This window comes from Alligator mississippiensis, chromosome 3 (assembly GCF_030867095.1).
Source record: "Alligator mississippiensis isolate rAllMis1 chromosome 3, rAllMis1, whole genome shotgun sequence".
NCBI classification, from domain to species: Eukaryota; Metazoa; Chordata; order Crocodylia; family Alligatoridae; genus Alligator; species Alligator mississippiensis.
In genome coordinates, this window is record NC_081826.1 from 37,540,981 (window position 1) to 37,779,574 (window position 238,594).

The 238,594-nt window shown below is 44.5% G+C and overlaps 1 protein-coding gene across 4 annotated transcripts; it reads left to right on the top strand.

The window, feature by feature from the left end:
- Positions 1-20,709: 20,709 nt before the first annotated feature.
- NCALD (neurocalcin delta) lies at positions 20,710-231,500 on the top strand. 4 transcript variants are annotated; one of them, XM_019495744.2, is made up of 5 exons: positions 20,710-20,730; positions 51,076-51,155; positions 187,972-188,367; positions 213,607-213,712; positions 222,094-231,500. In XM_019495744.2, exons 3-5 carry the CDS (start codon positions 187,990-187,992, stop codon positions 222,189-222,191), a joined length of 582 nt encoding a protein of 193 aa, XP_019351289.1. In that variant the 5' UTR covers positions 20,710-20,730; positions 51,076-51,155; positions 187,972-187,989; the 3' UTR covers positions 222,192-231,500. The 4 variants fall into 4 exon arrangements, with proteins under 4 accessions (XP_019351289.1, XP_059579818.1, XP_019351288.1 ...); XM_059723835.1 differs by lacking the exons at positions 20,710-20,730; positions 51,076-51,155 and adding an exon at positions 56,377-56,525; XM_019495743.2 differs by lacking the exons at positions 20,710-20,730; positions 51,076-51,155 and adding an exon at positions 136,650-136,752.
- The last annotated feature ends 7,094 nt before the right edge of the window (positions 231,501-238,594 follow it).

A 238,594-nucleotide genomic window follows, 5' to 3' on the forward strand; every position in this document is an offset into this window, starting at 1 on the left:
CAGGATAACTTTTGATGGAAGGAATTTTCAACCATATAAAAGAGACGACAGCAAATCTTGTATAAAAGGAAATCTGGGTTTAAAATGAGTGACATTCCTTCAAGAGGGCTAGATCAGATGTCTAGTGCTTTCCACTTAAGGGAGTGAGTTTGCACCAAGCCTTTGTTGCTGGTGATGCTGTATGAGAATGCAGGGCTGGCAGTTAGGAAAAATCACTTTTTTAGCTTATGAATGGACTATACTTGTTATGGAGTCACTAAAAGATGGTAAGAATAGAAACACACAATGCTGTTGTGTTATCACTGTATCATTTTTTCAAAGGAGAACCTCACTCTCATTCTGATGGCACCAGAATATAATTTGGTTGGAGAGCTGTAACTTGGCATGGGCATAGTTTTTTGCTGTGGTTTGAAATTCTTCAGGCTTCTACTTGGTCATCCATTGTTTCTGGTGGGACTGATGTAAAGGAAAATGTCTGAAGCTAAGAGAGAGTGCCTGGAGAGATGGCAAGAAAGAGAGAGAGAGAGAAAACCCCACCCCACCCCACCCCACATTAGCACATAAAAGATATTTCCAAGGCTTTTGACACATGTTAAATTTGTTGTGCTGTTTTAGCACAACAAAAGTCAGCACCCACACATTCACACCATTCGTTGTGCCACAGAGTTGCAACAAAAATGGTAAATCTGAAAAAAGGTGCTTTTTGAAACAGCAATTTCTTTGTTGTACAGAACTTCAGCATCACATTTAACATTTGTACAGGTCTGAGAAACCTCCAGTATTTCACAGTGTCCCACGCTCTCTCACCCCACTCCGAAGGAGACGACGACCATGGTTGTGGCTGCCACAGTGTTGGAACTTGTCATTGCTCTGGCAGCAGTGGTGGCACCATGGGAAACTGCCACTGCTGCCAGAGTCCTGGGAAGTCCTGGGCTGCTGCCCATCAGGGGTTGCCACTGAGCATCAGTGGCTGGCTGGGTGCGGATGCATGAAGGGTTGATTGGTTGGTGGAAACCACCCTAATTAAACCTTGTCACCACGGAAGCTTGTAGCCACCCTGTCAGCTGTTGCCATAGTGACAGCTGTTAATCATATGTGCCTGTCACTGAGCCTAATGCCCCCCCCACCCCAAGGGACCCTAAAGAGTAGCTCTTACTGCCCCCTGGCTGGAGAATGGGCCTTTGTGGCACCTTTGTTGTGCCCCAGCCAGAGACTGTGACCACCCATAGTGATCTGTTTTTGTAGCACTACAAACTTTTCCCCAGTTTTTGTATTGCTACAAACATCACGCATTGAAGGCCTAAACCAGCTTTTCTCCCACAGTTCCAGAGCAGTTCTGCTCTCCTCCTTGGTTCTGCTTAGATTGTGAGCTCTTCATTATTCTTGCAGAAAGGCCCTGATTATGGGTCGGGGTAGAGCTATAGTGAGTTCCTTCAGCACCTGGGAGGGATGGGGGGATGCTGACCACTGTAGACTGGGGAAGGAAACTAAGGGAAAGGTAAGTCTTACCTGCCCCAGCTCCCTGTGCACTGAAGGCTACTCCTGTAGCAGTTTTGGCTCAGTCAGCAGTAGCTCCATGGCACGGGCTCCCTAGGAGCCAACCCGGGTGCACTGTTCACTCCCCGCTCCCCAGATATGCTATTGCAAGGATGGCCATCCGGTGGCTCTGGAGCCACATGCAGCTTTTCAGAAGTTAATATGCATCTCCTTGAATCTTTGCACAAGCACACGGTGACCAGCTTCCATAGCCATTATCTCACATCATGACATATTACTGTGGGTCTTTGGCAATGTACATTGCTAAATTCTGGCTTTTTCTCAGGATCAAGTTGGCCACCCCTATGCCATTGGGTGCAAGAATGTACCTGCTGTGGCAAAGATTCCCAAGGGGGGGAGAGAGCAGGAGAACACTATTTCACTTGTCCTAATCATCCCTGCCTCCCAGATACACTGATGAGTGCAAGGCTGCCCTTGCTGTGGCAGACCCATAGGGAGTGCCCAGCACTGGTGCCATGCTCCCCCTCTCCCAGTTATACTGCTGTTCAAGGGCTGGCTGTATTAGCCACTGTCTGCATATTAAAGTTAAAAACAGTGGATAAACCAGGCAAAAAGGGGGAGGCCAAGGTACGAATGGAATGACTATATTTGGTATAAGTAGCAGCTGAGCTTTGTTCATCAAGTGTTTTTAAGCATCACCAGGTTAGGTTTTAGGAGGAATCTAAAGGCAGGTAATGAATTGGTTGTATGGATTTTTATGAGGTGCCTCTCCTAGCCATTTTAATGATCTTACTGATTTTTTTATCATTTTACCATGGATACTTTAAACACTCTTATCACCTATATCACCACTTGGATTGAAAGCAAGATAATGGTAGAGATAAAAATAAGGAATTAGACCTTGTCTCAGAAGACTGAAGCATGGGTACGGGGGAAGTCCCAGATGGCAAAATACTGATCTTTTTATCCTTTAACTTATATTTTACATATTTTTGGTAATGTCCCTATATTTCCCAATAATTATGGAGACCTTCTTCAGTCTCTTGAATGTTTGGGACCATGAGCACATAAACAGAATATGGCAGGGAAACCCTAGTTGCCCCAAGGAATAAGTAAAATCGTGACCACCTGAGGCAACCACCTGAGGCAACTGCACAGAATCTCATAGATTTCATAGACATTAGGGCTGGAAGGGACCTTGGAAGATCATCGAGTCCAGCCCCCTGCCCAAAGGGCAGGAAGTCAGCTGGGGTCATAGGATCCCAAGAAGATAAGCATCCAGTTTCGTCTTGAAGGTGTTCAATGAAGGTGCTTGAACCACCTCTGGTGGCAGGCTGTTCCAGACCTTGGGGGCTCGGACAGTAAAGAAATTCTTCTTTATGTCCAGCCTGAAACGGTCTTGTAGTAGTTTGTGACCATTCGACCTCGTCATCCCTTCATCCCTTGGGGCGCTCTGGTGAACAAATGTTCCCCCAGATACTGGTGGTCACCCCTGATAAACTTATAGGTGGCCATCAGATCACCCCTGAGCCTGCGCTTTTCCAGGCTAAAGAGCCCCAGGGCTCTCAGCCTGTCATCGTAGGGTCTGCTTCCCTGACCTCTGATCATGCGCGTGGCTCTTCTCTGGACTCTCTCAAGCTTCTCCACATCCTTTTTGAATTGTGGAGCCCAAAACTGGATGCAGTACTCCAGCTGCGGCCTCACTAAGGCCAAGTACAAGGGGAGAACGACATCCTGGGATTTGCTTAAGAAGCATCTATGGATGCAAGCCAGTGTTTTGGTCGCTTTACTAGCTGCAGCATCGCATTGCAGGCTCATGTTCATCTTGTGGTCAATGATGACCCCCAAGTCTCTTTCTTGCATAGTGCTAGCCAACATAGCACTGCCGAGCCTATAAGGATGCTGCGGGTTTTTCTTCCCGAGGTGGAGAACCTTGCATTTATCGGCGTTGAACACCATCAGATTCTCGTCCGCCCACTTGCTGAGCCTGTCCAGGTCAGCCTGGATCACCCGCCTGTCTTCTGGTGTGGATGCTTTGCCCCAACGTTTGGTGTCATCTCAGGGTGAGTAGAAATGGGACATCACTCTATGTCATACTCTCTATCATTCTGGAGAGAGAGCCGGGTAACCTATAAGCAGCCTTGGAGACAGCTGTGTTGGAAATTTCTGGTGTTGACCGATTTACCCATTCTCCATCTTCTAGTTTAAAAGCAATTCACCATAAACCAAGTTTTGTTGCTTCTCTTTGGGCATCTTAGGCTGTCTAAGAGATATCACATCTTTATAAGAAGTTAGTCATGTCAGTCTGATGTCAAGTAAAAGGCAGGGTAGAACTGCACCTTATAGATTAGCTAAATCAGGGATCCATAAGCTTTTGTAAGTAAGTGCTGACAGTATTTGTTGAATTTAGTCTGTAAGTCATTTCTCTACCTGGTCTTCCTGGGAGGAGTCACTAAAGCTGTATTAGTTACAGTCTGATTGGTAAGATGACTTGGTTCTAGGTTATGTGATGGAGGCTCTACCTGAGCCAGTGTCTACTACTTCATTGTTATCCTTATTTGTGAGGATGTTCCCTGTGGTGGCAATCAGATAGGCTATTTACTATTCTGCCAATTATGGGACCATTTAAAGCTTTTCCAGATAGAATGATGTTTCGATTGCTCTGGAATTTCTTCCAAGAGCAAGCTTATTTGACAATAGTCAAGGCACTTTCTTACCATTGTTCCGTGAAAATCATTTCAGCTTAGAGAAGGTCAATGTTCATTTCCTTTAAGCGAGATGAGCTATGAGTTATGTGGTATAGTTCTCTGCACATACCATGGAAATCATCATCTAAAATCATTTAGAAAAGCTGTCACTATGAATGCTAATGGGAATGGCTATACAGAAGTATCTCCTCCAGTCAGGCAAAATTTGGCAAGTAAAGACAATACTATTCTGCTTTTGACGTAGGTTTCTAGCTTTCCCATCACTGTGTGGCTTCCGCTGTTATTAGTCTAAGGATTTTTACTTCTGTATGAATAACAGATAAAATTGGAGCTGAGGAAAGTTCATCTTGAATGTCAAATGATGCTGCTTCACTATTCAGATTCTTTAGAACCTCAGCCAAATCAATCCAGTGCTCCTTAATTGTTCAATGTGATAAATCATTGCTTTTGCCAGCTGCTGGCCTAATTATGTATTTTACTCATTGTAAACATAAGCACTAAAAGGAAAGAATGATGGCTATGCAAGACTTCCACAGCCAATCTGATGGGCTCAAATTCAGCAGAAATTTCTGAAGTTAAATTTAGTTCCCTAACAACACAATTGAATTTTACTCTCCAGTAGGTCATTTTAAAATCCAGTTTAAAAAAAAAATAAGATCTCTTCCTAAACTTTAGGTGAGTTATGGTTTTGAATCTGTTAACAAAGAGATATCTTCTCAACTTACAGGACTCACACATTTTCATAAAATACATGGGGAATTAAAGACCAGATAATCTAGCACTGATGCCTAGACCATAGCATATAGATCTAGACTACAGCAAAGTGAGCAGGAACAGCCAACATGGATTTGTCAGGAGCAAGTCATGCTTGACCAACCTTATTTCCTAATATGACAAGGCTTTGTGTGTGGTGGAAAAGTGATAGGCGTGACACCTTAATTTCAGAAAAGCTTATGATACTGTCTCCCATAACATTCTCATTACTAAACTAAGTATCTCATGATCAAAACTAAGGTTTACAGTTTAGATGAAGTACTGTACAGTGGATAAATAACTGATTGGATCATTGTTCTTAAAGAGCAGTCATCAATAGCTCGAATGTATAGGAGGAAATATCAGGAGGTAACAAGTTCCTCAGGGATATGTCCAGGGTTCAGCATTATTTAATAGCTTCATTAATGATGTGGAGGATGGGACTGAATATTAAAATTACAGATGATACTGAACTGGATAGAATTACACCTGTTCAGCCTCCACAAGAGAAGGCTGAGGGGGGATCTAGTGGCCATTTACAAACTAGTCAGAGGGGACCAGCAGGCATTGGGGGAGTCCTTGTTCCCCCGAGCACTACCAGGAGTGACAAGAAATAACGGTCACAAGCTGGCAGACAGTAAATTCAGGCTAGACATCAGGAGGCGCTACTTCACAGTCAGGGCGGCAAGGATCTGGAACCAACTTCCAAGAGAAGTGGTGCTGGCTCCTACTCTGGGGGTCTTTAAGAGGAGGCTAGATGAGCACCTTGCTGGGGTCGTTTGACCCCAGTGCTCTTTTCTGCCATGGCAGGGTGTTGGACTTGATGATCTGTCAAGGTCTCTTCCGACCCTACAAACTATGAAACTATGAAACTATGAAGCAAGTACTCCAGAGGATAGGATTAGGGTTCAGAGCGACCACGATAAACTGGAAAAATTTATAACTGGTCTGAAATTTATCAAATGGTATTCAGTGAAGACAAGTGCAAAGACCTGCATGTAGGATGGAACAGTTGCACAGAAATACAAACTGTGGAGTGACTAGCTAGGTTGTAGTACTCAAGAAAAGTATCTGGGGGTTATAGTGGGCGATAAGCTCAGTATGCATCAGTGTGCTTCGGCTTTTGTTGCAGAACATGCTAATAATATATAGGGTAGTATTGATCAGTGTTACCTGAAAGTCAAGGGAAGACATTCTTCCACTCTATTCTGCACTGATGAGGCCTCACCTACAGCACTGTGTCCAGTTTCAGGCATTGCACTTCAAAAAAGTTGTAGAGAAATTGAAAAGAGTCCCGTGGAAAGTAACAAAATAATTAGGGGTCTGGAAAACACTACATATAAAGAAATGTAGAAAGAACGGGGATTATTTAGTCTGAAGAAGAGAGGACTGAGAGGGGATTTGAGAACAATTTTTCAGTCCATGGAGGGTGGTTATAAAGGATGCTGAGTAACTATTTTTGATGTCTGTAGCAGACAGGAGGTCATTTAATTAAACTTCCTTCAAGGCAGGAATATCCCTGTCCAAGCCATACTGAATATCACTGGAAGTTTCTCCACCCCTATTTTTCTATGATTTCTCAGTCTCCATTATTTTAATTGTGGAGTGACTAAAAAGACCAACAGCCCTCCTTGGAGAGAAAAGTAACAGTCTTAGGCCCGTGGAAGATGTTAAAATGATGGCATACCTAGGATTAGAGGAATTTTGTGTGTGGCAGAAGGCACAAACCTGTGTGGCAAGAGGCATAATGTTTGGGATGGGGTATAAAAAAAACATTGATCTCAATCACACTGCTGCTGAGCTGTTCCCAGCCCGATCATGTAGATCAGGCAGGGGAGGCATTGTCCTGGACCCAAGGCTGCCCCCAGCCACCTGCAGGTTTCAGACCATGGGGCTATTGGGGCTGGGTCTGAAAAGTAGCTGATTGTCGGATCCAGCCTTAGACTATTCTGAGTCTAGTCCAGTACCTGGCCCCATCAGTCCAAGGTCCAATTTGAGACCCGGGCTGTTTGGGGAGGTGTGACAATCCGCTGCTTGTTAGGCTGGACTGGACAGTCCAGCTCCATATGTGGCTTTTAGAAGTCCTGAGGCACCAGAACCTTGGTATCAGGGAACCTCTTTCTCATCCCAAGGTATCTAAGGGCAGATTTAGTCCAACTTCCCACAACCTGGCATTTTTAAGTGCCTTGCTCTGCAACCCCTCTGTGCTGCTGGGCTTGGGATGCCAGGTTCCTAGTGGCCAGAACCCCTCAGCTCTTCCTGGCAAGGAACCTTGCAACCCACTCACCCGGCAGCCCTTTTTTGGCATTGGGATCAGGGCTTTCCCAGGCCCGATGCTGGGGAAGGGAACTCAGTCAGCTGGGCTGAGTTCCCTTTCCCGCCCCATCAATCACAGCGCTGGGGAAGGAAACTGAACAATCGGGCTCAGTTTCCTTCCCCAGCTCGCCAGTCCCAGGCAGCTGCACCTGGCTTCCCTCCCTCATCTGGCAGGCAGATCAGGGGCCCACAACCCCAGGAGGACTGGCACAGCCCCTGCAGCCCTCCCGGGGTTGTGGGTCCCCGATCTGCCTGCTGGATAAGAGAGGCTGTTTTGAGCTTCCCCATTATAGCCTATGAGTGAAACTCAAAATAGCATCAAAACAGTGTGACTGTTTTGACGAAACAAAATGGAACAGCAGTTTTGACTCAAAATGAAATTCAAAACAAAACACTGTTCCGTTGAAACCTCGAAACACAAGTCGAAAAGGAATGGTGCTGTTTCGCACAGCCCTATAAATTACCTTACTCCAGCTCAATTTTCCACTCCTGACTCCCCCTCTCCCCCCTCCAGTGGTGGCTGTATCCAGGGTAACCACATATGTCCTGATCCTTTACAGACCTTGGCCTCCTGAGCCACCTGCTTCTGATTCCCTGTGGTTGCCATCCTTGCCTCGTCTGTTCCTGATAAACTGGGTTATGACCCTTTGGTTTGATCAGATCCTAGAGAATTGCTTTCACTGAGTAGTTTCAGTTCACAAGAGGTGGACATGGTGGACTCATTGTACAAGGAATTATGTAAACGCAGAGTAAAGTGTTTATAATCTAAAAGGCCCCAAGAAGCTTATAATATAGAACAAGGGACCATAGACAGATACAGGCAGACACACGGAGTACAAGGTGACGATATGAAAATTATTGGTCAGTATTGTAGACACGAGGCACCTAGTCATTGTCAAGTCATTGTGGTTGCTCCAAATTTATACTTGGATAATAGAGAAGAATTTGTCCCTGCATCTTTCTTTCTGTGCCAATGCACATTTTTTAACTGTTCATGTACTAGTTTAACACAAGTGTCTTCTGGCACTATACAATAAACAGAAACTAGATTTAAGCTGCAGAAATTCTGTTCAGGATCATAAATATTAATGTTCATATACTGCCTGCTCTCTGCTGATATGCTTTTATCAGAAGATAAACTGAATTTGTTATCTGTTTCTTTTGCAATAGCTGCTGAAATTTGAAGCAATTTGAAGCTGTTGTCCAAAATTTTTAAAAATGAAATTGGCCATTTTGTTATGGGAAGAAAACTTTACCCTTTAAGAGCTTTCTACTTAGTTAGGTGAGCTGTAAAGTATTTACTTCAAAATGAAGGTCATCATAAAAAATTATAAAGAACATTACAGAGGAGAGAAACAAAAATGTTTTCTTTATTAACATAGTAGAAGGCAATCTTGCTTTTTGTATATTTTAATTCTTAAATTGTTTCAATTTTATTTCAGTGAAAACAGTGTGATAAAAATGTGTGGTTTGCATTTGATAGAGAGGCCCTTTGATAGATTTGCCATTTATCTTCAAAATTTGAGAGCATGATTTTCATTTTGCAAATGGGCCATACTTCCTTTAAACACAGCAATTAAAAAAAAAAAAGGAGCACCAATGCTCTACATAAAAAAATAATATGTGCAAAGATATGGTATTGATTGCAAGAGCAAATATTATAGTTAAGCATTAGGGGTGTGCAAAGCAGGCCCTATTTGATTTGGATTCAGCCTGAATCAGGGACAGTGATTCAATTAATTGATTCAGATCACTGTCCCTGATTCAATTTGGCCAAATCTAAAGATTCAGTGCTGATTTGGAGAATCAGTGATTTGGACATAGACACAGCTTTAAATGTGTTTTCTACATACCTCAAGGTACCAATGTGGCTTGTGAACGCTACAATCCTGGGGTGCGTGGAGCATCCCACAGGAGTGCAGGGGGTGGGGGTGGGGGTCAGGGGGGGGTTCTACATGCTCAGCGGTGAACCCGGAAGTGGACCAGAAATATTTCCAGTCCACTTCTGGGTCTGATGGGGAGTGTGCTGGGGGCCCCCCCCTGTGGCCCGCCGGCTCAGCAATTGGTTGAGGGGGGACCCTGGGTGCCCCCCCCCCAAGAACCAGGAGGCACCAGTCTCCAAGCCAGGAGGACTCAGGGGGGTGCCCTGCGTGTTCCTTGGCAGACCCGGAAGTGGACTGGAAGTGCTTCTGGTCCACTTCCGGGTCTGTTTCACAGCGCACTGCGGAGCCCCCCGCGCTTCTGTGGGACACTCCATGTGCCTCAGCATTGCAGCATTCACAAGCCGCCTAGAAGCTACCTAGAGATAGGTAGAAAAAACATTTCAAGCCATGTCTATGTCTGAATTGCCAATTTTTTCCGAATCTCTCCGAATCAACTTGGAGGGTTCCAGTTTGATTCAGAGAGATTAAATGGTCCTCTGATTCGATTTGGATTTGGAGATTTGGCCACCAAATTGGGCCAAATCTCAACTGAATCATATCAGGGACCGAAGCTTTGCACAGCCCTATTAAGCATGCAAATTGGACAACTGAACACATAACTTAGCAATAAAAAGAAGTAATCCTGAGCTAACAGTTAGTGAATTGGTGCAGTTGGCATATGGTAAGTACTTGAGCAAATAGGAGAGATTTTTTTGTATGCTTGTATTTGCTTGTAAGCCTGGGTCATGACTTTTTGGAAACTGGATCCACAAGTTAGTTCCGTGCAAATTCCATATCATAAGATTTCTTCTTCTTGCCTCTTCTGCATACAGCATGTGCTTCCTGGTCCCCTATCATTTTTTGTCATTTGAGCAAAAATGAAATAAATTTCAGTGCATTAAATGCAAAGCAAATTATTTGTCTCCAAAGTTCATGTCAGCCACTCAGTGATCTTGGCTCATGAAGCAGACAGTGGAAAAGGGATCTATGATTTGGTTTTTAACTGCACGCTTATCTCCTCCCCCTGTATCTCTCTTCCTGCTCCTGCAATTATTTTCATATGACCTTATAACATATGTCCTGAAATCCAAGCAACTCTGATGCTACATGTCCATTGTAGAGTCTGAAAAACATTTCAGGATCCTGAAATTTCCTCAAAATTTCCTCAAAATTGTTTACATCATAAGAAAAAGCAAGAGATGATAGAAATCTACTGACTTCCTTGTTTCTTCTTTGATATCAGTCTAGTTGTGCATGTTTCACTATGACTGATGGAATCATTTGACAGACAGAGGCTTGAGAAAAATTAACATTTCCCAGTATGTTTAGTCAGAAACAACAACAACTGAAGCAAGATATTCAAAATTATCTTATTTAGTAGACTTGAATAAGACTTTGAAACTTCTGGACCAGTTTTTTATAATAGGTTTTTTTTTAATTTATGAAGTTACAAAACTGATATTAGTGCTTTTACATCAGAACATATCTAATGTTATTTGGGCTGGCTTCTTGAAAGTAGGTTAGCTGCTGAGCACAGACAGCAACTCTCTAACTTGGAAGAGCTCTTAATTACCTCTCATCTTTGGCTCTGAAACCTGCTCTGTACTTAAGAATCCCACTAAGCTGCCATAAGCCTTTAAGCTACTTTAAGAGTTTAAAGCAATTTAAGCTCTTATGCTGCACTCTAATACAATGTAAGGCCTGAAAGCTTTTGAGAACCCCAAGAGCTCAAGATGTTATTGATTAGCTTGAAAAGGGCCTGGAGTCGTGAAGGTCTGGAGGTCCATGACCTTGCTTCTGCAGTTTCAAAACCACACAGTACTGCAACTCAATATGATTCAAAAACTTAAAAGCTTTATTGGCAGAACTTGTAATCCAAATGCAGGAATTCATATCCTGTCAGCAGAACCAAGAGGCTTAAATTCACAAATATGTTATGCAGGATATCCTAGTGCCATGCACCTAAGCTAACTATCTTATCCTGTGCACTACAAAATATCAGATGTTACAGAAAGCTCTGTTAAGAATATTGTAGCAACTTTTAAAACAATTTGGGGGATTATTTTCTTATCCTTCTCTCTGCAGTGACAGCTGTCTTCATTATCATGTGCTCAACTACACAAGGCTTAGAAGGTCTGAAACAATTCTCTAAACCTGACCTAAAATAGATTCTACTCCTATCTAAAAGTTCATTGTTTTACAGTGTACCCTGACTGTTCCAAGGCTAGAAGTATGTGCCACCATCCTTTGGGAAATTTGGAATGATCCTTTCCCAATGGTATAAAGCTACTATTTCTAGCCTGGATATGAATACTAAATCTGTGATATGTCTAGGTATGGAAAAGCTGTTATAGGGACTTGACATTTCCACTTATTTCACATGTTCCTGGTGAATCATAGGAATCTTTAGTGATGACATGGACTCAAAGGGGTTGTATTTTTTCTTCAGGTTGCAAATGTGCTATATTCAGTTCATTACAGCATATGTCCCCTTATTCAATGTGCAGTCTAAATGCCCTCTTTTCAGTGTATTGAATATAAACATGTTCTATGCACGTGTTCTTTTTAAGGTGTAGCAAATTCTGTTATCTGTGGTGGATTGTGGAGTGCCAGTTTGTTGTTCAGCAGAAGGATTTGACAGATTCAAATGCACAGCTCCTTCAAAGCATAGAAATTCCTCTCTGCAATATGCTATTATTTAGGGCTCAGTTAATCTATTGTCTGCCTTTTGCCTTCAGCAGCTGACCAGTGAAGCTTCTTGCAGTTTTTTTTTCTGTGCAGTGGGATGTATTGTTGTAGGGACAACTGTGGTACCCTTTGTCTATTCCTCAGGCTTGTCAGTTTCTGGTTTTGGATTATCTTTTGGCCTGGCAGTTTTTACAGAGCTGTAGTTGTCCCTAAGATTTCACAAACCCACTTGTGCATATGTTGTTTACACAGTCTATGGCTACTGCTCAAGACTTGACAGGTCTTTTTGTTAGCCAAGTCTTAGGCATTATGTGGATTTGTTATATCATTCATTTATTTCCATACAGAGAGAAATTCAGTCCTGTATAGAGTCCAGAGCTTCATACATTTTTCTTTTCTCTCTCTCTCAGAATTGTAGACTTGACAAATTGTGTTGTGCTTTTTGTAAAAGATGTTGGGCCAATGTAGCCCTCTGGCAGTGTAACTCCTCTCAAATGAATACTGGTCTGTTGTGTTTTCAGATTAATGCAGAACCAGGCTCAAGAGGTGGATGGTTAGAGTAAAGGACTAGCTGAGACCCAGCTTGGTTTATTTTCCTCATCCAGGGTAACCAGCTACAATGGCTGAGGATGTAAATGTGCTGCTTTTCTTGGAGCAAAGTGGTACCTTTTGGAGGACAATACTAAATGTCATTAATGCATTTTTAATGCCCATTATGAAAGGATAATACTTCTGAATAATAATTTTGAATGGTGTTTTTCCTCGCAGAGACTTCCCTGACTCTAGCTATGTGAATCAGGAAGTCTGTCAGTTGAAAATGATTGGGAGAAGAGAAAAGAAAACTCAAGAATTTAGGAGAAATAGGCCAGAGGCCAGGACTCTTCTGGGAAATCAATAGTTTTCTTTGGGAGAGTTGGCCCCTTCCCCCTTCTGAACTGCTGTGCTTTCCTTCTCTTTTACCTCCTGTTCTCTCAGTGGTCTGACTCAGTTTGCTTGACAGAGCTCAAGAGCAGGCCAGCTGCCCTCAGTCCTGCCTCTTATTCATCCCTGCTAGGGTGATTGATTGCTTCCATACCTCTCATGCTTTTCTGTGTGTATTTTCTGAAAGTGGGGGGAAAAGCCTCCCAGGAAGTTTGCATTTCAGGTTTTTCAGAGCTAATAGGCCATATCCTCAACAATAAAGGAGTGCTTGGTGCTGTGGGGATCAGAGCGAAGATGCATTAAACCCACCTTTGCACTCTTCTACTCTTAAAGCCGCTTTCCATTGGGTCTTTACTCCCCAGAACAGCTACAAAGACATTCAAAGCCTTCTTTAACTTGCTCTGGTTGCTTAGACCCAAGGGGCTCCTATGGAAGTTGTGAATCTTTAAGCTCAGAGAAGTGCTGGCTACGCCTCATTTCCCTTGAGAATACCCAAAGCAGTGACTCAAGTAGGTGGGCGGTTGTGTAGGAGTGTATGCAGAGGATATTCCTGTGGCCGGTTAAAGCTGCTTTAGGCCAGTTTTACAGCTCAAGATATGGCCCACTGTTTGTTTGTTTACTTAATTTCGCTGGAGGCAGTCTATTTTTATATGTAGTATACTGTGTGCTCTGAAAATAATGACCTTGTCAATAGCTTTTGTCAGCATTTGGTCTCCTTAACTTGTTTTGTTCCTGTGTAACATTTTGTGTGTATACTAAAGACTATACTGGAAATGCTGTAAGGTTTTTGCAGCATCTGCTTCCATGCACTGCCCTTCTTGATCGTTATTGAGCAAAAAGAATACATTATTAATTTACTAAATTAATGGATTACAATAAGCCAACTCAGGAAAAGTTTGTTCAGATCTTGTAAATGTTGCATAACCTCTGCCGGGTAGAAAGTTGTTTTGGCAGGGAGGCCTTTGTTGTAAAAACTGCTGAATGTCAGTAATGTTAATGAGAAATTTCTTTCTCACAGAGTTTCTTCTATAAGAGCTCAGGGATACTTAGCTATTTTCTGATTAATTTAAGAACAACTAACTATAAAATTAGTCACAAAATTGTAATTGTTACTGATGCCCATTGAAAATGTATAGTGCCTGTTAACTTTACTGTTCCAGTAGAATATATTCAGGGGAGGAAATGGACAGAATACCTCTCTTCTCCTAGCAAGTAATAATATGTACTCTTCTTATGGTGATTTCATAATTAAGGTCAAAATTAGCTTTCTGTTGTATATCTGATACTGAATGGCTTCTTTTCTTTTCTTAAGTGCAGATTCACCAAAATAAACCTGATCCTGCATGAGTGATTCTCAACCATGGTGCCATGGTGCCTTGAGATCCTTCAAAAGGTGCTGCGGCATTCTGTTAACTGTTAGGTGTATACACTTGATCTGTAAGATGAACCCAGAAATTTCAAATAGGAATCCCTAGTGTTAAAAACATGTTGCCTGTTGTGGGCTTTCTGAGTTCTTTGCAACAGAAAAATTGCTCTAGTATTTTTTTATAGCCAGTCAAGAAATGAGTGAAAATAGGGGTGTTTTGAGCCTAAGGAGTGGTGCCTTGAGCCTAAAAAGGTTGAGAACCACTGCTTCACATGAATATAAAGTACTATTTACTAGAGCTTTAGGAACAAATTGGAGAAGTTAATTGGGAGATAGGAGGCTTGAAAGAAACTGGATTTCTATTTCGGGAATTTCCCTGCCACTCTTTTGTCTTGTTCTATCCTCAATTTAGCTTGGTCTTCAAGCAACCAAGTTGCTTTGGTCTGTTCCTGCGATTGAGAGTGATTATCTTCTGACCCTTGAACTCCTAAATTAGGTAAACAGGCAGTTGTTGACTACATGCTCACACAAATTTTGCATGTCTAATGATCATATTGATATACAGTAAAAGCTGAGTTATCGGGCACCTTACAAGCTGGCATGCTCTGTTAACTGTCATGCTGGTTTGTGAGGGAAAAGTGAAACCAGAAGTGCCCACCATACCCCCACAGCCTGGGGAAAAGCAGCCTGCACTGCCAAGCCCCCACAGCCCGGGGCATAGCAGCCTGCACGGGTCCCCCCTCCCTGTCCCTCTGGGCCCGTGTGGCCCACGGGAGAGGCGGCAACGTGGCGGGAGGGGCAGCGACACCCCAGATGTGGCAGGACAGGGGATGGCCCGAACAGGCAAAGAAAGACGCTTGTTTAGGCCGCTCAGTTAACTGACATATTTTGTTATCCAGCTCCCTCCATTCCCCATGGGTGGTGGATAACAAAGCTTTTACTGTATGTATATTTTTAAGACTAATGGGCAATGTCAGCACAGCCTCACACTCTGTGGATACAACTGAGTTAAAACCTGTAGAGGCCAAATAGAAAGTTAACCTAGAGTTCAGGTTGGATAACCCTCAGCTTACCTTTCACCTTTTTAGAAGCTACCTTAGAGCAAGGTTGCAGTTTAAAACAGGCATGCAAGTAGAATCCCATAAGATTTGACAGCTTATGCCCACACACATGAAGTCCTCATTTAAGGCTGTTTTCATTAGTAAGAAGAATAGGAATGCTTAATATTGAATCGTTATGAAGTCAGGACTTCTTGAAGGTGAGCAAATATGCGCAGGCAGTGACTCTGATTACTACATCTATCTTGATAGACTGCTAGCTGCTAATATTATGTAATCTCATTGTGTACAAACAAACAAGAGACCTGCATAATTTAGCATATTTCATATTTTGTGTTGCCCTCATCTCCATTTTAAGCCTAAATTAAATCATTATGAATATGTTGATCTGTTTGAATTCCCATGCTCTCAGTAAATCTTCAGCACATTCTGTTAAGTTTTCGTAATTTTTTGTTTTATTTGTCCCTTGAGCAACTAATTTTTGCTCATTTTATCTTGGGAAGGGAATTCATTTAGTGAGGGTTTATTGTGTGCTCATTCTACATAAGATAGTATTAATAATTTATGCTGTATCAAAGCCATATATAATTAACTCATTACACTACTCAAAGGAATTTAAATGCCTTGAAGCTATAGCTAGGAGTGGTGTTAGGCTTTGGTTATGTGCCAATCAAAGAGAGGTGTGCTACACACCTTTTCTCTGTTTTGTTTTTGATTCACTGCTCTCTCCATCTCCAGTACTGTAAGACCTATTAGCTTTTCATTCTGTAGTTAAGGAAAGTGACTGTGAAAATCTTTTGTAACTAAGGTTTGTTATTAAATATAGGTAAGGTAATAGTTTAAATTAAATTTAATTACTTAAAGCTAATGAGTGAGTAATGGCACTAGCAAAAATTCAGACATGGTGGTGATGGAATTGGTGAGATAATGACAGAGCTGTCAGATACTCTGGTTTTTACAAATACATCAGTTTTGTTAAGAAGTCCTGGAGTCCTGGTTGATTATATTTAAAATAGTGGTTTTCTTCCTGAATTCATAAAAAAATATGCCAGTCTTTAAAGTTTCTCAGGATCAGTTTGGTGGAAAGGACTTTGGTTTATTAATTCATGTGAAGTTTGGTACCTCTGACATACAAAAATCTAGAACTCTTGGTTCAGATATGATACCTTTTATTATATAGCACTGAAGAATGTGCAATATTGTTTTAATCTCTATTTAGTATGAACCCACGTCCTGGAGTGGGATTGGAACCCTTAGACTTGTGAGCAAGAGGTGAGAATGCTTCTTAAAAGGTTATTTTATCACCGTGGTCTGATTACTGATGCTACAACTGTCCCTTCATTCCCCTTTAAATGAAATTACAGGTCTATATTTCCCCAGTCCTTATTGTTATGGTTGGGAGGGGAGGGGATGTCCTTTTGCTTTCTTTACTCTAGCATGATTTCATATCTGGATGCTAGGAATTTATCTCCATTTTTCACCTGCAGGCTATAGTCTGTTCTTTGTACAGATGCCCTGGATAACCTGCAATGGAACATGGCTTGTAAAGATGACAGTAATTATGCAAGTGCTTTTCCTATTTTTTAAATGTCACTAACATTCTTTTTATTTTGTTTATTTATTTTGCTGCTCTTTGGAGCTTGAAAGTAGGCAATGCAACTATATGTTCATTGTTCTTTTTCTGGCTAGCAAATTCTACCCAGTTTCCAAACCGTGTAAGTGTTCCTAAGAGAACTATAATTAAATACTAGATGAAGTACCTGATCTTCGCCTGGGTTATTATTTTTGTAATTGCAGTGTTTCTTTATTTTCAAGGAACTTAGTACAATACTTTTAGGTACAAATCTTGTTTATTTTTAAAGAACATAGTACAACATATTTAACATTTAATATTTAACATGGAGCAAAAAAGTCAAGCATCAATATAATAATGACAATTAAACTGAATTAACTGCATCCACAATGGAGTGGTACCAGTTTGTTATCTGAGAAGTGAAGTAATCCCAGTCAATGGTAACCCCCAAAAAGGGTCAAGTGAAAAATAACCTGCCTATAATTTTCTGCTAGTGGTATTAGTGATTTTGGAAAGTTTAGGGTAGATAGGACCAGCCATTCTCAAGTTATAAGTCAATATACATACGTACAGACAAACAGACATATACTTCATTTTATATATATAGATATATAAAGAATCTATGTTTTAATTAATACAAATAATAATAGTATAAAAAGTATAATATAATGCAATACAATATTCATGCTAATATGAATTAATATAATACAATATAATATTCATGTTTTTATGTTTTAGCATTTAAATAACCTGTGTTTTATCCATATATAAATGATCCACATTTGCATGAACATTGTGATGATATTGAAATAGGATGTTTGCTAACTACATATTGCAAAGTCATCGAAGTACAAGATCTCATAGTTTTATGTACTGCATAAGAAAGCTACTGTTTGGTTATTTTTCTCTGTATTGATGAGATTGGTTTTTATTGTCCCTCTGTAGAGACTGTAGACCAGGTACTCAATAAAACTACACTGGTTTGTTAGCTGAGGATATAGCCCCAGGAATATAGACAATAAGTTACCATCATAACCCTTATTTTGAAACCCTTATTTGAAGTCCCAGCAGAGATGTGGTAATTGTCATTTTGCCCTTTTACATAGTAATGGGGAAAGCTTGCATTGCTGCTGCTTGTTATGTACCTTATGGCATTAAAGACAAGATTTCTGTCTCCAGGTTTGTTGATCCATCACAACTGCAGCACATTTACTTTAAAAGAATGGAAAATAATCAATTCTTGTCTGTGTTCCTGCTTACTGTGCCAGATTCTCTGCTTTACCTTAGTTGAACGAATCCTTGCTCTGCAAGCAGTTTCTTAAACTATTAGGATTACATGCAGAACAAGTGTATATAACAGGATCCCAGGGTCTGCTCCTTATATCTTATTAGCGTCCATGGGCCAGATTGTCTATATGTCTTACTTTTTCTGGTAGCATATCTGGGCAGCTAAAATTTGCCCCAGAGTGAAGCCCACCTAATGCAAATATACTTAACCTGTATACCACTACCCACTTGGTCCTAGCATAAGGGGCATGGTAGAGTTGGGAGGGGTATTATAGTTATGCTTATTCATTCACATGTGAATGCAGCTCTCAAACTGCACTAGCCTGCCCCTACATCTGGAGCAGTGCATATCTCCACTGCAGCAGGTGACCTGACAGCCACTTCACCAGTGCTGCATCTAGTGGGGAAAAAACAATAATTTACAAAGTATAGCAATTAAAAAAAAAAACTATCAGAGGAGTAGGTAGATCATTTTTCAGTGAAAGTGAAAATGTAATAGAAAAACTGAGAGGACGAGAGAGAAAGTGTTGAAAAGAAAAGAATGAGGTGTATTGGACTATGAAATGATCTCCCCAGAGGCACAATAGAAGTCCCATGCTTAGAGGTGTTTAACTCTGTTGCATGAAGCAGTAGAGAGAGAGGCTGGATGACCTCAAGCAATAGGACTGTTGGTCTCTAATGTATGTTTCTGTGGAATGAAGAAAACAGCAAAGTACACAGACCATGAAAAAAAGATGCGTATAATATTTAAGGTAGCAGATCTTGAAGGTCTGTGTGCTTAGCACAGCAGTAATTATATCTTTTGAGTTAAGACCAAAGTCAGTCATCCTCACTTTCAGCTACAGCTTATTTCAAAATAAGGAGTATCAGGGTGGAATATACACCCAAGGGCATATCCTGGCATAATTATGCCAATATAAAATTTGCCAGGTAGACAAGCTTCAATTTTGCCTTAGTCCTTGAGCATTTCTAATCAAAGAAATACCATATTTACTCACACACCACACACCCCTGTTTCCTAAAAATCAGCCCCCCCCAAATTGGGGTACATGTCTTAAGTGGGTGTGGCAAAGTGGGAACTCCCTGACTAGCCACAGTGCTAGTCTCCCCACCTGCCTCTGGGCATACTGCCCGCCTTTCTCACCTGCCATGCCTTGATGACACATAATTAAGGTGTTAATTAGGTGGAAGGCTGCTCTTCTAACACCCTGGTCTCCTAGGCCTATGTATGGGGCTCTAGACCACCCTGGTACTGCATCCCAGTCCTCGCAGATGTTCCTAACAGCTGAGCTGTGCTCCGGCCTGAGGCTGGGCTCAACTCAGCCCAGTGTTAGGCCCTTCACTTTCTACCCTATTACGGGCCATACTCATACTGCCTCCCTCTCACTGAGGCCTCTCCCACTCCACCGCCTCTCACACAGTCTCTCTCATACTGCCCCATTGCGGGGCCACTCTCTCACCCTGCCCTCGCCCGAAGGGTTCTGGGGCTTGTTTCCCTGCAGCTCATCAGACCTGGGCCGCGCCTGCCGGTTGCCTCTAAAGGGTCTTAGAGGCAGCTGGAGCAGCTGACTTTTCTGCCTGAAATAGAAGCACCCCACATTGATTCCTGCTTCAGCTTTGATTCCTGCTGGCAGCATCAGCATTTCTATATCAGCTGAGGGAGTCAGTTGACTTAAAGGCTTATTCCGCATGCCACTGATGTTAATGGTCATCTCAACTTTTTAATAGTCTTGATGTTCCACTAATCAAGCTGACCCTTTCTTCTGGCAATTTTGCTGTCCTTTAGCTACTTATGGTCTGTTTTCTGTTTCACAGCCTTGCAGGCTATTTTTAGTTGTTTTCAAAATTATAGACCCACCCATGGAGACAAGTCTTCAACAGCAGCTAGAGTTTCAGCTTTTGGTTAAGCTGGAAATGGAAGATGACTGAGCTGAAGATTAGGTTCTGTTCCTGCTCTTTGCAGCCATAACTCTGAAAAAATCATTTTTTCATCCTTCTACCTTCCCAGAAACAAGGTGCATGTATTATTTGGGAGTGTGTGGTATGCAAAAAAATGGTATTTGACTTCTGTTAATTTCATTGGGACTTCCAGGAGAGTTGAGTATATCTCAGTATGTTTAGAGGCAGGGGCAGATCCAGATGTGTGTGCGTGTGTGTGTGTTGGGGGGGGGGGCAGGGGAGGCTTATTTATGCTCCATTGAAAGTTTAATTCCTTTGATTCCTGCTCCATTGAAAGTTTAAAACAAAATGCCCAGCAAAGACAGCTGCATTTTTATTCAGGTAGTTCTGAGGGAGTCAATTGACTTCTTGACTCATTAGTACCTGCTTGATTTCTGCTAATCTCTTCACTCCATAGGTGTAAACAATTGTGGACCTTCTTCTAATCAAATCAGCCTTTATTCTACTACTTTCTATCTTATTATCCTGGCTGTTATTTACTCTTGGTAATGTTTCTCTGCTTGACTCCCAACATGTCCAATAAACATGTGCTGCTACCTAGGAGACTGTACTGAGTGGCTTTGTTCCTAGGGGTTTTGAATCCACACCAAATCAGAGACAGGCAGGGGAGGGGAAGGGCTAAAAGCAGGCTGAGTTATGCAGAGTCAGAGGCAGGAGAGAGTTGCAAAGGTGAGGCAAAAAGGTAAGTTACTGCAGTGACCTTCTTCTGGATTATTTGTTGCACAGCAGATGATGGATGCTGTGGGAGGGTGAACCAGTGGTGCAACTGGTGTGGCATAAAGTCGGGCAAGGATGGATGAGAGGGGTTGCTTTCCCTGAGTAGAGGCATTTCTAGTAGCTGAAGCTAGTTCTCCCCTGATCCCAAGTGTTTGTTTCTGTATGTGGAGGGCAATAGAAACCAACTGTGAGGTAGGGGAAAGCATTGGGGGGCACTTTTAGCTCTGCTCCTGCCCTATGGTAGGAGGCTGTGAGAGGTGGGGGAAAATGTTGGGAAGGGTTTTGAGGGGAAGTGGCTCTTGGTGGCCATGAGGGGCTTGATGAGGGTGGGTCACAGGCATGAAGGGGCTTTTGGGGGCAGGGGAGCCTGTGAGGTAGAGGGGTGTGATGATGAGGAGGGCATTATGGGGATGGGGAGGTATGAAGGGCAGATGGGGTTTGGGGATGGGGTCTTTGGGGGTGAAATGGGGTGTGAGTGGGGTTTAGAGTAAGAGGGATTGTGGGTGAGGGGAGTGAGAGGGCTGCAGTGAGGCTTATATGTTCAGAATGGCAGGGGAGGGCTCAGTGTGGTGTGAGAGGGGTGGTGGAGGGCCGGGGGTCTGGGGTGGGATGTGGGGGGGTCTGTGCAGGGGGTAGTGGAGTCATGGAGGTAGTGAGGGGGCAGCATAGGACTCAAGTGGTACATGAGGTAGATGGTGGGGCCTGATGGGTTTGGGGCATAATGAGGTGGGGCTGAGCATGGGATATGTGGGGTGATGGGGACAGAGTGGAACTAGGGGGAATTTGAGGGGGCAGGGACAGTGCATAAAGGGCAGTGAGGGGCACACTGGGGCCCTGGCAGACTCAAGGGGTGTAGGAAGCAGTTCTGTCTGTGGCCAGGCTGGGGGGTAAGAGGAGTATCCCCATGGCACTAGGTACTTGTCCCACCCTGGAGCTGGCAGTCAGCCCCCCACTTCCCTCACCACAGACTCCCTTATAATAAACTGAATAATATAGCATTGGCTCCTAGATTATCCATAAGCTTCCAGCTGCTTTGTAATTGGAGAAAAACATGCATTGTATTATGGGATGATGTACCCACCCCTGCACCCTCCTTTTCAAAATCCTAGATCCTTTTGTGTTCAGAGAGAACAGAATCTAGCCCTGAGGCTGGAAGCAGTTTATAGCAGACTACCTACCTGAGCCTGCAAACCTTTACACACTTGAGTAATTTTACTGCTGTGATTAGTTCAGCTCCAAGATCTAAGATCCTTATAGAGCAAAGTAGCATGTGAATTTTTTGGAGTTAGAAAGGCTGGGGAGCTAATGCTGGAATCCTGAGGAGAAAGCCAAAATGCTGTTCATATTATTGTTGAGAACTGATGCTTTGATTAACAGTGCAGGCATTTGTAAATGACTGCTTCTTGTCTGTAATTGACATTTTTGGAGTAGAAGGAAGTTACTTGGCTGTCGGTTCTTTTTCAGCCTGGGTGAGACAGAGAGCTCTGATAAGACTTTCCCCACAGATCTGAAGGTTTTCTTTTTAATAAGTCTCAGAAATAACTGTATAGACTTATCAGTTCAAAACAAGTAACAAGGATGATTTTTTTTTCTCTCTCTCTCTCTCTTTCTCCCTCTTTCTCCCTCTTCATGCTCAATTAACTATTGAGCTAAGCTATGTGCTCACTGACATCAAGGTTAAAAGATCTAGTTATAAAAAATGCAGAGTTTGAGAGTTTTGAGAATGCTGCTAGTAGTTCTCAGTAGAACTATATATTAAAGGCCGGATTTTACCCTTAGAAATAAAATTTAAAACATAAATGTGAACTAGCAATTTTTGTGGATCATTGTATATGGTCAGGTCAGTCAAATGTCTCCCCAGTTCTAATCCTCAAAGGGAACTTACAAAACACCTTTCATAGATGAGCCTACAAACTTCACTTCATAAATCTACTGGATAAAAAAAATCATGGACTCAATATAGACATTGGATTTATGACACATTACAACCTGCCTGACATTTGCTTTATCAGGTACCTAACCTTTTACACTTCTCTTCTCCCCCCCCTCCACCTTCTTCCCCTCCCCTCCTATTCTACCTTTTGTCTTCCTAATTTCCAGATATTTGCTTTTTCACAGTCAACGTCTTTTCTACCTTGGAAAACTACTACAGTAGAGCCTCTTTCTTGCTTTTGGTTTCTCACCCCCACTCCCATCCATTCTCTACCTTTTTGTTTTCCTAATTTTCACCTATTTATATTCTCACTCCCATCCTGTCACACTTTTAGCTTCTTTCATTCCCTGGAGATCTCAGGACAGCAGAGACTCCCTACACCTGAAGAAGGATGATTGCGCCCAAGAGCTTGCTAAGAACTTTTACCAACTACTCAGTTGGTCTAACAAAAGATATCACATCTACCCAAAGAACCTGGCGTACCCAGTTTTATGCACTATTTTCCCCCATAGAAGTGGGGAAGGTTTTTTTAAGTCTGAAGTCCTGATTCTCTAATCTCTGGTTTACCTGTATAAAACAAATATCAGGATCTAAGAGAGGGAAGCCTGACAAAATAAAATGTCTGTATCAGTTATTTTTATGGCCAGAATGAAGATATTTTTAATGAATTTATACATATAAATGTGTCTGTTGTTGTGCCCATCTTTGTATGCAAGTTGGTTGCATCTCAGACTGTGGTTTGTGGTGAGCATGTATAAAATCAGTCATGCTAGGCTGAGCAGAGACAAAGTTGGGATTTAGCAGAGTATTGGGTCAAGCGAGTAAATTATCCATCTATCCATAGGGGTCTACCTAACTCAAAGAGATGGCTGGCCAGTTTCACAGATCCTGGGACTGGCTGCCATTTTCACAGGCTGAATGCAGTACCCCCCCCCCCCCACACACACACACACCTCTGATTGGTTGAGGGTCCCTGGTGGCCCTGCCCCTTGCTGCTGATTGATTGTGAGGGGTGTCTATTATGTGGTTGTGCCCCTCACTGCTGATTGATGAAAGGTGGGGGTGGTAGTCATCTTGCCAGCAGCCCTTTGTGCCAGCAGTCCTCCTCCCCCTTTCCACCCTGGCGGGCTGCATGGCTAAACCACAGTGCTGTGAAGACTTCACTTTCACAGAGCCTGCCTGATTTCATGTTTTCCTTGAAAACTGAGCAATCATGAATTTGGTAGATCCCTATTAAGGCTGTGCGAAAATTCACCAGCTGTTTCATTTCAACACTGTTTCGACTCATTTTGAGGTCAAAGCAGCAAAATCAAAATGAAACAAAGGTCTTCAAAACAACCTCAAAATAAAACAAGGCTAGTAGAAACATTTTGAAAATCAGCTGGGCTGACTCCCAGCTGGACTGACTCCCCGCCTCCCACCCAATCCAGCACCAGAGATGGGGAGTCAGCCCAGCTGGGCTGACCTCCCGTCCCCAGCAGATCTAGTGAGATGTTGAAACAGAGTCAAAACAGCCTGACTGTTTCGACAAAGCAAAATGGAACAGCTGTTTCAAATCAAAATGAAAGTCAATACGAAACGCTGTTCCGTCAAAACCTCGAAACTCAAGGCAAAACAGAATGGGGGGGAGGGGGGAAGGAGAGGTGAAAGAGAGGGAGGGATGCAACTTGGGAAAATATGAACTAATGCATCGTGGAAAAAATACTATAGTAATATGTTCTAATCACCAGAAAGGTGAGAAGTACATCATACTTACTGGTAGTAGGCAGCAAATTAAACATTTGTCAAATAATAGTAGACAGCAAATTAAATGTGTCAGTATTGCCATGCCAAAGTCTGGAAGATCATGAGTCACCTCCCCAAAAAGCAAGATATTAATTTAAAAATCATAAGATTTTTTTAAAATGACTTTCTCTTCTTTTTCCTCTCAAGTTTAGAATCTTAGATTAAACTATTCACATTTTCAAACTTTTCCTACAACCAAGGAGCTAGAAACTCCTTTCAAATCTGGATTTCAAGGCTATAACACATGATAAAATTATGAAAAAGTGCTAATGCAGATGAGTTAGCAATATTAGCTTTGTACAAAAACCGTGGAGCAGAGAAATATGTTCACAAATTGAAAGGAGGCAGGGTAATATTGCACCTTGTAGACTAAATAAAAATAGTTTTTGTAAGCAACAGTTCACATATCTATCTGTCCATCTGTCTGTCTATCTGCAGTTTAAACTTGTTTCCCATCCATATGTAGCATCTGATGAAGTGAACTGTTGCTTACAAAAGCTTGTGCATCTCTGAATTAGTCTACAAGGTGCAACTCTGCCCTGCTTGCTCCCTAACTAGATGAACATGACTAGCTGCCGCTCTCTGAAATTGAAAGGAGTTCAAAGGATAGAAAAAAGGTGAAGGGGTTGATTTATGAAGAAGGATCATAAAGTGATCCTTTACGATTTAAAGTGACAGGATGACAGTTCTGAAGGTAAACAAAAGGTGAGAGTAGAATAAGATCTAGTCAAACAAAGTAGCATAACTAAGACTAAAAGAATGACAAAAAAGTGAGGCCAAATAGATCTCATCATGTAACTTGATAATGCAACATAATTTTGGATGTGCATATGGCTAGGGACAGACATTCAGAAAGCCAGAGCCTGAACTGATTAAAACTTTGCAGGTTAGTTTAACCTGCCTAGGTTGAACGAGTCTGAAACAGTACAGACATTCCCTCTGGACTGAGGAACTGCGGGCACATGCCTGCAGTTGCTCAGGCCAGGAGCTCAGGAGTGCTACAGCATACCCTCAGCTGTAGAGAAGCTGTGCTGTGGGGGGAGGTGGGCATGGCCAGCCAGGGCTAAACTGGCCAGAGAGGGGTTTAATTTCCCCCTGCCTGCCCCACCATCAGGGACCCGAGTTGGGTTTGCCAGGCACTTCCCCTTAGCTGCTGCAGCAGCAAGCCAGCATAGCCCCTGAGGCACAAGGGGCAGGGAAGGGGGTTATTCCCACCTCTACCCTCACTGTCCCAAAGGGACTGCAGCTGGATCTGCCCACCCCAACTGCCGCCACAGCTGCCACTCGCTCCATGTGCAGGGTAAGTGGCAGAATAAGCCCCCTCCTGTCCCCTCTGCCAGATGACAGAGCAAGGGAGAATAACCCCTGTCCCTATCCCCACCTAAAGGGCCCTGCCAGCCAGCATCTGGCCACGCCCCTGCTCACTGCAGCAGCCAGGGAGCAGGGCTCTTGATGGAAGCAGCAGCCCCTGTCATAGTTTTGGGGAGCACGAGCCTCTTCCTGACTCCGCTGCAGGGCAGGCAAAGCTGTGGTGGACTGTATGTGGCAACAGTGGGGCTCCAAGGGGGCTAGAGCCCCCTGCAGCACTGCTGCCACTGCACTTCACAGCAGTTTTCCTTGCCCTGCAGCGTGGCCTGCCATCGGTAAGAGGCTCACAATTGGAGAAACTGTGACAGGGGACGCTGCCCCTGTCACGGTTGCTTCCCCCCTCTCCTCTCCAATGTCTGGGTGGGGGCGGGGCCAGATGCTGGCTGGCATGACCCCTTAGGCAGGGGGTAGAGAGTAGGGTTATTCCCCTCTCCCTTCCCCCAGGGCACCATATTAGGCTGCTGTCACTCACTTTGTGCCTGGGGCAAGCGGCAGAATAAGCCCACTACACTGGATGCCAGAAGGAAGGGGCTTATTCTGCCACTTGCCTTGGATACAGAGCAAGTGGCAGTGGTGGTGGCCAGGGCGGGCAGACACTGCTGCAGTGCCCCGGGGTCAGACAGGAGAATAACCCCGTTCCATGCCCCCCCGCCTAAGAGGTCCTTCCGGCTGATGACTGGCCCTACCCCCATCCAGACGCTGGAGCGGCAAGGGGGAAACAACTGTGATGGGGGCAGCAGCCCCTGTCATGGTTTCCCTGGGCACAAGCCTCTTCCCAGAAGGGAAAGCTGCTGCGGGGTGAGGAAAGTTGCTGTAGGCCATGCGGTGGGGGCAGCTTGGAGGACTCTGGCTCTCTCTGGGTCCTGGTGTTGCCGCACGCAGTCTGCCTGTCCTGCAGCAGGACTCTCCTGCTGGGAAGAGGCTCATGCTCTCTGACACTATGACAGGGGATGCTGCCCCCATCAAGGGCCCTTCCCCCTTGCTGCTGCAGTGGCCAGGCAGGGGTGTAGCCAGACACCAGCTGGGCCCCGTATGCAGGGAGCAGGGACAGGGGTTATTTCCCCCTGTCTCCACCATCCAGCAGAGGGTACAGCAGGGGGCTTATTCCACCGCTTGACCCGCACAGGGAGCAAGCAGCAGCAGCAGAGGTTGGGGTGGGCAGACCCAGCTGAGGTCCCCCGGGGGCAAGTTGAGGTACAGAGGAGAATAACCCTCCCTTCCTGCTCCCTCTGCCTCAGGGGCCATGCTGGCCCACCGCTACAGCAGCGAGGGGGAGCACCCAGCAGACCTGGCTTGGGTCCCTGCCAGTGGGACAGGGAGGGGGGAATTAAACCCCTCTCTGGTCAGACCCCTGCCCCTGCCTTTCCCTGATCAGGCTGGAGAGCAGAGGGGCAGGGCCAGCCCAGCTCTGCTGGAGTAGAAAGCCCAGCCCAGAAAGCATGCCAGGATGCTGGGGGACTCTGGTTTAAGTTAAACCAGAAAGGCTGCCTGAGACATTGCATAAAGCAGTTTGAGCCAAATCAGTTAAGTCTGATTCAACCAGGTTTATCTCAAACTGATTTTGACCATTTTTAAACTGGTTTGTGTGCACTGCATGTCTATTGTTACAGGTTTGAACCAGTTTCTGATCACTTAAACCTGTTTATGTGTAATATCTGTCCCTAGCCTATGTGTCTGTATATGTGTGTGCAAGTTCTCTTGTATCTCTGCAAATTTCCCTTTCTGGCTTGTAGAGGGGAGAAGACAAAATTACATCTGGAAAAAAGGGTACTGAAGAAACTGGCAAAGGACATCTTGGAGCCCTTGGCAATGATCTTCATGAAGTCATGGTAGATAAACCAGGTACCAAAGGACTGGAAAAGGGTCAATGTAGCGCCTTTCTCTCTTTTTTTTCTTTAAAAAAAAGGAGAACCCAGGAAGCTACAGACTGGTTGGTATCATCTCAATACCTGGAAAATTACTGGAACATATCCTAAGGAAGGCCATTTGCAAGCATCTGAAGGAGGAAAGGCTGATCACAAGCAGCCAGCATGGATTTATGAAAAACAAATCATATCAAATAGATTTGATTTCCTTCTTTTACCAAGTAACTACTTGGATGCATGAAGGGAATGCTGGGAATACCTGGACTTCATCAAGGCTTTTGGCAAGGTCCCACATAACCTTCTCATAAACAAATTGGAGATATGTAGGATAGATAAAGTTACTACAAGGTAAATAGATAACTGGCTTAATAGCTACAAGCAAAGGGTAAATATTAATTGGTCCATGTCAGAATGACAGGAGATTTTCAGTTGAGTCCCACAGGGATCTGTCCTGGGCCTGGTGCTGTTCAACTTGTTTATTAGCAATTTGGATGCTGGCATAGAAACCTTTTTGAGCAAGTTTTCAGATGACATGAAACTGGGAAGGATTGTGAATATGTTGGAGAATATTAGTGCAATTTAGAAGGTTCTTAACAGATTGGAAAGCTGGGCTTGAGCTAATAGGATGAAGTTTGATGCAGACAAATGCAAGTTGCTACACCTTGGAAAGAATGATCAAAAACACAAATATAAAATGGGTGACACCTGGCTGGATGAAAGAGCTATGGAAACAGATTTGGGAGTCTTGGTGGATCACAGACTCAATATAAGTCTGCAGTATGATGCAGCTGTACAAAAGGCAAATGTGGTTTTGGGTTGCATCAATAGAAGCATTAAGTGCAAAATGCAGAAGGTCTCTACTCAGTGCTGGTTAGGCTTCATTTGGAGTACTGTGTTCAGTTTTGGTCTCTGCATTTTAAGAAGGATGTGGAAAAATTAGAGAGGGTCCACAGGCAGGCAAAAAAGGCAAGTTATACAAGGAGAGGCTGAAGGAACTAGGCATGTTCAGCTTATGGAAAAGGCACATAACAAGGCACAGGATAGCAGTCTTCAAATATTTGCTGCCATCAAGAAGAGGGAAAGCACCTTTTCTCTCTCAGTTCAGAGTACAGATCAATGGCTTGAAATTGCAGCAAAGTAAGTTTATATTGGATATCCGGAAATTTGTTTTCACAGTTAGACCAGTGAGGCAGTGGAATAGACTGCCTAGGGAAGCTGTGGACACTCTGTTACTGGAGTTGTTCAAAATGAGGTGGACAGCCACTGGTCAGGGATGATCTAGACATAGCTATGCTTATGTTCTACTATGGGTATTTCCTATACTTCTGGGGTTTGCTTATGTCCCCCAGTTGTTTCCCCATGTTTTGCTACAGGTGTCATTGTGTTTTCAAACCCTCCTCAAAGATATTTAGTGTTGGCTGCAGCCAAGGCTGGGGACTTTGACTGGGGTGTGCTAATGTTCCTGCTGTGACCAAAGCTGGAGGTTCCTATCTTTAAGGCATATTTGGGGTTGGGAAGGAATTTCACCATATTTGGGGTTAGGAAGGAATTTTACCCCATAGTCAGATTGATATGGAGTGGAGGTTTTTGCCTTCCTCTGCAGTGGGGGGCATAGCCCTCTACCCAGGATTTCTTGAGCAAATATTGACAACATTTCATAGAAGCAGGACATTGGTTGCCATAGTTCCCTTGCTTTGCCTGTGGCAGGTTGAGGTGCTAGGTCTGTGTTGTGTCAGGGTTGATGGTAGTCTTATGTAGAGTTTAGATTATGGTTTGTATAGGGTGGTTTGGATAGGGATGATCCTGCCTTGGGCAGCGGGTTGGACTAGATGAACTCTGGGTGTCTCTTTTAGCCCTACTGTTCTATGACTCTATGTAATTGAAGATCATTTGTAATGTACACTCAGAGACATAGGCAGTGGAAAGGGGAGCTAACAGGTCTTAGCCCCCACAAACACAGGACAGCAGGAGGGCCATAAGACAGCCTGGACCTGGATTTCCAGCAGCTGCATCAGGGGTGGTGAGGGGCACGCATGCAGAGGTGAAGGATGGAGTGGTGCTGGAGCTGGGGGAGGGGCAGGCGCTGCACAGCTGGGGTGGGGCGGGCCATGTGACTGAGCCACGAGTGACTTATCTGGGGGGCGTGGCTCCTGCTGTTACATGCACCCCAGGAGGCATGTGGGGCATGTGCCCCTGGATCTGCACAGGGCAGGCAGGCTGTCACCGCGAACTGGTGCTGGGGTGGAGCCAGGCTCTTCCTGGTGCGGGGGCTGGGCCTCACTATGCTTAGGGCGGGTAGTGGTAGTGCTGGGAGGAGGCTATGGGGCAGCTGCCCAGGCTCTTAGCTCCAGAGCTTGGTCCTACTTGATCTGGAAGCAGCCATTTCTGGGAAAATATGACTTCAGTCTGGTAACTATAGGCTGGAGCAGGTTCAGTTGATGCGGGGATACAGCAGGCTTAGTCACATTGTCAGGATGGTGCATAAACAGTTGAGCGAGTGCTAGAATCTTAGAGAGACTGGAGTATGCTCAGTAAGGATGAAATCTTTAGAGATTTTTTTTAGCTGGTTAAACTCTATCAGCCTCCCCAAATTACACTGCTATCCAGAAGAGAACATTTCAGGCCTAATCGTTAAAGTTTGGCAAAGTTCTAAACAACATATTAAGTGTTGAAAAACGTAAAGCCTGACCTGTTTATAAAATATCTCAGAGATGTAATGTTTTCTTTGGGTGAAAAACTCAAATTGAGCTACTGATGGACTTGCAGACAACACATGCATAATACATATAGATAGCAAATGAACATACATTCATCCACCATTTCACAAGGTGGATGTGGTAATTATGCTGATACTAACCAATTGCCCATCAAGAATGTTGGGGGGGGGTGGAGGGCAGGGACAGAGCATTGCCACCCACCGCCCCACATTGCTGCTATGTCCCAGGAGCAGGGGTGCGGGGGGCAAGCTTGCCTCGCCATCCCCTGTCCCCCTCCTCCAGCACCCTGCACTGCTGCCACCTCCAGCACCACTGGCCTCACCCCCTCCCTCCACCCTGGCCCTGTTCCTTGGAGGCAGTGGAGCGCCCCCCCGTCACTCCATCCCCATTGTCATGGTGGCACTCCATACTCAGATAGGTTGTTTCACTAACCAATCAGAGTGCTCCAAGAACATTACAGACAGACAGACAGATGGATTAAGCCCTTTATTATATAAGAATAAGAATACTGGAGGCTACCAAAATCGGATTGCTGTGAAAAGAGAAATGGGGTCTGGCTTCCAGACTGAAATAGGTGCATAAAAAGAGTCTTCAGGAAGATTTGACTTTGCCACCATGGCTCCTCCATGATGTTTCCTATGGCAATAGATATAATATTGGATTCTGTGCACATCTACATGATATGCTTCAAGTGCAGAAGACTAATTCTATGGCACATTAGCACAGTGGGCTAAACCCATTCTAATGTGTCAATGCACAGTAGATTTAATCTAATGCATAGTGGCAAAAAAATGTTTATCTGTGCTAATACTCAGTAGCACTGATTACTGTGCATTAAGTCAGTATCTGTCATTACAGGTATTAACTTAATGCGCCATAATTGCGGTGCATTAATGAACGTATAGATGTGTCCTGTGTAAGCACAGTTTTCAAAATAGCAATGTTGTCATCACTGGTCACTAATGCATGTCTAAAAGATTTTTCTGTATATTCTGGTGACTTATCCGTCTGCCCAGGCAAAGAATGATCAGGTGAAGACCACTGCCATCAGCACCATAGACATGCATTCCATTAAAAATATAGCAAAGTGACTTCTATAAATTTATATATATTCAAATGACTGTATATAACTTAAATTTATATATATTTAAATTCTATAAATTCTATAAATTTTATCTCAGAACTGATGGCTAGAAAATGGTATTTAGAATTTTGCTTTTGGGAATTGGCTTGTAGATAAAGTAGATATTGCATTAGAACAATGGTCCAGGGGAATGGCTAGCATTAATTGGTTTCTGAAAGCCTGTTTGTGACAAAGTTTTCTTCAACACCCACTGTCTGAAACCAACAGAGACAGGCTGGTAAATTGAAGATATGTACCACACTGTTCTATAACATGAGATGAGATGGCATTAGGTCACAGTGCCAAACCACAAAGCCCTTGGGATTCCCAGCTGTGGCAAAAAGACCAAAATAGGAAAACCAGTAAATAACCAAATTAAGGGGTGTACATGTGGTGGGTTTGTTGGAACAAAGAAATAATACTGACAGAACAGAATGTGGACAGTATGATGATCACAGGGAGACCAGTCAACAATGCCCAGAGATGAAGAGTCATCAGAGGGGAGAAAAAATACAAAAGGAGGAATTTCAGAGCAACAAAAGGTCCCCAAAAGAGGAACCCAAGGCCACTATGGATGGAGGGCACACCACCAACCCGTTTCACCCACCCCACTTGGGTGACTGGGGGGTAGGTCTTAGCCTTTGATCTCTAGGTTGCTGACATCTGACATTCAAGAAAACCTCCGGCTGAAGCTCATGTACCAGCTCATGTACTTCCCTCTTTGACAGGTCTAGGATTGGTAGATATAGAACTGTTTGCATTATTCTTATGTGCTATCACTGTGTATCAATCACATTTCCCTATTATTGAATGGAGAAGTGTTGGTTCATCTGAGGGTTTGGGTACTCCCAGAACAAAGTATCTCAGTCATAAATCCAGTGCCAACAAGAACAGGGATAAATAGACATTAATTTGAGCTTTAATTCAGTTTCCTTTTAATGACCTTTCTGATGACTCCTGTTGGAGTGAATTTTAGGAACCCAGCCTCTATACCCTTGTTCTGGGCAAGCACAACCCTCAGACCAACCACAACACCTGCCAGTTGATCATAGGCAAATTTATTGATACAGAGTAAGAACAAAAAAGCAACAAGAGAAACAATCAAGCAATTCTATATCTACCAATCCTAGGGCTGTCATCAGAGTCAAAGTACATCTGGCCAGGATGCAGGCTCCATTCTGAGGCTCTCTCTTGTGTCAGCAGTCTGAAGGTGGGATGCTGAGGCCCACAGCTCCCCTCCAGTGCGATGCATGAGACAGGCTACTAGTATGCCCTTGGTCCATGGTGGCCTCAGGGACCCTTCCCAGAGGATAGGGATGTGGACCCTGCTCAGGGAGCAAAACAGGGAGGGACGGGACAAAAGGAGGGACAGGGAGGGACAGGACCAAGGGAGGGACCCTTTGTTACTCTCAAGTCTCTGCTTTTGTATTCTTCTTCCCCTTTGATGACTCCTGATGACTCTTCATCTGTGGCTATCTCTATTTGGTTGTCTCTCTGTGGTCCCACCTCCACATAGCCTTCCAGGCCTTGTCCTAATTTGGTCTGTTCCCCCAAAACCAGGATTTAGCCCCCCCTGTTCTCTGAGGCCTTGTTGCTGGTGTCACTTATCTTGTGTTATGGGACAGTATGGTACATACTGACTTTGGTTCCCAGGCTGTGTGTCCTTTTTGTATTAGACAACCTGTCTGCCTTGATGGCTGTGATCTCGTGTTATGGCATGCCCCCCCTCAATTCTCAGGCCATGTTGGCCTTCTTGTGCTGGACAGCCCATCTACTTCCAGGGCCACGAGAATCTGTATGCGTCTCCCAAGCTCTTTAGAAATCCATTTAACCCCTGCTGCCCATCTTGACCCCTTATAATGCATATCTATACCTATAAGCCAATTCCCAAAAAACAGACCTTTAAATACTGTTTTTAAGCCAACAGCCTCCAGACAAACATCATAAAAGAGCTGTAATATCATGATGTCAGGTAGCTCTTATAGAGATGCAATGAACTTTGCCTTATTGAAAAGAACAGCAGTGGGACTTGTTTTTTAGAGAATGTATTCTTAACAGAGTTACCTTTCAGTTCGGGCACATTCATTTCTCTTATTTTGGACCAACTCTAAATATTTCCAAATCCCCATTGCATTTAGGTGGAATTGCTGAGACTAGAAAGTAAGCAAGCTAGATTTGGCTCTTCACAGGTATGATTAAGGCATATAAAAATAACCTTTTGCTCACTGTATTGCCTGGGTTGCTACTGCCATGTCAGAGATTTAAGGTTTTCTGCTTGCTTAATCTTATAAGAAAGGAATCTCACTAACTCCCAGCAGTTACAAATACCTGCTTTTTTAGCTTGTGGCTAGAATGGAAATTGCAACACCAGGAATTTTACATTGTATACTACAGCACCCAAACAAAGATTTAGTTCTTTGTTGTTGAAAACCTTACAAAAGATGTTTTGTGTGTGTGTGTGTACCAACTGTACTCTTGTTCTCTGTTTTTAGCACATTTTATTTTTCTCCTTCTAAATATAAATAGTCACCACGCTGCACGGGGGAAGGACTTTTGCTTTTAGGAAACTGAAAATGTTTCTGCAATGTTTTTTAGACACTTTAAAGTAGGCAACAAAGATTGGCTGTTACCTATATAAGATGTGTTCTATCTTGCTCCTATGTAAAATACATATAGGCCCCCTCTACATGGTACAGGTATTGAACAATTAACTGTTTAATCATGTAGTTACCAGGAGACGAGCTACACGTGCAAAGTAGCTATCACACCATAAAAAGTTCCAACCAGCTATAAAGTTAGACCTTGGAAATGTGTACTAACTTTATAGCTTGTTGCTATTGAGTTTTAATTTGCATGTGTAGCAGGGACTCTCCTGTGGCTGGGAGCCCTATCAGCTCTGGGCTCTCAGCTGCAGGGGTGGATCTCAACCCCAGCAGCTGCAGACTCTGGGTTCCAGCAGTTCTGGCAATCTCCCTGTCCTGCAGCTACATGAAACTTCCAGTACAGGGAAATCGCCACAGTGCTGATCTCCCAGCCTTGGGAGGTGACAACATGGCTAGAAGCCCCACAACTGAGATTGGGCTCCTCTTGCACTGACAGTAAGGCGCAATGGGATCTAATGAGCAATCCCCCAATCACTCCTTCTGCCATTCACGTGTGGCATGGCAGGAGGCATGATTGTATGAATTGTGCATTAGAACCCATTGCACTGTTACCTACTTAGGTAGAGGGAGCCATAGATAGTTATGAATTTAAGATTATGAATGGACTTAGATTAAGTATAGCTAGGCACAGAGACCAAGAGCCATGGTCATGAATGACTCGTGCCCCTGGTGGCTGATGGGGCATGGTGGCAGCGGAAGCGCAGCAGTGGTGGCGGGAGCAGCAGGAGCATGGTGGCAGTAAGCAGGGGAACTCCCACAGCTGCCACCGATGCTGTCAGCAGTGGGGGAGATGGTGGTAAGCGTCGACCAAGGGTTGGCAACCACCCACAGCTGCTGCTGGCAGCAGCAGCAATGTCCAGCAGGGATTGCAGACTGCCTACAGACAGTAGGCGGTGCACATGTGCCATGTGCAGGGGGTGCATGTGTACCTGCATGCACCCCCTATGCCTCATCCCTGGCCATAGTGAATATGCAAGAGTGGAAGAGAAGGAGAGGCCATTCCTTGCAATGCTCTGGCCCTTCTCAGCCTCTGTGCTTTCATTTTTCTCGCAGGGAGGTAGGAAAAGTGCCAGATCACGGGTAGAGCTTCTTTCAGGGAAAAGGCAGGGCATAGGAGCAGTGTAGAGGGGTTTGGGTTGTCTGTCTTCAGGGCTGGAATCCCACCCGCCCCTCCCCCCTTTTTTTTTGCAGATTCCACATTCACAGAGTTCCTGCCTTACCTCTTGACTGTTCTGTGCCCCCTCTCCAACAGGACACTTCAACCTTTACTTATTTATCTGCACAAGAACTTACTGATGTCTTCCATGAGAAAATTGACATGATATAGCTTTCCTCCTTCCTTCAACTCACCTTCACTTCTTTCTGCCTTTTCTACAACTCTCCTCCTTTCTCTCCATCACAGACCCTAAAACTTATCATCTACTATCCTGTTTTTACCTCAGTTATTTTTATATGCCTTAATCATCTACTATCCTGTTTTTACCTCAGTGAATCCATCTGATTCCTACCCTGTCTACTGATATCCTGCAAACCAATGATGTCACCACTCCCCTGCTGCCAAACTTCTGGACCTGTAGCAAACCCCATGGTCTAGATGATGGCACTAGGGGTTGAGCACCCTGGCCCCAAACCATTCTCATATCTCCTTTTCCCTTTTTCAAAGCCTTTCATTCTGTTCTTTTCTGTCACAGTACAAATACATTTTGTCTGTCCCTCTTAAAAACAATAAACACCCCCCCGCAACGCTCTTGACTATACTTGCCTCTCCCACTTGAAACCACTCTTACTGAAGTGTCAAATGACATTTTGCCTATGCCTTTCCTTCTGCTTCTACACCTTCTCTCTGGATAATGTTGTCTACAAATACAAATTCAACTACCATTTTTGTGCTGATGAAATCACAAGTCTATTCTTTGCTACAGAACTGTCTGCTTCTGTCCAAACTGTAATCTCAGCCTGTCTCCCTGACAGCTCCAGCTCAGCATGACAAAAACAGAGTTCTTGATAATCTCCTGAAGGTCTTTCTCACCTTAGTCATTATGGACAAAGGGTACATCTACATGAGATGCTTTACTGTGAATTAGACTAATCTAATGTGCAGTAAAGCATTGCTGTCTACACATGCACAGCAATTACTGTACAGTAGATTAGTCTAATGCACCATTTTCTAGTACCTGTAAATACAGGTACTAGAAATTGGCACATTAAACTAATATGCCAAAGTGCACATATAGCTGCATACAAGCCCTATGAGGAGAGACTGAGGGACCTGGACCTCTTCAGCCTCTGCAAAAGAAGGCTGAGAGGTGACCTTGTGACCACATACAAATTCATTAGGGGCATACAGCAAGGGATCAGAGATGCTCTGTTCACCAGGCCATTTCTTGGGGTAACAAGGAACAATGGTCACAAACTGACAGAGAGATTTAGGCTAGATATCAGGAAAAACTTCTTCATGGTAAGGGTGGCCAAAATTTGGAATGGGCTTCTAAAGGAGGTGGTGCTCTCCCCTACCTTGGCGGTCTTTAAGAGAAGGCTGGATAGGCATCTGGCTGGGGTTATCGGACCCCAGCACTCTTTCCTGCCTAGGCAGGGGGTCAGACTCAATCATTTGTTGAGGTCCCTTTTGACCCTAGCATCTATGAATCTATGTTGACAGGGACCAAATTGCTCCAGGTCAGCCTAGGTAGCAGGGGGCCACAAGGGGTGGGGAGAGCTACCCCAGCTCAGTGGGATGCTGCTTCCCAGCCCTGTGGAAATTAGGACCTGTCCTGATCTCCAGGTGATTGGGAGAGCTGTCCTGGCTCCCAGGAAGAGTTCCAATCTCCACGGGGTTGGGAGGCAGCTGCCCAGCAACCAGGACAGCTCTCCCAGCCATATGGAGATCAGGATGTTCAGATGCACATGGGGGCATAGTTTAATGTGCCTGAAGTTGCACCCAAACAACACTCCTGTATACTAGTGTCCCTCATTCCTGTACCAGGGTTTCATCTTCAGTGTGGGTCTTTCTAGGTCCTTACCCAGCCACTGTCCAAATATTTCAAATTTTGTGTGACATCTCTGAAATAAAACCATTCCTATCCATCCACTCAGCCAAAACTCTTGTCCAAACTGGGTGTGTCTACACTTGCACTTAGTGCACCTGAATTTTCTGTGCAGAAAATTCAGGTTCATTAAAGTGCTCCCCAGTGCATGTCTACACATTCACCCCCATTGGAAGCAAATTAAGCCCAGTAGGAGCAGCCCAGTCCAGGGCTGCTCCTGTCCTGCTCTGACACACCTGCAGCAGCCAGGGGGAGCTCCAGGCTCTCCCAGGTGCCATCCCTGGGCTGGCAGGAGGAATGGGGGCTTAGCTCAGAGCTCTAGCAGGCAGGGGGGAAGCTATCCTGGTTGAGTGGCCAGCTCTGTCCCAGCCAGGGGGAGATCAGGCTTGCTCCCAGCAGGGGGAGGAGTGGTGGGGAGCTGCCCTGTGGAGATTGGGACCCATCCTGATCTCCACATGGCTAGGAGACCTGTCCTGGCTACTGGGCAACCGCCTCCTGGCCACAGAGAGATTGGACCTGTCCTGATCTCCACAGGGCAGGGAGACAGCATCCTGCTGAGCTGGTACAGCTCTCACTGTCCCCTGTGGCCCTCTGCTGCCTAGGCTGACTGGGAGCAACTTGTTCCTGGTAAGTGTCTACCCATATGGTAAGGTGCATTACTTAATTCACTGTTTCCACCTGTATCTACAGGTACTAGAAAACAATCCATTAGACTAATTTACTGTGCAGTAATTGCTCCACATATGTAGATGGTGATGCTTTACTATGCGTTAGATTAGTGTAATGCACAGTAAAGTGTCTTGTGTAGATGCACCCACTCTCATTATTTTGTCTCAACTGCTGCAACATCTGTTTCTCTGGTCTTGACAAATGCAGCCTTGCCCCACTCTGAACATTGCTGCAGTCACTTAGCCCCTCACATGGACAACATCAGCTATTTATATGTACCCCTCCATTGGCTGCCCCTAACTCTTGGGAGATGATCTTCAGAAGCAGCTGCAAACCACTTCCTATTCTCTTTCAAATTCCACTTTAGCTGTGATGCCTTCAAAAAGCTTGATAGCAGTATGGTCAGTTGGGACCATTGCCTGTCTCTGTGCTGAATATTGTCCCATTGTTTTATTGTATTTCTCCTCCTGTGTACATCCATTTCTGGTTTTATATTTTGAATAAGTAAGTTCTTTGGAGCAGGTACGGTGTTCTTGTCCTGTGTTTTATACAGTGCATTTCATGAAGTCCAGGCTTATGCCTAGTTCTCGTAAGAACTCTAAGAAAAAGAAGTAAAAAGTGACTGGAAAATACTACAGAGGGGGTCAGTGGCAGCAGTGCTGATGTCTGCCTAAAGAATCCATAGCAGAAGTAGAGAGCAAAGATGTAAGCTGGCCCTGTACCGTGTCAGGAAGTAGAACTTTGCCCTTAATAACTCACTTTTCTAAAAACTATATGCATTAAGATATATAAAAGGTTTAACTAAACTAATGAGAAGGCCTGGAATTCAACAAAGTATCATTGCTAGTCTTAAGAAACTCATTTCTTATACTGTTTATAAACATTCTGTTGAATAATTATAAGATGGTTGAAGAATACAGTCAATGATTATTGATTTGATTGAATTAATCAGAGTATAAATCAATATTTTTTCATATTGGGCACTTTCTGAAACAGTTGCAGGACCTCTCTGAACATCCCTATTCTGTGCTGCTGGCATGGAGGCCTCATATGAATACTCAATTAGACAGTGTGATAAAACTGTTAGTGTAGCTCAGGAATGTCAAACATACAGCTTGCAGGTCAGATCTGGCCTCCAGAGCTATGTCATGTGGCCTGTGGGGCTCATAGAAGGACCGTGAGTTCGGGGTTTGGGTACACCATTGAATTCTGGGGCAGGGGACACTGTTTGGGATGTGTGTGGGCAGCAGGGGGTGAATGATGGCTACATTAATGCCTGTAGCCCGTGTTTACCTGATTTCCACCATGTCTGGTGCCCCATGGTCTGAATCTAACCTGGTAAGTGGGGTAAATTTGATACCCTTAGTGTAGATCATGCAACTGTTCTTAAGTAGTACTTCCAAAGGGTTTCGAACAAATTTTGCATGCAAACGAATCTAGCTTCACAATACCTACTGAGGAAGGGAAATATATCCCCATTTTAGAGGAAGGACGCTGAAGCACAAAAAGGCTTAAGAGAGTTCCCAAATTTGCATAGGAAGCCTATAGCAGAGTTAGGACCTCAGAACCTAAAACTTCTGATACCCAATCCTAGGGTTTTAGCCTCATGACCCTCTATCAGGTAAGCATCTCGCCTCCTCTGTTATCTACCTATGTTGTTGCACATGGCTTAAAAAACCCTGGCATTTAAAAAGAGAATTTGTAGCAAGTGCAGGGGATGAAAAACAAAATTTCTTCCTAGTTCACTTTAATTATTCCTAATTTAGAGTCTGCTTCTGCATATTTTATTTTCTATAGCAGTTCCAGTGACTTGACTATTGTCAAGTGATCAAGGTTAGAGATTGTTTTCACATCTGGTTTCCATGGATTCCTCAATTCATAAACTAGAGCAATATAGGCTAGATTTAAATCTCAGGAGTGGCCACACAGAAGCCTGTATCTGTTTAACTAAACTGATCTTAGTTAAAACTTTGTGGCTTTTATGTAGGAAGGGGTCTTAGATTGTTAGATCCTCTGGGCTCCTCCTTTTTCTGTTACTATAAAAACCATGTCTTCATGTAATGCTTCAGAAACAGCAAATAATCTAGGTAGCAGGCTAAAGCAAAACAGAAAGTAAATAAGAAAAAAGAAAATGGAAAGGATGCTTAATAAGCAAAAAATAGCCAAGGCATTCGTTTGAGTCATTTTTAATGGTGTGCCAATACATAGGTCCCATATCGGATCAGCACTGATATAAGGAAAATTGACAGTATTGGCAATCAGCTTTTTTTGGCTGATGTGGCTGATAATATGCTGAATAAATGCCCCATGCATGTCCGTAGCCACAGTGCAGCACGCAGGCAGCCAGGAGCACAGCCCAGCAGCATGGAGAGAAGCTGCATCCGGTTGGTAAGTCTGTTATGAGGGAAAGGGTGTGGGGGAAGGAAGGAGTGTTGGAGGGGCAGACCAAAGCCCCTGCAGTGAGGGAGGCGGGGGGGGGGGGGGCAGAGGTAGGCAATGCCCAGCCTGGGCAGAGCTTTTCCAGGGTGCACAGGGAAGGGGGGGGGGGTGGCTCCTGTCACTGCATACACCCCAGGAAGGCATGGGAAGCATGTGCCCCCTGATCTGTGCATGAGGCCAGGGGGGGGCTGCTGCTGTGGGCTGGGGTCAGAGGCAGTTCTGGGCTCTCCCTGCTGGAGGGATTGGGCCAGAATGTGCTGGGGGTGGGCAGTGGTGATGCAGGTGGGGAGGTTTGTGGGGTCTACAGTGAATTTTGGGGTGGCTGCAGCCTCTGCCCCATACTCCCTGCTCCCAGAACCATCACCACCTATTCCAAGTGTAGCCTGGCCCAGCCCCTCCCCACCCCCACTGGGAAGAGCCTGGTGCTGCCCCAGCCCACAGAGGCAGGCCACCCTCACGCCACACCCAGATCCAGGGACACAGCCCCCCCTCCCATGCCCTCCAGGGGTGTGTGCAGTGGCAGGCCCTCCCCATACCCACTAAACGAGCCACTCACGGCTCCTTCCTGCACCCTGCCCTGGCTGGGAAGTGCCTGCCCCAGCCTCACTCCCTCCCTCATTGTGGGGGCCTTGATCTGCCCCCCCACCCCACAGACTTACCAGTTGGATGCTGCTCTCCAAGCTGCCTGGCTGCATATTGACTATCAGCTCGGTACTGGCCAATATGGCTTGTTAAAAATCAGCCATTGGTATCAGCCCCAAAAATCTCTATTGGTGCATCACTGGTAATTTTGTTTTGTACTAGAGGTAATTCATAATTGCAGCTAAAGTTCTGGGGAGTATTAACCATCTTTGTCACAAGGAGATAGAAACTTTAATCTTTGGACGATGTATTTAAAATATACGAAGTAAAATTAAATATAAGTGTACTGATAAATGTATCTGTGAGATTATGCTTTTGATGGTATGCTATGCAAACATGAATTAAAATATATTAGGCAAAATGCACTTAGAGGCATTTCGCTTCAGTGCTTTAGGCTAAAAATATAACAAGGAAATAAGAAATGTCATTTTTAAAGAGATCTTTCTGGAGAAAATAGAGTTTACTGAGACAACACAGGATGTATGGTTTAGACTAGAATGTTAATGCATACTGACATGCACATATTGGGATTTTGTGGTATGAATTTTCACAATAGAACAGCTCTTGTTGCTGTTCTGGCTGCAATACATTATGTTGCACTGTGAAATTAGCCATAAAAAAATCAAAATACTTCATCCTGTAACTGAGGAAACACAACTTCCTTGTTATGGGGTTAAAACCCATCTTTTTATTAGCTTGATTTTTCTTCATTTGAAGGCAGTAGAACTTGGATCTGATTATTTTTGGCATCTTGTGATGTGGACAAGCAATTTATTTGGATAGTGTAACTATATCAATGTCTAAATTGCATATTTCCATCTTCTCTGTTTGTTAGATTTTTTTTATATTGGAGGCAGACATCTGTACTCAAGAAGAGTACAAAATGGTATTAATATAACTTTATATATTACAAAACTTTTTAAAAATGCATCTTTTAAATTTTTAATATCATTTATCTCTGCTATGTATAGCAAAATACAAACACCAGGAAAAAAAGAGCAATTACGGTTTTGAACAATTGCTTTCCTATGAGAAAGATTATCTTATATAAGTGCACATTGTTCAATGTATTCCTCTGTGCCTTTGCTCTCAGCTTGCTATTGAGAGTAGGTTTTGCTGCACAGTTTAACTTGCCATACAGTTTATATCACTCCTGAGTAGGATGTGGATATTTCCATATGACAATTCCACCCACTTATATATATAATATTGAAATTTGGCACAGATGTGAATAGAACTGGAAGAAGGAGATGAGATAGGATGGTCCATGGTTGGGGGAGGTAGTGGGGTGAGAACCATAGTCAACACTAGCTGTCTTATGGCATCCTCACAGATTTCTTGGTGATCCAACACCCAGAATGCCTTTTCAAACAGGGACTGCATATACATTCACATTCATAACAATAATTTGCATTCATAACAGGTTCACTTCATAAACCAGATCTGCTGTTCTCACTTTCCTTTTGCTTTATGTCTAAAAACTCTTTATCACTTGCTCTCTCTACAACAGTTTGTCTTATGTCCAGATGTTTATAGGCATTGCTCTGCTCAGCTTTTCAAGACTGAGACTGTTGGGTACCTAAGAGTTGGATGTGGCATTACCTAAGTATCTTTGAGGCCTTAGGTCTTGCAACACTGCGCAGAATATGCCTAAATACCTTTAAAAATTGGCCTGAGGATGAAATCCATATTATTCCTTTAGGCACCTCCAGTTTGGACATAACAATGCCTAAAGATGAGGTGCCTGATCCCAGAAGGGTGATTCAAGGAAATAGGGTTATATGCAGCAGCTATCATTCCCTATGTGCAGGCAATAGGGAATGATAGGTGCCTCCAAAAGTGTTTCAGGGAACCTGGATGTGTCTAAGCTCCACCTGGATGTGGAACAGATGTAGGACATCCCCATGGGGTCCTAGAGCTAGACAGGAGGAAGCACAAAGCACAGGGGTGTTTCTCTGGAGCTTAGACACCTAAGCCAAGGCTGCACATTAGGTACCTCCATCTGCTCAGAATCCCCAACACAGAGTCGTCTTCTGAGAAGAGCCAGTTTGAGCAAACTGTCATAGTATACCCCATGTTTTATGTAGTAGCCTATCTGGTTATAGGTAGACAAGGTTTTTTTGGGTGAATCTGATATCTTTTATTAGACCAACGTAAATAATTGGGGAAAAAAATTTAGTGAGTTTTCGGGTTTAAAAACCCTTTGTCAGGCTGAAGCCTCTGCAGTTGGTGGGTGCTTTTCCTGGGTGGAATGAACAGTAAAGAAGCCAGAGGCTGGGCTGGTATGCATGCAAGACAGGCAGTTAGTAAAGATGTAAACTGATCAGTCAGTGGGTGAGAGACAGACTGGGTGTGGGGAGAGAAAAGGGGGATGAATGTACCAGTTGAATAGTGGAGAGGTACCTGGGGAGTCAAATGTCAGGCAGGTTATAATGTGTCATAAATCCAATGTCTATATTTAGTCCATGATTTTTTGTATCCAGGAGGTTGATGAAGTGAAGTTCATAGGCTCCTCCCTGAGAAGTATTTTGTAAGTTCCCTTTGAGGATTAGAACTGAGAGATTGGAGAGAAAGTGGTTTTCTTGTGGCAGAGACTGCCTGTCTTGCATGCATACCAGCCCAGCCTCTGGTTTCTTTACTATTCATTCCACCCAGGAAGAGCACCCACCAACTGCAGAGGCTTTCTCAGCCTGATGAAGGGTTTTTAAACCCAAAAGCCTGCTAAAAAAATTTTTCCAACTATTTAAGCTGGTCTAATAAAAGATACCGTATTCACCCAGAGAACCTTGTCTGCCAATCTCCTTAGATCAACATGGCTACAACCTATACCCCTATATGGTTATAGCACTCATGCAGGAAGTGGGCAGAAGTGGATCTAGGATTTGGCAAAAGCATTTGTGGGAGCAGTGACTGACTGCAAGTGTGGCCCAGACTTTTCTATAGCCTGTCAACTAAGACACCCTCTTGGGAAGTAATTGGTATAGGTTTGAATCCTTTATAGGGTGAGAAGGTCCTAGAACATGTCTGAGTGGGTGCCAGAACAACTAAGCTATTATGCAAAAGGTGAACAGTACCACCACTGTGATGTTTTTGAGTTGAAGCAGCAGTGTGTCTACACTTTGTTTCAGTGTATTCTAATATTATAAAAGCCTTAGTCTGTCTGTCTGTCTGTCCATAACGCTTTATTCAAATTCTGATTGGTTGTCAAGGCAGCCAATCAGAGTGCTCCACGAGCCTTCCGGACAGGCAGCAATGGTGCAGCAGAGTGCCACCATGATGGCGGGGGGTGGGGGAGGCCTGGCTCCCCCCCAGCCCCTCAGTCCCTGCTGTCATGGCGGTGCTGTCCCTGCCACCTCCCTCTGCCTCCAAGGAGCTGGCCTCATCCTACCTGCTCTGGCCCTGCAGTCCCCGCTGTCATGGTGGCACTGTCCCCCAACAGGGCTGGAGTGGGGGAGGTGGGGCTGAGGACAGAGACACTGGTCTTGCCCCCCTCCCCAGCCCTGCTATTTGGAGACAGAGAGGGGATGGGGGCAGGGGGGGAAACAGGCCCAGACCCTATGCAGTGGTGGGGAGGGGGAAGAGAGAGGTAAAAGGGCCAGATGAGAAGTGGGGGCAGAGCCAGACACGGGGCTCTGTCCCGCCTGCCCCCCATGATGGCAGAGACTGAGGGGGTGAATGGGTAGATGAGGCCAGCAGTGCTGCTCTCGCCCCCCCACACTGCCACACAAGGCCAGACACAGGGGGTGGATGAGGGGGCATGGGGCTGGAGGTGGATCCAGCCTCATTGCCACATCCAACAGCACCCCACGCCGCCACCGCCTCCAAAGCTGCAGCAGCAGTGGTGCCAGTGGTGCAGGGTGCTGGTGGTGCAGCGGTGGCTTCACTGCCCTGTTCTGGTGCATGGAGACGACACGGGGGGTGGAGGGCATGCATGGGGCCAGAAGTGGAGCGGTGGCACCTCAGGGCACTGGGTGGCAGCACTCCATCCCCACCCTCATCATTCTTGATAGGCAATTGGCTAGTAAGCTTAGATATGCTAGATATGCTTAAAACATACCGAACCAGTGAGGCCTCTGTTAGAACTTGGGTGGAATTTAGGTTCCAATCCACCTAATTTTGTATCACAACAGATTTTAGGTGAGAGGTAAGGCCTCAAGTGCTCTGAGATAGTTCTGTGTCTGAGTGGTAGACTAAATCCCAAAGGTACACTAAGCATATCAGGATCTTATAGCCCGAAATGCACGCACCAAATGAATTTGGATGCTTAACTGGTTTTGTGGCTACTGCAGAAGTATTTGCTCTGGATTGTTTTTTGTGATTAAGATGTTTAAATTCCAGCTAGTTCCCATTTAGGTCCTATTTACTAATCTGGATCTGGCCTTTAATCTTATTATAATTTAACATAGGAGAAAGAATCAGGTGCTAGTGCCTTTCTGGGTGGCACTGGGCTCTACATGTGCTATTAGTGCTATAAAGGCTTACTACACAGCCTTCCTTCCCTGGAAACATGTCTAAACATGTGCTCCCCGTTGGGAGTAAATCTGCTTCCAATGGGAGTAGCCCAGTACTGAGGTGCTCCTACCCTGCTCTGGCCCTCTGCAGCAGCCAGGTAGAGCTCCAGGTTCCCTTGGAGTGCTAGCCCAGGGGCTGGAAGGGAGCATGGATCTGGTCCCCATGTATACAGAGCCAGGAGAGCTCTGCCAGCTGCAGTGGCAGCTGCCTCCTTGCCCTGTACACATCAGGAGAGGTGCTGATGTGCATGGGGCCAGGAGACAGCTACTACTGCAGAGCACTCCTGGCCCCTGCACATGGGGACAAGTCCTGTGCCCAGTGGGGCTTCCTTGTGCAGCCTGGGGCTGACTGAGAGCTGTCCCACACCTGGCCAGCTCCTGGCCAGCTCTGGGGGGTGGGAGGGACAGTTCCCAGCTAGCCCCAAGCTGCTTGGGGAAATCCCCATGCAGCCTGGAGCTGATTGGAAGCTGCCCCAGAAGTGGGACAGCTCTTGATTAGTCCCAGGCTGTGCAAGGAAGCACAAAGCTCTTGAGTGCTGGTGCTGTTCAGCTCCCAGCTGCTATGGGGATCCAGGAGCCAAGCAGCACTGGGACAGGCGTAAAGCAGAGAGCTACTCCTCCCAGGTGCTGCTCAGCTCCCAGTTTCTGGGGGGGAGCTGGGAGGTGAGTAGCACCAAGACTGAGGGGACTCCCCATTCCTTGTGGCCCTCTACTGTTGGGCCTGACCAGAAGCAAATTTGCTCCCAGTCAGCATCTACACAGGCACTACTGCGCAGTATCTACTGCGTAGTTAGTTTATTACCTATATTTATAGTTAGTAACTAACTGTGCAGTAGATTAATTTATTTGCTCAATAAATGGTGCTCATGTCTAGATATTGATGCTTTACTGTGCAGTAGATTAGTCTACCGCACAGTAAAGTGTCTCATGTAGACACACCCACTGAGTAATAATCTTACTGTTTGTATCATTACTGATCTTTTCATTCTCCTATTTCTCCTGGTGGTTGTCACCCCAGAGATGATGCTCAGCAGCATCAATGTCATTGCAAGCAGCAATATTAATTGCAAGCCCAGTGTGTCTAACTTGGAGAACAAGAGCCAAAGCAGTTACCTTTGTCTCCTTAGAATCATAGAACCATAGAGAAGTAGGGCTGGAAGGGACCTCCAGAGGTCATCTAGTCCAACCCCCTGCCTGAGGCAGCATCATCTCTAGCCAAACCATCATATACAAACTATAATCTAAACTCTACATAAGATTAGTGCGACCCCTGCCAAAACAAAGACCTAACACCATAGCTTGCCACAGGTAAAGCAGGGGAACCATGGCAGCCAACGTCCTGCTTTTATAAAATGTTGTCAATATAGTCTCAAGAAATCCTGGCTAGAGGGCCATGCCCCCCACTACAGAGGAAAGCAAAAACACCTGTACCAATCTGACCATGGGGTAAAATTCTTTCCTTACCCCAAATGTGGCAATTGGTCTGACCCAGAGCAGAGGGGCAAGACCTTTGAGCCAGGAATCTTTGGCTTTGGTCCCAGCAGGAGCATTGGCACACCCCAACCAACGCTTGGGCTGTAGTGTCCATTGTCTTTGAGAAAGTCTTAAAAATACCCTTGCTTTAGTATTTTTGAGATCTCTACTGCTTGTGTGGTTAATTTGCTAGAAAAGAAGTACTGTTCAAAATAAAAATCCCTGCTCTAGGCTTATAAACAGATAGTTTTGTGTGGTTTGTTTGCTTTGGGCCATAAATTATCACAAATGCTTCAGATCAGATACGGATTTAAAACCCAGAAAAATCAGAAGCCTCCAAACCAAAATGACAAAAAGAATTTAAAGGCTGTGGTTATTATTAGCAATAATACTTTTACTGTCCTCAGCCTTGGTCTCTCCCAGCAACACTTACCCTGCTTTTTTTACTGCCATGGCTCAGCTGGTCAGTCTGATTTAGTTAACAAATATTCAGTCAAAAGTTGTCAGCCCTAGTTTAAATTCTTAATAATCTAAACATAAATGAGAGTAGCTGACTGAGCAGTAAGGAAGCGCTGGTGGCATTTATACACATGCTCCAGGGTAGCGCGGGGGAGGGGTGTTTAATTAAAGCAGTTCTCAGGGTTGCTCTAAGTAAAACACCTGCAGAATCATGTGTATTCAGCATCCCACACTTCAAAATGGCAGCAGAGGTGCTTTAACTAAAGCTCATTCAATGAGCTTTAATTAAAGCACCCCTGTTGTCATTTTGAAGTGTGTAGGTGCTGAATACACATGATGCGGAGGCTACTGGAGCACACTAACTGGCACACTCCAGCAAACTTGATTAATCTTGATTAATCAAATCTGCTCGGATGCATGCTAATTAGCATGTGCAGGAGCAGAACTCCATCATGTGTATAGGTGCCCTGAGAGCCGTTCTAATTAAAGCACCCACAGAGTTAAGTGTATTCAGCGCCCCACACTTCAAAATGGTGGCAGAAGTGCTTTAACTAAAGCTCGTTTGACCAGTTTTAGTTGAAACATTCCCACCACCATTTTGAAACACGAGGATGCTGAATACACATGACGCAGAGGCTGCTGAAGCGTACTAATTAGTACACTCCAGCAGACTTTCAGCAGACTTGATTAATCAAGAGATCTGCCACATGTATTAGTGCCTTGGGTGATCATCTGGTTTTAAGTATAAATGGAAGGAAATAAACGGTAATATTAAAGGGTGCAAATTAAGGGATATTCCTGACTCATGAACTTGATTGGCTGGGGGCACCATCAATTGACTTGCTCTTTTTCCACATAATCATTCAAAATGCCTTCATATAAAAGTGTTAACTATTCATAGAGAGAGATTTTTGTTCTTTTCTTTTTCCTTTTCTGTTGTTCATGCCAGTCAACTGAATCAACTGAACTGTCACTGAAAAACAAAAAGCTTACAGTACAAGGAAGGAAAAAAACTGAACAGAGTTATGGCTATATTGGTATAATGGCTAGGGATAGAAACCTTCTGGGCAGCTTTCCTCAAGAACGAAGTCTGTCAAAGACATGGCACTATTGCCAATCCCATTTTTGCTCACTGATAATGACTAAGCAGGTGACAACTAGATTTTGCAAAATATGTCATATTATTCTTCTTTCCTCTCTTCTGTTCATTTCATCTCTCAGTTGTTCCTTGTTCCTGATGGAGAATCTAAACTTTCCAAAGTAGGTACTGTTTCCATGAAGGGCTTGTACAATGCCTAACATCTTGAGTTCCCAATCCTCATTAAAGTTTGTAGATACTGCTGTAATGCAAGTGATCAATAATAACATTAGGGTTGGTTAAATTAATAATCTGAACTCCCCAACAGGATGACAATTGGAAGATGTTGTGCGTTTCCTCATGGAATATTGCCATAGCAGTATTTGAGGTATTTGTCCACCTCTCAGACTTTTTAAATACAAACAGCTTTCAGAGAAAACTATAATGAGCTGACTTGCTCAACGGTGATGGTCAATCCTCCAGACATTCAGAGATTAATCTCAGAAAAACCTCTCAAAGTTTGTTGTTACTTACCCAAAATTATTTGGAATTTTTTTGTTTGTTTTCATTTTGGTAACAGGCTCTTTTTCTTCATCCTGTCCTTCAGTTATACCCTTCTTTCCCCTTTAGTTTATCCCTCACTTACATTATCCCCTTTGAATATCTGATTACAATCCTCATTCAAATTTTTCAGTACTTGATTCTGATCTCCACTGCATGGGTATAAGTAGGGATAAGTTCCCTGGATATAAATGGAATAGCACTGGTGAATGTCTTTAAGTAAATAAGAATCAGACACACTGACACTACTACTCGACCCTCCAAATCCCATTTGCTTTTCTTTTGTTCTTCCCCTCTCTTTTCTTATATTTAAGTTTCTGTTCAGATAGACTGGAACCTTTAAAAATAATTTGTGTTTGAGCTGAAGCTCAGACTAGTTCCTATTGTCCACTCACCTCTCCACTATTTAGAACAGCAGTGTTGTATATTCCACATGAGAAACCATGTATCAGTCAATGCATGAATTAGAGTAAGAAACAGCTGATAAATTGAAGGTGCTTCTTATTTGTGACTAAATAAGTATACCCATTTACTGCTTGTTAAGGCCACCATTATCATCTAGTTGGATCTGGATAAACTACTTTGGGTTTTCTAGTCTGAGTTCCTACTTACCACATTCCATTTTTTCACCCAGGTCCCATATCTTGAATCCAGTAATTTGTTTTGACTGAAGCACAACTGAGTCCAACATTCTTGCTTGATATGAACAGACTTGAACTTTTTTGGCTTTTTTTCTGGATATTGTTTTTTTTTATTCCATGACATGCCCTGGAATTATTAACCTCCTAAACAAAACCATAACAGGTCATTCTCTTACAGGTCCTGTATTATACTGATTGCCCAGATGTTTCTTTTCCCTGCAATTACCTCGTAGCATAGTAACTTGGTCAAACAAATTATATAAAAATAATCAATCTTGCACAGGGGCCATGGATCACATTTTCAAAGGTACTTAATTCCTTAACTATCGAGACAGTTCTCCTAAGTGCTTTGGAAAATCTCATATGTAACTGTCTGCCGCCTTGAGGGTGCATGTAGACATGTCGATGCGCTGTAATTACAGCATGTTGGAGCAAACTTGATTCATCGGGTCTGCTGGAGTATACTAATTAGCGTGCTCCAGCCAGCCTCCATGTATCAGCATCCCTTTGCTTCAAAATGGTGGAAAGGCCCTTCAACTAAAGCTTGTTCAATGAGTTTTACTTAAAGTGTCCCCACTGCCATTTTGAAGTGTGGGGATGCTGATACAAAAGATCATGCGGTGCTTTAATTAAAGCAACTCTCAGAGATGCTCTAATTAAAGTGCCCCCCAACCTCCAAAGCACATGTAAAACACTCTAAGTGCCTAAATACTTTAAAAAACATCCCCATGTGCCTTTGCATAGAGTTGTATTCTTTAGTATCCCATTGGGGTTGCTCAAGTACTACCCTGAAGGGAGTTGATGACAACGTAGATGCAAGAGGTAATGAAGTCATCAAGGTAATCAAGGTGTCTCTGACCATAACAGAGGTAGGTGATCATGATCATGATTGGTGCTTCAAGTAAATGATGGGAGACACCAATTGTGGTAACTACAGTAGCTATCTTCCTTTTCTATTTTACTTGGATTCTCTGTGTCAAAGTCTCTTTTTAGTATTTTGGTCAGTAAGTGGATGTTTTCTGGATGAAGCTTTGACCTTAGCAAAATGTATCTACCACATTTTGGAGTAAAATATAATTATTGTTCTGTGCATAGCTCTAAGCTGATGACCTCACACCGGTTTTCTAAAGCATTCCAGGATCTTATATATTAAAAAAACTCTGCTGTTTGGTGAACTGTTTATATGCTAATCTTTTACATGTAGCTTTTCATTTGTCAGTTGTATGTTCTATTTCATATTCATAGAATAATTGCTTAGTATTTAAATATGTTTACTAAAGTCTTATTAATATACTCATTGTAAAGTTAAATATTCACTTTTGACTTGTCTCATTTCCAGGGTGTTTATTGTCGGACTGGTTCTTGTGACAAGATATCATCTTGATCTCTTGGAAGGTTTTGTGGCCTCCAGCTACTTTAGTGAGTGCACTTTTATAATCTATAAAATCTTGGTTTCAAAAGTAGATTAGGGAAAGAAAACTTGTTCTCTACAATATAAATACAGATTGCACTGATTAGTACTGTTTCTGTGACTTCTGTTTTTACTGGCTAGACACCATCAGTCCTAGGCTTAAGCACACTGGGAGGGGGACCAATTAACTGTTAATCCACAGTCAAATTACTGATTAGGGCAAGAGAGTGGGCTTGTCCCAGCCAGTTTGATAGTTTTGTATTTTTAAATCCTATTCCAAGATGATCTTTCTGCAGAGATTCCAATTAAAAGAAGTTTATTTAGCGTCTTGTGACTTACAGCAAAGACTTAAAAAGATTTTTAAATGATCCTTGAAATGGACTGTCTTCTTCCTGAAAGCTGGCAATACATTTTCTTAATCACCATGAACATTCTTCTCACTTGACATGTAAAACCAAGCTTGAATTAAATATTTTGGAATCTGACCCAAATTTTATAGATTTAATCCTTTGAAATTCCATGACTGTATAATTAGTACATTAGCACTATCAAAATTAGATTCCTCATTATGCCAGCAACACCATTACCATATTAGATAAATGAGCAAGTCAAGTGGAAAGCTTGTCATTAAACAAAGGACTGTCTCAATATACATGATAAAGAATGTGCATTCCTTTGTAGTATTGTCTATAAATTAAACAAATAATCTGGGACAGATTCCACCGTTTTTACACATTTCTACTGCATACCTACTCAGGCAAACACCTTTAAATTTTTTCAAAGTTTACTCTACATCATGTCAGCAAAAGACCTGCTCATTGCATTTTCAGACATTGCAACATGGTGATTTTAGTGTGATTTATTATGAATATTCAAAATACTGCCAAGATTCATAGCTTGAAAGGAGGAGTATGTTGTAAGTATAAGCATAGTTGTCAAAAGTATATACATCTAGTTATAGAACAAAAGTAACAAAAAGAAATATTTTCTGTTATGTAATATATAAATATAACTTGTTGTAAAATGTTTGGGTCAAATTTAAATATTAACATAAGCAGATACTTGTAACAGCTATCATGGTTTTGTAGATGTCATAGCCTTTCAGTCTTTCTATCTCTAATTGTTATATATGGCACTTCAGTGCCTAACAGATAATAATGGGAGTTACCTGTGCCAATCCCCTGGGTATGCTTCTTAACCTGATATAGCTTATTTGCTTTAGCCATTTTGGTTATCTCCTATTATAGTAAGTCCTTTGGGTCTTTGGTAATTAATCTGAGTGCAGAAAAAGAGATTTTTATTTTCATATGAAGTTGCTTTAATATTTTGGGCACACCCAAGCTACTTACAAGCTAATGATCTTATAGATACCCACTCCACCTGTGCAGCTAAACCACTTTCATTTTAACTGCATGAAAAATACCAGAATCATTCAGAAATGGAAGTTGTAGAAGAATCAAAGTTTGGTAGACATGAAGAAATAGCATATCAGGCTACAGGTGTGAGTATTTTCACTTGTCTATCTGAATTTATTCAGTAAATAGATGTTGGCCAGTGGCAGGTAAGGAGAGAAATACTTTAAGTGGGTGTAAGCAGTTGGAATCCTCACTTGTTTCTTGACACAATGCACACATGTTGGATCTGGTCCAGGCTTATGCTTCTCTTGAGGATTGCCTCTATTATAAACTTGAATAACAGTAAATCCATACATCCAGCTTTTCTCTGTGTTTTGTTGCTCCTAGACAAAGGGTGGCCAAGCTGCAGCATGCTTGCCACGAGTTGGATATGCAGCTGCTGTGTTTGGCACATGAGATCTGGCAGGGAGCAGGAAGAACAGTGCAAATAAGCAGGGAGGAGAGAGCAGAGCTATGGATCATGCAGGGGAAGGGTGTTGGAATGGCACTTAGGAAGGGGTGGGGCCAAAAAGGTTGGTCCTCACCAGGATGAAATCTATGAAACTATCTATGAAACTTGGCATCTTGAGCAACATGTCTTGGTTCGGGAGGAGAGGTGGGATGAGCACTTGTTTGCCTTGTGAGCAGTCCTGTACCCTGCCTTCCCCACAACCATAGGAACTGAGCTAGAGTAGCCCCACGCCATCCAGCTGTAGGAGCTGGATGCCAGCACACAGCAGCAGCAAACTTGGCTGCCTGGCCATCGGAAGGTCTTACCTGCCACAGGGACTTAGACCCCCGCTGGCCCTGCAATGTCCCAGCATCATGTTCCTACAACCAGATGGTATGGAGCTTCAAAACTCTTCTTTGAACTCACCTGACCCAGATTGTTGTCTTTGTAGGTCAATTCTCATAGTGCCATGCTAGGGGCACCTAACAGCTGCTCTAATTTATGTTGCATGGCACTGCCCAGAAGGGGATTTAAATGCAAAATAGAATTAGTTTAGTGTACAAGCATCCCAACAAAAGCCTTCTTATACCTCTTTTTCACTGCTATACAACTAGCCTGTACGTCACCAAAGGAGCCACACTTACCTTGAATTGATCTTTCCTAGGATGGTTAGTCTGGCTTTATGGCTAAATGATGCCAACAGTACATCACAGTGTGTTAAAGGAACTAGCTCCAGTAGGTCACCTAGGATTTAATATCTTTTGTAATAGAACGGCAGTGCATGATGGCTGTTTGAGTAGTGAATAAGTCTGTTCAGAAACTTGGGATGTGATCAAAGAGACATCCTGAAGCTTCAGCCTTACCTTCTTTCATTAACCATCCCAACATCCTCAACAGAAACAGTTTAATAGCAAAATATTATAAAGCATGATCAGATAGGTGCATACTTCTACAAAATGACTCCAGTTTCTGGCTGCTGGAGTAGAATGCACAGGCCTGAGTGAGGCGCCCAGGCTTCATATACAACACATCAGGAGAGTGAGACTGCAAACATGTTGCCTTTGTACCACCATAAAGTTTTTTTATGGGAAATCTGGGGTTCCCCCATTAGCAGAGGTGTGCCCTCTGAGTTGGACACAGCAGCCTGATACATGCTCCTGAGAAATCCCTTTCCAAAGAATTCCTGGGTCATGTCTCTCCAAACAGGGGACCTCAGGGTTCCTCATTTGCAGATGTCTCGCAGGATTCGGCCCCTGGAGCCCTGGGAGTGGCAGGGGCCAAACCTTGTGAGGCAATGGATGCCTCTGTCACCCAATGACATGGGTGAGTCTCCTGAGTCTGAGGGGGCACCCATGGATGCCATCAGTGGCATTGGCAGCGGGGCTGGAGCTGGCAAGCATCCACAGACGCTGTCAGTGGCGTTGGCAGTGGGGGCAGAGCTCTGCAGATGCTGGCATTGGCGTTGGCTGCAGGGCAATGGCATTGGCAGCGACAGCGGGGATGGCCCTATCAGAGCATTACTGTGCCTCCCCTACGCATCACCTATGCCCAATGCAGTGGATCAGTGGTGCTGGGACACATCCTGGCACAGCTGATGCAGGACAATGTCTGTTTATAGCTTTAGACACATAAGAAAGGGTTCCTAGACAGCTGTTACCTTGTAAATATTTTATCCAAGTTATGTCCATCTGTGATTGTGCATTTTGTGTAAGTGCTTGTACTGTAAAGCTAATAGGACCACATTTATATCCACTGTAAATCCATACTTCAAAGGGATCCTAAATTAGGTGTTGAACTTTGATAGAATGATGCTAGTTTATACCAGCTGAGGATCTGGGCTATAGTTTTATATCTTTAATAACTTGCCAGGATGGCTATCAACACACTGATTTGGAAGGGCATTTCCACCTGCTGAGACTGGTCATGGAGGCCAGGTACAGAAGTTACACTTATTGCACGGTAGGCACACAGAAAGCACTCTACAGCTGCAACTGAGCAGAAGATCAGGGCACAAAGAGCACTGTAAAAAGGGCAGATTATACTCTAAGATGTGGTATCAGACTTCATCTCAGTATGTTAGGGTGCCATAATGAACATCAGACCCATCACATGTATCAGCTCCCATCACGACTCATGGTAGATCACATTCCTTTGGCAACCCATGGTGCTTTGTGGCACCATACTCACCCTTTCCCCCCCACCTGACCCTGAGCCATGCTCTGGCCTTGGCTAGAGCTCATGTGGTCTGCCTAAACACTGGACCAGCCCTGCCCCCATGCTGTCACTGATGAGTCAGTGAAGCCCGTTTCCAAACCTTCCTCCCCCTCCTCCCTTCCTTGTTCCCTGTGGCCAGCTATGAGCCAATGCCTGGTATTACCTCTCAGTGTGCATATTCCATCTACCCTGTCTGGGCATTTGTAAAAATTGTAGCTTTCGATTAAGTGCTGTGCTGATTCCACATTCACAGGGGGGCTGTCCAAGATGTTCATCTTGTTTAGTGTTGTTTGGAGGTGTCTGTATCCATATCTAAATCTGTTCAGCTTGACCCATGCTTCTCTGTCAAGGTTGTGCCCAGTGGGGGACTCATTTGGTGTTGGTATAAAACACTGTAGGAATACATTTCAGACCGGATTACTTTGAATGATCACTTCATTTCCATTCACCCTACCCCTTATCTAAATGTAGTGCAACACAAGAGGCCACAGTACCTGGCCTGACAGGCTCTCCACAGGCCCAGAAACCTGGCAGCAGGGGAGCGGATAGTGTCTGTCTTTTTATGTCACTAATGCCCAAGGGTGCAGGGAATACTTGTGTGTGTGTGTGTAAGTTGTGCAGCCTGCTGTGAGTCTCTTTGCACTGTTAAATGCAGTGTCAAGCTTTTAAGTGTGACCATTTCTGGACCATGCAGGAGCACAGTAATCTGGTGCAGTGTATACCACTGCAAGTGTGGTGGTTCTGAGCACTTTGAGGTTGGCACCCCATGTTGTGCTGGCTAAATGTCTTAAGGCAGATACTGGTGCAGAGACTTGACTGCTGACCTTTTGAATGTGATGTTTGTAGATGAGGGAACGGTCTAAGGTAACTCCTTGGTAAATTGAGGTATGCTCATGGGGATGACTGTGGTTGCCTGCTCTGATATTCAGTGTGCTCTTGGCTCAATGATTATCCATGTGGAAGAGTGATAATACTGATTTATTGATGCTCCTCACTGACCTCATGCCTCTCTGACAACACCCCCGACCCCCATGCCACTGGTTTGGAATTGAGGTATGGCACCAGGCTCAGTTCTCCCTACTGTTGCTGGGGGGTTATCAGTTTGTGTTATATTGAGTGGGGCCATAGATCTGGGTAATTAACAGTTGACTGCCCCATCCCTTAATGCAGGGATTCCTAACCTTTTTATGCCGTGGCCGCAAACCACTGACCCGAAGTTACTGTGGGCCAGAAGTCACCACGGACCAGCAAACCATGGACCAGAAGTCACTGCAGACTGACAAACTGTGGACCAGCAGTGACCGGCATCCTGTGGGCAGGTAGCCAACCCTTTTTTATACTTGGTATACCCCCCTCCACACACCCCCTGCTGGAGAGGTGAGCTGAAGACAGAAGCAGTAAGGGGCCTAATTTCCCCCCCCCCTTTTTTTTTCATGGAGCCTGCCTGCAACTCCCACAGTGGGGGGGGGGGGGGGAGAGAGAAGGAGGGCTAGCTGCCAGCAAGATGAGCAGCTCCTGAGCTGTAGGGCACCCCAGTCATTCCCTCCATGGTGGTGCCTCCAGGGCTGCCTAAGTGGGCTGCTAGTGGGTGGGTGCTCCCCAGGAAGTGCTGCTACCATGAAGGGAAGGTCCAGGGCTACCTGCAGCTCAGAGCCCACCAGCAGCTTGCCTCCTGGCCACAGGAGAGGCGGGCAGGCTCCATGGGGAAAAAAGAGAAAAGGATCAGGACCCTCCCTGCTTTATTTTTTTTCACCCTCAGCAGAGCCTGCTCATGTGAGCTGCCACTGAGCTGAGCTGCCACCGAGCTATGCAGCCCCTGAGCTGCAGGGAAGCCTGGTCCTTTCCTCTGCATTGACAGGGTGTCGGCAACTTATCGGCAGTCCCCTCTGATGCCTGATACACAGCAAGCACCTTTATCACACAAACAGAATTTCAGCTGTCACAGTGGGGGACAGCCATCTAGCCACTGCAGACCCAGGTTCCACTGCAGGGGAGTGGCACAGCTTCTGCAAAGACAGGCAACTCCTTCACCTCTGATCCAAGCTCTGAAGTGGGTAATGTTCCACAGTTTTTCTTTATTAGGCACACAAAAAGTTTGGCAGCTGCAACATTTAAGTAAACCAAGGGGAGGCAGTTTCGTATGCACCAACCCCTCTGCTGCCCCAAGTTTTCATGTTTAAGTTGAGCATCTACAGCTTCTCCCCCACCACCCCAACATCATAACTGCCCAGTGCAGCCAGAGTCTTTCCCCATTCTCTCAATGTTAACTGAGAAGAAGGTTCCAAGTTCCAGAGTGGGCAACAGTTTTTGTGTAATAAACACACTAAAAGTTTAGCAGTGTCAACATTTGATTAAAACAAGGCACGTCTCCTCTTTGCACAGCATTTCCCCACACCCCAATGTGTGTTCCTGGGAGGCAGGAGAGGGAGATGGGAAGGAGGATGGTATGAGTTGTGGGTAGTGGTGCCTGTGACACAGGGCCAGAGGAATCTGGGGCTGGAGACTCATGACCCAGCACCAGGGTATGGGCAGTCAAAGCTGTCTAGCCCTAATCATTTGTGGAGGGTTCCTGGTCCACATGGGTGAGGAACTACTTCATGGATCCGGATAGCCTGCCATGATGTGGGGCCAGGACCACCAATATTGGTGGGGGTTGGGGAAACAGGTATCCAGGAGACATGTGCGCGTGCACACACACTAACTTGGTGAGCACAGAGCACACTGGGCATGTGTGGTGTGGCTGGCTGACGGTTCATGCCAAGCCACTACTGTAGCAGGTCCAGGTGGGTGGCTTCAGTGCTGTAGCAAAGCGGGGGGAGGGGGGGGAGAAGTGGGGCAAACAAAGTGAAGGGATGCTAACAGATGCTGCCCTGCTGAAGGCAGGGTGTGGGACAGAGCCATGAGTGGCTTACTTGAGGGGCGTGGGGACAGGGGAAGGGCATCTCCTGCCACTGCCTGCACTCCCAGGCAAGCACGGGGGGGGGGGAGGTTACCTCCGGATCTGTGCATGGGGCGAGGGTGGGCTGCCATTGCAGGCTTTTCCCTGGACACTAAACTTTGTTGTTACGGCACTAGGTGGCTGTGATATCCCCACCAGCTAATCGGGGGTGGCTTGGCCGTTCAGCTCCACTTGGGGGTCTTTGGCAGCCTAGGGACCCCACTGGGCATGCTGGGAGGTGTGCGAGAGCCCCCCTTGCCTGCTGTGCTTCGGCTGTGCATGTAGGCTTTGAGCTACCTACAAGGGCTAATGTGTGTTCTACTTCCTCCTGATCTAAAAAGGGTACAGCTCGAAAGTTAGTGTGTTTCTGCCACTGTTTTCTTGAACCTGTACCTGTGTTTTGTGGATAATTTAATATTTCCATTTGTTTAAATAATGAAACTATCCTATTACTCTATTTAATAATAGATCTTGTTTAAATAGAAGGCTCTAATTCAGTTTTTTAGAAAATGTATTATTAGGGGGATTTATGAATGCTTGCAATAATATTAATTCTGATATAATTGTAAACAGAAAAAAAAACAATTATTCCCTTTAAGGATGTTACTTGATGTTTCCTTGCAAAAGTCAGGAATTTTATCTTCCATTTATATTTGCTAAATCGAGCAGTCAGAAATCAAAGTTTTCTGACCGTGGAAAAATACATTCCCTCAATCTATAAAATGCAGAAAAAGAGATTTTGAAATAACTTTCAAGGCAAAATATGATTTGATTTTCTAAAAAGCCTTTCTATTATACTGAAGTGCTTGAACTATATTCATCTATGGTACTTCTCGCTAGGTTAATCTGATCTCCAAAAAAATATTTTTACAGTATTTTTTATAGTTATTAAAAATCCTGTTTCAAGACCAAGAAGAAAGATTCAGTTCTGAAGTATAGCAAATCAGCTAGATGAGCATGACAGAATGCAGTATAATCTGTCTGTCTCCTACTTTTTTGGACTAATTTATTTTTAAAAGGCACATATCATATCCAGGTTGTCACAGGCCAGCTGGGCACTGTGAGTGTATTAATTTTATCAGAGGCCAACTGGGCTGTTCAATTCAGTTTTCGATCAAGGAGGCAAAGTTGGGACTGAAGTAAAGGCAAATTTATTATAACTTACACACACAACAGTTAACAGAAAGATAAATGCAATAAGCAGATGATGCAGTATTAAAGAGCTAATAGTAAATAACAGATAATAACAACAGATAGATGGATCAATTCTGTTGCAGGCCAACTGGGCACTGTAAGGGTATTAGCCACTGGGCTGTTCAAAACAACAGATAGACAGACATGGGTCGGCAACTTATCGATAGTCCCTCAATGCCAGTACACATCAAGTAATTCCAGCGAAGTCAGGCATCCCTGATTGACGCTGTCAGAGGGATTACGGGGGAAATTCCCTTGATCAGGATCCAATCCTCACTCACACCGGGAGTCCGGGGTCTGGGTGTGGAACAGAAATGATCGTTCTGTTCCCTCCTTCCTGCTGGCTACCTGATGCATGCGCTTTTTATACCTAGTCTTATGTTAATCTGTTGGCCTCAGAGCCACTCACAATGTTGCCCTATAGCTGTCACCCTATGGGATTGAAAGGTGTTAAAAATTATCATAAAAGGTTACTACCCAAACTTGGGTTTATCCAATAAGCAAATTATGATGCAGCACCTTTAGGTTTGAAATTGACATTGCTCTGCCTAAGCTCCAACCCCTTTTAGGTTTCATTTGAATATGCTTTCTTAGGATGTGCTTTCCTGGAATGTGTTGGGTTTGCCAGGCAGTTGGATCCAGTTTTTTATCGTTAAAGCTGAACCCTGAGCAGAAACTGTTAGGCCAGCTAATCTTGCATCTACAACTTTGCCTATGGGGCCCAGTCAGTTCCACAAACAGTTAATTTTATCATTTTGGTCAAACTTATGATAGACAAGTTACATTTGCGGTTTACAAACTTACAAGCTTTATATTAACTAATATTACCTCTTTAGGCAAAATACCAAATGTCTCTAAGAAGCACATATTTATTGCTTATTAATCCCTCTGTTTCTTGCCGTCACACCAGGTAGGTTCTAGTTCTTTCCAGTCACCTCTGTTTTACTGTAGCAAGATCAAAACAATTTTCTGTTCAAGACCCACTCTTTAATTTAATCTCCCTGTTATGGATATTTTAGATGCTTAAGGCTGGACCCTTCAATACATCTGAGGCTGGGTGGTGGTTTTGTACCATCATTCCACTGCCTTGGTCTTAGGGACAACTAATATTGGTTGGATCACCAGCAAAGAAGAGAACTTCCTCAGGGACCTTTTATTCAGAGTGGCAATACATGAGACTCTAGAGGCTGATCTGCCAGCCCAGCAATTGCAGAAATTAATCGCATTCAAACCACACTCCTTACTGCTCTAGCACATTGACGGAACAGCCCCTACACCACTAAGAATAAGTGATATAAAATCTGCTTTTATTTCTTTTGAGGACTTTCCAGTCTGGCCATCCTCTAAATGATTTGTGTTGCTTCTGTGATTGTCACTGAGAAGCAGACCCTGCATACTAATTTTTAACTCTCACCTGGTCCATATCAAATCCTGAAAACAATGTTTTGTGGTCAGATAAAAGTAGCCTTGAGCATATGCTGAGAAATATGTCTGAGACAGGGCCTGGGAGCAGCACTAGATCAGTAAAAACTGGCTATGTCATTAATTTCTAGTCTTTGGTGTGCACTGAGCAGGAGCAAGTGGGCAGGGCATGTTCTCTGTGGTAGTCTTGGGTGCTGACCAGAGACAGTGTAGACAAGCTTTAAGACTGCACTTTTCAAATCAGGCTGCAGGCATCCATAGGGATTTGTGGTGAGCTTCTAGAGGGTATATGAGAGGAAGGGACGGGGAAAAATAAAAGGAGGAAAAAGGAAAAAAAAATCAAAGAACAGCTGCATATTCTCTCCTTGCTGGATGGAAGGGTTATGGCAGGGGTAGGCAAAATACAGCCCATGGGCCAGATTGCCAGGCCAATCTATCTGGCCCACAGAGACCCTAAAAAATTTAGAAAATTTTATATTTATCTGCTCCTGGCTGCCTATCAAAGATGACACGAGTCAGGGGCAGTAGGACCCAGGGGGAGTCGGCAGGACCCAGCAGCAATGCTGGCCCAGCCCTGCCCCACTCCCAACCTCCTCCCACCCATGCCCTCCCAACTGGAAGCCCCTGCCTGCTGCAGCTTTCACTGATTCCCTAGTTGTCTACCAGCCGCTCTTCCAACACGTGGCCCCCAACTGCATCGTGGGAACACAGGAGCACAAGGCCCATGCCGGTACCCCAGGGCCTCCCAGGAGTGGGAGGGTGTGTGTGTATACACATGTGTGTGCATGTGTGTGTGCAGTGAGGGAGGGACAGTGTGCGTGAGTGTGTGTGTGTGTGTGTGTGTGTGTGTGTGTGTGTGTGTGTGTGTGTGCAGTAAGGGACGGACAGCATGTGTGTTAATAGGGTGAGTCCTGCACACACACCCCAGCATACACATGCACCCATAACCCCCTTGCATTGCCATACATGCGGACCCCTTCACACACCACAGCCACCCTCTCCCCACACACATTCCCCACACCCCATATATCCCTGCACCCACAGCCCCACACCTATCCACAAAACCCACACACCCCCCCACACCCCACATACCCACACACCCACAGCCTCCCACAAGCCAATACCCACCCCTTTCATACCCCACCCCCTCCACAATATACAAGAGTAAGACTTCATTTTAAGTTATTATACAATCACTTCTATGTACACTACACAAACACATGTAGATCAGGACAAAAATATTTTTTTGAAATCAAATTAATGAATGCTGTAGATGTTCAATTTTTAGAATATAATTTGGTATCTTTCTGGTTACAGGTTGGCAAAACCCCTTGCTGAAAGTAGTATTTCCGGGGGCAAGGGGAAAGACTTCTGGTGGCAAAGGTCAGAGGTTAAGGGACAGGACTTCTGGTCACAAGATGGTGACCTAGGGACAGGGCACCTGTCAAGGGGTGGAGCTACCCATGCGACCCTCAACAGCTTGCTAAAACTTAGTAAGTGGCCTTCTACCCAAAATAATTGCCCACCCCTGGGTTACAGTGTGGCTATAGTGGTATAGTGCTGTTTTTTATTATCCATAATACAACATTTTTGGAGTGCACAACTGTGTAACATACTTAAGAAAAGTTTTGTTTCCCTCAAAAATTGAGAATCATTGATCAAAGCTGCTGCAGCTATATTTTGCCATTTAAGCTATGTACAATGCAGTTAGATACTGCCTATATTTTAATGAAGAGCCTTTAACATTTTCTACTTCCTCTGCTTGTGATATAGCTTTGTACCAAGTGTGCTGATGCTTAAAAGGGAAGGAACTAGGGAATCTATTTTAAGTTTATACCAAAACAAAAACAAAAAAAGAAAAAGAAAACCTTTTTCTTAACCTGTCTGGGGTCTTGTGAACCCAACATTCAGTCCTGCCTGTGGCAGGGGGTCAGGCTAGATGACCTGTTCAGGTCCCTCCTAACCCTAGCTACTATGAAACTATGAAACCAAGGATGGAGGCAACCCCTTGGAAGCTTAATATGGGGGGATATTATCTGGGGAGAGGGGGCATGACTGGATTGAAGCTGGGCAGGGTAACAGAGGCTGTCATTCAGGGTAACTGCTAACAGCAACTGAGCTCCCCAGAATGAATAACAAGCTGAAACAACAGGGACTTCCACCCAGAACACTGGTTATAGGCAAGGCCAGAGCCGTGGCTGAGCCACATGTACCAAGAAGTTTTCTACAAGTCTAACAAAACAGAAGAGCAGGGGAAGGATTGCTTTGTAACTGTGTGTCCATTTGTGAGAGATGGAAAGATCACAGAAACAGCAAAGGCAGCAGAAACCCAAGACCAGACAGAGAAAAACTTGTAGCATGACTGGGAAAAACCTAAGCAAAAAGAGCTTTTGGATAGAACTTTGGCTGGAAAGAGGCCTGAAGTTGCATGCAAAGAAAACTGCCTCCTGTACTTTTTCTTCTAGGTTCAGGAAAACCAGATGTCACAGGCATCCTTTGTAAATAAAAAGGATTTAGTTAAGGAAATAGCTGACTCCATCACATTTTCTAACAGGAAAAAAACACTGAATATGACACCTTGGCTGACAGTTTGGGTCAAAAGGATCGACAATATTAATTCCTGAATTTCTCTTATTCTAGTCCAAATCCCATGAATAAACTGATCTACATTTTTACCTGTCCACATAGTCCTAGGACATGCCCGGCAGGCCCGGACGAGCTCCATCCGAGGGTACTGAGGGCACTGGCTGATGTCATTGCACAGCCACTGGTGGTAATATTTGAACACTCGTGGCACACGGACCAGATCCCGGAGGACTGGAAAAGGGCCAATGTGGTCCCCATTTTCAAGACAGGGAGGAAGGAGGACCCAGGCAACTACAGGCCAGTCAGTCTCACCTCAATCCTAGGCAGTCTTTGAAAAAATTATCAAGGCTCACATTTGCGAGAGCCCGGCAGGAAAAATTATGCTGAGGGGAAACCAGCACAGGTTCGTAGCAGGTAGATCATGCCTGACTAATCTAGTCTCTTTTTATGACCAGGTTACAAAACGCCTGGACGCAGGAGTAGGGGTTGATGTTGTATACTTAGACTTCAGGAAGGCCTTCGATACAGTATCCCACACCATACTGGTAAACAAGTTAACAGGCTGTGACTTGGATGACTACACAGTCCGGTGGGTGGCGAATTGGCTAGAGGGTTGCACCCAGAGAGTCGTAGTGGATGGGTCGGTATCGACCTGGAAGGGTGTGGGCAGTGGAGTCCCGCAGGCCTCGGTCCTTGGACCGATACTCTTCAATATCTTCATCAGCGACTTGGACGAGGGAGTGAAGTGTACTCTGTCCAAGTTTGCGGATGACACAAAACTGTGGGGAGTAGTGGACACGTCGGAGGGCAGGGAACAACTACAAGCAGACCTGGACAGGTTGGACATATGGGTGGAAAACAACAGAATGCAATTCAACAAAGAGAAATGCAAAGTGCTGCACCTAGGGAGGAGAAATGTCCAGCATACCTACTGCCTAGGAAATGACCTGCTTGGTGGAACGGAAGTGGAAAGGGATCTTGGAGTCCTAGTGGACTCCAAGATGAACATGAGTCGGCAGTGTGACGAAGCCATCAAAAAAGCTAATGGCACTTTATCGTGCATCAGCAGATGCATGACGAACAGATCCAAGGAGGTGATACTTCCCCTCTATCGGGCGCTGGTCAGACTGCAGTTGGAATACTGCATGCAGTTTTGGGTGCCGCACTTCAAGAGGGATGCGGATAACCTGGAGAAGGTCCAGAGAAGGGCCACACGTATGGTTAAGGGCTTGCAGGCCAAGCTCTATGAGGAGAGACTGGGGCACCTGGACCTCTTCAGCCTCCGCAAGAGACGGTTGAGAGGCAACCTTGTGGCTGCCTATAAGTTCATTAAAGGGGCACAGAAGGGAATTGGTGAGGTTTTATTCACCAAGGCGCCCCCAGGGGTCACAAGAAATAATGGCCACAAGCTAGCAGAGAGCAGATTTACACTGGACATTAGGAAGAACTTCTTCACAGTTGGAGTGGCCAAGGTCTGGAATGGGCTCCCAAGGGAGGTGGTGCTCTCCCCTACCCTGGGGGTCTTCAAGAGGAGGTTAGATAAGCATGTAGCTGGGGTCATCTGAACCCAGCACTCTTTCCTGCCTATGCAGGGGGTCGGACTCGATGATCTATTGAGGTCCCTTCCGACCCTAGCATCTATGAATCTATGAATCTATGCAAGAAGATTCAGAAACAGACACGTCTTCAAAATGTATTTGTATCATTAGAAAGCCACACAGAGATACTTTTGATATCTCTCTTTGTCACCAGTCCCGTGAGATGCATTGTAGTCATGCAAGAGGTAGGGTGGAAATGAGTGACATTTCATTATGATGCTTATTCTGAATGGATCACTAAGGGAAGGTAATTAATGGCTTGAGAATTACATTTAAACATATGTTTGATACTTTTTCAAGTTAGGACAGAATTATACTACTTTACATTTTGATTAATTCTTTTAGCTTATAACTGGGTTCAGATTTGCATAAACTTCATAGTTCATGAAAATGTCTCACTGTGCTACAAAGATCAAAACATGAAAGCTGGGACATTTTTCCACAGTGTTGCCTTCAGTCTCCCATCTAATTTCCATAGCATATTTGTCATTGTTAGAGAATATATGATGTGTTACCAGATCTATAATTAATGACAATTCAATAGAAGAGTGTCAGAAACCTGATGACTTCTCATTTATTTGACATGTTAGTACTTCTGATAAAAATGGAAAGTCCTGACCCCAGTAGGATTTTTTTTTCACCATTGCATGGTTCTTTCTGCTCTAACTACCAGCTGGGTTAAAATGAAACTGCACAGATAATTCAGCTTTCACTTGACTCTTCTGGAGAAGGTTAAAATTGAGAACACACAAGCGTCAGAGTAAGGACCATTCATACCTCTTTGTTGCTGTCAATGAGACTGTTGCTCTGCTATGCTTTTCCCAAGATGCTTATTTTGGGGGAGAACAAGGTTTTACATGGATGAGTTGGCATAATTTAAGACAGAGAAGGGTGACATCTTAGTGGGAGAGGATGACTATTTCCCACTTTTGTTTACAATTAGTCAGAAGATGGTAGGGAAGAAAACTATGAAAGAAAAAAAGATAATTTGTTTTTGCTGTTATGTTTTAGGCCCAAGAAGCAAAAGCCACATAAAAAAAAGGTCACAGATCTGTCCAAAGAAAAATACAAATGCTTTTAGATACATTGGAGACTTCTGCCCCATCACTTCACAAGTCCTGGTCAGACAGGACAAACCATGATATATTTACCTCTGCTTTGCATACCAGTGCAAATTACACGGGGATCAGGAATGGACAGGCATATGGCTATCCCAAAGCAGCTCACATAGTAGATTGCTAGTGCTGTGCCGCACTTCTGGGTGTTAAGGGAGCAGGTAAAAGTTTGTTTGCCTTGAGCAAGCAAGCTGCCCCACAGTGGATGCAGATAGAAGAAACCAGAGTCAGTGTGGCATTTACTCCTAATTCTTCTATTATACATAAACAACTGGGTATATTTTGACTGGTTTTTTTCTCTCCATAGTCAATTTTTGCTTATTTTAATAGGCAGAGGCTCCAAGCTTTTTCATGGTAACCCTGCTTTTAGGCTTTTGACCCTGCTTTCAGTTGGCTTGTGACCCTGTTTCTGGTCCAAGCCTGACTGCTACAATTACATTCTTGTGGGGTTCATGACCCCACTTGTTAAGAACCACAACTGCAGTTGACGTTCTGACCCTTAGTTTGAGAATGCTGCACTAGGGCTTGCTTTGGCAGGGAAAGTGACCAGAATAAGTGTTGTGGAATAAGCTGGTTCACAATACCAAACCCAAAATAGCTCCATGGGCAAGTACGGTAGTCTGAAATAAGTCACTTTTTTCTGAGGGAATGTGTTAGTGAGCCAATTATTCTGGAATGTGGTGACATTTATTCCAGAATAAAATTTATCTGGCCCCGAGTAAATAAACCTTCTAGTCCAGATGGTAAGGTCGATTTCATAAGCAAATCAATACACTACCATCCTGTTTGCTGGTGCAGACAGACAAGCAGAACTAAGGTGTGAACTTGGTAGATTTGTTTTAATATGGTGCCACTTTCAAAGCCTCCTTCTGACATATTCAGTACTAATACTTTTAAGCTTGCTTATCCAAAATGGAAACAAGCAATAATAAAAATGATATCCTGTTGTAACACAAAACCCCCTAGTTAACATGCACTCCATCTGTACGAATATTTATGGAGTACATGAGACTACATTACTGCTTCATCCAGTAAATGAATGACTGGGAATTAGGGTAGAAAGATATATCTAGATATATCTTTCTTCCAAAGATAGATAGATATAGTCTATCTTTCTACCCTAATTCCTCGATATATCCAAATTTACTGGCATACCTTTATATCTACTTATTTGATTTATATGCCACTCTATTTTTCATCCTGCAAATCCTGGCTATTCACAGTCCCTGTGTGCCCAGCTGTTCTCCATGTACTGGCACATCCCAGAAGCCCTGCTCCAGCATTCTAGGCACAACAGGTTTCCTAAGAAGGAACTGGCAAAGCCCTGTGGGAGACCTCAATGGCAATTTTTTTTTATGTCAAACTCCTGGGGTTTTCTGATTCCCTTAGTATTGCCCCTGCTAGAATCACAGCCTACAGCAGCACTGGAAACCATGTTTCAGCCACTGTCTGTCCCAGGTGGCTGGAAACCAGCCAGGCCTATCAATCTGTACAGCATTGGGGGGGGGGGGGGGGGGGTCCTTCTAGATGAAAGGTACACGAGGAATGCACATGATTACTGACTTTTTTATCTTTTTACTTTATCCTGATCTGTCACAAAGATCAAATGCTCTAACTGTGGTTGGCAAGTTCAGCTGTTTGCTGAAATATGGGCAGGCAGGGTATATTTTCTCCATGACCTCAGTGGTTTTCCTTGTCCCTTTCTGGGGCACTATGTAGGGCTGGTGGGTGTATTGTGAGGCAGAGGGGGTGGACGGTGTTATTCCCTTTCTTCCCTATCCTGAGGTAAGACAGAGCACTCTGTAATGCCTGGGTGCTGTGCTCTGCCCTGCCTCCATCCAGTGCTTTCAGATACCCTTCTGCTTAGTTGTGCTCATGGTCTAATCAGGTCCTCACTGCTCTGCTGGGCTGGATGTGGCTTGCAAATCCTTGGAGCAATGGGCATAGGCAATTGGCTGCTCTGTTTTCAACTTAATCTCATCTCCTTTTAAATCCTTTTGTGAGACTTTTAACAGTAGCCTGAGGTGCTGACTGAGCCCAGGCAGAGAGTAGCTCACACAGAGGGAGCCAATATTGTGCCAAGCAGCCAGTGCCCAAATAATTCAACCTCATAGGATGGCTTTTATCTGTGATTCTTAAGCATGTGCTTATTTCTAGCAGACATACTTGTCACCTTGTCAAAGAATTAGATCCAGGTTTGTTGTTAAATTAGTGCTGAGGCCTCATCTAGACTGTGTCCAGTTTTAGATCTTGCATTTCAAGAACAATGTGGACAGATTAGAAAGAGTGCAGTGGATAGAGACAAAAATAATTAGAGGCCTGATGATTTATGCTTCTGCTGGGCTTTAAACCCAGAGGTTCCTGGCTAGAGGGTCTTGTCCCTCTGCTCAGGGTCAAACCAATCGCATATTTGGGATCAGGAAGGAATTTTACCCAGTGGCCAGACTGGTACAGACTATGGGGGTTTTTGCATTCCTCTGTCAATGGGCAGTGTGGGTCTCTTCCTTGGGTCTCTCAAGCACATTTTAACAACCTTTGCAGCAGGAGGAAATTGGGCAGCATGATCCCCCTGCTTTACCGTGGCAGATTAGAGTGTTATGTCTTGTGGTTGTGTCAGGGTTAACTATGTAGTTTTGCCAATAGGTTAGGCAATGGATTTGCATAGAATGGTTTGGATAGAGATGACCCTGGCTCAGGCATGGGGTTGGACTAGATGACTTCTAGAGATTTCTACCAAACCTGCTTCTCTATGATTCTATGAAAAAGGCTGAAAGAACTAGGGTTATTCAGTTTGAATGAATGAATCTATGAGTTTGGAGAAGAGAAGACTGAAGCAGGATTATAGAGAGGATGGAGATAGACTTTACTCTGTGGCTGTAAGGGACAGGACTAGGAACAGTGGTCTGAAACTGCAGCAGAGGAATTTTAGGTAGGAGATTAGGAGGACCTGTCTAACTATGAGAATGGTCAAATAGTGGCTAACTAAAGAAGTTGTGGAATTTCTATCCCTGGAAATTTTCAAGACCAGTTTAGATGGACAGTTGAATGGGATAGTTTAGATAGGGATGATCCTGTCTGGAGCAGGGGGCTATACTAGGTGACTTTGTAAGGTCCCTTCCAATGCTACTTTCCCATGATCCTATGAACAAGACTATTTTACATTCCCAGCCATTCATATTATACTCAGTCTTTCCCAGCCATTCATATTATACTCAGTCTTTTAACTTTTCATTGGTTGAATCCCATCTCAGCTTTGCCATTATCTTGCCCAAGAATTATGTCAGGCTATAAATTCCCCCTGGTCATCCAATGAATGTGACCCAACCTAACAGTATTCCAGTCCCCCAGCATTTCCTCAGGAAACGGAGTTTGACAAAACATGAAAATCAGTGAGCCTGAATCCTTCTCAGCCAATGCTTTATGGAGCATGGGGAACAAGCAGGATGAACTAGCGCTCCTGCTTGCACTAAACACCTATGACTTAGTGGGGCTAACAGAGACCTGATGGGATTCATCCCATGACTGGGCGGTACATATTGAGGGCTATAGATTGTACAGAAAGGACAGGTCGGGGAAGAAAGGGGGGGGGTTGCACTTTATGTCAGTGAGCAATATACATCAACCCTCATCAAGACAGAATCCGAGGTTGAGGAAGTAGAAGGATTGTGGGTTAGGCTACATGGGGGGCAAGGAGAAAGGGATTTGGTGGTAGGGGTCTGCTACAGACCCCCACACCAAGGGGAAGAAATAGATGCGGGGCTCCTGAGGCAACTCTCGGAGACCATAAAAGCTAAAGAGGCGGTAGTCATGGGGGACCTAAACTACCCGGACATCTGCTGGGAGACGCAGACAGCAAGGTCCCATCGCTCACGCAGGTTTCTAACCTGTGTACAGGACCTCCACCTGACACAGGAGGTACATGGTCCCACTAGGGGGAATGCCATACTGGATCTGGTATTGGCAACAGGGGATGACATGATAGGGGACCTCCAGATCGGTAGCCATTTGGGAGACAGTGATCACCTAATAATAGAATTCAACATAAGACGTTGATTGGGTAAGGTAACTAGTAGGGTGAAAGTGCTAGACTTTAGGAAAGCTGATTTAAATGAACTCAGGCGATTAGTCAAGGACGCACTGCAGAGTAGGAGTTTTGAAGGGATGGGAGCCCAAGAAGGCTGGCTGTGCCTTAAGGAAACGATCCTTCGGGCACAAAGCAAGACGATCCCCGAGTGAGGCAAAAAAGGGAAAGGGGTCAGGAGGCTTCCATGGCTGACCAGAGAAATCCAGGGCAGCCTAAGGGCCAAAAGGGGAGCACATAAAAAGTGGAAACAGGGTGAGATCACTAAAGATGAATATACCTCCTCTGCTCGTGCTTGTAGGGAGGCAGTTAGGCGGGCCAAAGCTACCATGGAGCTGAGGATGGCAACCCAAGTAAAAGACAACAAGAAATTGTTTTTTAGATATATTGGGAGTAAAAGGAAGGCCCAGGGAGGAATAGGACCCCTGCTAAATGGGCAGAAACAATTGGTGACAGATAGGGGGGACAAGGCTGAACTCCTCAACGAGTTCTTTGCGTCAGTGTTCCTAAGTGAGGGGCACGACAAGTCTCTCACTGGGGTTGTAGAGAGGCAGCAGCAAGGCGCCAGACTTCCATACGTAGATCCTGAGGTGGTGCAGAGTCACTTGGAAGAACTGGATGCCTTTAAGTCGGCAGGCCCAGATGAGCTCCATCCGAGGGTGCTGAAGGCACTGGCCAACATCATTGCAGAGCCACTGACGGGAATATTCGAACGCTCGTGGCGCACGGGCCAAGTCCTGGAGGACTGGAAAAGGGCTAACGTGGTCCCCATTTTCAAAAAGGGGAGGAAGGAGGACCCGGGCAACTATAGGCCAGTCAGTCTCACCTCCATCCTTGGTAAAGTCTTTGAAAAAATTATCAAGGCTCACATTTGTGAGAGCCCGGCAGGGCAAATTATGCTGAGGGGAAACCAGCAAGGGTTTGTGGCGGGCAGATCGTGCCTGACCAATCTAGTTTCTTTCTATGACCAGGTTACGAAATGCCTGGACACAGGAGGAGGGGTGGATGTCGTATACTTAGACTTCAGGAAGGCCTTCGATACGGTATCCCACCCCATACTGGTGAACAAGTTAAGAGGCTGTGATGTGGATGACTGCACAGTCCGGTGGGTGACGAATTGGCTAGAGGGTCTCACCCAGAGAGTCGTGGTGGATGGGTCGGTCTCAACCTGGAAGGGTGTGGGCAGTGGGGTCCCACAGGGCTCAGTCATTGGACCGATACTCTTTAATGTCTTCATCAGTTACTTGGACGAGGGAGTGAAATGTACTCTGTCCAAGTTTGCAGATGACACAAAGCTATGGGGAGAAGTGGACACGCCGGAGGGCAGGGAACAGCTGCAGGCAGACCTGGACAGGTTGGACAAGTGGGCAGAAAACAACAGGATGCAGTTCAACAAGGAGAAATGCAAAGTGCTGCACCTAGGGAGGAAAAATGTCCAGCACACCTACAGCCTAGGGAATGACCTGCTGGGTGGCACAGAGGTGGAAAGGGATCTTGGAGTCCTAGTGGACTCCAAGATGAACATGAGCCGGCAGTGTGACGAAGCCATCAGAAAAGCCAATGGCACTTTATTGTGCTTCAGCAGATGCATGACGAATAGGTCCAGGGAGGTGATACCTCCCCTCTATAGGGCGCTGATCAGACCGCAGTTGGAGTACTGCTTGCAATTCTGGGCGCCACACTTCAAGAAGGATGTGGATAACCTGGAGAGGGTCCAGAGAAGGGCAACTCGTATGGTCAAGGGCCTGCAGACCAAGCCCTACGAGGAGAGACTAGAGAAACTGGACCTTTTCAGCCTCCGCAAGAGAAGGTTGAGAGGCGACCTTGTGGCTGCCTTTAAGTTCATCACGGGGGCACAGAAGGGAATTGGTGAGTATTTATTCACCAAGGCGCCCCCGGGGGTTACAAGAAACAATGGCCACAAGCTAGCAGAGAGCAGATTTAGATTGGACATTAGGAAGAACTTCTTCACAGTTCGAGTGGCCAAGGTCTGGAACGGGCTCCCAAGGGAGGTGGTGCTCTCCCCTACCCTGGGGGTCTTCAAGAGGAGGTTAGATGAGTATCTAGCTGGGGTCATCTAGACCCAGCACTCTTTCCTGCTTATGCAGGGGGTCGGACTCGATGATCTATTGAGGTCCCTTCTGACCCTAACATCTATGAATCTATGAATCTATGACTCTTAGGTTGAAGTGTTCTGTGCTGGATTACTTTAAAAAGTATTATGTCTGGCTCCAGCTTTCAGGTGACAGCAATCCAGCCTGCCCTGAAGCAAAAACCCCAAAAGGGATGTAGCTGCAGATCTCAGAGTGAGACAGCAGAGATGGTGACTTCTGAGGAAACATAGGCTCCTTTCAGAGCCATATGATTGACAAGCCACTATGGCAAAAGAGTCTTTCCCTTACTTGTGAGAACTCATAATACAGAGACAAGATCTCCCTGGCTGAATGAAGAGCCAGAACCTCAGCCATAGTCTAATGCAAAGAGCCTCATTAGACTTTCAGTTTTGCCAATCCCAGGCATTCAGAACCCATGAGCTCAGGTCCAAACCTTTTACTAGATTTGTCTGATGCAAGTAGCATTATTTTTAACACTACATATTAGATCCTTTCTATTTGCTTTCTGGTTTCTGAACCAATCAGTTGCACTTTGTAATGTTTTCCAGGTTCTCCCTCCAGTCAAGATTTGAAACTTGTTTGTTTTTTTTAACTGCATTTTTATGCATGCAACATGCCACCAAATAAGATATGCATCTTGTTTTTGAAAGGCAGAAAGAAAAAAAAAGATCTTTCCTTGAAAATACTGGTAAGTATCAGTAAATAACTGTAACTAAATAACAGCAACTGGGGAGCCCCGCATGCATATTGTGTTGCTGCTTATGCAGGGTTATTTTTTATGTCCCCCAGCAGAGGTATACACTGCAGAAACTGTGTTTATTGTATTTCCTCACTTATAATGAACACCACAATTACCAACAATTTTTAAAGGGTGTGTTATGGGATTTCAGTTTTTAATGTGGCAGAGTTGATGGTAGCTTTACTAAGAGGTTAAACTACAGCTTTGTATAGGATGGTTTGGATATGGATGACAGTTTGGCAGGAGGTTGGATTGGATGACCTATTGAGGTCCCTTCTGGCCCCTACTTCTCTATGATTTTCAAATCAGTCCCTTAACTGGCAGTTGGGGCCCAAAAGAAAACACTGGAGATCATGAGATACTAGGGAAGAAATTGCAAGTTGACAATGCTGCATGCAAGTGATAGTTCTGGTCCATTATGGGGACCAAGCACCATGGCCATTCTGCTGTAGAATCCTGTGATATTTTTGTGCTGTAGCAGTGCTTCTGTGCTAGGTACCTCATTCTGTTTTGAAAGTGAAGTTTACATATAGAGTCAGTGTGGAGTAGCTAATGTGCGCTACATTCACACCTAGCTCCTGTGCAGTAACATTCTATGTATACACAAGCGTGTTGGTCACAGTGGATACAGCCACACCTTAAAAACCATTTTCCCCCAGTGCACACAAATACTGGGGCTAGAACTGCTTGGCTGTCCAGAGATGTTGTCATCTTACCCAGCTCTCCAGTCATCCATAGACTTTTCAGGCAGAGAGAAGGTGTATGACCCCCATTTGAGAATGTAGAAGAGGACCCCAGTGGCTAGGGCAGAAGTTCCACATAAACCAGTTTAAGTGATCAGAAACTGGTTTAAACCTGTAACAGAACAGAAGCTCAGTGCACATAAACCAATTTAAAAATGGCTGAAACTGGTTTAAGGTAAACCTGGTTGAATGCTGTATCACCCTTAATTGATTTGGGTCAAACCAGTCTATGAAACTTCTGTCCCAGACCCCCTTCCTGCTTGACATTAAATCACAGTCCCCTAGCATGCTTTCTAGCCCTGGACTGGGCTGGGCGGGGCTGTCTGCTCCTGAGAGCAGGGCTGGCCCCACCCCTTTGCTCCCTAGCTGTAGCAGTGAGGGCTGGCTGACAAGTGGGTGGGGGGGTGGCAAGCCTGTCTGGGGATGCAGCCCAGTCTATGGGGGGGGGGGGCAGTACCTGTTCCCCCCTGGCAAACCCCACCTGGGGTCTGGGGCCAGGGAGGGGGTTAAACACCCCTTCTCCAACTCAAACTTACTGTTGGTGGCAACTGTGGACTACAAATCCCAGAGGCACCTGGAAGCAGGAAGAGGAAGTGATGACCAACCCTGCAGAGTCCTGCTGCTGTAATTATGGACTACACATCCCAGAGACCTCAGGGGCAGCAGAAAGAGGAAGTGAACAAAGCTAGAGAGCTGTGCTTTAGCACTTCCTGGCTTCTGGCCTGAGCCACTGCAGGCATGTACCTGCATTTCCTGTATCAAATGTTAATGGCTATTCACTTCTGTTTCAGTTTAATCTCTGAAGCTTAGACTAACCTGCAAAATCTGAATTGATTCAGCCTCAGGCTTTTTGACTATCTGTATCTAGCCAGTGTGTGCAGGGGCGGGGGGAAGAGCAGGGGGGAGGTGTTTCCCATAGGTCACCCCATCTGTGGTTACCCAGGGACAAGTGGAGCTGTGCTGCCCCTACTGCTGTGCCCTGCACCAACTGGGGAATTCAAGAAAAAAGGAAAGCAGTTCTTCCCATTCTCTCCCCCTGTAAGGCCTTATATGCCTACTACCCATTGATAGCCTACCATCTTCCTTGGCAGGAGAGATCATGGACTGTCAAACATTTTGGCTCCTTTAAGGGCATGGCTAACCCAAATAGCAACCCTCTAGTGTCTTCTGGCTGGAGAGCTCACCTGTGTATCTGTCTAACCACTGGGCTGGAACATGTACCTGACTCCTGACCTATTTCTCTAGCATTAAGAATTTCTGTTAAATTCTTAGTGGTAGAAATGAATGCCTGTCCATACTCAGAGTCACAGAACTTCAGTGTCCAAAAGGTGATCAATTTACCTGGAATGCTAGGGCACTGTGTGTATGGACACCTCTGAACCACAACAGTTGTGAACCAGTTCCCATTCAGTGACATTTGGGCATAGCACAGTTGTTATGTCTGTCCACACCCTGAACATGTCACCAGTATAAACAGCTATGGGGAGTTATTCACCTAAAATAAAGTCCTCAGACACCTGACTAGGAACTGATAGACAGTTCCTTTGAGTACTTGAGTTTCATGATCCAGTGTATCATGGAAAATGATAGTGAAGTGCATTCTGATCTGCATGCTTTCCATAAAAAAGGGATATCCCATTAATTTTTATATATGTGCAGAAAAAGAGAGAGAGAGAAAGAGAGAGAAAGAGAGACTAGGTCTACCTGCATGGGAAAACTTTCCATTCAAATAATGCTGGTATAATTATTCTGCTATAATATATTCTGGGCAAACATGGAATTAGTAATATGAATGAAAATGGACAGCGAGTGTTAGAATTTTGTGCAAGTCAAAATCTGTGCATTACCAACACCTACTTCACTGGGAAAAATCACAAGAAAGACATCATGGAAACATCCAAGATCAGGGCACTAGCACCAAATAGATCTAGTACTGACCAGGAGTAACCACCTGAAAAAAATCCTGCATATGAGGTCCTATCACAATGCTGTCTATGACACTGCCTTGCCTTAGTCTGCTGTAAAGTCAGAATCAGAGTTTGAGCACTAAGCCCTCCAGTTGTCTGTCACTTGGGGCATTTGTAGATGTGCTCTTGCAGGGGAAGGGGATACACTTTAATTAGAGCAGCTCTGAGAGCTACTTTTCAGCATGGGGACACATGACACATGACACTGGAGTCTGGTGGAGCATGGTAATTATCACTGTCCAGCAGACTCAACTAATCAAGTCTACTCCAATGCACTGTAATTACAGCGTGTCGGAGCAGCCTCTCTGCGTGTGTACAGATGCCTTTAAAGACCCGCTTACAAAACAAAATCCAAAATCAAGTCTGGGCTCGGTAATTCTTTTCACTTCTTGTTATTCCCTCAGATTCTGACACCATCCCAGAGTCATTAAAATGGTGGAAAGATATGTCCCCTTTACTTAACTCTCATGGCTCTATTTTGCTCTGAGCCACTTCCTTTGTAGCCTGACTTCTATGTTTTCTTCTGATCTCTGTGTTGAGCATCTTACAGACTTAATTTGTTTCCCCCTAATCAGAAAAAACACCTCTTCCTCAGTCACAGTTAATCAGCAGATCCTTGCACCTGGAGAACCTCCCTGTGCTTCCTGTTCCCTGCAGATTCTCTGTCCCTCTTGGGATATCTCTTTACATAGCGGGGAAAGGGGCCAAGAGGCTTCTTGGCTGACCAAAGAAATCCAGAGCAGTCTGTGGGCTAAATGGGGGGCATATAAAAAGTGGAAACGGGGAGAGATTACTAAAGAGAAGTACACCTCCTCTGCTCACGCTTGTAGGGAGGCAGTTAGACAGGCCAAAGCTACCATGGAGCTGAGGATGGCATTCCAAGTTAAGGATAACAAAAAAATGTTCTTTAGATATATAGGGAGTAAAAGGAAGGCCCAGGGTGGAATAGGACCCCTAAATGGGCAGAAGCAATTGGTGATGGACAGGGGGGACAAGGCTGAACTCCTCAATGAGTTCTTTGCCTCAGTGTTCTTAAGTGAGGGGCAAGACAAGTTTCTCACAGGGATTGTAGAGAGGCAGCAGCAGGACGCCAGACTACCATGCATAGACCCTGAGATGGTGCAGAGGCACTTGGAGGAACTGGATGCGTTTAAGTCGGCAGGCCCAGATGAGCTCCATCCGAGGGTACTGAAGGCACTGGCTGACATCATTACGCAGCCACTGGCAGGAATATTTGAACACTCGTGGTGCACGGGCCAGGTCCCAAAGGACTGGAAAAGGGCCAATGTGGTCCCCATTTTCAAGAAGGGGAGGAAGGAGGACCCAGGCAACTATAGGCCAGTCAGTCTCACCTCCATCCTAGGCAAGGTCTTTGAAAAAATTATCAAGGCTCACATTTGCGAGAGCCTGGCAGGAAAAATTATGCTGAGGGGAAACCAGCATGGGTTTGTAGCAGGTAGATCATGCCTGACTAATCTAGTCTCTTTTTATGACCAAGTTACAAAACGCCTGGACACAGGAGTAGGGGTTGACATCGTTTACTTAGACTTCAGGAAGGCCTTCGATACGGTATCCCACACCATACTGGTGAACAAGTTAAGAGGCTGTGACTTGGATGACTACACAGTCCGGTGGGTGGTGAATTGGCTAGAGGGTTGCACCCAGAGAGTCGTAGTGGATGGGTCGGTATCAACCTGGAAGGGTGTGGGCAGTGGGGTCCCACAGGGCTCAGTCCTTGGACCGATACTCTTCAATGTCTTCATCAGCGACTTGCACGAGGGAGTGAAGTGTACTCTGTCCAAGTTTGCAGATGACTCAAAACTGTGGGGAGAAGTGGACACACCAGAGGGCAGGGAACAACTACAAGCAGACCTGGACAGGTTGGACATATGGGCGGAAAACAACAGAATGCAATTCAACAAAGAGAAATGCAAAGTGCTGCACCTAGGGAGGAAAAATGTCCAGCATATCTACTGCCTAGGAAATGACCTGCTTGGAGGCACGGAAGCGGAAGGGATCTTGGAGTCCTAGTGGACTCCAAGATGAACATGAGTCAGCAGTGTGACGAAGTCATCAGAAAAGCTAATAGCACTTTATCGTGCATCAGCAGATGCATGATGAACAGAACCAAGGAGGTGATAATTCCCCTCTATCGGGCGCTGGTCAGACCACAGTTGGAATACTGCATGCAATTTTGGGAGCCACACTTCAAGAGGGATGTGGATAACCTGGAGAGGGTCCAGAGAAGGGCCACATGTATGGTTAAGGGCTTGCAGGCCAAGCCCTATGAGGAGAGACTAGGGCACCTGGACCTCTTCAGCCTCTGCAAGAGAAGGTTGAGAGGTGACCTTGTGGCTGCCTATAAGTTCATCATGGGGGCACAGAAGGGAATTGGTGAGGCTTTACTCACCAAGGCGCCCCTGGGGGTTACAAGAAATAATGGCCATAAGCTAGCAGAGAGCAGATTTACACTGGACATTAGGAAGAACTTCTTCACAGTTGGAGTGGCCAGCGTCTGGAATGGGCTCCCAAGGGAGGTGGTACTCTCCCCTACCCTGGGGTTCTTCAAGAGGAGGTTAGATAGGCATCTAGCTGGGGTCATCTAAACCCAGCACTCTTTCCTGCCTATGCAGGGGGTCGGACTCGATGATCTATTGAGGTCCCTTCCGACCCTAACATCTATGAATCTATGAATAGCCATATTACAGCCATGTGAGACTCCCACCCATCTCTCTCGTGACCACACGTCCTCCATCACAGTATCTGATGTATTGAAGTAGGGTTCATGAAAGATTGTGCTCTATTAGTATTTATCTTATTTAGTTGGTCTATAAAGGTGCATTTCTACTCTGCTTTCTACATGTCCCATAGTACTCTTGTGAGGTAAAGAAAAATAATTCACCTTACGTGGATGCATTGAGGTTACATTCATTCATACTTGTAAAGTACCTAAGACATAATAGTGTTGGCTGCTCTGGAAGTGTCAATACTTGCAAAAGCGAACAAAATTTGTACCAGTAAAGACAATAGCACTGAGGACTAGACAGATGTTATATGACCTTTATCTCAGAAACAAAAATTTATTCCTGCTTGATTGGAAGGAAATTGAAGTTACATTTGTATTTCACTCTTCTGTCTTTAAATAAATTGAATGACTTTACACAATATATCAAGAAGCGTACCTGCAGTATGCCATGTAGATTGGGCAAAATGCTTGTGAAGACCTCTGTCTTGCCAGAGATGGATCAGCCACTATTCCCCTTATTCTCAGATAATCCCTCTCAATGTTTGTCCACCATGCCTTTGATGTTCAAAGATGCAAAGAAAGAGGAGAAAAAGAAAGGGAGGTGAGATCTTCAGTTATCCTTAGCATTGGGGATAGCAACAAGGGTTTTCTTCACAGGGCACCACCCTGTTGTTACCACACCAGTACCAGCAAAGCTCGTGACCTTTTTCGACCTTGCCTTCCACCAGGCAAAATAGGGTAATTGATAGCAGACCCATTACTCTGATCTCTTGCAAGCTAAGAGTGACCACTAGGCCCTATCTCATACAGTTTATAACACCCTTATTCCCTTACTCAATACATTGGTTGTCACTGGATCTCTTTATAATGACTTCTATTGTTCCTATTTTGTCCCCTGTCCGGGTACAGTCCCACTGGATGTTAGTTCCTTTCTTTATCTTCTGTCAAGTTAATTCATGTTCAACTCCATCCTCTCCCACGACCTATTAATTCCCCAGCGGTGTACATTAACTCATGTCTACGTACAGCCCACCCCTCATCAGGCAAAGTAGTATGTTTCCTATTATGTCAATCAACGAGTCCCTTGACCCCTTGTTGGTCACTCTGCTTTTATTCTTTTCCTGCTCTCAGGGTCTCATTCAATAATTCAATGACTCTTAATTAATTAGTTCTGGTCCCCTTTTGCTTGGGGCTGCCCAGTCTACAAGCCAGCTACTCAGTCACTATTACAATCAAGCCTCTAGTCAGATGAAGTCTATTTGGGCTCTTCTACTAATTGGCTTAACTAAGAAAGAGTATTTTTTCCTCTGGGGTTTCCAGGCCCATAATTCCATTCATCCTCTTTCCCTTTAGGGAGAACCCCAGGGTAAACTTGACTTAACCGATAGAAGTAGCTCCTTCGCCCTAGCTGAAGATTCCCATACCATCTCTCCATCAAAGGTACTCACTCCCTTCTCTTTTGTTGAGGGTCTGGCTCCTGATTATCATACTGGCTCCTCTGGTTAATGCCCATGCCTCTGCATAGCACACAGAAGCTACAGCTCACTTGTGCGTCCCCTCTCTGGGGAATCATCCTGTCAGTGGACACAGCTTTAGTTTCCGGTCTGGCCATCCCAGGCCAATGGGAGCATGCCTCAGAGTTCCACGTGCTCCCTGCCCCCATGCCAGGCGTGCAGGTAACCAAGTTCATCCTGGACACTGGCAGTGTGTTTCTTTCCATTGCTCTACTGTCCTTGTGTTCACAGGTAAATACCCCCATGTTTAGGTCCGGGGAAGCACTCTGGACTACAGCAGGGCCTGGGTTTGGTGCCTTGTTACAATGTTCATTTTAATTGCCCAAAGTCTATTCAGCCATGTTAATGCCAGTATTTCCATTTGTTTAAATCAGAAGTAGAATCTGTCATTTCTTTCCAGGTATACAAAACCTTGTTCTGCTAATTGAAAAAGAGCTGAACCAGCTCATGGAATTTGAGCATTTAAATCACAGCGTTTGATTTAGCAAAATTAATCTTGGACCCTGAGAATAGCAAACAAAGCTATATTGAATTTATTAGGCTCAGGGTTATAAAGGACACCTGCAGCATACAAATTAGATTAATTATTAATTAGCTTGACAATGGTGATTTTAACTTGATTAGTTTCTACTACAAAGAATGCAATGTGATATTTTTTTCTTTAGTACAAATGTAGTTTTCCCTTGTGCAGACTAAACTACTAAATCATTCCCTTTAAAGACTCCCTTTGAGTGAAGATCTCTAAAGGCCTGGTATGTTATGGTTTAATGATTTTTTAAAAATCCTTCCTAGTATATTGTATTCAGCATTTGGACATTTTAAAAACACCCCTTTTTGAAGTTTATTATTGGAGATCCAATATTGACCCAAATGTATCATTAAATAGTATTTTATCCAGAGGATGACAAATTAACTTCCTGAGTGGGCATATACAGTGGTCAAGGCCAGTCACCTTTTCCTATCATTACTTCTGGATTTCTAGATTGTTGTTTATTTAATTCTGTTGAAAAAGTTTTATTTGTTTCATATGAAATATGAGGACAGAGAGAAATAATATATGCAAAGGAAAAACTGTAAAGAAGGAGATAAAGGCATTCTTATAAGCTAGTCTATTCAGGGGATGAGCACTGAGTCTGGTCTTGTGCACATCCAGACACAGATAAGGAACACTTTAGAGGAAAATTGTAGTTCCTTATGAATTGCTTTTTAATGGAAAGAGAGAAGATACAAAAGCAATTAATAAATAACTATAGTTAAATATCTAGAATGTAGTAGAAGAAAGAACAGACTGGAGGACTCCTGCAATTTGGATGGTTTGTGTGCCCAGAAAAAGGGGAATTAAACTTGTTACAATTAAAAGGAAACCTTTCTTTTATTATGGTACAGAATAATTAGCTAACTATCATAGAAAAGTAAGTTGGTATTGTGAAAATTCTTACTTTTAATAGCATTTACTATAGTAAGCATGAGGGATGTAAGCTTGCATTTGCATTAATCTTGTATTTGTAAGGCTCATGTAGGCAAGATTTGGGTAATTTGTTACAGTAATTCTGTGACATAGGTATATACGCCTCCCTCAACTTGAAACATTGACTCGTAGGCCTTCCAATGAATGGAAATGCCAGATTTGTGTGTCTGCCATTCTCAAGGTTTTTCTTAGTGGCAGCCAACATGGTATCACTTTTAATAGCATTTACTATAGTAAGCATGAGAGGTGTGCGAAGCTTGTCCAACTCAATTTGGATTCGGATTTCTTGATTTGGATCACTGTCTCTGATCCAATTCATGAATCTGAATCTGAAGATTCTATGCTGATTCCGAGAGTCAGCGTTTCAGACATAGACATAGCTTTAAATGTTTTTTCTATAGACCTTGAGGTACCAGTGCAGCTCATGAACGCTGTGATGCTGGGGCAGATGGAACATCCCACAAGAGCATGGGGGGGGAGGGGAGGGGGCACTGTGGCAGAAAGCCACCTTTGTCTCTCCCCAAAGTCTCTGCTCTGTGACAATTTGATAAGGATGAGCCCAACAGAGAGACACATCCTTACCCTGTCTCTTTAGGTAACCTGAGCTGGATACATTCCTGAGGGAGGGGGGAAACCTGCTCCCTCTGCCTAGTGACTGGCATACCTGGGTGAGGGGCTTCCTTCCTGGTGGGCTAGAGTCTGCCTGGCAACTAGTGATGTATTTCAAATTGGTTGGCTCACAGCCAACAGGTGCTGGCCTCCATTGGACTCGGTAAATGAGGTCACAAGGGCTATATAAACTAAGGATTGCCCGGGAGGAGGGGCGGGGCAGCAGCCATGAGGGATACTCAGGAACAAAGAAGAGCTGTACCATCTGAAACTTGCTCTCTCTCTCAAAACTCATGATCAAGGAACTGCCTGCCTCCAGAGGGAATCTCCAACAGCCTCTGGATGATACTTGTGAGTAAGCTAACTGAGATCCAATTAGATATATAGCTTGCCGTAACTCAGATGCGAGATCAAAGGCTACCCCAGCCACAGGAGTTTGCTCTATGGGATTTGTCAAATATTGCTCTACTCTGTACCCTATTCTAACCCTACCCTCTGTAACCAATAAAGTTCTCCTTTGTGACTGGTGTAGGAGACTTATTGAGGGGTGGGTTTAATTATGCTTAGGAGGCCCCTTGGGTCTGCAGACTAAGGGAGACTATCCTTTTTGGCCCCCGACTTGGGGAAGTGCCCCAAGTTCTTGTATTGGGTGGAATACCCATTGGACTATTAGGCCTGTGTTTCCCCAAGGACACAGGACCCAGACAGTCCCTTCTTGGGGTGGTGGCAGCACACATTACCCCCGGATTCTGCGGTGGGGCTCAAAAGGGGGTCTGCCAGGGCTTAGGCGCCCCTGGAAAGACATGTGGAGTCCGGAAGGTGGACGGGCTTAGTCAGGTGGGAGGCTCAACACAAGAGCTCCCCCTACTGGCCCGCCACAGGCACTCCCCCCCCCCGCATGCTCAGCAGCAAACCCAGAAATGAACTGTAAGTACTTCCGGTCCACTTCCGGGTCTGCTAGGGAGTGTGCTGGGGGCCCTCACCACACTCCCCCTGGCTCGGCAATCAGCCACGGGGGACCCTGGTTACCCCACCAGACCCAGGAGGCACCAGTCGCCAAGCCAGGAGGGTGCGGGGGGAGGAGGGCCCAGCGCACTCTCCACCAGACCCAGAAGTGGACCGGAAGTGCTTCTGGTCCAGTTCTGGGTCTGTTGCCAAGTGGACTGGGGACACTCCATGCGCCCCCTGCCTCCACCATTGGAAAGCATGTTCTTGGCTGGAAAAGCTGCATGCCTGCATGCCTGGAGACACTGTGCATGCCATGCACCTGCCAAGACTCCTGCCACTTGTCTGGCCACAAGGGAGGGTAAAAATCTTTATTTCTACATTCTGCCTTCCAAAAACGAGGTGTGCATTTTATTTGAGGGAGGGTGTTCTATGTGAGAAAATATAATTTAAATGGATTAATAGGCAAAATTATATTCTGGATACTTTGATGCCATGTTGGTTGGCACTAAGAAAAGGTACCCAGGGGCACCTATACATGTGCTGAATGTGTGCTCTGATGCATGCTAATTAGCATGTGTGGAAGCAGATACAATTAATTGAGTCTGCTGGAGCATGCAAATTAGTGTGCCCCAGCAGCCTCTGCATCATGTCTATTCAGCGTCCCCATGATCCCAAATGGTGGTGGGGGCACTTGAACTAACGCTCGTTGCTGCCAGGTGCTTTAATTAAAGCAGCTCTTGGAACTCCAAGAGCTGCTTTAATTAAAGTCCCAGAAACCAGGGGTGACGCGTAGGGGGTGCATGCAGGTGTATACGCACCCCCTGTGCGTAGCAGTGCACCCCCTGCAAAAAGGTGCTGCCGACACTGTCGGCAGTGCCTGTGGGTGGTTGCCGCTCACCACCCCGCTGCTGGCCACGATCACCCCTGGCCGCTGCTGATGCTGCTGGTGATGCCTGCGGGTGGTCACCGATCCTTGGTTCAGATGGTCTGTTACAGAGTTTGAGGTATGCTGCTGAGAGTCCCACATATACAAACAGGACAGCTAGCTCCAGGAACTATTTTTTTGTCAAGCTCCCGCACTGTTCGTTTTATTTCTTACCATTTTAAAGTTGTCACTTTTCATTGCTTGACAAGTAATATCCATGGTTTAGTAATATCCAATGGTCTCACTAACCTTAATGCAGTAGTCCTTTCTTAGCGTAACCCCCCATTAAAAAAACAAAACAAACCCTCTGGGACACAGTGTTTATGATATTTCCCTTAGGAAATACCTCACATTCTTCAGTGGAAGGAGGGGAAACTCTTTCCTTGCCTTCCCAATTTCCTTTCTGCAAAAGAAGCAGTGATTTAAGATGTTACAAACTCCAGCCATAGCCTCTGAGCTTAGACTGTGTACCACAGACTCCTGTCACCAGGGACTGTGAGACCAGCAGGGAAAACAAATCATGATATATACAGAGAAAATGGACAGATCGGGGGATGCTTATACCCAGGCTGTCAAGTTGCATGACCCACTGTTTGGAGGAGATGGTTACCCACTGTTTGGAGGAGACACCCCACAGTGCAGTGGAGCTGAGAGAGTTGCAGTACCAGGATAGGAAGTGGTCCTGGACCACTGCTGGTCACTTCATAGAATCTGGCCCCCCAAGCGGGTCCAGGCTAGTCCCAAAGGGATGCAGGAGTGTTCAGAATGGGCAGGAGAATGCAACCTACCAACTCACTGGGCCAGGTGGTTGCTGGGGGAGCTTCTGATAGCTAAGCCTGGTGGCTCCGGCTTCTCTACCCCCTGACTGGGAGACCTGGGATGGGGCTGTTCCAATCCCCATGGCCATACTCATGGCCCAGGTCCCACTGAGGGAGAACAGCACAGCCTTGACAGGAATAGGCAGCCCTCTGGCTTGGGCTGGCTGCTTGACATGAGCCCCAGGAATCACCGAGGGCTGCGGGTCTGTGGTCCTTGAAGGGAGAAACATGGCCTTGGGGGTCAAGGGGCCAGGGGTCCTGTGTTGGAGAGCCAGCAATCTTTAGTGCCTGCTGCAGCAATGTCTCCTGGCCTTCAGCTCTCTCAGACAGACAGTGGATCGCAGAACATGCAGCTGTCCTGCTCCTACATAGAAAAGTCCCTACTCTTGACTCCTAACCCCTAAAAGTATGGTGCCAGGTCAAAAGCCTCCTACCCCATGCCTCTACCTCCAAGGTTTCATGGTTGTTGAGTTCAGGCCCTGCAGTATTCCCCTTGACCCAAACCCCCTTCTAAGTTCTGTCATCCCGTTCTCAACCCTCCTTCCCCCCAGCCACTGCCAAAGGTTTGCTGTTTTGTGTTAATTGGGAGGCTGAAACATGGAAAATGTTCAACAGGTTTCCTTTATTAAGCACAAGAAAAGTTTGGCAACTGCAGCATTTTAAACTGAAGCACGTCTCTTCCTTGTGCCACATTCCCCTGTACCCTGGTGTGTGTCTTGGGGGAGGGTTAGGGAAGGAGAGGGGAAGGCGGACAGTGCCAGGGCAGCCTGGGTTGTGGGCGGTGATGCCCATGACACAGGGCCAGAGGATCCTGTGGCAGAATACCCATGACCTGGTGCCAGAGCATGGGCACTTGAAGCCCTCCAGCCCTACCCATCTTGTGAAGCCTCCTTGTCCATGTGGGTGAGAAGGCAGTTGGCCAGGGCTTTTGGATCTGGATAGCCTGCTGCAGTATGGGGCTGGGCCATTAACATCAGCAGGGGGCTTGACTTCTCTCCCAACGCTGCACCGTGTGTGCTTGCAGTGCTAGGCCCGGTCTGAAGTTGAAGTGGCCCTTCTACTGGTCCATCTGCCCCCCATAGGTCCACGTGAGCCAGGGCAGGAGTGGGTAGGCTGCCCCCCCAATGAAGATTGAGGGGCAATTACCTTATTGATGATGAAATCAGGGACCCTGGGAGTGCAGCACCCACTCTCCATCACCCTGGGGAAGAAGGACTTGCATAAGAGGCAGGCATCATCTTTATCAGCCGCGTGAAATTTGGTAGCTCAGTTGATTCATAGATTAATAGATGTTCGGGTCGGAAGGGACCTCAATAGACCATCGAGTCCGACCCCCTGTGTAGGCAGGAAAGAGTGCTGCGTTTAGATGACCCCAGCTAGATGCCTATCTAACCTCCTCTTGAAGACCCCTAGGGTAGGGGATAGCACCACCTCCTTTGGGAGCCCATTCCAGACCTTGGCTACTCTAACTGTGAAGAAGTTCTTCCTAACGTCCAGTCTAAATCTGCTCTCTGCTAGCTTATGGCCATTATTTCTTGTAACCCCCAGGGGCGCCTTGGTGAGTAAAGCCTCACCAATTCCCTTCTGTGCCCCCATGATGAACTTATAGGCAGCCACAAGGTCGCCTCTCAACCTTCTCTGGCGGAGGCTGAAGAGGTCCAGGTGCCCTAGTCTCTCCTCATAGGGCTTGGCCTGCAAGCCCTTAACCATATGAGTGGCCCTTCTCTGGACCCTCTCCAGGTTATCCACATCCCTCTTGAAGTGTGGCGCCCAAAATTGCATGCAGTATTCCAACTGCGGTCTGACCAGCGCCCGATAGAGGGGAAGTATCACCTCCTTGGTTCTGTTCGTCATGCATCTGCTCATACACGATAAAGTGCCATTAGCTTTTCTGATGACTTAGTCACACTGACGACTCATGTTCATTTTGGAGTCCACTAGGACTCCAAGATCCCTTTCCGCTTCCGTGCCTCCAAGCAGGTCATTCCCTAGGCAGTAGGTATGCTGGACATTTCTCCTCCCTAGGTGCAGCACTTTGCATTTCTTCTTGTTGAATTGCATTCTGTTGTTTTCCGCCCATATGTCCAACCTGTCCAGGTCTGCTTGTAGTTGTTTCCTGCCCTCCGGCGTGTCCACTTCTCCCCACAGTTTTGTGTCATCCGCAAACTTGGACAGAGTACACTTCACTCCCTCGTGCAAGTTGCTGATGAAGACATTGAAGAGTATCGGTCCAAGGATACCGAGCCCTCCACACCCTTCCAGGTCGATACCAACCCATCCACTACGACTATCTGGGTACGACCCTCTAGCCAATTCTCCACCCACTGGACTGTGTAGTCATCCAAGTCACAGCCTCTTAACTTGTTCACCATAATGGGGTGGGGTATCGAAGGCTTTCCTGAAGTCTAAAGTTGATGCTTAGGTTCTGTGTGAGTGGTGGTGGTGGTGGAGTACGCGCGCACACACGCGCACGTGACCCAGGCATTCAACATGCACACACACACTTGGAGGGTGCAGAATGGACTGGTTGGGCATGTGTGGAACTGCCAGCTTATGGTTCATGGCCATGATGAGCCGCTGCCGCATTGGGTCCAGGTGAGTGGCTGTGATGTCCCTGCGAGCCAATTGGGGGTGGCTCGGCCATTCAACTCCACTCTGGAGTCTTCAGCAACTGGGGTAGTTCGCATGCCATGCTGGGAGGCCTGTGAGACCCCCGACTACCTGCTGTACTTGGGCTATGCAGGCAGGCCCCAAGCCCCCTGTGTCCTCCCCACAAGGGCTAATGTGTGTTCTGCTTCCTCCCAATCTAAACGAGGACACTTCAGGTAAAACTTGGAAGTTAGAGCACTTCCACTGCAGGGTCCTTGAATGCCTATACTTTGCCCTAGTGAACAGAAACTTTTAGTTGAATCTTGTTTGGATCAACTAAGCAACTCCTTGCTATCGGTGGAGAAAACTCTTCACACTGTGGGGAAAAAAATGGTCCTCTATCTTGTTATTTTCTATTGTTCACACTAGAAGTTGTCAGCTAAGTTGCTCCCAAAGGGGCTGGTCTTGCTGCAGTCATATAATGTGCATGTCACCCACAGGTACCCTAATGGAGGAAGTAGCAGACACAGTTCTGAACTTCTGATATGGCTTTGCTTTGAGGACATAGTAATTGTAAAGTGTCTTTGCATCTCTGTCTCATTTCTTCATTTAGATCTTATTTTGGAGTAGGCCTAACAATTTGACAGTTTCTTTCAGAATGCAGAGATCTGAAAAACCATATCTGTTTCTCTTATCTAGCTTTTGCCAGAGTTCAGTGGATAAAACCATTTTTCCATCTCCTATAATGTCAGTCTGCTGTATGTAAGAAAACTCTTACCACACAGAAAACTTTTCAGAAATAAAATTCATTAGCAAATATCTTTGTTGAAATGGGAGTGAAGTTGCTATACAAGATTGTATGAGATCTAAATCAAGGAATGCATAAAGTTTTTCTTTGTTTTGATTACTCTATTCTGAATTTAGGAACTTTACATCACACATTGAGATCTAATTAAGAGAGGAAGAGAGATCTCTCTCTCAAATACTTTTAATCCATCAGCCTTACCATTATGTTCTCTGATCATTTTAGTTTTTGCAAGTTAGTCAGGTCTGTGCAGTTAGGTTTTGATTAAAAAAGTTGATGGTGATTCATGATATGTGCTTTGCTATGAGTCAGAACTGAATGAGCTTCCATATGTGATTAGTGGGTTCTTTACTGCTGTTTTCTAGGAAGAGATGTAATTCTGAGGCCTTGAACTTTCATGGCCTCTGAACAATTTATGATATATCTTGTAAAAACAGGGTTGTTTAATCTTGATGTCTTGCCCTAGTTTGGTTGAGTATATTTACTGCACCTAAATCAACCTTCCAGTTCATTATGCTAAAATTGGTGTTGTTGTGCAGGTAGGATATGGGACCTGCTCAGCACATTTCAGGAACAGATCCCAAAATATCTTATCCCTTCCAAGAGGTAGCTGCATTTTATGGATGAGCACACTTGTGTACCACATCTCTCTTAAATACCTCAACAGGGGATTCATTTTGAAGGTGCCTTAAGATTTTCTGAAGTATGATGTAGCATTGTCTGTTGAGGTCACAATTTCTGTCAAAAATAGGATAAGAAGAAAAATAATTATTTTTTTTCTCTATAACTGCCTTGAGCTTGTGACTGGCTGTTGAGGCCTTCCCATTGTACCTGAATGATTATTTATATTTCACATATTGCCAGTATATATTTATTTTTCAGGTGTTTATTTTGGAAAGAGTTCTATTTACATTTCTTTCTTTATATGAAGCACACACATGGTGTTATTTGCTTTGCTAGGACTTAGCATTCCTCCTCCTTCCCCCATAGTGCTTTCACTTCTACAGAAATGTATTTTAAGCCTTGACAGTTGAAATACTCCTTTTCAGTTCCAGGTTAGCTTTGGCCAGCTCTTGTTCTGTTTATTTAAGCAGTTTAGACACAGCAGTTTCACACAGGAGGATGCTTTCATCTATACAGTGGCTTAAACCAATCTTTTTAAATACAGCTATTAGCTCCTGTCTCCATCGTTATGTATCTCCTTCAGCTGATACATGCCAGAGGAGGGCAGATGTTATGTCCTTTACATTTGAAACTCTGAACTGTACTCACTGAGAAAAACCTTTCTTTTCCTTCTTGTTGTATGGCTTTTATGGTGACCTGAGGGCAACTGGGAGCCTCCCACAATATTTGAGCCCTGAATGATTTTTTCTTTACTTCATACAGAGCTGGTGGAAAAGTAGCCAAATCAGATACACCTAGGTGTTCAGCCTCTACAGTTAAGCAGATGGGACTTAATTGTCTCTTCAGAAGAGATGAGGCAGCTGAACGCTCCACAGTATGTTGCTCTATTTCTGCCAGTTAGTAGAACAATCTCTTTGTGCCACATATCATCTGTGTTTTGATTTATAACATGTCTCCCATCAAGAAAACATAGGTGACATTTTCCAGGAAATAATATTTATTGTAATTTTATGGATGATCTCTTTGATTTATCTTTCTCTTTGTGACTATTCTCTTTGGCTGCACTCAACTCTGGGGGAGGGGTGTACATATACCTATTTACAAATACTTATTTATGTCATACAAACATATGATCTACCTACTGGATTGCGAGGGGTTAAGCAGAGAGGAGGGGGCCACTCACAGCCTGGGAAAACCAGACCCAAGGAGCTGGATTGAACTATGGGCCCCAGGACAGAAAATGGGAAAGAGGAGCTGCAAAGTGCGGGTCATTTTGCCCAGAGCCAACATGGTTAGAGTATGGGAGAGGCTTTTCTCCCTGATATGCTCCCACAACCTTTGAAAGAGTTCTTCCAGAGATCGTGGAGGAGCCTGGTCTGAGTGCAGCTGAGAGAAGGATCTTCCTCACAGAGGAGACCCCAGCAGGCAGAGAAATTGATTGCTGCTACAGAGTGAGTTGCACTTAAAAGGCCAGAGAAAGTAGTACCAACCGTTTGACTGGGAAGTGGTGAAAGTCCTTGTGCCATCTGGGACAGCCTGGGCTGTGCACAAGGTGAAGATTCGCACCCCAAAGGGTCCTTATGAGACTGCTGGGGCTCGGATTTTAAGTTGCACAATGAGAAAGGTAATTTTGTCATCAGGTTTCCATGCAGGGTTTTGTGGGTTATGTTACAGATTGTGTTCTAATGCCTATGGGCATAAATAAATTGGACCTGTTTGCACCTTCTTGTAAAACTGAGGTATTGTCGTGAATGCTTGAGTCATCACAGCCACACACCTGTGCCCCTTTGTGAGAAGAATTACATGTATAAAGCACCAATCATCACATTGCCATATCCAGCAATATTGACAGCAGTCCAACTTCTTCTAGATGGCACAGAAATTGCTCCAGACTGTTGGATGGAATGAGCTTTGGGAGCAGGCCTGAACATAGTTTTCCTTCCATCCTAGAAGAACTGTGCACTCAGTTCTGCATGGGGAGCTGCAGCCCCAAGTCCACCTGGCTCTGCAGCAGTTTTTACCTTCCTTTGTGTCTGTTCCAACTGACCTTCTATATTTGGTAAAGGGATGAGTAACCTGAACTGCTGGTACCCTCAGAGAGGGGGCTGAGGTTTCTGCTGCTGCCTTCTCAGGGAAGAAGAGGGACACTGTAAAATGAAATGCCGGGGAAGAATGTCTGAAGGGTGTGTGTCCATGTGTGTGAGAGAGAGAAACCGAGAGATTTTCTGTGAAGGTCCCTTGGGTTGATGGAGCTTAAAATAGACCAAGAAAATGTATGGCCAGTGACTGAAGGGTGGTGGGGCGAATGAGTAAGTACTGTAATGAAATGCAAGAGGGAAGACTTCATTGGCTTCTCCCTCTGTCTTTCTACCCTGCTCTGTTAACCCTGTTGGTTTGGTGCCGTTTTGTGCTTATTTGATTAAATATCTGTTGAGTTTGGATTTAACGCTGTTGCACAGAAGCAAATTGTTCAGGACTGAAAGAGTTAACTAATACTCATAACACCACATTTCCCATTTGAGAAAACTGAGACAGAGAGAGCCATCCCAGCTGTGGGTAAACTCATATTGACTTCACCAAAGCTATGTTGGCATACTTTCTCCTGTGAGGCTGACACCTAGAAATCCAATCCAAAAGGCAATTAAAGTGAATTCAATACCTTTTAGGTACCTTAATCCAAAATTTACATCCTGAAAACCCCTGGTTAGCTATTGCCACATGTTCAAAGTGCCTGAAATTCACAGGTACTTACATCTCATAATATTAAAGATCCGTGCTTGCTTAGCTCACAAGTAAGTTTATGAGCTTGTGAACAGGTTATCTTTCACAGAAGAGGGTAAGGCTTTATCGCCCATCAACTGCCTTTATGGGGGGATTCTGGTTTAAGTTAAACCAGGAAGGGGTCTGACACAGACATTGTATAAACTGGTTTGACCCAATCAGTTAATTCTGATGCTACATTCAACCAGGTTTATCTCAAACCATTTTGAGCCATTTTCAAACTGGTTTATGTGCATTGAATGTCTGTTGTTACAGGTTTAAACCAGTTTCTGATCATTTAAACCAGTTTATGTGTAAAGTCTGTCCCTAGCCCCTGACAACTCACTGCTGGATGGGGTTAATTAGGGAGCCAGCCACACTTCCTGCCTCTTCTCCCCTTGCAGGTGGGGAAGGGAAGTGGAGGACTATGGGATAGTGGTGGGCAGGATTACCTATCTACTTATTAAATTGGTCATGGAAAACCTTCCCACAACAAAGAAGTGGTAATGTTTTTGTTGCTGAACCTCCATATTTGGCTCAGATCAGCCTTTTTTTCCAGCAGAACAAAATCCTTGTATATGTGGCCACCGTCTTTTTAGTGTAACAAAAAGCTGGTGGCCACATGGCAAAGTAACATCTCTCTAAGCCCTCAGTGTTACAGTGCCTCTGTCCCTTTGAGCAGCTGTGTCCTGGCAGGGATAGAACTCAAGCATATTCTACCCACCTACTTCGTCTCACCCATGTCAAACCAGAAATGTGGTGCTGAAGCTGCTTCAGGAGTGTCCCTCCATGGTAACTCCTGAGATCTCAGTCTCCAGTGTGCTTGAGGATGGCTGTTGGGTATTTGTGGGACAGGGTTTGCCAGTGCATTTCTGAGTTTGACATGTGCAAGTGGGGGTGGGGAGGCAGAAGGTGCTTGGGATCATCCCTGCTGGGGTATAATGGGAACACAATGTAGATAGTCCCTTTGAGGATATGGGCTTAAGTGCTTTGCTCAAGGTGATGCATCAGGTCTGTGACAGACTTGGAATTAGAACTGTGGTTTCACTAGCAAGATTCCACTGGCAGGACAATGGTGATATTGTTACTGGTATGACCCTATGAACAGAATCTGTCCTTGTTATGTTGTTACATTTCAGAATAATTGTGTATTCCAGCAGTGCCACGGCTGCAGTTCTGAATGGCCTTGTTATCCCTGTCCCCACAGTGTGCTCACAATAAACAGAAATGGCATTATAGCTGCATGGAAAAAAAACACAAACCCTGCTCAGAGATCTGTTAAACTGCAAAACTGATTTACTCAAAGATTCTCCACACTGTACTTGGTAACCAAAATCTTTATATTTCGACATATCAAGAAGCATTTTTGTTGACAGAGCACACTGAAACTATCTAATTTGATGTTGCAGTTCAGCTTAGGAAGGAAACAGGCAGAGATCTTCATATTTGCATTCATCTCTCTCCTGACCTTATCTGTTTAGATGATTTAAATAACTACAGTGAAGCTCATGTCTAGGAGATGAGTGAGTGGCAACATCAGCATCTGAAAACTATACAGTAAGGCAGAAAATAAAAATAAGATGGCTATTCAAGAGGAAGCAAGATGTGTTTACACAGAATTGCGTACATTGTTATATTCATTCGATACTTTATTTTTCCAAGGTGTCCATAGTTCCTGTTTTCTAACTGGCAAAGACCCCACTAGGATCTTTGCAATAGTGCTTGAAGTACAGGTATGTCTAAAATAGGCCTGCAGATGTTCTTGCCCTGTCTTTTCAGAATGAAGACAAACCCAGGTGGATACACAAATTAACTTAAATAAACAATTTCTAGTCATTTTCAAAGGGTAAAAAAAAAATACAGCTGTATTTTATGCTGGAAATCTTTGATGCTTCATTTGAAAATAGTTGCATCTTTTGAAGTACAGAAATCCAAGTCAAATGAAGTTTTATTTTATATATATATATATATATATATATATATATATATGCAAAATAACTAGAGTGCTTTGCTCCTGCTATTGATCTATCTATATGCTGTTGTTTGGGGACCCTTGCACTAGTAATAGCACTATTCTTATTTTTGCTTCTAGCTTATTATTCTTCTAGCTTATGACTGTGCGCTCTCTACTGTGTGCTATCTAGCCTGACCAACACATTCCTTGTCTAGAATATCCTAACCAACACATTCCTTGTTCAGCTTTCTCTTAATTATGCTCTTCTCCATAAGTTAAATACCTGTACCTGTAAGTTAAATACCATTATGATAGATTTTTACTACTGCTGCTTATCTTTTCTACTTCTCCTTGAAGGCTAAGAGAAAGGTCAGATCCTATTCAACCATTGGGTGTCTAAATGAACACAGGCACCAAAATGCGATTCTATTCCACTCTGTTCAAATCTCCCCAAATCCATTAATGCATCTACTTTTGTGACACGCCATCTTCTTACCCTTAAGATTGAATAAAAAAAGAAAAGCAGTAAGGGGTAGGAGGACCCACCCAACTTTTGCATTAACAGGTTTTCAGGAACTTGAGGGGTAGAATCAGATCATGTTTAGGCCCCTAAACCCATTTACATGCCTGTGAGATGGAATAGTATCTGGCTCTAAGTGCTTTATTCTGGAGTCCTCTTGGGCTCCAGTAATTTGAAAGACTATTAAGTTTTTGTCCTAGACCAAGTCTCCCAGGTGGTTATCAAACTGGCCAAGATCTTTTCATTTTGCTCTCAGTAACAAAGTGATAGTTAATACCTTAAATGAGGAAAGGAGTTATCCAGGAGACACTGGCAATCAGACACCAATTTCTGCAGCTGGGTAATATACAAGGGACAAGTAACAGCTCAAAATCTATTTCAGTGCAGTTGAGTACATGCTTTTTAAAATATTTACAATCCCTTTTTGCACATTAGTGGTGACACTCACTCTAGTAAACCTTGAATATCCTGAACAGTGCTGTTTCCAAGATAAGTACTAAAGTTAAAGTTTTAGTTTATGGCATTTTTCATGAAACAATTTTCCTTTTGCACATTTTTTACAGTTTTTGCTTTGTTTCCAGTTTTTGCAAACTGAAATTTAATATTTTAATTTTAAACTTAAAAAGCAAAAGCATTCCTTAGGTTTCTTATGCAAAATAGCTTAAATGACTAATTTAGGCTTTTTTGCTAACACTCCTCTAGCAGCAGCCTCTTCCAGAATTACAAAATTATAAAGCACAGTAGCAAAATATACAGCATAGACAATGTCACGGCCCAGTTGGCAGGCTCAGAAAACCTTAGTAAAGGATTCTGCTGCTCACCTTCAGAACCACCTCCTTTAAATCAGTGATTAAGTGCTCAGTCAGTTGAGCTTAAAGGAGTTTATTGGGGACAGATTGCTAGAGCAGCTGTTGACAGGCAGAAACATGAGCTAGCAAATACAGTATAGGACCTGAAAAGATACCAGCATATTTTACCCAAAGGGCCACTGGTGTGTGAAAGCATAGCTTCTCAGTTACTGACTCTTAAATCAGTTTGTTAATGATTGCAAACCATTAACATATATTAAAAGACATAATATATATTAGATGTAATTATTTTAATTATAATAGTAATTATTATATTTGATTTTGCTTGTGTACTTTTGATAGTTATAAAATTGTGACTGATTTCATAGCATTTAGCTGGAAGCTTTATATTTCACATATAAACCATAAAAAAGTCATTGTTCTGTGAGATAACCTGATGACTGTAAACCAAGAGCCATTTAAATTTTACAGAGTATGAAGATTCATTTTATGCTTTTATTGTCTCAAGAAAATCCCAGCAATAGGGTAGGATATATTGTACATGCATCTAATGCAGGCCACTGGCTTCTGACTTGTTGGTTTTTCAGACAAAGACTTTGTGAACTAGAAGTTTCTTCAGTTTTCTCATTTTCTGTGGCTAGTCACCTCATCCAATTCCTAGACTATTAGTGATGAATTTGTGAACCAGCCCCATACTGACCATCCCTGTACAGAGGATACCATTTCTGTTCAATTCTCATTCTGTTATCCACACTACTGTGCTCTGGTTACATGTGGCACTACAAATCTTATTTTGCATTGAAACCTTTTCCCCTTCTAGAATCTACTGATCAGTGACAGACAGTCTTTAAAAGGGATTGTAGGTTTAGTTTACATTAGCAGGCAAAACAGTGATACTTGGCATGGTTTTGACTATAATGAAGCTCAGATTCTAATTTAAACCTTATTTTAAAATGTTTTAGATCTCCCATCCTACAGATCCTTATATATGTGAGCAGCTCCTCTGCAAGGCGATAAGACCTCATGCTTCAGGATTAAAGCCAATCTCTGACTATTAGGAGGAGATGTTCCTCTGTGGCAGATTATCCCAAACTTGCCTAGTACATGTTTTTGTACACTTTTGGCAGCAGCTGATATTGTGAAGGACAGACCACTGGATTAGATAAACCAGAGTTCTTGTGATCCATTATGACAATTCAAGCTTCTGCCAGTATTATTTGAGTGTGGTCTATATGTAAATTTTCTCACTGATTTCAATGGGACTGCTTGAGGTGCAATATTCTACACTGTATGCCTTTAAATCTGGCTCATCGTATAAGGGTGGGAGTAAAAATCTGTAACATTGGGCTTCACAGCCTGGGGATGTTACACAAAATTAAGGGGTTTATATTCAGTCCTCTTGGCCGACAGAGTCAAGGCTGGGGACTTTGACTGGGGTATCCCAATGCTCCTCCTGGGAACAAAGCCAACAGTTCCTGGCTAGAGGGTCTTGCCCCTCCATTCAGGGTCAGACTGATTGCCATATTTGGGGTCAGGAAGGAATTTTACCCTATGGTCAGATTGGTATGGACTGTGGGGGGTTTTGCCTTCCTCTGTAGCAGGGGGCATGGCCCCCTACCTGGGACATCTTGAGCAAATATTGACAACATTTTATAGAAACAGAAAATTTGCTGCCAGGTTTCCCCTGCATTACCTACAGCAGGTTAGGGTGTTAGGTCTGTGTTGTGTCAGGGTTGATGGTAGTCTTATGTAGAGTTTAGATTATGGTTTGTATGAGATGGTTTGATAGGGATGATCCTGTTTTAGGGAAGGGGTTGGACTAGATGACCTCTGGAGGTCCCTTCCAGCCCTACTTCTCTGTGACTACAGCCTATTAAAACAGACACTTTATTAATAGAGCAAGCACAGGATCTAGACAGCCCAAACGACAATAATTTAATGATTGATCCACAGTTCCTTTGGTCAGATGGCCAGTCCATCCTCAGGTGATCAGGGATCATGGGGTGCTTTTCCTGAAGTTGCTTTTTTTCCTCAGAAATTCAAATTAATCTGAATCCCCCAGCCTACACTTTTAATATATAATCCTTTTACACTCCAGGTCAATCTCAATGATTGCTATGTTTCACTATGAAACTGCTGCTCTCACAGAACATAGTAACATAAAAGTTTTATTCATAGTTTCATAGTTTCATAGTTGTAGGGTCAGAAGGGACCTGAGCAGATCATCAAGTCTGACCCTATGCCATGGCAGGAAGGAGTACTGGGGTCAAATGATCGCGGCAAGGTGTTCATCTAGCCTCCTCTTAAAGACCCCCAGGGTAGGAGCCAGCACCACTTCTCTTGGAAGTTGGTTCCAGATCCTGACAGTGAAGTAGCGCCTCCTGATGTCTAGTCTGAATCTACTCTCAGTCAACTTGTTACTGTTATTTCTTGTCACTCCTGGGAGTGCTCGGGAGAACAGGGACTCTCCCAATGCCTGCTGGTCCCCTCTGACTAGTTTATAAATAGCCACTAGATCCCCCCTCAGCCTTCTCTTGTGGAGGCTGAACAGGTACAGGTCCCTTAGCCACTCCTCGTAGGGCCTGCCCTGTTGCCCCCTGATCATGCGGGTGGCCCTCCTCTGAACCCTCTCCATGTTGTCCACATCCCTCCTGAAGTGCGGTGCCCAGAACTGGACGCAGTACTCCAACTGCTGCCTGACCAGTGCCGCATAGAGGGGGAGGATCACCTCCTTGGACCTGCTTGAGATGCATCTGTAGATGCATGACAAGGTACGGTTGGCCTTCCTGACCGCGTCCCCACACTGTCGGCCCATGTTCATTTTGGCATCAATAATGACTCCAAGATCCTTTTCTGCCTCTGCACTGACAAGAAGGGAGTTCCCCAGCCTATAGATATGCTGCTGGTTCTTCCTCCCCAGGTGCAATACCTTGCACTTGTCAGTGTTGAAACCCATCCTGTTCTCATCCGCCCACCCCTGTAACCTGTCTAGGTCCAATTGCAGCCTATTCCTCCCTTCTAGCATGCCCACTTCTCCCCACATCTTAGTGTCATCCACGAATTTGAACAGGGTGCTTTTTACACCCCCGTCCAAGTCACTGATGAAGATATTGAACAGCGCGGGCCTGAGGACCAAGGCCTGCGGAACCTCTCTGCCCTCCAGGTCAAAAATGACCCATCCACCACCTCTCTTTGGGTGCGGCCCTCCAGCCAACTAGTGATCCATTTGACTGTGTAGGTGTCAATGCCACAGTCTCCTAGATTTTTAATGAGAATGGGGTGAGAGACAGTGTCGAAGGCCTTCCTAAAGTCCAGAAAGACTACGTCCACTGCTACACCTTAGAAATACATTTTTTTGAAAACTCAGCTTGGGTATAGCCTTGTCTAAAGCTTCAGCTTACAGGCATATGTAAGAACACTAGCAATACAATAAAATGGATACTGACAAATTTTAAAGGCATTCAGGCATTTCAATTCCCAGCTGACTTAAGTGCGTAAGCCTTTTGTGGATCTAGCCCCACTAAATCACTTTTGAAGATGGTACCTAAGCTCCTAAATTAGTTAAGCATTTCTACACTTTGGACTTCCAGTGCTCAGACCTTAAAAATCTGTACTTAAATACCTGGTTACCTTTCCTAGTCAAAAGCCTGCTCCTAACTTGTTTGAGCTGGGTAGTATTGCTTTGTGAAAAGCATGTTGTTTCCAAATGTCCATAGGCCATTCATAAACACTGTCTATAAAAACAAGTATGCCATAAACACCTCTGATCTTTTATTACTAACTGCTGCAAAAACTCATTTAATTACATTAGAATTCAAGTTCGTCATAAATTCTAACTTTACACCCAGGAGCACTAAGAAAGTATCTAGAGCAAAAGTATTTACTTGCACTTTTTGATGTGCTCTTCCTATCTATTTTAGGTTCTGCTTGTGATAAGGAGGAGATATTGGATGCTTTGGAACAGCCTCATCCCTAGCCCATAGTAATTCATTCAATTAATTATTTATTACAGCTGGGTTAGCTTCATTGTTCAGGGAAACTTAATAAGTGAAGGAATTAACTGTTTGTGTTGAAGATACTCCAAACATTGTGACATAGTGCTGAAGCTGCATAGCATTCTTTTATATTCCTGTAATAGCACTTCTGGTGGTATCAGGGATTAAAATAACTATACAGTTTAATACTATGTATGGTACATTCTCTCCAATACCGCTATAAAAGTCATTTGCATTATAACAGACAGCACAACTGGCAGAGGAGCTGAAACATTGGCATCTCCCAGCTGCTTAACTATACTATGTCCTGTTCAGAACTGCTTAGGTATAATGCAGTTTGAATGCTTTAGGGGTTTGGTGCTTATTCTGCTTATACTTTTGTGCCCTTGTCAAACACCATTGACTTTACTAGAGTTACTCCTAATGTACACCAGGATAAGTGAAATCTGAACAAAGCCTTACGTGTTATATATTTTTAAAATTCAATGGCTTTGATGCAAAACGTAAAACAAATTGGTATGTAATGAAGACTTAGATTTTTCCAGTCTTCTTAATATTATTTTTTCTTATCAGGTCTAACTTTTAAAGTGGAGTTCAACATCTTGCTGAGCAAAGAACAATGGGAGTGAATTGTATATATAACCAATACCATAACCAAGATTGTCCCTGAGTTAAGTCAAAGCTTGTTCATTTTTTTAAAACTGGCCACTAACTGGGAATAATGTTGGTCGGTTTCAAGAATGTCACAGCAAGAAGCAGAACTTGTAATGAACATAAAAGAAGAGCTCCAGCTGTTGATGGCATCTAAAACTTGATTCAGTGTCTCTCTTTGGCCCCATCTGTAAGGGTCTTCTCAGCAATGGAACTAATAGAGCTGAAGGAGATGGCTCCAGGGCCTTTCCTTCTGTTTGAATCCCCATTCCAGGACAGCTGGTCTAGTAAGGATAGGACCAGTGAAAATGGCACCCCATATACACAAAAACATGACTTTGGCTCTGTCGCAGGGCACCTTGGTACCCCTGCTCCTAGAAAGGAGGAACTGCCAGGGAGCGAGTGAGCGCGACCTGGCCGGACATGACGAGTCCAGCTGAGGCTTGCTCAGGTAATGAGCGCAGCTGCGGGTTGCCGGAGCAACCAAGTGGAGCCAGCTGCCTGTAGGGGGCAGGGCCTGGCCCTTATAAAGCTCAGGGCTGAGGCTAGGCTGGCAGTTCTCTATCAGCAGCCTGGGAGGCAGGAGCTCTGAGAGTGAGGATGTGGCAAGTACAGCTTGTGATAGCCCGGAGAGGATGGGCACTAGAGTTTAGCCATGCAGCTTGCATTCGTGTTACAGCCTAGGGGCTTGTGGTTTTGCTTTGTGTTTGTGTTATTACACCCGGAGGCTTGGGCGAGGCTGTAGGGGTTGGAGGAGGCCTCAATCACAGGGACCCCAGAGAGTGTGGGGTGCCCTAGCACCAGGAGGGTGCATTATTGTTCATAGCGCCAGGGAAGGCTCAGCTCGCACGCCAGTGTATGAGCAACTGGCGGCGAGGAGCGCGGCCAGTGGGTTGCGGGTGCAACCCGTAGGTTGCAGATGGGGACCTAAACCCCAGATTGCGTGTGGGGGAACGTAGACCCCGAAGGCGCAGCTCGCACGCCACTGCACGAGCAGCTGGTGGCGAGGAGCGCAGCCAGTGGGTTGCGGGCGCAACCCGTAGGTTGCGGACGGGGACCGAGACCCCGGATTGCGTGTGGGGGGGGAACATAGCCCCCGGCCCCAGGAAAGGAGGGTGCCCTCGGGCTGCAGTAGCGCGGTGAGAGGGCCTCAAGGAGATCACGGCCCTCCACGAGGACCCTGCCGTGACAGGCTCATATTACCCACACTAGAGGTTATTTTAATCTACAAAATATGGTGGTCAATAGAAAAAAGTATTATTCTTCTAAACTTTTCCATTTGTGCCATTGCTCTTACTCTGAGGTCATGTCCAAACAAGCATGAATATTTGGTTCCCTGGGGACAAGTAGCGGCAGTGTACCTTGTGCCACTGCTACTTGTCTCTGGGGCGCGCCTCTGCCACACACACTTTGGCACACAGCAAGTTACCCCAGGTGGGGTAGGGGAGGCTGGGGCTAGCATTGGGCTGGCCCTAGCAGCCTTACCTGGGGTCCTGGGGTCTCCCGGGATTGCAAGAGTGGTGATTCTGCTGTGCCGAGCCTGGCCAGCAGCCGGCACCTGGCTTCGGGTGGCCTGGCTCCATTTTTGAGTGATGTACACTGCCTATGCATGAACTGCTGTCTTTTTTTTTTTCTGCAAGTTTTTTGAACCTTAGATATCCAGGGGTCAAAAAATCCCATGGAAAAAAAAAAAAAGCAGAGCAGTGCACACACAGGCAATGTGCCCTTACAGCATGAAGAACATATAAATGTGCGGTATGTGGCACCGCAGAAGTGTTTTCAGTGCCACATACTGCATGGCTGTGCCTCAGTGCCCAAAATATGCTCAGTGGATAGGAAGACAGTATCCCTGCCCTGAAAAGCTGATGTTGTAGGTAGACGCTGGCTGGAAGAGGCAACTGAATGGAATTAGTATTCAGGGTGCTTCAGCAATGCAAAAAAATCCTGCTGCCCAGAAGCTGCCTGCAGGTGGCCCTGGGAGACTGACAGGCCTGGCCAGGGGTTGCAGCAGCCTTCAGTACTGTCAGGGCCAGTTGCCCTGGCAACCATGCAGGAGTGCAGTATCAGGCAGCAGTGCTGGGGTGCTGGCAGACAAGCATAGCTCGACTGTGGCCTGCCCATAGGGACACACAGGGCCTGCAGTGCCCTCAGCCTGCCTGTGGCATGTGCCACAGGGCACAAAATGTCTGCAGGCTTCATAGCCTGCAGACAGGGGCTGCCATAGAGACAACCCAGCCCTGAGCCAGGAGAGGCTCCTAGCCTGCAGCCTTGGGGCTGGGCTCACGCCGGGCCCCTACTGGCTGGGCAGATGCAGACTTGCTCCCAGGCTGCATCTACATGTACGTTACTGCACATTAACTAATCCCACTTTAATTTGCTACTTGCATTTGCAGTAAGCATGCTCATGTGTAGGTGCATTTGCTTACTGTGCAGTAAACTGTGCTAATGTGCAGTAATGCATTTCTTGTAGACACGCCCATTAAGTAGGTTAATTTGATTGGGTTGTTCTCCAAGGATTTTATGCTGCATTTCTTAAATTAGTTAAAGTCTGCACATCATTTTTAAATATAATTTTGCTATCACCAATAGTCCAAAAAGCTGTAGTAAATAGTTAGTCTATTTTGTGCAACCTTTGCCCTGATGAACATCAGTCAGATAGCTCATGTGAATAGACACTCAGAAGTGTTCCATAGGTAAGTTTTGTAGAGGCAGTCAACAGCAGATGTAGAAGCTGGAAAAGAAGGGTGAAGATGTTATGGTGTGTTGTCACTTACAACACAAACATAGCATGTGTAGACAAAATGGGAGCCCTAAATTGAAGTGATGGATTTTAAAAAACACTGCTTCAATTTAGGGCTGATTAAACCACCATGTCATGCACACATCCCACTTAGCTGCCTCTCTGGCAGGGAGGGCAAGCTGCTGGAGCACAGAGTGGTCCCTGGGCTGTGGGTGGGAACTGGTGCTTCCCTCTGCAGCAGCAGTGCCCACCCCCTCTAGGTGGCACCCGCCTGCAGGCACCCGGCTTGGGCAGTCCTGCGGGGCACCACAGACACAGAGGGAAGCACCGACCCCCTGTGAAACTCAGGCAGACAGGTTCTTGGGAGTAGGGAGGGAGAAGATCAGGCTCACTGTTTTTCTTGGGCGGAGCCTGCTTTCCTGGGCTGGTACCAGGCTGCCTGCAGGGCTTCCTACAGAGCCGCAGAGCTGCACAGAGATCGGTTCTTCGCTCCACAACTGTCGGGGCAGCAAACTCAAACTCCTTGAAGGAGTTTGAGTTTGCTGTGCCCCAAGTCATTTAAGGCACATTACACTGCCGAATTTCCTACAGCATCTGGAATTAATGAGCACTAAGCCGCTGAGGCACGCAAACACTGACACCATTAAAGTGGTGCAAAAGCATTTAGCCTGCATTAAAGTGTCATGCACACACACCTCTTGCTTTGTCTACACATGGCCTAACTACTGTGCTGTTGTAAGCCTTTGGCCAGGTGCCAAGATGTCTGACATTGACACTGGCATAGGAAAGCACATGAAGCTCGTTTGAAACTGTCAGTGGAAGAGGAATTGGGGGAGGGGGAGGAACGGGATGGTGCCTCTGGATCTGCCCCAGAGACACTTAGCTCAGCTGGCTAATGGGTTGAAGTTTTATGGGATGGTGCATGCAGAGTGCAAGGAGGGTAATTCAATTTATTGTGGCTTTGCAAATTGTCAGGGCAAGATTAGATTCACATTTTAAACTTTCCATTTGACTGGCCACACTAAGTTGAAAATCCTAATTAGCATTTTTTTGTGCAGCAACTTTTCTTTCATAAAATGGTGAGTTTGTGTTGGCATCTTGGCAGAAACATTATTATTTTTCCCCTTTGGTTTGTCCCTTCCAGCAGCCATAGAGTGCATAAGAACAATAGTCCTCATTCCTTCTAAAATTGTTTTACACAATAGGAGTCAGATCCAGATTTGGTACATAACACAGGACCTTAGGTGAACTTGGTGCCCAAGTCCCAAACTACAGTTCAAAAATACCTACTTCATCAGCTGCCTAAACTCACTAGGTGCCCAATTCCCTATAGTCAACTGCCCCCCACCCCCACCTTGGCTATATGTTTTTAATTGTTAACCTGTTTAATTGACCATTGTTAATATCAAAGATATAAAGACTGTCTTGTTCTTTCATATTAGGTTGTGTCCCCTACTATAAATAATTACTGCTTGCTTGGCAGAGGGTGGGGTGGTGCTGACTCATTCTTGCTCCTTCTGCTGTTTCAACACTGTTTGGACACCATACACCCTCAGCTTGGCTATTTTATGCTCTCTCCTAGTTCCGTGTTTATTGTTGCTAAACAACCAAAGATCCTACAACCCAATAGAATTTGCCTCTCGGGCACCATGAACATCTCTCTCATTCAATTTATTTTCTAGCACAATTTCCAGTGGATGAATCCATTTTCATTTTATATTGCTTTATTTTTATATTGTTTACTTAAAGGTTGCCTTGCAGCATGTTCAAATGGCACCCTAATTACCAAAAAAAATTAGAACCTAAACCCAGGAATTAGTGCTCACTGCCAAACACTAACAGTATGTTTTATTAGAAGGAAATGTTGATAGGTTAAATATAGCAGAGGCAAATTGTGGCTTTAAGGCAGTAGGGTGTATGTGAAAGTATACTACCTCTGCTGGCACATGCAACTTATTTCAGTCTCCCCTTTAGCCAGTTACTCACAAACTTGAGAATTCTTGTACTAATGTACATCTGTTTCATCTTAACTGCTAATTTCCCATGTAGCTCTGTATCTAATGCCTTACTGAAATCTAGGTAGATTAGATGTGCTGTACTTCCTTTGAAATCAGTATTTTGATAAATATTTACTGCAGTGTATCTTACTTATTTTTTATCTCCATGTCTTTAATTATTCTTTTCTTCAAAACTTTTTTCTAAACTCTTATTTACTGTTTAGGTCACTCGTGCTCAACCTGTGGCCCAGGGAGCTGTCATCTGGCCCATGGGCTTCATCACAGGTCTGGAAATTTGGCAGCAGGGCAGCAGTGGCAACATTAATTGCTGCTCCCCTGCTGCTAAATTTCTGGACCTCTGGGAAATTCTGTGGGGTAGTTTCATAGTAGTTTGGGGTCAGAAGGGACCTGAACAGATCATCTAGTCTGACCCCCTGCCACTGGCAGGAGCACACACTGGGATCACACGACCCCAGACAGGTGTTTGTCCAACTTTCTTTTTTAATTCACCCAAGGTAGGAGCAAGGACCACTTCCCTAGGAAGTTGGTTTCAGATCCTAGCCACCCTAACAGTGAAATAGTGCCTCCTAATCTCAAACCTGAACCTATTCTCCAGCAGCTTCTGGTCATTGTTCCTCATCACCCCAGGTGCTGCTGGGGGGAATAGGGCCCTTCCTATTTGCTGCTGATCTCCCCTAACAAGTTTGTAGGCAGCCACCAAACCTCCCCTCAGCCTCTGTTTGCTGAGGCTGAACAGGTTCGGGTCCCTCAGCCTCTCCTCATAGGGCCTGTCCTGTTGCCCTCTCCTCTGAACCCTCTCAAGGCAGGCCACATCCTTCTTAAAGTGCGGTCCCCAGTACTGGACACAGTACTTCAATTGTGGCCTGACCAATGTCACGTAGAGGGGATATTGGAGTCAATAATGACTCTAATATCCCTTTCCACCTCTGTGCTCACAAGAGGGGAGCTTCCCAGCTTGTATGTATGCTGTGGATTCCTTCTCCCCAGGTGCAGCACCCTGCATTTATCTACATTGAGCCCCATCCTATTACTATCCGTCCACTTCTGTAGTCTGTCTAAATCTAATTGCACTTCTCTCTTCCTTCAAGCATGCCTACCTCTCCCCACATCTTGGTGTCATTGACAAACTTGGACAACGTGTTTTCCACCCCCTCGTCCAAGTCGCTGATGAAGATGTTGAACAGTGTAGGCCCCAGGACTGAGCCCTGGGGGACCCCACTATTCACATCCCACCAGGTTGAGTACGACCCATCCACCATCACTCTCTGGGTGCGCCCCATCAGCCAATTTTTGACCCATCCAACTGTGTAGGCATCAATGCCACAGTTGCTCAATTTATTTATTAATGAGAAAGATCTGGCTGGTATGGGATCGTGCCTGGATCTTGGCATGCAGGGTTGGGATGGCTCACAGCTGTATCCAGGAACACAGGGTTTGGCTGGCTCATAGCCGTATCTGGGCACAGGTGGGCTGGTGCATGGTATGCGGAGGCAGACTGGTGCCTGGTTATTTCCAGGTGCATAGATTAGGCTGGCACGCAGCCATCTCTGGGTGTATGTGAATGGGGAGACAATGTGCCAATCCTGCACTGGATCCCTTGCCATTTCTCTGGCCTGGGGGGCTGGAAGGTTGAACACCAATGGTTTAGTTCTTGTATGTAGGTCAGAAATGTATCTGTAGTAGCCAACATATCTCCCCCCTCCCCCACTCCCACCCTATTTCTTACATATAGGTACTACATTTGCTATTCTCCACACATGTTCCACTGTATTCAAAATCCTTGCTACCAGACTTGCAATTTGATTTGCCAGTTCTTTCATGATTCTAGTATGGAGCTTACCTGGTCCCTCTGACTTAAGCACAAGCAGCTCTCAGAATTTTGCTTTCATGTCAGATATGATCATTTTCATTTCCACAGTCTCAGTTCCACTTACCATCCTGCCTTTGCCCTTGAATTGAACATCAGCATATCTACTAAAAACAGAGATAAAGTATTCATTTAGACTTTAGGCCAAATTTAGATTAACCTTCATTTTGACCTCATGTACTTAGAAAATTGGTCCCATTTCTTTCCTTTGTTCTTTTCCTGTTTGTTTGGCTAAATAATTTTTACTATTTACTTCCTTCTGTGAGGTCTAGCACACCCTGATCTTTGGCAATTGTTTTTGTCTCTTGGGGGACGGGTTCATTTTTTTCAGCTGGAATTATTCACCATATGTCACAAATTTACAGATAATTTCAGTCACCCCAAATCTAATCTTCTGCCGATACAATTTAGGCCAGTGAACAGGACCCAACTTGAGGTACCCATGATCAAAAACGTTGTTTTGATCTGTAAGCACTGGAAAGACAACCCTCGTTTCTTGTTTCCCTGTCCAGTTAGCTGTATCATACTGCCTCCCTGTAGTGATGCCTTTCCTAGTTACAGTGATAACTAATACTGTGGTCTATTTTTCTGTTTTGTATAATTCTGTTGCCAGGCTTTCTCACAGCTCTGTGACTTGCATTTTCCTACTGGTAGAGAATGTGGAAAAATAGTCATAGCTTTCATCTGCTATTAAAGATTAAGGACATCTGTTGTGATTGACTAAATAATAATATTTCAGCAAGATACATAGGTCCTCAAAGTAATTGGAGTTCCTTTCAATTCATGTATACCATTGTTTTCAGTTTCTGATAAGAATAAGAATTACTACTTGTACATACATTATTTATATATTAAACATTATATAATCAGTTCAAATCCATTAGCTGTTAGCTCTGTTTCATTTAGTTTTCATCCAAGGGCCACCAAAGTCAACAGAAGAATTCCCATTCATTTCTCTGGGTGTTCCAATTGGCACGCAGGCCCACTTAAGGCATTTACATCTATGGGACTACTTGCAGAGTAAAGTTGAGTGTTTACAAAGTTGGGGCCTTGTTTGACAGCTGTATTGTGAAAATCTCTTTTTATTAACCTGCATCTTTTTTCAGAGGATAGGTGTTAAAATGCAGCACAAAATGTGCCGCAAATGCAGCACCTGGGATACTTTATACATCTCTGTGTATTTTTACAATCCAGATTCTGGTTAACATTGTGGAAGCTTTTGGCCTAGTGCCAAGGGCAGGTATCCATAACTTTTACTGTTACTTTCATCAATCTGGGAGAGGGGGAGAGGAGCAAATGCATGTTTTGTTTCTTATCTCTAGTGAGCTGCATCTGTTTCCTGCTACAAATGCAGTTACAGTAGTTGCTAATAATTCACTGTTATAATAGTCATGTCAGTATCTAGGTACTGGGAGATGCATAGGGTCCACACTATAAAACCAGCCTTTCTGCTTAAGTTTGGGCAATAAACACGTACACTATAGACATCTAACTACCTGCCTGTGCATGTGAATTAGAGTATATCTATTCTGTCTCCCTGCAGAGACTGAAACAACAATGGAGAGATGTGCTTCTGTCCAGTCACCCTCAGGCTCTTTCAAAATAGAGTCTAGGGGCAAGTGGAAGGGGCCATGGTGAAGGAAAAATGAAGTTTAATTATCAAGGAAAACACAGTTGCCATTTTACCAGAGTCCAAGTTCACATAGGTCATTACTTTAAAATGAGCTCTCCTGTTGACATCAACGAGAGTTTTGCCTGCGTCAGAACAACAGGATCAAGCCTGCAGTGACTAACCCCATTGCACATATTCCTACAATGCATCTTTTACAATTTTTCACTCTATATTTAGTGAATTTATTATGATCATCCCTTTCCTTTTCTCTCCCTTTGATATTCAAAAGGAAAAGGAACATGTTTCCAAGGCAGAAATCTGGTCTAAGCCAGAAAGATGCCAAAATTGCTTTCAATACTATCTCTTACACTAGTTTTGACACTATGAGACCTGACTCTATTATCTGTGGAAAAGTTAATGAAGCATCTGCCAGAAATTCTATATAACAGCATGTACCAGAACAGCAGATTCCCTGGCCACAGAGTGAAACACTGAGGGCACCCTCACTAGCGAGACATTCTTTTTATTCTGATTCGATCTGTGCTATTGTGTAATAAAAGGGCAGGCAAGCAGCTAAGTCTGGCAATTTAATATGACAGCTAGAGTTTATCCATCCAACCATGTGGGGCACAAATTAGCTGCTGGTGGCAAGGCAGCCAATGATTTGAAGGAAGGAGACAAAGAGATGTGATGATGAGTACCACCAGGGAAATAAAGTAGAGCCAGTTGTTTATCGTGTCCAAATTCAACACAGATGACATTTTCTCCTTAGCTAAAAAATGCCCTGGCAGAAGGATTGAGACTAGGAAGGATGGAAAAGAAATGTGTAGGCAGTTAACCCACGTTTTCAGCTGGAATTATTCACCATATGTTTTCACTCTTAGGCCCAACTTATTTTGCACCCTAAATATTTCTGATAGAAGCTAAAAGCACAAAGGCACTAGAGCTAACTATCTGGAGTACTTGCATTTGTCCTGCACCAATGGGCTTGGCTTAGCAGTTTCAAATGATTAGGCCTAACCTTGTACATGTAAATATTGAAGCATAGGAAAAGAGTATCTAGAGTACTGACTAAGAATAATCCTCTATGACCAAGAAGGGCCCAGTTTTATACAGGTCCTTACACAGTTGTATAAAGAAGCTTGAGTCAGGTAAGCTCAGTCTTTGTTTTGTATATATTTCTGTTTGTATAAGACTATATTGTTATTAACATTTCTTACATGTATCAGGGTGCTGAAATCAAATTGTATTCTAGAATAAACAAAATAGGAAACCTGTCCTTAGCTCTTGATGCTTTGTATCATTACTATGACCTCTTCTCTTGGACAGGAGAGACTCATAACCGTGTCTTATTTTTGTCAGTAGTTTTTGCCTGTGTAAATGACCTGTAATTGGCCACCCAAGAATGGGTTGCAAAACACTACAGTCCTTTGCAAAGGAAAATAGTTTGCCATTGCCAAAAGCTGATCTGCCCTTAAGTGCTTTAGAGTATTGTGCCAGAATCAAGAAGATTCCGAGAGGAAAATAACATAGCATGCTAAGTCCCTGAAAGCTCACACTGGTAAATATGTTATCAACTTATTTTGTAGATAAAATAAATTGCACATAAGTCTGTCAATTTAACAATGATATGGAGTGTTGTTCTATAGGAGAGGACTTAATTCTGGGGAAAAAAGTCATCATTAGTTATTACAATATTAGATAATAGCAGGTACTTGAGATGAACTATGCAGTGGGTACAGCAGTCCCAGAAAACTTGCAGCTTTGCTCCAAGCATTTGCAGTTAAAAATCGAGACTCTTGGTCAGCAGATTTTCTTCTAAGGATTATTTAGGTCAGTTTCAGCTAAAATCATGAACCTGGGAAAATCTTAAAAACCTAGTAATGTAGTAAAGAGTGTTGGTTGAAATTCTGCAACAGAGCTTCTTCCCTAGACATGTAGCTCTTTGTCCCAGCTAGGTGATGTAAATCAGCCAGATTTAGGTACAAAGGGCCCTTGTACAATCCACAGGACACACACATGCTTTCAATGAGCAACTACAAAGTCCACAGGTGCCTTGAAATAGCCAGTAATACATGCTTAGCACAGGGATGCCTTTGAACTCCAGATTTAGGCACCTGACTCAGGCTGCATGTTAGGTGCCTTCATTCCCTTGCAATACTAAACACCTACCTGAGTTAAGGTGCCTGACTGACCAGTGCTCATTGGGGTGTCCACACCATGATGACACCATTCTTCCATGCTCCCAGAGTTATTTTTTTTTAACCACCAACTGTCTAATGTACAATGTATAAACAGTGTTGGGAACAGGAACCAGAGCCCAGGTCTCCCCCAGTGGAGGTAGAGTGTTGTAATAAGTCAGGTTTCATCTTTGTTGCTCTCCTTCTGGCCTCATGATTCTTGGCTTTTAGTTGCCCAGGGTCCCACTTTCTCCCAACAGAAGTGGAAGGTTTTACCACATACACTGCTTTAGAGCCTGGTGACTGCGGCCTTCCACTGGAAAGTGAGCATCAGGGGACTGAATCCTCTCAACCTGAAGGGGGGCTAGAACTAAGATCTCTGACTCCCTAGATAAGCGCTGTAACCACTAGACTGTGCAAAAGTGCCTGCTGAGCTTTGTGTCTTGTGGAGCAGGGATGATTTGGATTGCTCTTTGGCAGACAGTTGCCTACGTTCTGCCCATATCTCCTGCTTAAACATCTAGGCTAGGAATAGACATTCAAAAAGACTGAACCTGAATTGATTCAACCTGCCTAGGCTAAAGGAGTTCGTAACTTTACAGACATCCCCTCTGGACTGAAGAAATGCAGGCACATGCCTGCAGTGGCTCAGGCTAGAATCCAGGGGGCATTAGAGTAGCCCTCCCTTCCCTTCCAAAGTGCTGAGTGGAGGGGGAGGGGACATGGCCAGGCCCTGGCAGGATGCTCTGATGAGGGAGGGGTTTAAACCCCCACCCTACCTTCACAGTCCCAGGCTTCTCCCCGCTCACTGCTCAAGGGCTGGGAGTGTTGCCAGACCCTGGCCTCTGGCTAGCACTCTGAGGCAAAGCTGGGGTATAGATTGCATGCATATGTTGATGATACTGAGCTTTTCAACCTTCCTCTCCCTACTTCTTCATATTGTCTGCAGCAAACGTGACAGGTGAGGGAGCCAGAAGGGAGCTGATAACACAGCGTTTATCAGCCCATCAGCAAAACAAAAGCCTTTCCCATTAGTTCAAGCTCTTCTTAAATAGATTTTTCCAAGGAAGGAACATAGGGACATTACCAGCTGACCTGTTGATTAGCTCCAAAAAGCCCTAAGTGGACACTGTCCTGTCCACCTTTGTCCTGTCCCAGTGAAATTGGAGACACACATACATAGACACCTCTTGGCATTAGCTAGCATACCACATGCCTAGGGTCAATGGGGATGGGGTCCATCCTGTGGAAGGTGGGAGGAAGGGGGGAATCCCTGCTTGAGCAGTGAGTGGGGGGGGAGGGAGGGAGAAGATAGGCAGACCCTGCTGTATTTGCTGGAGCTCCGGCTAGGGAGCAGAAGGGCAGGGCCAGCCCTGTTCTCTGGAGCAGACAGCCCAGCCCAGGACTGCAAAACATCTGGGGCTGTGTGTAGACAAAACAAGGGGCATATGTGCATGATATTTTAAAGTGGGCTAAATGCTTTTTGCATCACTTAATGGTGTCAGTGCATGCGTCAGCGGCATTTGCATGTGTCAGTGGTGTATTGCTCATTAATTCCAACTGCTGCAGGAAATTCAGCGGCGTAATGTGCCTTAAATGACTTGGGGTGCAGCAAACTAAAACTCCTCGGTGGAGTTTTAAGGTAATTTAAGGCACATAAATAACTGTACCCCAAGTTATTTAAGGCACAAAACTCCAAGGAGTTTTAGTTTGCTACCCTATAGCTGTGAAGTGAAGCACCAGGCTCTGTGCAGCTCAGGAGCTCTGCAGGAAGCCCTGCAGGTAGCCTGGCAGCAGCCTGGGAAGGCAGGCTCCACCCAAGAAAAGTGGTGAGCCTGATTGTTTTTTTTTTTTTTCTTTTCCCTGGAGCCTGCCTGCCTGAGCTGTGCGGAGGCCTGGTACTTCCCTCTACAGCTGCAGTGCCCCCCAGGACCATCTGAGCTGGGTGCCTGCAGGTGGGTGCCACCTGGGGGGTGCCCACTGCTGCCATGGAAGGAAGCACTAGGCCTCCTCCCCCCTCCCCTCCCTCGCAGCCCAGAGACTACTCCATCCACCAGTAGCTCGCCCTCTCCTCCCCACCACCAGAAAGTCAGATAAATCAGTGGGATGTGTGTATGACACAGGGGTTTAAAGGGCCCTAAGCTGAAGCAGTGTTTTAAAAAACCCACCACTTCAATTTGGGGCCCCCATTTCATCTACATACACCCTGGGATGCTGGGGAACTCTGGTTTAACTTAAACTAGGAAGGGATCTGGGACAGACATTGAATAAACTGGTTTGACCCAAATCAGTTAAGTCTGATAGTACATTCAACCAGGTTTATCTTAAACTAGTTTCAGCCATTTGAAACTGGTTTATGTGCACTGATCTTGCGTTCTGTTACAAGTTTAAACCAGTTTTTGATCACTTAAATTGATTTATGTGTAATATCTGTCCCTAGCCCTAGTGACCAAACTGGATCTGGCCCTTAAGCCATTTATATAGATAGATAGACAAATAGATACATGCATACATATACGCATATTTGTGTGTGTGTGTGTATTTATGTGTTTATATAAATACCATTTATATATTTAGGAGTATGGTTTTTGCTTAGTTTGGGGCATTTAATTTTTTGTGTGTGTCCCTTTGTACCAATTTTAAGTAGCAAAATGGAAAAAGAGAAAAGAGGAAAATGAAAGGGTCAAAAGTGGAATGAGGGAGTGAGAAAAGAAAACATATGTTTAAAACATAAAATTGTTTGAAGCCCATAAATGTTGGTACATTTTGTGGAAAAATTTGAATACATTAAACAATTCCTTTTTTAAGCTTGTGGAACTAAAAACATTTTGCATGTGTAATTGAAAGAGTGTTGAGAGGAAAATGTCTTTCTATTTTGTTTCTTTGGTGTCACTCTGTATAGTTAGATTCTGCTATATTGTTAATAATAATCTGATCCTGCAAACACTTAAACACGTGTCATTCACTTGACACTTCCCAATATGAATAAAATGATCTGTGTGGTTAATGACTGCTGGATTGGAGGCAGATATCCCTGATGTTTTATGTACAACTTTTACACAGCAACAGAGGAGAGAAAATTGAAAATGGGCTTGTATGACCACCCAAATATTGGCAGGATGACACAAGGCATGTACAGTGGTGCCAAAAATATTTTAGAATTTAGGTCATACTTAGCAATGGTTTTTGGCTGAAGTGGGGGAAATCAGAAAAATTAAAACAGTTCATTTGGACATTGCCAAAATGTAAAGCAGCCAACCATCCCAAACGTTCTAGCACAGTTACATATTCCAGAGCTGTGTGCCAGTATCCCCAAAGAGTCCTTAAAAAAGGACTTTTGTCTCAAATTTCAAGAATGGATCCCTTTTGCTCTGAACTTCTTCCTCTCCAACACTTGCACAGCCCTACTGGCTAAAGCTTCGGTCCCTGATTCAATTTGGCTATGATTCAGCCGGACTTGGTGGCCGAATCTCCAAATCTGAATTGAATCGGAGGACCCTTTAATCTCTCTGAATCAAATCAGAACCCTCCAAATTGATTCGGGGAGATTCAGACATAGACGCAGCTTTAAATGTTTTTTCTATATACCTCTAGGTAGCAGGGGCTCATAAATGCTACAGTGCTGAGGCACATAAAGCATCCCACAGAAGCATGGGGGGGCTCCCTGTGGCAGGGCACTGTTAGTGCCTGCCACTTTAAGGGCTGAGACAAGCAGCCAGCAGGTGCTTGATTGCAGTGGCCATTTTAGATCTCTGGCTGCCTATATAAACAGAGCAGTTCACTGCTGGCAGGCCGGGCAGAAACATTGCCTGGCTGCAAGGCTGTATGTAACATCCTGGAGGTAAGGGCAGGATCTTATGGGGATAGTTTGGAGGCTCCTGGTCCTGGGCATGACCTAAAACTGCACCCTGCCAGGAGTGTGGCCTGGTGGGGCTCCCAGTGGCATGGGAGCCCCCAGGAAATACCAGGCTAGTTACCACCCCAGTGAAAGGTGGGTCAGGGCACCTTAATAACCCCAGGTCCCACAACTGGGTGGATTACCCCAAAGTAGGGCCGAGAAATGGACCCAAATTCCAGAGTGGGCTAGAGTCTCAGAAGCCTGACTTGAAGCACCCTCGACTGGTCAATGCTGGGGCCAGGACCAGAAGGGTCAAAAGGGACAAGGGCCCACTGTGAGAGATGCCCAGAGCTGAGGGCCTGGGGTTATACCTGGCCTTGGAGGTGAGGCCAAGGCCTGTGTGGCCAAAGCTCCCGGGGGAGGGCCGCGTCTGAGAGGGGGAAGAGTTCAGGGAGCTAGGCAGCCCAGAATGAGGGTGGAGTAGGCTGCCTGATTGGAGGGATCTTGTTGGGGTCTGGATTGAAGGATTCTGGGGCCCAGTGTGGGGCCGGTGACATTAAGAACTGTGGATGCCATCTGCGAGGCATGGGCTGCGGTGTAGGAGAAGAATGGAGCTACAAGAGGAGCCCCAGTGAAGGGGAGGTCCCAGTGAGGGTGCAGAGATGAGGAACCCCAATGAGGGGGTGGCCCCAGTGAGGGGGTGGGTGTGGAACTCCAGTGAGGGGGAAACCAGAGGGCTGGGAGCCCAGTATATATGTGTGTGTGTGTGTGTGTGTGTGTGTGTGTGTGTGTGTGTGTGAATGTATAGAGTTGCCCGGTGAGGGGCGTGGGGTGGAATTAGCCCAGGTTTGGCACAAGGCCGGACCACACAGAGTAGAGGAATTTGCAGGAACCAAAGGGGGCTGTGTGGTGTGGCCAGTATGTGAGTAGCAAAGCCTGATGGCTCATAGGGGTCACTCAAGAAGGAGCAGGGTGGTGGAGTGTGGCCTGGTAATGGGCAGTATGACAGAGGCCCCAGTGAGAGAGGGGCAGAGTGGAAGAGGCCCCCTGTGAGAGGGGAGATGGTATGAGAGAGAGTGTGTGTGTGTGTGTGTGTGTGTGTGTGTGTGTGTGTGTGTGTGTGTGTGTGGAACCCAACTTTGGACTCAATTTGCTCCGGTCTCAGGCCAGGAGTAATATTAACTTGGATGCCATCTGCAAGGCTTGGGCTGCTGTGTAGGGGAGGAATGGAGCTGCAGATAGTGCCCCCTGGCATTGGGGCAAGAATGGGCAGCCTCCTTACTAATTAACACCATACTTATATATTATCAAGGCATGGCAGGCGAGGAGGTGGGCAGGTGGGCCAATGACAGACTGGCCCCGAGAAAGTCCCTTATTACACTCCCTGATTCGGTGGCTGAATCTCCAAATCTGAATCAAATCAGAGGACCTTTTAATCTCTCCAAATCGAATTAGAATCTTCTGAATTGATTCAGAGATTTGGACATAGACACAGCTTTAAATGTTTTTTCTGCATACCTTTAGGTAGCAGGGGCTCATGAATGCTACAGTGCTCAGGTACATGGAAGCACAGAGGGGCTCCTTAGCTCACTCAGCAGCAGACCCAGAAGCGGACCAGAAGCACTCCCAGTCCACTTCCGGGTCCACCGAGGAACACACAGGGGCCCCGCTGCACACTTTTTCCCCCCCCCCCCCCCCGTTTGGTGACTGGTGCCTCCTGGGTTTGGGGGGGACACATGGGGTCCCCCTGCAGCCAATCGCTGAGCTGGGGGGGCATGGGGGGAACCCCCCCCCCGCATGCTCCCTGGCAGACCCAGAAGTGGACTAGAATTATTTCCAGTCCACTTCTGGGTTTGCTGCCGAGCACATGGAGGGCCTCCCCCCCACACTCCTGTGGGACGCTTCATGCACCCCAGCATCACAGCAATCACGAGCTGCCCCTGCTACCTCAAAGTGTATAGAAAAAGCTTTTAAAGCTGTGTCTATGCCCGAATCACCGATTCTCTGAATCGGCATCAAATCTTCAGATTCGGATTTGGCTGAATCGAATCAGGGACAGTGATCCAAATCAACTAATCGAATCACTGTCCTTGATTTGGGCTGAATCTGAATTGAATAGGGCCCGCTTTGCACACCCCTACTAGTCAGTGTTCACCTGAGGGGATGCAGCATGCCACTTCCTAATACCAGACAAACACAGCCATGCAACATCTGGTTGGGAGGTAACTTTGGGATATCTTCTGAATGGAAAAAGAAACATAACATGTTTAATCACTACTCTGCATGGGCAAAATATCTTTGCCTCTTAGCAACCATGACAGATGAATGTGGCTATGCTAATTAGCTCAGTCAGGATTAATTAGCCTGCCCAGAATGCCATGCTAAAGGAACAGAAGTGGTGTAGCTCCTCCTGGTTCTGGAAGCCTGTGGAACATCTCAGCTTGTGTTCCAGATTTTGCTCCCTAAAGGCTGGTTGCTTTACCAAAATGAAATGTATTAGATATACCATGCTAGATTCACAGGCAGAGTTAGACCTATACAAAGAATGAAGGAGGAGGTGGAAGAGGGTTCCCTCTTCACAGCTGGGACACTCTCTGCCTTCTTGGAGCCAGGATTAAAGCTTAGGTCCTCCACATTCTGGGTTAGTGACCTAAATTGGGCATAAAGGTGCTACACCAGTTGCTTTCTTTTTCCTCCTCCTCTTCTCCTCCTTTGTGAACAGCACCTAACTCCCCTTCCCAATCTTGGTTTCCAAATGTCCTGTATTTCTAATAAACACACCCAATATAGGCTTTATGATATCTTTCATATTGTTAAAAACACATTGGTTCTGTGTTGACTTTTCTGGTTTGGGGGCCAAACTGAAAGAATCGCAAAAATCAATTGTCCACACAGAAGTACTGATAACATGTATAATATAGTATATTTTATCTTATTTTTTTTATATAACACATCTGAAGGTATCCCAATTATGGAATTAAATCAAACACTTCTGATGATGGCATGGGCTGTATTGATGGTGATCAATAGACAATGGCATGCTTTTCTGTAAACAATGCTAAGGTTTTTCATCTGCTTTTCTAAGTGTTGGTACTGTAGCAGAAGGCCACCTCTGTTAATCCCCCAAAAATTTGCTTTGTGACAATTTGGTTAAGATGGGCCCTGCAGAGGTTACACACCTTCCTCTATCTCTTTAGGTAACCTGAGCTGGATACATTCCTGAGGGAGGGGGGAAACCTGCTCCCTCTGCCTATGTGACAGGTATCACATACCTGGGTAAGGGGCTTGGACTCCCTGGGGAGCTAGGAACTGCCAGTCTGCCCAGCAACTAGTGATGCATTTCAAATTGGTTGACTGACAGCCACAGGTGCTGGCCTTCATTGGACCAGGTAAATGAGGTCATAAGGGCTATATACATTAAGGACTGCCCAGGAGGAGGGGGAAGCAGCCATGAGGAAGACTCAGAGAGAGAGAGAACCTGGATCATCTGAAACATGCTCGCACGCTCTCTCTCTCTCTCTCTCTCTCAAAACTCATGATCAAGCAGCTGCCTGCCTCCAGAGGGAATCTTCACCTGCCTCTGGATGATATTTGTGAGTAAGCTACCCGAGATCTAACTAGATATATAGCTTGCAGCAACTGAGATACGTGATCAAAGGCTACCCAGCCATGCCAGCTTGCTCTGTGGGATTTCTCTGATATTGCTCTACCCTGTACCCTATTCTAACCCTACCCCTTGTAACCAATAAAGTTCTCCTTTGTACCTAGTGTGGGAGACTTATTGAGAGTGGGTCTAGATTATGCCTTGGGGGTCCCCTTGGTTTGGCTGACTAAGGGAGACCACTACTTGTCCTTCCAACTGAGGGAAGCATCCCAAGTTCTTGAAGTGAATCAAGTACCCTTAGGGCTACTAGGCCTGTGTTTCCCAGGGTACACAGAGCCAGAATCAAGCCCATCCCTGGGTGGTGGCAGTTACCCCCAGGCTAGCAGGTGTGCTCCAGGAAGGGAGCAACAAGTTAAGAGGCTGTGATGTGGATGACTGCACAGTCCGGTGGGTGGCGAATTGGCTAGAGGGTCGCACCCAAAGAGTCGTGGTAGATGGGTCAGTCTCGACCTGGAAGGGTGTGGGCAGTGGGGTCCCGCAGGGTTCGGTCCTTGGACCGATACTCTTTAATGTCTTCATCAGCGACTTGGACGAGGGAGTCAAATGTACTCTGTCCAAGTTTGCAGATGACAAAGCTATGGGGAGAAGTGGACACGCCGGAGGTCAGGGAACAGCTGCAGGCAGACCTGGACAGGTTGGACAAGTGGGCAGAAAACAACAGGATGCAGTTCAACAAGGAGAAATGCAAAGTGCTGCACCTAGGGAGGAAGAATGTCCAGCACACCTACAGCCTAGGGAATGACCTGCTGGGTGGCATGGAAGTGGAAAGGGATCTTGGAGTCCTAGTGGACTCCAAGATGAACATGAGCCGGCAGTGTGACGAAGCCATCAGAAAAGCCAATGGCACTTTATCGTGCATCAGCAGATGCATGACAAATAGGTCCAGGGAGGTGATACTTCCCCTCTATAGGGCGTTGGTCAGACCTCAGTTGGAGTACTGCTTGCAATTCTGGGCGCCACACTTCAAGAAGGATGTGGATAACCTGGAGAGGGTACAGAGAAGGGCAACTCATATGGTCAAGGGCCTGCAGACCAAGCCCTACGAGGAGAGACTAGAGAAACTGGACCTTTTCAGCCTCCACAAGAGAAGGTTGAGAGGCGACCTTGTGGCTGCCTATAAGTTCATCACAGGGACACAGAAGGGAATTGGTGAGGATTTATTCACCAAGGCACCCCCGGGGGTTACAAGAAACAATGGCCACAAGCTAGCAGAGAGCAGATTTAGATCGGACATTAGGAAGAACTTCTTCACAGTTCGAGTGGCCAAGGTCTGGAATGGGCTCCCAAGGGAGGTGGTGCTCTCCCCTACCCTGGGGGTCTTCAAGAGGAGGTTAGACGAGTATCTAGCTGGGGTCATCTAGACCCAGCACTCTTTCCTGCTTATGCAGGGGGTCGGACTTGATGATCTATTGAGGACCCTTCCGACCCTAACATCTATGAAGGGGGCCGGCCAGATGTGAGGTGCCCCCAGGGAGGCACTCAGAGCCTAGAAGGTGGTTGGGCACAGTGAGGTGGGTTTCTCAACACAAGAGCGCCCCCTACTGGCCCTCCACAGGTACTAGAGTAACAGCAATGTTGGATTAACATATGCGTGCTACTGAACCTAGCATAGCTGCTGCTACTACAGGCCCAATCCTTGCCTCATTGCTCAGCTCAAGAAGCAGGGCTGAAGCAACCTTATGTGTGGGCAGGGGAGGAAAGATTCCTTGCTCCTCTGGCTATGGAGCTATAGCAGAGCCTCTCTCAGATGTTGCTGAAGCTTCAGAGCTGTGGTGGTGGGAAGATTACTGTACTCCTGACTCTGGGCATGAAAGTATAAAGGATTTGCATGGTCACAGACCCTCTAGTTCCTCCCCTGTCCTGCTCTTCAGCAAAGAGATGATAGTGCAGAGCCAAACAAAGGGATTCCACAAGCATATTCTTTCTTCAGTTCTGCAGTGGTGCTATGTCATTTCCATTGAATTGGAAACTGTCCTCACCCACACCAGCAGGTCTTGGGGCAGGATATAATGCTTAGGTATAAAAGTGATAAAGTTGCTACTTTCTAATTCCAGTTCAGGTCTCTATTGTAGTAGCATATGTGCCATAACTACCAGAGCTGGCCTTATGGGTGAGCAGCATGAGTGACTTTCCAGGACATTGTGGTCAGGGGGGCACCACACATACACCCTGTGCCATGCCCTGCCCTGCCCTGCCCTGCTGTTCCTGCTGGGTGGGAGTCAGCAGGGGACTTTGATGGCAATTAATCCTGGGTTCTGGATAGTGGGGCCCACTGCAGCCCCACCCAGAGCTGATTGGAGCCAGCCAACCAGAGCAGTGAGTTAAAAAGCCCCTGGGCAGTGGCAGCAGTGGCAGGTCCCTGGCCAAGAAGCAGTTTTCATGGCAGTGTGCCCTAGAACCATAGACCCTGGAATCCTGTGCTCCCCAGTTTTCCAGGTGAGCTGACCAGAAACAAAACTGGTTGCCACCAGAACTCTTCTTGTGTTTCTGTGGAAATGTTTAAAAAATTACCTGTGCTTAGGTGATGTAGGTTGTTCATTCCATTCAGGAAGAGCACACACCAATTGCAGACGCTTCCTCAGCCTGATGGAGGGTTTTTAAACCTGAAAGCTTGCTAAGAAGAATTTTTCCAGCTATTTGAGTTGGTCTAATAAAAGATTTACCCAAAGAACTTTGTCTCCATGTGCTTAGGGCATTGCTGGTCCATTTCCACAAAACATTTTAAGTTTTGCCAAATCACCTTTTTCCAACAAAACCCTGTTTTATCAGAGAACTGACCAGTTCTATGGATCTCTTCAGAGTGACGGAGGGGCTGGTGTGTTCCAGCTACTGGTGACAGAGCCATCCCCAGGGGCGTGCAGAGCCTGAGGCATATCAGCCCATGTGGGGCCAAGGGGTGGGGTGGTGACCACTCGCAGAAGCTGGTGGCAGTGTCGACAATAACTGGGGGCGAGGGGGTAGCAAGTGGCTGCAGCCAGCAGTGCTCAGTGGCTGTGCTCAGTGGTAGTGGTGCATGGCAGCTGTGGCAGGGCCTGTACATCACTGCCTGCAAGGTCCCTCGATTTACCCCATGCAGGGATGACCCTGACTGCTGACACAGGAGTGCTGGAGAGGAAAGGAGCTCTCCTCCCCTTTTCTCAGCACCACTAGAGTAAGTGTAATTTGGTATCTAGTATCCAGGCTTCATTGCTAGAAAGAAAAATATATCCAGACTTGGATTTCAGTTGACATTGAATAAAACAAAGTACGCACCACTGTCCTTGTATAAGACACATCTAACACCATGTAGGAGTCACTGTTTTAATAAAGGGTGGCAGGAATGGGCTTTAATCAATTTCATGTTAACCACCCCTAGTTATGTGAATAGTATACAGACTTCAGTGGGAAGAGCCAGGCAATTGGAATATGAGTTGGTATCTTTAGTACAAATTGAAATGTAAAGCCTTACATAAAATTAAAGTAATAACATTTAATTGGGAGAAATATAAAGAGTAGAATATAATTCAGGCCTGACCTACAATACTGTTTGGAGAATAAGGGCGGTGACAGATGTGCTGGTCCCTGCTCTAACTCATGGCACTTTGTATAAAGCACCATGGATTAGAATGATCCTCCCCCAACCCAACAGACATTTTCCTGTTCGGGGAGTGGGGAATCAAGCCTGCCTGCCTGTCCCACAGTCAGGCTGAGCTGATGCTGTCCTGCCCCCACTCCCAGCTCTGCTGTTGTCTGTAGGAAGGGAGGTGAAAGGGGGAGTTGTGGGTTGGGGTCTGCCAAGCCTGAACTGAAGGAGGAGGTAGGAGGAGGGGGCTCTGAGGTGGTGGTGTCCAATCCACCTGCCCCCCTCCCAGCCCGCAGCTTGTTCCCCCTTGCTTTCCCCTACTCCCTTCCTGCAGACAGTACCAGGGGTGGAGCTGGGCTGCATCATCCCAGCCCTGATTGTGCTGACAAACTGACCCTGGGGAACAGAAGTTCCATAAGGCACACCCCTTTGTCGCTCCTTCATCTGAACCCTCATTAAATGAAGGTAAATTTGTTGCTTGATCAGCCACTTTCACAGTGCTCTCTGCAGCCTTGCACTTCTGTCACAACATGGCTGTAGAGCACTTTCATGGGGCAAATCATGTGACAAATGTCACTTCTTCCAGCACTCTGAATGTCCATGAGGTGGCACACCCAATGGCTATTCATCCTGCTATTGTTTCTGCCTGCCTATCTTGACATTTATAATATTGCCTACCACCATAAGCATCTGAGCACCTCCATGAAAATGAACACTCAAATTCCTCTCTTTACCAGACCTGCTACCAGAAACAAGCTGACAAGTGTTTTTAGTATAGTTTCAAAAAATGTAACTGAGGAACTTTAATTATTAGAAGAAATCTCACTTTTTAAATGCAAGGGACCAGCTTCATCACTGGTCTGTAAAGTCACCAAAACAAGAAGTCAGCGCATGAGAATGTGAAGAATGAAGGACAATGTATAACAAGATCATTGGGATAAAAGAGGGAATTGGGAAAGCAGTGAATACTGTTTACACTTCACAATCTCTCCTCAAGCCATTCTTCAGGATTTCTATGCAAAAAACCTTTTTTTTCTCCAGAAAGACCTGAGTGATTTATTGGTAGTTTTGAAAAGATGTTGCAGCGCGATGGTCCGGGAAGTATGAATGGGGCAAGAATTTTTGTGGGTGGATCTTTTATTGGACCTTACTGCATTCAGTAATTGAACAGTGCTAGTGGGTGCCTGAGTATGTGCAAGAGGCTATTGTATAGATCCCTGTTTGTCTCAGTCTGTTCACACAAATCAGTTTGAAAGGTAGATGATTTATAATAAAATGCGAGAATAATTCTTGATAACTGAATATTTTTTCTATGAGATGTTATAACAAAATGGCTGATAGCTCTGGAGCTTTCTGCAGTTCTTTTATAATGCACATTAGCAAGATTTGTATTGGGGATTACTGCTAAGTGCTGTTGTTTGTACTATAACTTTAGACTAGTGTAGGTTTTGCTGCTATGTAGAGATCCTCAAAAGCATCAGTCAAAATTATTTGACCATCCCATAATTGTGACCATAACTGATAGCTTTCTGGAATAGAATCATTATTGTTCCTTGAGAGCAGAAATTGCTGGTGCTAGAGGCTATAACAAAAATGGAGAGCTTGGGATTTTCGTATATGCTGCATTCTTGAAAAACCGTCTTCCACCTGACTTGATGTGAACAATAATTCTTTCACTAGCCCATCTTTAGTGAAAGGGAAATAGTGAACTACTTTTGTTTATGGTTTTTATTTCAAAACCTCTGGTGCTTGTAAAGCCACCTCAGCTGTTTGAAAAATAAAATGTCTTTTCGTGTGGTTTTTTTTTTCCATTCTATTTTTCTAAATTGAGTAAAGTCAACATAACGGCATCTTGCTTAGTCCTGTCTCACTGCATCTACATTATTAATATAATCTGAAGTATAAACTGTTCTTTTAAATTCAGAATGAAGGAAACTAGCAAAATGTGTGTTTTTTTTATATAGTGCATTAAAATAATGCCTACTGGAGTTTTTTTTTTCCTCCTGTTTGTTTTTAATAGCAACAAGGTCATGAATATTTTTAAAAGGCTTTCAAATGGATGACTCCCAAGGACAATTTTCACCTTATAGTAAGAAAAGTAAAAACCAGATCCTCAGTTGGTGAAATAGAAATAACTCCATTGAGTGCAAGCTAATTATGCTGATTTACACTTGGTGGAGGGCTGGGCTTTTGCATGTATAATCAGCCTTACATGCAGCATTTCTGCACCCCTTTATGCCATTTAACTACATCCATTTATTACAATTGCAGAGCCAATACAGTTCTGGAGGAGAGACCAGGTTTCTGTTCTTCCTCCTGTACCATTAAGTCAGTTAAGGTCTGACTGCATATTCTCATTACTGGTGATAATAATATGAAATAAAGGGAAAACACAGCATGTTTAGTCAAATTCAGGTTGAATTTACAAGACCAGAAGTTAGAAAATTAATTCATTTGCAAATAAAGCGCATTTGATATGGAGTGAACCCAAGGTCTTTCCAACAGAAAGTGGTGGAAAACCCTTCTGGTACTCTGAACTAGGATTTTTGGGATTTCACATGTGGTTGATTGTAAAGAAATGCTCTCCAACATCCAGGATCTTTAAGAAACACAATGGATGACCGTCTCCAACAGAAAGGAGTCTGAGAACTGAAGTCCCTAACTTGGTTCTAAGGTGTTGGGTCATCTTCCCGTTCTCATAATTCTTGTCTTTGCATTCTCTCCAGCAGTCATCAGAATACCAAAAACTCCCTTGTTAGGGTGCCCAGGAAGCCATTTGTTACATACGACTATCATACTGTGTAGTCATGGATGCTGCCACAGGTTGATGTTTTGAGTTCAGGAAGTTGCTATGCTACTGCACTGAATGTTTGGAGAGGTAGTGCTCAAGACTACTAATAGCACTCATAGTTACTGAGTTTGGCACCCACCATCTAAGAATCTCTGTATTTCGGTGCAGCTTATATGAAAGGACAGGAATAGGAGGCAGTGGCAGCTGCTTAACAGAGCAAATACGTGCATCATTATTTCCAAGAGGTAAGGTGGTTTTTGATTTGCATAATATCAGAGATGTGGCCAAAAGAGAAAATACCATAGCAGGATTGCTCCAAGCTGTATCTGAGAGAGGTTGATTGTGACTGATTGCTACTGAGTTAACGTTTTAAATACATTGAGCAAATTATTCGTGTCCTAAAATGTTGTTGTCAACTAATCAAGCTTTATGAGTGGGCATGGATAAATTGTCTAATTTGTTAAATCAGTGTTCATTCCTATCATTTCTGATCAACCAGTATTTCTGGATGCTTCTTTAATTCAGGGCCAATTCCTTTGTTTATCTTTTAATATAAAAGTCTACCCTTTTCATTTATATACTGATGGGTGTCTTTCAGTTGTACCTACATACATACCCACTTAATACCCAACTCTAAAGTCCTAGAAGGAAGACTGTGTTATAAAGTTATACATTTAACTATGTAGGTAAGGTTTATTATTAATGTAATGGCAAAAATCATTATAGGGATGTAATAATAAATGAAAATCAGAAATTTAAGAGTTAAGGTTATACTTTAGAGGAAATCAAACATTTTAAAGTATAGACATGAACAAAGAGTGCCTCCAACCAACCCCACGTCCTCTCTGCAGCGATGCCCAGCAATAAGCATATCATTCTGATTAAGGCGTCTTAATATTTGTGGTCCCTAGTTAACTGAAGCTGGATTCTCTTAAAGACACTAGGTTTAAAATATTTTTTTTTCATTTTTTCCCCTCCTGATACATCTCCTGTTGCCTAGCACCCAGCTGTTCTGCTCATTCTGTGAGAAAAACTAATTTGCAATTGGGGCATTTTATAGTGAAAAATCAAGATGGTAAGTCAGACAAATAAACTTTTTCACTGGTTTTAACAAGATCATATGGTCTTTACCCATCAAAGAGTGAATTCCATTGTTTTTATTTTTCAGTGAGTTTTGCAGGTTTAAAGCTTTTTTTTAATCAATGCTCCTGGAACTGGTTTTGAATGACATAAAGGACTTGGAAGAAGGGATGCTTTCAGTCATGTTGTTCTAGGAAGTTCTTATCCAGTCATCACCTGTAGACAGGCATGACAGGGTTTCAGTTGTGCTCTGTAAAATGGAAATGGAATTGTAGGTTGCCATTATTTTATGCTTCAAAGAATGTTGACTTTTTCTTTTTTCACTTGATGTTTTAGAGCCGACCACAATGTAATTATAATTTTCACATACATATAATTAACATGCCCTCATAAACAAGATCCATAGATAAAGAGCTTCATTTCAGGTTGCCTTTTCCTGTATGTATGTAGCAGAAATACTGAGGAAAAAGTTATTTTTACATCAGAAAGGAAGCTACTGTGGGGACATGTATGTTGGTGGGCTACAGAACACTGGAAAAAAGGTGCTTTTACATGCTTTGCTTGGATGAAATTGTAGGAACCCAGACAAAAAGTAGATCCATTTATTGTAGCATGTGGAGTCTACAATGGAATTTTTGAAAAGATAGCATTGATGGGTGATAGATAAAGGGTGAAGTTACACATTACACTTTGACCCTGCTGAATCTGTGGAATATGAAGCAGTGTTAAAATTTAGAACATGCTATGAGTGGTCTCACATTAAAAGGTTAATACAGTTTCTGGCATGAACAGCTCTGACTTGCCGCTAGAGGGCTGGTGAACTTGGGCATGCCTAGGAACCCGGGCACCTGGCTTCTATCCCTACTCTGAGGAGGTTGGGGCTGGGAGTGGTGCACCCTAGGATGCTGAAGGACTGCAAATCACTGGTTTTATCTCTGTGGAGCAGACTGAAGTTGCCCTAAAATGAGCTATGTAGTACAGCCCAGAGTTAATCCTCACCTGAAGTGGCACAACTTTGAGGCACACAGAGGGCACATAATCTGGAGTAGTGAGATTTAAAACATGAGCATCTGCATGTTAAGTGCTCTTAGTATGGTCTAAGTGTAATGTGTTGCACCTTTGAGTTCTGTAGTGCCTAACATATTTCCCTGTCATCTAGTAGAATCTACAGCCCTGAGTTAAACACCTATGCTCCCTAAGCAATGCTTCAGGAAAGTTAAATCCCAAAGCAGGAGTTTCAGACAAGCTAGCCTGCTGACTGGAAACCTGTTTGGCTAGCCCTTAAAAATGCCTAAGAGTAGAGAATGGCTTAAGTTTCAACCCTCTCAGGAACTGAAATACAACTGCAGGGGGCCATCTCCCTCCACCCATGTTTCACAGGCGTGAACACTTCCTTGGAACACTTTCTATTCCTAAATGCTATATAGCCAGGTATTTAGGGCACTCTTCTGTGAAGTGGTATGATGAAGGAGCCTACTTATGGCTGGACACCATATTGGCTGTTTCTCCATCTAGGGCAGTCTGCCCAGTCTTGCTTGCCACAACTTGTTGGAATATACTAGCTGTAAGAAGCAGGAGGTTGCCTATTTGACACCCGATGCCAAGGGGTTTACACATGGCTCCAACCTTCCCTTTACCATGTCCCATGCCTCACAGATGGCATCCAACATTGTAGTTGCTCTAGTTAGAAGCCGGACCAAACTTTGCCCCTTGCTGGGCTTCTCACACTCACCCATAGGCAACATGAAAGGAGCACTTGTGCCTCCCCCCACACCTGAAATTGGCTTCGCTGGCAGAACATTGGTGGCAGAAGTGCCAGTGGTGGAAGTTCCGCCACTTCCTCCACCACTGTGCTGCATGCAGACCTCCTTCCCCCAAGTTGCCATGATTGGCTCCTGGGGGACCCCCCACCCCAGTTGTACCCCGCTGGTGCCTCCCCCCCAGACTCGGGAGTCACCAGTTGCCCATGCACTCACCTCATTCACTTTGCCCTGCTCCATTGAGCTGCCCCCCTTTGGGCCACCAGGCTTGCCTACATATACTCTGGGTGATCCCCCCACAGCTCTTTGGGTGCCTCTTGCAGCCTACTCAACAGGTGACGATCCTTATGCCTAACACTAGGCCTACTTTAGCCATAAGCCCCTCTCCATACAATTGGCTATTTCTGTTCCCCTCACTGGGGCTACCTCTCTTCCCCTGTCACTGGGGCTTGAGGTCTTATACCTTCAGGGAATCAGGTGCCTCTCCTTCAGTGTACCTGGCCCCTTGTTCGTTCTAGAACCACAGGGTAGTGGGGCTGGGGTTATGAGGTGCCCCTATCCACCTTTTACTGGGGAGGCAACTGACCTGGCATTTCTGGGGAGCTACCCTGACACAGGTAGCCCCACCAAGGCATCCTTCCCCAGCATGGTGCAGTTTCAAGTCATACCCAGGACCAGGTGCCTCCTGCCATCCCCTACCCAGGACCAGGACCAGGAGACTCCTGCCATCCTGCCCTTAGCTCCAAGGGGTTCCTGAGCAGCTGCCCAGCTTGGTATTGTTCTGCCTCCTGCCAGCAGCAGACTACTGGCTCAGCCTTGAGAGCCTGATCTAAAATGGAATCTGCTCCACTCTCTGCATGGCCCTCACAGGGTCATGTGACCGCCTCATCAGGGCTGACCAGCACCTGCCAGCTGCCCTGCTGCCACTCAAAGCCCTAAAAGTGACAGGTACCAAAGGTACTCTGTCACAAGTGGCAAATGTGGGTTCAAGACCCTCAAACAGCAGAGATGCTAACAGTTTCTTTTTGAGCCGTTGTCAATACAAATTCTGTTGTTGGTGTGCATGTGCCCACTACATATTCTTTTGATCAGATTCTTTTGCTTAACAGTGCATGCTAATGTGGGTCTGTCTGCTAACCACAGCTTATGTGGGTTGTAGGTGGAATTGTACCTTTCATATCTAAGATTATAAAGGATAGGCTCAACCTTCTTTAGTTCTCTCTTTCTCTAGCAGAAAGCCAGAAACCTTTTCTCTATTAGATGTGATGTTAGTTAGGATCATAATTATTTAGTTATTTTTTTTACTAGTTTCCCTAGTCTATTGGCTGTATGCAAAATAGACACATTTATTAAATTTATCTAATTAAAAGTGAATATTATAGCAAATCAAATTATTTTTAGTGAGCAGAGACTTTTCTACCTGGTACAATGGTCCTGACATCCTGCTACTGGGATTTAGCACCTGTCCCTCATATGACACTGTTCTGCTCTGTCTGGGAGAAGAACATATATCTGGGTGATGTCCATTTCTTGCTTGAGAGAAAGCAAGGGAAATTTGCTTGAAGTTGTTCTTCCTCAAGAGATCAGTGCAAGCCTGATTAGCCACTTGTTCAGTCTCTATCTCTCTTAATGCCCTGGTCAGCTAAGACTCTACAGGCTCCCATGTTTCCCATCCCAAGACGGATAGTGGTGTGTCACAACCCAAAGTTGTGAGTTTTTGTTTGTGTGTGCTTCGGCAACGCTAAATTATGTTCCCGCTAAAATTACAGCTTCCTTGCACGGCGGAGTTCTCTGCTGCGGGAGAGAACTCCGGTGCAACGGGGAATTTCCTGCCAAATTTGCAGCTTCTTTGCATGGTGCATTTCTTTTGCATCTCAGAGATGCACGGTGCAAAGGAGTTCCCGCCATTTGTATGGGAGTTCGCGCCACATTATTGGCCAATTCTGAATAAAGGCACACGTGGCGGCTAGCTATTGGCTTGCTAGCCGTACAAAAGGCTTGGGTGGTTTCCACCAAGCCAGAGAGAGAGGAAACCTGGAGAGAGAGAAAACTTGCCAGGAGGAGGAGACTTCGTGCTGTGTGAAGATCTCTAAGCGATGTGGACCCTTACGGACCCAACGCGCCTCTCTTAAGCAGGCAACAGAGGTCTAAATAGCCTTTGGCCTCTTCCCGCCGCCAAGCGCAATCCTAGACGTATCCCTATCCTATAAACCCGAGCCGGATCCTCGGAGCCTTAACAACTCCGTGGTAGAGGGAACCGAACCAAGCCCGCGGAGCTTTAATAACTCCGGGGAAGATTAGTGCCGTATGAACCCATGGAGATTCAGCCACTCCGGAGAGAACCAAACCCACGGAGCCTTAACAACTCCGGGGGAACTGAATCCACGGAGCCTCGACAACTCCAGGGAAAAGAGCTGACTTGTCGTAATCCTCCAGTGGGGATTCAAGCGGAGCTGTGCCTGGAAAGCTGTCCAGCCTACACCACTACCATCTTTTGGTGTAAGTAAACAATCTTTTAATCAACCACTACGCGTCCGTAATCAATTCTAGCTTGCCATGGTCCTCTCTGGCCCCGCGTGCGCGGGCTGCTGGCCACAGCCCGCGTGCACAAAGACGGGCCCCGGCTCGCCCCCGGTCGGCCCGCACATGGTGTTATACCCCTGTTCCGTTTGATAAGTATGGATCCAGATTTTCCATTTGCCACAGAAAAATGCATATTTTCTCCTTTAAGGGAGAAAAATATGGGAAACCACAGGTTTCCCCTTGCACACTGACAGAGTTTCAGCCTGCCAGGGGCTGCTTGGGGTTAGGGGAAGCAGGACATGGGTGGGTGCCAAGTGCATGTGTACATGTGCACACATGCATGTGGCCAGCAATGCAGCCAGGCAGTGGTGGAGAGCAACTCCCTCAAACTGCCTGCAGGTAAGTCTATGGGGGCGTAAGCAATGTAGGGGGGAGGGGAGGAAGAGCAGATTGTGAGGGAGCTATGGTGAGGGAGGGAGTAGGGTAGTGGGGATGGGGCTGGGGGCTCTGCCCAACTGGGGTGGTGCCCAGGGTCTGGGGCCAAGGCAGAAATGCCTTGAGATGCCTTGAGAAATGCCTGCACAGCAGGATGGAGCCACAGGCAGCTTGTCCATGGGTGATGGGGAAGGGGGGAGTTCCCCATGACTGTGCACACTCCTGGGGAGGGGTTGGGTGCCAGAGGCAATGTGTCAGGAATGCAATGGAGGGGTGTGTACTTCTCAGATTTGTGTGACCACAGTGGGGAGTGGGGCTGGATCTAGCTGCCTCGGCAGCCTAGTGGGTGGCACCTGGTGTGGGAGGGTGGAGTGGGGCAAGGAGTCTTGGTACTGTGACTGCCACCACCACCACTTGGACCCCCGTGCCAGCCATGCTGCCAAGGTGAGGTGCCCTCTGCCTGCCTAGCAACAGTGGCAGGGTGATAAAACACACAACTCCATGCTACCATCTCCTGCTGCTGCCAAGTAGGCAGGGGGCACCTTGAGGTATGGCTGACATGGGGCTCCCGATGGAGGTGGTGGCACCGAGTCTCCCTTCCCTGCTCCACCCTCCCACACCAGGTCCCACCCACTGTGCCACGGAGGCCTCTGAGGGGAGGGCATCAGGGTGGGGAGCCCTGAGCCCCACAATGGGCAGTCCATATCCTCCCACAGTCCCACAGGCTCCACCCCCCAAAGGCTCTGCTCAGGCCACGCTGCCCATGGGGGTAGGGGACTGGGCTCCGTGCTCTGCTGCAGCCATAGCAACCGCTACCTCCCATGCATGGCAGCCAGGGCTCAGGACCTGCTGCCAGCTGTGGCTGGAACCCATGGAGCAGGGAACAGGATACAGCCTTTGGGTCCTGTAGCACTGGCAGCTAGGGCCCCCCTCTGGCAGGGCTGGAGGGGACAGGGGACTGTAAGTCAGGAGTATGGGGTCCCCAGTGGGGATGGAGGGTTGTGGGCCAGGAGTGAGTGGTACCATCAGAGCTGGGCGGTGAGGGGATGTGGGTTGGGAGCAAGGGACACTGGCAAGGTCAGGGGGCTGCAGGTCTGGAGTGTGGGGCACCTGCAGGGCTGGGCAGGATGTGGCTTGGGAGTGAGGGGCAACAGCATGGGCAAGGTCAGGGCACTGGCATATCTTGGCTGCTCAACACCACGAAGCAGTAAGCGGGACACTTGTAGCTGAATGCACATCCTGGTGAGCGAAGGGGACAGGGGAGGTCTGATTTTCCATGAAAAAAAAAATCAAATGCCAAAATATATAGGTACAATAAAAGCTCTGTTATCTGGCATCTCCTGGGAATGGGGGATGCCGGATAACAAAATATGCTGGTTAATTGAGTGGCCCAGGCCACCGCTTCTCCCGCCGCATTCCCGCCCCTCCCACAGGCCCTGCAGGCCCCATGGGACAGGGAGGCAGGCCCCGCACAGCCCTGCACAGCCTGTTATGCCCCCAGACTATGGGGGCTCCGCAGCGCAGGCTGCTTTGCCCCGGGCCTTGGGGGCTGAGAGAAACTGGAAGTGCCATGGTGGGCACTTCCGGTTTCACTTTATCTTACAAGCCGGCATGATGGTTAATTGAGCACGCCGGTTTGTAAGATGCTGGTTAACAGAACTACTGTATTTAGAATTTACTTTATTATAATGATTGAGGCACTGGTAGGCTTCAAATTGCTTTAAAGTTGTAAATATATCAATATTGGGGTTTTTACCAAAGAATTTTGGATTTTTAAACAGAGAAAACCAGGATGATGAGTGAGCATTAGTGACTGGCCTTGGAAGAAGCCATTTCTCAGCCAATGGAGTCCTACCTTATGAATGAAATGTGGAACATTTTACTACTACTACTACTACGTTACAAAAATACCTGGAGGCCCCATAATGGCCCCATTGTTCTAGATACTGTACTAAATAAGAATAAAAATGCATTCCCTGCCCTTGAAAAAATCAGAATCTGACAAGATGCAGCAGGTGGATAAAGCAGTGGCCGATGGGTGCGGACAAAGTGAGTGTAAAATAAGCGTGCTTTTTGTAGTAGGCAGGGGTCTCATCTCAACACCTGCCTAATCACTCTCAACTGGTACTGTTCAGTGGGCACCATACTGTGGTACTGTTCAGTGGGCACTGTAAGTCTTAAGGTATTTGTAGGGTAGTGATTTCATGCATTTTTACAAGGAGTTTATGGGTAGTATAGCAGAAAGCATGTAAATGCTCGTTGGAAAACTACTTATGTGCAAAATTAAGGCTGATTCTGTTGACAGCTAGTTCTGTTGACAGAGCAAATCCTGGGCGGAGGAAAGTGGGGTAGAACAGCCAAGAGTATGTGAACTGCTGAGATTCCAGAAGGAATACAGAGTATGCTAGCTTTGTGGGAGCATGTATTCATTTATTTATCTTATGCTTTTAGTGAGACTTTAAATCAACATTTTTATCAGTCATTACTGAAATTTTTCATTTACCCAAAACTGTATAATTTACTGAAAACCAGGAGCTGCAAAATAAACATTTTCCTGGGATAATTTTGAAATAAAAATTATTTTATTATAACAAAACAATTTTGATATTTTATAGATGTATGTATTCAATTGTTACTGATATATTTACACAAATTTAGAAGCATAGATAATGTTACCAGATTGTCATGACATAAAATATTTTAATACATTTTTTTCAAAACCATTTAAGAAAACCTTTTCAAATAAAAAAAAATGTTAGCAGGTGTTATCAATTAGTAAATACCAAGCACAGTAGTATTTAGGGAACTGGATCTACCTTGTAACCACAGCATGTGTGTTTAGATACACAAATGGATATAAAACAAAATGGTAATTGCATACTTATACAGATGTACATGCAGACATACATGTATTCCAGCACAACTTAAGTGGCAAATTTTTAAATGTCATTCCTATATGCTGAATATACCAAATGTTTACGATCATTTTTTAAAATTTATTTTATTCAGTGGGCATGTCTACATGTTCATTAATGCACTGTAATTATGACACATTAAGTTTAGTACCTATAACTACAGGTACTAACTTAATGTGTTTTAATTGGAGCTACTGCACAGTAACACCAACACATGCTTTTTTGTGATGCTAATGTGCAGTAGATTAATTCTGTGCATTAGCACAGTTTTTTCCTTCCACGCTAATGTGCAATAGAATTAGTCTACTGTGCATTTAATGTCTCATGTATACATGCTCAGTACGTGTTTATTTTAAATTCATTACATTACACTTGTCCTGTTGACTAGTGTTACAAGTAATTGTAAATATTTTATTTATAAAGCATGGTTTTTAGGTATTTCAGATTATTTTTAGGCATTTTTTATTCTGTTTCAATATATACATCTAAGATCTCTTCATTGTTTCTGTGAGATTAATGTAAACAGCAAGATGGCATGCCCACATTCACAGATCTGAGATGTAGACTTTATATTTTGTTTTTGTCTACTTATCCATTCATCCTAGGTTGTAAAAAAAAGTGCCTGATACCTTAGGGCATTTTTACATATGCTCTGGGGAGAGTGGGAGGGAAGAACGGGGATGGTACTTTAATTAGAGTGACTCTGAGAGCCGATCGAATTTAATCACCCACAGTGTTGCATGGATCAGCATCCCCATGCTTCAAAATGGTAAAAGGGGTGCTTTAACTAAAGCTTGTTGAATGAGCTTTAGTTAAAGCACACCTCCTGCCATTTTTGAAAGGATGCTGATACACGAGATGCAGAGGCTGCTGGAGGCGCACTACTTAGCATGGTTGAGCAGACTCGATGTATCAAGTCTCCTCCAACGTGCTGTAATTACAGTGCATCAAAGCAGCCTCCCCACATGTCTACAGGCACCCTTAGAGTCTATTTACTAGAACATCTTATGCTTTATGGATTATCCTATGGTAGTTATTCATTAGACTCAGAATACTCCTCATTAGACTCAAGGCAACCCTTGGAAAATGCCACCTTTTAGCTTTCCCTTGTTTTTTGACTACAGAAAAATAGCAAAGCAATTCTTCTGTTGCAAAGAACTCTGAAAGAGCGCAACAGGTCAAAATGTCATTGACACTATGGATTCCTATTTGAACTCTGAGTTTATCTTGTGAATCCTGGTTACATGCTTACATTTTGGAGCACCATTAAAAGGGGCTAACATTTTGGAACACCCTAAAAAGGAACTCAGGGCACCCCAGGATGTCTCAGTACCCTGGTCAAGAATCACTTTCCTATGAGAAGACTGAATTTATTATAATGGCTCAGTTCATGGTTTCATACCCCAAGCTTCTTTGGATATATAAATGTTGTGTCTGAGCACCTTGCAGTCTTTAAAGGCCTTAAATATTAATTTTAGGCACCTCCTGGAACTCTTAACCCTTCTATTTTTCAACATTAACACCTGAAACTAGTTTGAAGCATACTTTAGGTGACTTAAAGTTATGCCATTCCAGGGCAGGTTTATCTCTGATCTGTGTTACCCAGCTCATGTTCCATTAATGTGTGGCCACTTCATGCAGATAAGCCACCCAAGTTGCAGTTGTTCAGCATCCCAGGATGCAGGCTCCTCCTCCTGCTCCTCCTCCTGTTCCTGTTGTGTGTGGGCAAACTTTCCACCTCCTGAACTTTACTGCCCAGGGGGACAGTTCCAGCACCAAACAAAACCCTTTTCCTGCCTCTAGGGGTGTTGCCTTCCCAACCCCAGGGATTAAACCCTGTGCAAACAGCCTGCAGAGTATGTACCAGCTAATCAGGTGATAGGGCATGGATGGGTCCGGGAATGAGGTCTAGGGGTAGTGGAGTTTGTTGTGGGGGAGAATAATGTAGAGGACTGGATTGGGTCCCCATGAGCTGCAGCTTCCTGCCCAAGGCAGGAGCAGTAGCTCCCCCAAAAGCACCTTCCTTTACCACTCACACCTCCCAACCACCCTGGGAATCACAACCAGCACCTCCTTTCCCCCCGCACCCTAATCTCAAATCCTGACTCATTAAAACATGAATTTTTTTAAATTTACTTCCTCTTTATTTCTTCTTATATTTTTACTACTTTTATTTTATCCTTCAGTGGCTGACTTCCTTTATTTCCCTCACCCTCATTTCCTTTCCACCTCCCATTTCATTACCACCCCATCCCATTAACTGTCTGCCTTGCAGCTTCATATTCATGCTCCTCCCAATCTATTTCTCACCTAACCCCACCTAAAGCAGGGATAGAAGACTATCCTGGCTCACTAGCCCTGCCTGTGGTGGCAAATCCCTTCTATAGCTCCTCGTCAGGCCCTTGCTCACCCTCCCTCTAGTGGCAAGTCACAGCTGTGCAGGTGGGGAGCAGTCAGCACTCAAACTAGCACTAACACCAATCAATATTTGAGCAGCTCAAAGTACAGTGTGTAACAAGGGCCTTATAATTATACATCGTCACAACACCCCTCTGAGGATGTTCTATCGGGGCGACACGTAGGGGGTGCATATGGGTGCATGTGCACCCCCTGAGCATGGTGATGCAGCCCATACAAAAAGGCGCCGCCAACACTGTCGGTGGTGCCTATGGGCGGTTGCCACTCATCACCCCCTCCCCCCCCACACCCCTGCTGCCAACACCGCCAGTGGCGTCTGAGGGCAGTCAGCCATCCCTGCTGGCCACCACTGACACTTCTGGTGGCATCTGTGGGTGGTCGCCGTCCCCTGGTTGGTGCTTGCCACTCCTCCCCCACCACCAACAGGGCTGGTGGCATCTGCAGGAGCTCCCACTTACCGCCATTACGCTCCCGCTGCTGTGCCCCCCCAGCCGCCAGGGGCACGTGTCATTCATGAGTGGTATTATGCCCTTTTTTGCAGATGGAGAATCAAGGCACAGATAGATGAAAGATCAGACCCTCACAGGTATTTATATCCAGTATCTATGGTGAATCCTTCCTGAGCTGGGTATCGCTGCTGAGGAAATTAGTCCTTGTCAGGACTCACTCCTGCTCTGGATGTGCCTGGCTCTGGGAATTAGTTCCCCATTACCACTATCGGTCTCTGCTTGTCTAATGGCTGTGCTTGGGCTTAGATGGAGCAATAGTAGTTTAGGGAAGTGATTTCCTTAGCAGTAGTCCTGGACACAGCAGGGAGACATGGCCTTTGTACCTAACTTATATTGATTTCAGATTTGGGCATAAGTATCTTGCCTAAGGTCAGGGAGAAAGGACATGTGGCAGGGCAGAGACCTGCGCCTTCGCCTCTTGAGCTACTTATCCTAACTGCTGGGCTCTCCTCATGCCTGGGCTCTGGCAGGGGCTAATATCTCCTGTGAAGGAGGAGGCAGAACTTCCTTAATAAGGCATCTAGCCAGTTGTGCCATGCTGTTTCTTTTCGGTGAAGGAGTCTCCCCTGCCTCCTGCAGGCAATCATTTCATGCCTTGAAGCATGAAAGCTGATGACCTGTTATTATTTCAGTTTCAGTAGCTGCTGTACAAATAATTCTGGTAATGAAATGCTGTCTCTGCATCCTCAATTTAACCAGGGCATTAAGATGGCTCCTATTCCATTCAACCTATTCCAGAGGGAAGATCCATGTGTTGATTATGTGCTGTATAAAATAGCATTATTTTTGTTCTAAATAACACCATCCTTTAATTTCATCAGGAGTCTCATTGTTCATGTGCTATAACATAGGGTGAAAAGGAAGGTTAACCCATTTTCAGGAGTTCCTTCCTAACTCCTTTAGTGCCATCCTTAGCCTTTTAGCTCTGTGCTTTCCTATTTTATACTTTTTGCAATCTTTCCTCAAATGTGACTATAACCCTTTCCTCACCACTCTGTTTTCCTTTTTGTGGGTCTTTTGTTTATTACTGTGATGTTTTTCATAAAGTGAAGTGGCCACAACTATCTTCATCTCAGAGTTTTCCAGTTTGATTTGTTCTAATCACTCTGCTTTATATTCTAGCCTGTTTCTAATATGCCCCTGCATCATATTTTTTTTATATATTCTCATTCATTGTACTCTCCTTGTAAGTCCTTGCTTTTCCTTGCTGGTTTTCCACAGGTGGAATTCAATCTCTTTCTTGTCCTGCCCCCTTTTGCAGCAGCTAGAGGTCTCCTGTGGCAATGTATAGGCAGAAAGCAAATGGTAATTTGAGCAAAAGGGCTGATTTTAGCTGCTCTAAGATTACGAGAAAATCTGAAGCTTGAGCCTTGTGTCTGACTTTGGGATAAGGCTCTGGAAGGTGAGTACATTTTTTTTTTTCCTCCCTGTGACACTGCTACCCAGAGCAGCAAGCAAAAGATCTTGTTTCATTTGTCTAAACAATGTGCATAGAATAGGAGCAGGATAGAAAGGGGAGGGTCCGATCTCCAAGTCATTCAGATATTGGTGGTGATCACAGCTGGGGTCCTATAGCTGTTCTCATTCAGACTTGCACAATGTTGGTTAGCCGCACTGCCAAACATAGTTTGCCTTGGTACTGGTATTATTTTGCAAGTATGTGTTTTAAGGAGCTGTACTTCACTAGGCAACTCCAGACAGAGATGCTGACACTCATGGATAATTTGTTGTAGCTCTGCATTAAAGTTCAGTACTATGTACTTTTTAAAGAGGTTGATTTTGTTCAGTAGGTGCAGTCCCTCATCTGGGCATTACCAAGTTTTACCATGTGTAAAGTATTTGGTCAAAACCAATCCTGGAGGTGTCTCTATGTGCATAGAAAAGAGCCTGTTTTTTGTGAGATGCATTTTCACTCGGGTGATGATGGGCATCAGAAGGGTGCTTTTTGTAGATGTTTTGGGAGGTGGTTTCCAGGAAAGTGCATTTTCTTAAAGGGACATGATTAAAACAGCCATGAAGAAAAGATGGTATAAGCTCCTTGTGATATCTAACTTAAATGAGGTTGTGGTGTTTGGGTTGTCAAGGAGCCCACGATGGTTCAAATATGCACACAGTATTACAGATGACCTATTGAAATAATTTCAGAGCAGTGCTGTGGTTGCTACGACAACCAATGCTCTTTTGGCTTTCATCTGGCCATGTGACAGTGACTTTGACGTCAGCTGGAGGCAGTCTGTGGTTTAGTCCACACAGCCAAAGGCTTGTGAGAATCTGGTGGATGCTGGATTTATCCCTGTTGCTGCTGCTGTTTCTCAGAGGTTGCCAGAGCATGGACTATTAAAAACTTGCATTTCTGCAGTGTGAGGTAACTGGTTTGCTTTATGCTCTGATCAGGTATTTCTTCTTTTAAAAAAGGGGGGGGGAAACCTTTTGCGGTTTCATAGTTCTCACGTTTGGTTTGCCTGCAAGTTTGCCTTGATGAACAGCTACAGTACTATTAGACAAATGCAAAGCAGCTTCTAGATACTATTTCTGTGTGCAGTCTGCAAAGCAAAGTTAAATTTGGATTAATGGTCCATGAGGGGTGAATAAAATGTAATAGTTGGTTCTTGACACTTTGAACAACTATGATGGAATATAAATAGAACAACATTAGGAAAATATTTCCTGTTGGGGGAAAAATCAAGTAATTTCTTTAGGAAACTCTTCAGGGATTGTGTTTTAGACTTCAGTATAGTCTTGTACTTTTGTTGGAACTTTTAAAAAAATCATCCTGATCATAGTAATCTGAACATCATTTAACTTTTTCTTTCATTTGCATTGTGCTTAATTAATAGACACTTTGATAGAGACTGATAGAAACATCCAAAAGTTTGAGTTCTCCTTTAAATCAGCTTTGTTCATGCATGCTCCAATCCGCACTGCAAGCCTACTATGTTAAGTCTTTTATTGCTGTCTTGGCGTATGTGGTAGACTGACTGTATTCTGTTTACAAAGGAAAAGGTCAACAGCTTCCTGAAAAAAAAATCCCAAATATGCCAAGATAGACAGACTGTTGTGATGTATGCTCTTGCCCCTGTGCTCTGTCTCTCTCTGTCTCTGTCTCTTGTCTCTCTCCCGTGCACACTCACATAGAGTTTTTCTTTTATGTGGGGAAAGATTAGCTAAAAAAAACCCCTCGTCTTAAATAATCCAAATAATTGAAAAGTAAAATAGTATGTTGATAATTTTTTTCTTCTGAAGAAGTTTGGTTTTTAATATTATAAAACTAGAAAGGCAGTTGTTACTAAGTGCAGAATGCAAGTGTTTAAAGTTTTATACCTTTGAGTTTGCCTGTGTGTATGTGTGAACCTATATATTCATTTAAAAAAATGACTGATGAAGCATCATGTGTATTCTTTCCTGAAAAAATATATTAACTAATTCTATTATAGCTAATTATTTCCTGTTCACTATCTAACAAAGTTTAAAGGGTTTACTGATGAAGATGTTATTTTTAAAGCAGCCCCCATGTTGAAATTGTTAAAGAGCTGCAAAAGAATTTAAAACAATGCAATATAAAAGAGAAAACAGATATGTCAAAGTAGATGTAAATCTATGTAATGTGATTTAAAACTGAAAGTACTTCTGCAAAGAGAAATGTTGCTAATAATCTCAAGTTGACTAAATTCAGCATGCTTAAAATAAGAACAGAAATTAATGCACTTAGAACCTTAAAGCTTTTATAATTGATGCTGTTTAATGTAGACCAGGAAGGTTAAAACTTGTGCAAAAGATTTCAAATATTTTAAGACTTATAATTTAAACTTCATGTTTTAAATGTTTCTCGTGATAGTGGAACATCACTATGACTCACGCTGAGTGCACTTTGTCTAAATGAATTTAATGATGGTTAACAATATGCAACAACTGTAAAATACCATTATAGTTAATATCTTTTTATAAACTCCATGATACTTTAAAATCTCTAATGAAAGTTTAGTCTTCTCTACCTGGTGATGTGATGAATGGTAATCTCTCATTGACTTTGGTGCAACTGGAGGGCATTCAACCCCACTCCCATGTGAACCTTATAGGACTTTCTGGAGGTGCTCTGCTTTTTTTATCTGAGGCTATTAAACAAACAGGGAGGAAGTTGGCTGTTTGACAGATCAACCCTGAATTCAGAATACAGGAACTGTAAAAGTGCACAGGTTGGCTTTTTAGCTGAAGGGAGGGAAGTAGCTAGTAGAAAAGATCACTCCACTGTGCAAGGCTCACAAGGACATCATGCTTTATTTTAAAAGTCTAGTTGACCTTTTCTATTATCAAATATTTTTTTACTACTACTTGGATTTTATCTTCTGTGCTAGTGAAGTTCATAAGATAATTCAGCTCCTTTCCTTTTTCGTGCCATAACTCTATGTTACCTCCTCTCCTACCCAGCATCCAAGGGCAAGTGAGCGGTGAGGCAAACAGGATATAGGGTTCACCTTCTCATAGTTTGCTCCATGCTATGTTTCTAGGGACTTTGACATTAGGGTATACACATGGTTGCATTTGAAACCCACAGATCTGATGTAAAGTGAAACAAAACTGCATTGCATTCACTCCTAGTGACATTACAGCCTTATCCAGTTGCACAGAGACTGGCACGTGTAACTCTTATTAGCCTTAATACGAGTTACACGAGTCAAACCCTCATATGCGCATCAGGAGGAGACTATCCCTTCACACAGCCTTGTCTCTTTATCCATGAAAAAAAATGCACTGATCAGCAATTACCATAGAATTGGGGAATTTCACCTTAGGGAACACCTTAACTAAAAAGGTATCTAAATCTCTATGCATCACTACCCTTTAAACTGGATTTCAGCAGTAACATTTTAAAAAACCCACTGGAATGCTTGATACATTCACGTACAAATAATTAAACATTCAGCTCTTCATTGGATTGTATCTGGCTTTTATGCTAAGCTGTAAGTCTTTCAAGATAGATAGGTAATTCTTTTAACATTTTAAAGGCTGGATCCTCCACTCAGTTACACTGATGTTACAGTGCTATAACTTCATTGTATTCAGCATTATCGCACAGGCTATGTCCCAGTGCAGTGCTGTGCAGAGATACCAGAAGCAGTATAGTTGTGTTAGTGCAGCAGTCTGATTAGGCCAAATGAGAATCAAATCATAGTAGCACGGGAGGAGTTTTACAGTAATACATCAATAGCAGGGGTTAGCAACCCTTAGGCACAGTGGGCTGCTTGGTCTATGGTGGGCTGGCACTTCTGACGCAGCTGCTGTCACTGAATGTGGGGATTAATAAATCTGCACTGTCACCACAGAAGCCCCCTGCCATAAAAATGCTACCAATATTTGGGCTTCATGGGCTGCATAAAATTATATTGTGGGTCAGATCCAGCCCACAGGCATTAGGTTGCAAACCTCTAATTTACACTGCTTCTGGGACCAGAGCTAGCTTGTTCAGAGCTGGCATAGCTGTTTCTGCATGGTACCAGCAGTGGCACTGATTTAGGGGTGGACACATGGGATGCCAGCCCTGGCTGCTTATTTAGAGGGGATGCCAGAACAGCAGGCCCCTATGGAGTCCACACCATGGCAGCAACAACACGCATCCTAAGACTCTCTAGTGCTAGGTGCTGCTTCCTTCCTCACTTGCCTCTCTGGTGCTCGGCATCTCTCAGGCAACTCTGCCCAGGGCACCAAAATTCCTCTGCACTGCACTGTACAGGGAACTGGGAGAGCAAAGTCAGGTATCAGGACCTTAAACTACATTTGCAGAAGTTGTTTTCACCCTTGTTAGAAATTGTTACATTGTGGTAGTAATGGCTTGAAACCACACTAGCGATAACTGGTTTAAGTAACAGGAGAGCAGCAGTGTAGAACTGGCATTTCAATGAACAGTTGCTTTTTTAACTCAACACAGATGCCATGAGTATGATATTGTGGCAGGAAAGTGCATGCTTACCCCATGGTTTGTCCTAAGCCCAAGTACGCAAATCAAATTCTGAAATGGTTTTATATTCACATTTTAAAGGGACCTTCTTCAGCGACCTGAAATCTGTGCAGAGTTACAGTCAGATAACAGTTAAAGAAACAGAATGCGTTTTGGCTGTTCTCATACTGCTGTTAAATTTATCTTCTTAAATAGCAGGGGATAAGAGTTGAGGTTTGAGAAACAGTAATTTTGTAATTATTTTACATGGATGGAATTGTTCTGTCATCAAATTTGCATTTCAGTCGGCATTACAGGATGAAAATATAATTAGAAACTACAGTTCAGAAATCACTGAACGCAATATTTCCCAGAGGGAGCACACTAAGAAGCTGCTCTCATTAAAACTTTAGTTGATGTTGAAATCCTAGAGTTGGAAAATATGAATGTGGAGTTGTAGAGTTTGCTTCACTTCTGCGGTGTTAACACTCTGGACTTTCTGCTGGACTTCAGTTTTTGTAAGGTTCTACAAAACATTGGATCATTTAAAGCTAAAGTATCAGGCCCTGTTTCACAGGAATTTAAGCTGATGCTGCTGTTAGTTACCAAATTGTTTGCAACCACAAAGTGACATTGAGACAATGTTAAGAATGCTACTTGCTCCTAAGAAACCCAGGAAGCTTGGACTGAAACATTTTTAATGAGCCCCAGTCGCAAAGCCATGAACTGACCCAATACCTGGAATCCCCAGAAATATATAGTTGCAGTGAGATGAGTAAAGGATGATCTTCTGGGCTTAACTCTGTAGTTCTTTGCTCCCATGAATTTCGCAGTAAACATTACCAACAGTGTGTAAGACTGGGATTGCATGGCTTTCATTGATTTAAAATTGTTTAAACTTCTGTTGTTGTTAAGAAACACATTCTTTTTTTCCTGGTGTTAACTGGAAATGAAAACTGGTATCTGAGAGAGATGAAAAGTTTTGAAGGATCTTTGGATCCAGTTTAATGGTGATAAATCTATTCTAAATTTATTGTAAATGCTGACTATGCCACAAGGGGCAAAGCGTGCCCATCAGGTCAGTGGATGGCAGGCAGCCTGATGCACAGAGCATGATGAATACAGCTTATTCCATAGCAGGAGGGCTGGAGGTGCTGGAAGCACATTCACTGTTCAGATTTCCCTGCATATACCACACAGCTGTGCTTCTTGGGAGAGCAGCTGTGCTTCTTGGGAGAAGCAGCTATGCTGCTCAAGGAGAAGCTATGAAAATGGAGGGGGAGTAGGGTTCGGAACAGCAGGCCAACTTTCTAAATCTGGCTTGAGCCCCCACTGAGAATAATGTCTTACTTGATTGCAGCAAAGGTTTTAAACCATCCTGCCCCATCCCAGGAGTCCCCTACTCACCCCCACACCTTGGTGCCCCCACTACACTGTGCTGCCTCCACCTCAGCCCACCCCCAGCCTTACCCCTCCTCCCCCATCCTTCCAAGGACCCCCCCGCTCGTGCCTCTCCTTCCTTCTAGCCCTGCAGCTCCATCCTGGCCGCACCGTCCCCCCTCCCAGTCTCACCTGGCAGGACTGCTGGACCCTAGGTAGCCTTGCAGGTGAGCAGCCTTCACAGACAGGCAGTGGCCAGGACACAGTGGTAGCGTGTGGCTGGGGGTAGAGAAGGAGCCTATGGAGGATTCCATGGGCTACCCACTCCTGACAGTGCTCCCTGCAGCTGATGAGCTGCCCTTATACTCAGACACAAAGTGGCACTGCTCTCCTCTATTTGTCCATCAACATTTCCATCCTGCCTCAATCATTCTCACAATTTCTTATTTTTTTACAGGCAGCTTTTTTTTTTTTTTTTTTAACAGCCTTTACAGACAAGCATTTTTAGCCCCCTTTGGCACTCCTTTTGCACAGAGGCACTGTTAATATATGCAGATTGGACAGAAGAGGGGCTAGTACCTTCATAGACTGGCAAAGGGGAGAGTTCACAGACCCACTCATTTGGCTCTGCCTAGGGGCAGCAGTCAGTACTCCAACCCAGGAGGAGCTCACTTTGTGTATGCATGCAGCCAGATGCACGCTGTGATAATGCTCTGACAGAGTTGTTATGCCTACACAATATCTGCTTTTCAGTGTCAATAACTGCTGTTGAGTTTCTTTAATGAAGCACATTTTTAAATATAACATTTACACTGTGGAGCATTTTCTAGAGCATCTAAATAATACCCAGCAAAAGTTAGGCTACTGAAGCCAGTGTCCTCAGATAATTAAGTGCCTAGTTCCCTTTGATTTCAGTGGGATTAGATGCTTGTATACCTTTGAAGATTCAAGCCCACATAACTTGAAGATATCATCTATGATGACTTCAGTCCCCTTTAGGTGGGTGAGTAGCACTTACATGTCTAACCTTAATTCCATATGTGACTCCACTTGCACTTACATGTCTAACTCTCACATATGTGGCATTTTGGGCCACTTATGGAAAAGCTTTATGCCCTAGTTTCCGCTGAGTTACTTCTCTTGTCCTCCAGAGCATACTTAGAAGGGATCAGCTCCAGCCACTTACTCTTTATTGTGATCCAATTCTGTCCCAGAAGACATGTCACTCCATGTAAAATCCTGAAAAAAGACACTAGAGCCTGTTGGATGAAGTAACAGGGTCCTTCCCATGTTTTGATTCAGTGGTCAGGGTCCTGATAGCTAATTTTTGTTGTCCTCAAAGATGGCTAAAAGGAATATTTATTTTCCTTTGGAAGCCATGAAAAATAGAAATACAAGTGTGTAGTTTGTCTGCTCTATGCCGGGACTGAAAAAATACTCACTACTTGACCCTTTTATGTGTTAATGCCAACAGGTGCTTCTGAAGAATCAAGATGTTGTCTCTTAGAGCTTCAAACTTGTTCTCAACTTATAAGAAAGTGAGGGTTTTGAAAAAAGTCCAAGACTAAGTGTCTTTAATTGAGTTTTATTAGATAAGCAGATTGGATAAGGTAGGGGCTTGCTCTTGTTTTCCAAACAAGAAAAGTTAAAGCAGAAATATTAAAAAAAAATAAATCCCAGCTAGATTCTTTCTTGGTAGGTTTCCTTCATTCACTGAACGCAGTAGATTCAAACAATTGTTCCTATCGAACTTGGCCATCATTTGTGTCCCTTCCAAGCTTACAGAAACACAGCGGGCACCTCTTCACGTGAGTCTCTAACTAGACACTTGCAGTGATTTCAGCTACGATGCAATTCAACCCCTAGAATTTTTCATTCCAAAGAAAAGATTCTACTTATTCTTATGTTGCACAAATATTCCTAATCGCCAAATCCAACTGGTTGGGGAAATGAATGCAAGGTTGTTGATTATTTCTACAGCTCATTTGTGCTTCTTATTACAGTACTATTCTTTTGTGTAGAGTGGCAGCATGATTGCAGAGTCCTCTTAACTTAGCCATTTTAACAAGCACAGGTCCAATTAGAGCAATTATATTTCAGCAGAGATGTCTGCTGTCTTCTGGATAAGTCTGTCAAGTATTGTATTCGCAGCTGTTTATTTTGTCTGTGAATTTGTATATAAACCCATTCCTGACCTTGCTTAGATAATTCACATTTAAGGGGCCATGGAAATATGTTACGTGAGTGTGTAGCCTGTAGTGCATAAAGAGTGAAAAATTATGACTGGCTTAGAATAAAATTAGAATAGAATACACTGTCTTTGGTCATTGAATGTCTTTGGTCATTGAATATGCTGTCTTTGGTCATAAAAGGCCTGATCTTACACAGAATGGAGAACTCGTAACTCCCACAATCTCAGTTAAATGTTAAATATCTAAACCTGTTATAGGAAGTTGCCGTTTTACTGTGCTAGCTGTGGATGGCTTTTTATGCTAAACCCTAACATAGATGCTCTACAATTAGATTGCATTTCATTTTGCCATCTTGATAGAGTTGTTAAGTTTTGCAAGAACTCTTGGGTAGTGAATAGCTATGCAAAAAATCCTTAATGCTTTTGCTTTGTCTTCTGGAAGGTCCTCATGGCAGAGTATACATAATCCTTAGAAAAGCAAATGGCTGCAAATGGAGCTGGTTAAAAGTTGGAAGTTCTCTTCCTCAAAATTCTGAAAAGAATAAATGTTTTGCTTCACAATAAAAAGTTTGAAATTTTCCTTGGGAGAGAAAATCTAGAAGAAATCTTCAAAGTTATCAACACATTTTGCTTTAAAAAGGGAAATAAAGGGGTGTCCAAGAGCTCAGTCTATGTGGTGACCAATCAGTCATTGTGCCCTGGACTTCTAGGATCCCTATCACTATGTTCATACAGACTTTCTGGACAGATGAACAGAATGTGCCCCACCTGACTTGACATAGTAATTGAGTTTACAGAACTTTAGTGGATGCATTGAGCTTGATGAATTGACACTTCTTTGATGTCTTGTGTATGAAGTGAGGGAAAAGCTCTTTTCTGAATGACAGCATTTTTGGGCTAATACTTTTTTCTGCCCTCCAGAAATAAGGGAGAGGGAGGTAAGTCCTTGTTAAAATCATAATTACTTACATGGCCTTGTACAGCTGGAAGAGAATCAATATAGGACCCCACACGTGGTAGTTACATGGTACATAGTGGGCACTTCTACATGTGCCTTTACTACACAGTAACTTACTATGCATTTTTAGTAAGGGCATTTTTACACATGTAAGCGCCAGGTGCTTTGAAAAGCGCCTGCTGCTGTATTGCTTGCAGTTGTATAAGCTGCAAAATGCATGTCAGCATGCAGAAAATGGTGGCAGTCCACTTTTGAACTAAAACACATAAAAGGTGTTTTAGTTCAAACGTACTTCTGTGCCATTTTCTTCGTGCTGACACAGATGCATTTCTCCACTTATAGAACTGCAAACAATGCAGCGCCATGAGCATCATCTCGCATGCGGAGTAGTCTCAATTAATCAAGTCTGCTCTGATGCGCCAGATCTCCGGTGCATGTTCGGGCATGAAAATGTATATGTATAAATGCCCCTTGTTAATATGCAGTAAGTGGTTTTTAGGCTGGCATCTACACATGCAGCTGTTAAAGCGCAGTAACTCTGTGTGTGGACCGATTTGGGATTAACTTGAGTCCTAAGTCAGTCCACACATGCAATATTACTGCAGAATAAGGTGTCTATGTGTGCATTACTGCACAGTAATTAATTGGGTGTAAATATGATGCCTGCATGATGCAGGTATCAAATTTATGCTCAAGTCGGTGTAAGTTACCATAGTTACTGTGCAGTATGGGCATGCACATGTAGCTGCATGCCCATACTGTGCAGTAATTTTCAGTTACTGCACAATAACCTAAAATACTGCGTAGCAAATGTACACATGTAGATACACCCGGTATATGTTAACATAATCTAAGACAAGCAGTTGGTCATGCAACCTACATTTACCTGAGGTAAAGGTGGTTAAGAAGTTTTAATGCAATGCTGTAATAGGAAGAGAGGTGAGACACCCCCACTCCGTCCCATCCTGTCCCCATCCCCCACCGCATGTTTGCCACATTGGTACAGAGTTGTAAGGTGGAAAGACATTATTAGACAATGAATTTAGCATGTGGTGTACAATTGCTGTGGCAGGGAATAGTCAAAGGCATAAAAAGTCTTTGTTGATTAATGGTGTGTATGATAGGGGTTCAGTCCATCTCCCCAGTCTTGCTTCTGGCCAGTGGTCTTGGGGGCACTGACTTTGAATTGGTGACGACCCATGATGTGCTTGATACGGATGTTTCTCAACCATTGGATGCTGTCAGATACCATGAGGTGCATTGGTTAAAGAAGCCAAGAAACCTCCAGCAGTCAGAGAAAGGAGATACCCAACACCTGTAACAAAGGCATTGGATAATATATTATAATAATATATACAGCACTTGATTTGGTAAACTGATTGCACTTGCACTAGAGTAGAGGACCAGCAGCAATGTGGTTAATAGATTTATTGCTAATGCAATATCCAGTATATACATAGCATCTGACAAAGTAGACTGATGCTCATGCTGTTCTGAGCAGTTAGTCTCTAAGGTGTCCCCTACCCTACCTTCTGCCTTGCTAAGGTTTTAAAGCAGTTGAGGCCAACCTTTTTGGCATGCATGCCACAAATTAAATTTCATAGATTTCATAGACATTAGGGCTGAAAGGGACCTTGGAGATCATCAAGTCCAGTCCCCTGCCCCAGGGGCAGGAAGTCAGCTAGGGTCAAAGGACCCCAGCAAGATAAGCATCCAAGCATTTCTTGAATGAGTCCAGCCTAGGTGCCCACACCACATCTGGAGGGAGTCTATTCCAGGTCCTGGGGGCTCAGACAGGAAAGAAATTTTTCCTTATGTCCCGCCTAAAACAGTCTTGTAGGAATTTATGACGGTTGGTCCTTTTTTTATGACTGTTGGTCCTTAGCTTCACATCCTCCCTGAGTGTCTCTCTGATCCCCTTCCCCAGCTCAATCAGCCATTGTGCTTTCTGCTCCCTGCCCTGTGCCCCTGCCTTATCTGTTTCTTTGCTTTCTGCTTCCTCCTCTGTGCCCCCTGCCCAATCTGCTGCTCGTTTTCCCTGCTCCTTGCTGTATCTGCAACTGTACGTTCTGTCTCTTCCCTGCTCTGACACATGCCACACACACAGGCTGCCTGTGCCACTTGTGCCACGCATGCTGCAGGTGGTTGGGCATCCCCACTTTAAAGCATTTTCCAGTATTTTACCCATTATTTTTTTCCCTAAATAATATTTTAACTGAATTATTTGATCTTCAAAAGAGGGCAATGTGCAGCCAAACTGGACAGCTGCAGGCTTTTGTGTGTCTGTCAGGGTAAAAGCTGTATTTAATTTTAATTGAAGATTATAAGCCAAGTGACAATTCCCAGTATTCCTAGCAATATAATGTCTTTTATATCTCCAGATATGACCTTGTTAATAGTCTTAACTGAGTCTCCAGCTGCATTGCCCAAGGCTAAACTTATTTTTTGCATGCACAGCTACTAATGCAGATGTAAGTATTTTTTTTAAATGGAACATTTAACATGTATGAATGGCTTCCAGCTACAAAGTGGATGGGTTTAGTGCACATATTGTGAAAATGCACGGAGGGATCACATACATCTTTTGTAGAACATCTTTGTGTCTGCAGTTGACCTGAAATAACACCTGCTGATAGCATGCTGCAGATGGAAAAGTGGGGAAATATGGGCAAAGAAATATAATCAATACACTTGAAAGACAGGCAGGCCTCACTAACATATGTTACTGATCTTCAGTTCTTGATGTGTCTTCTTTTCTCAACTGTCTAAAATTGACCCATGAAGACATCTTTGAATTCCTGTTATGCAAGAGATTCACACCTGACATAAAGAGACACATCATGACTTACCCTCCTATACTATATCCAGGAGGAGACACAGCTAAATTACACTATGCTCCAGCAATCCCTGCCAACAGCCTGTGTGTGTTGAGAGGCTAAAGGCACAAAGGTGGAATGTTACAACTGGCTTCCAATTCCCACGTGCAAAAGGAATGTCTTTAGATTGCAGCAATGTAGATTTAGATTAGCTCTCAGGAAAAACTTCTTTACTGTTAGAACAGTAAGGTGGCAGAAGGTACTGCCTAGGGAAGTTGTAGAATTTCCTTCATTGGAGGTTTCCAAGAGGAGGCTGGGTGAGCATTGGTCAGGAATGATTGAGGAATAGTATTCTCAAATCCATGCAGGGGATAGGACCGGGTGACCCTCCAGGTCCCTTTTAACCCTGTGAACTTGTTAAAAGATCAGATTTTGCCACTATTTTGCTGCTGTGGAAGTGTTATGCATGTGGCAAGGTACACCATTGTGTCTTTTTTCATACCCTGTTTTACAAGGAATCTCAGCTTGCAAGGTTGCCTTTGGTTAGATATAGGTGAAGAACTACTCCTGTCTGTGGAAGCTGGAGGTTTCCAGTGAACAATAGACCTGATTATGTCCTTTTACAAGAGTCATCTCTCTTCTCCCACTCATGTGCAAGGCCCTCACCTTGGTGAACTAAGATCAGGTGGCCATTTTTAAGCGATCTAACCTCCCCTTAAACTCCCCGAATGTCCAAATGCAGCCCAAGTCTGCATTCTAAGTCCAAGTCCTCTGCTGCCTCACCTGGTCTAGTCATTTAACTCCAGTACCTTTCCAGTAAGATAAACATAATAATTAGTAACCTGTTTTCTCAGGTGCTTTCAGTTCTGTACATGGAAACCAGTGAATACAGCTACTCCTCACTTAATGCCGTAGTTACATTCTTGAAAAATGTGACTTTAAATGAAATGATGTTAAGCGAATCCAATTACGTCACAATAGTTACCTACTAGCAGATGGCGGCCAAACGTATAACTGAACGTTGCGTGACTTTAAACGAGTATGTTCTCTAATAGATCAGCTACGTAATAATGAAACAACGTTAACCGGGACGACGTTAAGTAAGAAATACCTTTAATTTAAAGCTCATTATTATTATTTATGGTTTTGTGAATTATATGTTGGTTGAGCCGCTTTTGGAGTTTGGGGGTTTGCTGAAGCCAACTTGAAAGTTAATACTCTATGTGTAAACAAAAATTATGTTAGCTAATTTAGGGGACTTTTTTGGAAGTAATACCCAAGTCGTTTTTCCAGAACAATTAACACTTACTGACTGAATAATTACCTCCCAGCTGGCTTGCATGATGAAAAATTATACTTAGTGATTTGGCCTGTGCAAGACAGACTGCTGAACATTTACAGCAACACAATTCTGGTGTTAAAGGATCAATATCTCTGCATGAAACTGAAGAAAATTGAACAATATGGAATATTTATGTTAAAAGAAATGAAAACCAACTTTTCCTCTAAGCAGCAAAAGAAAACATCATCCAGTGAATGTTTCAAAATCCAAAACTTTCTCCTTAGAATTTCTACTCCCATTAACAGTAGTCTGTGGCCCTAAAGTCCTATAATTCTTTCAAGTAGCTCATTGTGAATAAAGGAAATTCTGGAAATAAGAAGTGTTCCTGTTTTGCACAATAGAGGACAATTGATTTATTTGGTAATAAAATCCTATTCAACTGACCTTATATTACTTCAGTGTTTGTATTGATTGATCTTTATCTTTTGTGTTTTGCTACAATCTTTCTATTAAACTATCAGTATTGTCCAAATTGCCACTGCTCAACTGCACATAACTCACTTTTCCTTACTAATTAAGTTGGTTATCTGATTTTGCTGGTGGGTAAATGTGTTCAAGATTTTACAGTACATTTCTACATGTAAACAAATACAGTGACAGGCTTTTCTCTTGTCATTTATGAGGTTCCCCCCCGACCCTTGTTACAGAGCTTAATACCAGCTGCTGTTTAGGTGCCTGGCACAAAAAGAATCTAAATGGTATTGTTGTGTGACATGCTTGTCTTTGCATGCATTAGTCTTGACAGGGTCTGGGTAATTGGATGGTTTGTCATGTTTGTAAAAGTGCATTATTTCTAGATTTGTCCAGCCCACTCCCTTTGTCTATAAAAGACTTTTAAATTGCTTAAACATGTTAAGAAAAACATAATGTACTATAGAGACCTTTATTGCATTTCATTATAAGGCACTGAATCTAATAGCCAAAGATCATCAGTTTATTTTTAAGTAGGCAGCAGCAAGATAATCTAATTTCATGCCCATGTCTCTTAGGGAAAGTATAATTAATTTACCCAGCCTTCCCATTAGAAACCCCAAACCCAATTAGTTTATTTAAGCATGTCTTATGGAAAAGGTCCACACTATTAAATGTTGTTCATAAGCAGTGTCTTGATTACTAGCTGTGGTGTTATTCAGAGTTACTTGGATTCACTGCTTTTTTTTCTGCCTTGAGGAAATTCATAATATAGACAAAAGGTAGACCATGAATTCAGATCATGAATAGTTGATTTACCTATCTCATTGTGAAAAGAACAGTTTCATTTCAGTAGGCTTGGCCTCAGTGTCTCAGTCAGATAGAAGCATATCGATTTCCATTTGAAGGCCTTTGGATCATGTGTATGTCTGTGTTCCACTTCAGAGAAATAAAGTGAGGTACCTTGGTAATATTTACTGATTCTCTTGATATTCTCTTGATCCAATAGGCAGAATGAGAACCTCAGTCCAATACCAGAATTTCTGGTATTACGTGAGCCTCATCAGTTACAAATGACAAAGGAAGGGAAAGACCAACGTATATTAATTAATCACAAGACAACTGTGACCTACCAATGAGATATGACCATGAAAAAGATGCACTTTAAAATTGAATTTATCGGGTGAGGTATTTCTGATAGCTAAAGTAATATCAATGACATTGTGAAACAAACTGGCCTATCCTTTTATGGAATACTGCGTATAATTCTGGTCACCCATGTTCAGGAAAGATACATTTAAACTGTTGAGAAGGACTCTAACAGCATGTCGGGAATGGAGATCATATCTTAACAGAGGGAACAAGAAGAGCTTCTTTAAGCAGTCTAGGAAAAGAAAGAATGAGAGGAGATACGATTACGGTCTATAAACAAATCAGGAGATAAACACCAAGGAAAAAAATGGTTATGTGAATTAAAAGACTAATGATGGTATAAGAACAAGTGTATATTAGCACTGGGCAAAGCTTTGGTCCCTGATTCAATTCAGCAGAAATTCAGCCCAGTTCAGTGGCTCAATCTTTGAGTCTGAATCGAATCGGAGGACACTTTAATCTCTCTGAATCAAATTGGAACCCTCCAAATTGATTTGGAAAGTTTCGGCGATTCAAACATAGACACAGCTTTAGATGTTTTTTCTACATGTTTTTTCTACAGCTCTGAGATTGGAGCAGGGGCTGGGACATTGCTGCCTGTTGCCAGGGCAGGGGGACATTGATCTCAGAGCCTGGTGGAGACAGGTGCCCTGGCAGCAGGCAGATGCCAGGAGAGGAGCCAATGTCTCAGCCCCTGACTTCAATCTTGGAGCTGAGGGCCAGAGCTGCCTGCTGAGGGGACAAGGGGACATTGTCCCCACCCGGGATCCATAATCAGAGCTGGCCCTGGCAGCAGGCAGCTCCTGAAGGAAGGGATTGTTCTCCCACCCCTTACTGCCTGGGCTGATCAGGAGCAATTTACTACCAGTCATGGTAAATCTACTACCTGTATTTATAAGTAGTAGAAAACCACACAGTAGATGAATCTACTGCACAGTAAAGTGTCTTATGTAGATACATCCTCTTTAACATGGTCTGGGGTCCCCAGCGCGCTTCACAGAAGACCTAGAAGTGGACCAGAAACACTTCCAGTCCATTTCTAGGTCTGGATGCTTTGTTCTGATATAGTGTTCCTTATTTCCTTGGAGGTTATTCAGTGAAAGTCAAAATTCAAACCACTAAATGCATTTTTCAGGATCAATGCACCTTTTTTGAAAATTTGGAATAAGGATGATCATTTTTTCATGGTCTGACCTGTGTTGTTGAGATCCTGTGGGATGATAGAGCAGAGGGAAAAAATGGTGTTTTTGCCTTTCCCCATTTTGAAGACTGGTAAATCTCAAAATGTCTTATATTCTTCAAACTTTTTGTGTGCTTCTTCTTACTTTAAAATCATAATGGATCTTCCCTGAAATTTTCAACAAGAATTTGTATCCCTTCCCTCTTCATCTTAGAGGGCTTTAGAGAACTTTGGAGGACATTGCCGGTAACATCACAGGAACCTGAAAATGGAGTTATGTCTCTTCCAGACCTAAGTAGGAGGAGAAATGGCTTTGATTTGGAAGGCTTTGTTATGATGGAGGTCCCAGCTTTTGATTGCATGAATTGGTGTCTCTTTCCCTTTCATTTGAGGGCTGGTGTGGTAGGATTCCAAATCTCGTAATATTGCCGTTCATTTATACAAAATATATTGTATAAATCAGAACCTACTGTTTTTAATTTTAAAACTACTTATTAACAAGCTTTAGAAAAACTAATCTTTTTCTATATTAAAAAAAGGAGCAGTAAAGAGCATTTCATATGTTAGGAACTATCATCCTTACTAATGCTAAAGCAGTCCGCATTTTGAAGAGTTAGCTTTCACCGACATGTTGAGGGCTGGCTCGAAAGGTGAAGCAGAGAGATATAGTCATCACCTCAGGCCTGGGCTTAGCTGTTCTAAAGCTAGTGGCTCAAATCCTCCCAAGACATTTTAAACTCAGCTTGCTGACTTGGTGGACAATCATCACTGGTAGAGCTATGTGAGTGATTGATTTCTAGGTTCAGCTACCAAATCGAATAGAAAAAAATTCTATTTGGATTGAACTAGGATTAATGTTTTTCAGTTTTGCTTCCTGAAGTGAAAAATGAGTGTTTTCATTTCTTCTGATGTAGAAGATTGCATTCAACCTGAAATTAAATTTACATTTCAAGCACTTATAAGAAAAGGAAGGGAAAGCACTGGATTCATAAAACTGTGGGAGGACCCATTCCCCTTCTTACCCAGTAACTGAAAGGTTGGATTATTCATCTACAATGTGGGAGACTTGGGATGAATTCTCCCTCTACCTGGGCAACTCAAATCTGCATATTCACTGCCCTACAAACTATGAGGATTAAGGGATAGGAGATGTTCTAATGTCTTCACTGCAGCCGCTCCACAACAGACTTATTTTCCCTAGGATGTGAGGTAACCTTACTTTCAGTCTCTGCTTTAGTGAATATTTCACTATTTAATATAAAATACTTAATCATTTAATGAAGCAGGGAATTACAGGGCTTCTCTCTCTCAGGAAAATAAACACTAGGATAAAGAATCAGCAACATGCTTGCACCCTCCCTCTCTCTCTCTGGCCTGACGAATCTTTAATTACTCCATGCAAATGGAAACAGCCTCAACAGGAAAGATTGTAGATATCCTTCCACCCTCATCCCTGGAATAACCTAGTGTTTGGGACATTTTCCTGAGCCACAGATGAGATGTGATTTTGAATCCTCTTTGAAGCCAGGTCCCTCTATTATAATATAGTATAGTATTCTATATACTATAATAAGGAACAGAGCCCTCTTGCAACTTTGCAAATCTCACCCCCCTGAATTTTGTTTTCAGACAAAACTATTCAGTGAATTTGAGTTAAAGAATAATTGTGAGATGACTGAACCCACATTTTTCCATAAGTTTATGGTACACCAAAAAACTGTTACACAGCATTCACCCTGGGTTTTGCTGATGATGTTCAGCTCGAGCAGAGGTTTCATGAGGCCAACTTTGATGCTGAGGTCTTTGCTCTAAGATAGTGTTTATCAGGCATTTTGTCCAGGTTTTAAAACATGTTGTATGTGTGTGTGCACTACACAGTGCCAGATTCTCTGGTATATTCTATCCCCATTGCACTGGTCAGAGGGGATACTAAGTCAAAATGGCTAGCCAGGGATCCCCATCATGGGGGAAACTCGCTGTTAGCATAAACCCAATGGAGGTAGTTCATGTGCCAGCTACTTCTCCACCCCGATATAAGGAGTCTGGTGGGAGTATTGCTATACTAGTCCACCAATGATGTGAGGTCCCCAAGGGATTTTATGCTAGTGGCAGAAATTGGAGAAGCTCCCAGGTTCTCTAGAACCCCAAACTACTGATGCAGTGGCTGGGCAGGTGCAGAATTTGAGCATGTAGCCAGTTCCCTGAAGATGCCCCTCCCTTCCCTTCTTCCCTATGCTGAGCAAAAATCAGATACAGGGAAGTATCTAACAAAGAATATGGCAGGAAAGGAAGGAAGGGGTTTACATTGGACTACTTAGCACATCAAAAGGAAGACAAAGTGCCTTGTATCTGACAAAATCAACATTCAGAGAGTTCCTTTGATGACAGAATGAGTTCATATTCCAGTCCATCATCTACATAGTTAATGCATGAAGTAGTTTAAGCAGCTGTACCAATAAATATGATAACCTGATTTTCCAAAACATAAAAGCTTCTGTTAAGTGAGGTTTCATGACACATTCCAGTCCTTTAATTCAGAATGCTTCAGAAGAGCAGCATTCTGCTGCCCCCCCTGCCCCCAACTGTTAAGCCATTAGAAGTTTCTCTTCTTCACTATGCGAGGAAATGTAAGCAAATCTTCTAAGAGGAAGTAAATAGAACGGGACTAAAACTTCCCTCCCCATGTGTCTGAATAGCTGTTCTACATTTTGACAGCCCTCATGTGAAAGTAAATACAAAGTAGGAAAGGGAGAAGTGGTTCCAGCAATCGGGAAAACTCATCCCTCTATTGCAGCCTGAGCCTGCCATTCCCCAGCCCCTTTTCCTTTTATATCCCTTGAATACTCTTGGCCACCAACACCTATTGATTTCTCATCTCTTGTGTATTTGAACACCCGAGAACATAAATCTAGCAAGGCCTCTGAGCTGCTGCTGGTTTCATAACCCCACTGCTCTAAGACTTTAGAACTTCCTTTACTACCCAGAGCACCATGTTAAAAATAACTCTCTCGTGTGTATATGTATAGATACATATAACACAAGCTTTCATAAGCTGAAGCTCACTTCATTGTGTCTTTCTGCAGCTGATGTCAAAGTGATGTTCACTTATTCTGAGCATGTCTACACGTACAATTAATGCTCAGAAAGCTTTCTGCACAGTAAAATACCATGCAGTATGCTTTCTTTGGGTGCATATCTACACATGCACCTGTTGGGAGCAAATTTGCTTCTGATGGGAGCAGTTCTAGGCAGGGATACTCCTGCCCTGCTCTGTTACTATATGGCAGCCAGGGGTAGTTCTAGGCTCCTCTGGGTGCCAGTCCTGGGCTGGCAGGGGGCACCGGTGTCAGGTCTGGGCTCACGGCATAGGGGGAGCTGTCGCAGCTCCAGGGCAGCTGCCTCCCACTCTGCACCCTTGCCCCAGGCAGCTGCCTGCTTCCCAACCCCCCACCCTGTACGCTAATTAGAAAGGGATTGCTTCTGAATATTCATGGCATAACAGCAATCCAATCTCAAGCTGGCCATTTCTGAAGCTTCAAGGTAATCCAGAGAAGCAAATCTAGAGCTCAGATATTCCAGTGGTCTACATTGGACAGACTGGGCCATCCCTACATTACAGAATGAATGACTATCATTGCTCTGACATCAGCTGCAGAAAGACTCACAAGCCTGTAGCAGAACACTTTTTAATTTTCCTGGACACTACATCACTGACCTGAGGGTGGCTCTTCTCAGAGCACGAATTTTTAAAAACCGATTTAAATGAGAAACTGTGGAACAAGAAATCATCCACAGACTTGATTGTGTTAAGTATGGTTTAAACAGGGACCATAAATTCTTATCCAGGAAGTTTCTGGAGAGTGTTCGGGACAACTTCCTGGTGCAAGTGTTGGAGAGACCAGCCAGGCGTCTTGCTCTTCTTGGCCTCCTGCTCACAAACAGAAGAATTGGTGCGGGATGTGGAAGTGGATGGCAGCTTCGGCAGCAGCGACCAAGAGATGATTGAATTCTGGGGAGCAAAGCAGCTGAGAAGCTTTTATATTTGATAGTCTCTAATGTACAGGGTGGGAAAATGGAATTAGTGATACATGATTGTGAGTGGTTGTGAAGAAGGTGGCTAGATGCTTACAAGGTAGCTGTGGAAATGGAGTAGAGGCATCCATGCTCATATTCTGACCCAGAGGTCAGAATGGAATATATGTCTGATCACTTAAAACATGTGGCCAACCTTTGTGGAAGGCTTGCCACCAGTTATATCTAACTGTGACAAGTCAAGCTCCATCCTCTCCCCAGTCTGCCACTTTTCTCCCTACCTACTTCCTGATCTGCTGCTCTGCTCCCCTCCCCCCTCTGATATTCTAGTTGACAAACACTGTGGCTGCCCATGCCACTTACGGCAAACATGATGTGGATTGGCCACTTACAGTTTAAAACATCCACCCTTTCTAGTTTCTTGTGCCCCCCTCCCCCCCATCTTCCCTTTATACAGAGACAGCTACAAGTCTTAACAACTGATTTACCAGCTCAGGTTTGAACTTTAAAATGTAAGCAGTCCTGGATTTTCATTTGCAGCCTAATTGAGTTAAATCTTTTATCTAGCCAGGCTGAGTAAAGTCAGTGGTAAAAAGGGTTTTTTTCGTTTGAATACATTTGGACTGATTGCAGACTATGCTGAACTTTTCCTTCCAAATAGCTGACTTTATTTTTTAAAAGGTGACAGTCATATTACAGATTTAAGTAATTTGCCTTGTATGAATGACATCAGTTCTGATCTGCAACCAGTGTTTGAAATACTTTTGCTGATTTATTTTCTTTTGATTTATATAAGATTGCGTGCATTTAAAAACATGTGCTGTAATTTTATAATGATGTTTTGTTGACAATGACAAAACCAAGAAAAAAATTCACATGTTCTCAGTAGCACAAGCTTCCCAATGAATTAGTCCTATCAATACTTCTTTAAGCCTTCTTAACTCGTCACAGGGCACAGGGGGGGAAAAAAGTTAAAACTTAGTCTATAAATCTTGCCTGTGTAGGAAAACATTATGATCTATTTGCCTGAGCCTAGCTGGGAGACCTGTCACAACAGGCCTCTAACCTATTCAAACTTAGGTGGGGGTGTAAACTGGCTAAAAATGTGAACTTCAGATGCTGTTCTCAAGAAATTCAGGAATATGGACTGAGATTTGTCTGATGGTTTACCAGCATCACACTCACACTCCCTTTTCTTCCCTTAACTGTGTATTTTCAGATGTTCCTGCCATTAGATGATTTTAAAAAGAATATACTACTATTATTAAAAAAAATATTTGTTTTGTATGTTAGTGAAATTCTGTGAAAATGTAACTTTCTACCTTGATTCTTTGGTAAGTTATATACAAATTAATTGCTGAGAAAAGTTTCATGTTGGATCAGGTATATAACAGACAGGTATGATACAGTCCCTGAAAAGGGTAAAGGTCTTTAGCCTTCACTGCTGGCGTGAGCACTCCTTTTTGTAGTCTGTTTCAGCTGCCTCTCCTCTCTTCCATAAACGCTTTTAAAGTGCAAGACTCCTGATTCCATGTTTTATGTATATTGGGTGTGTATAATTTGCCACTGCTGGTGCCTTAAGTCTCCTAATCAGTCTGTGCTGTGATTTTTATTCTAATAAAGCTGATTTTGCTAATGGTGATTTTCTTCTCGATTTGTGTGGGACTGGTGGGTTGTATCCATGGTAATACATGCTGTGGATTGTAATACCTGGTAGACAATCTATGCTATAGCACAGGCTGAGAGGGAAAGTGCAAATATTTGAGATGGGTAGGGGACGTAGTGAGGGTAGATTTATCAATGGTATCATCAAGTAGTACTCCTTTTGCTGGATGAAGGGATTCTGCATGTAAACCAGTCACATATCTCTTGTAATGTATTTTTGTACTTGTACGGCTACATCCTTGGCTGGTGCAGTAAGTCCATTGATTTATAGGGATTTCTCCCACTTTATACCAGGTGAGAATATGCCTATAAGTACTGCATTATAGTACCATTTCCAAAGTAGACATTCTCTAACAATACCACAATGTGATACCAAGAACAGGGCAGTTTCTCTTGCCTCGGAAGTAAATGGAGCATTTGTTAGGTACCAGGGTCTGGTAAGGTTGCCTTCTGACGGTAAGCAGGTAACACAAGTTTTAAAAGAGATTATAATAGGAGGACAAACTTGTGCCTTAAGTCTTTGATTGCCTTTTTCCAGTTCTGGCAAAGTGATGGGAGATTTTAAGTTGAATTATAACTGCAGATTTTTCTTTTTTCTTCTTTTTTATTTAACTAGGCTAGTGTCTGTTACCATGACTACAACCTTCAGAATTTTCTGGTTGTTTTACAGCCATTAATAGGAGTAAAAAAGCAGATGTATAATTATGCTATTCTTATTCAATTCACCAAGCTGCAGCTGACATTTTAAAAGTGTTCAATTTAAAAAAATATATTTTTTACTGTTTATCATTTTCCTAGTGGCAGATATGCAAAAGTCATTTGTTTATGGTGAAACACACACAGAATTCATATACACAGTATAAGGAAAATGGGGATGAGGATCTCCAGCTAACTTTTCTATTTAAAAATTATGAATGCTGAGAGAAAAGTAATCGGAAGCAAAAAAGGAGCATGGACTGATAAACAGGTTACTGACCTGGAAGTCAGGAGGTGTGGGTTCTAATTCTTGTCTTAGCCACACTGACTTGTTCTGAAACTTTGAGCAAGTCATTCAATACCACTGGGCTTCTTGCTTTCTCTTCCCCCCAGAGAAGTTCTTCAGAGCATGGACTCTCTCTTGCTCTGTGCTGGTGTAGTACCTGGTATGCTGTGCCCGGCCCTAAGACTTCTAGGTGCTACCCTGTAAGATAGTTTATATATAAGATAGGAAGACCACCAGTTCAACTACTCTAATTTCCCCCCTAAGCACCAAGTGTGGATCCAATTCCAGTGCTCAAACATAAACAGAACTATTGTTTGATACAATTTTCTTGGAAATCTAAAACTATATCTACACTGCAATTTGTGATGTGAAGATAGCTAGACACTATAGCACAGCTCCGTACAGGTCAGTTCATGTTCTTAAGGATAGATCTGCATGCTGCCTCAGCTTGACTGCTTCTGGTACCTGAATTAGCTTGCTTAAAGCTAGCTTGGGTATCTCTAAACTGTACCTCAGTCTGTGATGCAGACATAGCCTGAATTCTTGTGCTCACCTTCTCTCACTCTGGGTAGTTTCTCTTTGTTAGGCTTCAATAATGCAGGGAGGGTGCCGGGGGTTACAGTGGACCATAAACTGAACGTGAGCCAATGGCGTGCACTTGATGCAAAAAAAGGAAAAAAAGTTAGCATCTAAATAAAGGATTATATTAACAGGAGTGTCTCTTGCAAATCAACGGAAGTGATTCTTTCATTCTGATTGGTACTGTTGAGGTCTTGCCTGGAACTGTGTCCAGGTTTGGGCCTCATAGTTCAACAAAGATGTGAAAACATTGAAGAGTCCAGCAGAGAGCAAAAAAATGATTAGAGGCTTGGGAAACATGACTTATGACTGAGGAAAGGCTGAAAGAACTAGAGTTATTTCATCTGGAAAAGAGAAGACTGAGGGAGGATTTGATAACAGTTTAAATACGTGAAGAGCAATTATGGAGAGGATGGAGATGGGCTTTTCTCTGTGGCCATAGGAGACATGGCTAGGAATAATGGCCTTGAGCTGCACCAGAGGAAATTTAAGTTGGGGATTAGGGGGAACCTTCTAACTCTGAGGCCGCGTCTACGCAAGATGATGACTGAGCCCAAGACTACTGTGCAGTCAGCGTCACAAAAAAATGTTTGTCAGTGCTACCGCACCATAATTCAGGTTACCACGCAATCATTTAATATTTATACAAGTACTAAATAACTGCGCAGTAATGACTGCACAGTCAGCACCTCGTGTAGACATGTCCTGAGAGTGCTTCAGCATTGGAACAATCTACTAAGAGAAACTATGGTCTCTCCATCACTGGAAATTTTCAACAGCAGGTTAGACAGACACTTAGCTGGGATGGTTTAGTTAGGGATGATCCTGCCTTGTGCAGAGGGCTGAACTAAATGAGGTCCTTTCCAGCCCTAGTTTCCTATGATCCTAAGCTGACAGTTCCCATGTAACAGTGAAAACAGTTTCCGCTTGGCTATAGCTTGACAAAATTATGAGTAGCAACAGAAACCCTGATCTTGTCTACCACCATACTTGGAAAGATGGCACTGTGTTATTTTCACCTTTTGGTTCACATGTGAACCACTGACTCTACTCCAGGGGTGACAGACATATGGCCCACATCCCAGGTTTGGCTCACAGACTTGTTATTTGGTCTGTTCGCTTCCCAGAGGATCCAGGAATTCGGGGGCAAGTTGAGTGTGGGGGAGGGCCTGCTGCCAAAATCACAGATACAGAGCCCTGTTACGGATGCATGTTGGCAACGGGGTGAGTGACAGCTGTGTTAACCCCTGTGGCCACCACTGCTACAGCTGCTCTCCCCACCTCCTTTTGTCCCACCACTGTTGCAACATCTGGGGCCCCACAAACCAAATCTAGCATGCAAGGAGGAGTGAGTTTGATATCCCTGCTACTCCAATACTGCTTGACTCTCGTCCTTTGCTACTCAGTGTTTTGTTGGCATTGGGGCTGCTAGGCTATTGTCGCTCTCTGCTGGTTATGGTTAGTGACCTGAAGCCCATCGTTTTGTTGTTGTTGACTTGCCCATCCCTTTGAGAGTAAAATGCTGCCTAACTTACGTAAAAAATGTGATAGTGACTGTAGTGCGTTGATCACTGCAGCTGAGGGTGATATATCTTTATGTATGGCTGTTACAGAATATGACAAATTATAGTGCTGCCATTCCCCAAAAATAATAATTAAAGCTTCTTAGTTGGCTAAGTATTCCAGGGCAAATGAAATCTTAGTACAAAAGAGCATTAATAAAAAAAGTTTGGTTAAAATAATAAATCTTTGTCATTTGAGATTCTGTAAGTCCTGAACAAACGCTGCACTGTACAATTATTATACCAGAGCATGACACACAGAAAGTGCCCACATAATGAGAAGCAAAATAGGATACACCCACTTCATTTAAAAGGTATGCACTCCAGAAGAATATTTCCTTAGCAGTGTTAGAGTGTGCAATTCAGTACTAGAATAGTCACTTCATCCAAATAAAGGTAATATCAGGTCACTGAGGCAGATAAAGTTTAAAAAAAAATCCCATTTTAGTCACCTGAAGTCTAAGCAAGACAAAACCCACAAAGTAGGAGGTGCTTCTGTGAGAAAGTGGTTACTCATAGACAAAAGTGACAAGGACAGAAAAGGGAAGCCAGATGGGGAAATAGTCTGTGAACTCTGTCCCAAAGCAAAGAATATCCTCCCATTGCGATAACTGAACTCTTCACCTAATAATTTTCCTATTGCAAGCCATAGCTTTGTGTACTGTGCAGGAAATTAAACCTGAGTTCTCTAACATGGTCTCTTCCTTCTATAGTGCCTGATGCTGATTTCTGCAGCAGCTTGAATTGCACTTGAAATTGGAAGGCTTTTTTAAATTAAATATGAATGCTATCAATTACTACTTATTTTTGAGGATCTGGAAATGGGTTAGGTAATAACTGGAAATAAGGAGGCATGGTCCCATCTTAAGGGGCCTAACAATATAGGTTCATAGGAAAGTAGGACTGGCAGGGACCTCACAAGGTCATCTAGTCCAGCCCCCTGTTCAAGGTAGGATCAACCTGACAAACTGTCCCAGCCAACTATCTATCCAACTTGCTCTTGAAAATTTCCAAGGAGGGAAATTCCACAATTTACCCACAGATAGTGAAGGAAATGGTGGATTCTTGCTGTAGAACATTTTGTCTGTTAAGCTAGAACTAGCTTGTTATCTCACCTCTGAATCTCAAGTAAAATCATATATACTATATAACCCTAGTTCTTTCAGCCTTTCCTCATACATCTTGTTTCCCAGGTCCCTAATTATTTTTGTTGCTCTGTGCTGAACTCTTTTTCATCTGTCCACATATCAAGATGTGTCCTCATCCTTCTTGATATACCTTCAGACAAGATTAGACAGATAAGGGGCAAAACCAGACAGAAGCCAGGGATTAATGAAGGAAGGACAATGGTTACAATAGTTAAGAACACGTCGTTCTTATTTATTAATTTTTTTACTGGTGAAGCAGGTTCTTTTACATTAGGATTGTTTCTCTTAATTCACTGTTAAAACGACATCATTTAAAAATATTTGGATATTTAATTCAGTAGGGTACATTCCATTAAGTTGGTCTAATATATAACTCCAATGTGGAGCTTTTTAAACAGATATTTATAGTAGGTTGTTTTTGATGATACACATATCCGTAATACACTAGATATTTTACAGATCGAAGGCAGAACACAACTCAAAGAGCTCACATTGCTTTGATATTTTCAGTTTTAAGTATATTGTATGCGAGTGTCCTAGTTGCCTTTTAGAAGGTCCTGAGAGAAGGGGGCCAAAAGTTCTGATAGCTGGATCAGGCACATTTGGGGACTGGAAGGCATGGGAGAGGGTTTGGTGTTTGGACCTCAGACCTTTTGGGGTAAATATTAAGGTGTCTAAGTTTTTGGTGGGCTTGAACTTCTATTTCCTGCCTCAGGAGTCCCTGATATAGCTGGTGTCTTCCTCCTCTCCTCCATCTTACTGAATATCTGCCACTGCATCCACTAGCTAAGTGGAATGCTTCTTCCAAGATAGGATGGCTGTAGTAGCCATGATGGTCCAGGGAATATGCAAGAGCAAGATTTGTGAGGTGAGGTAATATCAAGATATTGCCTCCGAAATGTCATCTCTGCTGAAATCAGCAGTGAACTAATTAACAATGTTGATACTTAATGGTCATCTTTAGGCTTAATAGCTAACACTCCACCGAGAAAGATATAGGTTACCCACAAAAGAGGCTGTCTGGATGAAGACAACATTGAATTGCATTGCATTTAGCTTGTATGTGGGGTTGAGCAGATATAAAAGCTAGAAAAGTGGGGGGGGTTTGCAAAATGGAAGATTAGATTCCAAAGTAGCAATCTATGGGAAAGAGGATTCTGTGGAAAATGCCATTACAGCAGAGCTATGGTTAGTGTCTATCCAGGAACAGATGCAAGCCTTCCACAAACTCTTTTCCAGAGCAGCATCCCTAAACACAGGTACTGCTCGCAGAAGAAGAGCAGCAGACCGACAGCTTGCACATTTTGCAGTAATGGAACTAGCTAACAGCTTCCACTTAGCTATTAGCCAGCTAACAGCTTCTGCTTCATTTGGTCACGCCTGTTATTTTCTAGCTTGACCCTCAGGTATTGTGGATGATAACTGAATCAGTGATGCTGGCACCTTTTTGCCCTTTTTTGGTTGATGTCATTATTTCTTTTCTGACTTATGGAGTTGTAATATATTATATTGATACTATAAAGGCAGATTTTATGCGTATCCTTGAATAATGTAAATGCAGTCTCTTCTTATTACATATTAGCAAGAATTATTCACTAGTTCCCTACTGTTTATTCCATATGCAGATTTCCTAGAAGGAGTGTCTGTTTTCAGTGTCAGTAGTGAGTTCAGCTGAAAGAGTGAATCAGCTTCAGGCTCAAGGGACTGATCCACTTTATGAGGATAATGCAATGCTACAGAATCATCCTGTATACCTGTCCTTGGTTTGACAATGTGCTGACCAGTGCAGTCTGGCAAAATAATCTACTACTGACCAGTAATCTTGTTTCTCCCTCTCACAAGGTATGAACCAGGAAACAATTTGTTTAGTGGACAGCACACCTATATACTGGCCCTTGCTGATGACATGTAGTGTTAAGTTTCAGAAAATGGAGAAGACTGGAGTCCCCAGCTAATAGTGTCTGCTTCATCCTGAGTGGATGTCTCAGAGCAGCTCTCTCTAGAACAGCTTGGCAGGCCTGATGCTTGAAGGTCAAGTCAAGGCACAAATAAAGCAGCTTTGGCTGCTAACCTCAGTTCTACCCTGCTCCAGGAGATTTGCAGTGGGGCCACATGGCCTTCTCTTCACACACACATGCAAAGCATTACTGTTAAGTCTTGGCATGTGCTCAAGAACCTGGGTTCAGCTCACAGGATCTGTTCCCCACCTAGGTTGTCCAAATTGCCCTCTGCTCCTCCCCGCATCCCTCCCAAGAGAGGTGCTCTGTTCAGGATCTCTATTTTCTCAAGAGACAAGGGTTTTTTGTGATATCTGTTATTGGACCAACTGTGTAGATAGGAGAGCCGTTGGTCAAATTTTGTTCACAAAGAGCCCTTCTACAAGTCAACAGCTTGCCCAGCAACTATTTCAGCTATCCATTTGGTTCAATAAAAGATATCACAAAAAACCTTTGCTTTGTATCATTCCTACACTGCTGCAGCTACACCAACACACCAACTCTACTACAACATGGAGGAGATCTTATTTTCTCATCTTTTGAAAGTATCATGACTCTTAATATATTCCTTTTAAAAGGTTAACTGTAAGTTTTCAAAGCAGTTGCAAGTCCGTCCTTGCTTGAATTAGTTTGTCTGTGGTTTTGCATTTTAAACTTTTTAGCTTTGTTTCCTCTTTACTGCTGTAGCATACTGAAGCTTTTTTGTTATGCTTTGTTTTTGACACATCCCTTGGAAACTGCAAAAGCTTAAGAGCAGGATGGAAAGGGAGCTCTTTGGAGAAGAGAAACATACTTAGCAGTAATTCTTTTTATCTAATATAGAAGTACGTTTCTAGGATACTAACAATCCTCCCCTCAGAATATGAGAGTCTTTGTATCTGCAAACAGGTAAAATTTGCCTTGTGCTCTAAACAGAATATGAGTGCATCATATGTTGTCTATCCCTTTTCCTTTTTTGGTGTTTGGGTCTATGAATAATTCAAATAACATCTGTGAAAACTTCACTGTTTCTGACAGAGACTCTCCCTTATTTATAGCCTGATTGGAGTTAAGATGAGATTACCACCCTGACTCCCTAGTCATTACCCTGTGTCTCTTAGTAGGGTCACAATTTGTATTACCAAGGTGGCTTAATGGAGAAAACTGGCTGGATAGTCAGGTTTGGAAGGCACATCTACACATGCATTTGCTGCTGCACCAGTTTACTTGCAAGTAAATTACTCGCGAGTAAATGGTGCCAGGCAGGGAAGTGGGAGCAGATTTGCTGGCAAATCTCCTGCTTCTTGGGGCCCTGCAATGGGCCCCAGCTGCCACCAGGGGGAGCTCCAGGCTCCAGCTGCAGCTGCCAGCAGCTGGCAGCCCTCTTCAAATGCCCTCCCCACTCGCTGCTCTTTGGCCAGCCACTTCCCTGGCGGGACAGTCAGCACAGCGCGAGGGCAGCATGCAGCACCTCTCTCCTCACTGCCTCTGCCTCCCGGTGCCATGGCTGCTCCTGCCTCTGCTCCTGGCAGCAACAACCAGCACCCCACGCTCCCGCTGGTCACTATGCCAGCCCTGCTGGCCCGCTGCACCGACAGCCGGCTGGCCCACAGCCATCTCGCCCCTCCCGGGTCCCCCACATGCAGCAACTGCTTGCCCACCCAACACGTGCCATCTCAGGACCGCCACCATGCACCTGCCACCTCGACCCCATCCACCTGGCCAGACCCCACCAAGGACGCCACCAGCGGGCTCCAGGATGCCATCGCCGGGGCCACCCTCGCCCTACTGGGCCCCCAGCACTGCCATCTCTGGGCCCACTGGGCCAGCCAGGACTGGTGGTGACATATCATCCAGCACACCTGGGATGCCGAGCAGTGGCTGGAGGCATTCCACATGACCTAGGCCATCTTCTGGGAGCTTTTAGAGCAGCATGTGGCTGCCGCTTCTGACAGACACCCGGCTGGCTCTCGCCTTGCTCAAGCTGGCCATGCCTGCCAGCCTGCAGTATGTCAGCCACCTGTTTGTCATGGGCAAGGCCGCTCCTGGCGAGGCCGTCCCGGAGGTGTGCAGCGCCCTCCAGGATGTGCTGGAGGACACCATGCTCCATGTACACGATCCCCTAGCAGTGGTGGCAGGGTTCTGTGCCCTAGGGTTCCCCCAGTGCATCAGGAGCCCTGGACGGGACCCACATGGAGGCCTCCCCTAATACAGCCAGAGGGGTTTTCAGTCCGTGGTGCTCCAGGCCATCATGAACCACCGCAGGGTGTTCACACATGTGAGTGCCAGCTGAGTGGGCAGTGCCCATAACGCCTGACTCTTCAGGAACTCCAGCCTGCCAGGCAAGGTGAAAAGTGGGCGCTTCACACCGGGGGTGCTGGACCTGCAGCTGGGCATCATGACAGTCCCAACCCTCCTCATCAGGGAGGCCTCAGAAGAGCTGTGCACATGCCAGCAGGCACCAGGTGCAAGAGGTGCTGGCTGACCACCTCCTCCAGCACTTCCCACTCTAGTCCACCTGCACTGCTGCCCACAGACCCGCTCCACACCCCCTCTCTATACCCCCAGCACCCCACTGACTGCAGACATGTCTCAGATGAACAAGTTTTATTCCCCTCACATCAACCTCAACAAACCCTTTCTTGCCTCAACAAACAGAGCCCCTCCATCCCCCACCCCACCCACCAACAATAAAAAATCTTCCCCATGAAAACTATATACATTGTTGTTTGTGTGTCATCCCACATTGTGGGGCCATGGGGTGCAGGTGCCTAGGGGGCAGAGCCCGGGGACCAGCACCCCATCCTCTGGCTATTCCCCCATGGGTGTACATGCCACAGTGAGTCCAAAAGGCAAGGCACTTGCCCATGGGTGACGGTGGCTGGTGCTCCCCCGGTATGGGTGGCTCCCCATCCAGCAGCTGGTGTCCAGTGCCAGCAGGGCCAGCATGTGATCCTGGCCCTGATGCAGGAAGCTCCGGCTCCACGCCCACATGGAGCCAGGGCAAGTGGCTGGGCTATGCCCAGGTTGGGGGGAGGGGCTGGGTAGTGCTGGACATGGGGTGGGGTCTGGGGCAGGGACTTCTGGTTGCTGGAGGCAGCACAGGACCTCTGCCCAGGCCCAGGCAGGGGCGTGCTGCTGGAAGGCAGGTGGCTGCCAGGATGGGGCTAGGGTCAGAGGCCAGGCAGCAGTCCAGGAGGAGGATCCTGTCCAAGGTCCTCCTCTGGTGGAGCTAGCACATTTGCAGGGCCCTGGCTGTGGGCATTGGTGACCCTGAGGCCACATCCCAGCTGCCAAGTAAGTATGGCCTCTCCACCACATGTAGCTGCAGGCCCTGCAGAGCCATGAGAAAGAAGCTGTATGCCCCAGGCAGTGTGCAAGGAGCTGTTTGCACAGACCAAGGGGTGCCTAACCCACTATGCCCTGCTGCTGCTGATGGCCATGCTGCCCTGAGTGCACTTGGCATGGGACCCTGAGCTACGACAGTGGAGGGGGCAAGCCTGGGCTGTCCTGAAACCTTGGCTGCCACCTGGAGGACTTCCTATGACTGCACTACACATCCTTGCCTCCTGCAGCTGAGAAGGACATCACTGCCAGCATTGATGCATTCCTCAGCATGTGAGAGGCCTGTGCCCACCTAGCTGCAGAGGCACAGACTGCTCAATAAAGTTTTGCACTGTCTCCTGCCTCCCTGCGTCCTGTGTGGGGGAAACCAGGACCAGGGGAGTGTAAATGGGCCAGACAGGAAGGAGGGGCAGGGGCCAGGGTGAGGAGGTCCCTCCAGTGGGAATGGATGATGGCATGCAGCTATGGGTGTTGTCCTTGGATGGCAGGGTACAGCAGGTGGGCAGCCAGCTGGAGATCCCTTTGGGGAGGAGCTGGCACTGCTGATGGCCAGCAGTATCATGGCCAGCCATGCCATGCCTCATGGTCAGGGCTGGGGCTGTGGAGCTGGTGAGGCAGGTGCTGGTACGGGCTCCCCAAGCTGCTGTTGGAGACTGCAGCCAGGGAGCTCAGTGGAGCAGGCTGCTGGACACCTGAGGGCCCCTCCATGGATGACATGTCACCGGTGGTGCCAGGCTGGGGTGGGGGCTCTGGTAGGCCACTAGTGCTGCTGTAGACAACACGGCTGTGGCCTAGGTCCTGGGGCACAAAGCTGTCCATCAGTTGCCACATAAAGCGTATGCACTTATGGGCACTCCCTGACCGATGGTTGTGGTTGGTGATGGCAACCCAGTGTGCACGCAAGGCCTTTACCTTTATGTGGCACTGCCACGCCGACCAGCTGTGCCTGTGCTTCTGCATCTGGCCTGACAGCCCCTCATAGATGTGGGCATTGGAGTGCCCACCCCGCTCAAACTGGTGCTGCAACTCTGCTTTGCCCCACAGTGCCACAAAGTCCCCAGTCTCCTCCTGTGACCAGTTGGGGCCCTGGGTGGCAGGTATGGGCAAGGGCACCAGTGAAGATCAAGCCATTGTGGTTCCCATGCCAGCTCTCTGGGCCTCTGCATGGCTGTCCCTGTGCTGCCAGGCCTGGGCAGCTGTCTGAAGCACCCAGGGCAGGGGCCCAATGTGGGAGTTACAGCTGTGTGGCTGAGGCAATTCCCTGCAGTGCCTGCAGGCTCCAGGAAGGCTGCGGGCAGGTGGAGCTGGTTCCAGCAGCCAGAAGCTTCCTTCAGCTGTGCTTGGGGACTGGCAAGCCTGGCTGTAGCCTGCAGTACCCTGGCAGGTGCACGGCACTGCTAGACAGTGGCACCAGTGTGCAGGAAAGCTGATGAGGCTAGCCTGCTGCCTGCCCAAGGGGACACAGGGCCTGGAGTTACCTCAGGCTGCCTGCTGGTGTGCCTCAGTGCTCAAAATGCACGCAGGCTTTTAAAGGCCTGAGACAGGGACTGCCATAGAGGCAGCCCAGCTTTGGGGCAGAAGAGGCTCCCAGCCTGGACCCCTGGGGCTGTACCCCTAGTGGCAGGGCTGACCTGGGAGCAAATTTGCTTCCAGGTTGCATTTACACATGCGTTAACTGTGCAGTAACTAATCACAAGTAAATTTGTTACCTGGGGGTTACACTGGACAATAAGCTGAATATGAGCCAACACTGTGACCTTGTTGTAAAGAAGGCTAATGGCATACTGGGCTGCATAAGTAGGAGTTTTGCCAGCAATTTGAGGAAAGTAATTATTCCCCTCTATTTGGCACTGGTGAAGCCACATCTGGAATACTGTGTCCAGTTTTGGTCTCTCCCACCACTACAGAAAGGATGTGGCGAAACTGGAGAAAGGTTGAATACGTTACCTCGAGAGGTCGTGCAGTCTCCATCCTTGGAGGTTTTTAATCCCTGGCTAGACAAAGCCTTGGCTGGGATGGTAAAGCTGGGGATGGTTCTGCTTTGAGCAGGTGATTGGACTAGATCAGAGGTTCTCAACCACTGGGCCACAAAGGGTTGGTTGCTGGGTTGTGGCATGAGCCCTCTGCTCGGACCCCCATTTGTCTGCCTGGGCAAGCAGCTTCCACCGCCAGCAGTCACGTGCAGGGTTAAAGCTGGGTGGTGGGGTAGCCCCAGGATGGAGGCTCCGTGTACCCCGTCCAGCTCCCGTGCTGGTCCACAGTATGAAAAGTTTGGGAACCACCGGACTAAATGATCTCCTGAGGTCCCTTCCAACCCAAATTTTCTATGATTCTGTGTCAGACATAAGTATCCAAGTTCTGGCTGCCTCCTGTGCGAAGCAGGCAAATTTTTCCCCGACGTTTGTGGGCACTTGAACATCTTGAATCTTTTAGTCTCCAGGCTGTTGGTAATAGGTAGACCCCTTCAAAGTGAGCCAGAACTCAGCTGGTAGGTGTCCAGGTTTAAAACCGTGATTGTATCTATGAACTTCCTTCCCAGTTGCTTCATGGGTGTACTAGACTTAACTATTACCTATTAGAAAGTGAGCATGCAAGGTATCCCTGACTACTTACCTCTCTAATGCATGTTATTCTTACTTACACCTTGTTTTCTATTTCATTTTTTTTTCTTTGGATCTGTGTCTTTCAGCAGAGTCCTTGCGCCACTTAGGAAGGCCTCTGCAAAGAGTCCAGGCTACGCACAGGAGTGCTATCATGAAGCAGCCCCTGCAACCTCACATGACAAATCCTGGCAATGAGGCAAGTTGCTGCCTTAGTGCAGCATCAGCACATACTAATGAGTGCACCTGAGAGGCCTATGAAGAGAGCCAGGCGTGTGCTCAGGGCTGCCTTGTGTCATGCTGGGAAGTGGAAACAAATGGGTGTGATAAGCTTCATGGCAGTACTCCCAGGTGCAGCATGGAGGTGCAGCATGGAGGCAGTGTAAGAGCCAGCTCCTGGCAGTTTGCCAGGACTGCAAGGATTGCATCAGCTTTGTATTACCAACACAGGGCAATTAACATAGAATTTGAATGGCAAGCACAATATTGGATTTTAAGAGTGTATTTCTACCCAATCGGTATGTAAGTGCTCCACAGAATACACTGGGAGACAAGTTTTTGTCTTGGGTGAAGCCGGGGGGGTCAGAGGGAAGAATAGGGAGTCTGGCAGTGCTTCTTGGTGTGGGGTTTTATGTTTGAGGTGGCCACACATCTTAGGAAATGTAGCTTTGATTTACCCAAATGAGTTTTTATTACTAAGTGAGCCACTCCACAGATTTCAATAGTTACAGTAGTATGAAGTTGGTGACACAGTAAAGGGTCAGAACCCTGCATTAAGGAACATATTTGCACCAAGATCCTAGAGGCTGAGTTATTATAAGCATTAGACAAAGTGTGAGTTAATCAGGTAGGGGACAGTGAGGAGGAATTATTGGGAAAGGTATCAAGAAAGGAAGAGATTACATCAGTGAGGTTATGATTGTAGTGTTATGTATATTTTATGAATGGATATGAAATGTGCACCAGTATGGAACTGATTAAATGAACCTTCCAAGACCTGCGAGCAAATAGTAATGATTACAGTTGGCATTGCCCTGCACATGATCTCCATCACTTTCTAGTTTTGGAGCCTGTGGTTTCCAGGGAAAATAGACAAGGGCTCCACTATCATTCTTTAGCTCAGCCTGGGTGATAATACTTTAGAGAACAGTTCTCAGAATCAGACAGCCTATTAGCCATCTAATATCAAGACAGGCAGCAAATCAGAAGTAAGATGATAAATAACTGAGGGACATAGTTGACAAGTTAGAGAAGACAGAAAGCAGCTATTCCTTCTGTAGACCATACCATCAGAAAAAAATCCTACCACAGATAGCCTCCCCACCAAAATCTCCCAAGCCCTGTTGGTAGGGTCTCAATATATTTCATTTTTCTGATGACCAGGACAGACCCTCTGAAGCCCAGTACTGAGAATCAGAGCTGGTAAGCAGAGAAACAATGAGAATAAAAAAGTAAAAAGGCCATGGCCGGAGATAATAGAAAGAGGAAGCTTTGAAAGCTAAGTCATAGAGATTAAGGAATGGGAAAGAAACAGAAAGAGAAAAAAAGAAGTCAAAAGAGAAAAATGCATGAAAGGTAGAATGCTGTTTGGAGAACTGATTTTATTAAAGGAACAGAATGAAACAGTCCAGGGGAAATGTAAAGATAGGGAGAACCAGTTAAAGCCACATGCAACAAGAAAGAAGAGCAAACTAAAATCTCCAGGGTGCTGATACAGGTGATACAAAAAGGAAGCAAACTAAGCAGGCTCAGAATATGCCACAGGCACTCACAGTATCACGGATTTGGACTGCTAGGAGGCAATGAAAATTGTTTTTTTCACATCATATTGAGTAAGTTCTGGCATTTCTAAAGTTAAGCTCTGGAAATAAGAGTCAGAGCATTTTCTGGTTCTCCCACTTACGCCTGTCATCGACAATCAAAATTGTTTGTTATTCACATGAGAAAAAATGTGGTTTGTTTGTATGAAAACAGTTATCTGATGAGTTTCTGTTTATTTCCTCAGAGGTCAGTAACAGTGAAAGCTGAAGTGACATTAACCCTTCCAATTGCAAATGCAAATGGGTGCATCCTGGTTGGCTTTCCAGAAAATAATGAAATCAAAGCAAACATTCAGATAGATAAGAAAGATGTTCAGTCTAGATTTTCATACTTCAACCATCACCAGGGCATCAGTGCAGCTATGAAGATTCAAATAGTTTTCGTCCCTTAAACATTACCCATAAATGTATATTACTTCAGTTTAAGTTATTCATATAACAGATGCTGTTACTATTTCCTTAATGTTAGTTAAACAATATTTTGTGTGAATAGCTATTCCCCACACTTAAAATGGAGAATTCACTGAAATAAAGTTCTGCACTTGCATTTATGCTTGCATTAGCAATTGTGGAAAACATGCATGTTAGTGTGTTTCTGGGTTTTTTTTCATTTTTATGATTTTCTGTGCTATTCTATGTGACTTCAGAGCTGGATATCAATATTACTTTCAAAATTCACAGACAATACTTGTTACTTATTTTGAGATGCTTCAAACGAGCTGTGTCCACCCAGAATTAGCTAACAGGAAAAATCAAGCCTTTTTATCCCTGTTAATTAAATCTGATGTAGGATGCAAGGTTTAGATTCTGGTAAAGTTTGGGTGTAACTTGTTTTTCACTGGAGTAGAGAAGTATATTTAGGCTGGATAAGACTTATACTGTATTGTGTTAATAGCTTCTAAATGCCATTATATTTTGTCATTGTCATGTTCTGTCACATCAGCATGCCTTACCAAGACAAATGAACAATTCTGAATGACTGTTGAGTAAATGTACAATGCTGATCAAATATATAGCTTATGGGCTTACATTCTAGTTAAAAATATTGCTTATCACTAATGTACAAAATTGAGACTGTGTAAAGGAGAAAATACTAAATTTAATGTGAGCTAGATTTTGCAAAGTAAAAACTTATAAATAATGGTGCTGCATTGTACACAAAATGTGGGCTTTCTGAAAGTTTATGTGAATGTCTGGATAGAAGTCCCATCTAGACTGTTAGTTGGGCCTATTAGCTGTGCCAGGTGTCACTGGAATTATATTCCCTCATAGCTTTGCAAGTCAGTTTTGAATCTGGCATGTGAACACGTTGTCATGATTTGGCAGCACAGTATGTAGAATGAGAATGAACTTCACATGGACTGATTTGAGATGGAGGCTTGTCACATGTCATTGTTTTAATGAATTGCATTGAATGTAAGTCAGGTCAGAATACTGCTGGAACTTGTTCATATAAAGCAGGTGGCTTTGTTGATTAGAGCTGGGCAGAAATCAGAACTGTAATTCTCAATTGTAACAAAAAGTCAAAGTTTCCTGTGGAGTGGAAATTCAAAGTATTTGATTGGGAAATAACATCGAATTTTTTTCCTATTAATGATGAACATTATTATATTAAAATTAATATTTTACTACAGAAGGCAAATCTACAAAATGAATTTAAACAATAAAGTCTAAGTGAAACATTTTACCTTGTGTAAGTAGAAGGCTAAAGGTGAAATGATTCATTTTGACATTTTTCCAGACAAATGTTATTGCAATTGACGTGTTCATACAAAACATTTAAATTTCAGCTAAAAGGCACTGAAGATAGAAAAATTGAAAATGTTTTGGCCAGCTCTGCAAGTTTGAGGTGCTAAACATTCTTGGTTATGCATATATTACATTTTTCTAAAAGTTGCTTTATGAAAACAACTTTAAAAACTCCTACAGTGCTTTTTATTATTAAACGCTGTAGAACTTCTTAGCTCCAGGAGAATTCATTGTGCCAGGGCAGCTTCTATTCACAAGCCCATAGCTTCCTATATCCCCATTCAAGACTTTACTACCAAAAGCTCTGGTCATGTACAGGTGTTATGTTTCTACTAAGAGAATCACTGCTTCCCAGTAGAAACTACGAGCAGACTAGTGTTTACTCGGTTTCTCCCAGGGGATACATGGTGCTTCCAGGAGAAGGATCTTCCAGGTGTCAACCTGCAAGATCTCCCATGTGAGAGAAATTGTCTCACAAGACTGAATCCTTGTATGCCTCCCTCCTGGCCTGGTCTCCCTCCAAAATCATAAATCTACCCATTGAGACCTCGCTTCAGGTGCAGCTAGGGATTCAGCATTAGTTAAGCAGGAAATGGAGAGTGAGTCAGCTAAAGATTAAGCTTTGTTCTGTGGAGCCACCGCTCTAGAAAAATCTTTTTTTTCTTCATTCTGCCTTTCAAAAACAAGGTATGTTTTATTTTCTGGGATGTGCTGTATGCAAGAAAATATGCTAATTTGCCAGTTAATGTGTCTGGTTCCGATATTATACTTTTGTTATGACTTCAAACACTAAGCCTTAGCTAGGGGATGCAAGAACATCTGTTAACAATATTTTAGGGCCAGACACAGCACAAATGTCACTCTTTAAGAGAGACATGCTATTTATTTCCAAAAAAAAAAAAAGATCACAACCACACTGGGTTCATACTGACTTCTCATGTTACTCTGCTCAAGAGAAGCTGTGCAGGCTCTTCTGTTTTGGTCTCAGCCACTCTTCAACAAGTGCATTGTGTACATGGTTACAAAGAGGACTGAACTAGATGTAGGTCAGATTAGAAGGCTGATGAAACTGCGGCTGACTGCTTCTGGTGCTTGCTCAGTTCGAGCACATAGGGACAATTTTTGTTTCCATTAACAAGTTCCTTGCACAAAATAGAGAATGTTTCAGGCCAGGGAAATATAAGGTGTACTTAGAAAAGAAAATCAAAATAAGATTGAAGAAGACACATTACTAAGGCCTGATTTTTAGAAGTGTTCATCTCCCAATTATGATTGTCAGAGAATCTCAGTATGTGGGGTGCTAATGCCTCTTGATAATGTGGCCCCTGCTTCAGTGTTGAAATAGAAGTTGGGTTTCTTTTGAAAATCTGGCTCCAACTGTAGGACCCACATACTTGAAAACCTGGCCCTAAGCATTTTTGAAAATGTGGCCCACAGAGAGCTTTTTAAACAAAGAAACTTTAGTCTCCTAAGTTACTCTCATAATAGAAGCCACAGTCACTGCAGAAAAGGTCTGTCATCATGGTCATAATATATGGTCTCCTTTAGAAAGAATGCCACTTGATAAAGTCACCCCAGTTGGAACTGGCTGAGATTTTGCCAGCTCCCCTGCTGTTAGCTGTACACCATTGTTTATAAATACTAGAAATGCCCTGTGCTTAGTGAAACAGTTGAATGTAATAAAAGCTGGAAAAATGCCTTATAAAGAATGGACATTGTCATGTGCCATGTTAACGAACCTTTTATTCCCTCTTTATTTGATAATTATTAGGTAGCAGCAAATATTTTTAATAAAATTGCTGTTTTCCAGGAAGTAAAAGCATTTAATTCCAGGAGGCATAGGCAAATATTTTTTTTTCACAAGATTTTTCTGAAATCTGCTAAACAAGATAGTTGCTTAAAAGACCACAGATGGTTCTATTTGGGTTAAAGGAGTGCATTATTTTTTACAAAGCCTGTGGCAAAATATTGTTTTGAACAAGAATAATTAAAAAAGCAAAAATCAATACGAAGATTGATGTTCTTTTGACACCACTGTGTTCTTGGAGAACAAGGGGCAATTATATGAAACAGAATCCCCTCTGGCAATTTAGAAATAACTGCTAAATTGTACTTTGTGGAGTAACTTCAGATTTTAGTAATGAAAACTTTTATATGTTTTATTTGATTCGGCCCCCTCCATTTTTTAAATTTTATTTTGGTATTGTAACTAACAGGAAAATGCTATGTTTGAGCTGTGCACAGTGTCTGATGCACCTATTACACTACTTTCCTTATGTGAAAATCATATGCACACACATGCATGCACTCATACCAATTCTCCCCACAAAGCTGAAATAATTGGACAAGACTGCAAGGACAGAATTTACATGTGCATGTACATACCACCACTCTCACCATCACTATCACGTATTTTGGCTACAAGCTTGAAACAGACAACCCACGTGCCCACTGTTTAAAGCCATCAGCGATTCTGATGGCTCTGTGGGATTTTGAGCCATTGATTGGTTTGTATGCATAAATCAGTAGTTCATTTCCTGACCTGGACCATATCATCAGCCCCCTTTGTCAGGGTGATGCAGAAAGACCCAGGGATCTGTGGCACCTGTACTCCTCCAGTTTGGCTTCAAGTGAGGGGCCATTTGGGCTTTATGTGAGTAGAAAGCCTTTCTAGAGCCTTCTTTACAAGCCCAAATGGCACTTGCCTAGCTGTATAACTGGAGCTTGGATAATAACTAACCTATGGCTTGGTTGTTAGAGCATTGTGCTAGGAAGTGGGAGAGATGGATATTCAAATCCTCTTTGGGTGAGGGACACCTAGAACTTGGATCACCCACTTCCTGAGTGAGTGCCCTACTCAATAGGCTGTTGGGTCAAAACCTGGGAGGCCCCTTTTCTTCATCTGGAGTCTGACATCCACTAGTCATGTTATTTTGGCTCAACTGCAATTTTGGGATATATATATATATGTGTGTGTGTGTGTGTCTGTGTGTGTGAGCACATAGAGTTGAAATAGGGTTCTGCCCTAAGTGTCTGAGATTGTGTGTGCTCTTAGATACCAAGATGAAGTGGGGTTCATGTAAAACACCTCCAGTAAACAGACAGATGGGTACCAAGACAATTTTTATGACCAAGCTATAAACTCCTAAATATGCAATTTTATAACAGTAAGGTTGACAGACCATGAACTGGAGTCTTTCTACAATGCACCTCTCTATGCAACACAAATCCACATGGTGTGGTCTTGCCCACCTTTCTTTAGTGCTATAAATATTTGTGCATAGTCATATTTCACCTTTCCGCACCATCAGCTTTACAAGAAACACTGTGGAAACAGGAGACTTTCATTTTGTTGCTGCTAGTGAAACTGAAGCTGGTGCAGAGATGGGGGGTGGAGGAGGGCATTCCTGCGCGACTCAGGTCCAGACGTGTCACTGCACACGTCTGCCTCTAAAAGATTCCACAGTGGCTCAGGGAGCATTACTGACAGTAACATGATAGACAATAGGCCATTATCCAGTTAACCCATTCATGCTGAATATCCTGATAATAATAAATTAGCATTTATTGACGGGAGCACTGCCTCTCCGCTCCCTCCCCCCTCCCTTCCTCCTCTTTGAGACTATACAAAGGAATTATGACAAAGAGAAACAGGAGACAACGTGGAGCAGCTGTAACCTTTCTATGCCAGGGTAAATCTAACGGGATGAAGGCCTGCCCTTTTGATGTTTGATATCTATAAGTCTCTGTTTGTAACATTTTAGCTTTGTGCAGCTGCTCCTGCTTTGACTGTCCACCTCTCTTAAAGGACATTGCTACAAGGTTTGGATTTTTGTCTTTAGCTTTTGGGGCCTTTTCTGATATAAAGGAAGAGCACAGAACATAAGGTTATCAAAGAGGTGACTGAGAGCATGCTGTAGTAGGGAAGAATTCTCCTGGTGAACGTATGACTAAAAAAAAAAGATAAACTGTCAAAACAGAAATTTTAGGACATTGGAATTGGACTAACAGCCTAGCATGAAAGAGTGGGTTTATCACTAAAGAAACCAGCTTTGTAAGAAGGAATTACACATGGGTTATGGACTACCAAATACTGCTTTGATGTAGTATATGAACACTATATCTTGTGTTAATAAATAAAACATAAATGTGGACCCTGCTCTTCTCTTTTCATCTGTTTTTTGCTCTTCCTTCTTGTACTTCTTACTTCATATTCATTGAAAATTTTTACTGAATATTATGAATTGTTTGTATTGCATATTTCTTTTATTACGTTGCAGTACTGTTAAGTGAAGTGACTTTTGCATATACATAAAAATAGAATTTCAATTTTACTAATGAACTGTGTACATTAATTTTATAAATGTTGCAATTTGGCAATTTAAAGTGATATAGTCAGGGTGGGTAAGTCCAATTTTTATTTCCGAATCTTCTTTTCTTCCGTTTGCAGAGATCATATTTGGTTTTTAACACATTTCTTTTCCCTTCAAAGTGGGTGCATTTACACATTCAAATAATGTGTCATGATAAACTCCAGGGCAGTTTGCACTGGATTCAACTGCTCCCAGCCACAGCATTTACACATGCGCCCAGGACAGCAGCAGTATGAGCCAGGATGGAGTAGCCCTGAACTGGCAGCAGGCTCAGGGGATCAGCCCTGGGCTCTGGGTGGCAGTGTTGGATGGCAGAGGGGCTGGCTGCCAAAGTGCAGAGCCTTTTGGCTAGGCAGGAGGCAACGCCTGCACTTTAGCACCCTCATGCCCCAGTTAGCCCCTGACATATCTACAAATGCGTTTCATCACACTTAATTACTCTGCTGTCTCCGACAGTACTATCTTATGGCAGTGTTAATTAATTTACTGCACCTTATACCAGTGCACATGTAGACTGTGATGCTGCACTGCTAATTAGTCAACTCCGCAGTAAAACACACATGCAGGTGCACCCAGTGAATACTTGTTAGGTACTATTTAATAAAAAGCTTACCTTTTACCCAGAATTTACAAGTATTTATTTTGTAAACAAATACAAATATGAATGCGAAATAGAAGTGATAATGAAATAAATTGCAAACTTTCAAGAAGTTAAGGCATATAGTCCCCTAAAATTATTTTAAAAAAGACTATAACCAGACCAGATTCTGCAGAGCAATACAATCTGAATACCTTAATAGATTCCACTGGAATTAATTGGAAATCCCTCAAAGAACATAAATTGGCCCTGTATTGGTTAGTCGGAATAGTTTTCACTTGCAATTTGTTCATGAGACTTAGTTTCAGTTACACTTAAAAAAGAGAAAGCAGAAATAGGCCATGAAGTTGTGAGCTTCAGGAAGGAAAAAATTAAGAGAAATTTTAGAATGAGGAAATAAAATGCAGTAACCTGTTGATGATATTCCTGAGAATATTTACACAGCTCTCTGTGACTGCACACTGCAGTAATCATTGAACATAGGTGCTTACCTTGGCAACCAGTACCTTGCGTGATACAGTTGTGTGATTTACAAGAGGACACAAAGTGCATTGCCTACATACTGTCTTATTTACTGTTGGATTTGCATTCATTATCAGACCATGGCAACACCAACATTCCCGCCATCAGTGTTGGGAGCACAGAGAAACAAAACACACAGAAGAAAACGTGTCATTTTAACTAGCTGCTTCTTGGGACAAAGCAGCCTCATCATTCATTAGCATGCCTGACAGCTGTCAGTGTTGAAGTCTAAAGCCACAACTACACAGAAGACATACCTTATATATAGGAGTGTTGTCATTATTAAGTTTCTTCACGTAAGTGGCCCTGTGTCCTACAAGGGTTCTTAAAAAGAGAAACTGGAGAAAGTAAGGCACGCGTGCACACGGATACATACACACACAATTCAGTATCACATTTAGGATAAAGGGACTGTATGAAGAAAAAGTAAAATAATTAGATATGGAGGGTTTTGCTAGGTGATGTCAGTGGTTAAGAAAGGAGAACAAGGGGTGCAATACTGTTCCAGATATTTGAAGGGTGTTAACAGTGAGACAGATTCTGACCCTGTGCTCTCATGGATACAGAGCCAGACGGCCAAACTAGCTGGACCGTGTGCTCCCAGAACTTATTGATCAATGCTCAGTTCCAAACCTTACCCTGAAATAGGGATCTACTCGCACTTACTCTCTGCATCTGCAAATGCTTGTGGACAGTTATCTGTCTCGTCAGGTACAAAGTGTCCAGTGATTCTGTCCCTGCATTCTTCCTTCACCCCTTTCCTTCAGGCTAGTGATACTCCAGGCCACAACTTCTGAGCCACATTGAGGCTTCAATTCACTGGCTATGGCTTTTTTCAGAAAATTTTATTAAAATGTCATTTTCCATGCATTGGGTATGATTTTTTCCTGCAGCCATGAAGGCTAGGGACAGAAGTTACACACAAATTGGTTTAAGTGATCAGAAACTGGTTTAAACCTGTAACAGAGCAGAAGTTCAGTGCACATAAACCATTTTCAAAATGGGTGAAACTGGTATAAGATAAACCTGGTTGAATGTAGTATATCAGACCTAACTGGTTTAGGTCAAACCAGTTTATGAAACTTCTGTCCCAGACCCTTTCCTGGTTCAAGTTAAATCAGAGTCCCCCAGCATCTTGCAGACCTGGGCTGGGCTGTGTTGTCTGCTCCAGAGAGCAGGGCTGCCCCACTCCTCTGGTCCCTAGCTGGAGCAGTGAGGGCTGGCTCACAGGCCAGCTCACTGCCCTCCCCCCCCCCCCCCAGGCAAACCCCTGCTGGGGTCTGGGGCCAGGGAGTGGGGTTAGACTTTCCTTTCCCCAAGTATGGAGCTGCCCTGTCCTGCTTACTTAGTGCTGGCTGTGACTGTGGACTACAAATCCCAGAGGTACCTGGAAGCAGGAAGAAGAAGGGATGAGCAAGTCTGTAGAGTCCTGCTTCTGTAAGTCTGGACTGCAAATCGCAGAGAACTTGGGGGCAGCAGGAAGAGGAAACAAACACACAGCCTATCCTGGTTACATGCCAGAGAGCTGTGCTCCAGTGCCCCGTGCCTTCTGGCCTGAGCTGCTGTTGGCATATGGCTGCATTTCCTGAATCAAAAGTGTATGTCTGTTCATTTGCTTATTGGTTCAATCTTTGTAGCTTAGACTAACCTGCAAAAACTGAATCAATTCAGCCTCAGGCTTTTTGACTGTCTGTACCTAGCCAAAGAGTGCAGCACATGCACTCTCTCTTTCTCTACCAATCATGGCTAAAACTAAAGAGGTTTATAACATTTAAGCATTTTCTGGGATGTGCTGGATATGGAAAGGCTAAGTCATGTGCTCTCACTTTTTCTTCTGAATCTGAGTGTTTTTGCACTGTTTTATCTAGGGTTATATCAACATGACCTACTCATGTTGGGTCTGAGCCAGTCAGCACTGAGGGTTGCTTCTTTTGAATGTTAATCAATTCCTCACTTTATTCTGCCTTCTCTTTTTTGGTCAGCTGCCTCCTTCCTTCATGGTCAAGCTACCTTCCTCCAAATTCAAGATAATTTGCCTGGTCTTCTCTTTATTTATTAAACTGATCTCAGGAAAACAGGAAGGAATATCCTAATGAGCATGAAGCTAGAGAGCCATGAGCATGGACAGGAAGTCAAACATGAGCTGGCTGTAGCAGCTCAGATGTCAGAGACTTTATTGGAGCCATGCCAATGGTGCTTGCTCATTGGCCCTCATGAAATCTGGAATTCTGTTGAGGAACTGTGTTCAATGGCATTCTTTGGATGAATATATTCAAAGCAATGGATTGGCTTCAGTTCAAGTGCAGATCCTTGGCTGCTTCAGGTGTCAGGAAGCTAATCTGAGTCATTGAGGTCTGGAAAGTGTGTGGTCTATATATTTGCAAACATTATTTTACCTAGATATTTCAAATCTTGGCAACAATTGTCAACTAACAGCAACAGACTCTTGATGAGAAGGCAGTGATAAAATAAGAAGGGTTCTATGTCATTGTTTCCAGCCTTTTTCACCTTTGGATGTAATGCTGCCATGTAACAGCAGGTGCTACTGTTGTGAGTGTTACTTTCCTTTCCTCACACAATTTGTTTCATAGAAGGAAATTCAACAAGCCTGGTGTCAGGGTTGCTATTGTTTTCTGTACTGAATTGTGCTGGCCTATTGTTAATCATAAAGTGGTCTCTTTGATCCTAACCTAAAAATTCAACACAGAGCTACCTCTAAACACTTACTTTATATAGTACTTCCTATAACTGTGCTATAAAAATGACCAACTGTGGAGTCTTTCCCTAGCAACCCCTGCTTGATGCGACTTCCATTCTTTTATGACTTCACCCTTAAGCATACCATTTACAGACTGCTTGAGCACATGGGCTTCTTGAGTAGTAGCAGCCAGTTGCAGTAATAGCAACCCTCTGCCCCTTGAATGTCACAGATGCATCATTTTAACCTCAAAACATCATCTCCAGACTTATGGTACATTAATATCATCATAGGCATATTATGTCACCCCATTTGTCATGCACATCACCATCATTTCCAATTAAAATAATGTTGCTGGAGAAATGTTATAAAAGTCATTATCAGACTCTTAATTTTTGTACATGTGCTACCTTTATTTTTAATATATTGTTGATAGCTTGCTTTCTTGTAATGACCTTAGTTCATTAAATCCTTAGAGAACTCTAACTTTGAGGGTGGAATTCTATTTCCCTTTGTATGCCTAAGTGGCAGTTTTCTAGCCATCTGATTTTGGCCCTGGCTTAAACTAAGCATGTACAGTAGGGCTACACCCTGGCTGTGTATGAATGTAGCTATATGCATGAGTACCTGAGGCCAAGGCCTGGAAAAGAAGGTGTGCAGGAGGTAGGAGGGAATGCCTGAGAGATACAAGGTAGTTATATGGAGGATGGGATTGGAGATAAACTATTCTCTGTGAATTTCATCCCATTATTCCTATTCTGTAGAAAAGTCTCAGCAAATAAATTCATTTAGTATACCTCTTCCAAAGGCCAGAAGAATGCTAATTGTTCCATTCAGAAAGCTCTGTGATTGCTGATACAAATGTGTGTCCTAGTTTATGCTAATTTTTTATTGTTTGGTCCAAATATATTGTATGTTCATCTTACTGCAAATGTGTAAGTGTATAATCAATTGCAATCCTGTAAGCCCAGAGAGGATTATTCTTTAGACCCATATATTGAAGGCCCTGGCTAAAGTAATTGAAGCATTTTATTTTAAAAGGCCTCCTGCTTGAAAGTGTGTGTGTCAAGGTTAAATATTATGGATTTTGAAATATGTGAGATATTAACAGCTAAGGATTATGGCCCCTAAAAATCAGGGATTGTAATGAAAATTCCAAAACACCCTTCTTCATTGCTTTCTTCCACAATGGTTTGAAATCTTATCTCCTGAAAGTAGTTGAACCTAAATGCCTGCGTCATAGTGGTGGGTCTGGGTTTGAAAAGGTAGTTAGAACCCCAAGTTTACTGCTTGGCATCATTATTATTATTATTATTATTTTCATTGTCATTATCATTAATAATATTTTTGTTGTCATTATGGTTGTTATTATTATGATTTTTGTGGTTATGATGATGATGATGATGATGATGATGATTTATTACAAATCAATTCTGCTTTAAGCTGACCTTTTTCATTTCAAGCTGTTGTCAACCCCAACTTCTGTCTTTTTGCCTAGGACGGTTCTTCAGTATGTAAGAATAAAAATACTTGATTGTTTTAACGTAAGCCATTAATTCAGGAAATTCCCAGGCTGTTCATACTGGACCCAATCCAATGCTCAGTGAAATCAATGAATCCTTCAACCTCCTTTAGCAGGCATTGGATTCAGCCCCATAAAATAACAGTCTTTTTAACATTTTCAAGGAGGGAAAAGCCTTTGGTTCCTTTTACAATATTAATCCGAGTGAGAAGCGAAAAAGTGATAGCAATTACTCACCACTAATGTGGCATTTTCCTTCTTCGGCATGCTTTAGACACTTTCTATGTTAAAGACAAGTCTGTTTTTATTTTTTTGGAATATAAATATTAGCTTGGAAATTCTCAGTCCTACAAGATGCCTCCTTTGGACTTCAGTGGGAAGTGAAGGTTTTTAACACCTCAGAGCTCAGAACCAACCAGAATAGGCTCTTAATTTTCTTCTGACCTTTTCCCTGACAAAGGGGAAAAGCAGCAGAGAAGCTCTAAAAACATTATTTTTCTTTCTGGCCACTGCTGTCATTTCAAGATAAATATTATCTTGAACCTACAGGGTTTTTCAGGAGTGCAGATAAGAGGGCTGTCAGCCCCAGGTGCATTTGAGAGGGCACCAGAATGATGCCCCTTATGGATTCCTCCAGAGTCTTTGCTGCATCTGGAGCTGCTCTGCATAGGAGCCAAGCTGGAGAAGCCCTGGGCCATCTGGCTGTAGGAACAAGCAGCCAGGACACAGCAGAAGTAGCATCATGCTGCCCAGCCTGAGAAACCAAGCTGGAACAGCCCTGCACTGCCTAGCCATAGGAGGGTCTTGCCAGCCCCAGGGACTCAAGCCAAGTATGGCCAGGCAACATGAGGCTGCTCCCCCTGTGTCCAAGCACCCAACTCCTGTTGTCAGGTAATGCGAGGCCATTCCAGATGCAGCAAAGGAGCGCTCACACCTTCCCCCAAGAGGTTATGCCCAGGGTGCCAAAACTGATAGTGATGTCTCTGGGTTATGTTATTAGATGTTCATTAGTCTTTGCAGATATTTTTCACAAGCTTGTCTATATGACATGAAATCTAGTTTGACATGACAATGTTGGAGGCTTTTTGGGTTAATCCACAAATAATTTTGACCTTCTTATGTTGCAGGTCCTTAAGTCATGTTTCTGTTATAGCCTTCATTAGTGTAAGGAACATCTGCATTAATATCTGTTTATAGGAATAGCTTGCCATAATTCAGTTATTGTATTTACCCAAATGCAAGACTTTGAATCATCTGGGGGCAAGACCCCAGTAATTAGATTTTATATATGGAAAATGTATAAATTTGTTATAATTTTCCACGCATAAAATCTAATTATTGGAGGCTCATTGTGGCAGAGCACCTTTGGTATTTGCCACTTTAAGGTTGAGAGCAGGTAGCTGGCAGGTACAGGCCAGCCCTGATGAGGAGGGCATTTTAGATCCAGGCTCTTAGGGCTGAGCAGCAGTCTGCTGCTGGCAGATGGAATGACACCACCTGGCTGAGCTGCTGTTCACAACACCTTGGAGATAAGGGAGGAACTATGGGGATGGCAGGAGCCCATTAGGGTCCCAAGCCCCAGGGAAAAGGCGGTGGGCCTAAAGAGAACAAGGCCCAGGCTGGGAAGGGGCTTCTTGTTTGTGGCCCTACACATCTCCAGAAACCTGAGCCCCATGGGATGCAAGACCCCGGAGGCCCCAGCAAGGGGGTAGAGATGCAGAGCCGCCCTAGTGAGAGGGTATATGTGGAAGTGAAGGCCCTAGCAAGAGGGCACAGGTGAATGGCCCTAGTAGGAAGGCACAAGTTAAAGCCCCAGGAAGGGGGCAGATGGGCCAAGGTAAGTCTATGGATGCCTGCGGCCACAGTTGGGCCAGAGGCTGAGACCCCAGTAAGTCCTCAGACATGAGGAGGCTGAGTTTGGGTCAGAAGTGAAGAACTTTGGGCAAGTAGTTGGCCTTAATGAGGGGGCGAGAGTGATGAGTTACCCAGAGAGGGGCTTGGGTCAGAGGTCCACCCAGGGCGAGGCGAATTGGCTGGTCACTCTTCTGATGAGGGTCGTAAGAGAGCCCAAGAGGTTGTGTGCCAGCCAGCCAAGGAGTGGGAGTAGGCAAACCTGATGACCTACACAGTCGCTCAAGGGAGCAGGGCAGGTTGGGTGTGGCCCAGTGAGCGGCAGCGTAAATAGGCCCAGTGAGAGAAGGTAGAGTGCAAGAGGCCCCAGTAAGAGGGGGACAGTATGAATGAGGCCCCATGGGGCAGAGTGAAAAGACAAATGCATGAGGCTTAGTAAGGGGCTGAGTTTGGCCTGGCCGCAAGCCAGAGCAAAGAGCAACTCAAGGATGCCATCTGCAAGGCATGGGACATGATAAGGGAAGGTCAGAGTTGTGTATAGCGTCCCGTGGCATCAGGGCATAAAAATGGGAAGCCTCCTGCATTTTACACCAGCATATGGAACAGCAAGTCATGGCAGGTGAGACTGGGTGGACTGCCGTACTTAGTTGGGCAGGCCGAGGTTTAGACCCGGCCCCTGGATGGTCCCCTGTCACACTTATCTTAAATTTGTCCCCCTCACTGCTGCAGCAGGGAAAGCGGTGGCAGCAGGGCAAGTGGAAGGGGGGAAGACAACCTGACCTCAGCCCCTTCCCCCCACCCCCTGCACATGTCCATGCTGCCGTTTGCCCCCCCCCCCATGCACTGCCTGCCCCTCTTCCACTTGCTTCCCCACTGTTGCCACTTACTCTGTGTTACAGCTCTGGCTAGAGCTCTGGCCTGGGGCATGGAGTATATAGTGGCTTCAGCCCTGGTCTGGTCCAGTGTCAGTGGTAGCAGTGATAGTTGTGGCCCCTGAGTTGAGTTGGAGCTGCAGCCAGAGCCGGAGCTGGTGCTGTGTCATTCCCTTCCCTCCCCACCATACCGCACAGGATTTCCTGCACTTCCTACTCTCCTCACACCACCCCACCTCCACTGCACATTCTCCCCTTCCAAATGTCCCCTCCTCCACTTCATGAGCCACCCTGGCCCCAGCCAGGCAGCCATGGTGGTAGCAGCTGCAGCTCCAGCATGGTCCCATATTTGAATCCAAGAGGAGACTTTCTCCACACCATGTTGAATGGGTAAAAAGCCTCATCTTGGATTTAAGTAAATATGGAATATGTTTGGATTTGGCCAGATCCTATTCTTAATGCTTAACCATTGAAAGAGGGAGAATTTTTTATCACAAAAATAATGTGCATCTTTTTGGGGGAGATATGCTGTTATAAGTTCTGATGAAACTAATGACACTGCTCTTTGGAACAGTATGATCAGGTTTTAAAATAGTAGTCAGAAACCAAAGGATATTAGTTGTTACTAAATCTATAACACAATATGGTATATAACAATTTGCCTTTAACAAAAAGTAATTACATTCATTTACTTGAAAAATTAGACATAAAAGTGGTGTTCAGAAATATTTCTTAATAGGTAATTGAAGAGAAATGACTTTCCAGTATTGTAAATAAGGTGGTTATCAGGCTTCTTTTTTGTAAGAGACTTTCAAAAGACCTTAACTGAACCAATGTATAATTACCTCAAAGCTCTGAATCCTGGTTGCAAAGGAACATTAAAAATCGTATTTAATAGTTTATGCAAAAAAGTTCACTGCTGCCTTCTATTAAGATTCCAATTTACTTTGATCTAAAAGTGGAAATAATCCATCTCTACCAACAAATGTATCTTAGGAATTATATTAATGAACACCCTTGGAATCCCAGTGGAGAACAAACTTGTATCTAGAGTATGAACCAATATTAAAAGACAAATCAGAATTGAATTTGGTTCCATTCTAATTGTTATTCCTCAGAATAGCTATGAGGAGTATAGAATCAATATTTGTGTCCATTCAATATACAGGGTAATGAAAAAGGGAAAATCTCAGGGGAACAATGATAGAAGCACTAACTTTGATCTAGCCTACTCTGGCAAAAGTTTAGATTAAGTCTATTGATGTCAGCTAGTATCAGAAAATTCAGTCTCAGGCCCTTTGTGTTCTTCTACTGCCTCTAAAATAAAATTTAAAAATAATTTTTGGGTTTTTTTTCTGCCTTCAGATAACATTTGACTCCAAGATGGGAAAACAGAACAGCAAACTACGCCCAGAAGTCATGCAAGATTTGCTAGAAAGTACAGACTTCACAGAACATGAGATCCAGGAGTGGTACAAAGGCTTCTTGAGAGACTGTCCAAGTGGACATTTATCTATGGAGGAGTTTAAGAAAATATATGGGAACTTTTTTCCTTATGGGGACGCTTCTAAATTTGCAGAACACGTATTCCGCACCTTTGATGCTAACGGCGATGGAACAATAGACTTTAGAGAATTTATCATAGCCTTGAGTGTAACGTCTAGAGGGAAACTGGAGCAAAAGCTCAAATGGGCATTCAGCATGTATGATCTGGATGGAAATGGATACATCAGTAAATCAGAAATGCTGGAAATAGTGCAGGTATGTTTTGAGTGGGTTTCTTTCATTCTAAGATATTCATGGGACAGTTTTAAGACTATTGGATGGATAAAAGATTGTTGTGGTATCTTTGTTGTATTCCTAGTACACCATAGGTTTGCTTAAACATAAAGCATTACTTAAGTTTGGCAAAACTTTTCTCACCAATCCAAATGGAAATTAAGTGATTTAAATCAGCTGGAAGTTTTTCTGAAAAGTAGTTCTACATTTCTATGGACACTTCTTCATTGAAAATCACATCTGTTTTGAACAAATGTCAAATAACATGATGATATATGTGACCTAGAACTCAGTGTTGACAAGGACTATCTTTTAACATCCTGTCCGCTCACTGTGGTGGACTCTAATGTTGACTCTCAGGTTGACTGGGGAACAGTGATCACCAAATAATAGAATTCTTCATAAGACGTCGAGTGGGTAAGGTAACTAGTAGGGTAAAAGTGCTAGACTTTAGGAAAGCTGATTTCAATGAACTCAGGCGATTAGTCAAGGACGCACTGCAGAGTAGGAGTTTTGAAGAGATGGGAGCCCAGGAAGGGTGGCTGTGCCTTAAGGAAATGATCCTTCGGGCACAGAGGGAGATGATCCTGATGTAAGGAAAAAGAGGGAAAGGGGCCAGGAGGCTTCCTTGGCTGACCAGAGAAATCCAGGGCAGCCTACGGGCCAAAAGGGGGGCACATAAAAAGTGGAAACGGGGAGAGATTATCAAAGAGAAGTATACCTCCTCTGCTCACGCTTGTAGGGAGGCAGTTAGACAGGCCAAAGCTACCATGGAGCTGAGGATGGCATCCCAAGTAAAGAATAACAAAAAATTGTTTTTCAGATATATAGGGAGTAAAAGGAAGGCCCAGGGAGGAATAGGACCCCTGCTAAATGGGCAGAAGCAATTGGTGACGGACAGGAGGGACAAGGCTGAACTCCTCAACGAGTTCTTTGCCTCAGTGTTCCTAAGTGAGGGGCACGACAAGTCTCTTACTGGGATTGTAGAGAAGCAGCAGCAAGGTGCCAGACTACCACGCGTAGACCCTGAGATGGTGCAGAGTCACTTGGAAGAACTGGATGCCTTTAAGTCGGCAGGCCCAGATGAGCTCCATCCGAGGATACTGAAGGCACTGGCTGACGTCACTGCACAGCCACTGGCGGGAATATTTGAACACTCGTGGCACACGGGCCAAGTCCCGGAGGACTGGAAAAGGGCCAATGTGGTCCCCATTTTCAAGAAGGGGAGGAAGGAGGACCCGGGCAACTATAGGCCAGTCAGTCTCACCTCCATCCTAGGCAAAGTCTTTGAAAAAATTATCAAGGCTCACATTTGCGAGAGCCCGGCAGAACAAATAATGCCGAGGGGAAACCAGCACGGGTTTGTGGCAGGCAGATCATGCCTCACTAATCTAGTCTCTTTTTATGACCAGGTTACGAAACGCCTGGACGCAGGAGTAGGGGTGGATGTCATATACTTAGACTTCAGGAAGGCCTTCGATACGGTATCCCACCCCATACTGGTGAACAAGTTAAGAGACTGTGACTTGGATGACTACACAGTCCGGTGGGTGGTGATTTGGCTAGAGGGTCGCACCCAGAGAGTCATAGTGGATGGGTCAGTTTCGACCTGGAAGGGCGTGGGCAGTGGGGTCCCGCAGGGCTCAGTCCTTGGACCGATACTCTTTAATGTCTTCATCAGCGACTTGGACGAGGGAGTGAAGTGTATTCTGTCCAAGTTTGCAGATGACACAAAACTGTGGGGAGAAGTGGACACGCCAGAGGGCAGGGAAAAGCTACAAGCAGACCTGGACAGGTTGGATATATGGGCAGAAAACAACAGAATGCAATTCAACAAGAAGAACTGCAAAGTGCTGCACCTAGGGAGGAAAAATGTCCAGCATACCTACTGCCTAGGAAATGACCTGCTTGGTGGTATAGAAGCGGAAAGGGATCTTGGAGTCATAGATTTCATAGATTTCATAGACATTAGGGCTGGAAGGGACCTTGGAAGATCATCGAGTCCAGCCCCCTGCCCAAAGGGCAGGAAGTCAGCTGCGATCATAGGATTCCAGCAAGATAAGCATCCAGTTTGCTCTTGAAGGTGTTCAATATAGGCACTTGAACTACCTCCGATGGCAGGCTGTTCCAGACCTTGGGGGCTCAGACAGTAAAGAAATTCTTCCTTATGTCCAGCCTCAAACGGTCTTGTAGTAGTTTGTGACCATTCGACCTAGTCGTCATCCCTAGGGGCGCTCTGGTGAACAAACGTTCCCCCAGATACTGGTGGTCACCCCTGATAAACTTATAGGTGGCCATCAGATCACCCCTGAGCCTGCGCTTTTCTAGGCTAACGAGCCCCAGGGCTCTCAGCCTGTCATTGTAGAGTCTGCTTCCCTGACCTCTGATCATGCGCGTGGCTCTTCTCTGGACTCTCTCAAGCTTCACCACATCCTTTTTGAATTGTGGAGCCAAAAACTGGACACAGTACTCCAGCTGCGGCCTCACCAAGGCCGAGTACAAGGGGAGAATGACGTCCCGGGATTTGCTTGAGAAGCATCTATGGATGCAAGCCAGCGTTTTGGTCGCTTTACTAGCCGCAGCATCGCATTGCAGGCTCATGTTCATCTTGTGGTCAATGATGACCCCCAAGTCTCTTTCTTGCATAGTGCTAGCCAACATAGCACTGCCGAGCCTATAAGGATGCTGCGGGTTTTTTTCCCAATGTGGAGAACCTTGCATTTATCAGTGTTGAACACCATCAGATTCTCGTCCGTCCACTTGCTGAGCCTGTCCAGGTCAGCCTGGATCACCCACCTGTCTTCTGGTGTGGATGCTTTGCCCCAAAGTTTGGTGTCATCGGTGAACTTGGCCAGTCCTCTTCTGACTCCAGTGTCCACATCGTTAATGAAGATGTTGAACAGTATGGGTCCAAGGACAGAGCCTTGGGGGACCCCACTGGTCACAGGACACCATGATGAGTGACTTCCATCAATTACTACCCTCTGGGTCTGACCACGGAGCCAATTTTCCAGTCAGTGGATCGTGGTGGACCCAAGGCGACAATTGGTCAGTTTTGCCAAGAGGTGATCATGGGATACCAGATCAAAGGCTTTTTTGAAATCAAGATATATGACATCAATCTCTTCTCCCTTGTCCAGGTGATAGGTCACCTGGGCATAGAAGGAAATGAGATTGGTCAAGCAACACCTACCCGCGACAAACCTGTGCTGGCTATCCCTTAAGATGTTGGTGTCGGGCAGTCCATTAAGGATGGCCTCTTTAATAAACTTTTCTAAGATCTTCCCCGGGATAGAAGTCAGGCTGATGGGCCTATATTTTGCCGTATCCACTTTCCTCCCTTTCTTGAAGATAGGCACCACATTGGCCTTCTTCCAGTCTTCAGGCAGTACACCAGAGCGCCAAGAGTTTTCAAAGATCCGTGCTAGAGGCTGGGCTATGATGCTCGCCAGCTCCTTGAGTACCCTGGGGTGTAGATTGTCAGGGCCGGCTGACTTGAAGGTATCCAGCTTCTCAAGATGTTCCTTCATGAGGTCAGCATTAATGGAGGGCAGGAGATCACCCTCACCCGGACTTCCCTGTCCCGTAGTGGGCAGTGGCATCCCATGGGACTGATGAAAGACCGACGCAAAGTACCCATTTAATATGTTGGCTTCTTCCTGGGCGTCAGTTGTCAGTTGCCCCATCTGGTTCAGCAGGGGTCCAATGTTGCCCCTGCTTTTCCTCCGGCTCTCCACATATCTGAAAAAGGACTTTTTATTGTCCTTGATGCTCGAAGCTAGTTGGAGTTCAGTTGCAGCCTTGGCTTTCCTGGTATGCTCCCTGCAGGACCGGACCAGTGCAGAATAATCCTCCTTGGAGGTGACTCCCATCCTCCATCCTTTGTAGGCCTTTCTTTTTAGCCTCAGGAGGTCTGCTAGGTCCCTGGAGAGCTAGCAGGGTGCTATGCCCTCTTGCTGCCTTTCCTCCGAGATGGAATAGACTTAGTTTGTGCATTAAGGATCGCTCCCTTGAGGAGCAACCACTCTTCTTGAACTCCCCTCTCCCCGTGGTCATGGTCCCTTAGGGCCTCACTGACAAGCCTCCTGAGCTTGTCAAAGTCGGCTTTCCTGAAGTCAAGGACTTCCGTGTTGCTGACTGACTTGCCAGCTTTTCGGCGGATGGCAAACGTGATCAGCTCATGGTCGCTGTCACCCAGCTTCCCATCGATCACTAGGTCGCCGACTAGGTCATCCCCAGTAGCCAGTACCAGGTCGAGCAGCGCTTTGCCTCTCGTTGGCCCATAGACTTCTTGAGTCAGGTAGAGGTCATCCACGCATGAGAGGAAGCTTTGTAACTGCTCGGATTTTAATGAGCGATCCTCCCACGAGATGTCCGGGTAATTGAAGTCACCCATGACAACCATGGTCCTGGAGCATGCGGCCTCAGCCAGTTCCCGTGGACTCCAAGATGAACATGAGTCGGCAGTGTGACGAAGCCATCAGAAAAGCTAATGGCACTTTATCGTGCATCAGCAGATGCATGACGAATAGATCCAAGGAGGTGATACTTCCCCTCTATCGGGCACTGGTCAGACCGCAGTTGGAGTACTGCATGCAATTCTGGGCGCCGCACTTCAAGAGGGATGCGGATAACCTGGAGAGGGTCCAGAGAAGGGCCACTCGTATGGTTAAGGGCTTGCAGGCCAAGCCCTACAAGGAGAGACTAGAGAACCTGGACCTTTTTAGCCTCCACAAGAGAAGGTTGAGAGGCGACCTTGTGGCTGCCTATAAGTTCATCACGGGGGCACAGAAGGGAATTGGTGAGGTTTTATTCACCAAGGCGCCCCCGGGGATTACAAGAAATAATGGCCACAAGCTAGCAGAGAGCAGATTTAGATTGGACATTAGGAGGAACTTCTTCACAGTTCGAGTGGCCAAGGTCTGGAATGGGCTCCCAAGGGAGGTGGTGCTCTCCCCTACCCTGGGGGTCTTCAAGAGGAGGTTAGATAGGCATCTAGCTGGGGTCATCTAGACCCAGCACTCTTTCCTGCCTATGCAGGGGGTCGGACTCGATGATCTGTTGAGGTCCCTTCCGACCTTAACATCTATGAATCTATGACTAAGACTGACTAAACATATTTTTAACCAGGACTATCCCTGTCTACAGTGGTGGCCTTAAATTTCATAGATTTCATAGATTTCTAGGGTCAGAAGGGATTAGATCATCAGTTCCGACCCCCTGCTCTGGTCAGGAAAGAGAGCTGGGGTCAAGTAACCCCAACCAGGTGCTTATCTAATCTCCTTTTGAACACCTCCAAGGTAGGGAAAAGCACCACCTCCCTTGGAAGCCCATTCCATATTTTGGCAACCCTCACTGTAAAGTATTTCTTCTTGATGTCCAATCTAAATCTGCTCTCCTTCAGTTTATGGCCATTGTTTCTAGTAAGCCCAAGGGGCACCCTGGTAAACAGAGTATCCCTTATTCCTTGCTGATCCCCCCTCCCCGATGAGTTTGTAGACAGCCACGAGATCACCTCTCAGCCTTCTCTTGCGGAGGCTGAAGAGATTCAGGTCCCTCAATCTGTCTTCATAGGATCTTACCCTCAGGCCCTCAACCATACAAGTAGTCCTCCTCTGAACCCTTTCTAGGTTATCCACATGCCTCTTGAAGTGCAGTGCCCAAAACTGGATGAAGTATCACCTCCTTAGACCTGCTTGTGATAGACCTACTAATGCAGGAAAGAGTGCGGTTAGGCTTACTTATTACCTCGTCACATTGACGACTCATGTTCATTTTTGCATCAACTATGACTCTGAGATCCCTTTTCCACTGCTTTGCTACTTAGAATGGTACTTCCCAGTCTACAGGTGTATTGGTGATTTTTTTTCTCTTCAGGTGCAGTGCTTCGCAGTTATCTTTGTTAAATTGCATCCTGTTCTGATTCACCTGCTTCCCCAGTCTGTCCAATCTGCCTGAATTTGCTCCCTACCCTCTAGTATGTTTACTATGCCCCATAGTAGGGTGCCATCCATGAATTTGGACAGAGTGCTTTCCACGCCCTCATCCAAATCACCGATGAAGATATTGAACAATACTGGTCCAAAGAGAGCTTTGGGGAACACCACTGCCAACATCTCTCCAGGTAGAAACCGACCCATCCACCACCGCTCTCTGGGTTGTTGGGACCCTGGGCAAGAGAGTCATTTGGGACCCCTTAGAGGCTTAATTTTGATAATCTATAAGCAAGTTGGACATTTTTATTTCAATTTCACTTTGCCCTGTCCATGAAACTGCAATGAAAGTATCTTAATACAATATTGATGATACAAATATTCAGTGTAATTAATTTTTATTTTTATTTGTATAAAGTGTGGGGTCCCGGGCAGTCGCCTGGTTTGCCCTTCCCTGAGGCCACTACTGCTGCCTATATAAGACAAAAACCTTTTAAAACTATGTTGACTAAGAAAGATTTTGCTTGTGTGTTTTAAAGAATAGCTGTTTTCTTAACTCAGACATGACCTGGATGCTTAAAATCATGTTAGTTAATTAGGCTTAATTTTTAAGTGTGGATGTGACCAAGTATTGAATAGTGAAATCTCATATATAACTTCTTCAAGGTGTTTTTTTTCATCTTGCATATATGAGTTCTTTCTCCATTTTGTCTCCTTCTAATGTGTCACTCCATGGAAAGATGTTTGTTTGGTTGTTTGTTGGTGGTGTTGTTGTTGGGTTGGGGAGGGACTTGTACTGCAATATGATGGCATAGCCTGTAATCCCCCACTATTAGAAAAGATGTTATCAAAAAATACTCCTTTTCACAGGAAATACTGAAGTTCTAACTAGATACAGGATTATTCATATTTAATGATTGGTTAGAAATTGAGAGAATGAAATACATACAAATTACAATTTATGGTTGCAAAGTGTATATTGCAGCACCACTATAATGCATCCCTTCCTGTCCTTTTTATTAGTCTTTGAATGTCCTCCAAACTGGAATCACCAAATGGCACTCTAATTCTGTTTCAGAAAGACCAGGTACAACATGGAGTTTAAACAGTTTTGTCTTTTTCACTTTTTGTGTTTTGTATTCTTGTGTCTTGAGTTTAAAAAATGGAACTAAACAGATATAATCTCATTTCTGCTATAATAAACTATATGGAGTATTCTAGTCAGAAGATTTTTTTTCCAACTTTTTCAGTCTTCACAAAATAACAAACATTTTTAAAAAGGCAATGTGTGGGTGGGGACAGGGGAGGAAGAAAGAAAGAGAACTCAAAGCAAACCAGAAAGGCCTGAAACCTAGAAAGTTTCTTTCCTTCAAAATGGGAATAGCCCAATTGGGACCATATTACTGCCAATCAGACATAGAAAACCCTTAAGCTGTACAGTGATGAATGGCAACATAAAACTGTCAGATCAATAGCTCTATAGATGTGAACAGTATGGTTGACAAACCATATTTGTGCCAAATCCAATCAGAATGATGATTATAGGTTTTCTTTTATAATGGCCCTACATGGGAAACAGTACTGTTTTCTCAAATACCAGGAATCTACTAGTCTGACTGCCAAGATGCCAGCATGCTTTGGATCATTTTTAGCCCTACAGGTACCAACCTCTGGTCTTTCTTATACCCACTGAAATTAAGAAGTTTTTCAGAGACAAGAGTGAGGGTAGATTTTATTATATAACCCAAGAATTAATGATACAAATGGATGGAGATCTGTTCTTTGTTTAGCATTTGAAATCCAGGTCATCAAAGGCCAAAAGGGGGAAAACAGATGTACATACCAACATATTTACAAGTGTATACCAACAATTAGAGAAAATGCCTGCGTTAACTGCCAGATGGAGAGTGGGGGTGAATGTTTGCTATGCCATGTGCATGTGCTGCATGGTTATTTCATATGTACGCAAGACTGCCAACATGTTTTCCTTGGGGACACTGTGGTGCATTATGAGAAAATGTGGCCTGCCAGAAAAAATAACAAAGCATAAAAAAGCAGAAAATCAAGCAACAGATGAATAGGTTGGAAGGGGGCCATGAAGACTACACAAGAGTCCTTGGGCTTGTGTACACTGCCTCTGAGCTGCACCAAGGAGTGTTGCCATGAAGCATCCCCCTCTCATTCACTCATACTCAGCAGGTACCATATTCACCAGAGGAGGCAATGCAGCTGCTTTAAAGCATGTGTGCATGTATGCCAATACACATGAACAAGATAGACAGCAGCTTTGGGTGCATGTTCAGTATGTAGCCTCCTTTGGGCATGTGTGGGCAGAGCATGTCTCATGACTGTGCTTGATGTCCAGCACAGAGGTGGTGTGGACAGGCCCTTTGAAACTGAACCATCGGTTGAGTCCAACCAACCCTAAACTGAAAAGGTAAGAGACATAAATATTAGTCCTTTTTTCAAATTCTGCTTCCTCTCTTTTTAGACTCTTCCCTTTCTACAGTAGCAACACATAGGGACTTGAGACTTCACAAATGTTTTCCTGAATGATGCATAATCAAATCACAGGAGAAAAAAATACCGGTATTAAACATATATATGCTTCTTCCTTACAGTGATGTTATTTTTCATTAGGAAAATCAACACAGCATGAAATCCTTAAAGACCTGTTCTATTCACTGTTTATTCAATGATGCTTCAGTGTTGGCAGCCTATCACTCCTGTCCAGTCTGGTCTCTGGTTCCCCTGGTAAAGTCGTTGACAGATCCTCATTTGGTTTCTCCACCTCCAAATAATTTTTCTACTGCCCTCTGATATTTTGAGGGACCTCATAAAGTATGACAGGGTTAACAAAGTTTGATAAAGTGTAAACTGGGTCTTTGGGTCTTAAGTCAAGTTTGTTCAACTGTTGTTGCTCTCTTGCAAATCGTAAGAGGTTTGCCAGATGGAGAAGCTACCATCTGTACAGTGGAGTAACCAGTTTTACTTGCCAGGCAGTGTTGCTTCCAACTCCCCCACATCCCTCTCATCCATACCCCATCTTTTGTAACTATACTTAGCTTTTATACACATACTTATCTGTATGTCTTGTTGAGGAGGGGTCTGTGAGTGTGTTTAGTCGATCACTATGAACTTGAGTATAATGCAGGTATCATATTGCCTTAATAGATCTAAAGAAAGCTTTGATTTTTAGTGATTGCATCAATATTAAATGCATTTTAACAAACTGAACTGCAATTTAACATTTTTAAAATGTTAAAATATGGAAATAGAGGTTATTGTATCAAATGTGTTCCACTGGGTTATAAACTATCACGATCTTTCTGACTGTGAAAAATAGAGATGTGCTTATGTCTTTGATACCTCCCTCAGGAACTTATTATAAGTCCCTTCTCTAGGATACATTTGCATATTGATATAGTATAATTTTATATATTTTAGTCTGGATTTCTGTATGAGACAGTGCATCAAATTAACATTTAAAGGAACAGTGTCAAGTTGAAAGTTGCATTGCCATTGGAAAAATCTTGTCCCTATTATTTTAACAATGAGTTCCTGAGATTACCATAACCAAAATACATTTTCAGCATTATTTTCTCTTTTTTCCTGCTTTCCGTATTATGTGTATTTGAGAGTTATTTCTGTATAGTCACCTCCATCTTTACGTGGCTGTTCACTTGCACTTCCTTTCTCATGCTTAACTTGATCACCATGTTGGTTGCTTGCATATGGAGGAGACAGATGGCATTTTAGGGCTTCTTGTCTTCTCTGATAGTGAGGGCAAGATCTGATGGTGGAAGCTGGAACTAAAGAAAATGGCGAGTTGCAGATTTCTGGCAGTCAGGTGATTTTACCATGGGGATGGTGGGCAGTTAGCATTTCAGGGTTTAAGTTGGATGCCTTTTGAGTATGTGCTGTATTTTCAGTTATGTGGAACTCTGACTGTGTGCAAGGAAATAAGGAAGACCAGGCTCTGTAGTAGGGACAGGCATTTCTGGATTTGTTTTCTCTCCCCTCTTCATCCTTGTTCCTCTTGAGCTTTCAAGTTTCTTATAATACTAGTTGCATTCTATTGATATGATATCGATTTATTGTGTTTAATCCATCCACCCCCTGCCTCAGGGCTTCTGCTGGCCACCTGTAGGAGCTAAAATATTTTTTTTCACTCTTTAAACATATAACTTGCCTTTTGGTTTTGTTTTTCAGTTTTCCTTTCTCTGAAGCACTAGTGTACTAGAACTTCTCATGGTGCTGAGGCACCTTCTCAGGAGTCGTACTAATTAAAGTGCCTGCAACTTCTCATGTATTCATCTTTTTGTGGGGGTGCTTTAACTAAAGCTCGTTCAATGAGCTTTAGTTTAAAGCACCCCTGCCACCCTTTTGAAGCATGGGGACACTGAATGCATATGATGCTGAGGTTGCTGGAACATGCTTATTAGTACATTCTAGCAGACTCAGTTAATTGAGCCTGCTCTGACGCATTCTAATTAGGATACATTGGAGCAGGCGTCAAGCATGTGTATAGATGCCTTTTATCGGGGAGGAATTTCCATCTCCTCCACCCCCTCCAGTGAGATTGGCAAGGACTATAGGACTAATGTTTTGTTATATTTTAGTTCTGCTTTCCTCTCTAGTGTGGTCCATGGGCCATTTCCTGGCATCCCCCAGTCATTTTTCACCTAAGATATTCCCTGCTATTGCAGGGACCCAAGGCTTTGGTGGCGTTCTTGGTCTCTGCTGCTCTCTTTTCTGGCACATTGTCATTTTTGAAGCCATTAGTTTCTTGTATCCTAAGTGTGTCATGTGACCTTAAGGGTTACTTTGTGGATGGGGTACACAGCAGGGGCCAGAGCAGACATGCCTGTAGACCCTTCTGGGTTTAACATCTGTTACATGGTTGCTTGCATTTTTAGGGACTGGTGACAAAAACAATCAAGGGCTTGGAAAGCATATCATACAAGGAGAGGTTGAAGAAACTAGGCATATTCAGCTTGCAGTAAAAGCACTTAAGAGATGACATGATAGCAGTCTTCAAATATTTGAAGGGCTGCCATAAAGAAGCGGTAACGTGCCTTTTCTCTCTTGCTGCTGCAGAGAGTAGGGTGAGGACCAGTGATTTGAAATTGTAGCAAAGTAGGTTTAGGGTAAATATCAGGAAAAACTTCTTCACTGTTAGAACAGTGAAGCAGTGGAATAGACTGTCTAGGGAAGTTGTGGACTCTCTTTTACTGGAGTTGTTCAATGAAAGGTTGGACAGCTACTGGCTGGGAGTGATCTAGGAATAGCTATGCCTGTGTTCTCCTATGGGTGTTACCCATGCTTTTCAGCTTTGCTGGTTGCTCCCTGCCCCAACTTCCTGCTACATATGTAAGTATTTTTTAAGCCTTCCTCAGAGGCATTGAGTGTTGGCTGTAGCCAAAGCTAGAGATTTTGACTGGGTTGTGCCAATTCTCCTACTATGACTAAAGCTGGAGGTTCCTGGCTAGAGGGTCTTGCTTCTCCACTCAGGATCAGACTGATCACCATATTTGGGGGTGAGGAAGGGATACCAGCCCTGATCAGATTGGTATGGACTTGTCAGAACCCATTAATTAGATGCCTATAGCACAGAGGAGAATTCATAGATTCATAGATTCATAGATGTTAGGGTCGGAAGGGACCTCAATAGATCATCGAGTCCGACCCCCTGCATAGGCAGGAAAGAGTGCTGGGTCTAGATGACCCCAGCTAGATGCCTATCTAACCTCCTCTTGAAGACCCCCAGGGTAGGGGAGAGCACCACCTCCCTTGGGAGCCCGTTCCAGACCTTGGCCACTCTAACGATGAAGAAGTTCTTCCTGATGTCCAATCTAAATCTGCTCTCTACTAGCTTGTGGCCATTGTTTCTTGTAACCCCCGGGGGTGCCTTGGTGAATAAATACTCACCAATTCCCTTCTGTGCCCCCGTAATGAACTTATAGGCAGCCACAAGGTCGCCTCTCAACCTTCTCTTGTGGAGGCTGAAAAGGTCCAGTTTCTCTAGTCTGTCCTCGTAGGGCTTGGTCTGCAGGCCCTTAACCATACGAGTGGCCCTTCTCTGGACCCAGGTTATCTGCATCCCTCTTGAAGTGCGGCGCCCAGAATTGCACGCAGTACTCCAGCTGCAGTCTGACCAGCGCCCGATAGAGGGGAAGTATCACCTCCTTGGACCTATTCGTCATGCATCTGCTGATGCACAATAAAGTGCCATTGGCTTTTCTGATGGCTTTGTCATGCTGCTGACTCATGTTCATCTTAGAGTCCACTAGGACTCCAAGATCCCTTTCCACTTCCATGCCACCCAGCAGGTCATTCCCTAGGCTGTAGGTGTGCTGGACATTTTTCCTCCCTAGGTGCAGCACTTTGCACTTCTCCTTGTTGAACTGCATTCTGTTGTTTTCTGCCCACTTGTCCAACCTGTCCAGGTCTGCCTGCAGCTGTTCCCTGCCCTCCGGCGTGTCCCCTTCCCCCCATAGCTTTGTGTCATCTGCAAGCTTGGACAGAGTACATTTCACTCCCTCGTCCAAGTCGCTGATGAAGACATTAAAGAGTATCGGTCTAATTGGTATAGCACAGAGGAAAATTCCATTGGTTTGATACATATGGCACAGTTTTGCTGTCAATCATTCTGGTGGCAGTAACTAGGTCATGGTGGAAAATTCCGCTATGCCTGAACCCAGTAACCAAATGCTATAGTAGTGGAAAATTACAGCTTAGAAAAAGTTCCTGCCATCCTCATGCAGATACATACACCATTATTGGCCAGTTTTAAATTATTCCTACGTGGCGATTAGCGATTGGCTTGCTAGCCATATAAAAGTTAAGAGCAGTTTCTGCCCAAGTTGGAGAACTCCGAGCACGTGAGAGAGTGAGAACTCTGTATACATCTTGGAGACCTCAGAGAACACCTCAGAGGCAACTTGGAGGACTGATCACCCGACAAGAACTCCCCATCACCAACCCAAATTTAGACGTAAACCGACGACTGCTGGCCCATACACCTCTGCAGACCGACCTAACGAATCCTGTACCTGTTTGCAACTGTAATCTAAGTCAGCTTTCGTCCTGCACTATAACCATCAGCAGTGTAAGTAAACAATCCATTCATTACCAATACGCATCTGTGCCTAATTCCGCTTCATCGGTCATAAGTACCCGCCTGACGTTCTGGGCTCCCGGCCAAAGCCCGGCTGCCGGTCGGCCACCACAGGACTGTGAGGTGCTTTTGCCTGCCTTTGTAGCAGTGGGGTGTGTCCCTCTACCTGGGATGTCTTAAGCACATATTAACAATCTTTTCATAAAAACAAGACATTTGTTGCCATGGTTCTCCTACTTTACCTGTGAAACATTAGGATGTTATGTCTTTTATTATAACAGGGTTATGCTAATGTGGCAGAGCACAATTGGGGTGCTCACCACTTAGGGTACTGCTGCAGGTTACAGAGGAGCCTGCATGGTGAGCAGCAGGGAGACACCTCCCATGGTAGCCACTTTAAGGGGGAAGGTGTGTGACAGAGCATCTCTGGTACTCTGTCACTGTTAGAGCTGAGAGCAAGCAGCCAGCAGGTGCAGGCCAGCCCTGATGAGGCAGCTGTCTTAGATCCCAGCTCTCAGGGCTGAGGCAGCAGTTTGCTGCCAGTTGCTGAAGGAGCAACAACACACAGCTGAGCTGCTGTTCATGCAACAGTTTGGAGGTATGGGAGGAACTAAGGGGATGGCAGGAGGTTCCTATGGGCCCAGAGTGGTCCCAAGCTCCAGGAAGAAGGCTGAGTCCTAGTGAGAACAAGGTCTAGAAAGGGGGCTAACAGCTGATAGGCCTACAAGGGGGCTAGGCAAGCCCCAGAGTAGAAGAGGACTCTCTGGTGCAGGGGAAGGCAATTATTTTGGACAGAGGGCTGCTTACTGAGTTTTGGCAAGCCATCAAGGGCCGCATGACAGGCAGCCCAGGGCAGATAAATATTAATTTTCTAAAATTTTTAGGGGCCCCCTGGGCTGAATAGAGTGGCCTGGAGGGCCGCATCCAGCCCCTGGGACTCATTTTGCCCACCTCTGCTCTGGTGGGACCCAGGAGAGACCCCTCTGGAGTATGGGGGTCAGCAGCTGCTAGGCTGACTTCTGATCCCTTGCTCTGGTCAATGCAAGAGGGCCAGGGCCAGAAGGGCAGTTATGCCGAATGCAAGGGGTAGGCCAGGACCAAGGTGAGCTATCTGGCACCCTGACTGGCCTGGAGGCAGGGCCAGAGCCCATATGGGCTGAAGGTCCCTCCGATGGGGGGGAACTTAACAGCTGAAAAAGGTAGGGGTCAGCCAGCATGCAAGCTGTTATAATATTGGAATGGGGTCAGAATGAGAGCTGGGCCCAATGAGAGAGAGAGAGCCTAAGGACATCATCCAGCAGCCCTAAGGACAGAACTAGACCAGGACAGGTAGGTCTGCTTGGTCCTGAGTAAGATGAAAAACTGCACCCTGCCAGGGAAGGGTGTCCCCAAGAAATGCCATACCAGTTGCCTCCCCAGTGAATGGCAGGCAGGGGTGCCTTAAAACCCCAGCTCCCACCATCTGGTGGGTTGTTAAGACTGGAGGACAGTGGGGCCAGGCACGCCCAGGGTAGGCACCTGAATCCAGTGTGAGTAGTGTGGGGCAGGCACACTTGTTAAGAAACACCTGAGCCCCATGTGGCGGTATAAGGCCCCAGGGAGGGGCAGTGGAGACCCCAAAGAATAGTGGGGCCAGGCATGCCCAGGGAGGGGCACCTGAGCCCATGGGGGTGTAAGATCCTGGTAGTAGTAGGGCCAGAGGCACCTGAGCCTGGGGGAGATGTAAGACCCTGAGGCCCCAGTATAGTGGTTGAGTTTGGGCCCCAGAGAGGGGGATGTATTGAAGCCTCAGGAAGGGAGCAGCTAGGCCCTGATAAGTCTTTGGATGACTGAGGCTGCAAATGGGCCTGAGGCTGAGTGGGTGAGTAATTGACCTTAGCGGGGGAGCAAGAATGAGGTACCCAGTGTGGTGCTTGGGGGTTAGATCTGTGCCCAAGGTGAATTGGCTGGTCACTGCTCAGATGAGGGTCACGGGAGAGGCCTGAAAGGCTGCACCAGGGCCAGTCAAGGAGCATGAGTAGGAAAGCCTGATGGCCTATGCAATCGCCCAAAGGGGTAGGGGAGGTTGGGTGTGGCTCAGTGAGGAGCAGCATGTAAGAGGCCTTGTGAGAGAGGGCAGAGTGCAAGAGGCCCCAGTGAGACGGGGGCAGTATGAATGAGGCCCAATGGAACAGTGTGATAAGATGAATGAATAGGGCCAAGAAGGAGGCTGAAGTTGGCCTGGACACGAGCTGGAGCTAAAACCAATTCAAGGATGTCATCTGTGAGGCATGGGACATGATAAGGGAAGGTTGGAGTCTGTCCATCAGGGTCTTAAATGAGCAGCCTTCCACATTTATTACAACCATTATCATAACAACAAGGTATGACAGATGAGACGGGACAGATTGCTCTAGACAGGCAGGGAGGCTGGTACTGTGACCAGGCCTGGGAGTTTGCACCCTGTCACAGTAGTTTTACAAATAATTTAAGATCTGGATTGCATTAGGATGGTTTGGACAGGGATGATTCTGCTTCAGGCAGGGTGTTGAACTAGATGGCCTTTGGAGGTCCCTTCCAGCCCTGCTTCTCTATGATTCTATAATTCTGTGTCTCAGTGACCCAGGCAGTTCCTTCCAGTCCTCTTTTCCTATTCTCTAGCATAATTTGATATCAGTCTGAAGCCCAGTTTACATGTGGCAGCAGCTCATATGCATGCTCTTGCCCAAGCTCACTAAGAAGGTATTTAGTCATCACAGTAGCCGTAGCAGAGCTGAGACCCAAGAGACCCCAAGCAAGTCCTTGCACAAGGGAAGAGGAAGGGGAAGTGGCATGATTCTAGTTCTAGTCTATATCTGGGTTTGATAAATTCCTAAGTATTTTGGGAATAGCATCTTGAGCCAATTGCCAACTTTACTGGCCCCTACAAAGGCCTAACTTAGCAGGCTCTGTTGGGAGTTAAACAGATCTGTAGGGAAAACAATCGCATCTGGCCCGCGGGCCACATTTTGCCCACCCTTGTACTATATGAAGCCTTCAAGAAGGCTTCATATAGTAACAGAGAAGCGGACAACACTGATGGCCCATATCAGCCTCTTAAACACCACACAACCTGCAGTCATGGTCTGGCTGGCAAAGCTGTTTCCTCATTTTCAAATCCACTGGCCCACTAAGGGTGACTTTCATGGCTGTACAAATTGTCCACGGGAGGCCCATGTACCCCATATCTCTCATAAGCCATCTTATTTTGACAAAAAATTTGGAAGCATCCACAGATGTTTCGAAAACACAGTTTGAAAATTCCGGCTACAACCTAAACCCCTGCATTTTTAATGTGAACACTTTGGGCACGAGCATTCATTTGGCAGTCTCAGAGATTAAGCTGCAGTGATTCATTCTTGCTCGAAGGATGAAGTTTGAGGTTTAATTTTGAATTCCATTACTTTTTCAGTCACTGATGGACCCATGGCATTTCATCCCCACTAGGCATGTTATGCTGTGTTTCCCAAGGCAGTGGCATAGTTTGGAGCCACATGCAGCTTGGCCACGTGTTGTGACTGGGTTTGTAAGGGACAGACCTGATGGAGGCAGTAACTTCCCCCCAGAAGCAGCATCATGTTAGCAATTCCAGTTGTCAGCATGGTGCATTTTGTGCATCATTCTCCACCCTACAGATCCTTTCTACCGTTGGCATCACACCAGGATCACAGTGACTTTCCACCAAACTGTACAATGCCAAGTGCCACCACAAGCTTCTCATCCCTCCCTCCCACCTCCCGAACAACCCCCTTTGCGCTTCTAGTGAAGGGACTTCATCCCTGCAGTAAGGGTAATGTTGCATCACAACTTTATCTGGCAGGGCTGCAAAGACACCTTCTTATATGGGATGTAAAAATAGCATTTACAGTTTCACACAAAGACAAAAATGCCAGTGAGGTTTTGACTGGTAGCCACTCTTCCTGATTTGGAATCCATAAAGAAGCCTAAAAGCCTGGGTTGATAAAGCTCCAGTTCGAGACAGTAGCAAAATCCTTAGTGAGACCTTAGTGAAAGGTGTTTTTTTCAGGTCTTTATTTTCTTCATGAGATCTCATTTTGTTCTCAATGGCTCCTGATCCTGGCTTAGTATAGTAAAATGCATTTCCCAGAAATCCATGCCACTGTCACTACCACCATCCACCATTCTCTAATTTCTGGCCAACTATAGCAAAAATATGCAGTCCACATGAAAGTCACTGGACCGAGTTCAGCAACAGCATACTTGGTGGCATGGATTATGTCCTGGGCATCAGTTGGTAACAAAACAGGTGAAAGTGGCAAAGCACTAAAGTTTGTAGCAAATAATGCCTTGCTGCAAGTGTCAATTTATGTGGAAAGCTGAGGAGGGGAGCATTTGGCAGGAAGATCACCCTATTGTGAAGAGCAAGGCATTGCTGGTTTCCTTTCCTGCTATAGGCACATACTAGCCCAATTCCTGATGTAGAAAGTACAGTTACATGCTATAGCTTGTATTAAATAGCAACCCACGAGAGGGTCATGTGACCCCAACATACTTTTCTTTGTTAGTGGTTTATGTCAGTGTTGGCTGTCAGCTGCTCTGATGGGAAGTCTGCCTAGAAGGAGATTGCCATGGCGTGAGTCACTTGAGTCAGCTCTGTACCTTTCCAGCCCTCTTAGTAGTAGAAACTATTGCTGATCATGGTACTAAACCAACAGTAGGGCAAGCCCAAGACTCCTATTATGCCCTGTCCCACTACAGGTGGAGAAAGCTTCTTGTGCCCTCTGTTTCTCTGCTGGCCCAGGCGTTGGTGCTGAGCATTATGTCTCTGGCTCAATGGCTTTCCTAACATGTTCACACTGTTACATATAAACCTGCTTTGTTTGACAGCTTCCTCTTTAATACAGCATAAATCCCAGTGTAGCAATACTGAAATAATACAGGGGCAAATCCTGAGCAACTTCAGCTTTCATCAGATTTACTTCAGAAAAATTCCACTGAACTTCTGAGTAAGAAGAACCTTGTCTAAGACTGTAAGAATTTGTCCAGAGTAACCATTGTCAGTATGAAAGGAACATTAACTATGTTATTCCCATCTGGCTTTGGATCTCCTGGAATAGCTCATCTGTTATTCCCCTCACACAGTGCTCTTAAAAGGAGCCTGTCAGATGAGGACATTGCTAAAACAGCTTGTTTTGTTCTAAAATTTGCATATTTTTACTATGGTAACTTTGATTAGCATAAACAATACCATGTGCAGACTGAAGTCATTCTACTTACCCCCCCCGGTACATATATATCAGGTAGGGGGATGGAGTGATCTATGCTGCCCCTCTCAGATAAAAGTTTAACCATTTCAAGATAAGGTTCAGCCCTGCTGTAATCCCTGCAAACCCTGCCTGCTGCCTACCAGGGGGCAGGGTTAAACACTGACTGTCCCTTGCTTTTATTTTCCCACTCCCTTTCTCTTCCTTGACTCCCCCATTCACTACATTCATGCCATTCACTACATGTGTTATCCCCTTATCCCCTCCAGCCTCATCCTATCTGTTCTTGCATCTCATAGATCGTAAACACTCCAGAGTGAGACTGTTTCCTTTTCTATTTTTATGCACTGCACAGCCCCATGGGACCCCAGTTCTGACTTGGAGCCTTTGGGAATTTCTACAACGCAGGTGATGGTGATGATGAAGTTGCCAGTTATTTTCCCAGTCAAGTCAGGTTTTAACACTGAAAGTTCCTTTCCAGAAGCTACATTTATTTCTATAACTCGATTCATGGAAGACTCAAGTTGAAAGAGATCAGACAGTAAAATCCGACTTAAAGGCATACAGTTCTTCCAAGTGACTCTGCACCATCTCAGGGTCTACGCATGGCAGTCTGGTGCCTTGCTGCTGCCTCTCTACAACCCCAGTGAGAGACTTGTCCTGCCCCTCGCTTAGGAACACTGAGGCAAAGAACTCGTTGAGGAGTTCAGCCTTGTCCCCCCTGTCCGTCACCAACTGTTTCTGCCCATTTAGCAGGGGTCCTATTCCTCCTTGGGCCTTCCTTTTACTCCCTATATATCTAAAAAACAATTTCTTGTTGTCCTTTACTTGGGATGCCATCCTCAGCTCCATGGTAGCTTTGGCCTGTCTAACTGCCTCCCTACAAGCACGAGCAGAGGAGGTATATTCGTCTTTGGTGATCTCTCCTTGTTTCCACTTTTTGTGTGCTCCCCTTTTGTCCCTTAGACTGCCCTGGATTTCTGCGGTCAGCCAGGGAAGCCTCCTGGCCCCTTTCCCTCTTTTACCCCGCACAGGGATCATCTCTCTTTGTGCCCCAAGGATCGTTTCCTTAAGGCACAGCCTTCTTGGGCTCCCATCCCTTCAAAACTCCTACTCTGCAGTGCGTCCTTGACTAATCACCTGAGTTCATTTAAATCAGCTTTCCTAAAGTCTAGTACTTTCACCCTACTAGTTACCTTACCCACTCGCCGTCTTATGGTGAATTCTATTATAAGGTGATCACTGTCCCCCAGATGGCTACCAATCTGTAGGTCCCCTACCATGTCATCCCCCGTTGCCAATACCAGATCCAGTATGGCATTCCCCCTAGTGGGACCATGTACCTCCTGTGTCAGGTGGAGGTCCTGTACACAGGTTAGAAACCTGCGTGAGCGGTGGGACTTTGCCGTCTGTGTCTCCCAGCAGATGTCCGGGTAGTTTAGGTCCCCCATGACTACCGCCTCTTTAGCTTTTATGGTCTCCAAGAGCTGCCTCAGGAGCCCCGCATCTATTTCTTCCCCTTGATGTGGGGGTCTGTAGCAGACCCCTACCACCAAATCCCTTTCTCCTTGCCCCCCATGTAGCCTAACCCACAATCCTTCTACTTCCTCAACCTCGGATTCTGTCTTGATGAGGGTTGATGTATATTACTCACTGACATAGAGCACAACCCCTCCCCCTTTCTTCCCCACCCTGTCCTTTCTGTACAATCTATAACCCTCAATATGTACCGCCCAGTCGTGGGACGAATCCCACCAGGTTTCCATTAGCCCTACTAAGTCATAGGTGTTTTGTGCAAGCAGGAGCACTAGTTCATCCTGCTTGTTTCCCATGCTCCTAGCATTAGTATATAGGCACTTGAGCCCTGCGACTGGTGCCTTTGCTGCCCCCCGCTCCGAGTCCCAAGGGGCCCATTGTTTCTTACCTTCTCATTTCTTACCTGTGCCGTAGTGCTGGCGGCCCCACGTCTTGCAGGTTCCCAGTGTTCTCTTTCTTCAGGCTGGGCTGTCCTTGTGGGTGCCACATGGTTTGGTGGTCCATAGCTTCCCCCGCCCTCATCTTCCCCTCCCCCCAGTGAGCCTAGTTTAAAGCCCGCCGGAGGAGATCCGCCAACCTAGAAGAAAACACGCGCTTACCTTTGGGGGACAGGTGAAGCCCATCCCAACTGAGCATGTCCCTCGTCGTGATGTGCGGGTCGTTGTCCAGGAAGCCGAAGCCTGCCTCGAATCACCACTGCTGAAGCCGCCAGTTGGCCTCTCGGATGCAGTTCTCATGCCGTCTTCCACATCCGTTCACTAGTAGGATGGAAGAGAAAACCACCTGTGCACCGAACTCCCTCAGCACGCCGCCTAGAGCACTGTAATCCTCCATCAGGTGATCGGGGGTTCTCCTGGCTGCATCATTAGTACCCACATGGACTAGGACCATGGGGTAGTAATCGGTGGGCTTGATCCTGGCCTGGATTACCTCCTTCACATCCCGAATCTTTGCTCCGGGCAGGCAGTATACCTCTTGTGTTGAGGGGTCCTGGCGACAGATGGGCCCTTCCGTACCTCTCAGGATGGAGTCGCCTATGACGAGCACTCGTCGCCTCCTCCTCTGGGTCCTCGTGGATCTCTTGACCTGTTCGGAGTGTGAAGAATGTGGTGTTTCTTCTTGCCCAAGGGTTTCCTCCTCCCCTTCCATCTCCTGCAGGGTCGCCAGGGCCTCGTACCTGCTCTCCAGTTGGACTGGAAGAACTGGTACCTGTTCGCTGCGAGCAGCTCTGGTCCTGGATGTGACCGTCTGCCACTCTGCTGTGGAGGGCACTCCCCAGGCTGCTTCTTCCTTGGGTGCCTGGGCCTGCAGGGAAAGGAAATATCTGTCAATTTCATCCTCCGCCTCCCTGATCCCCCTCAGCCTGCTAACCTCCTCCCGGAGCTCCCTCACCTGCGCCTCCAGAGCCCTAAGACGGGCACCTGCTGGACAGGTGTGGGGGCCCCCAATCTCTGCTCCCCCCGGCCCTGCTGGGGATCCCCTGCAGGCCAGGAGGTAGGGGGACATCAGCTCCCCCATGGGCTCAGTCTGGGTGGAGGCCTCAGACCAGCCCCGGTTAGCCATGTCCCTCTGGGCAGAGGCCCTAGCAGCACTCCTCGTCGACACCATTCTAAGCTGCTGTTTGTTTGTCTACGCCCTACCCATACAGGAGTCTCTCTCCTGACCCTTCCTGCCCGCCCGCCGGCGCGAACGCCTGCGCAAACGCCGGCGCGCTCTTACAGAGCATGCCTGTTTGCACACTCTGTTCGCGCTGCACGGCTTGGGAGCGCGGCTCCCTACCGGCTCAGCTATATGGGACCCAGGGGGCTTCCCCTCCGGAGCCGGCTCAGCTGTGCCAGGTCCTTCCACCTCTCTTACCTTCGGGGGATCACCTGTTGCTGCCCTCGCTGCTGTTTCCACTGCTGCTGCTTCCATCTCCACCTCGGGTCAGTAAGTTAGTTAGTTAAGGGCCGGATGAGCTCCATCCGAGGGTGCTGAAGGCACTGGCCGACATCATTGCAGAGCCGCTGGCGGGAATATTCAAAAGCTCGTGGTGCATGGGCCAAGTCCCGGAGGACTGGAAAAGGGCCAATGTGGTCCCCATTTTCAAGAAGGGGAGGAAGGAGGACCCGGGCAACTATAGGCCAGTCAGTCTCACCTCCATCCTTGGCAAAGTCTTTGAAAAAATTATCAAGGCTCACATATGCGAGAGCCCGGCAGGACAAATTATGCTGAGGGGAAACCAGCACGGGTTCGTGGCAGGCAGATCATGCCTGACCAATCTAGTCTCTTTTTATGACCAGGTTACGAAACGCCTGGACACAGGAGGAGGGGTGGATGTCATATACTTAGACTTCAGGAAGGCCTTTGATACGGTATCCCACCCCATACTGGTGAACAAGTTAAGAGGCTGTGACTTGGATGACTACACAGTCCGGTGGGTGGCGAATTGGCTGGAGGATTGCACCCAGAGAGTCATGGTGGATGGGTCGGCTTCGACCTGGAAGGGTGTGGGCAGTGGGGTCCCGCAGGGCTCAGTCCTTGGACCGATACTCTTTAATGTCTTCATCAGTGACTTGGACGAGGGAGTGAAATGACTCTGTCCAAGTTTGCCGATGACACAAAGCTATGGGGAGAAGTGTACCCACCGGAGGGCAGGGAACAGCTGCAGGCAGACCTGGATAGGTTGGACAAGTGGGCAGAAAACAACAGGATGCAGTTCAACAAGGAGAAATGCAAAGTGCTGCACCTAGGGAGGAAAAATGTCCAGCACACCTACAGCCTAGGGAATGACCTGCTGGGTGGCACGGAAGTGGAAAGGGATCTTGGAGTCCTAGTGGACTCTAAGATGAACATGAGTCGGCAGTGTGATGAAGCCATCAGAAAAGCCAATGGCACTTTATTGTGCATCAGCAGATGCATGACGAATAGGTCCAAGGAGGTGATACTTCCCCTCTAGCAAGCGCTGGTCAGACCGCAGTTGGAGTACTGCGTGCAATTCTGGGCGCCACAATTCAAGAGGGATGCAGATAACCTGGAGAGGGTCCAGAGAAGGGCCACTCGTATGGTAAGGGCTTGCAGGCCAAGCCCTATGAGGAGAGACTAGAGAAACTGGACCTTTTCAGCCTCCGCAAGAGAAGGTTGAGAGGCGACCTTGTGGCTGCCTATAAGTTCATTACGGGGGCACAGAAGGGAATTGGTGAGTATTTATTCACCAAGGCGCCCCCGGGGGTTACAAGAAATAATGGCCACAAGCTAGCAGAGAGCAGATTTAGATTGGACATTAGGAGGAACTTCTTCACAGTTTGAGTGGCCAAGGTCTGGAACGGGCTCCCAAGGGAGGTGGTGCTCTCCCCTACCCTGGGGGTCTTCAAGAGGAGGTTAGATAAGCATCTAGCTGGGGTCATCTAGACGCAGCACTCTTTCCTGCCTATGCAGGGGGTCGGACTCGATGATCTATTGAGGTCCCTTCCAACCCTAACATCTATGAATCTATGAATCCATTGCCCTAACATTAGATGCATGACCAAGGGCTAGGGTAGGGGTCAGCAACCTTTAGGGAGTGGCAGGGCAAAATCAAGCCACTGCTTGCAACTCCGCTGCCGCAGCCACTGCCAGTGCCAATGCTGCTCTTAGTCATAGCTACTTCCCCACTGCAGTTACCAGTGCTACCACCCCTTACCCCTCACCACTGATTGCAGTTACCGCTAACTTCTGCCTGCAGTGAATTTGACAGTGAGAAAACCAAGAGTTATAGGGGGTGCAAGAGAGAGTGGGATTGGGGCGGCAGCAGGCATGCTGTAGACAAACTGCTCAGGTACACAGGAATGCTACTGCTCCACCCCCCACCCCGCACCGCAGAATTGCTGCCAACATCCTGGCTCCAGAGCCCAGATGCAATCGCTTGTCAGACCAGGCCCAGCCTGTGGACCGTAGGTTGCTGATGCCTGACCTAGGGGAAAGGTATTTGACTATATTCCTGCAACTTATTAAAATGTAATTAAACCAACCAATGTCTTTCTGAGTGTGTAACTCTGCACAGTATTCAAACCTGAGGAGTTCTGAAAGGTGACCTGGTTTCCTTGACATAAGAGAAGTAGTTAGGAGTGTTGGGAAAGCTGAGGGCTCCTCATTTTGCATAGGGAGCACCTCACATTGCATAACAACACCCCCAGCTGATGAAGATGCATTGCTGTGGCCCCAGGAAGCTGTGCCTTTGAGCCCAGCTTGACTAGATGAATGGAAGGGCAAAATGTGTTCATGAATGGAGAAACTAGACAGTTGGGGGTAAGTTGAGCCATCTGTAGTCTATAGCAAGGACCAAAACTCCCAGCATGGAGAGGGATGGAGACAAGATAATTAGAGGTGACATGTTGAGCTAAGCTTGTAAAACTAACCATCCCCAGATTTGTGCATACAATTGCTATGTGTAAGAAAAAACTTATACATATGCAGATTTAGATTTAGATATACAAATACCTAGTTTGTATGCAAAAATACAAGTTTTCATGTGCAACTACAGTTCACATATACAGTGTCATGTTTTGCAGGCAGTTTAGGCACCCAGCTTAGGGAATGTAGCTCTTACTGTCATAAAATTAAAATGTCCTAACCTACCTCTTTTATTTTGAGGAATAACAAAGTAATAAAACATACTAGTACTTGCTAATTATGAATATACTAGAATAGTAAATACATAACATAATTATTGAAAACACGCAATTTTTCTGGGGGACCAGGATTTCACTTCTCTGTAGAATGACCCATAGATGGTTTTGGTCTCTGAATCAGTATATATGTATGAAACTCAGTCAAAAAATAACATTTATCTGTCCCTTACATGAACTAGGCACTTCACAGATATAGAAGGAGCCACTGCCCTGAAAAGGTTACAGTGTAATAAGACAACTGGTAGGAGAGTGAGGGAGGCAAGCAGAATTTGGGGGAAATGAATAACAGACAAGAAAAATGAAGCAGGGGATGGGGGAAAGAAACATACAAAATTAAAGAAATGGTGTTTCATGTTGTGTGGACATGCATCTTTTTTTGCTTCACAGATCTAATGCGTCTTGATGATTTGTTGCACTGTTGCTGTGTCTAATGGGCTGTAAGGATGACAAGATGTTCTAAAGAATATTTTAATAGGAAAAAATCTAACCTCAGCCCAAATGTGGAACTGTCTCATAGTGCCTAAATAGGGAAACAAGTTTATGGAGCAAAAGACCCTCCAGTTGAAGAAAACATGTGTTTATAAAATGGTGCACTTTTGCTCCTATTAGGAGTCTGTCATGAGAACTGAGGCCAATGCTTATGGAGTACGCTGCTTGCTGTTTCCACCATTAAATAAGTAAAGCCTTGTAGTCGCATCCTGTAGCTTTTATCAACCCTGTGCTTCTGTCCCACCATCTAGGCTATCTATAAGATGGTTTCCTCAGTAATGAAGATGCCAGAAGATGAATCAACACCAGAGAAAAGAACAGAGAAAATCTTCCGTCAGATGGACACCAATCGAGATGGTAGGAATATCACGTGTTTTCCTTTACTTCTCTATACCCTGGGGTTAATGGGAGCTTACACTCCATCAAAGAGCTACACAGATGGGAATGGAAAGATGTCACTTTGATGTCAAGATAGTCACTGGTCTCAGTCTGTAAGATGTGCCTGCTCCTTTAAGAGCAGAAGCAGCCTACCTAGAGAGCCCTGAGAGCTAGGCAGCGCTCCCCAGGTGCAGGTTGCCCTGGCAGCAGGCTAATGAGGGAATTAGCTGGCACCTGTACCCGGTCAGCTGACCGGAAGGAGACAGGGCTCTGGGTACGTATAAGCCCTGGGCCTGGCAGGAGTCAGTTCTCTGGCAGCAGCCAGGGGTAAGGAGCTCTTGCAGGCAAACTTACTCAGAGATGCTTGGTTGCCTGTTGTGCTACTGGTGAGACTAACGGGCTTAAAGAGCTGCTAAAGTACCTGAGGCTAGGAGACACATTGCAGAGGGAAAAGCTTCTCTTCACATGCTTGCTGTGGTTTTCACATGCTTGCCTTCACTGCTTGCAACTCCGCTGCCGCAGCCACTGCCAGTGCCAATGCTGCTCTTAGTCATAGCTACTTCCCCACTGCAGTTACCAGTGCTACCATCCCTTACCCCTCACCACTGATTGCAGTTACCGCTAACTTCTGCCTGCAGTGAATTTGACAGAGAAAACCAAGAGTTATAGGAGGTGCAAGAGAGAGTGGGATTGGGGCAGCAGCAGGCATGCTGTAGACAAACTGCTCAGGTACACAGGAATGGTACTGACCACCCCCCTGTGGCCTAAGACCACAGCAGGTTGGGCTGGGTTGGAGCAGCTCCAGCTGGCAGATGGCCCAGGGGGCCAGCCTGCCAGTCCAGGGCTGTTCTTAAAGGGGAAGTGTGTGGTCTCCAGAGTTATGGTTATTGTTATATTGTAGCCCGGGGGCTTGTATTTATGTTATTATTTGAACTGGTGGACCAGAATGAGGCTGATTAGGGAAGAGGAGGCCTCATAGGGGGCATGCTATGGTGTGGAGAGCCCAGCGCCAGAGGGTCCAGCGACAGGGGTCAGGAGCCCAGTGATAACAGAAGGCCGACTTAGGCAAAGACCTCATTACAGGGACAACAATGATATACCAAATGCAAGGCATGGGGCCTGGTAAAGGGGCAGTTTTGGAGCCATACATCTAACCCATAAGGCTTGGGGTGTCCCGCAGGTCACCTAGTTAGAACGGGACCCAGCAAGGGGTCTAACAACCCACAGGGTTTAGTGGGGTCCATCAGGACCGTGACTTGCGCAGCAACTTGAGGGCAGCCTCCTTATCTACTATCTAAACCAACAAGATGTGGTGGGCAAAGCTAGAAGGCACCCACAGGACGAAGCTGGCACGGTCACAGAACCCATCCCTGGGGACCCTGCACTGTGACGGATTCATAAAGCAGTGACTATTTAGCCATGGGAGAGTTACTTAGGACCTTACACTGGTCTGTTAGGCTGTCAACAGACATCTCATTAGAGGCCGTTCCAGTTGATCCCAGTCAAAACATGGGACAAAAGAGAAACGGTACATCCTTGACACCTTCCAGGCTGCACTGCTGCTCCTCGGCCAGTAGGTGGCCAGAACAAGCATTGATAGGCTTGTCCCTGGAATGACTGGCAATTAACTTGAATGAGCTGCGATTAATTTACAGATGGGCACAGCACTGTCCCAGGGAAAAGTGTTAATGGATTTTATCTCACATACTACACTTAAAGGAGGACAATGGGCTATTAGGCCTGTAGGATCCTACTACAAAAGATTTTCTCCAAGAAGAAATGCTACTTCTGTTTACAACCTTAGCTCTGCTAGCTCTTCAGAACAGGGACTTCATATTCTCCTTTTACAAAGTTGGTCTTTCATTTCCCTACTTCATTCCTCCATTGACCTGACAGAAGCATTGTCATGATTATAATATGTTAAAAGCACTAAGTGATTCAACTCTGGGGCATAGTGTGGTTGCTTTCCATCCCTCTATCTGCAGATTTGCTTGTGTATAAGGAGCCACAGAATGTTTGCACATGTCCTGCAGTGGGACAGAGACAGTGTGTCATCTCTGTGGTGCTGTTCATGTTGCAAGGTGCATCTAGGATGCTCTGTATGTCCTGGGGTTTCCTTGGGCTAGTGGCATCTTCAGTAATTTAGAGCAGACTTCAAGGCACTCTAATTTATGCTACAGAAATAACACAGCAAACAGCAGGCCTGAGATCAAACATGAGGAGCACTTTTTTCTCCTGTCTGGTGTTTTCCTTGGTCATATGGTCTGCATAGATAGGATTGTAATTGCCGGGAGCAACTACACAAGATGTTTACTGTCGAGTTGCCTAATTAGCTCTGCAGTAAAGTCCCAACGTCTACACGTGCGGCCCTATTAGGCCACAGGAAACTAATTAACTCCGCTGCAGGTTAGCACTTGTAAATACAAGTACTATCATATGGTGGAGTTCTTTAGTGTGCAGCAATTCAAAAGTAGATGCTGACAGGGCTGGCTGGACACAAGGGTGCTTCAGTGCAGGGGTTGCCTGCTGGCTAGCCCTGCACATTGAGCCGGGTCAGAGCAGCCCTGGGCTGGTAGCCCCTCCCGGGTTCCCTGCCAACAGGGACTACTCCAACCCGGCTCAATGTGCTGAGGCCCTAGGTGCACATTCAAATGGCATGCCCAGGAGCAATGAACTCTAGCATGATACGCGTTAGAGTTTATTGCTCCGTGCTAACAGCACGTGTACATACATCTGCTGAGTAGTATTATTATGCATTAGTCTTAAGGGCATAAATGTCACTTTCAGATTAACATGTGTCACAAGGCTCATTTAAAAAGCCTAGATGATTTAGCTAAGCCTAGGATGGCTGGGGAACTGAGGGCACAAAAAACTCTTAGAACAGGGGCAGGCAAAATATGGACTGCTGGCCAGATCCAGTCCTCCAGGCACTTTCATCCAGTCCATGGTGCCCACCAACTAATTATACCCTGCCCAACCCTTCTGCCCTTGAGGATGGGAGTGAGGCACCCATGTATACACACACCCTACCAACATACCCTGTTGCACCTCACTTCCACCCTGTGAGCGGAAGAGCCCAGCCCCGCCAGCACACAGCTTCTGGGAGGGGCTGCTGCTGCCACTGCTGCAGCTGCTGGGGGACCTGCTGAGCTTCCCAATGTCCCACTCACTCTGGGCACCAGGTAGGGAAGCAGCAGGGGCTGAGGAAGGGAGCATGGGGCTGGCAACAGCATGGAGCCTGCATCCAGGGGGGTGGCAGCAGTGTGGAGCTCAGTTAGGCAGGGTGTGGGTGTGATGGAGGGTGGGGGTGTGTGGGGACTCTCCTCACAGTCCCTCATGGTGCGCAGCCACACAAGTTGCAGCAGCAGCAGCAGGCAGGGGCGCTTGTGCCCAGAACAGGTGTGGGTGCCTGGTGGTCCACAACTCTGGCCAGCACTGCACATGGGAACAAGGAGTGCAGGCTAGCTGGGCCACCTCTATCGCCAGGACTCCCTGCCATGCATGGGCAGCCTCTACACTTGCATGACACTGGAGGATAGCTCCACATCCTGGAGCTGGCTGCTTTCACTGCTCCCTGCCATACAGGTCCTGGGATTCTGCAGAAAAGCATGGGCCGGGGCTCCCCTCCATTTCCAGTGGATTCCCAGGACCTGTGCAGCAGGAAGCGGGCTTCAGTGGCATGCAAGAATGGGGGCTACTCGTGTGTGGCAGGGAGCCCCCATAATAGAGGCGGCCTGGCTGGGCTGTGCTCTTTTCCACAATGTGCAGTGTTGGCTGGAGCCACATGTTGTTGGGCACGAGCACCCCAAGCAGCCCCACCTGCTGCTGCTGCTGCCACCACTTGTGGGGCAGTGTGCCACTGGGGAGTGTGGGGGGGGTCCCACATTCCCCCACCCTCCCTCACACCCTACAAATGCCACACACCCACACCCTGCCCCCACAACCCCCCACATATACACCCCCAGCATACCTTATTGCCTCACACACACACATTCCCCCCACACCCCACCATGCACACACACACAAACCACACACTGCACCATACGCACGCACAACCGCACACCCGCACACACAATATACAAGACTAAGACTTTATTTTGAGTTATTATGCAATCACCTCTATATACAGTACACAAACACAAATCATGACAAAAATGTTTTTTGTAATAAAATTAAAATACGTTATAGTAAGTGTTTGACTTTTAGCGTATGGTTTGGTGTTGTTCTGGTTTTGAGATGACAATGCCCACCTCTCAAAAGGAGTATTTCTGGGGGGGCAAGGGGAAGGACTTCACATGGTAAAGGTCAGGGGTTAGGGGCAGGGCTTCTGGTCTCAAGATGGTGACCAGGGGCCTGGGCAACTGTCAAGGGACAGGGCTACCTATGCGGCCCTCAAAAGCTCACCAAACCTCATTAAGCAGCCCTCCAGTCAAAATAATTGCCCACCCCTGATTTAGAAACATCCAGCAGGGGAGTCTTCTCCTTGCCTTGGCTAATTAGGAGCCTCACTTTCTAATAGACTGGAAATATGGAGTAGGATTTGTAGGAGGATTCAGGTACACTGATTTTATAATCTTCCATTTAGAAGGGCTCTTATTTGGCTAAGGCCTGGATTTAAACCAGAGCTGAACAGAACTTAAAAGCCAGTAAATCATTTTGCAATCACCAGAGTTCCCTTCACTCTGGTTATATTTATTACTACTGGAATAAAAAACTTAGGTGCATGGTTTGCATCCTTATATATCTCTCATCAGTGTAAACACCAAAGCTGATCCCCATTTTGCTCTGACCATAAATAACTATACAAGATGCAGGGAAGTAATGAGTCAGATTAATAAATATCTGGAGATCTATGTATTACCATCATGTATGCTGTAGCTTTATGATAAAAATGATATGCAGTGTTGTGTTAAAATACTATCTTGCGCATAAAAGTAGTAAAGCATGGAAAGCCATTACTTACTTGGAGAGTGTAATTTCTAAAGCTGTTCTAATTTCATTACCTTATCATATATGTTTGTACATCTAAAAGGTTACTTATTTCTACATGGCACTTGCTTAGTAGAAAACTTGAGCTTTCAAGGCAGTCTTGAAACATCCATCATGCAGAGGGGCAAAGAAAATATTTAGATTGTCTGCTAATTGCGTAGCCAACCAAGGGACTATGAAATTGAAAGGCCTTGCTTTGTGCTTGTGTATTTTTCAGTACTTCAGGTGTTCCTTCTTTTTTCTTTTTTTCTTTTTGAGACAGGAAATGAGCCAATTATTGTAGTTATGTGAAATGAAGTCATTCTAAAAGTGGCCATACATTTTAAAAGAGACTCCTTGTTGGAGAGCTGTTGCTTAGGAACCTAACTTGTGATTTTTCTTTTAATTATTTTCCATACATTTTTTTAGAATCAAATATTGTCTTCAGATAGGTGGAAAATTCCCAGTATAGAAATATGACATCCAGGTTAACAAGTTAGCTTCCATTTTGCATTTCAAAGATAACCTTGTCTAATCTTGGGTAAAAATGGGGTTATTTGAAAAACATAGTAATGGTTCTGAATAGCGTTTTTCTTCACAGCACTTTACAGACACTGACTATATATTGCCACAAAACCTTTTAAGGTTGCTGAACTAATTTCAAGGACAAATCAAAATTACTTGGGAAGTGCTGCCATATTTCAGAAAGGGAGACTATTTTAGGATTTTCTGCTGGTTCCCACAGTCTCTGAGTTCAGCAATCCATGAAAGAAGCTATCAGGGTGGGATTAGAAACCAAAAAGGTCCAGTTCCTCAGACCACTGAGATTCAATTACCATATTTACTCAAATATAAGACAGCCCTGACTAGAAGATGACCCTCCAATAATTAGATTCTATATATGTCAAATTTTATAAATGTTATAATTGTCCAGGTATCAAATCTAATTATTGGAGGTTTGCCTTAAATTTGTCCCCTTCCCACTGCTACAGCAGAAAAATAAATCTGGAGGGGTCAGGTAGCCTCTTTGCTCTCTGCCTCCCACAACTTCTTCCCCCTGCAGCCTCTTCCCCACCCACCCTTACTGCCAGGCCCTGCTCTTCCTGACCATATGGAAATGAGGGACAGATCTGAAAAAACTAGCCTAGAAATAAACATACCTGTAGTAATTTGCATACAGGCAAATTATTACAGGTACCCATAGACTTAGTTCATTCAGAATTGATGTGTTGTACCTTTTTTGAAACTCCTGTGAGTTTTAGGACAGGTACTCCATAAACACACTTTCAAACAGCACTTGTGTACCTACTTATATGTACAAACTATGCATGATATTAGTCCAAAGCCAAAAGGCTCGTAATTAACTAGAGAAGGCACAGGGCAACCTAGTCCAGCTTCTCCGCATTGGGGTGGGAGGGGGAACATCAATCAGATGCATCAAGCTGAGGGGGGGGGACACAGGGATTCGGGACGAACTGTTTGGGACTCCATTTGGTGATATTTCCCCGACATTTAAGGCTGGTAAAGAGACAGGAATTATTGGAAACGGGAAAGAAAGGTGCAGCTGTGGGAGTGAAAAAGTCAAATTGAGCTCTCAGCTCTGCTCAGCTGAAATTTGGAACTTAATTCAGAACTGATTTGGCCCTGGGAACAAAATTTATTTTTTTTTTAAATCAGCATTTTTTGGCACCAGGGTGGGTATTGGAGTTTGTTGCAGTGTTTCCAAGTGCCGGCCTAGCACTGCAGTACCTCCAGGCTCAGTGCTTGTTCTCTCCTTAGGGAGCAGATGCCCATTTAAAAAGGGGTTCCCAGCAGTATGTTTGCCCGTTGGTTTCCATTACTGAGTACAAGCTGCTTTGGGCAGCAGTTTAATGATAGACAGGGTGTGTCTACACATGCTATTAATGCACTGTAAGCTTATTGTATCGTAAAATACTGTGCAATAAGCTTACCCCAGGAGTGCCTTTACATGTGTGCCTATTAAGAGCAAATTTGCTCCCAATGAGAACAATTCAGTGCAGGGATACTCCTGCCCTCCTCTGCTTCCCTACAGCAGCCAGGGGCTCTAGGCTCCCCTGGGTACAAGCCCTGGGCTGGCAAGGTGCATCAGGGTCAAACCTGGGCTCTTGGGGGTGGGGGCAGCTGTCCCACTTCTGAGGCAACTGCCTCCTAGCCCTGCACCCCAATTGGCAGATCAGGGCATGGGGCTGGGAAACTGTCCCCTCCCCCAGCAGCTGTTTCCCAATCCCATGCCCCAGTTGGGGCATGGAGCTGGGAAACAGCTGCCCGGGGAAGGGACAGTTCCCCCGCCCCCTGCAGCCTGGGCTGACCAGGAGCAATTTGCTCCTAGTCATCTGTCTACACATGTGCTACTGCACAGTAGGTACTGCACAGTTAATCTACTGTATCTACAGGTAGTACCCAGTACACAGTAGACTAATTTACTGCACAGTAAATGCTACACACATGTACAGAATGATGCTTTACTGCGAAGTAGATTAATCTACTGCACAGTAAAGTGTCTGCTGCAGATGTGTCCACAGTGTATTTAATGAGGTTTCCTTGTATTCAAATATAATATGAGAGGGTATTTTTCCCCTGTGCCGATTGAGGAAAAACCATGTCATGAACAGTGTATGTTCAAAGGAACCAAGGGGCTTTCAGTGTTATTTGGGGCACTATTTTCCCTCAGTTTTCCTTTGGATTCCCAGTCTTGTGGCTGGATAAGTGGATCTGAAAGGATGCATCAGATTGGGAGCTTTGATGAAGCATGTTAAGATTTTCTTTGTTCTTAGGCAAGTGAGAGCCCTGCATGCTGTGGAGATAAAGTTGATCTTCATTATTTATTAGTATTCCTGTACCTATTAGCATGGTGGTTGCCCTGAGTAGAAATTCTGGACCAGCTCTAATGTAGATAGGCTTCTCAGGTAAAGGCTGCCACACAGTGGTAAAACCTTCAGCGTCAAATTATTTCCTGAGTTCATAGATGCACTGTAATCGGCATTCAGAACAAACCTGAGGTGAAGAGATGGTTTGGGACCTTCTTTACATACACATGCTGCTCTGAGTAATCCCATATCCTTCTGAGACTGCCTGTGGTCTCCTATGATTCTGCAACATTTGCAAACAGCAGAAATGCTAAAGCCAGGCTTTTGCTTTGCACAGAGAGGACTACGGGAGGGGTCTTTAGCTCTGGAAATAGCTGCTTTTATCTCTGGTCCCCCAGATCCTAGATCTTACACCTTTGAGGCGGGCCACGAAGCTTGTCTGTTTTCCCAGGTGTTCCTTCACTTACACCTAATTGTAAATTTCCCAACATACTGATTGTTTGCATGTGTCCTGTGACTGATTCATGTATATTATACTACAAACAAGCTATTATTTTTTTCTAGGAAAACTCTCTCTGGAAGAGTTCATCCGAGGGGCCAAGAGCGATCCGTCCATAGTCCGTCTCCTCCAGTGTGATCCCAGCAGTGCAGGGCAATTCTAAACCAATTGATTGGATGAATTGTATATCTGCCTTTTTTTGCCAAACAACATTCATGGTGGTGTTGCCTCTGTATGGCCAATTAATGCCTTCTTTTGTGGCATCTTTTAGCTTCTTTTGTTGTGGATTAATTATAAGAATGCTGAATTGCTCTTAACAATTTGTCCAGAACACGGACAGTACTGTTTGCAACAGACATCATGGTGTTAATTGTTTTAAAGATTTTATTTTGTTTTGTTTTATTGTGTCTGTTTTCAAAGTAAGCATCAAGAAGGAAAAAACCTGCAGCAACACACACTGACAGATTTAGATTGCTGCTTTAATAGTTAGAAATTTGCCCGCAGGATCTGAAGCACTGTAAGTGTTGAAGTGCAAAGGGCTGCATCAGGTGTAGTATGTCCTGATCTTCTGCCAATAGGCACAAGTTAAATTATAAGACAGGATCAGTACGAAGGGTTTGCACAAATGTTGGCAAGTGACAACCCACTTCAACCCTTCTATGACACCACATTGTTTCAAGATACTGTGAATGTTGTGGGTTTTTTTAAGGAGTGTGGAGGAGAAAACATGATCAACTTTTTTACAAGGTTTACAATGGTTGATTTAGCATGGTTGTATTTGAAAATCAAAGATTTATAATCCAAAAACAATCAGAGAGATGCTACTGAATCCATTTGGGAATCACCAGGCAGATATTGAAAACTGGGTCTGAAAGATAAACTTAAGGGAGATGTGTGTTTAGTGTGAGGTGTTCAGGCTAGGAAAAAAGTGTTTTTTACATCAGGAGAATGAGAGTTTGATTAGCATAGCAGCATTGTACAACCTTACACAGCAAATGCCAAGGCAAACCTGCTGAATGTTCTTGTCCATTCAGAAGTTCTTTTTTTTCTCTCTCTCTCCCTCTCTCTCTCTCTCTCCACAAATAATGCAGGTCCTAGGCCTGCTGTTACAGGGAAGCTAGTATCAAAAACTGTTTGGAACATAAAACTGTGGCATTTGCATTTCATCTGCTTTAGTGGGGTTCAGAAATCTGTATGGAAACAAGGAAATGGTACACTTAATAGCATATTTATATATGTATATAAAAATTAAAGCAAGATTAGCTACAAGAGAAATGTGAATGTTTATCTTTTCACCTAGTTGCGGAAGGATTTTTAAAATTTGCTGCTGTAAGATTGTATCATCTGGGTAGGGTCACTGTACTCGGATCTGAGCCTATGTTTGGGATTTTGTGATGAATTTGCAAGTACTGAAGCAGCATAACATTTTAGTGCCAGGCAGCATTAGGATGACTGTGTGAGAGATAATCTATCATTTGTTGAGTCTGCTTTGGAATCCTGTTGGCGAGCTATGTCTGCAGTCAGCACACTAGATCAGGAGTTTGTGAGACTGCCATGGCATAATCTTTGTAGGAGAGGTGAAGGTGACATTTGGTTAAGTGACCTTGTAGATGCTAACCCCCTATTAGCCTTAATTTAAAATAAAAATGAATAAAGTAGGTTAGTTCTGCTACTGCTAACTAGTTGAATGCTAGTTAGCAATCAGGAAAAAGTAGATGGATATTACTAATTTGTTTCTGGCCACTTACTAGCAAAACATATGTAGACATTCAGAAAAGAGAAAAAATCTTTGACTTAGCTATCCTGTGTTTAATAGTGGAGATGCATGAAAATTAATTCTCAATAATTAATCAGTTCAATTCAAGATATCATCAGTGGCTAAGCAAACCTAAATAAAATGTCACCAGGTGCATCTCTTGTCTCAAAGGGCCTAGAGGGCTTGCTCAGAATCAGTTTACTTTCAGGTGGTTAGTGAAATTCAATTTATGTTTTATATTGCTAAACAGATTAAAAGACTAGACAAAAGCATGTGTGCCATGTGGAACAGACAGATGCAGAAAGAGACAGGTGTCTCTATGTAATGCTATTAGCTCTTTATGGTGGTCCCTGGCCAATCCTACTATGAACTGAAATGGGTTTATCAATTTCTCACCAGCTCCTTCTTTACTCTCTCCTCAGCCCCATTAGAAACACCGGGCACAAATGAGACCCTTTAAAGAAGAGCCTGTGATCTCTGTGATACTTTCAGTGTTCACAAGAAATAGCCCCTGGAGACTCCCTGGGCCTTTGTACCTAGGCAAAATCTGCAGAGATGTCCTCCGGCAGCATCAAAGATCTGTTTGCTTGTTAGTGCTCTGAAGATGGCTTTTTATTTGTACAAATCTGGCTAGATACTTGGCTGGTGCATGTTGCCCCATGGAAGTTAATGACCTCTAGCAATTAATGCTCTCAGCAGATCTGGGTCTTTATGAGACTGCACCAAAACTCTTCTCTAAGGTGCTCTGTTACCTTCACTATCTGGAGTAATTGGCTTAGAAATCCTAGTGCCCATAGGAAAATGCTAAAGCTTTAATCTCCAGTTTGTGTGCAGGCTCATAGATTAGAAGCAGACACATTTAGAAAACCTGACATTTATTGGAACTGAATTTGGATATCTCCTATCATTACATCTTTTTTTTAGTACAGTGAAAGCAGTTGCATTTGACTAAAACTATTAAAGTGTTACCTTTTTTAAGCAGCTGCGTTCCATCTCTTTTTTTCGTACCAGTATAAGACTTTTGGTTCAGAAATTATTTTCTCAGTGTGTTCTTTTTTCCCCTCCTTTTGTTTTGGTTTTGTTTTGGACAGAATCAATCCATGCGTTAATACTTTCCTTTAAACATGTGCTTGAAAATCCAACTGTGATGTGACCCTAGGCCAGTGGAGTTGTAATTCTTTCCACTGGAACACAAAGTCTGGAAGACTAGAAGTAATCTACAGCTGCAGAGGACATAACTGGAGATATAGTTATTGTATAAACATTTACAGAATGTATTAAGGTTATTCCTTAACTGTATTAAGGTTATACCTGTATTAAGTTTATTCCTTTAACTTACAATATATATTGTTTCAAAAGATTAACGATCCCTTTCTTACTCTGTAAGTAAAAACATCATCTATACTTTGAAATTGATCCAGAATTTAATTTGTTAAGCAGCCACCTGCAGTTTGCTAACAAAACAAAATTGCATTATTTGTGCTCTTTATTGTTTTGCTAATTGTTGTTATTGCTTTCAGTGATATCTTGAGAAGAGATGGCCCATTTGAAATAAAACATCACAGCAAGATTAGACATTTTTTTAAGTGACTGGATTAACATCTCTTTTAAGTTAAAGCACTGCAGGCAGGATAGGCTGTTTGATACCACTTCCTGCTACTTTGGAGGCATATTTTTCAGTAATATGTATATATTTAGCAGGTAAACAACCAATCTGGTACCTCAGAAAGTTTAGTGACTAGTATGGAGACTTAATACCTACAAAAGTACATCCAATACAATTCCAGTTATCTAGAATTCTCACTTAAGCATGGCTATTTTTTGTTGTTGAGGACTATCCAGATACTGTGCCCTTAGCTGGCAATACCACCCAGCTGTGCAGCCCAACTGGTATTTGATAGGCTGCATTTGTTGTAATAGCCAAACAGCAAAACCAGCCAGCATTCACTGTCCTCATCTCTGAAGACTGGGACCTTGGATCACAGCCCCTGTAAAGCCAGCTGGTATATTCTCTGGTGCACTCTAGGTTTAGGTGAACTGAAGAACCACTATCTTACTTGAAGCCCCATGTATCCAAATGAGACCAGGTAAACAGAGCTGCATGCTACCTCCTGCTGTGATAGGAACATTTAACACCTTGGAACATTTCTCACTGTCCCTATAAGAAATACTTTGCTGTTTTCTGTTAGAATGTTCTGTTCACTGTAAGGTTCACTCCCTATATAGCTACTCTCAATGGGAGATTTGTAAGTGCACCTAAGATGAAAAGTCTGTACATCTTGGCGCAGTACACATCATGATCTGCAAACAGAGCTGCACCAATATGCATCATTTGTACTGTCAAATGCCATGGTACCCAGCAGGCTTGTAGGTAGAATAGTTGGCTGCAGTGAGGGCAATCTCTACATTCAAAGCTATCTTTGGAAGTGTTTATTTGTCTCCCCTATTTTAAACAGTGCGGCTTTTTATAAACATAGGAAAAAGGACAACCACCCAAGGAAACCAGTGCTGTCAGAATGAGAGAAAAACCATTAGCAGAGGCCACCAGCCAGATGTAATTCCTTGAATTTCATATTCCAACCCTGTTCATTAACACTAAACTGCTGTACCTGATCTGGGTGGAAGTGTGAGTTTAAGTCCAGGATCATTTTCTAAATTAATCTTGTGACAGAACTCTGTCCCATTGTTACCTGTGGTGGGATGGTTTTTGGCTGCACAGGATAGTGCCACGTGACTGATATGAGACCTGCTGAAAGTAATACTTTGCTCATCATTTACAAAGTCAGCTGGTGCTTTTAAGCTCTGTATCTTTCTTCATTTCATGTATTTGAAGTTGGTTTATAGCTTTTATGACCTACTATACTATTTTAAAGGATAACTAAGTTTGGTAAACATTAGCCAAACAGGATTGAAAGGGAGAACCATACGTTGGATCCCCAGTGTCTCCTACTCCAATATCAAGTCCATTTCCATCAAGCAGCAAGGTCACAGCTAGTAGTTATGAGAAGAGTAAGTTAATTGGCTTTATTTTACTAGTATGTTCTCCCATGGTATAACTGCATCTTCAGTATGTTTCTGTTGTTTACTGGATGTTTTAGAGACAAAGGGCTTTGCCATTAACCTTGTGTTTTTGGTTACACTGATGTAAATTGCATGTTCAGTGGTACCCAATGAGAATAGTAATACTTTTCACCCACCTTGCATGTCTGTAAATGGTTATGCAATGGAAGGTCAGGCCCAAGGATCAGGCCTGCTCTGGCATATAGCTATGAAACGAAATGGCACCTACCTTCTAACTAAACAGATGTGCTTCCCTGGTGTGTTCAGTCAGAGCTGCTGGCTCCTGTTACAAAATAAGCATTTAGTATTTTTCACTTCGGAGCCAACATGTCTGCAGGGAGGGGGAAGGATTCTTTTCCTTCTCATGTATGAGGAACAGATCTATTTACCGTGCTCCAATTAAACTCCAGCCAAGATAACAGATGGTCACTAAGGGCATAATTGGAAGACAAATGGTGTTTCACAGGTGTAACTGAGGACATAATTTGGCCTGCAGAACTTTTGTTCCTGAGTATGATACACAAGAAAAAAACAGCTGAGCCTGACTCAGTTTTCGAGCCAAGCTATAGGAAAATACCTTTGTAAACTGCAAACATTTTACATAAAATGACTGAATCAACAGACACCAAACTCTGCATGCCTGACAGAGAGCACCTTTTCAGAGAAGGATTGCACTTCAACCATTGGTGCTCCTCTGTTTAGAAACAGAATCAAATAATGGCTGCAAATTGTTGTGAAATGCAGGTACCAGTGCACTGTGGGGATACTGCATTTGGATAATTCAGAAGGTGGATTTGTCTTCATTTCTCCCACTCTATGAGACCATAACTGACTTTTATACCTTTGGGTGTCTCACTTAGTAGCATCTGTCATTTCACTCTTTACTGCCCTACTCTATTTGCATTAATCTACAAAGACATATGATATCCAAGTAATGGTGGATACCAATCAGACCCTATTATACATTTTACTTACCCTCTCCTTCTCAGTGCTTTGGGGACACTGGTTCTTGACATCCACAAGTGCAGATATTGATGCCGCTTCATGGATAAACTTCTAATGTGGCCCCCAAGCTTGGGTATGCCTGGGTAGTTGTGCACTGCTCACCAAGCCACAGTATCTACTATAATTAAATACTCTAAACATCTGAAATAATGTGGCTTAGTTTAACCAACACTGTTCAATCTAATTATATTGTTTAATCTGAAACAATATCAATTTAATAAATTGAACCATGCCAGGTTTTTTCCTATGGCTTTTGTAATGGAGAACTGATTTCTTCAGGGCAGAGCTGGTGTCTTCCTATATGTCAGTATTATGGGAGCCTTGATTCTGACTGGAGCTTGTGGGTGCTACTGGACAACTAGTATTTAAAAATAATAATGTCATGTTAATTCCTTCTGACAAATACACAAAAGCAAACCTTATCTACATTTTCTTTGCTTTTCTTCTTCCAAAGGAGTATCAGAGTGAACAGGGTAGATGGGGTTTTCAAAGGTATTCAGCACTGGCCTGATTCCACTCCCACCAAATTTGAGGGAGGTTTTATACTTGACTACAGAAGCTTTACCCTTGAATTCAGCATGACCAGAATTGAACCAATGTTGAGCCCTTTTGAGAATCCCACCCTACCTGTCCAAAGAATGAACATGCCCAAGAAACTGAGGGGGGAGATGATGATTATTAGCAAAAATACCTGGAAAAATGTTTCTGAACACTAAGTTGCATTTGCCCCGATGATTGGCTATGAACGGTGTCACGCTCGATGGGTTTTAGGCAATCATCTGTAGGAGATTCTGCTTTCTTCCCTCCTCTCCTGCCATTAGGTACCAGCATTTCCACTGTAGCCAACCCTTATAGGTAAGTATTTGGAAGAACAAATATAGTTGCAAGCTATATCAAATAGTCATATACATTATTTTGTGTCTAGACATGACCATTCCAATGCTTTAGAAGATCATGGGGTTTTTTTATTTTCTCATTTAATTTCCTTGCTGATATTTCAGCTTGTGTTCTTTTTTATAGCTCTTCTGAAGACAGTGAAATGTCCTGTTACTAGATTCAGTCCTCCCAATTCTTATTTTTAGCTCTTATTACAACAAAATTCCTATTAATCCTAACAGCAGCTTTGCTTTAGTTACCACACAGAGAGTCCTGTGCACCATGAAAATGGAGTTTTTGAGTGATTTAGAAATTGTTTTTGTTTGCACAATATTGGCTTTTGGAGTTGGCTGTATTACATATTTGACATGTCTTGCATTAGAACTTAATTCCTCAGTTCACCAGCCCTTTAGGATTTCCACTTTTCCTTGTTATATTTCTGCAGGTTTGGTCATTTTGCAAGCATTACACTAGCTATAAGTGTATTAGCTAAGAGCCTGTCCAAGCAATTTTGACATTATCCTGCTCAAAAACAATGTATGGTAGGGATTTAGAGCTTGAGGCTAAGTGCACTCCACATACACAGCACACATGAAGATCAGTGGGCATTCCACAAGTGCAACACTTGCCTTATCTATCTCTTAAGGTATGTCTACCCAGCAGACTGAAGTGTATTGAAGAGAGACTGACGCTAGCTTTGACTTGGCTTGGGCCCTGGAGATGGCTGAGCCCTGACCTAGCTTTCGGTACAGGCTAGTTTACTCTGCTTCTTGGAAAAAAATGACATACCTGTCCTTCTTCTGTGCATTACTTCTTTGCAAACAAGCCCATGTATTCTGAGCAAGAAATGTCCAGTTCAGAAAGAAGGAGAAATAGGAATTAAACTAGCTCGAGCTGCAACATCTTATGGCTGTTGTCTCAAATCCTGGGTGTCCTCTGTATGGTCACATTACATGTTGTGGGTCAAGTTTTTTTTTTTTCCATTTTGGCTATAGCCTCATTTGATCACATCAAAAGCCTTCACTCAGTTCTTCCACAGGCAAAACCTGCTGCAAGTGAAGTCTGTAGGAGAGTTGCCTGCATAAAGATGGAGAGAAGTCTAGGATTTGGCCCATTGCTGTGATTCCTCTGGATGTTGTAGATATTCCCAGGGTGATACACAAAGCCCAACGTATAAATTGAAACCAATAAACAGAGGTTGAAGGAGTGCAGTGCATGTAGTCTGTGCTCCTAAGTATAATCAATCCTTGTCCTTTTATAAACTTCTAAAATATTTCTCAGTGTGACCAGGATAAACGTTTCTCATGTACCTGAGTTATATGACAGATTCAGAAGAATGACTCTTTCCTCACTGACGATGCTTTCCTATCTGTCAACTGTTTTCCTCTGTACATATGACCTGCAGATCTATGGAAGTCCTACCAGCATTGGTTTGTATTTTTAAGGCTGTACTGGTGTGTGATGGTATTGTGTTTTAGTAGTGGCATCTTTGTTGTACGATGTAAAAACAATTTAAAATAACTTCTTTTATTATTGTTCAACCTAAAGACACAGCACCAAGAAATGCATGTTTCTGTTCAGTAGAATCAACCTTTTTCTTTTCTGGTTAGCAATAGCTGCATGGGATGCAGTTGTTTTCTGTGGTGTACAAAACCTGCATTCTTCTTTTAATAGGGGTTAGTTTCAAAATGTCACAAACTCTTCCAGTGCAGTCTGTTTTTCTGCATTTATCTCACAGATACAAACTTTTTTGATCACACATGCTGTGTTGTTCTCACTGCTATATAACTGCAGCCAGGCTTGCAGGAGGAGGGCAAGACACAGCAGGCTCTCCCATGAACCTATAATCAATAGTCCCATGTGAAGCTTATAGCAAAGAGTATCTCATCCCTCCAGATATGCTGCCAAGACCAGCTTGTGCAGACTTTTTATCAGTCAGTCACATTTTTGCTCTTGGTTTCCCCTCAGAGACTGTTGACTACATCAAAATTAATTTGATGTGTTGCAGACTTAGGTTGGCCCAGTTTAGTCCTTTTCTTCTTAATGATGAGGGTAACTGCTAAAACTATAACTTAAAATACGGTTGGTCTTGAACTGTAAATTCTGGGTCTGAGTCCCACTTGGGGCATTTAGATCTAGCTAGGGTGTTAGCTCAGCTCATCAAAGATGGCAATATTTTGATGTTTAGATCCACTTCCCTTTAAAGTTTGCTTGGATCCAGGACTGTGGTACAACCAACCTCTGTAGTTACCACCCAGTTTCTGAGAAGGGTGGGAATCCATTTTATAGTCAGGCCCAGGAGAAGGTGTCCTGTATTTCAGGAGTGGTTTTAAGGGTGAAGCATTTTAAAATGCTGACTAAAATTTAGCAAATATGTTTGTCCTTGCTATTTGAACACTCGCCAAACAGCATTGTGTGGTTAAAAAAGATACATTTGTAACAAGGTTTTTTTCAGTGCCAAACACATGAACAGTATTGTTTGAAGGGAAATACAATTTTTTACTGTAATGTTATTAATGTTGAACAAGTATTGTTTTTAAATGTTAGATTTTGAAGACTTTTGTATTGTAAACTGTTTTGTGACACGGTGCTTTTTCATACTGGAATTACCGATTGCACCTAACTATGAATTATAATGTTTTCTTATATAAATACGTAACCATGAACAATCTTTATGACAAACCAGTGTATGGCGAATACCCAAGATTCAAACAAATTCTCCAACTGAGACCCCCTAAATGTTCTTTCCCACTAATAAATATTCTGCTGGAGCTAGCTTTTTTTTGGAAAATGCTATTATATTGTTTACAGGGAAACATAAAAGACCTATCCATGGGGCTTATAGACAAGACCCAGCACCCAGATCGCAACTGGATTCTTTTGCCACTACTGCCTGTTTCCAGTTTTCACATGGCCTTGTCCATGCCAGGTAGGAAAGCAGTCCTTCCAAGGGCTGGATCGATGCTGTGCTGCCAGCAGCACCATTTCTTACTCTCAGCCTGGAAGAAATGGAATAAGGGGACTTAGGATAAACCTTGAAAAATCATCTGGCACAGCAGACAGCCCCAACACTTGCTTCTACACAGTTCTTCATCCTATCTGAGGTATGGTAGTTGGTTTAAATTTAAATTTCTTTCTCTCGGCCAGTGATTCTCAACCAGGTGCTGCTCCACCCTGGGGTGCCTTGAGGTCCTTTCAAGGGTGCCGCAGGGTGACATTCAGAGTTAACTAAGTGTGCAAATATGATTCCTGAGATAAACTCAGAGATTTCAAATAGGAATCCATAGTGTCAAAAACATTCTGACCTGTTGTGGGCTTTCTGTATTCTTTGCAACTGAAGAATTGCTCTATTTTTTTCTGTAGTCAAAAAACAAATAGAAAGAAAGAGTCGGCATTTCCCAATGGGTGCCTTGGATCTATTAAGGGGTTCCTTGATTCTATCGAGGGAGGGGGGCAGGGCTTAAGGCTAGCAAGGGGTGCATTGAGTCTCTCAAGAGGTGCCACGAGTCTAAAAAAGTTGAGACCTAGATTGGTATCACCTCCCTCGTATTGGACATAATGAAGCTTGAAGCTGAGGTGTTAGGAAACCACCTATTCCAGCAGCTTTGCCAACTTCATTCTGTCCTTTTCCAGTTGGTCTCTCATTGTAGACCTCTGTCACACAGGTATGTGACTTTGGTAGTGGAGAATTTTCTGAATCTGAGAGGAAGCAGGTGTATACAAAGCTGCCACTCCTCTCATTGCTCCAACTGCTGCTGTACACCTCCCTTCTTTTGGCTTTCATTTCTAACATCCATCCCCAGGAATGGGACAGGACAGTATGGCCAGCTCAAACCAGACTAGCACCAAGGGAGCCTGCAGCCAATGAGGCACATCCACTTGTGCAGTGCAGCAGTGGTGGTGGGGAACTACCTGCCCACAGGATGCAGGGGGAGCTTGCAGCCAGGGAGGTGAGGCAGGGGCTGTGGGGGCTACAACAACAATGGCCAGCTACTAAGAATTTGAAGAGTCTGGCATTAGCTTGAGAAAAGGCAGAGTGGAGTTTTTTTGAATCTACAGGAAATGAGAACGTTGCAGGAGTCTGTAGCAAAAGCCTTGCTAAAGCCAAGGCACATCATGTCCACTGCTCTTCCCACATCCACACAGCCAGTCATCTTGTCATAGAAGGCAATCAGATCGGTCAGACATGACTTGCCCTTGGTGAATCCATGCCGACTGTTCCTAATCACCTCCTCCTCCAAGTGCTTAGAAATGGATTCCTTGAGGACTTGCTTAATGATTTTTTCCAAGGACTGTGGTGAGGCTGACCAGTCTGTGGTTCCTCAGATTCTCCTTCTTCCTTTTGGGTACTATATTTCCCTTTTCCAATCATCCTCTCCCAATTGCCATGCATTTTCAAAGATGATGGCCAGCAGCTCTGCAAGCACATTGGCCAACTCTCTCAGCACCCATGAGTACATCACATCCAGCCCTGTGGACTTTTACATATCCAGCTGTTCTAAATAGTCCCTAACCCATTCTTCCACCACTGTCAGCTGCTCACCTCCTTCCCAAACTGTGCTGCCACGTGCAGTAGTCTGGGAGTTGACCTTGCCTGTGAAGACTGAGGTAAAAAAGGCATTGAGTACTTCTGCCTTTACTGCACGATCTGTCACTAAGCTGCCTCCCCCATTAAGTAAGGGCCCCACACTGTCCCTAACCTTCCTCTTGTTGTTGGCATACTTGTAGAAACCTTTCTTGTTATTCTTCATGTCCCTTGCTAGCTGCAACTCCAATCACACTTCAGCCTTCCTGATTTCATCCCTGCATACCCAAGCAATACTTTTATACTCCTCCTTAGTCATTTGTCCAAGCTTCCACTTCTTGTAAGCTTCCTTTTTGCGTTTTAACTCACTGAAGAGTTCCCTGCTAAGCCAAGCTTGTCTCCTGTCATACTTGCTAGTCTTCCTGCAAATCAGGATGGTTCGTTCCAGGTGCCCTAAGTAAGGTTTATTTAACATACAACCACCTCTCCTGGACTCCTTTCCTCCTCAGGCTGGCCTCAAAGGGGATCCTGCCCATCAGTTTCCTGAGTGAGTTGGAGTCCTTACCCTGCTGCTCTTCTTCCTTCCTTTCCTCAGGATCCTGAACTCAATTATCTTAATGATTGCTCCTGCCCAAGTTGCCATCCACTTCTATGTTCTTCACCAATTCTTCCCTGTTCGTGAGCTGTAGGTCACGAAGACCATGGCCCCTAGTTGGCCTCTCCAATACTTGCACCAGGAAGTTGTCCCCAACACTCTCGAAAAATTTCCTGGCTTGCCTGTGCACTGCTGTATTGCCCTTCCAGCAGATGTCAGGGTGATTGAAGTCTCCCATGAGAACCAGGGCCTGTGATTGGGAAACTTCTGTTAGTTGTCTGAAGAAAGCCTCATCCCCCTCATCCTCCTCGTTTGGTGGTCTGTAGCAGACACCCACCATGACATCACCCTTGTTGTTCTCCCCTGTAACCCTAACCCAGAGACTTTCAACAGGCCTATCTCCAGTTTCATATAGAGCTCTGAGCAATGATACAGCTGTTTTACATAAAACGTAACTCCTTCTCTTCTCCCCTGTCTGTCCCTCCTGAATAATTTGTACCCATCTGTGACAGTGCTTCAGTCATGCGAGCTATTCCAAGTCTGGTATTCCAGTCATATCACAGTTATATGACTGTAAGGACTTCCAGTTCTTCCTGCTTGTTTCCCAGGGTCTGTACATTCATGTAGAGACACCTGAGGTAACTAGCTGATTGCCTTACTCTCGCAGGAAGACTGAGAAGGCCTTCACTGTTGCTCCTTCCTGTTTGTGCTTCTTTCAGTGCACCCACTTATCTCAGGGCTTTGCTCTCCATCCCTTGGTGAACCTAGCTTAACGCCCTCCTCGTTAGGTTAGCGAGCCTCTATGCAAAGATACTGGATGTAAATCCTTCCCCTTCTAGGATACGCAAGGCCTAGAACTCAAGTCCTTTCTTATCAAGTGCTTTACCCACTAGACTATCTTAGCTACTTTCTGCATTTTGAATGAACATGCCCATGGCTTCTGTGCTAAGTGTGGTGCTCTGTGCTGGCAGTGTGCGCTCTGGGCACACCTACTAGCTGTGGCCTCTCAGTGTACCTTAACACAGGTGAATCCCAAAGAGTTTTATATATGAGACAGGTATGAAAGCTCATCTGAGTCACGTGGCTGAGTCCCATAGCAGAAACTTGAGCACCTAAATACATTTTAATGTGTATTACTTTAGTAACATGCTATCATCCTGGCTTCAGGACTAAGTCCCAAAAAACTGCAGTGGCAATGAAGATGTGGAGGATGAGGCACCTTTTGTATTCACAGTTTTTCAGAAGCTCAAGCAAGGTAGACTAGGACTGTGCTTAGGTGCAAAGACCACCTGGTTGCCTGAAAAGTAGACTATGCTCTGTGCCTGGGTTTACAGAACTCTTTCCCTCCTCTCCAAACATACTCAGTGGGGGGTGACTGACACCATTTTTCATACGGCAGGAAAAATCCCAAGCCCATTACGGGCCAGTTATTTAATCACAGCTGCTAAAAGCCTTGAGAAGCTCTTGTGAACAGGCCCATTGATTGTGTCTATACGAAATGCTAGAAGAACAGCAGACTAATTCTGCTGCTCATTGGCACATCATGACAAAAGCCATGCTAATGTGCTAATGCTCGGTAGAATTTGTTTACTGAACATTAGCATCACATAAAAGACATGCACTGGCACTACTGTGCAGTAGTGCTGATTATGGCACATTTTTAGTACCTGCTATTACAGGTACTAAATTTAATGCACTGTATTACAGCCCATTAATGCGTGTGTAGATGAGCCCACTGAGTGCACCAGGGCTTCATGTGAGAAAGGTCTGTAGAATCAAGACTTCTTTTTTTTCCACATCCAAATTTTGCAGGCCTGGGATTTGGATGTGGGTTGACTTCAGTCAGTTTTTGTGTAAATGAACATTTTCTGGAGTGAAGCAAGAGGATAACACGAGGAGTGCTTGAAAATATATATTGTACAACTCAGGTCACTATAGGAACAAAGAATGGGATTTTTTCTCTTGTACTTCAAGGCTACCATTCCTAAGAAAAATACAAGTCTCATGTTAGCCTCCTAACTCCTTGTTGAGGCCCCACACAGAAATGGCCTTGTTTCCAGCCATTTCCATTTACTCTGCAATACTTAAGAGCTTCACTGACTTGGGCCCTATACAGAAAGATTTAATATGTGGAAGCAGCCAGCTTTTAAAATATAAGAGCCACTCAGCATTTAGTACTGTGACTTCTGATGAGAGTCTATTAAATGTAAATTGAATTGCTGTCATGAAACAAGTCCAGTGTGTACTATTCAATCCATAACTAGGAAAGCAGTTTCCTGTTAATAAGATCAAGAACTCTGACATAGCATAAATTTAGCATATAGGTAGGCTGTAGCTAAGACTATTTCCAGAATATTTTATGGATGGACACCAGTGGTGAATTTTGTCTCTATGTCTAGTTACAAGTTCTAACCTCAGGAGTATTGCAGCAGCTGCTACAAAAATGTTTTTCACAGTTCATTCCCAAATGATGATGCAAATATAACTTTATTTAGCAGCTTCCTAAAGTAAAAGTTACCTCTTGAATTCAAGTGAGTCCCTGTGTGGCAACTGCACAACCTGAAACCTTCTGGGTACAATCTTCCAGTTGCAAAATGAACTTTTTTTGAATACACCTGTTTGGCTCTGCCATGGTCAGGTGCTAGTTCCAGAAAGGCATGTGTGGATGGTGTTGAGGGGGGTGGGGGGGAAGAGATGTTCTTGTCAGATGGCAACACTGCATGAAGCATCAGAGAAGGAGGGACAGATTTCTGTGCGTTACCAATCTGTCACGCTATTTTAAACCTGGGATGACACAGCACAGCCAAACCTTTAATACTGTCTAATCAAATCCCTTCCAATATGGCTCCTCATTCAGACCAGTTTTACAGTCAACTGATTAACTGCCCAGCTGTTCCCACTATATGGTTACACAAAATAAACTAATGGATAACAAACAATACTTGGAATAGTAGAAGATATCAGATATTCAACAACCCTCATCTTAAAATGGCAAATGGCTGTGGGACTGCATTTACTTCTGGAGGTGGGTGAATCATGCACAGTTTGGGTTTGATCCAGTAACTCACAGATGGACCATCTGTATAACCCAATTCCTGGGAGTCAATGAAATAGACAGAAAATTTCAGAACTGCTTCTTCTTCAGGGTACGGCTACATAACACAGTGCAGTGCCATACAGATACCCGATCTAGCACTAAACTATTCAGTTTGGATACTGGAAGCAGGGTAAATTAGCCTAGCTAGCACTCCATATCTCTATGGCTATATACCTCCTGGTACATGAGCAGCTTATGGGGCTCTCCACAGGATGGGATGGCTTGGATTACATAAACCTGTAAGTCCCTTCCTACCCTCCACTGTGTGATGCACTGTGCTACGCAGCCTAGCCCTCAAGAGCACTGGGTACTTTCCCGTCTAATCAGAATCATTTGGCTAGGTTACATTTGGACCCAGATAAGAGCACAGGCTTTGTTTCTGTCCCTCTGCTCCACCTCGGCATGCCAGGCCCCTGTATAGTTTGGTGCTGGAACTAGACCTGCTCACTGTGCCAGGGTATTAGACATGCCCCCTCCTCTGCTGCCTGCCGAGCCTGATCCTGCCCATGTTCTCAGCTCGCATGCTAGATCCCACCCTGCACCAAGCACGTGGGGAGGAAATGGAGGTGGCAGCACTCCTATGCTTTTCTTTGCTAGCCCAGGAGTAAAAGCATATACTCAAGATATAGGCAGTTCCTCTTTTGCCTAAGGGGGTTTGAATCTGAAGCTCCTGGCTTCCAGAGGAGTACGCTGACCCCAGAGGGTATTCTGGGCTCGGGACTCTGTCTCTCCTGTGGAAGCAGTTCAATTTTGCATGTAATAAGTAATCATTGGGCCAGGAAAGAGAAAGCCCATAGACCCATGTTCTCGGGGGGGTGGGGGGGGGGGGGGGGAGGCTCTACACATTCATTAAAGTGCCATAATTACAGTGCGTTAAGTTAGTACCTGCATTAAGTGTTATGCCAAGGTGCTTAACTGTTATTACTGGTACTAAATTAATGTAATAACAGATATTAACTTAATGTGCCATAATTGGCGCTCCAGCACAGTAGCACCAGTGCACAGGTTTTTTTTGTGATGTTAAAGCATAGTAGACTAATTCTACTGAGCATTAGCAAATTAGTACAGTTTTTGCCTGCTGCGCTTATGCGCAGTAGCATTAGTCTGCTGTGCATTTAGCATCTCATATAGACACGATCCAGGTGTCCAAAACCAGTAGACAGTTTTTCCTCCCTGCTCAGGTAATTGGTTGCATATTTGTATTTCCTGTCAAGATTCTCTGCCATAGACTTTTGGTTACACATTGAAATTCCTGGAGAAAGAATGGAAAAGCAGTATAAAATCTTTTTTGCTGGTGGATAACTGTCTTCATCAGTGTGCTTCTGATATTAATTTAGCGGAGATACTGGAGCTGTGCGTCATACAGTGAATCTAGCACAATCAGCCTAAAGCAGCTGCCTTGGTTTAATAAATGGTGTGCAATTCCCAGGGTCTCTATCAAACACTATGGAATAGCATGGTGCTGCTTTTTCATGTATTAAGTTAACTACTGGGACTCCCTGATCCTCCTCAGAAGCAACTGAGTATCAAATCCAGATTTCAGTCATTTTCTTTGGCACTCTCCTGTTCTGTTCCCTGAGCAATGTATGGGGGTACTTTCTATTAGGCTACTATGCTTTCTACTAGGCTACTTTTCTGGGGAAAGTCTCTTA

Excerpts from the sequence above, each read along its gene's own strand:
- NCALD (XM_019495744.2), top strand. The coding sequence starts at position 187,990 with ATGGGAAAACAGAACAGCAAACTACGCCCAGAAGTCATGCAAGATTTG. Across the intron at positions 188,368-213,606 it reads AAATGCTGGAAATAGTGCAG|GCTATCTATAAGATGGTTTC; the intron begins GTATGTTTTGAG and ends CCCACCATCTAG. Across the intron at positions 213,713-222,093 it reads GATGGACACCAATCGAGATG|GAAAACTCTCTCTGGAAGAG; the intron begins GTAGGAATATCA and ends ATTTTTTTCTAG.